Below are 284,363 nucleotides of genomic sequence, written 5' to 3'. Positions count from 1 at the left end.
TTGAGGAAATCCCATAGGACATCATTCACTTAGGCCTGAAACACAACTGGTGCGTTAAAAAGACCAAAAAGCAAAACAAGGTATTCAAAATGTCCCAGTGTCACTCATCCCCCTCTCGAATATATAGAGAGAGCAGTAGGTGATAGATGTTGTGTTGATCGAGCTTGGAAAAAACAGTGTGTCCCTGTAATGGCTCAAAAACAGAGTTAATCAAGGTCCTGCTTGGGATACTTGTTCTTCACAGTGATGTTGTTTAAGCCACGTCAGTCAAAACAAGAACATAGTGTCTTCTCTTTCTTACCCACAGAGAAGAAACCAGCACCAAGTGGGGAAGAGGAAGGGCGGATAATGCCAGCAGCCAAACTCCCATGAATGTGTCTCTCCATTGCCTCTCATTTGGGGTGAGATGAACTAATCTGCTAGAGGGTAAGGGTGCACCTGGAAGAGGGTCTATAGCACAGTCTCATAGCCAGTGCGGGGGTAGGGGGAGCGCTATGTCCTTGTGGAAAGCCTCTTGAAGCCCATAATATTCAGGAGCATGGAAGTGAGATTGACCAGTGGGAGAGCCGGTGGTTCGACTGCGCCCCCTTAGGCAATTGCAGACCACAGACAGGTAGTGTGAGAGCAGGGGCCACAGCTAGGTACTCTCTCAGCAGGCCAGTTAATGACGGGATTCTGCAATGTTAAAGGATAACTTTCGTTTTTTACAACCTGGACTTTATTTGTAGCATTAATTATGACCGTTTAGAAACCCAGACAACTTTGGTGGCATTTGGAGTCGTTTTGAAGAAATTTGCCCCAGAGGAGTGGCGCGCGTATATCCGTATAATGCGAGTTATCGGGGCATCCGTGCGTAGCCTCCATAAACACATAATCTGCGGCGAAACTCGTTCATATTCCAATATTTTGTTAAGATATGCTGGTGCTATTCCCCCCTGAGCCCGTGGTGGCATGTTATCAACATCCAGTGTCTCTAGACAACTACTTCTGACGTGGATGGCGTCATTTTTTAAACAAAGTCATCGTCCACCACCTCGGAGTCGGAAAAATATTCATCCATTTTGTGAAAAATAACAGTCGCAAACTACAGCTAAACTAGCCGTGTTGTGGCTGGCTGCTCGCAGTGCGCGGCGCTTGAAAATGACGTCATCCACGTCAGAAGTAGTTGTCTAGAGACACTGGATGTTGATAACATGCCACCACGGGCTCAGAGGGGAATAGCACCAGCATATCATAACAAAATATTGGAATATGAACGAGTTTTGCCGCAGATTATGCGTTTATAAAGGCTACGCACGGGTGCCCCAATTACTCGCATTATACGGATATACGCGCCGCTCCTCTGGGGCTAATTTCTTCAAAACGACTCCAAATGCCACCAAAGTTGTCGGGTTGTCTAAATGGTCGTAATTAATGCTACAAATAAAGTCCAGGTTGTAAAAAACGAAAGTTATCCTTTAACTCAGAGACCCAGAACAATGGGTGAGCTTGGGGAACTGATCACATTAAATGTTTAAAACAGTCAAAAGCAAAACACTCACAAAGTGATGACAACATATATAATTGACAATACATTCTTCATAATTACTCCAAGTTGTGAAAGTACTGTTGCATCATGGATATGTTGATGTGGACCAGTGTACTGATGAGGTGGTGAGAGATTACATCACCTATTAATAAATTAACAGTGCTGCCATGTGATGACAGAGCTCATGAACAATATGAGATGGTAGTCAAACCCTGCAGTCCACCTCTGCTCGTATCTCTCTGCCCTCTGTCCTGACAGAAAGGATGTGGAAGATTTGGGGTTTTGCATGTGAACTCAGTGACATGCTCTGCTCTAAGAATGAAATGTCTTCACTGTTGTAGGAATACAAACTGCACAAGATTTCTTTAGCTTTTGCTGTCTGATTACTTTTCAGAATATAATATTTTTGTTTTACAATCTGTGCTGCCAGAAGAGACGCTCAATTTCTGTCTCAGTTGTTCCAGCCAAGGCAAAAATCAAAAATCAAAAAACAATGGCCCCGGTTCATGGCCATCACCACCTTTTCTACTGTCTGTCTCCAACCACCATCATCTACTCCACTGAGCAAGAGCAAGTAGGCTGAGTACAGGCCTGTGGTGGGAGACTTGGTCGCATGGTGTGAGCAAAACCACCTGCAAGTCAACGTGGCTAAGACGAGGGAGCTGGTTGCAGACCTGAGGAGGGCCAAGGCACCGGTGACTCATGTTTAAATCCAGGGAGTCAGTGTGGAAATTGTAGAGGACTACAAGTACCTGAGAGTGTACACAGACAACAAACTCCACTGGGCTAAGAACGCTGAACCCCTCGACAAGAAGGGCCAGAGTTGTCTCTACTTCCTAAGAAGGCTGAGGTCCTTCATCACCTGGCGGACAAGGCTAAAGATGTTTTATGAGTCTGTGGTGGCCAGTGCTCTCCTCTTTACTGTTGTGTGCTGGGGCAGCAGGTTGAGCGTTGCAAATGCCAATAGACTCAACAAATTGATTTGCAAGACCAGTGACGTTGTAGGGGTGGAGCTGGACTCACCAGCTGACTGTGTCAGAGAGGACAATGGTGTCCAAGTTATGTATCATTCTGGACAGTGTTTCCCACCCACTCCATCACCTGCTGGACAAGCAAAGGAGTACATTCAGTGAGAGACACATCCCCCCGCCAAGATGCTCCTGTCAGGCCGATACTGGAATGAGGACTCAGATGCAGAGTTCAGCAGAATTCACAGATTTATTAAACAGTGTTCAGAGATCTATTCGTAGAGTGTAACCAAAAAGGCTATGAAATTACTCAAGGTAATTCTAACAAGGTCTATCATGAACAAAATAATGAAGTATGTCCGCTAGGAGGATAAAGAAGTAACACTATGAATGTATAAAGAGAAAAAAAACAGAAAACTCTGCCGAAGGAGGAACAAACAAAACGGCTATGAATAATCTAAAGACTAAACTAACGAAACCACAGAACAAAAGATCACTCCTAAAACACGGAGGCAAAAACACTACTATGAACTATAAATGAAACAAAAGAACAATCTAACAAAGGACTGAAAATCGGCTTAACTAGCGAGAAGAACAAACAAAACTAGACTATAGAAATTACAACGAAAAACACTCACGAAGAGGATCAAAAGACACATAGGCAATAACTCTGTGGCTGTGGACAAGGGAAGCACGGGTGAATCGACCAAGGGACAAAGACACACTGGCACAAGACAAGGAAGACACCGACAATTTAACACGTGAAGGGTAATCAGGAACAGGTGGAGACAACAGGTGATCAGGGCGGACGCACAGGTGACACATGAGGAAGGGCAAGTGCTGTGAAACGAGAGGAAAGTTAGACCTTCAAAATAAAACTGGAAATGACAAGACAACAAACCCAGGACGAGACAAACCTTACCACGGTGTGACAGCTCCACAGAAACGCCACAGGAAGAGATTCCTGCCTGACATTTTAACTCCCCCCTCAGCATGTCAGTGACTCTGAATAAGTAGATTGCCCGCTTGGACATACTGGATTTACTTCACTCATTTCACCCGTCAGTAGCTGCTTTCTACACTACCTTATAAATCTAATAATCTCATCAGCATGTGAAATAATTCAACTGGATTGTGCTATAACTCAATGTAGATTAGTTATTCCGATGGCCCCGGATCATCAGGATGTTGTCTGTGGAAGTCTTTAATGAGTTCAGGATCCATGATGTTGCTAGTCGGACCCCGGGATCTCTCCTCCGGGTCATAACCCTCCCAGTCAACCAAGTACTGGAATCCCGGGCCCTGACGACGTGCTGCCATGACTCTCTTTACTGTATATATTGGTCCTCCATCAACAATCCAGGGGGGAGGCGGGGGTCTGGAGGCTGGGACCAAAGAGCTCTCCTTTGCGGCTAACGCGGAAAGTTGGATGGACTCTCATGGACCTAAGAGTCTGCGTCTCACAGCCACAGGATTAATGACCTTGGATTTTGGGAATGGACCAGTAAATCTGGGAGCCAATTTATGCGACTCAACCTGGAGAGGTAGATCCTAGATGGGCAACCAAACTTTCTGGCCGCACTGTTCAGTCTCTCAGTCTGTCAAGACAAGCTGACTGTGGCCCCTGGAAGACTGCAGAAGGCCCTCTACAACTGGGCCACAAAGTGCGGCCCCTGGTCAGACAAAACATTTCTGGGAAACCCATGGATACGAAAAACATGACGAAATATCACTTCTGCCGTTTCTTGGCAGAGGGAGGCTTAAGTAAGGGAATTAAATTAGCAATTTTAGAGAATCTGTCAACAACAGAGAGGATCGTAGTGTTACCTTGAGTCTGGTGAAAATAGTCTCAACAAGGCATCGGGCTTAACATTTTTAGATCCAGGACGATATAACAAATTCCAAATTCAGGGCAAATTCCTCTGTGATTGCACTAGAAGATATTTTTCCTCTGTGATCGCACGATGTGTGTTCTAAAGAGCTTCTGTAACAGTAAATTTCTCCATTGTGAGATTAAAAAAGTCTTAAAGTTTAGATTTAAAAGGAGTAAAGAAAAGAGCCCACCTAGCCTGTCTGGGGTTCAGTCTTTTGGCAGTTTGAAGATATTCCAGATTCTTATGATCCGTTCTCCATTCCTTCAAGGCAACTTTCATGGCCAACAGTTCCCAATCACTGACACTGTAGTTTCTCTCTGCAGGAGATAATTTTTTGGAGAGAAAGGCACATGGGTAAATCAGTGTCTTGTCCTTCTTCCCCACAAAGAACCCAGCTACTGTCAGGGATAAAGAGAGAGAGTAGAAAAACAGTGGAGGTGGCAGTCCGGACCACAAGAGATGACCTCTCTAGTTGTCCAGTTCATGTGGGGACTGTGTTTGCAGAGCACCGAGGGGGTGCAAGGGGCCATGGTAAAGCTAATACTCTCGGAATGGGAGTCAGCAAAGGAAAGGGTGAGGGAAACAGTGCAGTGACTCACCCGGCCGACCATCCAGAGCACTAGCGTTGAGGGGCTGAGCAAGAGGTCGGGAGGACAGATTGAGTTGGGTTTGATGTGGAGGCTGCTGGGGGTAGGGAATCTGCAGGTGAACTCGCTGGTAGCGGAAAGGCCCTGTTGTTTCTGCATCTGGTCTACCAGGAAACTCATGTGTGAACCAAACGCAGACATCAGGCTCTCCTGACGGTCTGCCATTTCTCTCAACTACTGGCGGAGAACATTCAGCTGCTCCTCCTGATGATGGATCTTTTACCCCTGTGACTGGAGTGCGACACGGAGCGGAGCTGAATCAGCAGACTGCATTTTGTGGCCAGATAATACTGTCAAGGCTCACACAGGAAGTGGACTCACCAAGCAGTCTCGACACAAATGTGAAGCTCAGAGGGTTTACTGTCTCTTCAGACAACAACAGTACATCCAATAAACAAAGGTATCCACAGTCAAAGGCAGAGAGAATAGTCAAAATCCAAAAGGGGTCATACACAATCACGAGAAAACACTGGATAACAACTCACAGGATGAAACAGGAAGCGAATCAAAACATACAAAATTGACAGATCATGACAATTTATATATTGCATGATTCTACTACTCCTATTATTATTATTATTATTATTATTATTATTACTACTACTACTACTATAATTATTATATAAAACTAGTATAGTAGTCTGGTATTCTGTTAGTCTTATTATTTTTATTCTTCTTATTTGATGTAGAATGTTGATAACTGATATGTATTGTTGCATATTACTCAGTTTGCATAGTCACATTTACATATTTCATATTGATTACTATTTATGGTAGATTTATATTGCTGTATGCTGTACATAACAACATTGTGCATATTACTTACATTTTTTAACATTCTCCAAGATATTCTTGTTTCCTTTCCATTTTTATTACTGTTGGGAGCAACTGATCAGTTAAGTGTTCTGATTTTGATTCTAAACTCAGACATTGCGGTACATGAGACAAATAAAGCTTTAATAATTGTTAAAACATAAACATGTACTGCTGCATCATGGATATGGTGTAGTGGATCAGGGTATTGAAGGGGTGGTGGTGGAGAGATTACATCATGTCATGAATTATTTGTTAACAGTGGTGACATGTGATCTTATCATGTGAAGTAATGAGAGGACAGAACTCATGAACAATATATGAGGGCAGGAAAACCCTGCAGTCCACCTCTGCACACATAGAAACAAGCCAGGCCTCTACCTTGCTAGAAAGTATGCTGAGGATTTGGGGTTTTGCATGTGAACTCAGTGGCATCCCCTGCTTTAAAGATGAAATGTCTTCACTGTTGTAGGAATACAAACTGGACAATATTTCTTTAGCTGCTGCTGTGTGGTTATATCAAGAGTTGGATATTTTTATGTGTCTTCAAAGCTTCTTGAAAATGTCAAATGGATCTCAGTCGCAGATGAACATTGCTGTTGGTGTGGGGTTTCTGGAAAGAGTGATGCTTTGTACTGTGTTTACATCACCATGCTGCATGCTCGTCTTCATTAATGCGACCATGTTATTCACCTTGAGGAGTAAATCTGTGTTTCGTGAGACCTCCCGTTACATTCTTCTGTATAACCTCCTTTTTGCAGACACTGTACTGCTGGTACAGGGTCAGTTAATGTACATAATGGCTACTTGTAGAATAACAATGTCTTATCCTGTCTGTGGTGTTCTCACCATGCTCGCAAATCTCACAACTGTGATCTCCCCTCTCACACTGGTGGTGATGTGTCTGGAGAGATATGTGGCTGTGTGCTACCCACTGAGGCACGCTACCATCATCACAGTCAGAAACACAGGCCTGGCTATAACTGTGATTTGGACTGTCAGTTCATTAAGTATCCTCACTCGGGTACTGTTGCTGTTAAATTTTCCATTTGAAGACCTGCAGAGCCTGCAGATGAAACGCTTCTGTGGCAAAGAGAGCATGTTGATTGATCCAATGTCTGATCTTTATGACAGATCCTTCACTTCTTTGTTGTTTGCATCAGCTGGTGTGGCAGTCATTTGCTCTTATATTGGTGTGATGGTAGCAGCCAGGTCAGCCTCCACAGACAAAGCTTCAGCACATAAGGCTCGTAACACACTGTTGCTGCATCTGGCACAGCTGGGCCTCAGTCTGTCCTCAACTATATACAACCCAATACTTGTAGCTATCTTCAAGGTCCTAGACAGGATTATATTTGCACGTGTCCAGATTGTACTTTATTTGTTAATAATAATTTTTCCAAGATGTCTGAGTTGTCTTATCTATGGAATCAGAGACCAGACCATCAGACCCATCCTCATGTACAATCTGTGCTGCCAGAGGACACGCTCAATTTCTGTCTCAGTCATTCCAGCCAAGGCAAAAATCAGCACATGCATCACTTCATGGACAAATATTATTTTGAACAAAATGTGTTAATGTATTCAGAATTTAAACACAGAATGTGTGTTGTGGCTCTTTTAAAAGTAAACTGTGTTTGTCTACAAGCTCTTAATGCTCTACACTACAGTAATACTATACTACAACTGGCATAGTTGTGACCACAGGTGATTGAGTAAAGGTTTTATGGGGCTTTTTTGTTTTATTTTTCTCTTTTCTTTCTTGGGTCAACTGACTCTTGATCCAATGTTTGGACCATGAAGTGTTTTCAGTGACAAAGGGAATAGTCCATTGGATGGCTGATCTATTGTATAGCATTGCATTAGATTGTATAGGTGTAACTCATAAAGTGGACACTTCACAAAGAAAAGATAGTGACAACATTTGAATAGAATACCCAAATGAACTCTTACTCTAAATGTTAAATGCAGAGAATAATAATTTCCCAGTCTTGGGATCAATGAAGTAAATAAACTTAAACTTAAAACGTTTGTACCTTCTGGAAACTTGCAGTGTCACTGCTTGAATATGAGCAACACTGCAGACCCTAAGGTTAAAATGCAAAATGTGTGTGTTACATAAGTACTCTCTAAGACATGGTTGAAATGACATCATTTGAATGTTGTATTTTTAGATCTGGCTAATGCGTTTGGGTCAGGACCACATAGGCTTATTTGGAGTTCCTTTCACTACTTTAAAGTGCCGGAGATAGTTGTTAACTTGGTGAAAGCATATTTCCAAGACATCAGACTGTGTGCAAGTATCGAAGAGTTCACAACAGGCTGGCAAAGATTGGAGGTTGGTATTATGGCAGGATGTACAGTTTCCCCGCTAGCTTTCACAATGGCTATGGAGGTAATAATTAGGGCTTCCAACTGGTGCTTGCAGTTTGGCTTGTATCCTAGGTTAATGTGGCCAATGTCAGTATATGAAGTCCCATTATCTGTAGCAGAGAGAATGGAAAGGCTAGTTAGCTCTTATATTAGAAAATGGTTGGGTGCTCCCAGGTGCTTAAGCAATGTAGCTTCATATGGGAAAGGAATGCTTCAGCTGCCAGTATCCAGTCTAACAGAGGAGTTTAAATGCACTAAGGTTAGGACAGAACTTTTGTTATCTGGGAGTAAGGACATGTTAGTGAGCAATGTGGTTCCGAACCCTTCTGGGGGGAGGAAATGGAACCCAAGGGCAGCAGTGCAGAAGGCAGAGGCAGCTTTTAGGCATGCAGAAATAGTAGGAAATGTTCAATTTGGCCGGGGAGGCTTGGGGCTTGGCCCAGGCAAACCAGTGTGGAACAAAGCAGGTCTAAAGGAGAAAAGAAAGCTTGTAGTGGAACAGGTGCGTAGGCAGGAGGAGTTGTTAAGGGGGGCAAAAGCAGTTGGTCAGGCCAAACAGGGACAATGGTTGAATTGGGAAGGTGTTGAGAAGAGGAAACTTAGTTGGAAGGACCTGTGGAATATGGAGGACATGCATGCCTAATCCGGCAGGAGAAGAGGTTAAAGTCTGAACAAGACACCTCTCCTCTGCCCTGCTTTCCCCGCCCCATCTTCTCGCTCTCCCAATAGGAAGAGATCCAGGAAGAGGAAGTTTAGATAAGGAGGGGGTGTGGCCAGCTAGAGTCTCTCTTTGGACCCATGCGGACTGTTCAGGTGAGTTTGCATTGTAAGATACAGAGTTGGCTTGTTTTGTTCTTTTTTAGTTGTTTTCCTGTTTTGTTTGCTTCTTGAAGGAAATGTTAGAAGAGGCTGTTAATTCTAGTCTGTGGTTTAGGCCTCCACCTTCAGCACCCTCTAAACTTTCTACCCCCTACCCAAACAAGGGCTTGTATCCAATCCCTACTTTCATCTTTGACCCTACCTCTTTTCTTTCTACCCCCTACCCGAACCAGGGTTTGTATTCCCACCCCGCTTTTATTGGTGCAGTTGGTGAGAGGCAGGGGTAGATGATGGTAGTGTGGCAATTGGCAGTTACATGTGGCGTCTAGGCCTGTGCTAGCATTGTAGCAGCAAACAATAGCTAAAGTGGTGGTAGTCTGATAGTATCTTAGCAGTTAGTATTGGCATCTAGCAATTAACATTAACAGTATAGGTGAATCTAGCTTTATTGTCTTCTTCTGTTCCTCTTTGCAGGTAGCAGGTAGCATTTAGCATTAGCATTAGCTAAATGGTAGCATCAGAACTGTATTGTCTTCTTCTGTTCTTCTTAGCAGTTAGCAGTAGCAGTAGCTAAATGGTAGCATCGGTGCTGGCCACTACCTGGAGCATCTTCTGAACAGGCCTGGGTCAGTTGAACGTGGCAGTGCTGTTTGGATTGTGTAGGAGCAGTGTGAACTGGCACTAGGGGGGGTGACTCTGGGACGCCAGAGTTCACCGCCTTGCCTCCTGGAGGTGTAGTGGGACTAAGTAGGCGAAACACTGTTGAAGGGAGGTATCCACCTGATGTACCTGATGACCCCCAGAGACGTGTTAGGAATCACTGCTCTTTGGCATGTATAGAGGCAGATTAGGGCTCCAAGGTTCTTCACTGAGAATGAATCCTCTTTTTGAGCACAAGTATCTTGTGTTTAAATTAACTAAGTGCGAAAAACACCAGAAGATTAAGATGAAAAATGTGTGTGTGCTATATATTTAAAAATGTCCATATACAAACATGAATGTCTGCAATTACAAACTGTTGAAATCTCCTTTTAAGACACCATCTACTATTCATTTGCTGGAGACAAAGGAAGGAGCACAAGTTAAAGGACAATCTTATCTGACAGTTGTTATTACACTTTACCCACCAAAAACAAGCAATCAGACAACCGGATGGATTGTAAAGAAGACAACAGTTTATCAAGATTGTCTCAAAGACTTAGAGGCCTGCGCCTATACCCATATAACCAATGTGTCACAGTATATGCGCACACTTGTCGCAGAGAAAGTACTGTTTCTGATATTGATAATAAGGTGATTAAACTGGAAATCAACATAAAATCAACCACTGTAGGAACTGAAGACAATGATCATCCACTATAACTATCTAGCAGAGAGCAGAGTAGGAGAGAAAACAGCTCTCCATGCACCCAGAAGCATGAGGGAGAGTGCACAGTTAAAGCTTCCCAAATAACAATCATTCTGACAAAACACTTAATACAGAGTCTACTCTGTTGCCAGCTACATCTCTCTCAGGTCTGGGATATCCCGTCACTTCTCCAAATTTGACATGATTATGCTAAATAACTGTAAAGAAATATGTTCTCCGGCCTGCACACAGTGAGAGGCCGTTGCTATGCAACGTACATGTTTGTTTTCAATGCCCCTGCGTAGTGAGAGCAGTGGCAGAATGGAGTAGGCTAATTTTAAATCAACAAAATATGTTTTAATCACCAATTTGGTGTCACATTATTGAATACTTTAGTAGTAAGTCGTGTTCTACGCACAAAGCTTTGCGTCTGGCTTCTATGTCATCTGGTCGGGGTTTATTTCTCCACAGGAACCTGCTCACTGAACATAATCCCTCACATATACTGTACATAATTTTGCATATTACTTACATTTTTTTTACATTCTCGAAGACATTCTTATTTCCTTTCTATTTTTATTACTGTTGGGAGTAACTGATCAGTGAAGTATTCTGATTCTGATTCTAAACTCAGACATTGCAGTGCATAAGACAAATAAAGCTTGAATAAATGTAAACACGTAAACATGTGCTGCTGCATCATGGATATTGTGGAGTGGATCAGGGTATTGAAGGGATGGTGGTGGAAAGATTACATCAGTCATAAATTATTTGTCAACAGTGCTGACATGTGATCTTATCATGTGAAGTAATGAGAGGACAGAACTCATGAACAATATATGAGGGCAGGAAAACCCTGCAGTCCACCTCTGCACACATAGAAACAAGCCAGGCCTCTACCTTGCTAGAAAGTATGCTGAGGATTTGGGGTTCTGCATGTGAAAGCAGTGGCATCCCCTGCTTTAAAGATGAAATGTCTTCACTGTTGTAGGAATACAAACTGGACAATATTTCTTTAGCTGCTGCTGTGTGGTTATATCAAGAGTTGGATATTTTGATGTGTCTTCAAAGCTTCTCGAAAATGTCAAATGGATCTCAGTCACAGATGAACATGACTGTTGGTGTGGGGTTTCTGGAAAGAGTGATGCTTTGTACTGTGTTTACATTACCATGCTGTTTGTTCCTCTTCATTAATGCAACTATGTTATTTACCTTGAGGAGGAAAACTGTGTTTCGTGAGACCTCCCGTTACATTCTTCTGTATAACCTCCTTTTTGCAGACACTGTACTGCTGGTACAGGGTCAGTTAATGTACATAATGGCTGCTTGTAGAATAACAATGTCTTATCCTGTCTGTGGTGTTCTCACCATGCTCGCCAGTCTCACAACTGTGATCTCACCTCTCACACTGGTGGTGATGTGTGTGGAGAGATATGTGGCTGTGTGCTACCCACTGAGGCATGCTACCATCATCACGGTCAGAAACACAGGCCTGGCTATAACTGTGATTTGGACTGTCAGTTCACTAAGTATCCTCACTCCGGTATTGTTGCTGTTAAATTTTCCATTTGAAAACCTGCAGAGCCTGCAGATGAAACGCTTCTGTGGCAAAGAGAGCATGTTGATTGATCCAATGTCTGATCTTTATGACAAATCCTTCACTTCTTTGTTGTTTGCATCTGCTGGTGTGGCAGTCATTTGCTCTTACATTGGTGTGCTGGTAGCAGCCAGGTCAGCCTCCACAGACAAAGCTTCAGCACGTAAGGCTCGTAACACACTGCTGCTGCATCTGGCACAGCTGGGCCTCAGTCTCTCCTCAATGATATATAACCCAATACTTGTAGCTATCTTTAAGGTCCTAGACAGGATTATGTTTGTACGTGTCCAGATTGTACTTTATTTGTTAATTATCATTTTTCCAAGATGTCTGAGTTGTCTTATCTATGGAATCAGAGACCAGACCATCAGACCCATCCTCATATACAATCTGTGCTGCCAGAAAAGATGCTTGATTTCTGTCTCAGTCATTCCAGCCAAGGCAAAAATCAGTACATGCATCACTTCATAGACAAATATTATTTTTGACAAAATGTCTTCATTCATGACCTGTAGGTTCAACTGCACCAATTAAATTCTCTGAAAAGGCTGTAGAGATGATTGGAGGGAGTAGAGAAATCAAATAAAATAATGACACAGATTTCTTCATGGTCTTTTTGAAATTGTTCTTGCTTGATTTTACATACATATTAACTTTAACAGACTTGTCGTTTTGCATAGAATTATCTTCCTTACTTCTGTGTCATATGTTGAGCTAACCCCTTACACTTCTAGTCTTAGACTTCTAGTACAAACAGAAAATAAGTGTGTACAAAGGTACAGCAGGTAGAGGCTGAATCAAGAAGTCAGTCTTGAAACTTTGATGGATGTTTAGTTTGGCTAACAGGTTTAACAGTTTGGTTAAAATGTGACCAGTTCATCTTCATTTTCTCTTCCAGATATGCTTGTCTAATCTTTGGGTTTGTCTGAGCGTCTGACTGCTTATGTTTATTCCCCCCATCAACCTTCTTTTTAGTGATGCTGTCATGTTCCCAGATCTCAGCCATTAACTCGTTGAGTACAGTTTTATTATTGGATAGGTGTCCCTGTCACAAGTTATCATATGTGATTCTGACTGGTTGACAAATCTCAAGGGGAATTCTGTAATGTGAGCTGGTCAGAAAGCTGTTGAGGCCATGGTGGTCACTAAATGATAACACTCATGCCTGAAATATTTTGGTTTAGTTAGAGAACTAGACAAGACTGGTTTGAGTTGAGAGACATTGAATGTTGGATGCACTCTCATGGACTGGGTTAGTTTCATTTCCACTGCTGACGGGTTAATGACAGAGTTGATCTAAAACAGATCAAGATAACGTGGAGATTATTTTCTGGAGTTAGTTTTTTATGGAATATTTTTTGGAGCAAGCCAAACTCTCTGACCAGGATGGTATGCTGGAGCAGGGATCCGATGTTTGCTGGCATATATCTTGTTCTGATCTACAGAACGTAGTAGGGCTGTGCGAGTGTTTTTCCACACCAATGACAACAGCATAAGTGATGTTGTACTGTTGCGATGGCAATCTCCCCCTTCTGGCTGGGAAACAGTTGTGGTTGGTGTCCCAGTGATGCCCCAAACTGGGAGAGCCGGTCTCAGATCGAAGGACTGTCGCGAGTTGTGGAGACATACTGGCAAGAGAGAGCATCAGGCTTAATGCTGTGCGATCCAGGACCGTAGATAAGTGTAAAATTAAACCTACCAAAAAACAACGCCCACCGTGCCTGGTGAGACTGAATATAGGACAGAGTGTTGTGGTCCATTTCAGACCATAAATGGCAATTCAAAACCATCCAGCCAGTGATGCCACTCCTCCAATGCCAGTTTAACCACCAGCAGCTCCCTGTTCCCCACATCATAGTTGCTCACTGTGCAGGGCAGGTGGCAGGAGAAGAAGGCCCGAGAGTGGAGTTTCCCATGTGATTCAGCACACTGGGAAAGAACTGGACCCTGACAATGAACTGTCTGGCCAGTTCTGGCTGCTCCAATGCTGGGATTGATGAACCTAGTCTGGAGGTCATCGTGGGGCAGCCTCCGCCATGGCAGACCACCGAAAGGGTGATTTAGGAGGGGTGTGGCTACCTTGCTGTAGTCTCAGGTGAAGCAATGGTAGAAGTTGGCTGCTTCCTGGCCTGGTCTCTGGTCTTGGCCACTCTGCCATTGCCCTTATCTTGCCCATGTCCGCCCTCACCTGTGCCTGCTGAATGATATTACAAAGGAAAATGCGAGACTGCATTTTAAATTTACGCTTCTTTGCCTTGACAGACAGCTTGTTTTCTAGTAATCTCGGCAGCACTTGGTGGACAGGAGACACATGCTCAGAGTAAGAGAGTGAGAAAATAGGGACATCATCTAGAGCATTATGAGGAAATCCCATAAGACATCATTCACTTAGGCCTGAAACTGGTGCATTAAAAAGACCAAAAGGCTAAACAAGGTATTCAAAACGTCCCAGTGTCACTCATCCCCCTCTCGAATATATAGAGAGAGCAGTAGGTGATAGGTGTTGTGTTGATCGAGCTTGGAAAAAACAGTGTGCCCCTGTAATGGCTCAAAAGCAGAGTTAATCAAGGGCCTGCTTGGGATACTTGTTCTTCACAGTGATGTTATTTAAGCCACGTCAGTCAATACAAGGACGTTGTGTCTTCTCTTTCTTACCCACAGAGAAGAAACCAGCACCAAATAATGCCAACAGCCAAACTCTCATGAATGTATCTCATTGCTTCTCTTTTGGGGTGAGATGAACTGAACAGCTTGCTGGAGGGAAAAGGTGCACCTGGAAGAGGGTCTATAGCACAGTCTTACAGCCAGTGCGAGGGTAGGGGGAGTGCTATGTCCTTGTGGAAAGCCTCTTGAAGCTTATAATATTCAGGGGTATGGAAGTGAGATTGACCAGTGGGAGAGCCGGTGGTTCTACTGCGCCCCCTTAGGCAATTGCAGACTGCAGACAGGTAGTGTGAGAGCAGGGGCCACAGCTAGGTACTCTCTGCCGCCCAGTTAATGACGGGATTCTGCAATATTAACCCGGGTGACCCAGAACAATGGGTGAGCTTGGGGAACTGATCACATTAAACGTTTAAAACAGTCAAAAGCAAAACACTCACAAAGTGATGACAACAAATATAATTGACAGTACTTTCTTCAGAATTACTCCAAGTTGTGAAAGTACTGTTGCATCATGGATATACTGATGTGGACCAGTGTACTGATGAGGTGGTGATAGAGAGATTACGTCGCCCATGAATAAATAAAAGTGCTGCCATGTGATGACAGAGCTCATAAATAATATGAGATGGTAGTCAAACCCTGCAGGCCACCTCTGCTCTCACAGAAACAAGCCAGCCTCTGTCCTGACAGAAAGGATGTGGAAGATTTGGGGTTTTGCATGTGAACTCAGTGACATGCTCTGCTTTAAAGATGAAATGTCTTCACTGTTGTAATAGAAACTGATTGTTTCTTCAGCTTTAAGAATTAATTATTTTTTACCTCTTCAGGGCTTGTCTAAGATGTCTCAGATCAACATCACTGTTGGACTGGGGATAGTGGAAACAGTGATGTTTTGCACTATGTCCACATTACCATGCTGTGTGTTTCTCTTCATTAATGGGACCATGTTATTCACCTTGAGGAGTAAATCTGTGTTTTGTGAGACCTCCCGTTACATTCTTCTGTATAACCTCCTGTTTGCAGACACTGTACAGCTGGTACAGGGTCAGGTACTTTACATAATTGCTGCTTGTAGACTAAGGCTGACGTATCCTGTATGTGGTGTTCTCAACATGCTTTCTAGTCTCACAACTGTGATCTCCCCTCTCACACTGGTGGTGATGTCTCTGGAGAGATATGTGGCTGTGTGCTACCCACTGAGGCACGCTACAATCATCACCATCAGAAACACAGGCCTGGCTATCGTTGTGGTTTGGGCCTTCAGTTCACTAAATGTCCTCATTCGAGTTCTTTTACTGCTAGATTTCCCATTTGAGGACCTGCAGAGCCTGCAGATGAAAGAATTTTGCTCCCCAGAAAATATGCTGCTTGGTCCAATGTCTGGCACTTATAACAAAATCTTCACTTATTTTCTGTTCATATTAGCTTGTGTGGCAATCATTTCCTCATATATTGGTGTGATGGTAGCAGCCAGGTCAGCCTCCACAGACAAAGCTTCAGCCCGTAAGGCTCGTAACACACTGCTGCTGCATCTGGTGCAGCTGGGCCTCAGTCTGTCCTCAGCCATTTACAACCCACTGCTGGTAGTTATTTCAAAGGTCTTGCACAGGATAGTACTGGTGCGCATTCAGATTGTTGTGTATGTGTGTGTTGTCATCTTTCCCAGATGTCTTAGTGCTTTCATCTATGGTATCAGAGACCAGACCATTAGACCAATTTTCATATGCCATCTCTGCTGTCAGCTGAAACTGTCAGTTATTCCAGCCAAGGCTGTGGTCTCAGTCTAGATTCATGGAAGGCACTTTAAAAAATGTCAAGTCTGTCTTATACAATATGTACATGAAACTTGGCCATGTCCACCATCTTCCAATGTTAGAGATGGTGGACAAAACCTACAATTTTCATTTTGTACAAAAATACTTTTTTAAAGTTTAGCTGAAGCTGATACAAGGCTTCAGCAGTCAGTCACATCAAGTAGATATCTTAAGTCAGGGTCATGTTTGTATGCATTATTTGATACTGTCCCTCCACTGCGATTCTACAAGAAAACACTGAGTGAGAAAAAAAAAAAAAAACACCTGCTTAATTTGGTTAACTCAGACAGCTCATATTAGTGTTGGTTGAACTTTTTGCATTAGGAAGGAATTTCTTTAGTGGCAGTATGGAGAGAAGGTGTAATTACAGCAAAAACAACAACTGTTTTGTGTGCATGTAGGCATTTGAGCATTATCTTAAGACAGACATGACAATGTGAACTTATCCTTTCATTGAATAAGATAAGATGTGACCTTATTGATCCCACGCCGGTGGAATTAAGATGTTTTACACACACACACACACACACACACACACACACACACACACACACACACATCCTCTTCCCATTCTCTTGATCTCATCTGTAAAATGCAAGAATGCAGCTGTTATGACTTTTCACAGGAACATTTTTTGTTCCTGTGGGCAAACTCCACCCACACTGAGTGGACACTATGCAGGGGAGGGGAAAAACATGTAAAGATTCTCTGCAAGGGAGTTCTACCAACAAGACACTCTGCAGCTCCATATGATTTCCTCTCTGTCAGAGCTTTGCAAAATGAACAGTAAAAAGATGACAGACCTGGAGGCTCTGGAACTCATCTTTGATCACGACAGTGAAATAGCGAAGGATGTGTCTGAAGATGAAGACCATCTTGAGGTCAGTTCTGAGTCTGATGATTGTGATTATGAACCAAATTAGGAACTGTTATTCATATTCCTCCTCCTCATAACTCCATAAAGAGAAAAAAATTAAAAGTAAAATAAAAAAATTAGTGTCATGTAAAACTATTCTATTTTATATGTAGATCTCTCCAATGTACATTAAAAAAGTTTTAACATGCATTTTTTAATGAAAAATTAGCGATTTATCCTCATTCAACCATGATCTGTGAGAGGTAAAGAACAACATTGCTCTAAATATCGATTGAAATGGTTAGTAATGGAGTTAAAAATGAGATATAAACAATGTTTAGGGGGATTTTCATCACTGCTGTTCCTGAGAGACGAACATACAGGAGGGTTAATGTTGGAGTTAAACAGTCTGAAAGCTAATGGAATGAATGACCTCCGGGAGCGTTTCTTCTTACTCATTGGATGGAGCAGTCTGTGGCTGAAGGCACTGCTTAAGAATGTGATTAATTTAGAATGTGTGTTTTATGTTGATGCTTGCTATAAGAAGTTATTTGTCACAGTGCCTTCAGTCCATTCATCTGTTCAGCTGCTCAGCCAGCACGTCTCCACTCTCACTCCCCTTGCCAGACACGCCCACATTGCATTTGGGTCCTCGGCATGCTGCTTTGGTTTCCTGCCACTGGTCCTACACCATTGGCCTCCACTCAGACCTTACAAAAGGTTCCACGTTCACCGCCAGCCTCCAGGTCAACTCCAGAAGGGATTAACCTTTGATGCTAGGCCTCTGGAGGGGTTCCAGCTTCAAAGCCATCCTCAAGCCTGGCCTCCAGAGGTGCTCAGCCTTTGCTGGCCTCCTGTCCGTCTTCCGGAGACATTTTGCCTTTGCAGCCAGCCTTCAGCCAGGCCTCCAAAGGGGTTTCGCCTTCGCAGTCTACCACAAGAGGGTTTCCACCTTCATCGTCAGCCACTTGCCAGACCTCTAGCCTTCTGCCAGACATCCCAAGCCATTCCACCTTGACTGCTGACCTCTTGCCAGACCTCCTGTGCTGTTCTGCTAATCTGTCCAGCCCCCAGGTTATCCACCTGAGGTTTCCCACGCCATCCCTGTCCTGTCCTCAGACTGCTTGCCTGAGGTTTCCTGCTCCGCCTTTGTCCAGCCCCTTGGCCACTCCCCGAGATCATCTGCTCCCCCTAGGTCACCTGCCTGAGGTTCCCAGCTCTGCTCCTATCAGCCCTCTATTCTCTGTTTGTTTGTCTGTTTGTCCAGAAAGTATCTTTGCAATAAAGCTGTCTTGAATTATCACTGAATTGAGCCATGTCCTTTCTTTCTTCATTTTTTTTTTGCTTTAATTGTTTTTAGTTAAGAAAGTACATGTGCATCGGTTATCCACATTATTTTATTTTACTTAACAGAAGTACATACACAAGCAACTTACTCGAAGCTTTATCGTAACCTTAACCTGAACCTAACTGTGTCCTAACCTTAATCCAAGTCTTTACCATAATATAAGATAAGATGTGATAAGATAAGTAAAGACTTTATTGATCAATATTAAAATTAAACTTTTAAACCATTAAAATATAATGGCAAAAATTGGAAAGAATTTCACAGTTTTAGCAGAAATTACAGCCAGCTCTCCTGACCAGTTTGTTGAGTCTCTTTCTGTCCCTCTCAGAGCTTTCACACTGTGTAAAAGACTGCAGATGCAACCACAGAGTCATGAAAGGTTTTCAGCAGTGTCCTACATACCCCAAAGGGCCTCTGTCTTCTCAGCAGATGGAAACGACTTTGGCCCTTCCTGTACAGGGCATCTGTGTTGGTGGACCAGTCCAGTTTATTGTTGAGGTGGACACCCAGGTCTATCATCATCTCCTTTGACTTGCTGGTGTTGATGTGCAGGTGTTTTAGTCCACACCAGTCGACAATGCAAGTCATGACTTTCCTGTATTCCAAAATTTTTCCCTGTGATACACATCCAACAATGGCTGTATCATCCGAGAACTTCTGGAGGTGGCAGCTGTCTGTGTTTCGTCTGAATTCCTATGCGTATAGTGTGAAGAGACAGGGAAAGAGCACTGTACCCTGTGGAGCCCCGGTGCTGCAAACTACGACATCCAACACACAGTCGCAAAGTCTGACATATTGTGGTCTGTTGGTGAGGTAGTTGGTGGTCAATGCAGCCAGGGGGCAATCAACTTCAGCTCCTCCCAGCTTCCACCTCAGCTGTGATGGGTGGATTGTGTTAAAAAGCACTAAAGAAGTCAAAAAACATGACACCCTCATTGTGCTCACAGTGCTCTCCAGGTGGGAAAGAGAGCAATGGATCAGCCTGATCGATGGACTGGGGGTGGCTCCTGTTGAGTGAGGTGGGGGGTGGAGTCATAGGTCTGTGATGTGGATTGAAGGGGGGTGAAGTGGTGTGAGGACGGAGCTGCTGGTGTCAGGGATGCTCCAGGGTGAGGGAGGGGATGCAGAGAAGTAACACCGTCTGGTCTGGGCTCTGGTAGGAGGGGGAGGGAACGGGGTAGAATCAAGCCTATTAAAAAACAGGTTCACCTCATTTGCCCATTCCCAATCTCCAGATCCAGGGCCCCTGCCGCTGTCACTGCTGTGGCCTGAGATGGTTTTCAGGCCCCTCCAAACCTCTCTGGCCTTTTTCCCCTTCAGGCGCTCCTCCAGCCTCCACCTGTAGCTCTCCTTGCCTCTCCTAATCTCCTTCTTCAGCTCCCTCTACAGCAGTTTCAACTCAGATCTAAAAACCCTTTGTTCTCATTAAATAGGGTTTTCAGTTCAGGGGACACCCAGGGCTTGTTGTTTGGGAAACACTGAACCCTCCTGGTAGGCACAGTGTTGTCCACACAAAAATTAATGTAGTCCATGATGCAGGTAGCCAGACTGTCAATGTCATCTCTGTGAGGACTGCACAACGCTTTCAGTCAGTGGTGTTAAAGCAGTCCCCCAGTGCCATGCTGGACTCCTCTGACCATCTTCTCACATGCCTAATGGTTGGCAGTTGTTTATTCACCACGGGCATGTAGGCAGGGAGCAGGTGAACCAGGTTGTGATCAGATCGTCCAGTGGGGGGAAGGGTGAAGAGCTATAAGCATCCTTGGTGTTTACATACAGTAAGTCCAATGTTTTATTTTCTCTGGTGTCGAATTTGACATACTGGGTGAAGGTGGGGAGAGTTGAGGACAGGGAAGTATGATTGAATTTTCCAGAGGTAAGAAGGAGGATGTCTGCAGCTGTGAAGCTGCAGTGTGCAGAAGCTTGCATGCTGCTGTACCATCGCCATATGCTAGTGGCTAGCAGCTCTGTGTCTTTGGTGCAGCGCTGCTCCCTAACCCTGATGTGTCCTGGGCCACACCATCTGTAGCTCACAAACTTCACTATGCCTCCACCCTTCCTTTAAACTTGGCAGGTTTTCCAGCATCCTGGGCTGTCCTACCACCCTCAACACTCTCCTTCCATTGAGACAGTCTACACACAATGAATCCTAAAATCACCACGTCCCAACAACATTACAGCAAACTTTTTTTTTACAAAGATTAAAAATATGGAAGATTTGAGCAAAATATTTCAGGGAGGACAGGAGAGAGGGACAAAATATGGGATAATCCTGGGAAAAAAGGGAGGGTTGACAGGTCTGGTCTTCACTCTGAAATTTTACGTCCAGGGATCGTAACAATAACATTGGTTTTACGGCAGAAAAACTTGCCATTTAACATCTAGAGAATGCTGTGTAGGAATGTTCAATAAATGTTCCCACAACCCAAAATGCTCTCAATGTATTGAGAACCATATTTGTCTACCTGGGTTATCTCTGCTCTTAGCTCCACCCTCAACATTTAAATGTGGTCTCCGCATCACAACAAGAGCTCACCCACACTACAATAATCTATTGATACACATGTATGTGTAATTTTAATTTTAATTTTATTTATTTAGGACAGTGCACATTGATGAACATTGCTGTAAATGTGCCAGTTTGTAGCTGATTAGCTAATTTGCAACTGTAGTCCTTGGGCAGAATGTTAGTTGCCTAATAAAACAACATGGAAGTACACATTCAAAACATGGAAGTACACATTACATAAAAATACAATTACAAAACACACATTTCAAAATTACATTCACAAGCACGCAATTTAGTACAGTCCAACTTAACCAGATCCAGGGCATCCTTTAACCAGTCTTTAAGCTTTCCTTTAAAAGATGAATATGTAAGACCTTCCCTTACTGTGGAGGGAAGACTGTTCCAGATGCCATTTGGAAAACACTCTTAGAACATTGTGGGATGCTTACATAAAAGGCTAACCGAAGGGAACCTCAGGGGAACTTTGTTAAAATAATCCCCCAAAAAACGTTACTTCATCATGTGCAATACCAACTCATAAATTCTACAGTGAATAATACAGCGGCCTGATTTACCCGAGTCCAAAACACACATTCAAATTTCGTGGCACAGCGGCAAAGACAGCAGTCAAAAACCTGTTTGCCCTTCCGGGTCAAACCCTTTCTGTCGATGACAGGAAACGTCCCCTTAAATAGCCATAGCACCACCCCGTGGTCAAATAAACAATCTCACCATACCCCATTTGGCTCCTACACATATAGTTATGCGAGCATTTTAGGAGTGTCATCACAGTGAGTGTTTCCTTAAACATCATAACATTTTAATCGTCATTTTTGGCGATCAAATGTAAAGCACTCACAAAACGCTGAGAACAAATATAATTGAGAGTACATTCTTCACACTTACGCCAAGTTGTAAAGATACTGTTGCATCATGGATATGGTGGCATGCATTAGGGTATTGAAGAGGTGGTGACAGAGAGATTACATCACCCATGAGTAATTTGTTAAAAGTGCTGCTATGTGATGACAGAGTTCAGGAACAATATGTGAGGCTAGTCAAACCCTGCAGTCCACCTCTGCTCTCATAGAAACAATCCAGGCCTCTGTCCTGATAAAAGTATGTGGAAGATTTGAGTTTTTGCATGTGAACTCAGTGATGTGCTCTGCTCTAAGTATGAAATGTCTTCACTGTTGTAGGAGTACAAACTGCCCAAGATTTCATTTGGCGTTTGCTGTCTGATTACATCAAGAGTTTAATATTTTTATATCTCTTCAGTGCTTGTCTAAGATGTCTCAGATCAACATCACTTTTGGACTAGGGATATTGGAAACAGTGATGTTTTCCACTATGTCCACATTACCATGCTGTGTGTTTCTCTTCATTAATGGGACCATGTTATTCACCTTGAGGAGTAAATCTGTGTTTCGTGAGACCTCCCGTTACATTCTTCTGTATAACCTCCTGTTTGCAGACACTGTACAGCTGGTACAGGGTCAGTTACTGTACATAATTGCTGCTTGTAGACTAAGGCTGACGTATCATGTATGTGGCGTTCTCACTATGCTCACCAATGTTACATATGTTATCTCACCTCTCACACTGGTGGTGATGTGTCTGGAGAGATATGTGGCTGTGTGCTACCCACTGAGGCACGCTACCATCATCACCATCAGAAACACAGAGGTGGCTATCGTTGTGGTTTGGGCCTTCAGTTCACTAAATGTCCTCATTCGAGTTCTTTTACTGCTAGATTTCCCATTTGAGGACCTGCAGAGCCTGCAGATGAAAGAATTTTGCTCCAAAGAAAATATGCTGCTTGGCCCAATGTCTGACAATTATGACAAAGTCTTCACTTATTTTCTGTTCATATTAGCTTGTGTGGCAATCATTTCCTCATATATTGGTGTGGTGGTAGCAGCCAGGTCAGCCTCCACGGACAAAGCTTCAGCCCGTAAGGCTCGTCACACACTGCTGCTGCATCTGGTGCAGCTGGGCCTCAGTCTGTCCTCAGCTATTTACAACCCACTGCTGGTAGTTATTTCAAAGGTCTTGGACAGGATAGTACTGGTGCGCATTCAGATTGTTGTGTATGTGTGTGTTGTCATCTTTCCCAGATGTCTTAGTGCTTTCATCTATGGCATCAGAGACCAGACCATCAGACCCATCTTCACATGCCATCTCTGCTGTCAGCTGAAACTGTCAGTTATTGCAGCCAAGGCTGTGGTCTCAGTGTAGGATTTATGGAAGGCATCTTAAAAAATGTCAAGTCTGTCTTAAACCAATATGTACAATGAAACAGTTTTTGGTCATTGGAATTGTTTCTCCTGTCCATAGTGGCTGTGAAGATCTCCCTTCATAATGCTCTTCCAATGTTAGAGATGGTGGACAAAACCTACAATTTTCATTTTGTACAAAAATACTTTTTTAAAGTTTAGCTGAAGCTGATACAAGGCTTCAGCAGTGTGTTAGTCACATCAAGTAGATATCTTAAGTCAGGGTCATGTTTGTATACATTATTTGATACTGTCCCTCCACAGTGATTCTACAAGAAAACATTGAGTAAGAAAAAAATTAAAAATTTTGTACAGAACAAGTACTGTTATTTTTTTGCACTAGGAAGGAATTTCTTTAGTGACAGTATGGAGAGAAGGTGTAATTACAGTATAAAGAAAAACTGTTTTGTGGGCATATGAGTAATATGAGTATTATCTTAAGATAGAAATGAGAATATGAACTTATCCTTCAATTGAATAAGATAAGATAAGTTACGATAGGATAAGATAACTAATAAGATAACTTTATTGATCCCATGCTGGTGAAATTAAGATGTTACAGACAGCAATAATAGCAAGAATAAAATAAAAACAAATAACAAATAGACAATAGAAACGTATACAAAATAAAAATCAACTATGTGTGTGTGTCTGTGTGTGTGTGTGTGTGAATATTCTATATAAAAACAGGATACAAATAATATTGCCTTGTATATAATATTTTGAATTGCACATGGTAAGATAATACCATAATAATAATAATAATATTTATTTATATAGCACCTTACAACATCAGACAGATGATCAAAGCGCTTTACAGAGAAATTACAAAAGATACTAAGCAAAAACAGCAAAAAAAAAAACAAACAACACAGTAAAATGCATATTAAAGGGTAGAAGTTACACAATATTAAAAGCCAGTCTAAATAAATGAGTTTTAAGATGTGATTTAAAAAGTGCCAAACCATTAATGGAATGCAATTCAGGGGGTAGGGAGTTCCACAATTTCAGGGCCGCTATCGAGAAAGCACGATCCCCCTCCCACTGTTTAAAATTAGAAAAAGGAACCTCCAACAGGGGCTGTTCTGAGGACCGGAGGACTCTACAGTGTCGTCTAAGCAATCATAGCAAGAATAAAATAACAACAAATAAGAAATAGACAAGAAAAAAAAAGATACAAAATAAAAATCAACTATATGAAAATCAACTGTGTGTACATTCTATAAAAACAGGATACAAATAATATTGCCTTGACATTTTTGAATTGCACATGGTAAGATATGGATTAACAAATACAGTGTTTACCATTGCACAGTAGAAAATATGTAACACAGGAGAAAACGAGTATATAAGCACAGTAAAAAAAAATAACAAAAATATCACAGTAGTGCAGTAGGTTTGTGATATTCTGATGTGAGACAACATCAGCAGAGAGCTTTGTTAAATGATGTCGACAGTTAGATGTTAATGTTGGTCTGAAAGCTGCTGGAATGAATGACCTTCGGTAGCGTTCCTTCTTACTCACTGGAGGGCGCAGTCTGTGGCTGAAGGAACTGCTTAAGAATGTAATTAATTTAAAATGTGTGTTTTATGTTGATGCTTGGTACAAGAAGTTATTTGTCACAGTGCCTTCAGTCTCATAGCTAGCCAACACAGAGGCTAGAGCTGGCAGCAGGCTGGCGTCGCAGGTCTCCAGATTTCCAGCATAGCATTCAGGAATTCCTACCCAGGGATCGCCGACAGGAGTTGGACTGGTTGACTGTGGCTGACTGGAGGTGGCCCTGGAACCAGCCACTAAGTCTGGGCGACGGTTAGCTGTTGGATTTTGCAGCTGGTGCAGCACTGCTCCTTAACACTGATGTGTCCTGGGCTACACCATTTATTGTTCACAAACATTGGTATGCCTCCACCCTTCCTCTTACCGCACTCCGTGGCTCACCAGTCCATTCTTAGCACATGAAAACCCTTGAAAGTGACATGCATGAATTAGTTCAGCTAATGCTGAACCGTGAAGCACATGATTCTACGATCCCGGTACTCCCACTGCAGTCTTACGCCGTTAGTTCTTCCATCCTATTAGGGAAAGATCTTACGTTCCCCATTATAAGAGAAGGTATGGATGGTTTAATACGTCTTCGCTTGTCCTGACACTTGCTCCAGCTCTGCATCCCCTTCTCCATCTCCGTCTCTCTGTAGGGATCTCCGGTCTTTCCACTGGGAGTACGCGTGTGTTGCACAGCACCAACAGCTGTTTCAGAGTGTAAACAATGGAGCCGTGGCTGAATAGATTTCCCAATGTTAACATTGGGATTTGAAAATTGGGGAAGCTTTCCAGTGTTCTGGGCTGTCCTACCACCCTCACCACTGTCTTTACATTTAGACAGACTACACACAGGGAATCCTAAAATCACAACGTCCCAAAACCATTACAACAAACTCCTTTTCTAATATGGAAGATTTAGGGCAAAATATTTAAGGGAGGACAGGAGAGAAGGGTAAAATATGGGCGAATCCTGGGGAAAATGGGAGGGGTGACAGGTCTGGTTTTCACCCTGAAATTTTATGATTTCAGTAATGAGGACCTTTGTTTTGCGCCACAAGGAAGGCAAGTTTGCACAATATGACAGATTTCTGTTCCCACAACATGAACAAGACATGTCCACAAACACACACACACACAAGTTTGCACAGCCATGTTTGTTGGGATATTGTCAACAGCCTAACCATAACCAATTTATGCATAGCCCCAACCTCAATTCACATCTTAGCCTTAAACTTAACGAGCTAGGACCTCAGAAATGACGTTTTCCCTAATTAGGAACAGGCTTTGGTCCCCATGTGGACCCCTGATCCCTGTAAGGTTGGTGTTTGTACTGGAAAAGGTCCCAAAAAGCTAACAAGAAGCAACTACAGACAAAGGTTTACTCATTGATCAGATCTATTACAATACATTGGGTACTGAAATCCTCACATCGATTGTCAACACCCACTACTATGACCATAATCTCACAGCAGTGATGGTTCCTTTGGACACATGAAAAGTTTTCAGTTGTTGCTGGACATTCAATATTCATGTTCTTGCCAAACAATTTTGCGGCATTTGCCAGTATCCGTGGCAACTGCCACGCCATTTGCCGCTGTCTGTGGCAGCTGCCACGGACAGACACACACGCGCACGCACACACACACACTAACTTAAGCTGTTATTTTTATGCTTTAATCAGGCGTTTTTATCATGTTATCACGTTTTTTAGAGAGAGGGTGAGTTACTATATGTGGTGCTAAATAAAAAAAAACATCAATATGTCACTGGTTGCCAGATTTGTCTTTCTCTGTTACTTTTGACAATTGAATTTTTAGTTCTAATGGATCAGTTGATTGGTTATCTTTAAGATAATAAGCCTATATGACTATATGCTCTAGGTAGTTCTAAATACATTATGTGTGTGAAGTCAGACAATATGCCGAAATTTTGCGAACCTTGCATGTGTTTCGTCATTATTTAAGGAACAAAGTTTGCAAGTAAGGAGGATCAAAGGCAAGGTAAGTTCAGAAGTGATAATCTGTCAGAAATGCATCCTTTGAAAATTGGATTAATTTGTTTCAATGAAGTTTCCGGATACGGTTTTAATGACAAGGCCAGATTTATTGACACATCTGCCACAGACCTGCCAGGTGCCCTGGCATAAAGTTCTATATGTGTGTGTATATATATATATATAGTCACATTTAATAAAAAAATAAAAAATAATTGATTGCTTAATTAATGCTATTATATACACACTAATTCACTTTTTGGCACAATTAAACACACATAGGTGCGTGTGCGTGGCAGCATTACTCATTACTTAATCCCGCCGCCCAATCATATCACTAAATGTATTGGAGAAAAACACTCAGGACCAGCATTTGCTGTGGCTGCTGCCCCATTTGCCACAGCACGCCCGTGGAAGCTGCCAAAGACAGTGGCAAATGCCACGGCAGAACTATGCTGCCACAGGAAGTGCCACTGCTTGCTGCCACTGCCACAATTGGAGCTTGCTGTGTCTCAAAATCCAACTCCAAAAATTACAACAGCTTAATTAAGTCGAGGTAATAGACAAAACAGAAAGTCGTCCAGGCAATAATCGAAATTCAAATGCCAGGCAGAGATGAAACACAACAAAGCAACAACAGGAATAAAAGAGGCTGGATTGCCAGTCTGCAGGGAGAACAAAGACAGCCTGGCAGACAGGTGGTGGATAGCTCCAACTTTAAGTATTGAGAGGACTAATTGGATAATCAAGAACAGGCGATGATAAAACTGGCCAGAAACTGAACAATGACAGTAAGTAAAACAAACAGGGTTGCAAAAAGGAGAGTTACTACAAAATAAAACTGGAAATGCAGTTAACTAGAGTTCAGCATTTTCTCCTTTTCAATATTTATGCTGCAAGCTGTAGATTTGTGTTTACTCTACAGACATGATAGTGGTACTGACCTTGATCTATCGACTTTGTTAGAAAATACCTCTTCTGGCTATGATTGATGGTGAATAAACATTTACAACCATAACTGATACTGAATCAATATTGATAAATGAGCCTACATCTACATTTTAGCAACTTGTACACTTATAAAAAACACACTACTCACTAAACCGTGGATGGTTGGCAGATATTAGTATTAATTTTTTTTTTAATTACCTTTCCATATGTTTCAATATAAATAATAAAAAAACATGAAACTACATGTAACACATTTGAATAACAGGAAGACCAGCAGCAAAAAAGGCTACCAACAAGGAAGTTTACAAAAATTCCATCTAAATAACGTACTTGTGGTGTGGTTATTAAAACATTTTCTGAATGTTATGTTGAACAAAAATGCGTGGAAAACATTCTTAGAACATTGTGGGATGCTTTCATTAAAGGCTACCAGCAGGGAACCTCAGGGGAACTTTGTTAAAATTACCCCAAAAAGCGTTACTTCATTATGTGCAATACCAGCTCATAAACTTTACAAAAAACATTCTTCACTAGAAGATTCTTAGAACATTGTGGGAGAGTTACTTGGAAGGTTACCAGGAGGGAACTTCAGGGAAACGTTTCAAACTAAAATAAATGTTCTTCATGTAGTTATAAGAGCATTTTAGGAGTTAACATTCTTTATTAGAATGTTTTGGGAAAGTTATGTTTAATAAAAACACACGATTCTTAGAACATTGTGGGATGTTACAAACAAAAAAAAGTAACTTCATGTAGTTATGAGAGCATTTTAGGAGTGTCATCACAGTGAGTGCTTCCTTAAACATCATAACATTTTAAATGTCATGTTTAAAACAGTCAAACACTCACAAAATACTGAGAACAAATATAATTGAGAGTACATTCTTCACACTTACCCCAAGTTGGAAAGATACTGTTGCATCATGGATATGGTGACATGCATCAGGGTACTGAGAGGTGGTGATAGAGAGATTACATCACCAATGAGCTCATTAACAATATGTGAGGCTAGTCAAACCCTGCAGTCCACCTCTGCTCTCACAGAAACAAGCCAGGCCTCTGTCCTGATAACAGTATGTGGAAGATTTGAGTTTTTGCATGTGAACTCAGTGACGTGCTCTGCTCTAAAGTATGAAATGTCTTCACTGTTGTAGGAATGCAAACTGCCCAAGATTTCATTTGGCTTTTGCTGTCTGATTACATCAAGAGTTTAACATTTTTATATCTCTTCAGTGCTTGTCTAAGATGTCTCAGATCAACATCACTTTTGGACTGGGGATATTGGAAAGAGTGATGTTTTCCACTATGTCCACATTACCATGCTGTGTGTTTCTCTTCATTAATGGGACCATGTTATTCACCTTGAGGAGTAAATCTGTGTTTCGTGAGACCTCCCGTTATGTTCTTCTGTATAACCTCCTGTTTGCAGACACAGTACAGCTGGTACAGGGTCAGTTACTGTACATAATTGCTGCTTGTAGAGTAATGCTGACATATCCTGTATGTGGTGTTCTCACCATGCTTTCCAGTCTCACAACTGTGATCTCCCCTCTCACACTGGTGGTGATGTCTCTGGAGAGATATGTGGCTGTGTGCTACCCACTAAGACACGCTACCATCATCACCATCAGAAACACAGGCCTGGCTATCGCTGTGGTTTGGGCCTTCAGTTCACTAAATGTCCTCATTCGAGTTCTTTTACTGCTAGATTTTCCATATGAGGACCTGCAGAGCCTGCAGATGAAAGAATTTTGCTCCACAGAAAATATGCTGCTTGGCACAATGTCTCACAATTATGAGAAAGTCTTCACTTATTGTCTGTTCATATTGGCTTGTGTGGCAATCATTTCCTCATATATTGGTGTGATGGTAGCAGCCAGGTCAGCCTCCACAGACAAAGCTTCAGCCCGTAAGGCTCGTAACACACTGCTGCTGCATCTGGTGCAGCTGGGCCTCAGTCTGTCCTCAGCCATTTACAACCCACTGCTGGTAGTTATTTCAAAGGTATTGCACAGGATAGTACTGGTGCGCATTCAGATTGTTGTGTATACGTGTGTTGTCATCTTTCCCAGATGTCTTAGTGCTTTCATCTATGGTATCAGAGACCAGACCATCAGACCCATCTTCATATGCCATCTCTGCTGTCAGCTGAAACTGTCAGTTATTGCAGCCAAGGCTGTGGTCTCAGTGCAGGATTTATGGAAGGCATCTTAAAATATGTCAAGTCTGTCTTAAAACAATGTACATGAAACAGGTTTTGGTCACTAGAATTGTTTCTCCTGTCCATAGTGGCTGTGAAGATCTCCCTTCATAATGTTCTTCCAATGTTAGAGATGGTGGACAAAACCTACAGTTTTCATTTTATACAATAATACCTTTTAAAGTTTAGCTGAAGCTGATGTGAGGCTTCAGCAGTCTGTTAGTCACATCAAGTAGATATCTTAAGTTAGGATCATGTTTGTATACATTATTTGATACTGTCCCTCCACTGCGATTCTACAAGAAAAACCCACCTGCTTAATTTGGTTAACTCAGACAGACACATTAGTGTTGGTTGAACTTGAGAATTATTTTTTTTTACAGAACAAGTACTGTTAATTTTTTGCATTAGGAAGGAATTTCTTTCGTGGCAGTATGGAGAGAAGGTATAATTACAGCAAAAACAAGAACTGTTTTGTGTGCATGTGGGCATATGAGTAATGTATTATCTTAAGATAGAAATGAGAGAATGTAAACTTATCCTTTAATTGAATAAGATAAGAGAAGATGTAACTTTATTGATCCCATGCTGGTGAAATTAAGATGTTACAGACAGCAATAATAGCAAGAATAAAATAAAAACAAATAACAAATAGACAATAGAAACGTATACAAAATAAAAATCAACTATGTGTGTGTGTGTGTGTGTCTGTGTGTGTGTGTGTGAACATTCTATATAAAAACAGGATACAAATAATATTGCCTTGTATATAATATTTTGAATTGCACATGGTAAGATAATACCATAATAATAATAATAATATTTATTTATATAGCACCTTACAACATCAGACAGATGATCAAAGTGCTTTACAGAGAAATTACAAAAGATACAAAGCAAAAACAGCAAAAAAAAAAAAAAAAACACAGTAAAATGCATATTAAAGGGTAGAAGTTACACAATATTAAAAGCCAGTCTAAATAAATGAGTTTTAAGATGTGATTTAAAAAGTGCCAAACCATTAATGGAATGCAATTCAGGGGGTAGGGAGTTCCACAATTTCAGGGCCGCTATCGAGAAAGCACGATCCCCCTCCCACTGTTTAAAATTAGAAAAAGGAACCTCCAACAGGGGCTGTTCTGAGGACCGGAGGACTCTACAGTGTCGTCTAAGCTTTATACAATCAGACAGATACTCTGGAGCAATACCGTGGATAGCTTTAAAAACAAACATTATCAATTTAAAAATGATCCTAAATTTAACTGGGAGCCAATGTAGTGTGAGAAGAACGGGAGTTATGTGACTGTAACGGGGGGTGTTGGTTAGAAGGCATGCTGCAGCATTTTGTACCAATTGAAGGCGAGAGAGAGAAGATTGCTTGATGCCGAAGTACAAAGAATTACAGTTATCTAACCTAGAACTGATAAAAGCATGGATAGCCATTTCAAGATCGTTCCTGCTGAGGAAGGGCTTAACTTTAGTTAAAAGACGTAGTTGGAAGAAACTCAGCTTCACTACAGAGTCAATCTGCTGGTCAAAACGTAGTCCAGGGTCCAAAATAACTTCCTAAAAGGAAAGTTACTTCCAGCAGGTTTAAGAAGAGAGGCAAAAGAAGAATCACAGTTACTAATAGCATTTTCACATGCATCAGAGGTACCAAAGACAATACATTCCATTTTAGACTGGTTCAAGTGCAGAAAATTTTGAGCCAACCATCGGCTCCTTACTTATTGCCCTCTAGGCAATTGACGAGGGAATTCAGTGCAGCTGGAGCATTGGGGATAATCGGGAGGTAAACCTAAATGTCATCAGCATAACACTGAAAGTGAAGATTATGAGTGGAAATGATCTTTCCAAGAAGCAGTAGATAATGGGTAAAAAGAAGAGGGCCGAGAATGGAACCCTGAGGGACGCCACAAGAGAGGGGGGCACAAAAGGATGAGAGGTCTCCAATCGTAACAGAGAAAGACCTGTTTCTGAGGTATGACGAGAGCCATTCCAATACTGGACCCTGAATGCCCACATGGTTGGACAGACGGGAGATGAAAATGGAGTGATCAACTGTATCAAATGCTGCTGTAAGGTCTTATAGGACTAGTATCATGGGGTTTTTATTGTCAGCTGAAAGGAGGATATCGTTATGGATTTTAAGAAGAGCTCACTCAGTACTGTGGTGGGATCTAAAACCAGATTGAAATTTTTCGAAAATGGCATTGTCTTCCAGAAAAGATTGTAACTGAATAAAAACAACCTTCTCTAAGACCTTGGATGAAAAAGACAGGTGAGAAACAGGCCTAAAGTTAGATAAAACTGAGGGATCCAGGTGAGGTTTCTTAAGAAGTGGTCTGACCACGGCATGTTTAAAAACATCTGGGACGGTACCTGAGCTAAGGCACATATTGATAAAAACAAGAAGGTAAGGTCCGACAGTATGAAATACCTCTTTCAGCACCTTAGTGGGGACAATGTCTGAGGGACAGTTGGTAGCCTTTAGCTTTTGCACGATCTCAGAGAGGAGGGGGAGGGAAACAGGGTCAAAATGATTAAAAACAGCAGTCGGGTGCACAGAGGCAGAATTCAGCCCATTATCTGCGAGGCTGGTGTTAGCAGTAATTTTTTCCCGAACAGAATCAATTTTGCCTATGAAGAATTTTAAAAACTCTTCACATGTTGCTGTTGAAGCATCTGTGGGGCTACTAGTGGATGGATTAATGACAGAGTTTATGGTACTGAATAATACCGTTGGACGATTGCTGCTCGTAGAGATGAGTCTGGACAGATAGAGTGATTTTGTGATAGTTCTTTGATAAGCAGCTAACTTGTCCCCCCAGATACCCAACAAAATGGGAGATTTTTGTTTCTTCCATTTCCGTTCTGCCCGTCTGCAGTCTTGCCTAAGAGCACGGGTATGATCATTCTGCCACGGATCAGCCCTGGACTTTGAGGATATTATCCTTACAGGAGCTACAGAGTCGAGAATTAAAGTAGAGGTAGAGTGGAAGGAGGAGATGAAACCGTCAGGTGAGGCAGGATAAAACAGGTTGTCTAGGGTAGTGGGATCACTATTCTGAAATGCTGATGCAAAGTCATTAGCAGTGGAAGAGGTGATAATGCAGTGACGGCAAGGAGGTAAGAGGGGCTTAATTGCCAGGTTTAATTGGCACTATTAGGTCGAACAGTATGGGAAGATGATCGGAGAGGGGTGTGACACTGATTTCTTTGACTGACACCGAGAGAAAATAGGTAAATATTAAATCCAGTGTGTGACTGGCTTTGGTCCAGCTACCAATTGGGTGAGATCAAAAGAATCTAAAAGATTTCTGAAGTCATTACCCAATTGGTTGGCTGAGCAGCAGACATGTATATTAAAATCTCTGCAGATTAGAATCTTGTCAAATTTTGGTAAAAACTCTGCTAAAAACTCTAAAATGCTGGTTTCCCTTAGGAGGATGGTAGATAACAGCACACAGGATGGAACAATTTCTATCTAACACAAAGACCTGCAGCTCAAAACTACAGTAAGTATTTGTTGTGATTAATCTGCATTTGAATTCATCCTTGAACACAGAGGCTACACCACCACCTTGGCCTATGGCTTGTGGACAGCTGAAAAAAGAGCAGCTAGGAGGGAGGAGCTCAGAAAAGGCACTGACATCACCTGGCCTTTGCCAGGTTTCGGTTAACAGTAAAAAATCCAAAGTGTGAGCAGAAAAAAATGTTTTCAAAATAAAAGTCTTATTGTTAAGAGATCTGGCATTGATCAGTGCCATCTTAATAGTCGAGGGAGGAGGAAGGGAGCCAGAAGTCTCCTAAAATGTTCTAAGCCATGATTGAGTGTGGGAAGAGGGCCACTGTTGTAAACTGTTTTATCACAAGTTTTGGCTTTGGCACAATGGTTGGAGGAGGGAAGAGTGGCGTGGAATTGGAAGAGCCCTGCGAAGACCTGTGACCGCTGGGAAGAGGGGGATCTGGGTTGAGAGGGTGCAGGCAAAGGAGGGAAGTCTTTCTGACTAAGAATGTCATATCTATTATCAAGATGAAGACTAAAAGCGAGAAGAGGTGGGGGGGGTTCTTTCCTCCTTTCCCACTGACCAGGGTTAGGGTCCAGGGCTCCGTCCTGGAGCCCACAGCATTGCGAAGGCGAAACAGCAAGACAGCAGCCGGGGGCAGAGGGAGACTCTACCTGGCCAGGGCACACAGACCGTGCCCGCTGGTGGAGACGAGCTCAGGTAAGCCTCCGATTGCGGTGGCAGTACTCTCCAGAGTCACTAGCTGCAGGATTCGGTCAACTGGCTTCAGCTATCGGCCGAAATGTTCGTAGGAAGATTATCCACGAACTTGCGGAAGGAATTGTCCGTACAGTGGTGGTGGAAAGCCACCCAAATTCTGCTTAAAATAGAGCGATCCGCACATTTGATCATTGAAAACAGTAGCTCAGCTGAAAGAGACACTGCTTAAAATATGGGTCGAAGTCTTGAATCAAATTAAAAAGCCGTAGAAACAAGTAAAAAAGCGTTGTTTTCGAAGAGAAACAGTGCATATGAGCGAGCTTCTGCAGCTTCCGCATACATCATACGTCCGTATGACGTATGACGTATTTACTATTGCACAGTAGAAAATATGTAACACAGTGGTAAAAGAGTAAGCACAGTAAAAAAAAAAACAAAAAAAAAACAAAAATAACACAGGAGTGCAAACGGTTGGTTTGTGATGTTCTGATGTGAGACAACATCAGCAGAGAGCTTTACTAAATTATGTTAACAGATGTTAATGTTGGAGTTAAACAGTCTGAAAGCTGCTGGAATGAATGACCCTTAGTAGCTATCCTTCTTACTCACTGGATGAAGCAGTCTGTGGCTGAAGGAACTGCTTAAGAATGTGATTAATTTAGAATGTGTGCTTTTTACCACGCCTGGTCATCTGTTCCCCAATAAGCACATCAGTCTGCTGTCTCAGACTAAGTTTTGCCCTGCACTTCCTAGTTCCTTGTTTGCCTGTGATTGGTCGCTGACCAACAGGGAACTATGAACTATGAACCCACACATAAGGAGGCACCAAAGAGAGGACCGATTTATACACTTGGTATTATTGACAAAAAAAAAAAAAAAAAATTTGGGTAAGGGATCAAATCCCTAGCTAATTTGAAGGTTATGAAAGTATTCCAAAAAAGGTCCCCACACTTTTTGAAACTTTTCTATGGAGTTACAGATTGAGAAATGTATTTTTTCAAGGTTTAAGCAAGACATAACATCTCTCAGCCACTGAGCGTGTGTGGGCGAGGAGCATCCTTCCACCTCAGCAATATTGCATGTCTGGCCAAGAGAGAGGCAAAGGACAGCATTCGGCGTTTAGCTGGGGTCAGGCGCACATCAGTGTCATTTGCAGTTCCAAAAAAGCAATCAGAGGGTTGGGTTCCCAGTGCAAGCTGATAATTACAGATAAAGTTTGGAAGACTTCCCTCCAGTATTTCTCCAAGCTAGGACAACTCCAAAACATGTTAATGTGTGAAGCCTCCTCTCGCTTACTTTTGTCGCAACAGGGATCTACATCTGGGTAATAGCGAGACAATTTTGATTTGGATATATGTGTCCTGTGTACAACTTTGAATTGCAACAAGCAGTGTTGGGCACAAAGAGAAGTTGAGTTCACCAACTTAAAGATGGTGTCCCACATGTCCTCAGACAAGGTTAGATTCAGATCTTGCTCCCATGCAGTTTAATGGTGTTGAGTGGGGCCTGCCTTATGCCTAGCAGTTTTTTGTAGATAATGGAGATCAAACCCTTGGGTGATGGTTGTAAATTAAAGTGCATCAGCAACGTTCACATCAGGTGTCTGAGGGAGGTTTGGTATCCGACAACAGAGGAAGTGTCTTATTTGTAGATACCTATAAAAATGAGACTTTGGGAGACTAAACTCTCTAGCCAGTTCTTCAAACAATACAAAACCAGTATCCATGAAGAGGTCTCTGAAGCGCACAATACCCAGTCTCTGCCATTCCTGAAATGTTGGGTCCAGTAATGAGGGTTGGATTAGTTGGTTGGCAGAAATAGGACTTGAGAGGCAAAAATCAAGGAAGCCAAAGTGTCTCCAGAACTGAGCCCACACTCTCAACATGTGCCAGTGGATTGTCTATGAATTTATTTGGTGGGAGAGGGAGTGAAGATCTGAGAAGTGCTGGAATGGAAAAGATTTTAGCAGAGCCCAACTCCATTGCCACCCATGAAGGTCAGTCAGTTCTATTATGAAAATATGACCAAAAAGTAAGACAGCGGATATTGGCTACCCAATAGTAAAAACGAAAATTAGGAATCGCCATATCCCCCTCTCCTCTAGGATTCTGGAGATGGACCTTATTTAGCTGAGGGCGCTTGCCCTCCATATATAAGATGATATAACAGAATCTAATGTATCAAAGAATTATTTGGGGATTGATTGAAAGATGTAAAGAAATTTTGGGAGAGCATTCATTTCGATGGAATGAATTCGGCCAACCAAGGATTTAGAAAGGGGTGACCACTGTGTCAGGCACCGTTTTGTGTGATTTAGCAGAGTGGAAAAGTTTTCTTTGAAAAGGCATTTGTGCTTTTTCGTGACTGTAATACCAAGGTAAGTGAATTTGTTTTCCACAATCCTAAAAGGGAAATTGTAGTAGTCTGATGCCGGTGTCCCCTCACTGACAAGAAAAAGTTCTAATTTATTTAAATTTAATTTATATCTCGAGAACTGGCCAAAATTGTTCAGTAGAGACAACATGGTGGGCAGGGAGGCATCTGGACATGAGATAAAACTCAACAGGTCATCTGCATATAGGGCCAACTTGTGTTCCACTCCATTCCTCCATATGAGATATTCTTACAACTGCGGATTGCTGGCCAGGTTAAATAGTAGGGGGCTTAGACGACACCCTTGTCGGATTCCCAGATGGAGGTTAAAGGGTTGTGACAACTGGGAGTTTGTGAGGACCGAAGCAGTGGGGCTTAAGTATAATAATTTGATCCAGGTGATAAAATTTGGGCCGAAGCCAAATTTTTTTTAAGTTGCAAATAAATATGCCCACTCTATCCGGTCAAACGCTTTCTCCGCATCTAGAGAAAGGGCACATTCAGGGGCCACACCAGAGGGGAAATACAAAATATCAAAAAGCGGACGAATGTTAAAATAGGAGTGTCGATTTTTAACAAAGCCTGTTTGGTCTTCAGGTATAACAGATGGTAAGATGTTCTCCAATCTTCGGGCTAGAACTTTTGCCAAAATTTTAACATCAACATTTAATAACGAGATTGGCCTACATGAAGAGCACTCCGTCAGGTCCTTGTCTTTTTTCGCAATAAGAGTGATACATGCTTCATAAAATGGCAGCAGCTATCTCCTTTTTTGTTATGGGTTCGTCTAGTTTCATTTTACTGTCGGGGGAGAGCGTGGGAGTATTTAACTGGTTCAAAAAAGTGAGAATAGTAATTCCTGAATGTGTCATTAATCTTTACGTAATCTGAAATCACGTTACCACCCTCCATTTTAATATTCATAATAAGCCCCTTTGCTTTGAGTCCTCTCAGCTGGTTAGCTAATAATTTCCCTGATTTTTCACCATGAATGCCTGAATGCCAACTTCTCAAAAGTTGGCATTCAGTGGGATGGATTGAGGCCAAATCAAATTTGGGTTGAAGCTCCACTCGTGTTTTATATAAATCTGGGTTTTTAACTTGAGCATATTGTTTATCTATTTCCTTAATTTGGTTGGCTAATTCTAATCGTTCTTTGTGAGCCTTTTTTTTTTCATATTTACAGTGTAGGAAATAATTTGCCCCCTAAGGTACGCCTTAAGAGCATCCCAGACTACTAGACTAGGTGTATCTGGTGAAATATTTGTCTGGAAAAAAAAGGATATATGTCCTTCCATACATTTAACAAAGTCATTGTCTTACAGAAGACTTGAACTAAAGTGCCAGTGTTTTTTAACTTGAGGAAGGTCAGGTAGCGCGAGAGCTAGTACAACAGGAGCATGATCTGATATCACTTTGCCCTGATAAACACAGAAACGCACCGATGGTATCAGGTCATTGTCAATGAAAATGTAGTCAGTCCTAGTAAAGATATGGTGGACGTGCGAGAAAAAGGAGTACTCTCTCTTTTTTGGATGAAGGAAACGCCACACATCAGAGACGCCAAAATCAGATAGAAATGACTGAGTGAGTGAGGCAGACCTACTAAGTTTGAGTTGGAAGAGAAACGGTCCAGCACGGGATCTAACCAACACTTAAAATCCCCCCCAAGTATAAGTGAGTATGAGCTCAGATCTGAAAGAGAGGCAAAAAAGCACTCTAAAAAGCCCACATCATCTACATTTGGAGCATAAACATTGGCGAGCACCATCTTTGTATTATATAACTTCCGTGAGACAATGATAAAACGGCCGTTGTTATCTGATATAACATTGTGATGCACAAAAGGGATGTTTTGGTAAACAAGGATTGAAACCCCCTAGCTTTTGCTTGGAATGAGGAATGGAAGTGCTGCCCCAACCACCGTGACATCAGGCGAGCACTATCAGAACCAAAAATGTGTCAGACATTTGCACAAGATTCTTAGAACATTGTGGGAGAGTTACTTGAAAGGCTACCAGGAGGGAACTTCAGGGAAACATTACAAACAAAAATAATTGTTGCTTCATTTAGTTATGAGAGCATTTTAGGAGTGTCATCACAGCAGAGATGGCAAACGTACCCAGGTTCCTTACTTGAGTAGAAGTAAAATACCTATATAAAAAAACGAATTGCATAAAAGGAAAAAGTACTGGCTCTGAAATGTACTTTTATCCACGCAGGATAATTTATATGGAATCTACTTTAGCAATGTTATTGTTTGAACAAACAATACCTGCCTTGTATCCTAATGTACTTCACTATATAGTCCTTTAGGCATTTGTATTGTACACTTGAGGCTAACACATCACACTTTTGAACATTGAATTTTGGACCAGGATTAGCTTCTAGACTGGTGTCACAAATAATGCTCATAGGCCAAACTCTTAATAGCACATCAGGCAACAATTGTTTCTGACTGTACAAATGTTGTGTTATTGTGAGTGACTACAGATGAAAATAAATGAATAAGAAAGACAAATTTGTACACTGCATTCATTGAAGCTCAATGAAATACCCTTCCTAAGACACAATTCCTGTGCTCCTCTGAACAGTAACTCATTATGTTTACCTACACCACACATACTAGACCCCCTCTCCATCTCTCTACACTGCATCACTCCATCCCTCGAGTCTAATGTGAAGGCATGATAAACAAAACAAATCTAACAAAACCTTTTGAGTTTCATGAGAAGCAGATTTCTCAAGTTCTCAGAAAGTAGCTTAGCCCTCTTGGGTAAAGAAAAATAATCATTCCTGCTGTGCTGAAAAGCCCCTCACAGGCAGCTGGGGCAGGTAGTGGTGTGTTGAGCTTAAGAGACAGGTGGCACACAGATGGAAATGTTATCAGGATGTCGATGGTATCAGTTGGACTGGCCAGGTTGGACTCTTGGTGCTGCTTGGCCATTGGATCTTCATCATGCTTCCTTTTCTGAATAGCTAGCTTGGTGTACCTCTCCAGGTGTCTCTTGTGCTTTCTCTAGAGGGACAAATGTAGGAGAGCCATTATAAGTGATACAAATGTGAGTCAGGTTGGTATTGCCTTCAGCCTACAATGTTAGCCTTTTGTCATAACCAGGGGTGCACACAACAATTTTGATCTGGTTCTCAAGGAGCACCAGAGGTTGTTTCTTGTTGGAGCTCATTTTTTTTCCCTGTCTGAGTCATAGTTCAGATATTTTTTTCTGATTAAATTAGATTCTGTCAGGAATGGGGTTTTAAGGGAGCTAAGGCTGAACCCAAATGCAGACACCAGGGGGCACAGATACAAAACAAATTTATTCAACACAAAGAAAACCAAAACTCAGGGAATTATGAATAAACACACACTAGGGTAATATGGGTTTACATAGAGAACGAAGACAACACAGGGAAACACTGAATCAACACAAACGGAGCAGGGGTTAAGACTAAGACAACACAAGAAATTCACTTACATAAAACCTAGCATGACTATAGACAAAGACAAGACTAGACACTCGCTAACATAAAACATGGCATGACTACACTTGGAACACACAAAGATCATGGCATGACTGAGACAAAGACAACTCTAGAAACACACTTAGGCTGTGGCATGGGTAGAGACAAAAACAAGACCAGAACAAACTTACAGGGACTGTGGCTAGGCTAGGGAACAGAGAACACCGTGGATAAACACTCGACATGAAACAAGGCACAGACGACATTAAAAGACGATGGACAAACCCTTACTTGAAAGTGACCAGGGGCCTGTTGCACAAAAGTAGGATTTAGACATCCAGGATAAGTTATTGAGCCTGGCTCAACCAATCCAAAACAACAGACAAAACAACGCCAGGCCAGGATAAGTAGACACGGATTTAGCAAGCCAGGTGAAACCAATCCTGGATAAGTTGCAGCATGCAGCTCCTCAAATAGGGCCCGCAATCAATCACAGATTCACTGAATCACCATAGCAGCTCGTGCAGCTTACTTCTCTCCGTTGGAGCAGGATATAATTATGGACGCATATGAAGAAGTGAAAGACCAGAGTAAAAAAAAAGGAAACACCGCCACTGCCATAAAACAACGAAAGAAAGCGTGGCTTTGCAGATCGCCTGAATGCGTAAGTATTGCACAAAGACACACTCACTACTCCACTGAAACCATCACAATTACAATCCAAGTAGTTTATTGACCCATAAGAACCCGAAACCATTTCTGCTTTTAGGAAAATTATGGGGGACATAAAACAGACTAAATAGACCACATATGCACATTTCTGACATTTTTTTCAGAACACCACCCTCTACTGTCCAAGATCTCAAATGATGTGTCACATTGGGCGTCGAGAACTCGGATTATTTCATCCATCCATCCATTATCTATACACCGCGGAATCCTTCGCAGGGTCTCGGGGGGGCTGGAGCCTATCCCAGCCGTCTCTCGGGCGAAGGCAGGGGACACCCTGGGCAGGTCGGGATTATTTCATGTTTTAGGAAAATTTGGACGTGTGACACCTGTGTCACCGTGGGTTCTTATGGGTTAACATCCCCAAAAACGTAGTTTATTCTGATGATGAAACATCTGGAACTACCAGTGAAACTGACTGCAGATGTGAGTAAAATCATGTAAATGCAGCGCCGTATATGCTCCTCATGCTCCTCTGTTGTTTCATTCATTATGTGTGTGTGTCCTTTGTTCATTTTTTTATTTAATTTATTATTTTCAGATTAAACATGACTGGGCCCAAACGAACTTGGCAGCAAGTCAAAATAAAGTACAAGAACATCCTGCAGAACGGTAAGTGCCCTGACAAATATTATGCATGTACATACTCTGTACCCAGAGGGTGCCTGCTCACATATTGTCTGTACTTATAGCAATTTAAAAAAAAAAACCCACAAGCAAGGCACGGTTGGTGGGTCACCACTAGCTGACCTAACCCCTCAGGTGCCCATGAGGGAAATTTTGTAAACAGGAAATCCTTTAACAGCATTAATGTTCAGGTGAACATGACTTGATGACATTAATGAACACTGTACATTGCTTGTGATATGCATTGATTGGTTTAATAGTCTACATCTTATAATTTCAGATGGTCTGCAATGCTGACTACCTGATCAGCAAAGCCAGGCCACTTTGCCTGATGGCGCACGCTGCTGGGGGACAGAGGGTATGCCTGTGAGCCTTTTTGCCTCACATCTTAGCAGGCATATAACAATGCCCATGCCAGGACGAGGGCTCGGATCCAGATGACCTTTGGCCTCCTGAAGGCACGCTGCCAATGTCTGCACCATCTGAGGGTCAGTCCAGACAGAGCATGCGATATTACTGTGGCTTGTGCTGTCCTCCATAATGTGGCCTGTCTGAGGAAGGAGAGGGCCCCCAGAGTGCCCTCAGATGACGACAGTGGTCGGCTGATCAGAGACCAATATGTTTTAAATTATTTAAGTTAAAGTGCATTCTGTACATTTAAGTTGAATATGGCCTGCAATAGCAGATAGCTATTCATTTGGCCTATTGTGCTGTGTACTGTGTGTACAGGCCTAACATTTGTCCTGCATTTATTCCAGTGTGCAGACATGCAGGGTGTTTTATATACAGACCTTTGAGAATGTGTATTTATTCTTGTGATGAATAATATGCTTTGATTCTGTGCTTTCTATCTTGTAGAGCTCTGTGTGACTTCACTTTTGAAAGGAACTGATGGATTACTTGCTTTGATTTATCCTATTCAATAAAGAAACGTCATGCCATCATGTTACTGTATGATGTGTATTTTTGTATTGATTCCTTTTTTTCAAACATGCAATGAAAAAAACAAAGCAAACAGACAAAAAATTATTAATAATATATATAAAGAAGAAAAAAAGGTGTCACCCTCTTCAGTTTATGTTGATCTCAGATTACATGAGCGAAAGGGAGTAGAAGGAAGTGTAAATTTATTGAACCCTACCCCTTAAGTACTATTACATTTTTATCAAAAAACTCATGACTGAAACATCCTGATTCATCCTCAAATTATAAATGATCCATATATTTAGCAATTATCGATAAATAACGTGCACAGTATGCAGGCATTGACAGTTACATTATGTATAGAAAAAAGTGTTGTGATTCACAAAACACACCCAAATACCTATTAGTCTTTACTATATCACGCAAGAATCAATTCTTTATACCTTTTTTTAAACTGAATTATGTTAGATATTTGTTTTATCTCTACACACACTTTGTTCCATAGTTTTACTCCACAGATCGTAACACAAAAACTTTTCAATGTAGTGCGCACTTTAAGAATCTTAAAATTTAACTCAACCCTTAATTTCTTACATCCCTCTCTATCACAAAACCGTTTCTGAACATTACCTGGCAGTAAGTTATTCTTTGCTTTATACATTATTTGCATAGTATACATAGCATAGTATTTGCATATATATATATAACATATGATTGCAATTAATGATCACAAATGTTTAAATAATGACAGGAGGTCTCGTTGAATGTGATAAGAATGTGTAGTGGGAAGTGGAAAAAATATTTTTTTTCCATTTGTGGTAACTGCTGACTGAGATAAGGGATGAGATTAAATAGATCCTGGAACTTAGCCTGGTCACGAGCAGGCTCCACAGAATAAATCTCCATGGTAACTTCTGTCAAAACATATCCCACTTCCTCTTATCCCACTTTTGTGCAACCAGATCAAAGATAAGTTGATCCAGGATAACCAACATATCCTGGATTAATTCCTTATCCTAGTTTTGTGCAACAGGCCCCAGGACTTGAACAAAGACAGCACATGGAAAAACCCTTAATAAGGCAAAACGCAAGGGATCTTAGACAACAAGGTAACACAGACAACAACCTGACAAAGACTGGGGGGACACGGACTTATATGCACAAGGAGGGACCACTAATGACACACAGGTGAAAACGATCAGACAATCACAAGGGCAGGAAAACACAGGACGTAAAGCACACAAAGAAACATAACTTGAGCCTTCAAAATAAAACAGGATGTGACAAAAACCAGACAAAGACAAAACACAAGGGGAATCTTCAACAAAAACAGGCGTGTACAGGACGGATCATGACAGATTCAATACAAATTGGCAATTGAATAAAACCTACAGAGATTAAATGAAAAAGAAAAAAACACAAGTTTCACTATACTGCTCTTACTGCTGTTAACAGTACTGTTTACCTTTTTTGAATTTTAACAGTAGCACTACCTACCTAATATCATTTCCCCAGATAATGTTTGTATCCCGAAGAACAAGAACATGAATTCATGTTAATCTAGACACTCATAGCAATAATGTCTGCACTGTCAAATGTTAGGTACTTAAATGAGCACTAACACACTTGGATGTGGTGCTCCTTTCAATATTTTCAGCGCTCATGAGTACTGAGCACCAGCTTATGTGCAGCCCTGGTCATAACTTTACAACTGACTAGTAGAAAAAAAAGCGTGATTTTGGCCATTTCTGCTCAAACGCAAACCGACTGTGGCAGCTAACGTTAATGCTGGCCAGCTGTCAGCATAGTCTGATAACGGTAGCTAACCTAGCCTTCAGCTCGTGCAGGCGCTCATCGTTGTGTTAGTGCAAGCTAACTAGCTAACACATCTTGAACGCCAATACTTATTGGAATTTTGGTTTGCACAAGATGCAATGCATTTGCCAGGAGTTGTTTTTAGCACCAACAAACTAAAAAGTTCTTTCAAATAAGGCCACAGGTGCTGGTCGTCGACAGACTGCTCCTCACCACTGTCCATTTTGTGCAGCTGCTCTAACATTCGCTGTGTAACAGGTGTGGGCGGAGTGGCAGACCTGCGCTGACACGCGCACGCTTGCACGCGCACACACACACACACACACACTCAGACAGCCGTGTCTCCTAAAAAATACATAGGCTTAGGCTGTATATATAAAGTAACAAGACTTTTAAGGAAATGTAAGGAATTGAAAGTACCCATATTTATGTTGAAAATGTAACTGAGTAAAAGTAATAAGTTGGCAGAGAAATAAATACTTCTAAAAGTACAAAGTACGTGAAAAATCTACTTAAGTACAGTAACGGAGTATTTGTACTTCATTACTTGCCATCTCTGCATCACAGTGAGTGTTTCCTTAAACATCATAACATTTTAATTGTCATGTTTAAAACAGTCAAACGTAAAACACTCACAAAACGGTGAGAACAAATAGAACTGAGAGTACATTTTTCACACTTACCCCAAGTTGCAAAGATACTGTTGCATCATGGATATGGTGACATGCATTAGGGCATTGGAGAGGTGGTGATAGAGAGATTACATCACCCATGAGTAATTTGTTAACAGTGCTTTGATGACAGAGCTCATAAACAATATGAGATGGTAGTCAAACCCTGCAGTCCACCTCTGCTCTCACAGAAACAAGCCAGGACTCTGTCCTGATAACAGTATGTGGCAGATTTGAGGTTTTCCATGTGAACTCAGTGACGTGCTCTGCTCTGAGTATGAAATGTCTTCACTGTTGTAGGAATACAAACTGTCCAAGATTTCTTTAGCTTTTGCTGTCTGATTACATCAAGAGTTTTAAATTTTTATATCTCTTCAGTGCTTGTCTAAGATGTCTCAGTTCAACATCACTTTTGGACTGGGGATAGTGGAAACAGTGATGTTTTCCACTATGTCCACATTACCATGCTGTGTGTTTCTCTTCATTAATGGGACCATGTTATTCACCTTGAGGAGTAAGTCTGTGTTTCGTGAGACCTCCCGTTATGTTCTTCTGTATAACCTCCTGTTTGCAGACACTGTACTGCTGGTACAGGGTCAGTTACTGTACATAATTGCTGCTTGTAGAGTAATGCTGACATATCCTGTATGTGGTGTTCTCACCATGCTTTCCAGTCTCACAACTGTGATCTCTCCTCTCACACTGGTGGTGATGTCTCTGGAGAGATATGTGGCTGTGTGCTACCCACTAAGACACGCTACCATCATCACTATCAGAAACACAGGCCTGGCTATCGTTGTGGTTTGGGCCTTCAGTTCACTAAATGTCCTCATTCGAGTTCTTTTACTGCTAGATTTTCCATTTGAGGACCTGCAGAGCCTGCAGATGAAAGAGTTTTGCTCCACAGAAAATATGCTGCTTGGCACAATGTCTGACGATTATAACAAAGTCTTCACTTATTTTCTGTTCATATTGGCTTGTGTGGCAATCATTTCCTCATATATTGGTGTGGTGGTAGCAGCCAGGTCAGCCTCCACAGACAAAGCTTCGGTCCGTAAGGCTCGTAACACACTGCTGCTGCATCTGGTGCAGCTGGGCCTCAGTCTGTCCTCAGCTATTTACAACCCATTGCTGATAGTTATTTCAAAGGTCTTGCACAAGATAGTACTGGTGCGCATTCAGATTGTTGTGTATGTGTGTGTTGTCATCTTTCCCAGATGTCTTAGTGCTTTCATCTATGGTATCAGAGACCAGACCATCAGACCCATCTTCATATGCCATCTCTGCTGTCAGCTGAAACTGTCAGTTATTGCAGCCAAGGCTGTGGTCTCAGTGCAGGATTTATGGAAGGCATCTTAAAAAATGTCAAGTCTGTCTTAAAACAATAAAAGTCCATATGTACAATGAAACAGTTTTTGGTCATTGGAATTGTTTCTCCTGTCCATAGTGGCTCTGAAGATCTCCCTTCATAATGCTCTTCCAATGTTAAAGACAGTGGACAAAACCTACAGTTTTCATTTTGTACATGCAATGAAATGCCTTCTGCTTAATGCGGTTAACTCAGACAGCTCATATGAGTGTTGATTGAAGTTGAGAATTAATTTTTGTACAGAACAAGTACTGTTGTTATTGTATTTGGAGAGATATCCTACGTGGCAGTATTGATCGAAGATATAGTTACAGCAAAAACAAAAAATATTTTTTGTACATGTTGACATATTAGCATTGTTTTGAGACAGAAATAAACATGTAAAGTTATCCTTAAATTTGGAAAAATGATATGATTTCATTTTTATTAAAAAAAAACGCCTATCCAAGTCTTACCCAAGTAAAGTGATAGCTGGTCTTCAACCATTTGGAGGACATACATGGTTTTGGTCTCTTTTGAAAGGTAGCTCTCTCAACTTTCCGTGGCAGTCAGAATCACTGTCAGTGCTAGTGGCATTGCGAAATAGAAGTTTGAACACACTGAAGGAGAAGGTTTTTTTTTTTTTTTTTTTTACAAATGCTCACAGATGGCTATGTCTGGGATTTATTAGCTCGAAAACACAATGGACCGCAGTCTGAAGCCTTATCCTTGTCCAAATTCAATAAAAACTCTTAACAATACAACAGAAACTGACTATTTTCATGTTTTGTCTAATGGCATATCTAGCCATTCTCCAATTTAAATAAATAAATGAAATAAATAAATGTCCAATTTAAATAAATGTCTATATCAATAATTCACAAAATCAAAATTTTACATTGAGATAATTTACTTTATTTATTACTTCAAACCATGTGTAACATTCCTACTAGCACGGAAATCCTTCAGTGATTGAAGCTGTTATAAGCCACTGAAATGGCTTATTGTTCAGAATTTTATTCTCTATTCAAAGCATCAGTCATCTGTGAAATCAGTTGTGATCTTCGCAAGAAAGAAGAGAAGATATCGGGGCTTATATTTTCTTATGAACAACGACGTCAGAAATTGTTCCTGGCCTGTACAGATCAAGAAAGAGCAACAGCGGCATATTTACAAGTGGCATTGATATTAGGAAAAAAGAAAAAGCCGTTTACAGACTCAGTGACAGAAGCGTATGCTGGCATCCATCGAGGAGGTGGTAACAGATGAGAAAACATGAAAACGCGTGATTGATTCGATCAAGCAAATTCCAATATCTGACACGTCCAATATGAGGAGAGTCGAGTCTCTTGCATCAGACGTTTTGGAGACGCTGGACAAGCTGAGGAAGGCTGAGGTGATGTCTTTGGCCGTTGACAGATAACAGTGATGTTGCGCAGTTGTGCCTATGTGCGATTTTTTGATGGAGAATGTTTTCGCGAGGATCTGCATGGACTAATTCCCCTGGAGGGACAGACCACCGGTGAGATTTTATTCACCAAAATTGCTGCATTCTTTGAGGAGAACAACTCGAATTTAGCACGCATCAACAGGCTGGTGATGTCACCGAGGATGGCGAGGATGGCAGCCGTGGCTCCGCAGATGAGATTGTTACATTGCCTGATCCACCAAAGCCTCCTGTGTGCCAAACTCAGTGGTGAGTTAAAAGAGGCCATGGACTCTGCCATGACAATTATTAACTTGATCCATTGCACCTCCAGTTTACAGCACCACCTTTTCCGCGAGCTGTTAACTGACATGTCTGCTGAATACAAAGATTTGCTAATTCACAATAACTATAACTTTTATTTTATTCTGTTTGCACATTTCACTTCCATATTTTATTGTTTATTGTTTAGTATATTTTATTGCCTAAGTATATTTTCATTCTGTTATATTTTTAATTGCTTCACGAATATTTTTTTTATTGCATGTTGGTTTATTTTATTTTATTGTAGTTATCTTAATTTTATTCACTCTTTCTAGTCTTATCTTTCTTACCATCTAGCATGGGGGTTGCAATGAAAATTTCATTGACATGTGCAATGACAATAAAGACTCTTGAATCTTGAATCTTGAATTGAATCTATAACAATAACATTAGATGGCTTAGCAAAGGAAACGCATTGAAACGATTTTGTGAACTAAGAGAGGAGATTCTGGTGTTTCTCCGGTCTTCCAAACTGAAAAAAAACTGGCAAATTTCTGTCTCTGATGGGAAGTGATGAGTTTAATGCCATTGTTTGCTTTTTGAGTGACATTTTCCATCATTTGAACCAGATGATGTTGTCTGTCACTTAAACGAGTGCAATCTGAAGTGTCTGTGATATGGCTGACCTAGACTGATTCTTATGGGGTCTGATTTATGTTCAGACTGGACTAAAGTTATTACAGTAGTAGTCCATGTGTGGCTTTATGTGCATGTGTTGTACTGCATTTACAAAATAGAATATATTGACTCTTTCAGTATGTTGTTAAAATCTCTTTATTTGTTACCATGATTACTCATATTCTCTGGCCCCTTATTTTGCCTCAGATTAATGAACCGGCCCCAAGTCCAAATTAATTGAATAGCCCTGACCTACAGGGTTTAACAAAAGTACAGTAAAGCTGATGCAACAATAAAGCTTACATTAACACAATATCGTTAATCTGTCTCTGTCCGGACAAAAGCCTCTGACTTGATACACACTCAATGACAATAAAGACTCTTGAATCTTGAATCTTGAATGAATCTACAGTACATCCGAAACAAAAAGTTGGTTATGATCGTTCTTCTTGAGTACAAAGCACCCTAAAGTGATTTAGAATAAAGTAGTCTGCTGGTTTAATGGGAGACATGAATGAATACCTTGAACAACCATCTCCTTCAGTTTAGCATTCTCTTCTTTCAGGTCTTTGATCTCCCGCTTTAATTCAGCCACTGTATTTACTGGACTTGTATCTTCTGAAGAAGGCTGTGAACGACCATACATCTCAAGGAAATGTTCTGCAGGGTCTTTCACAGTGAGAGCCATTGGCTTCTGGGTGTGAAACAGAATAATTGGCAGAAAACAAAAGCAAAGACACAGTTGATGGTGGAGTTCAGCAGCTCAACTGTACAGATAACAGATTCAGTATCAAGAATCATTTCTTTAATAGCTAGCTATTAAAGGCTCTTATAGAGTAGTGCTAACCACAAAACACCTAAAAGTAAACTGATGTCACCTTGACTTGCAATGACTGAGTCAGAATCTGAGTATCAGTGTCAGTCGAGTCATTTTTTCGGGGGGACTGATACCCTCTTGGTCAGCGCTGCAGGTTCATCTTCCTTCAGTAGTGAGTTAAGTTTATGGGTTGCCTAAAACAAGTGGCTAAAGAACAAAGGAAGAAGACAAACAAATAGATACTCAAACAGCTACTTTACCTCTGATTGGCTGATACTGATATTTTATTTTAATCGTAACCATCATCTCTGTAATGGCCAGAACAACCTTTAGCGAAACTTCGAGAGCTCCGTCAAACATTTTTCGACAAACAGCTATGCCGAAAAGGAAACTCCATGTACCTGACACAACAGAAAGAGACTGGTTGAGAAGAAGCGTTCCACCACATACTTTAACAAGATGGGAAAAAAAAGGTATGCGCCTGTGGAGGAGGGGCGTGGTTTAGACTGAGCTGCAGGAGGGAGGGAGGTGGGGGAATGGCTCAGGGAGTCAGTGCCAGAGCTTGTCAGGTGTTTTCACTCTTCTGATTACCTTTTCTCTCTCGCTCTTAAGCAGTAGCGTGCTGGGCCTGTGAGGTGAGACTCTGATGGAAAAGAGCTGCACATGGCAGCAAGACAATGAAAACTCTCCAGACCAGCCAAGCCACGAGCTGGAGAAGATTTTGAGTTTTGTTTTTGCTGACTGAGAAATAAAAAGCTTGGAAATCACCGTGAAAGTTGAGTGTTATCTGTGTCTAGAGACCTGCGGTGGCACAAACGTGTCACACTGGCGCCCAACGTGGGGCTAGACACAGATCAGGAAGATGACCGAAATGCAGCCCATCCAGCCAGTGGCCGCCCTGGCGCAGATGTTGGGGGAGCTGGCAGCAATGCACCAGGAGCAGACGGCCGTAAACAGGCAGCAGCTAGAGGCCCTCCATGCCCAAGCAGAGAGGCAGACCAAAGTGTTGGAAAAACTGCTGGCTCAGTCCAGCCCAACACCAGCTCCTTCTGTGCCCCTCCCCCTCACCAGCATCTCCCTCCACAAGATGGACCCTGAAGATGATCCCCAGACATTTCTGGAGATGTTTGAGGCGACAGCAGAGGCGTGCAGCTGGCCGGCAGCAGAGTGGGCTGTGCGACTGCTCCCTCTGCTAACAGGAGAAGCCCAGACGGCAGCACTCAGCCTGCCGGCCTCTACTAGGGGAAGTTTCCCGGATGTGCGGAGGGCTATCCTGGATAGGATGGGCCATTCCCCTGAGGACCACCGCCGCAGGTTCCGCAACCTCAAGCTGGGGCCAGCTGACCGCCCCTTTGTATATGCCCAGCAATTAAAGGACGCAGCATCCCGGTGGCTGCAGCCAGGGGATTCCTCGGGGGAGACACGCATGGTGGAGCAGGTCGTGATGGAACAGTTTGTGGAGGGGCTCCCGGCCAGGACATCCAAGTGGGTTAAATGTCACCGCCCCAAGAACCTCGAAGCAGCCATCATACTTGCTGAGGATCATCTGGCTGTCCATCCAGGGGTCCTGGTGACTGAGGAACGGACCCTGGCACCCACCCGCCCGACCCCGGCCCCCCGCAAAAAGCCCCCATCTCACCATGCACCTTCTCTTTCCGCTCACCACATTAACACACCCTCTGCTTCTGCTCCCCAGGTCCCAGCCGCTACAGGTGCTGTCTCCCACCCTCGGGGGGCCGCTCAAACGTCAGGGCAGGAGTGTTGGAGGTGTGGGCAACGCGGGCACTTCCGCAATGAGTGTCCACTCATGGAGGTTGGTCAGGTGATCCGGGTCGCCGGCTCTCCAACGCCCTCCCCCGGTCCAGGAGGGACATACAGCATTCCGGTAAGGATCAGGGGGGGTGTACACCAGGCATTGGTGGATTCAGGCTGTCAGCAGTCAATAATCCATCAGAACCTGGTTCGTCCCGGGGCTTTGGTAGAGGCATCCTGGGTGGATATTAGGTGTGTGCACGGCGATGTTCACAGGTACCCTATTGTGCCAGTGCAAATTAAACACAGGGGCAAAATGTGTACTGTTAAGGCCGCGGCCAGTTCCCGCCTTGCTCACCCCATGATTCTGGGGACTGATTGGCCGGGTTTTCATAAGCTAGTAGGGGTGCACTCACGACAGGATAGGGCATGTCATATGTGTGCGGTGCTCAGTGGTGACGCGAGGCTGGCCGACACTGCTGGAGGGGAGGGGGAATCGGTGAGGCCTCCCACTGAGGCCCCACGGGCTCCCGAGTTACACTCCATGGAAGACTTTCCACTGGAACAGTCTCGTGATGACACTCTGCGCTCTGCCTTCGACCAAGTGATAAGGATTGATGGTCACATGGTGCGCCCTGACGCAGCACAAGCGTATCCACATTTTTCATTGATTAGGGATAGGTTGTACAGAGTAAGTCGTGACACTCAGACAGGTGAGGTTAACTCCCAGTTGTTGGTGCCAAAAAGCCATCGGGAAACAGTTTTTCAGGCGGCGCATTACAATCCGATGGCTGGCCACATGGGGTATGACAAAACACTTAACCGGATAATAACACGTTTCTATTGGCCGGGCATTTGGGGTGACGTACGTCGTTGGTGTGCCTCTTGCCCTGAATGCCAGTTGGTTAACCATCCGGCCATCCCTAAGGCACCTTTGTGCCCGTTGCCATTAATTGAGGTCCCATTTGAACGGGTTGGCATGGACCTCATTGGGCCTTTTTCTCGGAGTGTACGGGGATATCGCTTTGTGCTAGTCCTGATGGACTATGCAACACGATATCCCGAAGCAGTGCCATTGCGCACCATCTCTGCAAAGAGGGTGGCGCAGGCACTGTTTCAGGTCATCTCCCGAGTTGGAATCCCGAAAGAGATCATAACTGACCAGGGCACATCATTTATGTCACGAACATTGCAGGAACTGTACAGATTACTAGGCATCAAGTCTATTCGGACGAGTGTGTACCACCCCCAAACCGATGGACTTGTCGAACGTCTGAATAAAACTCTTAAGTCCATGATCCGTAAGTTCATTCACAATGATAGTCGTAATTGGGATAAATGGCTTGACCCTCTGTTGTTTGCAGTGCGGGAGGTGCCCCAGGCCTCCACGGGATTTTCCCCCTTTGAGCTACTGTTTGGCAGAAAACCTCGCGGGGTCTTGGACCTGGTTAAGGAAAACTGGGAGGAAGGTCCAAGCCCCAGCAAAAGTGAAGTTCAGTACGTCCTAGACCTGAGAGCAAAACTCCATACACTCGGTCAGTTATCACGAGAGAATTTGCTAAAGGCCCAGGAGCGTCAACAGCGCCTGTACAACAGAGGGGCCAAGCTGAGACAATTTTCACCGGGAGATAAAGTGCTTGTATTACTCCCTTCTTCCAGCTCAAAGTTACTCGCAAAGTGGCAAGGGCCGTTTGTGGTCACACGGCGAATTGGGGATGTTGACTATGAGGTGGTGCGTTCTGATAGGGGAGGGGCAACACAGATTTACCACCTCAACCTCCTTAAAGCATGGAGAGAGGCGGAGTCCGTCGCCCTGGTGACGACGGTACAAAAGAGAGATGAGTTGGGGCCTGAGGTTCCAAATTCAGCCGATCCAGCCTCGCTCCCTTGTGATGACCACCTCTTGTCATCCCAGAGAGCAGACATTGCCTTATTGCAACAGCAGTTTGCTGATGTGTTCTCCCCCCTACCGGGACGCACAAGGCTCATAGAGCACCATATTGAGACCCGCCCTGGTGTGACGGTGCGTTCACGTCCTTACCGGGTACCTGAACACAAAAGAAAAGTTGTTCAGCGGGAATTACAGGCTATGTTGGAGATGGGAGTAATAGAAGAGTCCAACAGCGCCTGGTGTAGTCCCATTGTTCTCGTTATCAAGAAGGATGGGACAGTAAGGTTCTGTGTGGACTATCGCAAGGTAAACGAAGTGTCACGGTTTGATGCCTACCCAATGCCCCGGGTCGACGAACTCCTGGACCGACTGGGCACTGCTCGCTTTTTCACAACACTGGATTTGACTAAGGGCTACTGGCAGATTCCCTTGTCTTTAGAGTCCAGAGAGAAAACGGCCTTCTCCACTCCGTATGGGTTGTACCAATTCGTCACGCTTCCATTCGGGCTGTTCGGTGCCCCAGCCACATTCCAGCGCCTCATGGACCGGGTGCTGCGCCCACATGCTGCATATGCTGCTGCTTACTTGGATGATGTTATCATCTGTAGTGACAGCTGGGCAGAGCATGTGCGGCAGGTGGCCGCTGTGCTCGAGTCACTGAGGCAGGCGGGGCTCACTGCCAACCCAAGGAAGTGTGTGGTTGGACGGAGGGAGGTGCGGTATCTGGGGCACCTCTTGGGCGGCGGGCAGGTGCGTCCACAGGTAGATAAGACAGCAGCAATTGCAGCCTGCCCAAGGCCCAAGTCCAAAAAAGAGGTGAGGCAGTTCTTGGGGCTGGCAGGCTACTACCGGCGGTTCATTCCTGGCTTTGCGGGCCTGGCCAGCCCCCTGACTGACCTGACCCGAAAGGGTGCCTCAGATCCAGTCCAGTGGACGGAGCAGTGCCAAGTGGCGTTTGAGCAAGTAAAACGGGCCCTCTGTAGAGAGCCGCTTCTCTACACACCTAACTTTTCTCTCCCTTTCATCCTGCAGACCGATGCTTCGGACAGGGGTGTGGGGACGGTGCTGTCCCAGCAGGTGCGTGGGATCGACCGCCCAGTCCTTTACATCAGCCGAAAACTCTCTGAGAGGGAGTCACGATATAGTACTGTGGAGAAGGAGTGCCTGGCTATCCGGTGGGCGGTCGGTGCACTTCGTTACTACCTGCTGGGACGCGCCTTCACCCTCTGTTCGGACCATGCTCCGCTCCAGTGGCTCCACCGCATGAAAGACACCAACGCCCGGATCACGCGGTGGTATCTGGCTTTACAGCCTTTTAAGTTCGAAGTGGTCCATAGGCCGGGGATGCAGATGGCGGTGGCTGACTTCCTCTCTCGCCCGCGAGGGGAGGGGGGGGGAGTAGGCTCGGCCGGTTGGCTCTCCGGCCTCAGTCAGGCGGTGGGGATATGTGGAGGAGGGGCGTGGTTTAGACTGAGCTGCAGGAGGGAGGGAGGTGGGGGAATGGCTCAGGGAGTCAGTGCCAGAGCTTGTCAGGTGTTTTCACTCTTCTGATTACCTTTTCTCTCTCGCTCTTAAGCAGTAGCGTGCTGGGCCTGTGAGGTGAGACTCTGATGGAAAAGAGCTGCACATGGCAGCAAGACAATGAAAACTCTCCAGACCAGCCAAGCCACGAGCTGGAGAAGATTTTGAGTTTTGTTTTTGTTGACTGAGAAATAAAAAGCTTGGAAATCACCGTGAAAGTTGAGTGTTATCTGTGTCTAGAGACCTGCGGTGGCACAAACGTGTCACAGCGCCCTATGTGTCCTCATACAGTTTCTAAGTAACGTTTACGTTACAGTACTGAAGTAACGAGTAACTGTCTATTGTTTCATTCATATGAATGAAATGTGAGCTGACATGTTCACCTAGACTTCATAAAATGTCTGGTGCATAAATGTGTGATATTTAAAAGCTTAACCTATTTGTTTATTAACGCTGATAATAGTGATGGTAGCAAATTTAATTTACAAGGCAGTGGAAGAGGGGAAAAAAGCCTACAGTTTTTAACTTATACATATACATACAACTTATTATACATATATACAAGAAGTTCAAATACAACCAGTCAACAATAAAAGAAAGGAAAAAAATGCATTGTAATACTTTTCCATGGGGATGTGTGGAATCTGTCTCTAAGGAGTTGTTGATTTATATAGTTTTAAGGAAATTAATGAAGATGGTAGCCAGAGAGAACCGCAGAGAGTAGAGCCTCTCAAACTGGCACAGGTGAGGCAAAACTACAGTATTTACATACGAGGTTAAGTAATTCTTTTAAACATTACATTCAGTTGACAGTGGACCAACTGTGACAAAATACACACATTAATTTCTGCAGTTTATTGGAGTGTACACTTTCTATCAATCCTCTTTGTTGTTTCTCGTGCTGTGGCTTTTTCTATGCCAACCAATTTAATAGTGCTTCTTTTTCAATCGTTTTAGGACAATGTCCCTCAAGAAGCACAGGATGTCCATTCTCATGGACTAACCGACGGGCAAAGCATCATCTCGATTCTCTCCTTTGCTTTGAAACACAACACTACAGGAGTATTGATTCAAGACCTGCTGAAACTGCTTCAGTTACATTCTGCTGGGACTAGTGCAGTTACAACAAGCAAGCATTTTTTGGAGAATCCACTAGCTGGTATTGCAGATCAGTTTGAACGGCATCATTACTGCAGAGTTTGTTGGTTCTTAACAATCTCAAGAAGAAACACCTAAATGCTTGTCATGTTCCTCATCCACAACAGTAAAGGCCAGTTTACAGGAAGGACATTTCTTTATAACTATTCCATTAAAGGATCAGCTGAAAGATATTCTTGAGAACCAGGGTATGCATGATGTCTGTTGTCCTGCTGATGACATTCATAGACATGTCATGAAGGACATATGTGATGGCACTGATGTTGTTGTGTTAATGAGATACCACCTGAGAGTAGAGATAAACACATACTTTTATGTGCCTTGTGGTTTGGATCCAAAAAGCCAGACATGTCCTGCTTCTTTAAACCATTTGTTGAAGAGTGTTCCAGTCTTTCTAAAGCTAGTTTTGAGTGGCAGTTATCAGTCATTGGGACACGTTAAAGTGCACACATTGTGCTGTGTGTGTGATGCAGTAGCAAGGCCATTACTTCAGAATTTTAAGCAGTTTAATGGTGAATATGGCTGTGGAGTCTGCCTTCACCCTGGGATGCAAACAAGGAAAGGACAAGGAAGCACTGGGGTTTACACATGTCCAGATGAAAAGCCAAGTGACAGAAATCACCACAGTAGAAATTGGACAAATTGCTGAAAGAGAAGGGAAGACTATATTGGGCATAAAGGGCCCATCTGCTCTTGTAAATTTACCAATGTTTGATGTCAACGAGGGGATGGTCCCTGACTACATGCACTGTGTGTTGCTTCTTGTGTCCTGCTGAACTCGGCAGAGTTATTGTTTGGAGGCTGAAAGGAGTTAGCTAAAGGGTTTAACAGGTGAGTGTTTATCTGATCCTTGTGTGGCAGTGTGGAGAGCGTGCGCCCTCCCCCACCCGTTTCTTGGAGTGCACCTGTGTGCGCACCTGGCTCTCACGCTGATTGCGGGGCAGGACCGAGGGGATTTAAACCCAGGTCTGAAGTGGCTCAGATCCTCTTTTGCCTCTCCTGTGCGTGGATCCTTGCTGCTTTTTCGTGGGAGTTGTGCCTGTGGCGGCGTTTGGTGTGTCCAGCTGCGTTGGATTTACTCCGCGTAAATAGCACTCCGCTCTCCGTGGGTGAGTTTTGTTTTGCTTTTACGCACCATCCTTGCGATTACTTGGCACTTAACGCCACTTTGTTTTAGTGCACTGGTGGCGTGTGTGGACACCTGGTCAGCTGTAGCAAATTACAGCTGCGGTTGGGAACCTCGCGCTGCTCTGTGGGTGAGTGTGTACGCGTTGCCTCCTTTCATGGTTTTGTGCGGCGCGTATTTGGCACTTATGTATGCGCTCCCTTCTTACAGTGTCTCCGCTGTGCGTAAAGGCCGCCGTTTGCGTGGTCTTGTGGCATTTGATGTTCGGGTAAGTGGCATGTCTCTCTCTTTGACCCATTGGGCTGTACCCAGCCAGTCTAATGCTCTCTCTTCTTTGTGTAGTGTGGTGGTTTCTTGTGCGTGGTAACACACACGTTTATTCGGAGGCTGACAGTACGCCTCCGTGGGGGTCTGGAGACCGGTGCTTCTGCTGCTTGCAGGGTTAAACTGCATCTCCTGAAAGCGCCGGCTACGGCTGGCACAACTCCTCCCACCTCCGCTGTTCTGGATTGCGGTGTTCTGGATTGCGGTGTTCTGGATTGCACTGGCAAGTGTGGGGTTGGTCCATTCTGGATGTCCCTCCTCCCAGTTCAGTCGTGGGTTCCGGATTTCTGGTAAAACTGTTTCTCTTTATTTGACTGGTACTGCACAAAAAGAACTTTAGGTCCCTTGGTGTTAGAAGCAGTCAGGATTGATGTACATATTGTAAATTTTAACTGTAAATAACTGGTGGTTTGTTAGCGTGAATTTTGTGTTTATATTCTTTGCATGTTGTGTGTATTTTCGGTTTGAGATTTTTTTGTTGTTGTTGTTGTTTGCATCATTTATCATATTCATGTTATATTGGTCATTTATTGAAGCCTAATTTTAAAAGAATTGTATTAAATAAAATCTGTATTTTAATGTTTAAAAGTACTGTCTCTGCCCCGTACTTGAAGGTGGTAAACGAACCTGTGTCTGCCTTGTGCAGTGTCCTAGGCCTACCCTAGGTGGCGTTGTCGACAACAGTAATACAAATTCTCCTGCCGTCCCCTCGTTCATGCCACACTTGGTTACCCTTTGTTCTTGTTTTATACTTGCATTCATTGGGGGAGGTACATACTGGGTAGCAGTTGTTAGCTGACCAAGTGACTGAATGGTGGCTTGCACTTCTACTGCGTTGTCTCTCGGTTCAGCGGGCCATCGTGGCCTGTCAGGAGCTTCTGAAAGGAGTAACTCACATTGTTGAGCCACGTATTAACTGGTGCGCTGTGCTGCATCGAGAGGCTCAGCTTCCGAAAGGGGCCCTGTGGATCTCTCCCCGCTCTGGTTCTCTACTTCTTCGTAGGCAGCGGCTTCTGCTTCTGCTGCTGCCACCTCCCTTTGACATTTTAGCATGTGGAGGCTAGCATCTAAATCCGCTTTTTGTTTCATCAAGTTAGCCTCTTTTTCAGCAAAAGCTAGTTGAGCTTTGGCCGCTTGTGCCCTAGCATAGGCCTTTGTAGCTGAAGACCCTGTAGATGAAATGTGGGAACGCCTGCTGGTAGCTCTGGACCTAGTCTCGAGTGATGGTGACGGTGACTGCTTGTCCGACAGTTGGTCTGTGGCATCTGGCTGCTCCACATCCATGTCTGGTCTTTGCTCTACGTCTGCATCATTTTGCAGCTCAGTCTTTTAAATATTTTTTTCATGTGTGCTTAATGTTGTTCTGCGTTGCTTGAACCCGCTGAGAAGACATCTACTTGCTTGGACATTGTTTTACTCGTCTTTTTACTGTGCTGTCCTCACAACACGTGCCTCTGTATGCTGCTAGACAGCCAGCGAACCAAACAAGAAAACCAGCGAACCAAACAAGAAAACAAAGAAAAACTTTCTTTTCTTGCTTTATGGAGCTCTTGCAACATGTTTGAATGTGGTAACTGCAACATACAAAAACTGCAATTACAATACTACAATACTAAAGTGCATGGGACACGAGCAGTTAGCTAATACACATATAACTGATAGTACAAACATTATTGAACAAATTATTATTGAACAAACGTCTTTTCAGAAACACTGTGACCTCTATAAGTGCTTTGTACACATATGAAACTCACAAAGACGAAAGTTTCCCAAGGTCCAAAACGTTTTAGAACAAAAATACAGTGTGACATGAGTTGTTCAAACTTCATTTCTGCTGTCTGACTAGCTTGTTTTCACTGAAAGGAAAAACACACAGCTTGTCTATAGCAGGAGGAGCACTCACTCTGCTGTGACCAAAATGATCTTTTAGGGAGAAGATGTCTAACTTCATAACTTTTAACCTTAACTTTTAACCATATTTATCATGCATTTTTAACTTATTTATTTCCATCTATGAACTTATTTAAAACCTTTTTTACTAACTTATTATTCTTATTAAAATACTGATGTCTTTGACCCAAAGACATGACAATATAAGTTTCACATTGTACAAATTTACAAAGAATCTTATATCTGATTTGACTGTCACATACATTACTTACAAGTTCCAGATAAAACAGATACAAACTGAATAAAATGTATCTATCTTTTCCTTATGGGTATATTTTTATGGCTATTTTCCACAGTTACTGCGGCAATGCATATATATATATATATATATGTGTGCGTGCGTGCTTGTGTGTAAATAAATATATATATTTGTTTCTTTTATATATTCAGCTTGTATAATATGTACATATATAGCAACTTTTATTTTGCTTTTTGTTTTTTTGAATTTCTCGATCTCTTTTGATATTGTTTCTTTCCAACTGCTATTACAAGCTGCTGTAAGACCCAAATTTCCCCAGTTAATCGCTTTTTTAAATCCATAAATGTGACTGCAAAAAGTAATACTATTATTGGTTTGTTTGTTTTTGTTGAAATCTGACAAATTGAACTCTCTCTGGTCATAATGGTCATAATGTGACCACCCTGCTTCTCTAATGTCACCACTCTCTCTTGTCCTACTCCTCATTCTGTGAATTTAGAGTTTAATTCAACCAAACCAGAATTAGTGATGATTGTTGGAACAGTGAAAAGTGGAATCAAGATGGTATTGGAGATTTTTTGTTTGTTTTTATGTCATGTTTGAAATAAGTATGTTTTATGATGATAAAATGGCCCCTGCTGTGAATGGAGTCTGGTGTCAAACAGATCGTACTCTTTAACAGAGGTATCTCTGAAGGGACCTTTTGCATAATGTTGTCAGATACTTAGAATAGAATATCACGTGAAGTGGGTGTGAGGATTGAGTTCATTAAAGGCCTGTGAGGACCATGAAATCCTGCAGACCAGTTCTGCTGTCATGGAATCAAACACAGCATCTAGCCTGCGAACTGCTGGTACAGGGAAAGTGTATGTGGATCATTTTCTGTTTTGCATCTGAACTTTATGGACATCTGTGCAAAGACAATGTGGTTTTCCTATTCCAAGAGTGTGCTAATCAAGATTATTTGTGCTTCTCTGTTATAATTTGGTTGATTGCAGTTTGCTACATACCTGGATAAAACCCTTCAGATGTGCCAGCTTGATTTCAAGGGGGTCGCAAAAATGCCTCTTTAATAATGTCAAATGCAACTTCATTTCAGACAAACATCACTGATGGACTGCAGTACCGGGGGATGGTGGAAATTTTATTGTTTTCTGCTCCAATTATATTATCATGTTGTGTGTTTCTCTTCATTAATGCCACCATGTTTATCACCTTGAGGAGTAAACTGGTGTTTCGTGAGACATCCCGCTACGTTCTTCTGTATAACCTCCTTTTTGCAGACACTGTACAGATGGCACTGAGTCAGGTACTGTACATAGTATGTGCTTGTAGAGTAATGCTGACATATCCTGTTTGTGGCGTTCTCACCATGCTCGCCAGTCTCACAACTGTGATCTCACCTCTCACACTGGTGGTGATGTGTCTGGAGAGATATGTGGCTGTGTGCTACCCACTGAGGCACACTACCATCATCACCATCAGAAACACAGAGGTGGCCATTGTTGTGGTTTGGGGCTTCAGTTCACTAACTGTCCTCATTCGAGTTCTTTTGCTGTTAGATTTTCCATTTGAGGACCTGCAGAGCCTGCAGATGAAAGAGTTTTGCTCCACAGAAAATATGCTGCTTGGCACAATGTCTGATCTGTACGACCAAGTCTTCACTTGTTTCCTGTTTGCATCAGCTGGTGTGGCAATCACTTACACATATATTGGTGTGCTGGTAGCAGCCAGGTCAGCCTCCATAGACAAAGCTTCAGCACGTAAGGCTCGTCACACACTGCTGCTGCATCTGGCACAGCTGGGCCTCAGTCTGTCCTCAACTATATACAATCCTCTGGTTATTGCTATCACAAAAATCGTTGACAAAATCACAATCTTTCGCATCCAGACTATTCTTTATGTGGGTGTAATCCTTCTTCCCAGATGTCTGAGCACTCTCATCTATGGCATCAGAGACCAGACCATCAGACCCATCCTCATATGTCATTTATGCTGTCAATATAAACTGTCGATTGTCTCAGTCACTAAGGTCTCAGTCTAGGCTGCACTGAATCATTTAATCATTTCTGTCATTTCAGAGATGGATATCGATTTGAAGCAAAGCTCAGTTTCTAGAGATTTTAAATATAGAATATGAATTAAAGCATCTAGTTTTATAAAACCTTAAGCTTTTCTGGATACACTTGATGATAGTAGTGATGTAAATCAAAAATGTGTCTAATTATGACAATATATTAGATAAATGTGCTGTGGTCTAGCAAGAGAACCTTGTACTCTTTCTCAACTATTTATTATTCATTCATTTATTTTTCATTGTTTTCGGTTGTCATATACAAAAAGGGTTTTTAATCAAAGTAAACATTTTAATGTAGTTACACACTTAACTTCACTACAAGAATTTATCTTGATTTCTTTCATCTTATCCATCAGCCTGTTAGGATGTACAATGACTGACTCATTCTGTCCTGAATTGTTGTAGCCAAGGCAGCATGTTTAGACTTTTTGAATAGATAATGACTTGAAAATTGTTAATGTGTACATGTTTGACCAGAAAATTGATAAAACCTTGTGACAAAAGAAAATGTAAGGTAGAAATGCCAACTCTGCTGAAGCACTCTCACACATGGTGTGCCTGTTCGGGGCTTATGTTGTCCCCTCCTCTTTTACATTTCTCTCAGAGACAGAAAGGACAAACACATTCCCGTGACACGAAGAACACTCTGACATGCATTAATAGTTTTCTACGTTTCACAAGCACTCTTAGCTTTTCTAGTCTAAAAAATAAACAAAATAACAACACCTGTTTTCCTTATCAAACAGAAAAATACAACGGTTCACATTCGGAATTCAAGTTTCTTTCTTTTAATCATCTTTTCTTTTCTTTCCAGTGTGATAACAATCCCCAATTCTGGTTTGGTTCTCCACCTTAGATGTGAAAATATTCAACTCTAGACATGTTTTTTTCATGACGGTGATGACCATCCTGGTCAGAGTCACTGTCAATCACCTCTGTACCATTTTCCATGTATCATACTGGCCTCTTTCAGTCTCTGAGGCTGTGTTTAGTCCCGGTCTGGCTGTGTTCACTGAGAGACTGCACAGCCCACTTCCGTTGCCTGCGGTGTAAACACCAACAATCTCCCAGTGTACCGAGCCCTCAGGTGGGGCAGACTCCAGCTGATATGGCCACCAGCTGCACAGCTAACTGGGCTAGCTAGTTAACGGCAGCTAGCAGCTACACCCAAAGATAGTTACAGTGAAAAGCATCATTTAACAGTTGCTCTGGTGATATGCTACCCCCGATTACCATTAGATTATATACTTTGAAACTTTAAATCTGTTGAAATCTGACATATTGAACTCTGTCTGGTCATAATGTCCGGTGAAAATAAATCCAAAGTTAGATGGAAAACAATCATGTGCTGTTTCCCACCCTGCTTCTCTGATGTCAGCACTCTCTCTTGTTCCACTCCTCATTCTGTGAATAAGAAGCTTAATTAAAACCAAACCGGAATTAGTGATGACTGTTGGAACAGTGAAAAGACGAATCAAGATGGTTTTGATGAGGTTTTTGCTTGTTTGTTTGTTTTGTTTGAATGAAGTGAGTTTTATGATGATAAAATGTCCTTTGCTGTGAAATGAGTCTGGTGTCAAAACAGATCGTACTCTTTAACAGAGGTATCTCTGCAGGGACCTTTTGCATAATGTTGTCAGATACTTATATCACGTGAAGTGGGTGTGAGGATTGAGTTCTTAAAAGGCCTGTGATGACCATGAAATCCTGCAGACCAGTTCTGCTGACATGGAATCAAACACAGCATCTAACCTGCAAACTGCTGGTACAGGGAAAGTGTATGTGGATCATTTTCTGTTTTGCATCTGAATTTTATGGACATCTGCAAAGACAGTGAAGTTTTCCTATTCTACGAGTGTGCTAATCAAGATTATTTGTGTTTCTCTTATAATTTGGTTGATGATTGCAGTTTGCTACATACCTGGATGAAAGCCTTCAGATGTACCAGCTTGATTTTGAAGGGGGTCACATAAATGCCTCTTTAATAATGTCAAATCCAACTTCATTTCAGACAAACATCACTGATGGACTGCAGCACCGGGGGATGGTGGAAATTTTATTGTCTTCTGCCCCAATTATATTACCATGCTGTGTGTTTCTCTTCATTAATGCCACCATGTTTATCACCTTGAGGAGTAAACTGGTGTTTCGTGAGACCTCCCGTTACGTTCTTCTGTATAACCTCCTTTTTGCAGACACTGTACAGATGGCACTGAGTCAGGTACTGTACATAGTATGTGCTTGTAGAATAATGCTGACATATCCTGTTTGTGGCGTTCTCACCATGCTCGCCAATCTCACAACTGTGATCTCACCTCTCACACTGGTGGTGATGTGTCTGGAGAGATATGTGGCTGTGTGCTACCCACTGAGGCACACTACCATCATCACCATCAGAAACACAGAGGTGGCAATTGTTGTGGTTTGGGCCTTCAGTTCACTAAATGTCCTCATTCGAGTTCTTTTGCTGTTAGATTTTCCATTTGAGGACCTGCAGAGCCTGCAGATGAAAGAGTTTTGCTCCACAGAAAATATGATGTTTGGCAAAATGTCTGATCTGTACGACCAAGTCTTCACTTGTTTCCTGTTTGCATCAGCTGGTGTGGCAATCACTTCCTCATATATTGGTGTATTTGTAGCAGCCAGGTCAGCCTCCACAGACACAGCTTCAGCACGTAAGGCTCGTCACACACTGCTGCTGCATCTGGCACAGCTGGGCCTCAGTCTGTCCTCAACTATATACCTTCCTCTCGTTGTCGCTGTCACAAAAATTGTTGACAAAATAACAATTTTGCGCATCCAGACGATTCTTTATGTGGGTGTAATCCTTCTTCCCAGATGTCTGAGCACTCTCATCTATGGCATCAGAGACCAGACCATCAGACCCATCCTCATATGTCATCTATGCTGTCGATATAAACTGTCGATTGTCTCAGTCACTAAGGTCTCAGTCTAGGCTGCACTGAATCATTTAATCATTTCTGTCATTTCAGAGATGGATATCGATTTGAAGCAAAGCTCAGTTTCTAGAGATTTTAAATATAGAATATGAATTAAAGCATCTAGTTTTATAAAACCTTAAGCTTTTCTGGATACACTTGATGATAGTAATGACCTAGATAAAAAATGTCTCTATTAATTATTACAGTATAGTAAATAAATGTGGTGTGGTCTAGCAAGAGTACCTTATATTCTTTCTCAACTATTTATTCTTCATTCATTTATTTTTCATTGTTTTCATATGTAATATACAAAAGGACTTTTAATCTATGGATACATTTTAATGTTTTTAAACACTTAACTTCACAAAAAAGAATTTGTGTTGATTTCTTCTTTTTTTCAGCTTACATAAGGTAATTTCATATTATCCATCAGCCTATTAGGATGTACTATGATAGACTCATTCTGTCCTTAATTGTTGTAGCTTAGACAATGTGTTTAGACTCTTCGAAATGGCAATGGCTTGAAAACTGTTCATGTGTACATGTTTGACCAAAAAATTGATAAAAGCTTGTGATAAAAGAAAATCTAACGTTGAAATGTCAACTCTGCTGAAACACTCTCACACATGTTGTGCCTGTTCAGGGCTTGTGTTGTCCCCTCCTCTTTTACATTTCTCTCAGAGACAGAAAGGACAAACACATTCCTGTGACACAAAGAACACTTTGACATGCGTTAATATTATTTCACTCACTGACTTGCTGTGCGCATAGGTGTGCCTACACACATATATATGTTTATATATGACATTTAAACCTGGGTAGAACTGACTGTCTCACTGTTTATTTCTAAAAAGGGTTTGGTGTCTGTCAGTAACTGAGGAGGCCGAGCTATTTAACATGGACACATCAGATATGTAATAAATTCATGAGTAAAGAAATAGTAGCCTATTAAAAGAAAATAACTGGGACAATATAGATTAAGCGTGAAGCAAGAGCATACTGGAAATTGGAGCAAGGCAAATGATTGATGATTTGGCAACTGAAAGTGAAAACATACATGAGAAAGCAGATGAACTGAGGGTCGGGATTATCCTTCAGAGTGGACTTTAAAGCATTAATGTGTCATGATGTGAAACTTGATGCTGCTGTATATAAAATGTAGATAATAAAATAAAAAATAAATTTAATGTAAATTCAATTAGGTTTGTCACATGTGGTTTGCTTCCTCTTGCCAGTAAGTAGGGCTATCACTAGGACTCATAGTCCATCAATGACCATATCAAGTTTGAGGCTGTTGTTTCCACTTCCTGTTTGGTTTGTGTTATATGTCTGCCATGGTGACCCCATTCAACACATCAACAGATGATGCTGTATGTCAAGTGTTGATCACAAAATGTGTAAGATAAGATAAGATAGACAAGATAAAAAGTTTAATTTTTCCCAGCCGGGGAAATTTGGGCATTAATAGCAGTGGGAAGAAAAACAGCAACAGAGATAGAGCAATAAAAAAAAAACGAAATACAAAATTAAAAAGTAGACTATATGTATGTACATATTATACAAGCAAGAAGAAATTATTGAAAAGAAAAAAGTAGAAAAAAATATAGAAAAAATATGTATTGCCCCAATAACTGTGGGAAAAAAAACAATGGATGCTGCCTTTGGATTAAAAATAATAATAAATAGTGTTACTACTATTGCACAGAGGAATAAAATATACAAAAACAGTAAACAATATGTAATATTGCACAAAATGTAAGGATATGACCATGTTTTGGGATCCATCCATCCATTATCTATACACCGCTGAATCCTTTGCAGGGTCACGGGGGGGCTGGAGCCTATCCCAGCCGTCTCTCGGGCGAAGGCAGGGGACACCCTGGGCAGGTCGCCAGCCTACCACAGGGCTACACATATAGACAACCAAGCAATGAATCAGCATGTTTTTGGACTGTGGGAGGAAGCCGGAGAACCCGGTGAAAACCCACGCTGCACAGGGAGAACATGCAAACTGCACAGGGAGAATATACAAACTGGTGAACCAGGGATCTTCTAGCTGTGAGGCAACGCTGCTAACCACATGTGTTGGGATAATGATGAGACCAGATTATTTGGCAAACAACATCAACACAATCTCAGTTAAGTGGTGCTGGAGTTGAATAATCTGACACCTGATGGAATGAAGGACCTACGGTAGTGTTCCTTCTTACACACTGGATGCAGCAGTCTGTTACTAAAGGAGCTGCTAAGGGGGTGAGGGGTTGTCCATGATTGATGTCAGCTTGGCTAACATCCTCCTCCCACCTACATCCTCAGTGGTGTCCAGAGCTCAGTCCAGGACAGAGCCAGCTCTCCTGAGCAGTTTTTTGAGTCTCTTTCTGTCCCTCTCAGAGCTTCCACAGCCCCAGCAGACCACTGCATAAAAGACTGCAGATGCAACCACAGAGTCATAAAAAGTACTCAGTGGTGTCCTGCATACTCCAAAGGACCTCAGTCTTCTCAAAAGATGGAGACGACTTTGGCCCTCCCTATACAGGCCATCAGTGTTCATGGACCAGTCAAGTTTATTGTTGAGGTTCACCCCAGGTATTTGTACACCCACGATCTCAATGTCAAAACCCTGGATGCACACCAGTGAAGTCTGTGGTGCTTTTCTGCGGAAATCTATCACCATCTCCTCGGTCTTGCCGGCATTGATGTGCAGGTGGTTTAGTCCACACCAGTCGACAAAGTTAGCAATAACTGCAACCAGGTGGCAGTCTACTCCGGCTCCTTCCAGCTTCCCCCTCAGCACTGGAGAAGAAAAAAAACATGATCCCCACTGTGTTACCAGTGCACTCCAGGTGGGAAAGAGAACGATGGAGCAGGTAGATGATAGTGTCTTCCACACCAATGCCTGGTCGGTATGCAAACTGTAGGGGGTCCAGCTCACTGCTCACCAGGTGACGCAGATGGTAAAGTATAATCCTCTCCAGTGTCTTCATCAGGTGGGAAGTTAATGCTACAGGCCTGAAGTGGTTGGGCTCCCTGGGATGCACAGTCTTTGGCACTGGAACCACACAGGAAGTTTTCTACAGGGCAGGAACTCTCTTCAGGCTGAGGCTCATATTGAAGATGTGCTGAAAAACTCCACAGAGCTGATCTGCACAATCCCTGAGCAGACTGAAGCTGATTCCATCAGGGCCAGTAGCCTTCCTCCTTTTCGTCCTCCTGAGCTCCTTCCTCACCTGACCTGCAGTTATGTAGAGGCCGGGTGGGGGACAGGGGGGTGGCTCCTGTTGGGTGAGGAGGGGGGCTGGGTCCGAAGTCTGTGATGTCGATTGGAGGGAGATGAAGTGGTGTGAGGATGGAGTTGCTGGTGTCAGGGCTGCACTGGGGGAAAGGGAGGGGATGCTGAGAGGCATCCCTGGTCTGGGCTCTGGTGGATGGGGGAGGGAACGGAGGTCGAATCAAACCTGTTAAAAAACAGGTTCAGCTCAATTGCCCATTCCTGGTCTCCAGATTCTGGGCCCTTCCTTTGTTGCTGCTAGGGCCTGAGACGGTTTTCAGGTCCCTCCAAACCTCTCTGGCATTGTTCACCAGCTGCGCTCCTCCAGCTTCCTCCTGTAGCTCTCCTTGCCTTTCCTGATCTCTCTTTTCAGCTCCCTCTGCACCCTCTTCAACTCAGTTCTGTCCCCAGACTTAAAAACCCTTTTCTTCTCATTCAGTAGGGTTTTCAGCTCAGGGGACACCCAGGGTTTGTTATTTGGGAAACACCGTACCATTCTGGTTGGCACAGTGTTGTCCACACAAAAGTTAATGTAGTTGGATGCATGTTGTCAAACTGTCAATGTCCTCCTCGTGAGGACTGCACAACACTTCCCAGTCGGTGGTGTCAGAACAGTCCCTCAGTGCCATACTGGACTCATCTGACCATGTCTTCACATACCTAATGGTTGGCTGTTGTTTACTCACCAAAGGTATGTAAGTAGGTTGCAGATTAACCAGGTTGTAATCAGATCTGCCCAGTGGGAGAAGGGGTGAAGAGCTGTAACCATCCTTGGTGTTTGCATACAGTAAATCCAGTGTTTTATTGTCTCTGGTGTGACATTTGACATACTGGGTGAAGGTGGGGAGAGTTGAGGACAGGGAAGCATGATTGAAATCTTCAGAGATGAGGAGGAAGGCCTGGGGGTGCAATGTCTGCAGCTGTGAGACCACAGTGTGTAAGAGCTTGCATGCGGCTGCCACGTCCGCCGAGTGGGGGGTGTACACAGTTTTCGTCATGACATGCGAGAACTCCTTCGGCAGGTAATGCTGCCGGATGCTAACAGCTAACAGCTCAATGTCTCTTGTGCAGTGCTGCTCCTTTACACTTATATGTGCTGGATTTCACCATCTCTTGTTCACAAACATCGCTGTGCCTCCACTCTTCCTCTTACCGCATTCCGTCGCTCGCCTGTCCGCTCTCAGCAGATGGAAATAATCCAAAGTGACATGCGTGTCCGGCGTGAGTTCGTTCAGCCACGTCCCCGTGAATCACATGACGCTACACTCCCGATACCCCTGCTGCGGTCTAGTTAGCGCTGTTAGGTCTTCCATTTTATAGCCCTTTGTGTTTTCCTCCTCTGGGAGCGTCTTTTGTTTCTTAATTTCATAGCCTTTGCGAGTTAGTGTTTGTCCTCACTGTTGAGCGTTTTCTGTTTCTTTGTTATATTCATTCTGTGTATTAATATATATTGTGATTGCATTTTGCCCGAGAGTAATTTCATAGACTGTTTGTTTAACACTCAGCGAAGTGGTTCTTGGGTTACGCAATAAAGTTCTGTGTGAGTAAATCTCTGCATCTGAGTCCTGATCTGAGTCCCGGCCTGACATGAGAGATCTTACATTCCCCATAATAAGAGACGGTATGGATGGTTTATACCATCATCACTTGTCCCGGCACTTAACTCCAGCCCTGCATACCCTTCTCCATCTCTGTATCTCTGCGGGGATCTCCGGCCTTTCCGCTGGGAGTATGCCAGTGTTGTACAGCGCTAACAGCTGATCCTGAGTGTAAACAATAGAGCTGGGGCTGAACGGGTCACCCAATGTCGTTTTTAAAAGTCCACAAAAGAGTAAAAAGCAAATCACTAGTCTTACCAGTTGTACATCTGTAAGAATCGTCCAAGACTAGTGACGGAAAAAAGACGAGAAATACACAAGAAAACACTTAAACAGAGAAGAACGGTCGAACGGTGTGGAAGCAGGCCGCCACTCTAACCAAGTCTAGTATATATGTCAAGTTTGCATACTGGACAATGCACAGTTAAGCTCCAACTACTTCCTGTTTCATGTCAAAAATGCCAATTGTCTACCCCTGTATATCTCTCATGTAGAGTCCCTCAAGGCTTGGTCCTTGGTCCCCTCCTATTTGCCTATATGCTATCCTATATGCTTCAGCTAGGCCGTGGAGCAAATGCAAACACAGAGATGTCAAATAGGTGGTTATGCCTCCCATCAATGTCAACATTTTTTTCCTGTCTTCTTCTCTTAAGAAAGGTTGCAAATAGCAGAGATTTATGGGAAAATATTGAAAGGGGAGGATAGTGGGAGAGAAGGGTTGAATATGGATGAATCCCGGGAAAATGGGAGGTCAGGTCTGCATCCAACCCAAAGACCAGATTTGACCTCCTACCCGTGCTAAATGTCTGCAGGATATTAAAGAAGAGCTGGCTAAATGTTTTCCTGTCCTGTATGCAAACATGGAGTTTGCTACGTTTCAAAAGTACCCTTAGTTTTTCTAGTCTAAAATAATTATATATGTTTTCCTTATCAAACAGAAAAATACACCTGTTCGCATTCAAGTTTTTTACTCTACCGAGTAGTAGTAGTAGTAGTAGTTCACTGAGAGACTGCACAGACCACTTCCGTTCCAACAATCTCCCAGTGTACAGTGTAGTGATGATTGATGGAACAGTGAAAAGATGAATCAAGATGGTTTTGATGAGGTTTTTTGCTTGTTTGTTTGTTTTGTTTGAATGAGGTGAGTTTTATGATGATAAAATGTCCTTTGCTGTGAAATGAGTCTGGTGTCAAAACAGATCTTACTCTTTAACAGAGGTATCTCTGCAGGGACCTTTTGCATAATGTTGTAAGATACTTAGAATAGAATATCACGTGAAGTGGGTGTGAGGATTGAGTTCTTAAACGGCCTGTGATGACCATGAAATCCTGCAGACCAGTTCTGCTGTCATGGAATCAAACACAGCATCTAACCTGCAAACTGCTGGTACAGGGAAAGTGTATGTGGATCATTTTCTGTTTTGCATCTGAATTTTATGGACATATGTGCAAAGACAATGGAGTTTTCCTATTCTACGAGTGTGCTAATCAAGAGTATTTGTGCTTCTCTGTTATAATTTGGTTGAGAATTGCAGTTTGCTACATACCTGGATGAAAGCCTTCAGATGTGCCAGCTTGATTTCAAGGGGGTCGCATAAATGCCTCTTTAATAATGTCAAATGCAACTTCATTTCAGACAAACATCACTGATGGACTGCAGCACCGGGGGATGGTGGAAATTTTATTGTTTTCTGCTCCAATTATATTATCATGCTGTGTGTTCCTCCTCATTAATGCCACCATGTTGATCACCTTGAGGAGTAAACTGGTGTTTCGTGAAACCTCCCGCTACGTTCTTCTGTATAACCTCCTTTTTGCAGACACTGTACAGATGGCACTGAGTCAGGTACTGTACATAGTATGTGCTTGTAGAATAATGCTGACATATCCTGTTTGTGGCGTTCTCACCATGCTCGCCAATCTCACAACTGTGATCTCACCTCTCACACTGGTGGTGATGTGTCTGGAGAGATATGTGGCTGTGTGCTACCCACTGAGGCACACTACCATCATCACCATCAGAAACACAGAGGTGGCTATTGTTGTGGTTTGGGGCTTCAGTTCACTAAATGTCCTCATTCAAGTTCTTTTGCTGTTAGATTTTCCATTTGAGGACCTGCAGAGCCTGCAGATGAAAGAGTTTTGCTCCACAGAAAATATGCTGCTTGGCACAATGTCTGATCTGTACGACCAAGTCTTCACTTGTTTCCTGTTTGCATCAGCTTGTGTGGCAATCACGTCGTCATATATTGGTGTGATGGTAGCAGCCAGGTCAGCCTCCACAGACACAGCTTCAGCACGTAAGGCTCGTCACACACTGCTGCTGCATCTGGCACAGCTGGGCCTCAGTCTGTCCTCAACTATATACAATCCTCTGGTTATTGCTATCACAAAAATCGTTGACAAAATCACAATCTTTCGCATCCAGACTATTCTTTATGTGGGTGTAATCCTTCTTCCCAGATGTCTGAGCACTCTCATCTATGGCATCAGAGACCAGACCATCAGACCCATCCTCATATGTCATCTATGCTGTCAATATAAACTGTCGATTGTTCAGTCACTAAGGTCTCAGTCTAGGCTACACTGAATCATTCAAGCATTTCTGTCCTTTCAGAGATGGATATCGATTTGAAGCAAAGCTCAGTTTCTAGAGATTTTAAATATAGAATATGAATTAAAGCATTTAGTTTTATAAAACCTTAAGCTTTTCTGGATACACTTGATGATAGTAGTGATGTAAATCAAAAATGTCTCCCTTAATTATGACAATATAGTAAATAAATGTGGTGTGGTCTGGCAAGAGTACCTTTCCTCTTTCTCAACTATTTATTATTCATTCATTTATTTTTCATTGTTTTCGGTTGTCATATCCAAAAAGGGCTTTTAATCAAAGTAAACGTTTAAATGTTTTTAAACACTTAACTTCACTTCAAGATTTATGTTGATTTCTTCTTTTTCTTCAGGTAAATAAGGTTATTTCATATTATCCATCAGCCTGTTAGGATGTACAATGATTGACTCATTCTGTCCTGAATTGTTGTAGCCAAGGCAGCATGTTTAGACTTTTTGAATAGATAATGACTTGAAAATTGTTAATGTGTGCATGTTTGACCAGAAAATTGATAAAAGCTTGTGACAAAAGAAAATTTAAGGTAGAAATGCCAACTCTGCTGAAGCACTCTCACACATGGTGTGCCTGTTCAGGGCTTATGTTGTCCCCTCCTCTTTTACATTTCTCTCAGAGACAGAAAGGACAAACACATTCCCGTGACACAAAAAACACTCTGACATGCATTCATAGTTTTCTACGTTTCACAAGCACTCTTAGCTTTTCTAGTCTAAAAAATAAACAAAATAACTACACCTGTTTTCCTTATCAAACAGAAAAATACAACTGTTCACATTCGGAATTCAAGTTTCTCTCTTTTAGTGGCCTTTTTATGAGCTTAACTGCCTTGTTAAGCCATCGTAAAGCACTTCATTCAAATTCAATAATGCCTTAGCAAAACTGTTCTTTCTTTCAGTGTTACAACAATCACCAATTCTGGTTTGGTTCTCCAAGATAGATGTGAAAATATTCAACTCTAGACATGGTTTTTTCATGACGGTGATGACCATCCTGGTCAGAGTCACTGTCAATCACCTCTGTACCATTTTCCATGTATCATACTGGCCTCTTTCAGTCTCTGAAGCTGTGTTTAGTCCCGGTCTGGCTGTGTTCACTGAGAGACTGCACAGCCCACTTCTGTTGCCTGCGGTGTAAACACCAACAATCTCCCAGTGTACAGAGCCCTCGGTTGGGGCAGACTCCAGCTAATACGGCCACCAGCTGCACAGCTAACTGGGCTAGCTAGTTAACGGCAGCTAGCAGCTACACCCAAAGATAGTTACAGTGAAAAGCATCATTTAACAGTTGCTCTGGTGATATGCTACCCCCGATTACTATTAGATTATATACTTTGAAACTTTAAATCTGTTGAAATCTGACAAATTGAACTCTGTCTGGTCATAATGTCCGGTGAAAATAATTCCAAAGTTAGATGTGAAAATATTGCGGCTCCATGTGCTGTTTCCCACCCTGCTTCTCTGATGTCACCACTCTCTCTTGTTCCACTCCTCATTCTGTGAATGAAGAGTTTAATTCAACCAAACCGGAATTAGTGATGATTGTTGGAGTAGTGAAAAGATTAGCCAAGATGGTTTTGATGAGGTTTTTGCTTGATTGTTTGTTTTGTTTGAATGAAGTGAGTTTTATGATGATAAAATGTCCTTTGCTGTGAAATGAGTCTGGTGTCAAAACAGATCGTACTCTTTAACAGAGGTATCTCTGCAGGGACCTTTTGCATAATGTTGTCAGATACCTAGAATAGAATATCACGTGAAGTGGGTGTGAGGATTGAGTTCTTAAAAGGCCTGTGAGGACCATGAAATCCTGCAGACCAGTTCTGCTGTCATGGAATCAAACACAGCATCTAACCTGCAAACTGCTGGTACAGGGAAAGTGTATGTGGATCATTTTCTGTTTTGCATCTGAACTTTATGGACATCTGCAAAGACAGTGGAGTTTTCCTATTCTACGAGTGTGCTAATCAAGATTATTTGTGTTTCTCTGTTATAATTTGGTTGATGATTGCAGTTTGCTACATACCTGGATGAAAGCCTTCAGATGTACCAGCTTGATTTCAAGGGGGTCGCAAAAATGCCTCTTTAATAATGTCAAATGCAACTTTATTTCAGACAAACATCACTGATGGACTGCAGCACCGGGGGATGGTGGAAATTTTATTGTTTTCTGCTCCAATTATATTATCATGTTGTGTGTTTCTCTTCATTAATGCCACCATGTTTATCACCTTGAGGAGTAAACTGGTGTTTCGTGAGACCTCCCGCTACGTTCTTCTGTATAACCTCCTTTTTGCAGACACTGTACAGATGGCACTGAGTCAGGTACTGTACATAGTATGTGCTTGTAGAATAATGCTGACATATCCTGTTTGTGGCGTTCTCACCATGCTCGCCAATCTCACAACTGTGATCTCCCCTCTCACACTGGTGGTGATGTGTCTGGAGAGATATGTGGCTGTGTGCTACCCACTGAGGCACACTGCCATCATCACCATCAGAAACACAGAGGTGGCTATTGTTGTGGTTTGGGGCTTCAGTTCACTAAATGTCCTCATTCAAGTTCTTTTGCTGTTAGATTTTCCATTTGAGGACCTGCAGAGCCTGCAGATGAAAGAGTTTTGCTCCACAGAAAATATGCTGCTTGGCACAATGTCTGATCTGTACGACCAAGTCTTCACTTGTTTCCTGTTTGCATCAGCTGGTGTGGCAATCACTTACACATATATTGGTGTGTTTGTAGCAGCCAGGTCAGCCTCCACAGACAAAGCTTCAGCACGTAAGGCTCGTCACACACTGCTGCTGCATCTGGCACAGCTGGGCCTCAGTCTGTCCTCAACTATATACCTTCCTCTCGTTGTCGCTATCACAAAAAACGTTGACAAAATAATAATTTTGCGCATCCAGACGATTCTTTATGTGGGTGTAATCCTTCTTCCCAGATGTCTGAGCACTCTCATCTATGGCATCAGAGACCAGACCATCAGACCCATCCTCATATGTCATCTATGCTGTCGATATAAACTGTCGATTGTCCCAGTCACTAAGGTCTCAGTCTAGGCTACATTGAATCATTCAAGCATTTTATAAAACCTTAAGCTTTTCTGGATAGACTTGATGATAGTAGTGATGTATATCAAAAATGTCTCTATTAATTATTACAGTATAGTAAATAAATGTGGTGTGGTCTAGCGAGAGTATATTCTGTCTTAACGATTTATTCTTCATTTATTTGTTTTTCATTGTTTTCAGTTGTCATATACAAAAGGACTTTTAATCTATGGATGCATTTTAATGTTTTTAAACACATAACTTCACTTCAAGAATTTATGTTGATTTCTTCTTTTTCTTCAGGTTACGTAAGGTAATTTCATATTATGCATCAGCCTGTTAGGATGTACAATGATTGATTCATTCTGTCTTTAGTTGTTGTAGCTTAGACAATGTGTTTAGACTCTTCGAATAGACAATGACTTGAAAACTGTTCATGTGTACACGTTTGACCAGAAAATTGATAAAAGCTTGTGACAAAAGAAAATGTAAGTTTGAAATGCCAACTCTGCTGAAGCACTCTCACAGAGGGTGTATATATGTATGTATATACATACACACACACATATATATATGACATTTAAACCTGGGTAGGACTGACTGTCTCACTGTTTATTTCTAAAAAGGGTTTGGTGTCTGTCAGTAACTGAGGAGGCCGAGCTGTTTAACATGGACATCAGACATGTAATAAATTCATTAGTAAAGAAATAGTAGTAGAATAAAAGAAAATAATTGGGACAAGATCGATTCAGAGTGGAGCAAGAGCAGACTGGAAATTAGGCAAATGAATGATGGTTTGGCTACTGAAAGTGAAAACATACACGAGAAAGCAGATGAACTGAGGGTCGGGATTGTCCTTCAGAGTGGACTTCAAAGCGTTAATGTGTAATGATGTTTAAGGTATCGACAAAGTCAGAGACTGTGTTTGGTGGGGTGATGGGGGCAGCTGGACTTGGGGTGGGTGCCACGAAAATAAAACTTAACAAAATCAAAAAGCGGTCTTGAGCATGTCCTCGCATCCATGTGGGCTCGGGGGGAGCGACAGTTGGCTGACTCAGCTTTGAATCTTCGCAGCTGTCGGACACTGCACGAAGGGGTTAAATATCACTTCCTGTGTCTTCTTTGTGGCACAAAACTTGATGCTGCTGTATATAAAATGCAGATAATAAAATAAAAAATACATTTAATGTCAATTATGTTTGTCCCTCCTGTCGATTTTATATGCTTTGCCTGAGTTGCTGTTTTATTCTAAATGCATGTTTTTAATTGTTTATATTTCTGGATTTATTTGAGTTTTAGCTATGTTTATATTTTTATCAATTCCTATTGCATGGTTTTGTGGTTTTACTTTTGTTTTGCATGCATACAGAAAATGTTGATGGCCATGCTGTGTGGACTGAGGAGGAAAATAACTTATTAACTGACCACATCCCCCAAGACTCACGATTGGCCAGTACAGGTCAGTGCGTTCTTTTGAAGGTGCTCGGACACGGGTATCGGGGAGCAGAAGAGGGAAGCAAGGCGGCACATGCAAACACGGGCAGGACAAGAGGAGGACAACGCACACACACATGCGGCTCCGAGGCGAAACGCAGAGCAGAGGCCACCGGACAGAGGACCTGCATCCCATAAAACAGGAGCTGAGCAGACACATAAGGCGAAACGAACAAATGACCTTCGAGGCCATGTGCAAAGAAGCTCAGGCCCTTGAACAGGAGCTGCAAGATGGGGAAGAGGCCATCTTTGTCTCAGAGGGTCACTGCGGCAGCGCCACGCCACCCAACTACCACCACACTGGGAGAGTTAAAAGATCAGATACAGGCTGAACTGCAATAGGGGTTGATGGGAGAAATGAAAAAGGAGCTCCTGGAGCAGATGAGGGCCCTTTCAGCTAACCTGATGGAGGAGGTGAGGTCACAACTGTCCACCAGCGAAGCATGGCCAACCCCTGAAACCCTGTCTCGGCATTACCACATACCTGCCATGCAAGCCCCTCAGGTGAGATGGCGGCCAACAGGCACAACAGCAACTGCCTACCAATCGGATGCACAGGGCAGACCTATCTGTCAAAGTTGTGGTGCAGCTGGGCGAGGTTGAAACAAGCCCCAAGATGGCTGCGCACACGACCTAGCATTGTTTACTCTCTGACTTAGTGTCTTTTGACGGTGTTTCAATGAACTTTTACTAACTTTCTCCGAGCATAATATTTCTTATTCTTATTTTAATGAGTTCTAACTGGACTCATCTCCATGTGAACACTAATCCGAGCTCATCTTTGAGGAAACTAATCATCATCAAAGTACTGCCTGCCTACCGGCTTCTTACCTTCTTGGTCCACCTGTGAAGCCTGCTGAGTTTATGCTGCTGCCTTGGAAATCCCTACCAGCACGTCTGCCTGGTTGACGAAGTGTCTGCTCAGGCTGCTGCATCTCAGTCTCCCACGTGAATGTGTCGCGGCTGTGGTGCGGTGCTGTTGCCGGTGCTTCTGACATTGACGTGGTACTGGAGCAGATACCGGCTCCAGGGTGTCCATCTGTTGCTGCTCGCACCTGTCTTCCTCTTGGATCCTTCAACTGTGTGTCCACTCTCCACTGGATACTGAAGCTAAAGCCGTTGATTGGCCTGTTAGCTGCCGAGTCCTGTAGCTACACCGGGATCCGTCTTCCAACACTCCGAATTGCTGGCGGTTAGCTGGTGAGTTAGCCGCTGGCAGTTGCCCGGAGAGTTGGCATCTGGTGGCTGGCTGGTAAGCTAGCTGCTCCTGTCAGCCGCTGTTAGCCTGCGTCGTGGGAGAGCACAGCGGACCTGCTGCAGGCGACTCTACTCAGCGCACCCAGGCAGGTGATTCCTCAGGTGGCCCTGCATCTCACCTCTCTGCCTTTCACTCCTAACACTATTAGTGTCTTTAACTGCATGACTATCTCGTCTAGAGACATTAACAATGAAATTATTACTTACACTGTCCCTATTTCTTGCTCTCTGGTCACATGGAACTGTAATCCATCGTAATGCATCCGCTAAGGGGCTCCGCCTACCTCTACACCTTCCCAAGGCAATTACTATCACCTGGTCCTCTGCTCCTGCTGAGCTGACTGAATATTTGCCAGTGTTCTCATGTGGGCCAATATTAAATTATCTTAAATTGCTTCGTTTAATGTGTAATCTTGTCTTGAAAAAATATTTTTTTCTCACAGAAGCATCATTTATTGACCTTACCATGTCACATAAGGGTGACTCCGCATCATTTTGTGATCTTAAGAGAAAATGTTTCATTCTGCTTTTGTTACTTCTGTCTGGCAATGTTCAGCCTAACCCAGGCCCCACTCTGAATTGTATTGCTACCCCTGATGACTTCAGTGCCAGATGTGGCCTTGGCATTTTCCATCTAAACATACGAAGTTTGCTCCCAAAATTAGACTTTGTAAAAATTTGGATTCAGTCAACTGACACTGACATTCTTGTCCTGTCTGAAACCTGGCTGACAAAATCTACTTCATACAATGACATTTTAATGAAAGGCTATCGTGTCTTCCACTGTGATCGTCCCAGGAAAGGTGGGGGTATAGCCATCTATGTTAAAAGTAGGTACCATGTGTCTGTCCTATCCTCTGTTTCCTTGAGCAAGCAATTTGAGCTTCTTGCCCTAAAACTAGATTTTGCACAGGATCAGTCTATACCAGTTATGGGTATAATAGACCACCCTCAGCATGTAATGAAGCCCTCTCGTCACTGTCAGATATAATTTCCAGGTTTAACAAGAGTGAACTTGTCTTGGTTGGAGATCTAAATCTTGACTTGCTGACATCCGCATCAGACTTGTGTTTCAACTTCCATCTCTGTCAGCTTGTCCCTGAGGAGCAGTGGCTGGATGGTGTTAAGGGCACTTCTTGGACTTCTCCAGTGCCTTTAACACCACCCAGCCACTGCTCCTCAGGGACAAGCTGACAGAGATGGGAGTTGAAACACACCTGGTGGCATGGATTACAGACTACCTGACTGGCAGACCTCAGTATGTGAAGCTGGGGGACTGCAGGTCCAACACTGTGGCCAGCAGCACAGGAGCACCGCAGGGAACTGTGCTCTCTCCGGTCCTGTTCACGTCCGACTTTCAATACAACTCGGAGCTCTGTCATGTACAGAAGTTCACAGATGACACAGCCATAGTGGGCTGTATCAGGAGTGGACAAGAGGATGAGTACAGGAAACTGATCCAGGACTTCATCACATGGTGTGACTCCAACCACCTGCTCCTCAGCACCACCAAGACCAGGGAGATGGTGGTGGACTTTAGGAGACCCAGGCCGTGTCCAGAACCGGTCATCATCAAAGGGGACTGCGTGGAGGTGGTTCACACCCACAAATACCTGGAAGTGCAGCTGGATGAGAAACTGGATTGGACTGCCAACATTGATGCTCTGTGCAGGAAAGGACAGAGCCGCCTGTACCTCCTCAGAAGGCTGGCGTCTTTTAACATCTGCAAAAAGCTGCTGCAGATTTTCTACCAGTCTGTGGTAGCGAGTGCCCTCCTGTGCTGGGGAAGCAGCTTGAAGAAGAAGGACGCAGCACGCCTGGCCAAACTAGTAAGGAAGGCAGGCTCCGTCGTTGACACAGAGCTGGACAATCTGACATCTGTGGCAGAGCGACCGTCACTGAACAGGCTCCTGTCCATAATAGACAATCCTGATCACCCACTGCACAGCACCATCTCCAGGCAGAGGAGCAGCTTCAGTGACAGACTGCTATCATTGTCCTGCTCTACTGACAGACTGAAAAGATCGTTCCTCCTCCACGCTGTACGGCTCTTCAACACCTCTCGGGGAGGGCGACAAAAACAATAACCAACACAACAACTCCGAACTCACTACACACCTACACCATGCATGGACACACGCACTTTATCTCACACACATCCATATGCTGGACTCCATTACACACACATCCATATGCTGGACTCAAACCGACTATTGCACACTGTTACTTTGCACAACTGCACTACTGCACACATATTTAGCTGCTCGAATGTTTAGTTCAGATGTTTATCCTGTGGTTCAGATGTTTATCCTGTGTAGCTTAGTTCTTTATTTTTATTTCACTATTTTTACTAATATTGTTATTTTGTATTTTGTATTGTATTTTTGCCTCTTACTTGAAAGTTGCGCATTACTTGAAAGTAGTTCTTATTTTGCATGCCCTTGTGTGTCCACCTTTTTGAGCTGCTGAAACTGCAAATTTCTCTTTGGAGATGAATAAAGTATCTATCTATCTATCTATCTATCTATCTATCTGTTTGTGACTCATTTAATCTTGCCCAGCCCACCAGATCATCATTAATTGACTTAATCTTAACTAATGTTCCCCATAAGTACACTGGAGTAGATATTTTTGCGAATGATTTAAGTGACCACTGTGCTATTGCTACTGTGAGAAATGCCAAGCTCCCAACAACTAAGCCACAGCTTCTGCTGAAAAGGGATTTTAAACACTTTAATGAGCAAGCTTTCTACCATGATTTGTCAGTTTTTGATTGGAGCAGAGTTTCACTCTTTGATGACGTTGAACTTAGTTGGAAATACTTCTATGACGAATTTCTGAGATTAATTGACAAACATGCACCCACACGCAAATTTCGTGTTAAGGGAAGAAATAACCCCTGGTTCTGTCCAGAAACTGGTCACCTGCTTAAGACGAGAGACGCTGCCTGGGCAAAGGCAAGAAAAACTAAAAATGAGGCCGATTGGCTCTCCTTCAGGCAGCTTCGCAATAAATGTACAACCTTTATTAAGAAGGCCAAGTTAGAGTTTTACCTCTCTGAAACAACCAAAAACGACCAAAACGACCCTAAGAAATTTTGGAAAGGTGTGAAGAGTTTTGGTCTGGGATCAACAACTGAACTCACAGTTTTTTTGATGAAAGGTTCATTTACTCTAACTGAAAAATCTGACATGTTGAACTGGAACACTTTATTTCTGCTGGTAACTTATTTGACACTGTAACCCTGAATGCGTCAAGCCTGTTTGAATTATAGATGCTCAGGTTGCAACTCGTGATGCAAATTGTTTTTATTTTACGCCTGTGTCTGCCTCTGATGTGCAGAAAGTTTTGTCCAAACTGGACGCCAAAAAAGCAGCGGGTCCTTAAAAACTGGACGCGTTCTTTCTCAAATTGTCTGCAGATTTCATTGCTGAGCCTCTTTCGCACATTTTTAATTTGGTCTGTGTTCATTTAATCTGGTTTGACGATCCCCTATGTTGGCTATGCTTTGGTCGACTGTATAGTAGGAAGCGTTCATGTTCCTGAAAAAGGGGTAATAATTGTCAATGACGAGTGCCTGGGTCCAGATAAAGGTATCCTTGACATGAACATTATTAAACCTGTTTGGTCTGCTCTAACTCAAGGAAACCACCCAGGATTGTCGGCTTTCAAAACTACCATGCCTCCTACAGAAGGACAGATGTGGGCCCAAGCTTTTACAGAGTGCCAGCGGATCGCCAACCGAGGTCCCCTTCCTCCTTACCAAGGTGTGGCAAAGTTACCACGACAGCAAGTAGTCATCATCCCACCCCAGTCTGAGATGGTTGTGTGGACTCAGGTTACTGAAGGTGCTTCTAACCCATCTAGTACTGTCATAGTAGAGCCACTCCCTGACAGCGACACAGAGTGGCGTGTGGGTCGGACCCTGGAGGACGGGTGCCTTGTAGGATCTGCAACCCCAACCCTTACCCAGTAGAGGTCCCCCAACGCCAGCCATTGGCCCAAGTGACAGAGGTTTCCACAGCAGACATACAAGGGGAGCAAGAGCTGGTTCTCAACAGTGTGGCCCCGACGTGGTGGACGTTGCAGTGAGGTGAGTAGGTGTTACAAACGGAGGCGAAGAACTCGAGTCACATCCTGTGATGTCCTTAATGGGAGAAGGGCTGACCCCTGACCAACAGCGGGAGATGACGGGCCTGCTGCAAAGGTCGACAAAGGTGTTTTCTCGCCATGATGAGGACTTCGGCCGTACTGGCATTGTGAAGCACCAGATACCGACTGGTACAGCACCCCCAAGTCCACCCTGTATGCTGAATTACGAACCTTGCTTCAGAACATGCTGGACAGTGGGGTTGTTAGGGAAAGTGCAAGTCCTTGGGCAGCCCCTATTGTGCTTGTCAGGAAGAGGGATGGAAGCTGGAGGTTCTGTGTCGACTACAGGAAATTAAATGCACTCACACATAAGGATGCCTACCCTCTACCTCGCATCAGGGAGTCACTGACCGGTCTCAAAGCTGCCAAATGGTACTCCACGCTGGATTTGGCGAGTGACTATTGGCAAGTGGAAATGGACCCTGTTGATAGAGAGAAGACAGCCTTTACAACACCCTTCGGCCTCTATGAGTTTGAGCGAATGCCATTTGGCCTGTGCAATGCCCCGGCGACGTTTCAGAGGCTGATGCAACGCTGCTTGGGCAACATGGTAAATGACTCATTGCTGATTTATCTGGATGATGTAGTTGTGTTCTCCCCAGATTTCAGCAGCCATATGCGCCACCTGGAAGAGGTGTTCCAGCGGCTCCACCAGCATGGACTGAAACTACAGCCCAAAAAGTGCCACCTTTTCCAGTGAGCAGTGACCTACCTGGGGCATGTCATCAGTGAGGAAGGGGTAGCCACTGATCCAGCTAAAACAGCAGCGGCCAGTACCCGAGACAGTGAAGCAGGTGAAATCTTTTCTTGGCTTTGCGGGCTATTATCGCCGATTTATACCTGGCTTCTCCAAGATTGTAATATCATTGAATGCCCTAACACACGGCACAAACACACATGGTAAAAAGTCAGCCCCAGTTAGCTGGTCCCCAGAGTGCCAACAAGATTTTGACCTCTTGAAAGAAGCCCTGTTGAATGCACCTATCCTTGCCTATGCTGACTTCTCTCTTCCTTTTAGGCTGTATACAGACGCCAGTTTTGAGGGCCTGGGGGCAGTGCTGACTCAGATACAAGGGACCAAAGAACGGGTAATTACCTATGCCAGCCGTAGCCTCCACCCAGCCGAATGCAATGACCAGAACTATAGCTCCTTCAAGCTAGAACAGCTCTGAAATGGGCAGTCACAGATAAATTCAAAGACTATCTCTATGGTGCAAAATTCACTGTGTTCACAGATAACCACCCACTGGTGCACCTCGACACAGCTCGGCTTGGGGCAGTGGAACAACGATGGGTGGCTCAACTGGCTAACTTCAGGTATACCATCAAATACCGCCCAGGTACGCAAAATAAAAATACTGATGCTTTGTCCAGGTTGCCTGAACAAAAGGAGATGGCTCCAGTGCATACTGACCAGTTCATGGCTGAAGAAGATGGAACGTGGGTGGAACGCCAGTCCAAGGACCCGGACCTTGCCCAGAACGACAACGGAAAGAGCTGAAATTGTCTCGGCCGGAGGTATGTAAGTCCTCATTCCCCTACATGAAGCAACTAATTAGAGACTGGGACAGAATCGTGCTACGAAATGGGGTGCTGGGAAGATGGTGCCCAGAGACTGAGTCTGAGCTTGAGATATTCCAGGTGGTTGTCCCAAAGCAGGAAGCAAATGGCGTGTGGAGGGCATACCATGAAAGAATGGGTCACCCAAGCAGCGAGAGGACCTTGGCAGCTCTGCGACAGCGCTGTTATTGGCCCAGAATGACCCAGGATGTGAAGGAGTGGACTGAGACCTGCTTGCTGTGTGTGTGTGCTAAAGCAGGACCTGAGGTGAGAGCCCCTCTAGTACCTATCATTACCTCCTACCTATTTGAAGTTGTTGGGGTTGATTACCTCTCCTTGGGACGTCCAGAGGACCCCTATATCCTGGTGATGACTGACCTGTTCTCCAAGTATGCTCTTGCAGTACCTACCAGGGACCAGTCTGCTAACACTACAGCCCGAGCCTTGTACAACAGCCTTATCCAGATGTTTGGCTGCCCAGAACGTATCCTGACAGACCAGGGGGCTGCTTTCGAATCATCATCAATAAAGGAGTTGTGCCAGCTCTATGGATGCCAAAAGAGCCACACCACGTCATACCACCCCCAAGGCAATGGAGCCTGCGAAAGATTCAACCTAACGTTGCTGAGATTGCTAAGCAACCTGACCGAGACAGACCAGACACAGTGGCCCAACCAGCTGCCAACCCTCATCCAAGCATATAACAACAACACTCACAGCACAACCGGGATGACCCGGTACTATGTGGTGTTTGGAAGGTACGCCAGGCTACCTGTGGACTGGGCAACCAGCCTGAATCCTGCAGTAGAGCCTCACACTCTACAAGGCTGGGTAAAACAGCACCAAAAAGCCCTGAGTCATGCATACCAAGCAGCAAAGAGACAGTCACAGCACCAACAAGAATGAGACCAAGCCCGCTACAACCAGCGAACAAAGCTGGCACCTTTACTCCCAGGTCAGCGGGTGCTGATTGGGAATTTCTGCAGGAGGGCCAGAGGGAAGTTGACCTTGAGATGGTCACCGGAACCATTTGTGGTGGTGAAGCAGCTGCGGGAAGGCCACCCAGTTTATGTCCTTCGGCCAGAGGGTAAGGAAGCACCAACACACACTGTGCATCGCAATAATCTCCGGCCATGCCCTGTAAATATGTTACAGGACAACACGGAACCAGTGGTGAAGTCTGAACCTCCAGTAGCAGACCAACCAAACCAGATGCCCCCGCCCACTTGGTGGCTTCCTGGCCTAATTATGAGCTCCACCTCGCAGCCAGGGGCCCATGTAAGAGACCCAGCTCCGGTTGTACCACCTGACCCTCCTGAAGAACCAGCAGCCTCCAGTGAACAGCCTGACCAGTCTTATGTATGTCGCTCTCAGCGACCTAATTTTGGGTTGCCTCCGGCCAGGTATCGTGATGAGTAATTGGTCGGGACGACTATTGTTAAAGAGGGGGGGAAATGTCAGAGTGAGACCTCCTGTCAATTTTATATGCTTTGCCTGAGTTGCTGTTTTATTCTAAATGCATGTTTTTAATTTTTTATATTTCTGGATTTATTTGAGTTTTAGCTATGTTTATATTTTTATCAATTCCTATTGCATGGTTTTGTGGTTTTACTTTTGTTTTGCATGCATACAGAAAATGTTGATGGCCATGCTGTGTGGACTGAGGAGGAAAATAACTTATTAACTGACCACAACCCCCAAGATTCACGATTGCCCAGTACAGGTCAGTGCGTTCTTTTGAAGGTGCTCGGACATGGGTATCGGGGAGCGGAAGAGGGAAGCAAGGCGGCACATGCAAACACGGGCAGGACGAGAAGAGGACAACGCACACACACACGCGGCTCCGAGGCGGAATGCAGAGCAGGAAAGCTGCCGAGACGAGGCAGCGGCCAGTGCGTGTACGCGGAGCGACAGAGACTTGATCAACGCCTTCACAGAGATAAGTAAAGGAAAGACGACCAAGCAAAGCGTGTTGCAGTTGTGTGTGTGTGCGCCTATGGTATCCCCTGTTTGGTGACCACGTGACTGAGAACACGCTCTTCTTCCCCACAGCAGCGCCGCAGTCAGAGGGAGGAGGAGCAGCGGAAGCACGAGGAGAAGAGACGCCAGGGGACCGCGAGGAACTGGGAGTACTTCGAGGCCTATCCCTTACTACCATCCCCTCTAAACGAATAGGTAGAAGCTTCCCCTTCCTGAACCGACTTTAACTGTCAACATACCAACATAGATTGGTTGAGAACTGTTTTTAAGGACTCTATTGGGCAAACTGGTTGAACTGAAGGTTTTATTTGAACATTGGTATCTCTGTCAGCCATTTTAAAAAGCCCATTTTAACTGTTGCATTTTAACAGTGTTACCTTCATTGTTTATATCCCTGCATTTGTAAATGTTGTGATTTTATTGGTTTTAAATAAATTTTTTTAAAGCCACGAAGCGAGTCATTTTTTTTAACAGTGGAAATATCAAGTGCTGGTATAAATAAGAACCCTCACACCCTTGTGTGACACAAGCACTCTTAGCTTTTCTAGTATAAAAGATGAACAAAATAATTACACCTGTTTTCCTTATCAAACAGAAAAATACAACTGTACACATTACGAATTCAACTTTCTCTCTTTTACTGACCTTTTTTGAGCTTAACTGCCTTGTTAAGCCATTGTAAAACACTTTATTTAAATTCAACAATGCCTTAGCAAAACTGTCCTTTCTTAGATGTTAGATGTGAAAATATTCAACTCTAGACGTGCTTTTTCATGATGGTGATGACCGTCCTGGTCAGAGCCACTGTAAATCAACTCCATTTTCCATGTATCATACTGGCCTCTTTCAGTCTCTGAAGCTGTGTTTAGTCCCAGTCTGGCTGTGTTCACTGAGAGACTGCACAGCCCACTTCCGTTGCCTGCGGTGTAAACACCAACAATCTCCCAGTGTACAGAGCTCTTGGTTGGGGCAGACTCCAGCTAATACAGCCACCAGCTGCACAGCTAACTGGGCTAGCTAGTTAACGGCAGCTAGCAGCCACACCCAAAGATAGTTACAGTGAAAAGCATCATTTAACAGTTGCTCTGGTGATATGCTACCCCCGATTACGATTAGATTATATACTTTGAAACTTAAAATCTGTTGAAATCTGACAAATTGAACTCTGTCTGGTCATAATGTCCGGTGAAAATAATTCCAAAGTTAGATGTGAAAATATTGCGGCTCCATGTGCTGTTTCCCACCCTGCTTCTCTGATGTCAGCACTCTCTCTTGTTCCACTCCTCATTCTGTGAATGAAGAGTTTAATTCAACCAAACTGGAATTAGTGATAATTGTTGGAGCAGTGAAAAGTTGGCTCAAGATGGTTTTGATGAGGTTTTTTGCTTGTTTGTTTGTTTTGTTTGAATGAAGTGAGTTTTATGATGATAAAATGTCCTTTGCTGTGAAATGAGTCTGGTGTCAAAACAGATCGTACTCTTTAACAGAGGTATCTCTGCAGGGACCTTTTGCATAATGTTGTCAGATACCTAGAATAGAATATCACGTGAAGTGGGTGTGAGGATTGAGTTCTTAAACGGCCTGTGAGGACCATGAAATCCTGCAGACCAGTTCTGCTGTCATGGAATCAAACACAGCATCTAGCCTGCGAACTGCTGGTACAGGGAAAGTGTATGTGGATCATTTTCTGTTTTGCATCTGAATTTTATGGACATCTGCAAAGACAGTGGAGTTTTCCTATTCTACGAGTGTGCTAATCAAGATTATTTGTGTTTCTCTGTTATAATTTGGTTGATGATTGCAGTTTGCTACATACCTGGATAAAAGCCTTCAGATGTACCAGCTTGATTTCAAGGGGGTTGCATAAATGCCTCTTTAATAATGTCAAATGCAACTTCATTTCAGACAAACATCACTGATGGACTGCAGCACCGGGGGATGGTGGAAATTTTATTGTTTTCTGCTCCAATTATATTATCATGTTGTGTGTTTCTCTTCATTAATGCCACCATGTTTATCACCTTGAGGAGTAAACTGGTGTTTCGTGAGACCTCCCGCTACGTTCTTCTGTATAACCTCCTTTTTGCAGACACTGTACAGATGGCACTGAGTCAGGTACTGTACATAGTATGTGCTTGTAGAGTAATGCTGACATATCCTGTTTGTGGTGTTCTCACCATGCTCGCCAGTCTCACAACTGTGATCTCCCCTCTCACACTGTTGGTGATGTGTCTGGAGAGATATGTGGCTGTGTGCTACCCACTGAGGCACGCTACCATCATCACCATCAGAAACACAGAGGTGGCAATTGTTGTGGTTTGGGCCTTCAGTTCACTAAATGTCCTCATTCAAGTTCTTTTGCTCTTAGATTTTCCATTTGAGGACCTGCAGAGCCTGCAGATGAAAGAATTTTGCTTTGCAGAAAATATGCTGCTTGGCACAATGTCTGATCTGTACGACCAAGTCTTCACTTGTTTCCTGTTCGTATCAGCTGGTGTGGCAAGCACTTCCTCATATATTGGTGTGTTTGTAGCAGCCAGGTCAGCCTCCACAGACACAGCTTCAGCACGTAAGGCTCGTCACACACTGCTGCTGCATCTGGCACAGCTGGGCCTCAGTCTGTCCTCAACTATATACAGTCCTCTTGTTATCGCTATCACAAAAATTGTTGACAAAATCACAATGATTCGCATCCAGACGATTCTTTATGTGGGTGTAATCCTTCTTCCCAGATGTCTGAGCACTCTCATCTATGGCATCAGAGACCAGACCATCAGACCCATCCTCATATGTCATCTATGCTGTCGATATAAACTGTCGATCGTCTCAGTCACTAAGGTCTCAGTCTAGGCTGCGCTGAATCATTCAAGCATTTCTGTCATTTCAGTGATGTATATCGATTTGAAGCAAAGCTCAGTTTCTAGAGATTTTAAATATAGAATATGAATTAAAGCATTTAGTTTTATAAAACCCTAAGGTTTTCTGGATACACTTCATGACAGTGATGATCTAAATCAAAAATGTCTATATTAATTCTTAAAATATAGTAGATAAATGTGCTGTGGTCTAGCAAGAGTACCTTATACTCTTTCTCAACTATTTATTATTCATTCATTGATTTTTCATTGTTTTCGGTTGTCATATACAAAAAGGGTTTTTAAGCAATGTAAACATTTTAATGTAGTTAAACACTTAACTTCACTACAAGAATTTATGTTGATTTCTTCTTTTTCTTCAGGTAAATAAGGTTATTTCATATTATCCATCAGCCTATTAGGATGTACAATTATTGACTCATTCTGTCCCTAATTGTTGTAGCCAAGGCAGCATGTTTAGACTCTGAATAGATAATGACTTGAAAATTGTTAATGTGTACATGTTTGACCAGAAAATTGATAAAAGCTTGTGACAAAAGGAAATGTAAGGTTGAAATGTCAACTCTGCTGAAGCACTCTCACACATGGTGTGCCTGTTCGGGGCTCATGTTGTCCCCATCTCTTTTACATTTCTCTGACTGTCTCACTGTTTATTTCTAAAAAGGGTTTGGTGTCTGTCAGTAACTGAGGAGGCCGAGCTGTAGATTATGATAGATTAAGCGTGGAGCAAGAGCATACTGGAAATTAGGCAAATGATTGATGATTTGGCAACTGAAAGTGAAAACATTCATAAGAGAGCAGATGAACTGAGGGTCGGGATTGTCCTTCAGAGTGGACTTTAAAGCATTAATGTGTAATGATGTGAAACTTGATGCTGTTGCATATAAAATGTAGATAATAAAATAAAAAATAAATTTAATGTAAATTAAATTATGTTTGTCACATGTGGTTTGCTTCCTGTTGCCAGTAGGTAGTGCTGTCACAATGACTCATAGTCCATCAATGACCATATCAAGTTTGAGGCTGTTGTTTCCACTTCCTGTTTGGTTTGCGTCATGGTCTGCCATGGTGACCCCATTCAACACATCAACAGATGATGCTGTATGTCAAGAGTTGATCACAAAATGTGTGAGATAAGATAAGAAAAGATAGACAAGATAAAAACTTTAATTTTTCCCAGCCGGGGAAATTTGGGCATTAATAGCAGGGGGAAGAAAAACAGCAACAGAGATAGAGAAATTAAAAAAAAGAAATACAAAATAAAAAAGTAGACTATATATATGTACATATTATACAAGCAAGACGAAATTATTGAAAAGAAAAAAATATGAGAAAAAAATATAGAAAAAATATGTATTGCCCCAATAGCTGTGGAAAAAAAACAATGGATGCTGCCTTCGGATTAAAAATAACAATTAATAGTGTTACTACTATTGCACAGAGGAAATAAACATACAAAAGCAGTAAACAATATGTAATATTGCACAAAATGTAAGGATATGAGCGTGTGTTGGGATAATGATGAGAAAACAACAGATTATTTGGCAAACAACATCAACACAATCTCATGTTAAGTGGTGCTGGAATTGAATAATCTGACACCTGATGGAATGAAGGACCTGCGGTAGTGTTCCATCTTACACACTGGATGCAGCAGTCTGTTACTAAAGGAGCTGCTAAGGGGGTGAGAGGGGTTGTCCATGATTGATGTCAGCTTGGCTAACATCCTCCTCCCACCTACATCCTCAGTGGTGTCCAGAGCGCAGTCCGGGACAGAGCCAGCTCTCCTGAGCAGTTTTTTGAGTCTCTTTCTGTCCCTCTCAGAGCTTCCACAGCCCCAGCAGACTACTGCGTAAAAGACTGCAGATGCAACCACAGAGTCATAAAAAGTACTCAGTGGTGTCCTGCATACTCCAAAGGACCTCAGTCTTCTCAAAGGATGGAGACGACTTTGGCCGTTCCTATACAGGCCATCGGTGTTCATGGACCAGTCAAGTTTATTGTTGAGGTTCAAACCCAGGTATTTGTACTCCTCCACGATCTCAATGTCAAAACCCTGGGTGCACACCGCTGTAGTCTGTGGTGCTTTCCTGTGGAAGTCAATCACCATCTCCTTGGTCTTGCCGGCATTGATGTGCAAGTGGTTTAGTCCACACCAGTCGACAAAGTTAGCAATAACTTCCCTGTATTCCAAATAGTTCCCCTGCGATACACATCCAACGATGGCTGTATCATCAGAGAACTTCTGGAGGTGGCAGCTGGTTGTGTTGTGTCTGAAGTCTGATGTGTAGAGGGTGAAGTGGAAAGGAGGGGGCACTGCACCCTGCGGAGCCCCAGTGCTGCAAACTGCCACATCCGACACACAGTCGCGAAGCCTCACAAACTGCGGCCTGTTGGTGAGGTAGTCGATGGTCCATGCAGCCAGGTTACAGTCTACTCCGGCTCCTTCCAGCTTCCCCCTCAGCAGTGATGGCTGGATCATGTTGAAAGCACTGGAGAAGTCACGATCCCCACTGTGTTACCAGTGCTCTCCAGATGGGAAAGAGAATGATGGAGCAGGTAGATGATAGCGTCTCCAACAGCAATGCCTGGTCAGTATGCAAACTGTAGGGGGTCCAGCTCGCTGCTCACCAAGTATAATCCTCTCCAGTGTCTTCATCAGGTGGGAAGTTAAGGCTACTGGCCTGAAGTGGTTGGGCTCCCTAGGATGCACAGTCTTTGGCACTGGAACCACACAGGAAGTTTTCCACAGGGCAGGAACTCTCTCCAGGCTGAGGCTCAAGTTGAAGATGTGCTGAAAAACTCCACAGAGCTGATCTGCACAATCCCTGAGCAGACTGAAGCTGATTTCATCAGGGCCAGTAGCCATCCTCCTCTTCGTCCTCCTGAGCTCCTTCCTCACCTGATCTGCTGTTATGCAGAGACGGAGTGGGGGACAGGGGGGTGGCTGGGTCAGAAGTCTGTGATGTAGATTGGAGGGGGGTGAAGTGGTGTGAGGACAGGCTGCTGGTGTCAGGACTACACTGGGGGAAAGGGTGGGGATGCTGAGAGGCAACACCGTCTGGTCTGGGCTCTGGTGGATGGGGGAGGGAACGGGCGTAGAATCAAACCTGTTAAAAAAAACAGGTTATTTTTGCCGGCCGACAAGTTTTTATTTCCTTTGCAAAGAAAAGGTCAATCAACATGTGAGCGGTCAGGATGAAGAAAGCAGCATGGGGAAAACTGGACATTTTATACTTGTGGAGAAACCCACCCCTGGGGTTTCTCCACAAGTAAAGGATTTGAGTGTTGATGAAGAGACAGAAGGGAAGTTGTGTGTCTCATGTAGTTGAGATGCAAGGGACCATAAAAGGGTTTAACATCTTGGTGAGACGGTGGGAGGTTGTGTGTCTCACAAAGAAATTGAAATTGCCTTTACAGTCCACAAAACACATGTGGACTGGTTGGGCAAACTCCCACGAACCCTCAAGCACCCTGTGGAGGGTGTAGAGCTGGTCCAGTGTTCCATGACCAGGACGAAAACCGCATTGTTCCTCCTGAACCCGAAGTTCAACTATCAGACAAATTCTCCTCTCCAGTACCCTGGAATAGACTTTACCAGGGAGGCTGAGAAGTGTGATCCCCCTGTAGTTGGAGCACACCCTCCGGTCCCCCTTTTTGAATAGAGGGACCACCACCCCGGTCTGCCAGTCCAGGGGCACTGTCCCCAACAACCACGTGATGTTGCAGAGACATGTCAACCAAGACAGCCCGACAACATCCAGAGACTTGAGGTACTCAGGGCGGATCTCATCCACCCCCTGTGCCTTGCCACCGAGGAGCTTCTGAACTACCTCGGTGACCTCAGCCTGAATGATTGATGAGCCAACCCCTGGGATCCCCAGCCCCTGCTTCCTCTACGGAAGACGTGGCAATGGGATTGAGGAGATCCTCAAAGTACTCTTTCCACCACTCGACAATATCCCCAGTCGAAGTCAACAGCTCCCCACCTCCACTGTAAACAGTGTTGGCAGGGTACTGCTTCCCCCTTCTGAGACGGTTTGCCAGAATATCCTTGTGGCCGACCGATAATCCTCCTCCATGGCCTCCTCGAACTTTTCCCATACCCGAGTTTTTGCTTCCACAACTGCCCCTGCCGCAGCACGCTTGGCCTGCCGGTACCCGTCAGCTGCCTCAGGAGTCCCACGAACCAACCACGCTCGATAGGACTCCTTCTTCAGCTTGACGGCATCCCTTACTTCTGGTGTCCACCACCGGGTTTCGGGATTGACAGGCACCAGAGACCTTACGGCCGCAGCTCCGAACAGCTGCATCAACAATGGAGGTGGAGAACATGGTCCATTCGGACTCAATGTCTCCAACCTCCCTCGGGATTTGGTCAAAGCTCTCCCGGAGGTGCGAGTTGAAAAGCCCTCTGACAGAGGGTTCCGCCAGACGTTCCCAACAGACCTTCACTACCCGTTTGGGCCTGCCAAGTCTGTCCAGCTTTCTCCTCCGCCAGCGGATCTAACTCACCACCAGGTGGTGATCAGTTGACAGCTCAGCCCCTCTCTTCACCCGAGTGTCCAAGACATACGGCCGAAGGTCAGATGACACAACCAAACTGTGACTAGCACAGAAGTCCAATAACAGAACACCGCTCGGGTTCAGACCGGGGAGGCCGTTCCTCCCAATCACGCCTCTCCAGGTTACACTGTCGCTGCCCACGTGAGCGTTGAAGTCCCCCAGGAGAACGACAGAGTCCCCAGTCGGAACACTTTCTAGCACCCTTCCCACAGACTCCAAGAAGGGTGGGCACTCTACACTGTTGTTCGGCCCGTAGGCCGACCTGTTTGGCTTCGGCCTGTAGGGCGAAACAACAGTAAGGCACCTGTCCCCAACCCGAAGTCGTAGGGCAGCAACCCTCTCATTCGCCGGGGAAAACTCCAACACATGGCGGCTAAGGCGGGGAGCTATAAGCAAGCCCACACCGGCCCGTCGCCTCTCACCGCGGGCAACTCCAGAGTAGAAGAGAGTCCAGCCTCTCTCAAGGAGTTGGGTTCCAGAACCCAGCCTGTGCATGGAGGTGAGCCTGACTATCTCTAGCCCCGGTAACGTCAATCCCGGCGACGTAATGGTCCTTGTTCTCTTTTCTTTCTTCAGGGCTGTGGAACCAGTCTTAGTCTGACCCATCACCTAGGACCTGTTTGCCTTGGGAGACCCTACCAAGGGCAATAAGCCCCAGACAACATAGCTCCTAGGATCATTTCAGTACTCAAACCCCTCCACCACAATAAGGTGGCGGTTCAAGGACGGGTGCATCTAACCCAATGACTGACCTTTACGGCAAGGCTAGGAGGCTCAAATCTGTCAAATCAGATTTGAGCCTAGGATTTGAGCTCCTAGCCTTGCTAAATGTCTGCAGGATATTAAAGGATAGAAGGCTAAATGTTGTCCTGTCCTGTATGCAAACAGGGCGTTTGCTACGTTTCACAAGCACTCTTTCCTTATCAAACAGAAAAATACAACTGTTCACATTCAAGTTTTTTACTCTTTTACTGACCTTTTTATGAGCTTGACTGCTTTGTTCAGCCATCGCAAAGCACTTCATTCAAACTCGACAATGTCAAAATAAAACTTAGCAAAACTGTCCTTTCTGTCCAGTGTCACAACAATCACCAATTCTGGTCTCTTTCAGTCTCTGAGGCTGTGTTTAGCCTCAGTCTGGCTGTGTTCACTGAGAGACTGCACAGCCCACTTCCGTTGCCTGCGGTGTAAACACCAACAATCTCCCAGTGTACCGAGCCCTTGGTTGGGGCAGACTCCAGCTAATACGGCCACCAGCTGCACAGCTAACTGGGCTAGCTAGTTAACAGCAGCTAGAAGCAACACCCAAAGATAGTTACAGTGAATAGAGTCATTTAACAGTTATAAATGATAAAGTGATAAGACACCCAAAGATAGTTACAGTGAATAGAGTCATTTAACAGTTATAAATGATAAAGTGATAAGATGCCCCATATTCATACTAGATTATATACTTTTCAACTTTAAATCTGTTGAAATCGTACATATTTAACTCTGTCTGGTAATAATGTCTGGTAAAAATAATTCCAAAGTTAGATGTGAAAATGTTATGGCTCCATAAGCTGTTTCCCACCCTGCTTCTCTGATGTCAGCACTTTCTTGTCCCACTCCTCATTCTGTGAATGAAGAGTTTAATTAAAACCAAACCGGAAGTAGTGATGATTGTTGGAGTAGTGAAAAGATTGGCCAAGATGGTTTTGATGAGGTTTTTGCTTGATTGTTTGTTTTGTTTGAATGAAGTGAGTTTAATGATGATAAAATGACCTTTGCTGTGAAATGAGTCTGGTGTCAAAACAGATCGTACTCTTTAACAGAGGTATCTCTGCAGGGACCTTTTGCATAATGTTGTCAGATACTTAGAATAGAATATCACGTGAAGTGGGTGTGAGGATTGAGTTCTTAAAAGGCCTGTGATGACCATGAAATCCTGCAGACCAGTTCTGCTGACATGGAATCAAACACAGCATCTAACCTGCGAACTGCTGGTACAGGGAAAGTGTATGTGGATCATTTTCTGTTTTGCATCTGAACTTTATGGACATCTGCAAAGACAGTGGAGTTTTCCTATTCTACGAGTGTGCTAATCAAGATTATTTGTGTTTCTCTGTTATAATTTGGTTGATGATTGCAGTTTGCTACATACCTGGATGAAAGCCTTCAGATGTGCCAGCTTGATTTCAAGGGGGTCGCATAAATGCCTCTTTAATAATGTCAAATGCAACTTCATTTCAGACAAACATCACTGATGGACTGCAGCACCGGGGGATGGTGGAAATTTTATTGTTTTCTGCTCCAATTATATTATTATGTTGTGTGTTTCTCTTCATTAATGCCACCATGTTTATCACCTTGAGGAGTAAACTGGTGTTTCGTGAGACCTCCCGCTACGTTCTTCTGTATAACCTCCTTTTTGCAGACACTGTACACATGGCACTGAGTCAGGTACTGTACATAGTATGTGCTTGTAGAGTAATGCTGACATATCCTGTTTGTGGCGTTCTCACCATGCTCACCAATCTCACAACTGTGATCTCACCTCTCACACTGTTGGTGATGTGTCTGGAGAGATATGTGGCTGTGTGCTACCCACTGAGGCACACTACCATCATCACCATCAGAAACACAGAGGTGGCCATTGTTGTGGTTTGGGCCTTCAGTTCACTAAATGTCCTCATTCGAGTTCTTTTGCTGTTAGATTTTCCATTTGAGGACCTGCAGAGCCTGCAGATGAAAGAGTTTTGCTCCGCAGAAAATATGCTGCTTGGCACAATGTCTGATCTGTACGACCAAGTCTTCACTTGTTTCCTGTTTGCATCAGCTTGTGTGGCAATCACTTCCTCATATATTGGTGTGATGGTAGCAGCCAGGTCAGCCTCCACAGACACAGCTTCAGCACGTAAGGCTCGTCACACACTGCTGCTGCATCTGGCACAGCTGGGCCTCAGTCTGTCCTCGACTATATACAATCCTCTGGTTATTGCTATCACAATAATCGTTGACAAAATAACAATCTTTCGCATCCAGACTATTCTTTATGTGGGTGTAATCCTTCTTCCCAGATGTCTGAGCCCTCTTATCTATGGCATCAGAGACCAGACCATCAGACCCATCCTCATATGTCATCTATGCTGTCGATATAAACTGTAAATTGCTCAGTCACAAAGGTCTCAGTCTAGGCTGCACTGAATCATTCAAGCATTTCTGTCATTTCAGAGATGAAATCTCAACTATTTATTCTTCATTCTTCATTGTAGTGCACAAAAACTACTTTTATATTTAATTCTTCTTTTTCTTCAGGTCAATAAGGTTATTTCATATTATGCATCAGCCTGTTAGGATGTACTTTGATAGACTCATTCTGTCCTGCAGCATGTTTAGACTCTTCAAAAAGATCATGGCTGGAAAATTGTCTATGTGTACATGTTTGACCAGAAAATTGATTAAAGCTTGTGACAAAAGAAAATGTAAGGTTGAAATGCCAATTCTGCTGAGGCACTCTCACACATGTTGTGCCTGTTCAGGGCTTAAGTTGTCCCCTCCTCTTTTACATTTCTCTCAGAGACAGAAAGGACAAACACATTCCCGTGACACAAAGAACACTCTGACATGCATTAATATTATTTCACTCACTGACTTCACTTTTGTTTTGCTACATCCCAATCATTTAAATTCTTTTGTTCACACTATTGTACACTCAGTACGCAATAATGACTAAGTGAATACTGAATTTATTGAAATTTTTGCAAATTCATCAAAAAAGATATATATAAACAGTATATCGATAGATCAATAGATAGATAGATAGATAGATAGATAGATAGATAGATGTGTATATACATATATATGTGAAACAAGGTTGTGTTTGTTTTCATTTTCAGCTCAAATGAAAAGCAATTAAACAGTATTTTTGTGTATGCAGAACCTTTTTTGTGTATTCTTATCTTCCCCAGATATCTGCTGTCAACTATAGTCTCACACACTACTTACTGACTGCCTACCCCTGTAATGATTTGCATTTCACAATGAAGTGCATGATTGTGTGTATGTGTATGTGTACACTGTATTATGCTTATATTTTAAGTACTCATGTTTTGTAATAATATTTCTGTTGTAATAATCATTGTGCTCAATTATGTTTCTTGTAAAGCACTGTGGCACAAACCTGGTTTGTTTTTAAAGCACCCTCGAAATAAATTTGATCTTGACCTCACAGACCCATCCTTAAGTACTGTTTATCATGATTCTCACCGAAATGAAAAAAAACAGAAAATAAGATAAGATACACTTTATTAATCCCCAGCTGGGGAAAATCGGGTGTTACAAGCAGCAGGTGATGGCAGTTGGAAAATAAATAGCAAAAGAAATAGAGAAATACAAAATACAAAATAAAAGCGGACTATATATATGTACAATTATACAAAGGGCTTATGTAAAAAATATCCCGTATATATACAAAATATATATTGCGGCAAAGAACTGTAATTGCCATAAAAATATACTGCCAAGAATTCTGTAGAATTTCACAGACTATATACAGATTGCACATGGAATGCATAAAGTGACTACAGCATTAATGCTATTGCACAGAAATAAATATGAATGTCACAGTAAAATGCTATTATGTATTGATACGTACAGTACTCAATGAGAGTAAAAAAGAGCAGTAGATGCTAGATGTATGATAGATCAAACATCACTGTAAATAACAGTCTGAGTATGGAAAACAGTGCTAAGAGAACACTCTAACAGCTGTTGGTGGAAAGGACCTGCGGTAGCGTTCCTTCTTACAGGGTGGATGCAGCAGTCTGTTACTGTAGGAGCTGCTGAGGGCCCCCACTGTGTCATTCAGAGGGTGGGAGGGGTTGTCAATGATGGATGTCAGCTTGGCTAACATCCTCCTTTCACCTACAACCTCAGTGGTGTCCAGAGGGCAGTCCAGGACAGAGCCAGCTCTCCTGACAAGTTTATCGAGTCTCTTTCTGTCCCTCTCAGAGTTTCCGCAGCCCCAGCAGACGACTGCGTAAAAGACTGCAGATGCAACCACAGAGTTATAGAAAGTCCTCAGTAATGTCCTACATACTCCAAAGGACCTCAGTCTTCACAGCACATGGAGACGACTTTGGCCCTTCCTATACAGGGCGTCAGTGTTTGTGGACCAGTCCAGTTTATTGTTTAGGTGTACACTCAGGTATTTGTACTCCACCACAATCTCAATGTCAAAACCCTGGATGCACACCGCTGTCGTCTGTGAGGCTTTTCTGCGGAAGTCAATCACCATCTCCTTGGTCTTGCTGGTGTTTATGTGCAGGTGGCTTAGTCCACACCAGTTGACAAAGTTAACGATAACTTCCCTGTAATACACATCCAATGATGGCTGTATCATCGGAGAACTTCTGGAGGTGGCAGCTGGTTCAGTTGTGTCTGAAATCTGATGTGTAGAGGGTGAAGCTGTGTAGAGGAAAAGAGAGAGCATAGTACCCTGCGGAGCCCCGGTGCTGCAAACTGCCACGTCCGACACACAGTTGCGAAGCCTCACATACTGTGGTCTCTTGGTGAGGTGGTCAATGGTCCATGCAGCCAGGTGACAGTCTGTTCCGGCACTTTCCAGCTTCCCCCTCAGCAGTGATGGCTGGATAGTGTTGAAAGCACTGGAGAAGTCAAAAAACAAGACCATCACTGTGCTCCCAGTGCTCTCCGGGTGGGAAAGAGAGCAATGGAGCAGGTAGATGATGGCATCCACCACACCAATGCCTGGACATTATGCGAACTGTAGGGATCCAGCTCGCTGCTGACCTGGTGACGGAGGTGATTCAGTATAATCCTCTCCAGAGTCTTCATCCCCTGGGAAGTTAAGGCTACAGGCCTGAAGTGGTTGGGCTCCCTGGGATGCACAGTCTTTGGCACCGGAACCACGTAGGAAGTTTTCCACTGGGCAGGAACTCTCTTCAGACTGAGGCTCATATTGAAGATGTGTTGAACAACTCCACAGAGCTGATCTGCACAATCCCTGATCAGTCTGGAGCTGATGCCATTAGGATCAGTAGCCTTCCTCGCCTTCATCCTCCCGAGCTCCTTCCTCACCTGATCTGCTGTTATGTAGAGGCCGGGTGGGGGACAGGGGGGTGTTGGGTGAGGAGGGGAGCTGGGTCCATAGTCTGTAGTGATGTGGATTGGAGGGGGGTGAAGTGGTGTGAGTGCGGAGCTGCAGGTGTCAGGGATTCACTGGGGGGGGGCGCTCCTCCAGCTTCCTCCTGTAGATCTCCTTGCCTTTCCTGATCTCTCTTTTCAGCTCCCTCTGCACTCTCTCCAACTCACCTCTATCCCCAGACTTAAAAACCCTTTTCTTTTCATTCAGTGGGGTTTTCAGCTCAGGGGACACCCAGGTTTGTTATTTGGAAAACACTGTACCATTCTGGTTGGCATAGTGTTGTCCACGCAAAAGTTAATGTAGTCCGAACATGCATGTTGTCAAACTGTCAATGTCCTCCTCGTGAGGACTGCACAACACTTCCCAGTCAGTGGTGTCAAAACAGTCCCTCAGTGCCATACTGGACTCATCTGACCATGTCTTCACATACCTGATGGATGGCTGTTGTTTACTCACCAAAGGTAGGTTGCAGATTAACCAGGTTGTAATCAGATCTGCCCAGTGGGGGAAGGGGTGAAGAGCTGTAAGTGTCCTTTGTGTTTGCATGCAGTGTTTTATTGTCTCTGGTGTGGCATTTCACATACTGGGTGAAGGTGGGGACAGTTGAAGACAGGGAAGCATGATTGAAATCTCCAGAGAGGTCTGGGGGTGGTGACAGTATGGATGGTTTATACCGTCTTCTCTTGTCCTGGCACTTCGCTCCAGCTCTGCATCCCCTTCTTCGTCTCCGTCACACAAAAGAAAACACTAAAACAAAGGATAGCAGTGCCATAACAAGCTGCCACGCGTGTGGCGCCATCTTGTAGTTATATAATTGAAATTCAATTATGTAATCCATGAAAGACAGAAAGATATGATCAACAGTTCTAATTGATTATTTTTAAAGTCATTTTCAAGCAAAATTGCCAAAAACTCTTAATTGTGAACTGGTTTCTTTCATCTCCTATCATAACGACTTGATTGAGTTTTAGACTGCTGGTCAGACAAAACATCATTTGAATCTGTCAGCTTGGGCTCTGAGAAATTGTGATGAGCATTTTCTGACGTTATTTAGACAGAATGTCGGTTGTATGTTGGTGTAGTAGGTGGTATAGAAACTCTGAGGGGACAGTACTTTAATTTCTTATTTTACTGTAGCATACTACACAATTATCAGTGCATTTACTGCAGCAGATGAACTTTTTGAATTGCTTTTGGCCTAGTCTTGAAGGGCTGCAATATGTTTTGCAAACCACCAGATGTCACTGTACTTGCTGAATTTAAAGTCATGAAGCTGCAAATGTTTTTTGGCGACTGCAGGAAAACCCCATGAGGCTTCATCCACTCATACTTGCAGTGGTGGATGAAGGAAACACCACACTTAAAATGTAAGGTTACCAGAAAATGACTTTGGTACATATTTCAGTCATCCATTAGAGTATAACTTCAGTAAAAGTTTTAAGTTTTTCAGTATCGGATATATACTGTACCTAGGTATCAAATGTAATTTTCTGAAAGTAAAAGTACAAGTAAATGGTGTTAAAAAAAAATCAAGCGGATAGAATTTTCAGAAACGTTTTAAGACTAGCTTTGTAGTGAGTCCATGTGCAAAAAAGTCCAAAGTAAGTTGGAATTAATTATTGTCTTATTGTCATATTGAAGTAGTAACAAAGCAAATTGCGCAAAGAGTCCAATAATTCATGAAATGATACAGCAATTAATTTACAGATTTACACTACACACAAAACAACACATGAGCATACAGTACACACTGCAGCAATAATAATAATAATCATAATCATTATTTGTATTATGGATTTATCAACTAACGTTTCTTTAATCAGTTAAGTGTAGATAGGAAAAAATGAGGCCACAGTCCAAGTTCCAAAGATTAAAATTTTTTGTCATAGAAAACACATAAAGGCTGGAATCCATTTGAGAAACTGAAAACAGAGAATGTTTTTCTGAATGAATAAAAATTATCATAATAGCTGCTCATCAATTAAAGAATCCAAATAATTCTAATTAAATTGTGACACTATATAGCCTAGTACACAACAATGAAACAAAGAAAGTAAAAAGCATAAATATGACACGAGATATAATTTAAAAATGTATTACAATAGTAACAATGAGAATCATATTAGATTAAATAGTGGAAGAGAGGAGAGAGTTCAGTGTACTGGTTCTGCTGTTTTTTTCCTTAGGCTGTGTTTCCATTGATTTGAGGTGTCTGTAACCCTTCTGCAGAAATGGAGCACCATTCTTACATAATACATTTGATCTTCTCCTGATTTTGGAACATTTTGTGGATCCTAAAAAGCACTAATCACTTTCATTACCTGTACAATGTTAACAGCTATGCCTAATAAAACAAATAATATTAAAAAAAGCCTATGATCAATCCAAACAGCTCAAACTGTTTTATTATTTCATTGTTTATGCAGTGCTTTATTTGTATATATTGTACGTAGCCTAGCAGTGTTTTCAAAATTATTTTGTTTCCCCTAACTTTTAAGCTGTGATGCATGTTTTAAAAGATGGGAAAATATCTCCACACTACAGTAATATGGCCACTACGGGGCGCAATAGTCTAACTTTTCCACATTTGCGTAAACCAGACAATGACCGTGCTTTTATTTTGAAAGTGAGAACAGGAAGTGTGTGTTTTATTGTTCTTGTCTCTGTGCGTTGACTCTGGTCCTGCTCCTGCTCGCTCAGCCTCCTCCGGTTGTCGCCATGGTGCAGATGATGGAGTCGCAGTGCGAGTATTTCATGTATTTTCCGGCCGTGCCCATCACGGATCTGTCGGACCCGGCCCGCTACCGCACTCTGCCCCGCCGCAGTCACCTCTACCTGGGCGAGACCGTCCGCTTCCTTCTGGTGCTGCGCTGCAGGGACGGCGGGGCGACGCCAACCGAGCACGGCCCCGGTAAGGAGGGGGAGAGCCAGGAGAATACGATCCTGACCGGCTTCTGTATATGCTAGTGTTTAATAATCCTTATAGCATTTAATATTCATGCAGGGACCCATCCCTTTAAACCAGTGTTGTTATTATGTTTTTTCTAAACACGCAGGTGAATTCAAGGCAAGACAGCGATGTTTAACACGGAGAGTAATTCACAGTAGCATCAAAATCAGTGCAGAATTTGTTTTTACTTGCGTACCTGACTTCATCTTTTTATTTACCAAACTCTGCTGAGGATTCATATAGATTTGTTGAACCAGAGTACTAGAAAATATGAAACCCAACAGGCTTCCTTGATATTATAGATATAATTCTACTAGGCTACGCTATGTGACCTGCAATACTGATTTGTATTTATTTTTAAAATCGACCTTATCCATAAAATACAAAACCAGAAATGAACACCAAATGATTAATATAAAGTTGTCAATAAGAATTAGATAAAATGTCACGCACTGAATGGCAGTTCAAACACTTTAAACATTAAATTTGTACAAAAATTTAAAAAGGTAAGTGTTAAAAAGGTGTCACCAGCAAAGATTTAGCAGCCAGATAGGACTGATCGGTCATGGGAGCCGGTGACAGAACAGCTGTTTTATTCCAGTATGGTTTCATGGTAATAAATGTCATGTTTTCAATCTGATATGTTTCCAAACAGGCACTCTCACTGTGAAATGATGGTCAAGTTTTAAAATTGCTGATCTCACTGAGAAACAACAGTCAGGGTCAAACCGCCATATTCTGCTGGACCAAACTAAAGTTGAACCCCAGACAATACTGGACCAAACCATCAGGGGTCAATGATTATTGAATGAATGTAGCCAGTGAAGATTCTCATAAGCATAAATGTATCTGTGTGTGTGCGCCATCATTGTCAAGCAGGGGCCAGTGATGGCACCGCAGCTGGCTTCGGGACGGAGTCGGCCAGTGGCCGGGCCTGGAGGGAGCTGGCCGGCTCTCTGTGCGCCGTGGCCAGTGTGAGTCCAGGTGAGAGTAGCCGCCACAGAGGCAACCACCACCAGCATCACCACGACTACAGTGGGGACGAGGCCAACGAGGACGGCGAGGAGGATTACATTGCTGCAGCGGAGGCAGCCATTGCAGCGCTTGGCAGCAGGGTGGACTCCCGGTGTCGAAGCTTCAGGGACTGCAAGCCGCTGCTCATACACAACTCATCTGGGACGGCGGCGAGGGAGTTCCGCAGGGCGCCGGTTCAGGTAGGGCTTCAGACTTCCATTGAGAAATGTTGAGGGAGCGTGGCTTGACAGCAGTGTCAGTCGATTGGTCCAGACTGAAGTATCTCAACTGTTGGAGTGATTGTTATGGAATTTAACACATACATTCATGGTTCCCGGACGATGAATCCTACTTACTTTGGTGTCCTCCTGACTTATCCTGTCGTGCCACCAGCAGGTCAAAGGTTCAACACATCCTGTGACCTTGCCATGCCTTAGTGCTGCGGCTGCATGAAAGCCCGGCTGCTGCTCAGTGAGAGTTATTGGTTCGTGATGATTTCTCATCCACGTGTCTGTTTCTACATGTCAGTCTCCTCTGGACGAGCCGGTGGTTTTGACGGATGAAGTGATCTTCCCCCTCACCGTCTCTCTGGACAAACTCCCCGTCAGCACCCTAAAAGTCAAGGTCAGGAGGAACATCTGTCTGTCTGTCTGGTTTTGGATGGGTGGTTTTAGGGCTTTTTCACACTTGGGACAATTGAAGAGGTTTTTCTTGTTTGTTTGGTGCATTATGTCAAGTCTAAAAGCTGTTTGCAAACTCACAACGATGGGTTATGGGTTTTGCTTCTAGCAAACTTCATGCTGATATATGATTTTCCAGAGTTCCAACAATGTTCTGGTTGATGATTTAATTGTTTGTGTGTGTTCAGGTGATGGTCACAGTGTGGAAAAGAGAGGCAGAGAAAGCGGAGGTGCAGGAACTCGGCTACCTGAGCGTCCTGCAGCACCGAGAACCAACACACACCTTCAGGCATGACCTGAACACCTTCAAGGCTCAGGGTATGACACAAATACACACACACACGTTTGTGCTTGTATACTTGTGAGCACCCTCATAACATAATCCATTTCCCAGCCCCTCATCCTTACCTTCACCAGGAAACCAAGAGCCTCAGATATCCCTCTAAAGGAGTTTTTGAATAGTTTCCTCACTCTTAAAGTCTAAAACCCATATCAGGGCAAGTTAGAGGTACTAGTACACACACAAAAGTTACTAAAAATATATCATGTTATTTTGTGGGTATTCAGCAAATGGGCAGATGACTAAAGATGTCATGGTGGTACTTGTAGTACCAGTTGTGGACACAGGGGGGCAGTGTACCCCCTTCATGAAGGCCTGGTTTGTTTGTCATTCAGTCATTCAAATCAAAAGACATCACATGAAACTGCTTTATTTCAAAACAAGGAAGTGTATCACTGAAAATGTATAAACACAGAAAAAGGGAGATAGAAAAAGTAGGATTAAAAAAATTAATGTAAAAAATTAAAACAATTGATCACTAATGAGTAGATGAATGGATTATGAAAATAATCATTAGTTTCAGTCCTAGAATATGGGACAAACTCTGTAAGTGTATTTTAACAAACCTTCAGTTGCTCCCATCCACAGTGAGCACCACTCTGACTGTCCTGCCGCCTCCCACCGTCCGCTGTAAGCAGATGACCGTCTCTGGGAGGCACCTCGCCGTCCTCAAAGGTAGGGGATCATCACTTGTTATGCTCTTATTCTGAGGCTCAGACCAGCATGTTTATGATGTGATGAACAGAGGAGGACAGAAGCAAACAATGAATTCATATGCAGTTGATCAGTAATTATACTTCCCTCTTATGCCGCCGAATCATTGCTTTCCTAACTCTGCAAAATAGAATGTAAAACACAACATAATCATGCACCAGAAGCTTGATAAAAACTTCAACTCACATTAATTACAATTTAAGTTTAAGCCATTTAAATGCAACAAACCTAGCAGGAATTAAAATTACAGTATGAAACAATACAACTGAATCAAAAGAGAACAAAAGGTAAGCGTTCAGAGAGCCTCGGAGTTGTGTAATGGCGTCCTTTGACCATTGTGAGGCGTTGTAGGATTGTTGCTTATGATGTTAACCATCATGTTTGAATATCACTGTGATGTCAATAAAGTTTAAGCGGCAGGTATGAATGGGCATGAAATGCTTCAATTATGTTACTGTAACACAAATCCAAAATTTCCTTCTGGTGGAAATGTCAACATACTGTTGAAATGATGGCAGAACTTTGCTCAAGGACTTTTTCTACCTCACAAATTGAAATTATGAAATTGGAAAATGTATTTTGCTCCAGAGGTTTGAACACATTTAAACACAAACCAGAATCTAAATACTGAGGGAATTCAACCAAATACAAATCTTCTTTGTCCTCCTGTTAGTGTTGAACGAGTCCTCTCAGGAGGAGGTGAGTATTCGGGATGTCCGGATTTTACCAAACCTCAATGCCTCCTACCTTCCCGTGATGCCAGACGGCTCCGTGCTGCTGGTGGACAATGTGTGGTACGTACCGAAACGTGTGTGCTCGTGTGAAGCTGAGGTCTGTCACGTTGCACTTGTCATGTTGTATCGTGTAATATTTGATGCATCACATTCACTTTGTTACACTGGACACAGTTCACTACATCAGGTCATCACTATGTTAGGTTGGTGTTTTGTTTTCATGCAATGACATGATGTACTTTATGTAGTAAAGTCATCTGACATGATGTCACGATAGCAGGATATCATGTTGCTGATTAATGATTATGATTATATTATGATCAAGTCTTGTGTTATGTTTAGCTACACAGTGAATCTGTCATGTTGTTATGGAGCATAACATGTTATCATAATATTATCATCAATGATGATACTTCAGGTTATGCTGCATTACTCTATGTATGTTATGTAACACTACATTCTGTTATGATATCTTCTGATATCTTCTATTTTGTTGCATTGTTACATTGTGTTATGTTCTTTTTCTGTAACAGAACATAAGATAACGCAATAAAATGTTCTATTACTTTCTGTTATGTTACATTTTATCACGTAACGTTTTGTTGCGTTGTGTTACCGTCCGCATCACCTTCTGTTGCGTTACATGTTATTAAATTATGTTGCGACGTTATGTTATGTTCTGTTTCTGTAAAAGAATGTAATGTAACAGTAAAATGCTCTCCATTTTATTATGCTGTGTTACATTATATTTTATGCTCCGTTACATTAGGTTGTTACTCTCTGTTACATTAAGTTCTGTTACACTGCGTTTTATTACGTCACATTTTGTTGCCCTCTGTTCGTTTCATCCTATTGTGTCAAATTATGTTGTGTTAAGTGTTAAGTATATTCTGTTACGTTAAGTGCACATTAGATGATTTTACATTCTGTTAATTTACATCCTGTTATATGACCTTAAATTACGTTCTGTTATGCTACATTCTCTTATATTACACAATTTTCTGTTACTGCTGTTAAATTCTGTTATGTTAATTAGTTTGAGTGTTTGAACTGACGGTGCTCGAACTGCTTCCTCTCCTGCCCTGCAGCCATCAGTCGGGTGAGGTTGGCATGGCATCTTTCTGCAGAGTGGACAGTCTGGCCGGCCACCTTCCCAGCATGCTCAGCGCTTTGGAGGAACACGACTTCCTTTTCCAGCTGCACCTCAACGACATGCCACAAGATGACTCCAACGAGGTTCGGACATGTTTGTGTGGTTGTCTTAAAGGTGCTTTAGGTAGTTACTAGAATGTGATCTTTTATTCTCATCAGTGATTTTCTGTGTGATTTTTCATTTGCATTTTGTTTAATTCTGACGTAATGACAGATTCTGTGTTTTATGTTGTTATTGGTAACTCATTGTTGGGTCTATCTTAGTCAGGACACTCTTGAAACAGAACCATCGACCTTGAGACAAACTTAAACCCAGAAGCTGTTCTTCTTTGTCCATGATCTTTGAGTCAGGTTCTGCACGTTGAGGATTCAAGTATGTAATGTTTGTAGACTGTTTTTGAGTTTACAGGGAGCACTAAAGCAACACTGACACTGAAACTTTGGTGGATATTTGGCTCCAGGTTCAAGTTTCATGACTCGACTGCAGAGCTTCAGGCTATTCTGTATTTCACCAGTATAGGCTCCCTCCAGTGGTCAAAATGTTTCATTACAGTATGCCAGTTTTCAGTATGTGTGTTTGTTTACTTTCAGGGACTGGAGGTTCCCCTGGTTGCTGTGCTGCAGTGGTCAACTCCCAAGATGCCTTTCACCAACTGTATCTACACACACTACAGGCAAGGACCAGACACATGGATAACCTGAGTAGTTCAACTTCATGCAAACATCATATCTTTAATTTGATCAAAACCACGAGAAGACTCATAACTGAAATGCTGTGCATGTAACCTGAGTCACGTAGGAGCTACTATTCTATATATTTTATTTAATCAATTAATCTAAAGATATAGTAATAATAAAAGTTCGAATGATCTGCTGTATAAAAATTATGCGAAACTGTCTTGAGCTGAGATCTATATAATATATAGCCTGATGTTTGGTCGCAGAATGAAAGAGGGAAGTAAATCTTATCTTACCACTTATACAACAAAAGTAGTATGCATTTGGGGTTTTTCTTCCCCTGAAAATGGGAAAAGCATGTCCACCCAGGTGTCATGTTTCCATCACAAACCTCAGAGGCTATAAAATGCCATGTGGAAGTGCCAAAAACTGCAGTTCCTCGAATTGTCACTTGAGGCTGGCTTCTAAAGCAAGTAAATCCCCATTGACCTCCATATTAAAATGCCCAGCTTTACAGTAGAAATAACCATGTTTACAACCCACAAACGGCCAGAGCGATTATATTGCAGCTTGTTTTGCGGCTGCCAGCTGCAGCTCTGTCATTCACTACTGGATCAATCTCAAAAATTGTTGCCTAAGTTAATTTAAGTTACCTTAAATTGTTGGCCACAGTGGGCACTAAAATATCCAGGAATTGCCCAGACTGAAATCTGACACTGCCAGACAGTAACACTTTGTCCTCTGATGAACAGTTTGGACATTTCCTTGATATTGCAGGGGTGTCCTGACTTGTCGAATCGACACTATTTCTGCTCCCCCTCACAGGTTGCCCAGCATCCGTCTGGACCGGCCGCGGTTTGTCATGACGGCCAGCTGTCCGAGCACTGTCAGGGTGAAGGAACACTTCAAGGTCAAATATGTCCTGCTCAACAACCTGCAGGACTTCCTGGCTGTTCGACTCGTCTGGACTCCAGAGGGTCAGTGTTTGTGTGTGTGTGTGTGTGTGTGTGTGTGTGTGTGTGTGTGTGTGTGTGTGTGTGTGTGTTTAGTGAGGACCAGTCAGTTTTAGACCTTGATTTTGTCCGGTTTGAACTTCTTCAAACAGCCGTTTGAGAATTAAAGTTAAAGCTGATGTTGAGGGAGGTTCATACAGATATCATTAATTGGTTCCTCAGACAAATATATATATATATATATGTGTGTGTGTGTGTGTGTGTGTTCAGGTCGTGGACAGGGCGAGGACACGGCGCTGGCTGCTGTGGTCTGTCACACTCCTCTCAGTAACCTCGGTCACTGTCGGAAAGGAAGCACTCTGTCCTTCAGCGTGGCCTTTCAGATCCTCAAACCAGGACTGTACGAGGTACAGGTCGACTCTGAAGCACAAACCGTCACTTTTTTTATGCTCTTCGGATTATACCACAAAGGCACATATAAACTGCGTAATCATTGTAATAAGATTGGAAGCCTGACCTGTCCAAGTCCTCTATAATAAACAGCTGTAACAGAAGACAATAAAGCTCAGTAACAACAGATACTACATAAGCAAATAAGGATCAATGAAGTATATAAAATACAGGTACAGAAAACTGAGCATGTAATATAAATAACAGAACTTAACAGAAAAAGAGTGTTGAGGTGTACCTTTATGAAAGTCAAGACACTTAAAAAATTCACATTTAACGAGACGTAAGGTGTAATGTGTATGATCCAACTTTCCAGTATTTTCAAAACATTGTGCTGTTAGAATAAGTTATTCTGTCCATCCTAAAGATATCATAAAGGGTGTCAATCAGTCTCCAGCAGTAGCTATTCCTGATTTTAAACAGTTTCTGGTAACAGAACAGGTATCATGTCCTGACGGCATGGTGCTTGAATACAGTTTAAAGGAGAATCCAGCTGCACTACTTTTTGTAAATCTTTATGAATCTTGTGCCAGAAAGTACTTGATAATGGGCCAGAGCAGAATATATGATAATGATTTCCCTCAGAGGACCCACACCATCTCCAGCAGCTGGAGCCGAACATGAAGTCCACTGCACTGCAGCTCTCTTGAATTCTCCCATTCGTTCAAAATTCAGGTTCTTTTCAGTTTCCTGCTTTGATTAACTCTCTCTCTCTGCAGCTGAGTCAGCATATGAAGTTGAAGCTGCAGTTCACAGCGTCGGTGTCCAACCCTCCGCCCGATGCTCGGCCGCTGTCACGTAAGAACAAAACGCCACTTTGCTTATGATTCCGTCTTTCCATTTTAAATGTGAAAGTAGGCAATAGAGTAGAAAGATAAACGGACGCGGCTGATGTTATCAGCTGCATGCACAAGATACCATTCATGATGCCTTCAGGATGAATCGTTGAATTCACTTTTCATCAAGCGCCACATTCGGGTCAACATTTTACTGTGTTCAGTAGTTTATGATCAATTACCTGCAAAACTAATGACATTCCCATCAGCCTCAGTTGTTTAATTAGCAAATGTTAGCATGCTAACACAGTAAAATCAGAATGTGAACATGGTAAACATTCTACCTGCTGAACATCAGCATGTTGGTGTTGTCATCATGAGCGTGTTAGCATGATAGTTTTCTTGTGCTGACCGTGTCGTGTTCTCCCGTCACCACTCAGGTAAAAACAGCCCGTCCAGCCCGGCGGTTCGAGACCTGCTGGACCGGCACCAGGCCAGTCTGGGTCGATCTCAGTCCTTCTCCCACCAGCAGCCGTCTCGATCCCACATCATGAGGTACCACACAGACAATCATTGACTTTAATCCGAGTTAAATTAAACACAGTTTATTTACTGTTTAATCCTAGTAGTTTTACTTTTGAAGTCATTTTGATGACATTCGTTTTTGTTGGTGAAGCATATGTTTTTTTGTTTGATATTACAGACAGAGGGGTCACTGAAGTCAGAAATGTTTATACTTTTAAGGTGGTTTTTGACCTGTAGGGAGCAAAAGAAGGTTTGATTTCAGGGATGAAGTTCAAAAACTATGCAACAAACTATGATAAAATTGGTTATTGTGCTTTCAATAATGGTGTCACGGTTCAGAGTGCTCAGGCTCAGGCGCAGATGAAGGACACAGTACAAGTTCACACCAGAATTTATTTACAATAAAGTGTATTTACAAAACCCATGAGTGCTATATGATATATACAGTGAAGTAAAACCAACTAACCAAGTTACGCTTAGCAAAATGTTTACTCAAAAATCCAAATTCAAGGCTCAATAGTGATGTTACTGGACAGGAGGTATAACTGTAGAACAGGAAACAAGACTAGCGAACAAATACTAAACACTGACGAGGATGCCAGAAGGTTAGGAGGACTAATAGCAGACAAGACTGATAAACTACGGAGCCAGAACTCAGTAACAAATTGAGCTGGGAACGAACTAAGACTAACAGGACCAACGAGAGATAGGGCTTTACTGATAAAGGCCGAGGGGGAAAGGCTTGGACGGTGCGGCTGGAGGCGAGGCAGATGGCAGCGAACATGATACAAATGAGGGTAGTTTACGATCCAGCGTCGCGTCATGGTCTGAAGCCGGTATTTATGGCAGGAGAACAATGGAGGAGAGGTAGACTACGCCCTGCCGCAGGTGAGCTGAGCTGGTAATCAGCAGATTCAGTGCACCTGTCCGCACCTCACACACCAGCCTGCACAAGCCCACCTGAGGAAAGCGCGTGAGCAATAGGAGGGGTAAGGGAAGAGGGATTGCCACTAGGAGAGGGCAGTGGTGGAGGGCTTGACAAATGGCAGTAGAACAAAAACTAGAAATGCTATAAAAACCTCTGATGTAAAGGTCATTTTTAGTCTCTGATACTTTCTAATGTTGTTTTGCATCTTTACTACAACAACAACTCATTTCAAAGTTGGGACAGGAGCGGAGCAAAGTGGTGAACCTTGCTCCATCCGCACTTGTGAGCGACTGAGCCTTTCCAGGAAGCCCCTTTCATACCCATTCATGATACTATCACCTGTTACCAATCAACCTGTTTACCTGTGGAATGTTCCAAAAGGTGTTTTTGGAACGTTCCACAACTTTCCCAGTCTTTTGTTGCTCCTGTTCACAACTTGTTTGAATCGTGTTGCTGCATCAAAATTCAGAATAAACATGTATTTACAAAAATCAGTGAAGTTGATGAGGTAAAGCTTTAAATTATTGTCTTTGTGCTGTTTTCAATAGAGTAAGATAAGATAAAACTTTATTCATGACAGGAAGAATAAAAAGGAGACGTAGAAAAACAACAAATAGACAATAAAAAGGGTACAAAATAAAAACTATATATTTATGTACATTATATACAAAAAGTATATTAAAATAATATTGCCTGAAGAAGGATGGCTCAGTTCCACAACTAAAAATTTTGAATTGCACATGAGTAAGATAAGGATAAAAACAATGAGTACATTTTCACATTCTGTTTTATTTACGTTTTACACAGCGTCCTGACTTGGGGTTGTAGTTTTAACAATATTGAGGTTTGGACTGTTGGTTGGACAAAACAAACACTGAGAATCTTTCACTTTGGGCTCTGGGTTATTCTGACAGCATTTCACACAATTTTTAGGATATTTATTACATACGTATGAACAGATATATGTGTGTGTGTGTGTGTGTGTGTCAGGACGGGCAGTGCCATGGAGCGGCGTGCCATCACTCCTCCTGTTGGCTCTCCGGTCGGTCGGCCGCTTTACCTGCCGCCGCAGGACAAAACGCTGCTGTCGCTGGACAAGATCGCCAAGAGGGAGTGTAAAGTCCTGGTGGTGGATCCTGTCAGCTAGGGAACAAGGAGGCAAGGAGGGAAGGAAGAAACATTGTGTTTTTTTTTATTTTTTGGGGGGGGAAATGAATGGGTGGAACAAAAACTGGAAAGTAAGAAGCCAAGAGCTGGGGATGCGTAACTGAGCTGTTTTAACACAGTGTGAACTCACACAAAGAGATAAAGCTGAAACACTGGAGAGAATCTGCTCAGTGGATAAAGGAAACTGCCATCTGGTAAAAAAAAGAGACTGTGATGAACACGCACTGTACAGAGTGTACAGTCCGCGCTTTAAATGAAATATTAATGTGATGTATTATGTAAAGAGATGCTCGAGGTGTTAGAGGAAGAACGTCGGTTTTCAAGTGAGGAACGAAATAATCAGGGGAAGAAGAAGTTGCTGAATTCACCTTTTATTTCAGTGTTATCATCAGTCTGTTCACAATCAGTATCGACAGGTTCCGTCGACATGTCTGATGTCATGTAATGTCAAATAACACCTGATCACAGCTTTCTGTTGCCTTCATTTCACAATCTCATGTGTTTACATCGAATGTGCTTTCTGAATACTTCAGAAAACCAACTTTAGTATTTTTAGTCATATTAACAGTGCAGCCGTCTGTTCACCACTCTGCTCAAGACTGAAATATCTCAACAGCTATCGGACAGATTGTGATGAAATGTGGTTCAGACATTCACATCAAAGCTATCATGACTTTTGAAAGTGGCATCATATTTATTGATAATAGTTCTCCACTTTGAGTAATAATTGTGTAAAGTAAAAGTGTAATGATGTTTGGCCTGATGAACCATACTGCAGCAACTAGCTTGTAGCTGCTTGAGCTAACAGAGGCTAGTCCGTTAGCGTCACAGATGAGGACGGATGAGTCTGGATTCAGAAGCCTAATTGGAATTCATGGTAATTAATTTACCATTTTTGTCATTTCACTGTAGTTTTCAGTACCGCTGCTGTATTATTAGTGTTTTCATTTCGACAGGCGTGCCTTCAGAATAAAAAAAAACACACGATGAAGAAATATACTGCATGTAGGAAATAAACGTATTTAAATCAGTAATAATATATGTAATGCAGTTTGAAGTCCTGCTCTGTACGTTTGATATTCTGCAGCTGTTGACCGTTTCACAAATGATTAATCCTCACCAACTGCAGATAAATGTGTGATTACTGCAGCGCTCAAATGTTGCTTATGTGTTTATTTTCATCAGTAAAACACGAATGATGGGAAATTATCTCATGAAAGTCACAGTTTTCCTGTCGGAAAATTTGTTTGTGCATATAAAGCTTTTTAACTACAAATCATTTTATTTCCAAAAAACGAGCTGCAGGGTTTCACACTTTGTGTTTTCCTTCTCATGTTTCAGTTTATTTCCATTATAATCAATTTACAGACACCTGAAACTCAAAATCTGCAGTTATTTCTTTTTATGTTAGCTTGAGTAAGAGCCCGTAACAATACAGCAGACGTGACTCATGGAACTCAGCCCTCTACAAGCTGATTTTTGTAGAAATAACCAATCAGATGAGATTGTCTCAGAGGTTTTATATCAGTAATCTACTTGGCAAATAAGTAAAATGAATTAATTTTTGCAAAAGTTAAAAACTGGCCAGAACGTTTAAGGTTTAAACAACAAAATGATGCAGATTCATCAGGTATATGTTAAAATCACTGATAGTTACACAGTTTAATTTTTTTTTTCAATAACCACTGCTGTTGGATAATGTTTAAGACGTGATTTAAATGGCCACACTGTTCTCGATGCCTCCTGGACAGAGGTAAGGATACGGCAGCTCCAATTGGCTGTTGCGCTCCATGATATAATCAGAAATGGCCTTGAGTTCAGCCTGCACCTCCTCCACCAGCCTGCGGTGGGTGCTATCTCTGAAGACGGCCTCCTTGTACTGACACAGAGGAACCTGCAGGGGAGACACGCTGAGGTTTACTTGCAAATAAAATCGATTTATATTTGCAGCTCAGAAATAACTGAATATATATAAGACTGAAGCAAATCAGTATCCATCAGTGTCATTAGTGTGATTAGTAATCAAATAACTTTTCCGATTTGTTTTAAAAAAAACAATTGACCAGTGTCGTACATGATAAATAATATGATCATGTATAACATGTATAAAGTTTAGCATGCTAGCATGCTATGTAAGCATTGTCATGTTTCCATATTTGCTGATACCTGTGCATTTTAGTGAAAACATACTTAAAATTATATAAACATTTTTAAATGATTAGAATAAAAGTGATACAGGTTGTCTAATTTGTTCAGACATGAGAACTGTTAATGATATTTAATCACAATATGTAAAAAATAAGGCAAACTGTCATGTTTAGTCATGATAAATGTTGTGTGTATCAGTTAATGAGTGTAAATGTACGAAGAAAGATTTGAACTGCGGATGCTACACAGTACATTTTGCATGTTTGGAATTATGAATCCCATGAAAAGGACAAACATCAAATGTGAAATGTTTCATGAGGCCTGTTGTCATCGTAATGTCATCAGGTGTGTTTGATGTTTCTGTCTCCAGCTGAGGTGTGGGTGGGTGGTGCCTCACAAAGTTGGCGGTGGGCTGCGACAGCAGAGACAGCACCATGAGGACGCGGCAGGTGGAGTTCACATCCGGCAGGAAGGATATGATGTCGTCCTCCGTCACTGCACCTTTGACCTGCGGAGGAGGACGCAACATGGAGGCTGGACAGTTTGGCATCCAGAGGCTGAAATCCAACTGGAGGACACAACGAGGGACAAATGAGACTCAAACTGGCATTGGTGATGCATATGAAAAGCTAAGCTAACTGTAGCATTGGGCTAGGCTAAATTTGTAAACTATATGCCAATTCACAAACCTGGTGGCCCCATCTGACTGCTGACATCTCGCCACGTATTACTTTTGCTGGTGATGTTTTTAATGTTGCGTGAGAGAACATGAGTTTTTCTCCCATCACCCTCTGTGCACATAACCAAGGTGCATTGTGGGTTTTGACAAGAAAGAAGGCGTGGAAGAAAAAAGTTGATATCTCTGCTGCATCGATTTTGACCCTTTTCTTTAAACTGTCCGACATAAGTCTGATGAATCACTGGAGATCTCAAATATCAGAAAAATATGGCTCTTTTGAAAATCAAAAGGGTTCACAGCTTTATTAGACAGATTATCCTGAGTACATTACTGCAAAGTCTTTATATTTAGGTCAACATATCTTGGATAAGTTGAAACGAAAAGTGTCCAGTCAAAGTAGAAAAGAGCCATTTGAGATTGTCTGACTGTTTTAAATATGAAATGATGCCGTTTGCAAAATGCAGAAAGACTGAATCACAGAATTTGATGATAAAAACAGAATTAACTGTGAAGTGCAGAATGACGTGAAGCATTACAAGCATCACAGCACCTAATGCCATCAGGACAAAATCAAGATGGGGGTCACGACGTCATGTAGGTCACCCACCTGGGAGAAATTCACAGCTGCGTGTAGAGCTGAACAGGAGAAGATGATCATGGTGACAAACTTGGACACTTCTGCTTTAGTCTGGAAAGACTGAGGGAAACCTGAAGGACAGGAGGGGGCACACGCTCAAACAGGTACAGCAATGACAACGACACCATGAGGGGTGAGACTACAGACCGACCTCGTCTGTATCTCTAACAAACACACACACACACACACACACACACACCTGAGTCGTGTGTGAATCCGTGTGTGTTGATGTCGGTGATCCAGTGTTGAAGCTCAGAGTCCTGCTGCACATCATGGTCGCCACTGTAATACACATCCACCCAGCTGACCACAAACCTGCCACACACACACCCACACACATGCACCCACGCACACACACACACACAGTTTATCTCTCACATAGTGTCACATTTCAGCAGCCAAATCCAAGAAGAATGGAGTCTGTTTCATTCTTCCTGAGAAACGGCGCCATTAGGTTGACCAGGAAGAGAAACATTTCACTTTGATATTACAGCTGTTTATGTTTTCTGCTTTCAGTGGCTCCCATCCTTTTCTCCTTGTGCTAAAACTGACCCTGTTAGGAAGCTTTAATCCAGTCTGTTTGTGGAGCTCCCCAAGTATGAATCACATGAGTATTTGAATGGAGTTTCTAGCATGAAAAATGTGCGCTTTAGTCTGAGCCTTCCCCAAAACCATACATGTGATCGCTGCCATGGCGATTAAGCTGCTGGGAAAAAATAAACAACTCAAAATAAGATCAGAAATTCTTTCTTATGTCATAAAAGCTAACAAATAACAACAATAATAATTAATAATGACAAAATGTGTTCATTTCAGATGTAGAAGCACAGTATTTCTGTGTCTCTCATCTGGTCTGATCACCTGGTTGAGGTGTGTTTGTTTACCTGTGCAGTACATCCCAGAGTCTCAGTGCATCCTGGGCGTAGTAGCTTTGTGGCAGTTTGTCCACACCACGGTCCATCAGGTCATCAGGCACACACAGGGATCGATAATTAATCCTCTCAGACGCCCGGGAGACAAGAATAGGTATGGTCTGGAGACCAGAGCCGGTCGCCTGGAGGGACGAGCCCAACAAAAGAACAGATATCTGCACTGTACCAGTTTCCACATCTCCCTCTTTAATACTTCAAGGTGGTGATGTACCTTATCAAAGACGCCGTCAGCAGCCAGCAGCGAAGCTCTGGCCTGCAAATTGATCTGTAGTGAAGACCGGACGTGTGGCATCAGCAGCTGTGAAAAAAACAACCAATCAAGGAAGAGAAGAACACCAGCATGCTGCAGGTGAGAGTAATGTTAATGTGGGAACATTTGGATACTTAACAACAGCTGAGAAACTTTGGGCGGTGACTTGTTGGCAAACATCTGATTACTTCCACATCCAGCAGTTACAGAGCAACATGATCATTCATTTGGATTCATCTGATGAATAAGTTCAATATTCATTCTCTATTAGCTCTGTTTGTGATCTCTAACAACTCCTGAGGCAAATATCTGGCTCTTTTGCTGCTAAATGCTCCACTATGTTCATCAGCTCGTTTCTAACTGTGTCAGTCTGCTGTTTACTGCTGAGCAGTTAGTGTTCAGTGGGTTTTCACGGCTTTTTCTCTGAAAATAGAGTGGTGAGAGTGAACCGGGACAGTAAACTTACTATAAAGCTATAAACCACTGAGTGCCTGAGTGGTTTACGTGTCAACAGACTAACAGCGAGAAGCAGTTTATCGCAGTCGATGATTGGACGTTGGCTGTCAGCTAGTAGTGAATGAACCAGATACAGTGAAAGCTGATACAAGTGCGACTCCAGTGATCAGCCTGAACTGAACTTGGTGTATAGTTTTGTTTGTGTGTCAGTTAAACTGAAATAAAGCTGTTTTGAACAGTCTGATTTTCAGCATTACAAAGTAAAGGTGATGGGAGTTTGTGTACCTGGTGCAGCGGGTGCAGCTCTGGGAGCTGTCGCAGCGTGGCCACGCAGCACAGCTCCCCCAGCATGTGAGTCCTCAGGTAGTGGGAGGCCAACTGGTGACACTGGAAGTCTGCGTTGTGAACCCAAATCTTTGCCAGCAGCCAATCACAGCTGTCGTCAGAGGGCAGGAAGACCGGGTTCTGAGGACCGGGTGTCTGCTGCAACTAAAGAAGGAGAAAATCACTGACGGATGGACTGATTGATTGACAGTGGTGGGAAACTTTACACTTCTACTCCACTACATTTCAGAAGGAGATGCTGTACTATGTGTGATGATATCATGTTTTATATGTTTTATACATAAAATATATTAAATTACCCAACAGTGAGTATTTTAGTGAGTATTTTTAAAGTGGTACTGCTACCTTTACTTAAGAAGAAGGCATAAATACTTCTGAATCGCCTGTTTCCAAACATCTGGAGCTCACCTGGATGGCGATGGGGAGCAGCTGTCCCTGCTGGTTCAGGTGAAGGAGGCACAGCGGAGCAGACAGGTACGTCTGCTTCCCATTGATCACATTGGCTGGGACGCCTTCCAAAACCTCATAGTCCAACAGGTAAACGGTCCCTTTCTGTCACACATGGAACATCAAGACAGAGCAGCTGTATTAAAGTGCTCAGCTGGCACCCAAAAACAGCTGGAAGTCAGAGCAAGGCATGCTCACCTCTAGCTCCCGCTCAAGGGAGGAGCCTTCAGGCAGGAAGGGGCGGAGCATGTCACAGGTGACAGACAGATTTGGAGGGAGGAGGCGGGTCCGACGTAGCAGCAGAGGGTTGCAGCCATTCAGACACTGGTAGCCAAAATACCAGTCCTCCTTCCAGTGAGCCTTAACAAACCCTGGGAAAGATGACACATTATACTGTGAGTGCTATCCACGTTTCATTGGATACAACCTGAGTCTCAACAGGTTTTTGTTGTTCAGCGTCAGCCTTGATACTGTAAAAAGTTTTGTTTGAATGTATGTTGTTTTTTGTCTTACTGGCAATATTGTTCTTGTGTCCACTGTGGGCAAAAACAGTCTCCAGCTCTGCGAAACTCCTCCAGGCCTCCACTCGGGTGGCAAAGCCTTTCAGGTAGTGCAGGTTAGGGGCTGGACTGAGGAGAAACAAACACAGCACAGGTTCATCTCCTCAGCTCTCCTTCAGGAGTCTGTCCTGAGTCTCTCTGCCTCTGTCCCACCCTGACCTGACTCGAATCAGAATATTACATTAAGTGTGTGAGTTCACCTCTTGTTTGTGTAGCTGAGGTTTGGCCCGAGTTCAGAGAGACTGTTCAGGTCAACGCACTGTGGAGCGCCATCGATGAACTTACGCCATCTGCAACGACGACATAATAAGACTAAGGACATTCATTGATTCATTTCTTCAGATCCCCATTCGCTAATAACAAGGTGCAGCTATCACAAACCCTAACCCAACTCAACACTAATGCAAAAGTAAAACTAAATTTGTAGTCATGTCTTGTTTAAAATGTTTTGTTACAGACGTGGCAAAGTAATTGTGTTTTCCAACAACATTTTTGTGGTGAACCTCGCGCCATCCTCGCTTGTGAACGACTGAGCCTTTCCAGGAAGCCCCTTTCATACCCAATCATGATACTATCACCGGTTACCAATTAACCTGTTTACCTGTGGAATATGTTTTTGGATCATTCCACAACTTTCCCAGTCTTTTGTTGCTCCTGTCCCAACTTGTTTGAAACGTGTTGTTGCTTCCAAGCAGATATTTACAAAAAACAATGAAGCTGATGAGATGAAACATTACGTACATTGTCTTTGTGCTGTTTTCAGTTGAGTAGTTATCACATTTTGTTTTTTGTATTTAACACAGCATACTAACTGTTTTGCATACCAATTTTTTTCGAAAGAATAACAGCCTTGTTCTGGTGAGCATATGCATCTCTCTGCTGTTTTACCTGATGAGCTTCTGTTGATGCTGCAGCTGTCTGAGTCGCTGCTGCCTCCGTTTCTCTTCTGTCTCGTCCTTCAGCAAACACACTGGGGAGGAATAATGGAAATAATTAGAGGTAATGATCCTAAAAATAATTTCTCCTCCCCAGTCACTGAGTCTATAAAATGTTTAGAACACTGCAAAAAGCAAAATCTCCGGCAAATGAAATATCTCAAATCAAGGAAATATGCTTGGTTTTTGTCTGACAGGACCAGACAGCTTTTATGTTAGAGAATTATACTTGTTTCAAGCTTTTTCATCCTTCTTTATCTTATTAAGATATTATAACTTCTTACTGGGATTGTATTTCTGGTTCTAAGAAGCTTAATGCTTGATTAGAATTTCCAGCATTACAAGCTGCTGACTGGTACAAAGCTGAATTACTGAAGTCAGAATTTCTTTGTATCCAGACAAATGTACTTGTTTTTAGTCTGGTTGCACTACTTTTAAGATAACTCCAGGGTTTTTAGGTTAAATATTTTTTAATCTTTTAGAAAAATCTTGGTTTGTGAAGATTTCCTGTTCTGCTGACAGATAATTTTCCTTATTTGAAGTAAAATTTACCTGATTTTATTGCTTTTGTTTGTGTTTTTGAGAGCTGAGTTTTTGCAGGCATCGGGAGGTCTGTGTTTTCATTTAAAGAAATTTAAGAACGCTCCTCAGCAGGATCGTGCACCTTCTTGAACTTACAAACTTTTCTTACACTTTCCACTCCAGAGCTCTACGTTTCCGTCTGCTGTTCGCAGCCACCTGTCACACAGGAACACCTGGACTGCTGCATCCTCAGGTCCAGTCCCACCTCGCCCTCCCTCCACAGCCTGTCTGTCTGCCAGCCTGCGGACCTCCACATGGCTGCAGTGCCAGTCCAGATTGGGAAATCCAGTCCGAGCCTCCAGATGAAGCCGAATCAGAACCAGACAACCCAGAGGCCCATTGGCCCGGACCAGAACTGGACATATCTGTTAGAACAGAGAAATGGGTCATCAAAGACTGTTTGTAAACACACTGCAACACACACTGACTGAGTTATGGTGCAGCAAGGTGGGCTACCTGCATTCCTAGTATCATCCTGTAACATATAAGGTGCTGCTACTCTCATCTCCCACACAGATGTCACTATATACTATACAATAAATCTCACTATAAAGTCAGTTTATTAGCAGTTTTGGAGATTGCGAAGATGTCACATGATCTTCCTCAGCAGACGGACTTGATTGGTGTTCACGTATCCATTTTCTTCATCACTTTAAGGACTTCTTGTCCATGTTGGCTTATAAATCGAGACTTAAATTTCAATCTCGCAGTAGTTCAAAAAAATTTCATGACTCATCATCAACTTAGACTCAGACTGCCCACCTCAGCTTGTAATGCTGTTTGCACTGGAAACAATGAAGGTGACAGCAGCAAGAACGTGTGACCCGCTCACATCAAGGTAGTTTGGATCGATGGCAAAATGTGATCCTAAATTGAATTCATCTGAATGGAGAGAATGTCACAGAAATAGACCTAGAAATTAAGATGACAACATGGTCAAACTCACTGATCCAGGCAGCAGATGATGGTCACCTTCGTTCACGCTGATGGGCAGAGTCTCCCCTTGTGAGCCAATCAGATTGAGCCAAAGGCGATTGAAGGTTCCACAGGTGGGGCCAGGTGAGGTGTGGACTATCACCTCATACTCCTGAGAGGAAGCTGTCATGTCGGACAGGATGGTGACACAGCTGGTGAGGACAGGGAGAGGGTTCATGTACAGGGCCGGTCAGCCACAAGACATGTAGCTATTCTCACTGATACTGGACACAAGGGGTGAACGCAGTTTGACTTTTCATTCAACATCAAGTCAAGGTCAGATTTCACCTGTGCAACACGGGAGATCGGACCGTCTACTTAGTTAATCATATTCCCTCCAGTAATTGTTTCACTACAACTTGCTTTGTAGATGGTGTTCAGTACATCCACAAACAAATATTTAATGCTTTACGCTGATCTGACTATGCTGTCAATGAATGAATCAGTAGCTTTTAGCAGTGGAGCTCCTGACTAGTGACTGTTGCCAGCTCAGACATGATTGATTCCTCTTTAAAAGCGTATTAAGAGACCACAGAGCCGCAGAAACAATCACTATGTGAAAACTCTGCTGCAAAAAACAACGGATTAAACCACCTTCCCGCCTGCAGCAGGAGCAGAAATTGTCCTGGCAATCAATGGGGTCACATGTCATTGTATAAATATTGCATTATTGTTATTACTATTTATAATTAACATCATTTTTACTTTGAACTCAGTTTTAACTGCCAAGCTTTGGCCTTGTAATATGTACTACCTGCTCCCCTTTAGGTACATTACAGAATTTAATACAATTTAACATTTCTGCCATAAATTCTACATTTAGATTATAGGCTACTGTTTGTCAGAGGTGTTAATAAAACTCCTGTATGTTTATTGTTGAGGTTTTGATTAGTGGTGTTGTTGTACCAGACTGCATCATATTAGAGGAGATTGCACAAGCGGTTGCATATGTAGGTGCGGTTAAAGTTCGCTTTTTGTCAAAGCTGGACTTAGACAAACAATTTCCATGTCAGTGGTTCTGTTCCTCGTTCTAGCTGATTTTCTATCAAAACCAAATTTTGTGGTATCGCCCACCTGTAGTGATGGGAAAACACACTGCTGCCAGAAAACACATTTTGTTTTGTGCTGTAAAGCTGAATGTGTATTTTAATGTTTGGTAAATCTCCTTCTGCAGGACTGATAAGAGCTCATTTGTTTATCTCACTGATATTTGACTTGGAAATGAGCAACAGCGACCATCAGCCTGGGTGTCGTGTCATGTGACACGCCTGTACACCTGCAGTAAACACTTACAGAGAAACACTCTGAAAAACATTGCACTCTTTCATCTTAAAGGTCACTTCCTTCTTTCACTGAACGCTTCCTGTTCTTAGTTTAACTTGAACAGACAGACAGTAAATAATCTATTAAAATATAACGAGAAGCTTTTTGTTTGTTTGAGTCATGATGGTAAAAATCAACTTAACAGCACACAGTAAGTTAACGTCTCCAGGCTGTTTTGGGGGATTTTGAACTTCTAAGAGATCCTGGGTTTTTTGTAAGCAGATGCTGAGGTCACACTTTATCATTTTGTACGGAGAATTGGAAGAAAACAGGAATTTCTTTGAGAGATTAGCTCACTTTTAATCAAATTAATATTCAGTCATTATTTATTTATTATTTAAAACTTTATTTCGCATATTTGTTGAGTTGTTTGTTTGCCTGTAGACACATTTCATCATCAAATTGCTTGATCGGCTCACCTGCTGTGCCCTGACTAAACAACACTCCAGGCTGAAAACTGTCACTATTTTCTGTGTAATTAAAATTCTTCCTAGGAAATTTTTTGTCTATTACAGACCCATAAAATAAAGCTTTGCTAAAGCGCATCTACCTTCAGTCTTGCACAAATTGTTTTTTTTCACATCAAATTTGCAATGAGTTCATAAATAAAATGCAAACAGCGTAATGATCTGAACAACACATCTTCATACATGACAAAAAAACTTGTTTTCCCCAACTGTGAATCAGAATTAACCTTTTTGAAAACAGTGCAAAAGTCTGTTTTTAACAGGTTTTTGTTCAGGAGCTGACAGGACCTTTGCTCTTCTCACTGATCGATGGAGGACTTTTTAAGGGTTCTGATCACTGATAAAATAAGAAATAAACGCATTTATTTAACTTCTCCAGGACTGCTTTATCTGAATTGTTTTAAAGACTTTGAAAAAATAAAACATATAGATTTAACTGTATATGTGACAATTTAAGACCTCAAATTCAGGTACAATCATTTGGGTGAATTTTAAGATGAAGTGATGCTTGTTCATCTGCCAGGTCACGCGGCTGTGACCTTTTATCATTCATTGTAATGTTTGTGTTAGTTGTCATCCAGACTTGGATGAAAATTAAATGAATCTGGAGCAGCTATCACTGTGGAAAATGCAGACATTTTCTCTCTGTGCTGTCTTTGGGATTTGGGTGGTTTCAATGTGCAAAGCAGGAGTTTGCATTAAACAATCAAACCTAAAAAACTCAAAATGAGTTTGTAAAGGCCCATTCTACTACTGCCTTCGTCAATATTCTCGCACAGAACTGTTTTTAGGTCATGAAATAAATGAATAAAGGGATTTCTCCAACAAAATTATTATATTGTGGCATCAGATGAAGATAAGACCAACTGACTCAAAACATAAAGTTAAATAATTTGAATGTAATTTTATTTTATTTTCTTACTTAATTTTATTATTTGATTACATTTATAAATGATACAGATGGAAATGTTTTTAAAAATTTGGGGTGATATGAAATATTTCTACAACTGATGTAAGTAAATGGTGAAAGTAATATAAAGGCAGGTAAGAAGATAAATGAAAGTATAAATTGTGCCAGATAGAGGGTGGCTTACACAGGTTATAGCTCAGGATCAGGATTATGTAGATCAATAAACAAAACAGACAACAGTGACAAATAGACAGACAGTCAGACAGACAGGTAAGCGTACCTGCAGAGCGACACCTCCTCTCTGGGCTGTTGATGTGTTGAATGACAGCTGCAGATACACTACACATCTCTGTTTTTCATGGCCCCACCCACTGCAACACCTCCACTTCCTGTTGGTTGAACCTAAACATCTGACCCTGCTTCTATTTCCAGCCAGTGATACTCTTCCTGCAATACAATGCATTTCAAAGTAAAATATTATGTAAATTACTACTATTAGTACTATTATCTTGCATTTTACATTTAAAACATGATGAGTTCATATTATGTATAAAACAAAGGGAACAATGATGGCTGGAATGCTACTGTACAAGGAAAGCTAACATAATGAGGCAAACAGAGAGCAGCTAGGAGTATAAGTACCAGGAGGACTGATTGGATAATAGAGAACAGGTGATGAGCAAAACTGGCGGGAAACTGAACAATGGCAGGAAGTAAATCGAAGTGGAATGCATGAAGGTAAGTACTTACAAAATAAAACAGGAAAAGGAGTTAACTAGTGTGCATGATGGTTGCCACAGCTTCAGCATCACTTTTAGAATCCCTGATGACATTCTTCAACAATCTCTGTTTTTGACCTCTTTTACCTGTGTAAGTACATTTTACAGCTTTTACTGCATTTTAGTTCGTGCAGTCTTCATTTAGTGCGACAAATTTTACGCCACCACATTAAAGTGCATGTACGACATAACAAATATATCATATATCATAATCATATATGAGAGACTATTATATATTTGCATTTCTGTCAAAAGTGGCGGCAGGTTCCATAGTGTAGCGGTTATCACGTCTGCTTTACACGCAGAAGGTCCTGGGTTCGAGCCCCAGTGGAACCAAAGCTTTTTGTCGCAGTCTGGTAGTGTCTTCTTTTCATTCACAGAAAAAGGAGAAACTATCATGCACCCTCGGAGGAATAAGGTTTAGGTACCGAGTCTACGCCGTGAGGGCAGCGCCGATGAAAAAGCTTTTTCATTCTTTTTCTTGTGTTGTGTGGTGAGAAATATGGAAATATCACTCGAAACAAGCATTTAAGATCATCTATGAAAATTGGAGATGCCGGGGATTGAACCCGGGGCCTCATACATGCGAAGCATGCGCTCTACCACTGAGCTACATCCCCACACAGTGCAACGTGACGCCCAGGAATCCAGATTTATACGGGATTATCGTGACATGACATTAAATAGGGTTACGGGGTTTATGATTTTTACTCTTGAAAAAATGCAATCAGTTCCTAAAGAATCCAAGAGAATCAAACCCTAACAACAGGTGACTTGTTAGGACTTGTTACGATTTGATTAGTAATTGTTACGACTTGTTTGACAGTCTGTTCGATGGAGAGCGCATCCACCTGTACCTGCATTGATGTGAAATTTGACAAAGAGTGAAAACTCCTATATGTGTGGTTACCATGTTAATACTATTTTTTTTAAATTGAAAGAAAAGACCAGTGAGCTCTGAGGTCATCCACTCAGTTGTAGAAAGGTTCATTCAATCATTTTATGTAAGTTGTCCTTAATACAACTCTAACAACAAAGTACAAAAATTGACATGCTGTTGGAAACCCTGTATATTGCTTGATTTTACATTGTCATTGATATACTTTAATTTCATTGGTATGTATGTGCCTGTTCTCACTGATCATTCCATGATGATTCAGTAAACAACAGCCAACACACTACACTGCCAGACAACCAACAGACATGCCATTTATTTCACTCTTACATAAATTAACGAAAAATGCTGCCATCCTCCAGGTGATGACATTAATGAGTATGGTTGTGCAATGAGTTTAATTCTTGACGGACTTACATTGAATCTCACACTGCTCCATGATTTCTCTTAAGGACCAGAAGACCATCAAGAGGAACATTTCTTTACAGTGAGATGGAGAAAGGGGCGGAGCATGGGGGTGTTCTGTCATCGTGCCAGGCAAAGTAGTTATCATCAGCGTCCAGGACTTATCATTGCCTCCAAGCCGGCAGTCCACACCCTATCCTCTCCTTTTGATTCCTCTGTACATCATTCCTATATAAACCCCTCCCTTCTTCTCCACCTCCCAGTAACAGCAACCAGTCAGAAAATTTTTACACAGCAGCTGAAACCAGCAGTCATATCTTGACTTGCACACTTACGCTCCCTGGCAACAACAGTCCATTTAATGGGGTCTTTGGATAGTTCAAGCTTTCTATCAAATCACAAGCATCTAAAAAGGACAAAACAATCAAATTTATTTTGAATATTTAAAAAAATCAAACCTTTGTACTATGGGTATGCAATTTCCAAATAATTCAAGAGGTTTGCTGGAAAAGAACTATGTAATTTGATACAAATTTTAAGTAAATTAGAGACGATGTTCAATTGGTAAACTGACAGTTAATTCATTCCAGCTAACTGTCAGCAAAACCTAAAATACACAGCAGGGCAGATGAACATGCAAAAAGCTAAAAGTGTGTCTGCACACAAGCACTGAAATTAACATATATAAAAACACAGTATCCAATAATAACTTGAAACTTCATAAGGAAATTACAATAGATTAGATTAGATTAGATAGACTTTATTCATCTCACACTGGAGAAATGCACTTTTACAGAAGCTCTTCAGAACACACAAGGGGGGGGGGGGGTAAAAACAGCAAATGGAGGTGCAAAGAAGGACAATATATGACAACAGTGCAAACAACAAAAACAATTTACCTTTTTTTATTTAAAAAATTAGGTATTCTATGTACAGTAAGTTTAAGGAAAAGAAAGTGTAATTTTGGTGGATCTGGAGTAGCAGTGCATTAGGATGTTTGTAGTGTCTCAGTCGGCCACTGAAAGACCTCTACAGTCCGGTGAAGTGGGTGAGAACTGTTGTCCATGATGGCTGTGAGCTTGGCCAAGAGCCTCTTCTCACCCACATCCAGCCCAGTGGGCAGCCCAGGACAGAAGCCTGTAAGCGTTACTTAAAAACAATCTGTACAAATTAGACAATGTTGTTAAGATAACAACCATTATACCATTATAATATTCTGTACTTTCACTGTTCTTTCACTGTACTTTTTTAGGAGAAAAAAAATAAATCTACTTAAACTGAAGTTATGTTTTTTTTAAATCATTATGTACTGTACTGAAAAAGTCACATACACATAAAAATCTCTTACAATTAAAATTCTATGAAAATAAAGTAATATTTTGATATATAAAGCCACCCGCCTGCATGTACAGAAATGGCAATTTCATACATAATCATTTTATATACCAAATCACCATGGCAACAATGGTCCTGGATCAACATAAACTAATTATCCAGGGTAAACATGGCAGCATTAGCATTGCAATCTTGCAAAAATGTGCTATTAATGGGGGAGACAACAATGCTGGTTAATCAATTATGCTGACGGAGGCAAATTTAGGGCTCTAATAACATCTTTACCCTTTAATGTAGTGGACAAGAACTTACTGTCAAGCTTACTTGTTAGCATAGCATACCAAGCTCACAAAGTAACGCGCTAACCTTGTAGTAGCTAATATAGCTACAGCCCTTTGTAGGTTCTCAATATGCAGTTAAGGACTTTGTTCAATTTTACTGAGGATTTTGTTCAAATGTATTAACTTCAATTTGGAATACGTAGTTTTCAGGGGGCTCTGATTGGTCGATTGCATGTTGGTCCAAAAATGTAATGTGGGATGTTGATCCAGGAACATGTCCTAAGTGGTTAAATCACATTGTTCGCTGTCCACAATAAATAGGCGTTAAGCTCTTCCCAAAAAGATCATGCATGACCTAATCTCACCGTAGAGTTTCCAGCCTACAGTGTGGATTCTCCAGTCCAGCAGACAACATCTTCACTCCTGAATCCTGTAAGTTGTTGTTACCCGGGTCCAGCTCTTTCAGACCAGATGACTTGGAGCTGAGAACTGAGGCCAGAGCTTCACAGTTTTTCTCTGATGACTTACAGACACTCAACCTAGGAAAACAAAAATGAGCAAACAATAACATACACCTGTATGCATTCAAAATATATTGAATCAGTCTAACTACCTGTGCACCTACAGAGCTTTGCTGGAGGCTTTGATCACTGACAGCAGCCTCAGGAGAGCCTCCTCTGAAGCAGAGTATTTCTTCAGGTCAAACACGTCCAGATCTTTTTCGGATGACAGCAAGACGAAGATCAGAGCTGACCACTGAGCAGGAGACAGATTATCTGCAGAGAGACCACCTGAACTCAAGCACATTTGGATCTCCTCCACAAGAGAATGGTCCTTCAGCTCATTCAGACAGTGGAACAGATTGATGCCTCTCTCTGGACATGGATTCTCCCTGATTTTATTCTTGATGTATTGGACTGTTTCCTGATCGGTGGATAAGCAACTTCCTGTCTGAGTGAGCAGGCCTCGCAGGAGAGCTTGATTGGCCTGCAAGGAAAGACCGACGAAAAAGCGGAGGAACAAGTCCAAGTGTCCATTAGGACTCTGTAAGGCTTTGTCCACAGCACTGTGGTAGAAGCATTTTACTGCAGATTTGTCTGATGTTGGTGTAGAGCCATGATAGGTTGATTGATCCTCTGTTAGGAGATCAACCCCGGAGTTGATGAATGTCAGATGGACATGGAGAGCTGCCAGAAACTCTTGAACACTCAGATGGATGAAGCAAAACACCTTGTCCCGGTACAATCCTCTCTCCTCTTTAAAGATCTGTGTGAACACTCCTGAGTACACTGAGGCTGCTCTGACATCGATGCCACACTCTGTCAGGTCTGATTCATAGAAGATCAGGTTGCCTTTCTGCAGCTGCTCAAAAGCCAGTTTTCCCAGAGACATAATCATCTTCCTGCTCTCTGGATTCCAGTGTGGATCCATCTCAGCTCCTCCATCATACTTCATATTCTTCAGTTTGGACTGAACCACCAGGAAGTGAATGTACATCTCAGTCAGGGTTTTGGGCAGCTGTCCTCCATGTCTGGTTTTTAACACATCCTCCAAGACTGTGGCAGTGATCCAGCAGAAAACTGGGATGTGGCACATGATGTGGAGGCTGCGTGATGTCTTGATGTGGGAGATTATTCTGCTGGCCAGCTCCTCATCTCTGAATCTCTTCCTGAAGTACTCCTCCTTCTGTGGGTCAGTGAACCCTGTGACCTCTGTCACCATGTCAACACACTCAGGAGGGATCTGACTGGCTGCTGCAGGTCGTGTGGTTATCCAGATGCGAGCAGAGGGAAGCAGTTTCCCGCTGATGAGGTTTGTCAGCAGCACATCCACTGAGGTGGAAACTGTAATATCAGTCAGGATCTCATTGTTGTGGAAGTCGAGAGGAAGTCGACACTCATCCAGACCATCAAAGATGAAAGCAACCTGGAACTCTTCAAACCTGCAGATTCCTGCTTCTTTGGTTTCAGTAAAGAAGTGATGAACAAGTTCCACCAAGCTGTACTTCTTCTCCTTTAGCACATTCAGCTCTCTGAAAGACAATGGAAAAGTGAACTGTATGTCCTGGTTGGCTCTGCCTTCAGCCCAGTCCAGTGTGAACTTCTGTGTTAAGACTGTTTTCCCAATGCCAGCAACTCCCTTTGTCATCACCGTTCTGATTGGTTCAGATCTTCCAAGTGAGGGTTTAAAGATGTCTTCACATCTGATCATTACTTCGGACCTCAGTGGTTTCCTGGATGTTGTTTTAATCTGTCTGACCTCATGTTCATTATTGACTTCTCCAGTCTCTCCCTCTGTGATGTAGAGCTCTGTGTAGATCTGATTCAGATGGGCTGGGTTTCCTGCTTTAGCAATCCCCTCAAATAAATACTTGAATTTCTCCTGTAGATGAGACTTGAGTTTGCACTTGCAAAAGGCAGGAGTTTCTGAAAGAACATTAAACAAAGAACACCACCAAGTGGAAATTATAGTATGTCACATGCCAATTACTTTATGGTATGCCACTGTTGTGTCATCAAAACTGTACTTTTCTGGTAAATAGCAGCTACACATTAACCTTGCGAGGCTGCAAGAAAAGAGAAAAGCCTGCTGGGTGAAATTTGACCACTAATGCAAGTTCTATGTCCGCGAACATTTAACTTTTGTTGTTTGAAGTATATGTTAGTAGAACAGCAGTGATCTGGTACACTGTCACCATAGCAGAAGCTTATCATTTAGGTCATTCAGCTTGTAATGTGACATAAATGTTCTTAGTTATAACTGTTTGAACATGTAAATGTCTCCCACTTTCCATCCACTTAAAGCTGTTAAAATCTACTCACTGCTCTGCAGCCAGTCAGCCAGCTCCTCCTGCTTCATCCACCTCAGGAAGTGCTGGGTGATCTTCAGAAACGCCTCTCTGCTGCTCCTCCTCTGCTCGTCACCATCCAGCACCTCCTCATCCTCTCCCAGCCTGCCTAAGCATTCTGGGTAATCTGGTCTGAGGACCCTCTGTAACTTCTTCAGCTCATTCTTCACAAAACTGACAATGTTCTCCTCAAGTAGCTGCAACAGAAGACAACAATACTCGATCATCATCAGTACTGCAATTCTGAAATATACTCACAAATCCTTACATGGACTGACACCAAGTCTGGCCTTCACTGGCCTAAAATGGCCATCATAGAGACTCATGGATTTTTATTACACTTGTTTTCCAGGTAAACTCTGTTATACATTCACACACCATAAATATGGAGTCCAGGTCTGTTTGATGCTGAGCAGATTGACTGATGGCAACATCTGATGTCTCCAGATCAGCTCTGTTGAGAAGACATGGCATGGTCACCAAAAAGTGACACAACAGAGTGGAAAATTATCTTCACAACTCAGGGAAATGTCACACCACTAAAATCACTAAATTCACAATTCAGGACATAATAAACACACAGCATGTTGAGTCTATAAGGGGCACTAAAAGGAGGTTCCAGGCATCAGTTGTCATCACTTCATTTACCATCACTGACAGGCATAGACTTGTATAACTGTATAACTTCCTACCTTCTACCAATAGAGTGGTGTCCATCTTTGAAAGCAAGAGGCTGACCCATCGACCGGTCACTTTTCATGGACACACAGCCGGGAACAGATGAGTCTGGTCTCTCCTGGTGGATCCTGATAGAAATACAGGATAATTGTGCTTTAAATCTAGAAGCTTTTGTGCGAAGATAAGAAAATATAGATGTGTGTCCAGTTTGTCATATTAGCAAAACCATAACATGAATTAAGTCGGTTTTATATTGAAAAATGTACCTACGGCACACCTGTTTGGCACAGTTCGACAAATCATAACAAATAGTCTCACCTGCAGCCCACACCAACACAGACCCTTGTTTTGTTTTATGCAGTGCAGTTTACAGTCTTAACACCTGGAAATTTACACATCTACCTAGGTGAGGTGGAATCTTTTCGGAAAGAAGTGAAAATGCTTTGGATGAAACACTTTCAGCTCCAGTGTGGGATTTTTTGAAAACAGTTTAACTTCAATAATAAAGACTCTGAAAAGTAAATATAGCACAGTAGCTACTGGAGCAAGTAGAGAAGGACACAACCTGCACAAAAAACAGGACCAAATCATCCTCATTACATTGTCGTCATCATCATCATCATCATCATCATTATTATCCCATTTTAAATCCTTACCTTCTACCAATAGAGTGGTGTCCATCTTTGAAAGCAAGAGGCTGACCCATCGACCGGCAACTCTTCATGGACACACAGCCGGGAACAGGTGAATCTGGTCTCTCCTGGTGGATCCTGATAGAAAAAAAAGACACATTAGACACGCATAAGAGAGTATTTGTAGCAGTAGTGAAAGACGCATTCTGATTATTTACTTCAGAAAAAGTATTCAAAAGAAGAATTCAAAAAATCTGGCAACAAACAATGCATGTGACATATGAAAAGTAAAAGTACTCATTATACACAGGGGTGCCTGTCAGGGTTTCACTTTCATTATTGTTCATTCATTCATTATCATTATTCATATTCTTACAATCTGTGTGTAAAATCTGAATCTGAAAAGTATTCTTTCCCTCTGAAATGCGATGGGCCAGAAGTATAAAATCATAAAAGACAGAAATTCTAAAGTATAGTACCTAAAGTACTTAAAATTTTCTTCAGTAGCAAGAAGAGACAGAATCAATTTCTGGATGGATGGATGGATGGATGGAAATAATGTTTGTTAATGTTTTGATTATATCATGATAGCCTTTTTAAAAGGAAAAGAGCTTCCCATTTCTATAATATTTATCATTAAAACATTTGCTAGTGAAAGCTCACTCACATATCTTGCTTTCCATCCTTGGGCTCAGCGGCTTCTTCTGTTGGACAGTTTGCCTTCATGGACACCCGGCAGGGTTCAGGTTCAGGAGAGTCTGTTCTCTCCTGCTGTAACCTATTAGACAGAGAAGAAGAATAATAATTTTACTTTAAAAAAGTTTAATTATCAGGAATCATTTATTGTCATCACACAAGTTTCCAAGTGCAACGAAATTCTGTTCAGTTACACCGTCCCAGAGGACACAATGGCACAAAAGACAGTACAAATAATTGACATGGGAAGACAGGGACAGGAGAACCACGATGCAACCAGCAGGGCGGCGCCTCGCTTACTAGATGAAAAACAAATGAAAACAGGAGGGGAGGGAGAGGAGAGAGAAAAAAAAAGACTAATCTCAGACTGCGCCCATTGGGGGGGGCACAGTGTGGGCTTGGTAAAAAAAAAAAAAACACCTCAGCACAAGTAACATTTAAGACATCATAACAAGACTGTAACACCTGCACATGTGGGTGGGGGAAGGAAGTTCGGGGGGGGGGGGTCACAGCACAGTCGCCCGGGGGAGGGCTGCAGCTCCTACAGGGCGCCGTCCTCAACCCTTGGCCTACTATGCCGCACGGGGGAAGGAGGGGGGTGAGGAGCCAAAGAAGGCGTTGAATTGAGGGTAAGGGTGAATGTCCCAGAACGAGGTGGGGTCGGAGCATCTTGTCTGCAGAAACATCCAGGAGAGTGGAGAGATAAGCGTCCTTGAGAAGGCCGCTTATGTCTGGGAGCCAATGGAGATAACAATTGTTTTGGGACGGGCCGACCTGGAATTTTTCTGTCTGCCCTTGAGTCTCTCTGGTCTCACGGTGGCTTGCTCCAAAATGTCCGAATTAGTGACCAATTCAGCCGAGCCGAGCCGACAGCTTCTCCAAGTTGTTATCCGACCGGCGAAGGAGCTCAGGAATTGCATCCAGTTTGCGATTGAGCTCACAAATCGCTTGAGTCTGAGTGCTGGCAGCCCTGCACATTCCCTCGATCAAGGCAAGCAGCTTGCCAATTTCCGCCAGCATCTTCCTTATTATGCAGTAGATCAGGTATCCGCCAAAGCCAAACAGCAGAAAGCCTAAGATCATAAATCCAATTGTGTATGCATCTTCAACATCCTCAACGGAAAGAACCGACAGACACACGATCCTCCCCTTCTCCCAGGAGTCCAACGTGTAGCCGGCTGCGAACGTTCCGTCAGGGCAGGCGGGTTCTCCTTTACCCAACTTCATTGTGGAGAAAATATGGTCAATTGCATTGAGAGACCAGCTGACCAGATCCATCATTTTTGGATTTGGAGGAGAATGCAGAGAGAGGCTCCGAGATAGTTAGACAGAGACAGCACAGGACAAAGAGCAGTAGCAGGGTAGATAAGGGCAGGGAGGGAGCGAAAGAAAAAGCGTCCGCCTTCTTCGAGAGCCAGAAGTAAGATGGCTTAATGTAGAAATTTAAGTATTTTTATTATTGCAACTTTCACTTAAAGGATCTGAATGCTTTTTTCACCGCTGCTGATGTATAACCTCTCATCAAGTATTTTTATTACAGATCTATATTTCAGCACATGCTAATTCTATGATTAAGCTGTGTCCTACATTGTGTCAACGTGATCAGGACAAACATCTGTCGCAGTCACTCACTATTAAACTATTCCTGTGAACATCACACCTGTTTAGTTCTGCTTTAGTTCAATCCCCATCATTAATGTATCATAGAAGAATAAATTGTGAGTATTTAGTTGACCTACCTCTACTGCTGCTGCTGCTGCTGCTGTTGCTGTTGATCACAGCGGAGAGTGAAACTTGACGCGAAGGGTAGTCTGCATGCCAGCAGATAAGAGACAGACTGGTCCAGTTACTGTATCTCCCCGCCTTTCCTGGCAAACACTCACTCTGCGCAGGGACAGCCAGACATTTTCCAGCAGTATATTTAAGTAATGCTTATTAATAAAATAGGCTATGTGAGTTTTGATAAATATGAATCCGAAAGGAAACTACAAGGACAAGATCCACAGTCCACTCTTCTGCACGTCTGGAAATATTTACAAAACTAGGATTATATCATAATATACATGTACCCAGCTGAAGCCTCAGTTTGGATATAGATATTTACAAAAAGCAATGAACAATGAGGTAAAAATATTCAGAAAAACTTGATCCCCGCAGGTGTACTAGGCGCGCCTGGCCTGCAGCAGTCTCATATCTGGCTGGATGCACATCCGATACTTCGCTGTGCACGGTGCCTAAGTATTTATTGCTCGTTAAATTATTATACTGCAGAGAAGAGAACTGGATAAAGAGAAACAACAATCAAGCAGAGGTCTAGTTTCTAAGGTCGCGGAATTCTTTCTGTGTAGACATCATTAGCTTTTTGGATGTCAGATGGTGCCGCACGAGTGGCAGCTAGTTACAGCAGCTCCGACCGCGTTCCTTTAAATACACTAGTCTGACCGGTGTTGTGTCCTCAGAGAAAACACAGTGTTTTTCAACACACTACTTCAGATGAGACTTACTAGAGTATTTTTGTAATACAACTCCCGGCCACAAATGGCAGCACTGAGCTACAAAACAGCAGCGCAGAACGGACGGTTGATGACACGTTCACCTCACTGGGGAAGCTATCCAGGCCGGTCCTGTATCACGGATCCTACATACGAAAGGCAACCCCGAAGAATGAACGAGGGTATGGGCAAGTAGAACGACTAATAGTATGGTGACGTGGGCTGCGATGGCCGAGTGGTTAAGGCGTTGGACTTGAAATCCAATGGGGTCTCCCCGCGCAGGTTCGAACCCTGCTCGCAGCGAAACAATAATTTTCTGTTATTTAATTATAATAATTTATTTAATTAAAATAAAACACATTACAATTAGCGGAAATAATCTGATCCATATGCTCCAACTACTGTCAACAGGAGTTGTCTTTAAACTGCATTAACTGGTATTTGACACATTGACGTAGTGCAACAGTCATATTGACATTAGTTGCCTCCCTATTTACTATTAATGGCTGATTAAAATTGTAGGCTGGGTGTGAACTTTTTTCAGCGCTGAAGGGGGCATGCCAGAAAAAGTTTGAAAACCACTCCCTCAAGAAGTCGATATGAATTACTCGATTAATAACTTCACTGAAATAGTATGCAAAAATTAAAATTAATTAATCATTTCAGTCATTTTCAAGCAAAAATGACAAAGATTCCCTGTACTGTATACTAATACTGTATATTAATTTTGGGATTTGGTCAGAACAAGCAATCTGAAGACTCCACCTTGAGCTTTAGAAAATTGCATATGTTTGTGTGTGTGTGTGTGTGTGTGTGTGTGTGTCTGTGTCTGTGTCTGTATGTGCAGTCATGCAGTGTAGTGAGTGGTTTAATGTTCCACTTTCCTCTCAGCTGCAGCTAATGATTATTTTCACTGCTGATTAATCTGTTGATTATGTACTTCTTTCTTTGATTGACTAATTGTTTGTCCTGTAAAGTGTTGGACTAAGGTGAAAAACGGCTCTAGCCATTCACCATAAACCAACATGACGTAGTCAAATGTATTGTCACACACAACTAATGGTCAGAAACCTAAAAATAGTCACATTATATGTGAAATCACAGCTAGCAGAGGATGGTTTCGATCCATCGACCTCTGGGTTATGGGCCCAGCACGCTTCCGCTGCGCCACTCTGCTATAAGACCCTTCCTGGATTCTGTAACACTTTTGACTCTGGCTTTTGTGTATATATGCCAGGTATTATACCTGTAAAATATCAGCATGTTAGCATTTTAACCTCAAAATATAGCCTCACAGTGCTGCAAGTAATCGTTGCTCTCTGCCTTTAACCTCACAGGGTGTGTTTGTGTTATGGCCGCCTGCTCTGTCTGGCCTTTACCATTAGAACAAAATGTCCCTGTTCTTCAACAACATGAGGTGTCTCTTTCTGTCTGACTCTCTCTCTCTGTCGCTCTGTCTGTTTTCCTGTCTGTCTTTCTTTTCTCTGTCTGTCTGTCTTTCTCTCTGCCTGCCAGTCTGTCTCTCTCTGTCTCTCTCTCTCTGTCTGTCAGCATGTCTGTCTCTCTGTCTCTCTCCTGGCAGAGGTGAGGTATCACACAGTTCGACACATATGGTCTGTGTACAATCATGTTGCCGTTGCTCTGTGTTGTTCTTGTGGTTCGGTGAGTGTCGTCAGTAAATATTACCTGTCTGCAACACGTCTGTTCATGTTGAGTTTCATAACAAACATTTGTTAGAACGGGGGCTCTCTACTGATTATTTATACTATCATGGTACATCCTTCTCAGCCTGTGAGAATGTGCAATATGTCTACAAATGTCTATCACACAGTCAGTGCTACAAACTGGAGGTGTGAAGTTTGAAAGATGTGGCTGGTTATCAGTGATTGTGCCTCTAATGCTGTGTTACTCATTGCGCGGCACACATGGCAGCAAATACTTATAGAACAATGCAGCCAATACACGTCTGTCTTAAAATACTCAAAACAGCTTCAGTACTTATACACAAGATGGCAGCATAGGCTTCAAACAGGGGAACAATCATGACTCACTGCTGTGTTGTTCTGGTCCCCTGTGCCACAATGGTGAAAGTGCTGTTGGATGGGTAAATCCTAAAACTACTGGCCTGCTGTAGGATAATCCGGGCTGATTAAAATAAATGACATATATACAGTTCATTCACTATAAACATGCAACCTGTTCGTCTATATTTGGGCCACTTAATACTGCAAATTTCTCCTTGTTCTGCAAATTTCTCCTTGGAGATAAATAAAGTATCTATCTATCCATCTATCTAAAGGAGAAGAAACTGTCACCAATGGGTGAACACAGCTCAGTCTCATCCTAGCTAACATGGCTAACATGTAGCATAGGAAGATGAGTGGAGGCAATGAAAAAATTATATTATGCAGCCAAACCTGCTCCAGTTTCAAGTGAAACAACCTGGGGCATCATTCACCTGTTGACTGAGTCGTGTCAGTGGGGCTCCACAGAGAAGATAGTGAAGACCACTGCTTAATGCAGATTGATTTTTAAAAGTATGGACAGCAAAAGAAATCACATGAAATGAGATTTTTGCAAATCAGATCCAAGCACCATTTGGTGGTGGTTTGACATGCGATACCTGTCGACTTGACAGCGCGAGCGTTTGGAGGACGAAATGATGGATCACTATTTCTCGTGCTTCCCAGCATTCACAGTTACTGACGCCTACGTCATTACCACAGCCACCCATGCAGATAGGTTGGTACTGTTTGGATGTGATCACTGTTAAGCAACAGTGCAGACAGTCTGTCTTAAACATTTGATTTGAGAAACAAATCTGATTTTCCTGCAGTCTGAACGAAGCGCAAGAACAGAGAAGTAGTATGTTGTTCATTTGTATCTGTAATGAATACTGCTGCATGTAGGGGGCGCTAACTGATACTAACTGTTCGTTTTTTAATTGGAGGAAGGTGAACTACATCAGCCTCAGATCTGTGTGCGTGTTTGTTTGTGTGTGTGTGTGTATAATGATTGCAGCTTACACTTTATTCTCTGTATATCCTGTTTTCTATTATCCCTTCATTGGTAATTAGATGTAAATGTATTCAGCTGCTGGAAGATTTTCACAGAGAATTAAACCTGAGAACTCCCAAATTAGAGGAAGAAATTAAGATAGCTGCACTGCTTTGTTTTTTCCACAGTCTCTCTCTCTCTCTCTCTCTCACACACACACACACACACACACACACACACACACACATACTTTTAAACACAGCTGTTTGCTGTGTTCAGCTTAATATATCAACCTACAACATTACATTTTACCGGGGTCGCAGCTGTGATTTTAGATATATATGAGTCCAAATTCACCCATGCAGCACAATAAGTCCCCTTTTTCATTCATTGTCTTTATTTTTTCCTAAAAAGAGTCAAATCTAAAAGTATTCACTCAAATATTGACTCAAGGCAATGTAATTCTTATACTAAATACTTATACTTTTGGATATAATGTACATATATATTGTTTGACTTGATATCCTTTTTTATTCTCTGTTTTTGTTTCTTTTTCAACATCACCTTTCTATTCTTGCTGTCTGTAACAATTGTGTGGCATCAAAAGTTTACCTTATCTTATCTTATCTTATCTTATCATATCAGTGCAATTTTTGTGTAAATGTAAATTAAAAACTGCATCTGAGGTCAATAAAATCTCCAAATTCTCACAAACACTGATGGCATGAGCGTGGTGCGTTGTACTGTAAAATAGGAAATGACTTTTAAATAAATCAAACTTTATATAAGTGAGGTGCTTTTAAAGATTTGTGTCTTGAGTAGGAACCAATGGGCTTGGAGCTGAGAGCCACAGACAATAGTGAAAGACGGACTAACACGTTCTTGGTTTGGATCCAAACATGAGATTTGTTGACTAGAGTTTACTTTAAGGATTTGGCTTTGTGCTGCACCAAACAGTGATTCAGTTGTTTCAGCAAATGAGCAAAACTGTCATCTGGTGCTTCACTCAGATCTGATGTGACGAGTGACGTTTAATTCATGTTTCATGCTCGCCATCATTTATTCACTAAGTCTGTTCCTCTTTTTGTCCACACAACAACTTTTACACCTCAGAAAACAGGAACAGGAAACACTTTTTTGCGACATTTCACTTTTTTTCCCAACATTTCCACACAGGTGTTTTTATGTGCAGATTGAAAATAGGATGATGGAAACATGCTCAATGATATAAAACAGATCAAATACTCGCACTGGAGAAGCTGGAACAACAAGATCTGATGTTTTGCATGAAAAATTACTTTAATGATGATCAAGTTTCTGTCAACTGACTAACTGTTTCAGCTTTAGGTTGGTTATAGTTCATTTCCTTTCTAATTTCACACTCTTGTCTCCTTTTTGAACACATGAAAACAAAAAAATAAAGTATTTTAGCGTTACACAAGTAAACACAAATCGTACATTTTGAGTGAGTTGAGGCTGCAGTTTCAAACTGTGCCAAGCCCCCTTTACATAACATAAAATAAATAGAAAACTGATGCGTGTATTCGTCCATTTACCTCCATTTATTATGTATGATAAGTTTTCAGTCTGGCAGCGTCTCTGCTGGCTTTTCTGCTTTGTCAGGGTGGATAGAGAGAGAGAGAGAGAGTGAGAGTACACCACATATACCTCCATTTCTGTTCTCTCTTTATGTCTCTCGCTCTCTTTCTCTCCTGGCTGTGTGTGCAGTGAATTGAAGTGGGAAAGAGAGAGAAACATTAACGGCAGGAGGAGGGAGGACCAAGCGAGAGCGAGCTGGAGAGAGGGAGGCGGTGAGAGCGTGAAAAGGAGGGCGTCTGACAGAGATGAGAGTATTTATAGGTGGAGAGATGAGGAGATAGAACGACAGCAGAGAGAGAGAGAGAGGGAGGAGAGAGACGAGAGAGGGAGGTAGAGATACAGAGAGAGAGAGAGAGGGTGGAAAACCCAGACACAATAAGAAGAAAAGGAAGACAAAGAGGAGGAGAGGGCGAGCGGGAGACCATGCTGAGGAGGAAGAGGAGCGTGTCGTTTGGAGGCTTTGGATGGTAAGAGTGTGTGTGTGTGTTTGTGTGTGTGTGTGAGTGTGTTTCATCCTTTCATAAACGGCTGAATGATCTCATCACTTCTCTTACTCACACTTTCAGGGTCTTTGAGTTCATTTCCAGTCTGAGCTGCACCAAAGTGACATCACGGTGACATCATAGCTCTCAAAAAAATATTAAAATGACTCTTTTTTTGTTGTCTGGCCTGCTGTGGTCCAAGATGAAAAGAAATTTGAAAATTAAGTCAAAATTGGACCTTTTTTGAATGGGGTTTGGTTGAAAAGTTTTTTTGCTCCATTGGAAATGGCCTGTACTGTTCTAACAGAACAGAAAGCAGCCCAGTTCATTCTTTGTCAATAGAGAGACTCTTTTCCCTGTTGTCTGTTTCCAGTCAACTGATGGTGAACAGAAAATGTTTTTTGACCTGCTGTGATTCAAGCTGAGAGGAAACTGAAAATTAATATTGTTGAAGTTGAAATTGAGTTGTAGTGTTCACGCAACAAAAAGTCAGTTTACCATAGCCAAGCTGGTAAAGAAATTGTGAATTAATTTCATCATCTACTGTGAATTTCAGTTCTTTTTTAGTTTGAACTGCACTGAGGTGACACCACAATGATGTCAAAACAAAAAATATTGGAGTCACTCGTGTTTTTGTCTTACCAGCTGTGGTTCAACAGTAGAAGAAATGTGAAAACTTCACATTTTGTGAATGGAGTTTGGTTGAAAACCTTTCTTGCTCTTGATGCAGTTGATCTGTGTTCACAGAACAGAAAGAAGTTCAGTCAGAGTTAATTCTAACATTTTCTTTCCGTTGTCTGTGTCTCAGTTTCCAGCTGACTGACGGTAAAAAAAAAACACAAACATTTTGTTGGTGCAGTTAATAAATAACTTTTTTATTCCAAAGAATTCAATGTTCTGTCAGACTTTTATAACACAAAAGGTCCTGCTGTCTAAATGTCTGCAGGCGTCTGTTTCGAAAATTTACATGAAAATGATTTTATTTTTGTAATAGGTTAAAGGGTAAATTATATATATATTCAATCAGCTGATTGTGGTTCCATACTACAATGTCCAATACGACAAGAAAGTAAAACCTGACATCCGGTTCACTCTGATCTGAGCCATTTTGTACATGTGAAGTGGGCGTATTCACGCTAAAACTGGGTGTTAAGTTGCTGTTTAACCACTGGTCCAAAACAAGGTATATTAAACTACAGGTAACCATAGCAACAGCACTACCCAATAAATGATACAATAGTATGTTTAAACTACATATATATATATATACACACACACACATACACACACACACACACAAACAGGTATTGCAATGACACAGTGGTGTGACTTCCTCAATTTCAGGTCAGAGGTCCATTCTTCTTGATCATTCATGAGATGCTCACCTTATTTTATTCATATTCAGTTTGTTCAGGCACAAAAAAATACCCTTAGCTAAACATGGATCGTATCCTTTTCTTACAAAGCTCTGTCTGGCTCAGTTGTTTTCCAAGTGTTAGTGAACACAACACCAGAGCAAACATTCTGTTCATTTGTATGAAACTCAAATTGTTCTTTAAATGCACTTCATGAATGTTAAACTACTTCTACTACCACACGTTTTCCCAAAAATATAAATAGTAATTCCTCTGTGTGTGTGTGTGTGTGTGTGTGTGTGTGTGTGTGTGTGTGTGTGTGTGTGTACGTTAAAATGGCAGCTCTTGAAAGACGCTTCCTGCGGGACTGATACCTTAAACGTGACATTTACCGCTGATGTTTTAGATCTTTGAAATATTTTGTGATATCAGGCTCATGGATGGAGGATATGTTGATGGGATGTCGACAGAACATCCCGATACAGAGAGGAATGTAAAGTAGCTGCTCTCTCTGTTCTCGCTTCAGTAAATCTCAGTCTGCAGTCGGCCTGTCAAACTCCCCGTGACCAGAGTACACACCAGTGTGTGTGTGTGTGGGGGGGGGGCTCTTACACAAGCCTTCTTTTCAATCATTCACTCTCTTCACTCCCTCTGTTTTCTTTTTCTAAACTGCTTCTCTTTTCTTCACCACTTCTTCCATACCTCCTTCTCTCTGTCTGTGCATCCTTGTTTCCTTTCATAACTCCTTCTCTCCTTCTATGCATCCTTATTTGCTTCCATATCTCCTTCTTTCCTTCTATACATTCTTGGTTACTTCCATACCTCCTCATCTCATCATCCATATTTGTTTCCATACCTCCTTCTATTAATCCTTACCTCTTTCTTTCTTTCTATGCAGCCTTATTTCCTTCAATACATCCTTCTTTCATTCTGTACGTCCTTATTTCCTTCCAAAACTCCTTCTTCCCTTCTGTGGGTCCTTATTTCCATCACACCTCCTTCTTTTCTTCTATAAATCCTTATTTCCTTCTGCCTCCTTTTGTTATTGTGCACTTCCTTATTTCCTTCTATACCTTCCTCCCTCCTCCTGTAAATCCTCTATTTCCTTCCACATCTCCTTCTTCCCTTCTACATATCCTTATGTCCTTCTATACCCCCTTCATTCCATTTAAACATCCTTGTTTCCTTCCATTCATACTTCTCTCCTCTTGTACAGCCTTATTTCCTTCTATACCACCTTCATTCCTTTTAAACATCTTGATTTCCTTCTTTCCTTCTATACAATTTCTTTCCTCCCATTACTTCTGTGTTTCCTATATTCATTTCTGTCCTAAGCAGTTTCTCTCCTTGTAAACTTCTATCGATCTGTACCTCCTTCTCTCCCTCAGTTCTTCCTCCATATTCACTCTCTTGTTTTCTCCTCCTTAATAAGAATAAAACAGATGGTATACCGTCACAGTTTACCACGTCACCCCTCCGTCCTCACAGTGTTTACACCAAGTCGACTAATAGAGTTGTTGTATAATGCAGGAGCAGTTTCAGGGTAGCTGCAGGAACAGTTTATATTAAATCCTCCACCCCTCCTCTCACCTCCACTGTTCTTTGCCTTCTACAGTCTGCACTCCTGAAATTAATCTCTAAAATTCTGCTGATATTGCTCTAAATGTTAATGTGCAAATTACATATATTCACATGGATGTTTAAAATGGGACCTTCACAGATGAAGTTCTCCTTAAAATCTTTCAGTTTAAGATGCAGCGGGTGGATTTCTCTGCATTAACCACATTAGCACCATCACGAGACTGTGGGATGCAAAATTAAGATTGAACTTCCGTATTATATACTGGAGTTAAAAATGTAAAGCTTGTCCTGACAGAGGATGCTTAAATCAAAAGGTTCATCCTCTGTACGGTGGCCTTTTGAGGACATCTCAGACTCAGCTTTTCAGGCTCAGCAAGACATAAATCCAAATGTATGCATGTGAAAATGGTAACATCGCTACATGAAACATCTTTCAAGTTAGCCTATTAGCATGATAACATCTCGCTCTTAGCATCTAGCAGTGATGTTGACTTAACTGCTATCTTACCATTAGGTTTGTGAGTCTTCAGCAGATGTAGGCCTGAGCGAGATCAGCACAGGTCATATGAGTGGTAGTGAAGTTGTGAAGTATTGATATTAATATAGTAACTAGTAATAGTAATAATAACATCTAGTTCATGGTGAAGTTAGCGCACAGATTTTTTGGGTGGATTTTTTCACCATCGGCTGCTCGGCAACCAGCTGAGTAGTTATGTCTAATCATATTCATGCAGCTGTGCAGCGCAGCTACACAGACACTTGTTACTCTGCTGATCCGCTCATGCTAACACTGTTAGCTCCCCCCACCTCCCCACCCCAATCTCCATATATGTTAAATGCTGTTCAGTGTTGTTGATTCAACTCAGATAAATTTGCTGTAAAATCCACTTCCTCGCAGCATCTCTGACCGATGTTGGTCAGCAGTGGGAATCTCTCACTGTAGTGCCGCACCAAAAATAGTGGAGTGAGACTGAGTCAGCTCTGTCCTGAACAGCCAGCAGTGATGGGCCAATCACCCCAGAATCCAGCCCAAAGAGGGACGGTTTACTGAGGAAGTGTGTGAATCACGTACCTTCAACACTGGGGTATGAAAATAAGGGCAATTTACCAGCACCCCGCCACCCTTACCACTGTCCACATACCCTTTACATTTAGACACCTGGGTAAAGGGGAAACAGAGACCTCGGAGGGCAGGAACAAGGTATCATGGTTTCACTCAGCTGTCGGCCATCTTTGTGTAACCATGAGAGCTCTACAGTCTCTTCCAGTCAACACACCCATAAGACTTGTGTGTGTGTGTGTGTGTTTGTGTGTGTGTGTGTGTGTGTGAGAGACAGAGCGAGAGAGCAGATTTAGCAGCATAAATGTGTTATTTATGACCTGAGGGAGTTGAGTTTTCACATAGTCATCATACAGGCTTTTAACATTAAGGTCGATCTCTCCCTCTCTCACTTTCCATTTCTGCATTTCTCCTCTTCCTCCTCCTCCTCCTCCTCTCCTTCCTTCCCCTCTCTCCTCGTCCTCCTCCTCTCCTCTCTACACCTCCCCTCCTCTCCTGTCTCCTCCTGACCTCTTGCCCTCTCTCCTTTCTTCTCCTCCTCTCTCTCCCCTTCCTCCTCTCATCTTCTCTCCTTCTGTCCTTCTCTGTCTACTCTCTGTCCTCCTCTCCTCTCCTCTTTGCTCCATCTCTGCTTCTCTGTCTCCTGTACTTCCTCTCTCCTCTCCCCCCTTCCTCCTCTCATCCTCTCTCCTCCTCTTCCCTCTCTTCCTCTCCTGTCGTCCTCCCTCCTCCTCTCCTCACTCCTCCACTCTCTCTCTCCTCACTTCTCTCCCTCTCCCTCCTCCCCCTCCGCCTTTATACTTCCATATGAACTCTAAAGTCAGACTGGAGTGTTAATGGTTACAGTCCAGTTAACCATCCAACCTCACAGTTCAGTTTGTTCTCTGAAGGTTTAAGTTCCATTAACAATGCAGAGTTCAGCAGACCTGAGATCAGTGGTTTTAAAAGTGAGAAGTGAAGTGATCCACTGAGGCAGCTCATGCAGGAGTCCATTATAAATAAAAGTGGTGGAGTGAAGTTCATTTCTTGTTGTTTCATATAGTTCACAGTGATGAGGACGATATTTATCTCCTGTAATGAAACATGATGATAAACTGCATCAAGGTGTTTAAGGTGGAGCAGCATGAGAGTAAAGGAAATCTGCATAGTCAACAACAGACATGCTGCTCCTGTCATTTTCCTTAAGCTCCTAATACGAGAAATCAGTTTTTATCTTAAGTTTCTGGCCAGTTGCTCCACATGTCGTTTAAAAGTTAGACTGCTGTCGTGTCCAACTCACAGATATTTATAGATTGGACAGTTTTAATTTCAGCATCATGAAGTGTGTGGTCAGCAGGGAGATCTTGTCAGCATTCAGGACTGAAAAATACTGTTCCTCCAGACACAAAAACACGTTCAGATGTAAGAATCACATTTTTTATAGATTAAACAATTAGTTGATTAATGGATTATTTGTTAAATGAGGCCAGTTTGTTGATTTAAGATTTATTTTGTATATTTTTTATGAATTATTCTGTCATGTTTTATAGCTGTTTTTACCTGTCAGTCCAGCAATACTGTGTGTGTGTGTGTGCGTTTATGTCTCTCTCTCTCTCTCTGTGTGTGTGTGTGTGTGTGTGTGTGTGTGTGTGTGTCTAATGGAAATGTGTGATTTACTGCCACAGCACTTTAATAAATAGGGTTTTTATTACTGTGAACCTCTGAGATCACACCTCCCTATGTTGCACACACACCCACACACACACACACACACACACACACACACACACACACACACGGTCACTAAGGTTAATAGAGTATTCAGATGTAAAGCTCTTCCTCCTCGCCTCAGTAATGTCTTAATGTTCCTCCTGTTATCAGAGTGTGTTGAGTGTGCGGCACCACATGTTAACAGCATCTCTCTCTCTCTCTCTCTCTCTGCAGGATTGATAAGTCCACAGTCAATGCTCTGAGAGCTCGGTGAGTAATAAAACTGACATAATGTGCCACCAAACCTTGAATCATAGTTTGAGTCACGTTTTTGGTTGCAAGAAACATCATATGAGCTCCTACATGTGTTTCATTTTAAAGTCTTAGTCTGATTCTCTATTTTTCTTATTGTCAACAAATCTCAAACCAACAACATGTGTGTTCATTTCTCAGTACTCTCTGGCTTTACTGTGACTCTTAGTTCCAAGACAAAGAGAAAAAATATACAACGACAAACCAAAACATTAGAAATTTCTTTTTTTCTAATTTTGGATGTGCTTTTTTAGAATCACAAATAAGAAGCCTTACATTTACAGCCCTATTTAGTTGATTATCAATTAATTCTTTAAGGAGTTTTTAGGTAAAAATGACATAAATCATTGTAGTTTCTCCAATGATATCATTTGTTGTTTTTCTGTCCTCTATATCATTGAAAGCTAAATCTCAGAAGAAAAATATAGATTATCATCAGACATTGTGAGTTGATGCATATTTGCTCACAATCTGTGAAAACATTTAATATAATTCAATTATAATTTATCTTATTCTAATCACAGTCAACTGAATCTCTCTGGTTTATGTTGGTCAGACAAAACACTTGAAGATGTCAACAAGGACTCTAACAAAATGTGATTTTTCACAGTTTTTGTTGCATTTTATAACCCAAATGAGAAATCTATTCATTGAGAAAATGATCAGTTTAATACTGAAAGTAAGCTCTGGTTGCAGCCTTACTGACACTGCATCATTACACGGATATTTATCACAAAAGAAAATGAAAACCCATCAGAAGGTCATCATCTCTTCATTCAAACACTGACTGTTTCATTAGACAGATGCTCACTGATGATGGTTTTTATATCGGTTTACATGAAACTGGTCTGAAGTGGAACAGACAGCAAACAGCAGCTGCTTTTGTTCAGATGCCTGATGGGATTCGGCCTTGACAAAGACTGTCCTCTTGGTTTCACTGAGGAGATGAATACACACCTCAGGGCTGTTTTCATGGCAGATAGAGGGTTTTCTTTTTTTAATTTTGTCTGCACACACAAGTTTGTTCTGCTGATGCTGGTTGGACAAGTGTGTGTTCGTGTTTTTGAGAGATCTTATTATGACGGGTGCAGCATAAAATCAGATCACAGTTGCTCACAGAATGATGTAAATAAAGCAATTATTGCCTGACTTCTCTATCGATACTACAATAGTTTTCAGAATTATGTGGCCTGTAGTACTAAACCACATTTGCTGTTACCGCCTGGAATTGCAGCTGTTGCCAAATCAACCAGGGCTGAATTCTTTGAGAGTTAATTTCTGCCACCACGTATAAAAGCTGTAAACTTCATTTAATCTGTTGAAAGACCTCTTCCTCAGCTGAAGACCCCGAACTGGCATGCCGGGTTCCTGAGTGATGAAAGGGCTAGTTATTGTGCAGCGGTTATTTTTTTTTATTTATTTATTTTATTTTATTCACTTTATTGATCCCAAACTGGGAAATTATTCTCTGCATTTCACCCATCACTATAAACACACATGTTAGGATCTTCTTTCTTTCATGTTGAGTGTTTACTTCCTCTCTCCTTAACTACCCCCACACACACACACACGCAGTTACATGCCTTTATACGCACCCACACACACCTTAAATGCAGAGATTGTCAAAAACGCGAAAATTGTCTCTCATTTCTCTGTTTCATGGTTCCACCCGCCATCTTGAATTCTCGTGTGATAAGCCACCCACATGTTCACGCCTTCTAACCTTCTCTCTCTCACACACACACACACACACACACACACACATTCACCAGTGCCACACTTCGGTTCACTGCCTTTATGCTTGTTGTTATCGTTGTTTGTGCTTTCTGGACAGGGGATGTTTATTGATTGAAGTATTATTGATTGTTGATGCTGGCGCTGCAAAAGTTACATAAACTCCATTGTCCTTTTACGGAGCAGTAGTCTGTGATTACTTCTGCAAGTGTTGCTGGTTGTGACGGTCAGTGCTCAGATTTACCGCTTCACTGTCTACATTATAGAGGTAAAACACAAATATTGACATTTGAAGTGAACACCCCTTTGTGAGACTGCATCCACAGTTTGGTTATTAGTCCTTGATCACAGATGTGCCATGTGATTATTAATTCCGTTGAATGCATTTGTTGATTTCAGTAACGAGCAACAATATTTAATTATAGCAAACCTGCTCCTACCAGTTCCCAGCACAGGCCACTGACTTAAACTTCTACAGAAACTTCAGAACTTGTCAGAAATGCTTCAATTAAAGGAGTCCCCCTGTTACACTCTGAATCTGATCAAAAGGTAGGTTCATACCTTGCTGACAGGGATGAAAAGCCTGGTCTGAGTTACTGAATGGCTTATGAGACTGTTAATGAAAAGGTTTTTGAAAGGAAAGACACCAAACAGAAACCCTGAGAGGCAGGCAGCAGCAGAGCGGAGTTCAAAAGTTTAACTTCAAGTTTGTGTGTGATTTTCCTTCATTATGCAGCCACCCCTCAAGGAGGCACATGGAGACAGTTACACAAAATAAAAACAACCAAAGAAACAAAATAAAGTAAGCAGACAGCAGCTTACTGTACTCACAGTGCCACAGATAATATTGATAATAAACAAATTTGTAAATGAGCAAACAACTGCACTCAACCGCCAATGGAAGTTTAGCCAGATTGCTTCACCCTTTTCTGTATTGTGTTGCTTGCACTGATCTGGTAGTGCAGTTTAAGGATTATATTTCTCTTATCGTCAAAACCAGGACACACTAATATATAATGATGTTAATCACCTTGATCTCTAGTCAAACATGAAGTATTTCACAGCTGAAACAGAGTGGCCAAAAATCCCCCAAACAAGAAATGAAAGACAAGCTGGGATACTTAAGTGCTGACCATGCATCCAAAGTTTTGCTACAGTCCCTTTTCCATAAAACTGTAAAACAGGGAAATAAAATAGTTATAATGAATTCTAAATGAAATCAGTATCTTTAACTTTATGCTGTTTAGGAATCAGGTCATCTTTTACTTCCATTAGCTATTCACAGATGACAGGAATTGTGTACCAGGGGTACACAAACTTTTTACATGTTCACACACACGGACACACACATACACACACATATAGATACATATACATATACATATACATGACGTGTGTGTGTGCGTGTGTGTGTGTGTATGTGTGTGTGTGTGTGTGTGTGTGTGCATACGCCTGAAGGAAGGTGACCCGTCTATCTGTCAGAATATTCTGCTCTTTTTCCCTCCAGCAGTTTTTCTTCTGATTCTCACTTTTATCTGACCATCAAATCTCTCCTGCTGTACATCCCCTCTCTCTCTCTCTCTCTCTCTCTCTCTCTCTCTCTCTCTCTCTCTCTCTGTCTCTCTCTACTCCTTCTTCGTCTCAGCTGTATGATGACATCAGTCACACCGTATCACTGCGTGCATTTACTCCTCAAACCCCGGTCTGACATTGCTAGCTTGTGATTAGTTTATAGCTAACCGATACTGCTAACTAACGTTGCAGAGGAGGGAGGACGAACATCAAGGTCGATGGTCAATGACTTTGAATCCTAATGTGATGAGTTCTAACTCCAATTTCATGTTTCGAAATCTAAAGCCATGATAATCCGCTTTAGAAAGAGTTCTAGTCCTGTACTAACCACCATCAAAGGCGGTGGCATTGATCTTTTTTCTTGAGGAAAATGTGTTCTTTAATGTCTCATCTGAGATGAAATAGGCTCATCAGTAACAAGCACGTGTTTAGAAACGTGACTTCCAACCTGTCACGATCATGCCCAGACTAAAGCTAGCCCAAATTCGAGACGATTTTGTCGTGGTTGAGGATTTACCAGCATTGTGGCCAATCGTTAAAGACAATCAGATACCTGTGTAGCTTGACATGCTAAACAACCTGTTGTGCTGCATCTGGAACACCCCACAACACCCCAATGAAAAGTCTAGCATGACAGAATTGTTTTGTCTTGACATGTCTAATGTGACATCTTGTGTTCCTTAGCGTTGACCAATCAGGCGCCCTCTCCATATGTTTGCTGACCATTTGTTTTTCCTCCATGACATTTTTCAGCATACAGCGGCAACATCGTGTGTTGGAAAATATGTAGCTTGCAAAGCATTTATACCTGTGTAATGTTCAAACATTTGTTCTGTTTGAAGTATTGACAGCCCGTGCTGTCGCCTCCGTTCCACCCACAAGCGCATCCACAGCAGTTTTTTCTGTTTTTTCTTTCTTTTTTTTTTTGCCACACTAGACTTCACCCGCTCCCCCGATGACCTCAGCGCAGTATTGTGAAGTCAGACACGCCGTGATTGGTTGGGGCCATATGTGTAGTCTTGCCAGTCACCTGACCAAGACACAGCAAGAGTTCATGACACTGCAATTGTTAGATTTGACATGGCGACCATCATCAAAGACAGAAATACTGTGTAGTCTGATCCTGGCATTACCTTCAGGGCGTTGGTTGAGGGTGCCTGTTGAGAGGATCAAGAAACATAAGGTTGCCTTGGTCCCTGCTGCTATTTACATGTTAAACTCTATAATTTTACTGTTGTCTGTAGCACAGATGTTTTTTTTTTTCACTGAAGGAACTCCTGTTGAGCACTCTGTCCACTACATCTGGTGATCTATTGTTATCCACCAGTGTTGTGTTTTGTGTGGTTTTGCAAACCAGTTTCCCTGTAAGCGACAATAAAGATACTCTGAACTTTGAACTTTGAGAATATCACCAGTTTAACATGACAATTTTGGTTAAAGTGAGCTGTTTCTTTAGATTAGGGGACCTTTGTCTTCTTGGTTGAAATAAAAACGATTTGGTTGAGGTTAGAAAACGGCAGCGGTTAAAAGAAACCTGTGTTGAATTGTTGTATTGTAAACAGGAAGTGAACAGCAGGTGGACTCATCCATCCACCCTGACCTGTCATGACAGAATATACTGTAAGACAGACTTTGTGTCTCTGTAAGAGCATCACTTCCTTTACTCCTGATGGACAAGAGTCACGTTTACTACGGCTGCTGGAGGATACGTTTCTTTCATTCTGTCTACATTCCTTCACAGTGTAGAAATAAAATCCTACCAGTTGGCAGTAGCAGCACTGTTCTCTCTGCTCTGGTTTCCCTGTTTTTCTTTCTCTTTTTTCAACTCCCTTTCCTTTCCACTCTCAGTATTCCTGTTTTCTTCCATCTGTCTCTCTCTCTCTCTCTCTGTCTCTCTCTCTCTCTCTCTCTCTCTGCCTCTCTCTTTCTCTCTCTCTCTCTCTCTGCCTCTCTCTCTCACTCTAAGCAACTAAGGCGCTATAATCCCGATGGTCCCTGGCATTATGAGAGAGAGGGAGAGAGAGTGGGGGAGAGATAGAGGGAGAGAGAGGGGAGAGAGAGAGAGAGAAAGAGAGGGAGAGAGGAGTGCTGGTGTATTCAGTTTGAGCGAGATGCTCAGTAACCGACGGCAACGCAACAATGCCGCACGACCACTGGTGAGTCTGGCATTTCTCTCATCCTCCATCTGTGTGTGTGTGTGTGTGTGTGTGTGTGTGTGTGTGTGTGTGTGCGTACGTGCGTGCATGCGTGTGTGTGTGTGTGTGTGTGTGTGTGTTGTTTCTTAAATTTAACTGAAATTATTTTTGGTGCATTTATGTGACATCATAAACAAACAATGATGCCTTCAGGTGTTAATTCAAATATTTTAACAGTGATGGAAGGATGGAAAAAATTAAATCACATTTCATTCAAAGTTTGAGTTAAAAAAAACATTCACGCTTATTTGAACTGTCCTTAAAGATAGATAGATAGATAGATAGATAGATAGATAGATAGATAGATAGATAGATAGATAGAAACTCCCATTAAAATCCTTAAAAAAAATGTAAAAAATTCTACGTAAAATCCCCAACATAAATAATTGTTTTGGTTCTGCAGCTCTACATATTGCCAGATCACATTTCCCCAAACCGCATTAAGCCTGGTGTTTGTGTATGTGCATGTGTGTGTGTGTGTGTGTGTGTGTGTGTGCAGCTAAAGGGCAGACGGTCCGTCTGTCGAGAAACAGAAGCCAGCAGCGTCTCCTCTCTCCCTGCTGCTGCTGCTGCTGCTGTTGTTGCTGTTTATGATGTTGTTGTCGCCACTTTGTCTTTTTTACGCCGTTGTTGACAGCAGTGGCTCATTTGCCACCTGGCGAATATAATTAGCCTCCCAACAAAAAAAAAATGGTGGGCTGCAGAGGACGTCCCTGCAGGTGGATGAAAAACACTGATTTCTGAAACGTCCCCATACAGATTTATTCATTTCCATCTAGAGCTGCCTAAGCCTGGAGCTGTGAGTGTGTGATGATAAAATAGTAGCATGTCCTGAAAGTTACAACACCAACAGTCTCATCAGAGTCCCCAGGATGCTGCACTGTTCATTAAAGCCACAATATGAAGGTGGTGGACAGGGCTGAGTTTCACCAGCAGTGGAGCTAAAATGCTAATGTTTTCTTGAGGTTGGTGCAACATCAAAAGGTCATGGGGTCATTCAGATGTAGCTGGTTCGTCCTCTGGAGTTCAGCAAACTTCATGATAGTCGAGTCCTTTTTCAACACAGTTCAGAAAGTTTGGACTTGCGTCCTCAAGTCCAAACTCACGAGAATAGGAGGACAAAGTAATATGATGTAATATCACAGCCCTGTTTATAGAACGGCTGACTGAGATAAGGTTTCCCAGAATGACGATGGGTGCTGATGGCCGTATTTCTGGAGGTGGCCCTCCATCTCTGAGAACTTATCAAATATTTGAAAACTAAATGCTTCCTTTCTGTCTGAAAAAAATATCTAAAGCTATATTTACTTAAACGAGAACATTTTTAATGCGCTGGTTTAAAGTCGCCACCATCGCTGCTGGTTGATGCATTCTAGTATACAGTCCACAAGCATCAGTTCCCAAAGTATCCTGGATAAAACAGGCAGAAGAGGAACACTTCTGGTCATTTGAACTATACTTGCCACAAGAACATGAGACCAGACAAGAATGTAGACTGAGACAGACTTTAAGTCTTTCTCTATCGGCTTTGTTTTTGTGCTCTCTCGTCCATTTTACCAACAATTCTTTTGGAGCTGACTTGTTTGAATTTCGGTAGTATCCTGTAACTCGGTAGCCATCAGCAGATCAACATTTTTTATTTGTCCAATATGGTTTGAGACTAAACACCCCCCATCAGTGTCAGCTGTATTTTTGTTTAGTGGTATTTAGTTTTTCACACGTGAACAAGCTAAACCAAGATGATAAACATCGTAAACATTATACCTGCTAAACATTAGCATATTAGCTTTATCACTGTGACCATGTTAGCATGCTTGTGTTAGCCTACAGCTAAGTAGATTATCACAGAGCAGTTAGCATGGCTGTAGACTCATGGTCTGGTTATTTGGGTGTTCACCTTGACCTTGGCAACAGCAGTTGACAAAACTACCTCTGCTCAAGGGTCGCTTACTTTCCCGTTCCAGAGTCTTTGACTCTTTGACTGGCGGGTTGAGATTGCTTCATCAACTGCCATTTAAAGAACGAACTGTCAAACACAATGAGAATTCGGCTTAAGCTTTTTTTAATTGCTCTGACATATTTGTTTAGTTGTTTCAGTGGAATATGGCGCCACTGCAGGTCTACCAGAGGCATTTATCACTTCGGATATGTGGTAGCTCAGCTGGCAGCGTTTGTTATAGAAGAACACAGTCCCTCGGCCTGCCCAGCTTTAAAATCCTCAGGATTGAATGTATGCCAATGATGTGGTTCCGGTAGCTTCATCAGACCATGAATGACTGTCCCCCGACAGACTCCTGCACCCTGGGGCAGTTGAATGTAAAACATTGGGGATGAGTGTCAGGGCCTTGGGGATTATCTAACAGTGTGTGAAACCCCTTCCTCTCACACCTCTCTCATGTTGAAACTGGGGTAGCCATGTCTGACAATTTTGTAACTTTCTGAAACCAGCAATCCGACAATCACACAAACTTTGTGCAGTGATTGACCAGACGTGTGAGGGTGTCAACATAGGCACGATTTGAACTTTTTCCGATGGCAAATTGGGATTGCCGGTTGTTTGGGAATGTTATGGTCATTGGTTGAATGGCAAAATGGGGTTGGGGGGGGGCAGAAGTGGTCATCAGTGCATTAGGTAAGAGTTGTTAAAGGGATAAGGGTAAAGGGTTGTTTGTGGTTCATTAGGGAAGTTATGTTGGATTTTTGTTGAACAGGGGAAGGTAAGCTCAGGTTTTAGTCATTAGAGGATGTCACTACTGTTGGTCATTTGGAGAAGTTGTGGACTTCTCCAAATGACCAACAGTAGTGACGTGAAAAAAGTATGTATAATATAATATAATAAAAAATGGGGCCAGTCCTGGTTGCACAGCTGGAACGCAACATCACCTGCTGGTATATAACTTAATATGTGAATTAAGGTTTTCTTCTTCTACTGGAACTGGAGTTGTTCAGTCTTGTGTCTTAGAATTAGAAACTGCTGGACTTCCTGGATTGTACCTGAAGCTGATCGTACCAATGCAGGTAACCAACAATTAAAAACTGGTTATGTGCTTCAAACAAAGGCCACGTCATATCTGCAAACAGCTTCTCCACCCTCGCCTTCCCAACATTGGAATTGAAGGAGTTGCAGCTGACAATTTCTGTAACTTCCTTTAACTGATAATCCTTCATTCATGCCCATTTCACACAGTGATTGGCCAGATGTGTGGAGACACAACTACTTCTATCACTTTTCATGTATGCAACCAAGTGCAACACCATGAATGTCTTCTAGGAGACATTTCGCTCTCTTGCCTTCCCCATTTGCGCAATTCATCACATAAAGGCACAGAGATGTTGAAGAGAGATTGGTGGGGCATTGGGATGCAGTCAGGAGGTTATGACAGCAGGTTCTTCATGCCGCCTTCCAGTGTGGCTGTTCAGAACAACTAGAGACACTTTGACTTTAGACTTGGTCAAGCAACACTTTTTACAAACTAGTGTTCCTCAAGCACACTGAGGCCTTCAAGACCTTCAAGTATCTCAGGGTCTTGTAATGGCTGATTGAAAGACTAACGGGTGCTGCTGACGCTGTAAAGAGGACTGTCATGGTGAAGCATGAACTCTTGATTCAATGGTCCATGTACTTTCTACGCTGGGTAATGACCCAAAGAATGAGCTCACAGATGCAAGCAGTCAAAATTTGTTTAGTGACGTGAAGTCAGCTTTTTTTCGTATTGCAACAAATTATCACTCAACTTATAAACAATCATTGCAATCATAAATTTTAGGTTAAACAGAGGGAAAATGATGAAATTGGCTTTACATGCTGGCCCTAATAGCTACGTGCACACAGAAATCATTTATCTTGTCAGCAAATTTCTATCCTATTAAAGAAGCAATAAAAACCTCAAGCAGAATGAAAACAAATCAGAAATTGTTCTTTTTGGTCCTCCGAAGTCTATCACAGTTTCCCAAAAACATCTTGGCTCCCTGTCTACAAAACAAACTAAAAACTGATGGATAAATTGTGAAATGATGATGAAGGGGCAAAACATGAAACACCAGCGGTGTGCTCAGTAAAAAGTGATTTCTGCTGTTACAGCGTTTGAGGTAGGCTGGCTGAAGTTTTGGTGCTGGTGTCGTGTTGCCACTTCATGGTGAAGGAACTTGAGGGTTAAATTTACATTTTAATGAATAGCTTTGATGTTCCCTCAGAGCCCAGCAGGCCTCCTGGTTGGGGGAAAAAAATCACAAATACATTTTTCATGACTTTACTTGCTGGAAAATTACCTGCAACTGCTCCAGCTGAGTGTAGATGAAACTGAAAAGACTACCTACTGTATCTATTTTTTAATTTATAAGCAGTAAATGCTTTGTGACATACTACGATGCAGCTGCAAGGACACGCGTGTTTACATAAACAGGTCTGACTCCTCCTATCAAGCTTCCTTATCTGCCATATGAACAGCTGAGGAATAAGTCATATGAAGGAACCACATGTGTTAAAACAATACAAAACCTCAGGTTCTACTTAAGAACACAAGAGATCCACTGATAGTTCTGGTATTTAGAATGTGGAAATGAACAGAAGCATATTTATGGTTTCAAGCCGTTTTACTTTAAAACCACTGCCGAACACTTAACTCTTACAAACATTTTAGCCACGTTAATGCAACTGAAAAATCGTCTGGCAGACCTGGTGCTGATCGACTGAATCTACCAAATGTTGATCTACAGCAGAGAAGGATTCATGTTCATTAAAGGGGTCAGACAACTATGGAACTAGTGGAATTAAACTATGACCTAAAAGTTCCTGTTTGCATTTCCTTCACATCAGAAAGAACCGTGTAGAACAGGCAAATTAGACCCATGATGGAAAATGACATGACAGTCGTGTCTGAAATGTAGTTTTCATGTGAGGAAACAGAGTAATTCTGTCCTTCTTTTAACATTAATTAATAATAATAAAGATCCGACAGTCATCCTAACATCATTTCTAGACTGTTTCTTTGTTATGTGAATGAAGCGATACACAAGTTGAAGCAGCCGTGTGTTTGACCAATCAGTAGTGGTCAGGCCTAAAAGCTCCGCCCCTAAAGTTCCTAAACCTTTGGAGGCTGGAGTACCCCCCAGCAGCACTGTTGGGCTGTTTCTATACCTGGGAGTAATCTACAGGAACTGGATTTAGTCCGTTATCGTACCAGTCGAAAGTCGGGTTTACTTCCAGGTTCGTTCTCCTGGGAAAGTTGGAAACGGCCAATTATGTTTCTGTCCCTGGATTCAGACTGAAAGTGTCATGAACTTGTCGTTTGCGACAGGCTCCGCAGGAATGTTGCATTGTGGGAAAGGCCCAGAGGAGTATTTGACATCAGTTTATCATGTATCATGTTGTCATGTGTGTGTGTTTGTTAGAGATGATGTGATTGGCTGTGACACGCAGCTGTCAGCGGAGATAACGAACCAGCTGAGTCTGGTTAAAAGTGAAACTGGTTTTATTTTAAACTGAAGCTCAGGAGGTTCATATCACACACACACACACACACACACACACACACACACTTGTATTAATATGTTTGTGTAGCAAGAACAAGCACACACACACACACTCATTATGATTATATTGATTTTTATTCTATATATTTAAACTCAAAACATAAAGTTTAAAAGCTACAAATTCTAAAAGTAACCAAATTCTTATTGAAATTAAGTATAGTCACATTACACCACTATGTTTGTCTAATAACACACACACACACGCACACACACACACACAGAGCCCTCACAGAGTGACCTTTTCTCTCGCAGCAGGTTTCGTGTTTCCTTCCTCTCTGTTCTTGTCTGCTTGTTGTGTCTCAGTGACCTTTGTGTTCGTTCCTGGAGCTCTAAACGCTCCCTTGGGTTTCAAAATCAAGTCAGTGTTTCTGGTAGATTTGTAGTTATGAATAAAACAAAAATAACTTCGGGACAGAAAGCTGTTGTCCTCAGGATGATACAACATTTCCTTAAAAAAAAAATCTGTTCAGACGGTTTTCAAAAAATTATGTTGAGAAAATAACTGAAGTGTAGACCGAACTACACATGAATAAATAAAGAAATACATATGATGTAGATATACAAACAAACAAATTACTCCCTGTCAAAAGTTTCCTTTTCTCAGTATAAATAAAGACTAATTAATTAATCATCTTGCCTGGTTAAAAACATTTAAATATACAAGTTAAGCTTTTACTTTAATGAAACTATGTATAAAGTGCGTACATCATTCTTTATTCTTCATTTGTAGTGCTATGAACTTCACCACAATGTCCACTTCCTGGAGTCCACACAAAACAACAATAAAAATAAACAGCAACATAAATTCACACAGTGTCAATAAAATTATAAAAATATGAAAATATGTGAAATGATCTAGAACATGACAATAAAAGGGTTTTATTGAATAAAGCATAAGAGTAGCAAAAAAGAACACAAAAAATAATCAAGACCCAAGCAGTAATCCATCATTTGTCTGGTGCACCGGACTCTTATACAATAAAACAGTAAGAAGTCGATTTGACTGATTTTTGTGTCAGCACAGTATGAAAAATCACTGACAGTCAAGCTAACCGGTGTTTGATACTGTCAAAACAAAGCTGACTGTCTGTCCACTTGTTTTCAAGTAGTGAACTCAACATTAAACATATCGCCACCTTTCAAGTTGAGATGCTGAAAAACAAAGAACTGAAGCTCACTATAAAACTCAGTCCAGCCGTTATTCCACATCTCTGAAATAACCACAGACAGCTGACTCAACATGGACTCGCCTCTTCTGTTGAGCCATAACGTTTAAATTGCAAAGGTCTGGGGGCTTCTGGGAAATGTGGTTCATTAACGGATCATGAGGAAGATGGTGAGTTATTATAATACGCACAATCTAATATTGTATTACGTCTTGTTTTTCTATTCCAAGCACTTGAATATAAAGAAATCCTAAATTTACACCCGAAGTGTCGCTGCTTTTAAGCTCCACTCTTTCTCTTTTTTCGTTGTCTTTAACAGGTTTTTATGCAACATCTAGCACTTTGTGTCCCTCTCATCTGCCCTCAAACACACAATTACACACACACACAGACACACACACACATACAGTTACTCAAGGTCATCCACCTCCCTGCATGGCCGCCAGCCCTCTGGCGGTTCCAGTTTTATCTCTTTCCAGTGGAAATGTCAGTTTGGTTAAATTAATTTGGATTCATAAAGGATACACAGGAGGAAGGGTGAGGATGAGGAGCAAGAAAGTGATTTAGAGGGATGACCTCTAAATCACTAAATACAGCCCATATTTACATTTATTGTAAGGCAGTAGCCACTAGTGGCCATAGTACTTATGACAGGAGCAAAGGAGGAAGTCAAGCGACGTAGTGGGAAGAACGAGAAAGTTCACATATGGCAGAGGATGAGGTGGATGAATGGGTCAAATAAACAGGACTTTCACCTGGGAGGCTGCTGTCTGTGTCCAGTGTAAACTGAAATAAGTCACTGTTGACTTATTTTAACGTACGGAATATACATACTGTAACTTATGTAGTCACGTATGTAGTCTATGATCTGCTTGAAAGCGGAGGGTGAGGCAGGTATTTAGTTTGTTGCAATCTGCAACCTCACCACTAGATGCCACTAAATCCAACACAGTGGACTTTTAAGATATTAGAGATGTCCCAAGCTGAGCATCAGTAAGCATCAGTACTGGGTCTAATTAGCTCTGCTGTCCTTAATGGCAGTTGGCTCTGGAGTGCAGTATTTCCCTACAGAGGAGAGTCAAAATTTTTGTTTGTGAATGCGAATGTGTCTGTGTGTGCAGGTGAGTTCAGAGACAGACTTGGCAAAATACGCACTTTCATTCTAACTCTCATTTTCTCATTATCAAAACATTCGTTACATTACATTAGTTGCCACAGGCCGTCAGTGTCACCGGTCAAAGCGACAAACATTGCTGGCGGCAGCTGATATCAGCTGACAGTTAGGTTAATGTTAATTCTGTGAGTAACTTGATGGAAGAACAACAGTGAATTGTCAGAAGCTCCACGCTGTAACACCACTTTACAATTCAATGCAGTTTAACTATCATCCATATGATATCAATAATCAAAGATATTCAACTTTATAGTTTAAAATCAGAATCTCCAGCATTTGGATCAAGTGGCTCATGAAAAATAAGGGGAACCACGTTTAGTAGCTACAGTTGTGTCAGAGAGATATTTGTACAACATTTAAGTAAATTAAGCATTGAATCGGAATCCGCAGAGTTATTATTAAAGAAACAGGCCCAAAAAAATTTAATTAATAATGAATGTTTAGATATTATTCTGTATTTAAATGTGCTGCCCAAACCTGCGAAATAGTTTTTGCCAGTGTTTACTGCAGCTCTGTGATGTCCCGACACCTCAGGAGGAGGTCTGACACCTCTGATTACAACCACAGCAGCTCTGATAACGAAACTTTCAGAGGGTGAATGTCGCTCAGCTCAGCAGGAAATGAACATCGACTCAGTTAATTCAGAAAACATCCAGCAGTGTCCTCCCAAAATGTCTTCCCGGCTCACTGTTGATGTTTCCTTCAGGCTGGTCAAGTCACCAAAGATCCCTCTAATGTGTGTCAATGTCATAGAGTTCTGAGTGATGAAGATCATGGGCAAGTCTCTAAAGATCATCTACGAGTCATTCATGTCAACTCATCACTATAATATAAACTCAAGTCTGTCTCAGTCTTTGTATTATAGATCTGAGTCATCAACATTCAAGTCTAAGTAACTGATATTCCAGTACAAGTCAGAAGTGTCAACAAAATTCAAAGTCATCATACAAGTCATCAGTTTTCAAGTCCAAGTGTGAAATCTCAAATCATTAATATTTGAGTCTAAATCAAAATATGACTCATCACTATAGAAGCATGAGTCATCAATTTGCAGGTCCATGTCAACCTGCAAATTGTGAGAGTTATCAACATTCAAGTCACTGATATTCCAGGACAAGTCAACGGTTTCCAAGTTGTGTTCAATTCAATCTGAGTCATCGTACCAGTCATCAGTCATCAAGTCCAAAGCATGAAATTTTTGTCTAAATTGAAGTATGACTCATCAATAGTAAAGCATGAGTCAGGTGTTCTGGACTATGTGAAATCATGATTCATCAATATTTATTTCCAAGTTTGATGTCAAAACTGACAAACGGACCTGATTGGCTGCTTAGTGCTCCTCCAAAAGTTTAATCAAAGTCAACATCTTCTTTTTCGACACCTGGCGAAACCATGGCAACAATGGTGAGTAGCACTAAGACGGCTTGCCTGAGGGCGAAGGAAATGAATGGTCTTCTGGCTGGTTGGCTCAGTTGATTACACTGTGCGTGCGTGTGTGTGCGTGCATGTGTGTGCATGTGTGTGTGTGTGTGTGTGTGTGTGTGTGTGTGTGTGGAACATGAAGTCATCTACAGCTGAATTGTGTGGAGGCTCCTGACAGATTGGAGCTCTATCTTTAGAGACAGACTCATCACTCCTCTGTGACAAATATAACGATGATGTGTGGCGCTCAGATAAATCAGGACACACACACACACATACACACAGGACAGGAGGCTCATTTTGTTATATTTTGTGATCATGGAGGGACAGCAGCAGTTCAAAGTTTTAGAGACAGTTTTTTTTAGCTCCTATTTATTCAATTCAAATTGTCTGTTGGCACTACTAAGGGCTTGTAAGTACTTGTATCTTCTCTGCATGTTATACGAGTGAAAACATCAATATCAATATCAATCAAATATTCAAATTTACAGTTGATATAAAAGGTCCAATTTGTAGGATTTAGAGCATCTATTGGCAGGCATGGAATATAACATTCATAAGTATGTTTCCATGAATGTGTATAATCACCTGAAAATAAGAACAGTGCATCTGTTACCTTAAAAATCAAACATGGGCTTTAGCTATCGCCTTTCATGTTTTTAGCATCCACGGTAGCTTCTAAAAATACGATTGAAAAGGGAGGGGTGAGGTGACGTGTATATGCAAATACAACATGTCAAAACATTATTAGGTCTCTATCAGGGAAAAGGTTTAGTGAATTAACAAAGCAGAGTTTGACAGTGCACAGTATGTCTGTGTAAAATGCATATATAGTGTTGCTATACTTCTATAGTATGTTGTAATTTCATCAGGTTTTCTTCTTCTGAAACTAAATCCACACCCCTGCCCACAGCAAATTGTAGCTATTATTATTATTTTTGTTATTGTTAGTAGTAGTAGTAGTATTGTCAGGTTCAATTCGATTCAAGTTTATCAGATTTCTCTAATATTTGTCTTGTGTCTCTGTCAGGCCGGGAACTCAGAAGAGGACTCAGACGCAGAGATCAGTGCGCACAGAAGTTTTATTGAACACTCTGGTATCAGTTCGCGAAGTGTTAAATAAAATAGCTATAAAATTATCTAGGCAGAAAGCTATGTTAAATAATTATCTATAATAAGGAAAATAACAAAGAACAAAAAACACTCATAAGGAGGAATAACTAATGAACTCTAAGACTATGAAAACTAGAAACAAAAAACGCTCCCGAAGGAGGAAACTCAAAACGCTAGGGCTAAACCAGACTAGGCAGGGAAAACAAAGAACTCAAAATCTACTCCGAAAACAATGGAGGAACAGGAAACAAATATACAAAACTATCACAACAGAAATCACTCTACAAAGGAGGTAAACAATTCGGCTAACTAGAATCTTACAAAAATAAATCAAAACCTAAGTTATCAAAACTACAACACAAAACACTCACGAAGAGGAACGAGAGAATCAACAAGAACTGTGGCTGTGGTAGGGCAGGGAAGATGACAGGCTCGGGTGACTGGCTCGACGAACAAAGACACACTGGCACAAGACAAGGGAGACGCAGACTATTTAACACGTGGAGGGTAATCAGGAACAGGTGGAGACAATAGGTAATCAGGGCGGACACACGGGACACATGAGGAAGGGCAAGTGCTCTGAAACGAGAGGAGAGTTAGGCCTTCAAAATAAAACAGGAAATAACAAGACAAAACCCATGACAAGACAAACCTCACCGCGGTGTGACATTACCCCCCCCTCTAGGACCGGCTACCAGACGGTCCTGGCTGCTCAGGATGGTCCCGATTAAAGTCTCTGATGAGGGACTTGTCGATGATAAAACGTGAGGGAATCCACTGCCTCTCTTCTGGGCCGTAACCCACCCAGTCCACCAAATACTGCTTGCCCCTGCCTCTGTTGCGCACGGCCAATAAGCGCTTGACTTTATAGACCGGACCCCCGTCTACCATCTCCGGAGGAGGAGGGGGTGGGGGGGCAGGGACCATGGCGCTTTCCTTGACAGGTTTGACTTGGCTCACGTGGAAGGTGGGGTGGACCCGAAGAGAGCGGGGAAGACGGAGACGGACCGCAGCCGGACCAACGGTTTTAGTGACTGGAAACGGTCCCACAAATCTCGGTGCCAATTTCTGGGAAGGCACCCGAAGTCGAAGATTCTTGGCCGAGAGCCAGACCTTCTGGCCCGGTTGGTATGCTGGTGCCGGTCGACGCTTGCGGTCAGCAGCTACTTTGACCCGGTCCCCTTGGCGGATGAGGACCTGCCGGGCAGCAGCCCAGATGCGTCGGCACCTGCGGATCACGGCGTGGGCGGAGGGAACTGAGACCTCTGGCTCCTGATCTGGAAAGACTGGAGGGTCATAGCCATAAACACACTTGAAAGGTGAAAAACCGGTGGCTGAAGTGGGTAATGAGTTGTGAGCATACTCGACCCAGACCAGGTGTTTGCTCCATGTAGAGGGATTCTGGGACACCAGGCACCGGAGTCCGGTTTCCAGCTGCTGGTTGAGACGCTCAGTCTGGCCATTTGCCTCTGGATGATAGCCTGAAGTCAGGCTAGCTTTGGCCCCAATGAGACGGCAAAATTCCCCCCAGAATCGTGACACAAATTGGGGCCCCCGGTCTGAGACTATATCTTTGGGAAATCCATGGATTTTAAATACATGATCAATCATGATTTCTGCAGTTTCTTTAGCAGAAGGTAACTTTGGTAAGGCAATAAATCGAGTCATTTTAGAAAATCTGTCTACCACTGTGAGGACTGTGGTGTTACCTTGAGAGACCGGGAGCCCCGTGACGAAGTCCATAGATATGTCGGACCACGGTCTGGAGGGAATGGGCAGAGGTTGTAACAACCCCATGCGTGACCCAGAGAACGGCTTGTTTCGGGCGCAGACTGAGCAAGCCTCTACGTACTCCCGGACCTCCGGCTCCATGGATGGCCACCAGAACCTCCGGGCGATGGCGAACATAGTTCGTTTCACCCCCGGATGACACGATAGCAGCGATGAGTGAGCCCAGTGGATCACCTGTGGGCGCAGATTAACCGGGACAAATAAACGATTTTCAGGGCACCCACTAGGTGGCAGGGTTACTCCATTAGCTCGCTTAACCTCATTTTCTATATGCCAAGTTACCGCTCCGACCACACAGGTTCGTGGAAGGATGGGTTCTGGTTCCTTGGCCACAGGCTCGGGGTCGTAGAGTCGGGACAAGGCGTCTGGCTTTCCGTTCTTGGACCCCGGCCTGTAAGAGAGGGAGAATGAAAATCGGTTAAAAAATAGCGCCCACCTGGCCTGGCGTGAGTTTAATCTTTTAGCGTGACGGATGTATTCTAGATTCTTGTGATCAGTCCAAACCAGGAATGGGTGCTCAGCCCCCTCCAACCAATGCCTCCACTCCTCCAGAGCCACCTTGACTGCCAAAAGTTCTCTGTTACCCACGTCATAGTTTCGTTCCGCCTTAGACAGCCGTCGTGACAGAAAGGCGCACAGATGCAGTTTGCCATCCCGTTCAGCGTACTGGGAGAGGATGGCACCGATACCTTCATTGGAAGCGTCTACTTCCACCACAAATTGTCGCTGTGGATCGGGCAGGATGAGAATGGGTGCTGTGGTGAAGCTGGCCTTGAGTTTCTGAAACGCCTTCTCAGCTTCGGGTGGCCAGGAGAAGTGGACCTTAGAGGAGGTAAGAGCATGCAAAGGAGAAGCTATTGCGCTGAAGCCTCTGATGAACCGTCTGTAAAAGTTAGCAAAACCTAGGAATTGCTGAACCTTGCGGCGGTTATCGGGAGTGGGCCATTCGGCCACAGCGCTAACTTTAGCCGGGTCCATTTGCACTCTTCCAGGGGCTACGATGAAGCCCAGGAAGGAGATGGTTTCGGCATGGAACTCACTTTTTTCTGCTTTGACGTACAGTCTATTATCCAATAGTCGCTTAAGCACTGCCGTTACGTGTCTCTGGTGTGTCTCAAGGTCGTGAGAGTAGATCAGTATGTCATCCAAGTAGACGTACACAAATTGATCTATGAATTCTCTCAGTACGTCATTAATCATGGCTTGGAACACCGCGGGTGCGTTAGTGAGTCCGAATGGCATGACTAAGTATTCGTAATGTCCACTGGGGGTGTTAAACCCTGTCTTCCACTCATCCCCTTCCCTAATTCTAACCAGATGGTAGGCGTTTCTGAGGTCGAGTTTAGTGAAGATTCGCGCCTGCTGGAGCTGGTCAAATACTGACGACATGAGGGGAAGGGGATAGCGGTTCTTAACAGTTATTGCGTTAAGTGGACTATAGTCAATGCATGGGCGAAGCGACCCGTCTTTCTTACCCACGAAGAAGAACCCTGCTCCGGCCGGAGAGGAGGAGGGGCGTATCAGCCCGGCTTTGAGAGAGGTTTGGATGTAATCCGTCATAGCCTTCCTCTCCGGTCCCGAAACCGAATAAAGCCGGCCCTTGGGAATGGTGGAGCCCGGGAGCAGGTCTATAGCACAGTCGTAGGGTCTGTGAGGAGGTAGAGACAAGGCTTTGTCTTTGCTAAAAACCTCCTTGAGATGGTGGTAGCAAGCTGGCACGGAGTTCAGGTTGGTCTCGGTGTCTGCGGTGACATTAAGAGAGACATGGTTAATCGTGGACACAATCTCAGCTTGATTCTGATGGGACTTACAGTGTTTAGTGCATTCTCCCCCCCATCCCATAATAGTTCCAGATTTCCAGTTTATGAGAGGGTTGTTTTCCCGCAGCCAGGGATAACCCAGGATCAAAGTCTGTGAGGGAGAGTGAAACAGGAAAAAGTTCATTATTTCCTTATGACCCTGAACATAGGTTTCCAGGGGCTCAGTGGTATGAGTAATGACGAACAGCTCCTTACCGTCCAAAGCGCGAGCTTGCACTGGGGTCGTCAGAGGCTCAGTCTTGAGTCCCAACTTAGCTGCTAAATCCCATGTCATGAGACTTTCGTCTGCCCCTGAGTCTATGAGTGCATTCAGGTGTGAGATGCTAGTGTTGTGTTTTACCTGAATCGGCGTGACGATTCGCGGTATAGCAACCGCCAGGGGGGTAGAACTCACCGGCTTGGTTTTCCTTTTGACTGGACATGAGGCAATGAGGTGGCCCATCTCACCGCAGTAGAAGCACCGTCCCTCGATTAGTCTGCGTCGACGCTCCTCAGGTGTTAACCGAGTACGACCCAGTTGCATGGGTTCGGATCTTCCCTCGGCTCCCGAGTGCTGAGACGAGTCTGGAGACGGATGACGGGCTTCCAGCCGTGTGGGATTAAGCGCACGAGAACCCCTTTCTTCCAGTGTCCGGCTGCCTCGGTGTTGCTTGAGTTCGTGGATTCTGTTTTCGGTCCGGATAGCCAGAGCTATCAGCGAGTCGAGGTCCGTGGGGAGGTCCAAGGGAACCAGCATCTCCTGGATGGAGGTGGAGAGCCCCTTCAGGAACACATCGTACAGGGCTGTGGAGTTCCACCCACTCTCCGCCGCCAGAGTGCGGAAGTGGATGGCGTAGTCGCTGACCGAGCTGTAGCCTTGTTTGAGGCCGCTTAGCTCTCGAGCCTTCTCCCGGTTGGTTGTCACCGGATCAAAAGTCCGTGTTAAAGCCTCCTTAAAGTCTTTAAGGGAGGAGCAGCATGGTGATTCTCGATCCCACTCTGCGGTAGCCCAAGCCCTCGCTCGCCCGGTCAGGTGGGAGATCATGAACGCGATCTTAGATCGTTCTGTGGGAAATGCATAGGGAGAGTGTTCGAAATGAATAGAACAATCTATCATAAATGCCTTACACTGACCCGGTTCTCCGGAATAGCGTTCCGGTGGGGCGAGCTTGGGTCCAACTCCGGTGCCGGAGAAACTCGGAACCGGTGTCGGAGAGGGCTGTGGTGCTGCCATGGTTCTGGTAGGTTGACGAAAGTGATCAATCAGATCCTGGACTTGAGACGACAAGTGACCTAACTGTGACGCCATGGCTGCCTGGAACTCTTCCTGACGGGAAAGGCGAGATTCCTGGGCATGAACTGCGGCGGTGAGCTGGCTGGTCTCTGCTGAGTCCATGCTGGCCAGTGTGTACTGTCAGGCCGGGAACTCAGAAGAGGACTCAGACGCAGAGATCAGTGCGCACAGAAGTTTTATTGAACACTCTGGTATCAGTTCGCGAAGTGTTAAATAAAATAGCTATAAAATTATCTAGGCAGAAAGCTATGTTAAATAATTATCTATAATAAGGAAAATAACAAAGAACAAAAAACACTCATAAGGAGGAATAACTAATGAACTCTAAGACTATGAAAACTAGAAACAAAAAACGCTCCCGAAGGAGGAAACTCAAAACGCTAGGGCTAAACCAGACTAGGCAGGGAAAACAAAGAACTCAAAATCTACTCCGAAAACAATGGAGGAACAGGAAACAAATATACAAAACTATCACAACAGAAATCACTCTACAAAGGAGGTAAACAATTCGGCTAACTAGAATCTTACAAAAATAAATCAAAACCTAAGTTATCAAAACTACAACACAAAACACTCACGAAGAGGAACGAGAGAATCAACAAGAACTGTGGCTGTGGTAGGGCAGGGAAGATGACAGGCTCGGGTGACTGGCTCGACGAACAAAGACACACTGGCACAAGACAAGGGAGACGCAGACTATTTAACACGTGGAGGGTAATCAGGAACAGGTGGAGACAATAGGTAATCAGGGCGGACACACGGGACACATGAGGAAGGGCAAGTGCTCTGAAACGAGAGGAGAGTTAGGCCTTCAAAATAAAACAGGAAATAACAAGACAAAACCCATGACAAGACAAACCTCACCGCGGTGTGACAGTCTCAAAGCAAGCTGTGATTCACAAACGTGAAAATTCATCCAAACAACTCAGTATTGCAAACAGCTGCTGAGAATTCAATTTCTTCCCTCGCTTTTGCATTCAGTGTCTGACATAAACATGTACAGGTGTGAGAGCAAACTCATCTCACAACATCCTGACCATGAATTTATGTTATGAGCGCTAAACCAAGTTTATTGAAAAGCTGCACCGCTGCTGATGATGTGTAAACTCTGACAAAAAAGCCTCAATAAAACTGGATGGTGTCGTACACCCAGAGTGTCCTGTGGCCATTTGTGGTACCTGAGCGCACCTGTGACGCACGCACAGTTAATTTATGGCTTGTAGGTTATGCAACCATTGCCATTGTTCCTACTGTTGGGAGGATTGTATGAATAGTTTGTTGCACATGTTGCTCATGTGGCAGTGAGTCAACATCGAGCTAAGCGGAACAGGCAATATCATGGATGTAGTCGCTAGGTTGTAATTAGTGTAGCATAAACCAATGTAGGAAAATTAACACAAAGTTTGTGTTTTGAATAATTTACATCGCCCCTGTGAGTGGATCCACTACAAATCTGACGGATTATATAGAACAATATATGATTATTTGCGACTGACATTGTTGTTTGTTTTTTATTTTCAGCAAACAGGAGCTCCTGACCACCTCCAATGTTTCCGTCGCAGACTACCCCCCCTCTCCCCCCCGCACCGCACCCCCCACCATGAAGGTAACACACACACACACACAAAAGAATACAAAAACTTTCACCACTAAAAACATCCAGCATTAACACACATCCTGTCTGTCTCCAGTCAGCTCATTTCTTTGACATGATGGACAAGATGGAGGTAAGAATTTAATCGGTTTTTTTTTCTACCAAATAAAAAAAAAGTTTCTCCTCCTCTGACAAAACATTCTGTAGTTTATTTTAACTCTGCCCCACAAACTCACTAGAGCACCAAATGTGGATTAATCCACCACTGAAAATAGTCCCCAGCAAATGCACTGTTTCCTCCTGTTTGAGTCATGTTTGAAACTATATATTTATGAGTTGATTTTAAAGATGTATGTCCTCAGTAGAAACCAATGGTCTTAGAGCTGAGAGCCACAGATAATCTTAATACTGTCCTCTCTTCCTGACACTGATGCAGCAGGTGCCAGAAGCTGCTGAGATGAAGACAATTCCTCAGAGACAGAAGGCATGTCTGTCCATCTGTCTGTCCTCATATTCATCCACTCCCAATGCCTATTGCTTCATTTCATTCATTTGTTCATACTCAGACCAAAGCAGATCTAGTGTCTTTGTGCTTGTGCTGAAGATATTTCAGATTTGACAACCTCGAAATAGGATGAATGATGCTGTGACAGAATTCATCTTGCACATTAAGAAATATTATGTCATGTTTTATACGTCCCTGTGAGAGAAGACCGTGCTGGACAGCTGGTCCATCTCTGCTCATATTGAATGAAACCGAATCGATAATGACAAGTCCTTCCATTATCTGCCTCCTCTCTGGGGTCGTCTACATGTCCCTCTCCTCGGCTACATCCTGGGTGATCCTGATGACATGTATAATCTCTCCAGTGTTCTGGGTCGACCCTGGAAAAACCTCCAAAAGAAGGCACCCAGGAGGATCCTGATCAGATGTTGAGCCACCTCAGCTGGCTTCTGTATCTGTGATTTCATTCTTTCACCACCCAAAGCCCGTGAACATAGATTCACTGGTAAATCCTAATCACAACTGTCCGGTCCATCTTCATTACTGCAGTCTACCCGTCAAAATCAGAGTCCATTTTATCATCACTTGTCAACAAGACCTAGAGATACTTGAACTCTTCCACTTCGCATAGCTCTCACTCCCAACCAGAAGAAGCACTCTTTTCGGGCAGAGAACCATAATCTCAGACTTGACTCATCTTGGGTTCAGCTGCAAACTGGGGGCTGGAGGTGACTGCCTGAAGAAGCCAACATAATCACATCATCTGCAAAGAAAAGCAATTCTGAGGTCCTCTTCCTGACTGTGCTTTAAGATCCTGTCCATAGTTCCTTTTTTGTACTTTCTGTTCAAAATAGACTAAAGTCATGCTGCCTTTCTCACTTTTTGTCAACATTGCTGACCATCTCGTTTGAGTAAACTTTACTGGAATTGCCAATGGAAAAAAAAACTGACCTGGGGTTCCCTGTTTACGTTCATTGTGAAGAGTCTCCGTCACCTGAGAGCCCCTTTACCTTTGGAGACCCCACCAGGGGCTGTTCCCCTCAGACAACACTGCTTGCAGGGTAAAACCACAAGGAGGTGGTGATTCTCAGTGGGGTGGACTGGAAATCACAGTTTATATAGGATACAAACAGATGCATGTAGTGTCTGATATTCAACACAATCAGTTTCCTTTGGGGGACAAATAACTGACTGATGACTGTGTCAGTCAAACAAAAACTCTTATAGCATCTGTACCATCTGTCATGTTCAACATCATCACTCACGCAGTTTATTCACCTGTATGTGTGTGCATGTACCTGATGGCAGTGTGTGTTTGCATGTGTGTTTTGTCATGTGTGTAACGACTCTGTCTCCCTCTTTCAGGATGACTACATTCCTTATCCGAGGATCGAGGAGGTGACATCACATCTCTTTCTTCTAAACACAGACCTCATTAACATCATAATGCTAGTTCACACCCTCCCATTACAATGCATGTTGTGTAATAGCTCTGGTGTGTGTGCGTGTTGCAGGTGTTGGAGAGGGGGGGGCCTTACCCTCAGGTAATCCTACCCGAGTTCGGGGGATACTGGATCGAGGATCCTGAGGCACCTCCTCCCACCACCCTGGAGATTAAGGGGGAGGAGGAGGAGGAGGAGGTGGAGAAAGGAGGCTTGGGAGGAAGAGAGGAGGAAGACAGACCTCCAGGGGATTATGGGTATCAGCTGGAGGAGATCAGCGAGGCTGCACGGGCGTACAGGAAGTACTTCTTGGGCAGGGTGAGGTTTGGGGGGTTTGACTGATTACTGTCTACTCCATTAACCTGCAGTTATGTTAGTGTTACCATTCAGTATTCAAGTCTTGAACACTGTAAAAATACTCAGTTTTAAGTAAAAATCCTGCACTGAAAAAGCTTCCTAGGTAAAAGAATGTATTTATGATCAGGAAAAATTATTGAAATAATTCAAAGGAAAAGCAGCAGATCTTCACATCTGTGAACCATGAAATGTTTTTAGATGAAAAATTACTTTTTTAATTGATGTTTCAGGTGTACTTGTATAAACTGCTGGGCAGTTTAATTAATAACAAAACATCATATATATAAACTCTTCATACTCAAAGTAACTTGTCGCTAAAGCAGTGAAGTGTTTCAGTAAATAAACATTCCATCACGTCAAGTAACAATTGAGCATCTCTCTCTCTCTCTATCTCTACCCTCTCTCTCTCGCTCAGGAGCATTTAAACTTCTCTTGCTCGGCCAGCAGTCTGGGAAACCTGCTGCTGTCTGTGAGGCATGAAGAGGAGAAGGAGCAGGAGTCTCTCCATGTCATCATCAGGTATACACACACAGATACAAACACACACATTACACATTACATATTGCACATGGGGCAAGGCATCATTAAATTAGGTATTGCTTAGTTCATCATATCATGATGAGAAAAGATGATTGTGTTTATACCTGTTTTAGCCAGATCACTGCCACAGGCACACACTTAAACCATGTTCAAGGTATTCCAGAAAAACAGCAAATTGGATATAATAGTGCTCACCATATAACCACAACCCCCCAACCCCACCCCTGCGATGATGAAAGACTGCAACATATGGCCTTTCTGTGTTTATTTCTTTATAATCTGTGACCGTAGTTAATTCTGTTTGACCTGCTTCAAGCACTTCTGCCAGATTGCCAGTCGGGTTCTGGACCAGGTTCAGGACTCCGAGGTGTCTCTGAGGTGTGTCTCTTCTGTCCCTTCAGGTCTCGGTTGAAAAGCGTCTACCACAGATTGTCGCTGACAGAGCTGCCTGAAATCCCCAGTGTACCAGAGTTAGCCAAGGTACACACACAGTCGAAGAATAAAGCAGTTCTGAAAAATCACAACTCAAATGAATAAATCACATCTGAATATGAGATAAAATCACATAAAAAACTGAATTATTTACAGCTTGCTGAGTCTGTTGCCTCCAGTTCTGTAGTTCAGAACAGTCCTTTAATGTTGAGAGACTTTAACCTCAACTTTAATTTGATTAAATCTAACCTGTAAGTCCAGCTCCTAGTGATCACTTTGTGAGGATCAGATGGAGGTGAATCCCCTCGATGTCACTGTGTGAACAAGTGTTTTGTGGCGTTGGACCTTTTATATTTGTGGGGAACTTCAAACAGCCCTTTAAAGAAGTGAGGACCACATTTTTAGCCATTGAATTCAGTGTCATGTTAATGTTAATAAAAAGAAGGACTGTCTCATTGCTGCAGCCGTTCTACACTGAGTCTATCGAAGTTTGTCTTTGTTATTTGTTTCTTTATGATTTTGTGTGTTTATTGAGAGTGTGTTGTCCTTCCTGAAGCTGCTGTGTGATGAAGCAGCAGGACTGCGTTTCAGTCCTGTCCTCTACCCAAAGGTGAGCTCAGACAATACAAACAACAACACCTCCGATTGTTCCTACTGACAGAAGAGATCATGTTGGACTGACTCTATCAAACCTGTCTGTCTGTCTGTCATCAGGCATCTCAGCTGATAGTGAACTACGACGAGCACGAGGTCAACAACACCTTCAAGTTTGGAGTCGTTTACCAGAGATTTGGGCAGGTACCAACTGACTGTCTGACCTTTCACACCTTTTTGTCAATGTGAGACTTTGTGTTGACAGATTTCTCAAGGCGGACACATTGACTGTTCACCTCAAACAGGTGTGACTTATGACTACTCTGTCCCAGAGGTTGTCATACTGAGGCATGACCCAGAGAGAAATGTGAGACAACAACACTGTGTGAGGTGAAAGGAGCAAGACAACAGGAAGTTAGTTATTGTAGTTTAGCTGCTGATTTGACCACCAACCAACACTGTCAGCAGCTGGAGCTCAGCAGCTGACTGTGTTCAGCTCAGGCAGCTGATTAAGTCACCTGAAATAGAAACAGAAATAGAAAAAAAATATTTTCATACCCTGAGCATCACTGCCTGAAACTTCAGGGGCCACCAAATGATCAGAAATTTGCTGACTAGTACCTCAAGCTGGGTTTACTTGTTGTGGGTCACTGCATCATCTGCTGCATCAGGGTGTAACTTGTAAAGAAGTGCTAGCTAAAAATAGCATGCGAGCTGCGCAGGTTACATTCACATTAAAAGCAAGAAGTGAGACTTATTGATCGTTTGGTTGGTTCACTTCAAACCAACAGAACGATCTGTCACCAGAACTGAAACAACTTTCTACAATTCTTTTCATGCAGTGGAGAAAACCTTTAAAGAAATTGCAAAAAGGGATGAAAAAAATAGATTTTATGTAGACGTTAAACTGATTGTGGAGCATAAATCTGTTGACTCAGACCATGAAATAATGCAGACGTTCATGGGTGATGTGCATGCCTCAGACTCAGTGTGGATTAATACATTTGATAAAATGGAAGCCTGTCTGTTACATGAGATACACTTCAGCATGTAAACCCCTGGGATTTCATAACAAGTTAGACTGCACATTGCAAAGGCAGGAAAGCCTATGCCCTTGTATAAACATGCACTTACACATTCATGAGCTGAGGTTAAAGATAGTGTATAGTGAAGATAGTCACAGTAACGTGCTGCTTAAAGCTCTGAAATGGACCAGAGCATCATTAATGTCATTAATTAAACCTGTGCTGTGATAAGTCAAAATGTCTCATGTGCAGAAGGCCTCTCATACACAAAATGCACTAAAGAGTTTAATTTGATCATTATTAGATTTGTACTCTTGCTAGAATTAGTCCAAATTATTCCAAAGTACTTCATGTTCCAAGACTATTTTTCATCATGTGGATATGTTGTGGCTGTATGTCATGAGTCTGACTGGGTTGTCACCTGTCCATCAGGTGTCTGAGGAGGAGCTGTTCAGGAACAACGAGGAGACGCCGGCCTTCACGGAGTTCCTGCAGCTGCTGGGAGACACAGTGGAGCTGCAGGACTTCAAGGGGTGAGAAATATGAGGATATCATTATCTCTGATGTCCATACAGAACAAAAGGCCATAAATCTACTTATAAATCATAGAAAAATGTTTTCATCTGTATCAAAGTAATCAAGTGCAAACAGGAACCACTAATAAAAAGCTAGCTTTTAATGGAACCAATTCACCAAATGTGAACAAGTATAGGTTAAAATTGATCATATTAGTGCCCAAATGGGCCTAAATGTTGGTGTTAGCACATCAGTTCAGAGAAACAGTAATAACAGTCACAATGACCCACATAGACTGGGAAGACACACATAGACACCCCACATCCCCTGGAGAAATACATCTAATATCAATTTTACTTCAGAGTTTTTGAAATATACAGTAACAAATCATCTGCATATAGACAGACTTTGTGTTCATTGTCTGCCCTGTATGATGTTGATATTTTGAAGCATTTCAGTCATCCATCAGTACAAATACACTACGATTTTAAACAGCATATCCAATAAATTGAAACACATATCACAAGACAGTGGTTCAAGACCTCCAGTTTCATTATGATACATTAAAGCCTCAGAGCACAAGCAATAACTGTTTTCCTTCTGTAGACTTCTGACATGGAGTTGTTTGTCCGGCTGAAAACTTTTGGAAAAGTAACCGAAAGATACTTCATCCTACCTGTTGTTGAAAGGAAGATAATTAAATAACTCTCTATCAATGTGAGAACTCTTCGGCTATTATACTATACTATATATAGTATATATATAGTATACAGTATATATTTCCTCCTGTGTGTGTCAGTCATTATTTACTGTCTGATTAGCAACTTGACTTTCCAACTCGACAACAACTTGACATTTCAGCCAAGCTCTATAAACAGATATCTGCGTATGCATATAGATATATTTTTAAAAAGCTAATAAAAAGCTAAATCGTCATACCACAATAGCCTAATGGCTTCTGAGATTGTATTTTGGCCAATGTGTTCTGCCTCTTGTGTGCTCTACACGGACTGTTTACCTGCATGCAGCCAAAGCCTGCTTGGTCAATACTGATTGGTTAGTACACAAATACCTTCCTACTAATACTCAGACAAACAGAAACTAGAAGCTTCTGATGCCAAAATCGTCTCTCTTGCCTACAGAGTCTGCATTCATATGAAGATATATGTAAATCAGAAATGTAGCTAACTTTCACTTACCCATTATACTTATAAATAATTGCAGAAAGTATCCAGACAGAGTTTGATTTCTTAGCTGCAGTAGTCACGGTTTGGGCTTTTGGGGAACATAACCTGATCAACAGTAGGATTTTTGCAAAAGTGTGAAAAGTGTGAAGTTAGACTACCAAATTGATGTGAGGTGACTATTTTCTATGTTATGAAATTTAACATTGTTGACACGAAATTGGGTTTGAAAGGACGGAAGTCCTCAAAAGTTCACAGCTGACTGAAATAAAAAAGTACATGTCTCGCCTCTGTGCAGGTTTCGGGGGGGTCTTGATGTGTCCCACGGTCAGACGGGTTCGCAGTCCATCTACACAGTTCACAGACAGCAGGAGATCATGTTCCACGTCTCCACCAAACTGCCCTTCACTGAGGGAGACACACAGCAGGTAGACAGAACAAAACATCATTAAAAACAGCATGACAGAGCAATGAATGTGACTCAGCATGGAAGACAGCATGACACTGCATGATGCAGCAGAACACAAGACACAGAAGGACATGAAATGATTCAGCATGACTCAACAAAACACAGTGTGAAAAACAGCATGAATAATAGGGCCCGACATGACATTAATGTGGCATGGCAGAACATGTTATGATTATAGCATTACTCTAACACGTAGCATAGCATGAGAGGACATTAACTGGACATGACATGACTCCACATGTTAATATCATATTATAACATGTGATAGCGTGACCGGACAAGAAGCAAGAAGACAAGATGTGATACATGTAATTTACATGTAACGTGTGATACAATGATAGCATGACAACAGTGTTCTCCTTCAGCTCCAGAGGAAACGTCACATAGGAAATGACATCGTGGCTGTGGTGTTCCAGGAAGAGGCCACGCCTTTTGTTCCTGACATGATCGCCTCCAACTTCCTTCACGCCTTCATCCTGGTGCAGGTGGAGGAGCCCTGCTCAGACAACACCTCCTACAAGGTATAGCTGACAACTGACATGATTCACTTACCATTTTACATGTTTTTTAACTTTCAGCATGTTAGAAAATGTTTAATATATTTACTATTATCTTTGATTCGTGTTTTGTATAATAATAAAGTAATGATATATTAATGTTCTGACATGAAAACTGCCTCGACAACCCTTTTCCTTTAAAACGTGGGTTGTATTTCAGAACCAGCAGCTCCTCCCACTTCAAAACTCCGTAGTGCGTCACAAACTGTTTACTTTAGTGCTAATGTACCGCTAAAATATTGAGTGATGTTGTGTTTCTGCCTGTAGTTTGTCAGTAACAGTGGAAACTGTTGTAATTGACAGGTATCCATCACAGCACGAGAAGATGTACCTCTATTTGGACCGCCCCTCCCAAATCCAGCCATTTTTAGGAAGGTGAGACAAAGTGGAGATTTGACCCAGTCTGTAGAGTATAATGCAAAACATATCAGTCATGAAATAGTTCTAAGTGTTCTGAGTATATGATGTCTTTTGTGTGTTCAGGGTCCAGAGTTTAGAGAGTTTCTTCTCACTAAACTAATTAATGCAGAGCTGGCCTGCTACAAGAGTGACCGCTTCGCCCGCCTGGAGGTAAAAACTCCTTAAAACACTCAGACTGTCTGTTTGTGAGGTTTCCAGGGGTCCTAATGACAACCATGTTGAATAATAATAGTAGTTTTTTCAATTGTAGTCTGGACAAAGTGGTAAACAAATGTTGACATATATAATAAACTTAATAATGCTGTACATTCTGCAGTGAAAACTGCTTTAAAGAAACCCCATGTTAAATTAAAAAAATAAATACATATTGATCCTTGATGAAAGAGCAGATCACAGATTATCATTTAAAGATACAGGTTGCAAAATCGTTTCACCTTAATCTGAAAAAAGTATTAATTTAACAACATTTTAAAGTAGAAATTAAAGATTCTCTTTCTTAATGAATGTAAAGAAAAATTGTAAAAGACCATTGATGAAAGGAATATTCTGATCTTTTACTTGAATAAAGGAAGTAACATCATAGTGTAGAATATTAATATCGAAATATACTTTAAGTCCCAAAAGTAAAAGTGCTGATTATGTAGAATGTCCCATTACTGAATAATATCTATATTTATGAATATTACTGGATTATAATTGTTGATGCGTTCCTCACTTTAATGTTGCAGCTGGTAAATGGGGAGTACAGCTTTTGAGTAAATGTATTTAGTTGTGGTGTTCCACAGGGATCGATGTTAGGTACAACTACTGTTTTCTGCTCCTGGATCACATTATTCACATGCATGACACTGACGATGACACCTTTGTGTGTGTGTGTGTGTGTGTGTGTGTGTGTGTGTGTGTGTGTGTGTGTGTGTTGCGTCCGTGTAGGAGCGTACCCGCGCCGCCCTGCTGGACAGCCTCCATGATGAGCTGCAAAGACGCTCCCAGAGCATGCTGGGATTGACATCAGGTCTGGAGGAGGAGGGCCGAGCTGAGAATGGACACGCCCATGGAGGTCTGCTGGAGTCCATCAAGGTGTGTGTGTGTGTTTGTGTGTGTTTCATTTTTAAACTTTTTACATCCTCATTTTTTCTTCCTTCCCTGAGATCTCTTCCTTTCGTCTTTGTATTTTGGTGTAAAATACATATAGAGAACTGTCCAAACAGTTCTCCAATAACTCCATTAGTAACTGTAATGTGATTACTGAAAATTGTAATCCCTGACAGTACTTGTTTCTGAAATTGTAATGAGTAAAGTAATCACTCTCACTAGCAATATGTTAGTGCCCAACACTGTTTGTAACACTCTCTCTTTCTCTGTCAGAGGGCGATGCGAGGGCGGAGTGTCTCCATGGAGACCATGTCACGGGGCGGGGCTGGTCTGCCCACCAGTCTGAGTGGGGGAGGTCTGGCCCACATCAGTGTTGAGGTGAGCAGAGGTCAAAGGTCACTGGGAAGGACTGGTTTTATTTATGTAATGTTTCCTTTTCATTGATTACTTCTACTCAAAGCTCTTCATAACCTTGTTGCTTTGTTCTGACAGTTTGAAAAAAATAAAGTTGATCACAGCCCTGTTTGCTATCGTCTGTTAACAGCGTCTGTGTGTTTCATATATAGTGTAACGTCAAATCTCCTGTGAAGCGGCGTTCAGGACTTTTTCCTCGCCTGCTGAGCATCGACAGCCAAACAGAGAGACACAACCAGAGAAGGTAGCTTTTTCAAGTTTCAGATGCTGCAGCTAAAGCCACAGTGTCTCGTTTTGACATCTCTGTTTCTACACCTGTCCAATAAACAACACACTGCATGTAAATCAGACAGACTTGGAGGAGTTGGAAGGTGGATTTTTTTTCCTCTTTCGATGGAGCTAGGCTAACAGTTTCCCCCTGCTACCAGTCTTTGTGCTAAGCTAGCTTTCACTACATACATCTTTAACACTTTATTCTTTATCAGTCTCCTTAGTGAGCAGAGGAGCTTCGACAGCTGCCACCCGACACTGGAGGTGAGGTCAGAGCTGCCGTCCAATCCCAGCTCTCCAGAGGCGGGACAGCGGGACAGGTGTGTGTGTGTGTGTGTGTAACTGGGACTTTTTTTCCTTCATTCTTTTTTCTCTCTCAGCAGCTCCATCAAAATCACCTTTTATGACAGATTTAAAGGTTTCCTGTTGAGTTTTTTAGCTGGCCGGTAGCAGCGCTATGGAGCCATGTTGTCACGACTGGCTCCATGTATTGTTTACTCTTGTCCGCACACATATACACAGTCCTGCCAATGTTTCACTGATCTGCAGGTGGGTGTAAGACTGTCAAGCACAAAAACAAAATTGTTAAAGAGGGAAGCATGTGTAAATATGAATGTGTTCATCAAAGGTCTAAATAAAACAGACAACAGAGTAAACACAAATGCAGAAAATGTAGGAGGTATGAGAAAATCAGAAACATCAAAGCAAGAAAGTGACAAAACAAAAACTACACACATCCAGACACAATTCAGGATCGTGTCAGCTGATAACAACCAGTGAGATGCTTTGTTTGTGATCTGCAGGATTCACATGAAGAAGGAGAGCAGCAAGATTTCCAGATCGACATCCAGCACCTGCAGCTTCAGCATCCCTGCTGACGACACACAGCTGGTGAGCAGGACAGACCACAAACTGCAACAGAGGTCATCTTCCAGCACACAGAACACCTTTTAGTCCAGCTTGTAATATTAATAATCTGTCCTCCCTCTCTGTCTGTCTTTAGCTCGCCCAGGCTGTGACGGTAGAAGGTCAAAGTTCAAGTCCGCTGATCGTCTGTCGCAGCCCCACAGGTTCAGTTAAAAAGATGATATGTTTAGATTAAAGAAATTTGATTCAGAATTGCATTTCTGTAGGAACATGTGATGTTCTGTGCAAAGCAACGGTTCAGGAAAACATCAAATAATGACTAAAAGTCACAGGTGTCAGGTGTCACAGTCCAGACACAGGACATTGTCCATCCATCCATTATCTATACACCGCTGAATCCTTTGCAGGGTCACGGGGGGGCTGGAGCCTATCCCAGCTGCACAGGACATTGTTTCAGTCATTAAATAAAAGACTCAAGTACTGTACTTCATTACAAATTTGAGGTACTTGTACTTGAATATTTTCTTTTCATGCTACTTTCTACTTCTCCTCCACTACATCTGTTTGTATTTCAGTAATTTTTTACTTCACTGCACTACAACCTGTGCAGGTTTCACACTCTACAGTCAAAGCTGTTCTACCTGTACTCAGCATGTGTTTCTGTGTTTAGTTGATGTTTGTTGCCTCCTGTTGTCCCTGTCAGAATAAGCAGGTTGTTTTGTTCCTCTTTCAGAGATGAAGAATAAAAACTCTCCCAGATCCAACCTCAAGTTTCGTTTTGACAAGCTGAGTCACTCTGCTGCAGTAAGTCTCTGTTTATATGTGTTGTTAAAGTGAGACTATTGATGGCAAGAGCCAATCAGCAGGCTGGATTTCGCCTCCTCTGTTTATCTGCATGAAGTATTGCACATGCTTTAAAGGGAGTTCGGAACGACAGGACATAACATGTAATGTTAATTGTGACTGTGAAGCAGCATGTTCTGTCTGAGTGGGCATTGCGTATCTACTTGCAACACATAACACACATCGATGCAGGCTGAGTCAGAGAGAGAGAATTTTCTTAAGTTAATTTGGAAATAGTGCAATCAGACCCTGAAGCTTTATGCAACTAAGTGTGCCTGTCAGACAGCTGACCGCCACCGGACTCTAACCCTTGTAATTTGTATTCTGTCCTTGTGAAAATGCTGAAGTGTTGATGTTTCTGTGCAGTTCAGATTCTTGTTAATCTACAGGAACATGTTTCAGCTTCTCAGACAGATGAACAGCTCTGATGTTTCCTGACTCTCACACTTCTCTCTGTCTGCAGCAGGGCCACTAAACTGCGAGGACAGCAGTGGGAGGTGTGTGTGGTATCATGTTTGTGTTGTATGTGATATTGAAAAATATGCTGAAATGGTGCAAGAAAATACTGCTGCAGTTTGTTTTGGGCGAGAACGTCACCAAAAAGGTGTAATTTACACAACAGATTCTCAAAAGCTTACTTCTGTCCCCCCATTTTAATTGTTTCAGATTGATTTATTCACTCTCTGAATATTGCAGTTTTTCTGTCTAGCTGCCAAAAGCCAGATGAGAGCAGATCTGAGCCGGCTAGCTCAGCTAAATGCATGCTGCCTTATCTTATTGGTGAAGGTTGTCGTGGTTGTATGCAGCCTGAAAGGAATACCTGCAGACACTATTTAGGGCTGGAAAGGGCACTGATCACTTGGTAATAATTGTATTTACAGTTGATATTCTCCTAAAAAGATGGCAGTTTTGAACATTAGGCAAAAAGCAAAGCACAGAGCTCTTTGTATTAAATATGCAAAGTTTTTAAGTAGAATTTGCTCATTAACAATATAGAGATTATTGTTTCTTCATTTTATTGCCATTATGGAAAGCAATTTTAACCTATGAATAAATAAATACATTTGTTTTTCCTTCACCCCACACTTCTGAAATCAAACACAGACATCCCAGCAAGTGCTGAGCAGACGTCTATGAAACCTGCTGTCAAGAATGTGCACAAGGCCGGGCTAAAGTTGTCCGAGATACAGTCTTGTTACCGTCATCATTGTCACTGTGAGGGCTTTGGGTGAGCCTTAAGAAGCTGGGGAAATTATTAAGAGCAGATATTATAACCAGTGGATAAAAGTCTCCATTATATGCTTCTTTACTTTACATTTTTAGCTTCACTGGTGATGTGAATTGACCCTCAGACGGCTTCCTCGGCTGGTTCAGACATTTATATGACAAATTACTGGTAGAAAACTGAGCACTGAAGTTGTTTGTTGTATTTAGATTTAGTTTTTAATCTTTTTATTTTTCTCCTCTCTCACTTTTCTTTTTCTAGAATACCAACAAGGAGGTTAAGATCAACATCAGCTTCCACACACCCAGAGGAGGAGGATGAAGAGTACATTATTGTGAAGCCACTGATGAAGATAAAAAGGGAAAAACACTTTAACAATAGTCCTTCACTGCTGCAGAATCCTCAGAGGGAATCAGACCTGCAGGACTGTGTGCATGTCAACACACACACGCATGCACGCACACACACACACGCGCACACACACACACACACACACACACACACGCGCACACACACACTGAGGCTGAAGCTTTTACATAAAGGCAGATTGATTCAAGTCATTTAAAGGGTCACTCCATCAGCTTTACATGTGAAGTGTTAGTTTGCTGGTCGTGTCACAGCCTCAGCCTGTGGAAACATAACTCTGGTGAAGAGGCTGCACTTCGGTGTTGGTGCAGAACGCAGAGGCGAAAACTGGTGTCTTCCTGTGGAGCATAGAGGTCATTTCCTCAACTGCACCGGTATCTTTGTGACTCACTGTGGACCACAGTGGGAGGAGAGGTGTGTGAGAGGTGTGTGTGGTAGGGGGTCTGTAGAGAGTGTGGTAGTGATCTGGTGGAAGGCATGGTAGAGGGTGTAGAAAGGGATGTAATTGAGGCTGTAGCAGAAGGTATGGTAGGGTGTGGTGGAGGTATAGTTGGGGGTGTGGTGGAGGTGTGGTTGAAGTGTGGTTGAGGGTGTGGTGGAGGTATGGTTGGGGGTGTGGTGGAGGTGCGGTGGAGGTGTGGTTGAGGTGTGGTTGGGGGTGTGGTGGAGGTGCGGTGGAGGTGTGGTTGAGGTGTGGTTGAGGGTGTGGTGGAGGTGTGGTGGAGGTGTGGTTGAGGTGTGGTTGAGGGTGTGGTGGAGGTGTGTTTGAGGGTGTCGTGGAGGTGTGGTAGATGGTGTTACATGCAGAGGTGTGGTAATGATCTGGTGGAAGGCATGGAAGAGGGTGTGGAAAGGGATGTAATTGAGGCTGTAGCAGAGGGTATGGTAGGGTGTGGTAGAGGGTGTGGTGGAGGTGTGATTGAGGGTGTGGCGGAGGTGTGGTAGATGGTGTTACATGCAGAGGTGTGGTAGCAGGTATGGTGGTGTCGTAGAGGGGGTAACATCAGGGGTGGTAGGGTGTGGTGGAGGTGTGTCAGAGGGTGTAGCAATAGGTGCAGACTGTGGTCATGGTGTCATGAATAAGTGCGTCTCAGGTCGACAGCTCAGCTCACTCGTGTTCCGTGATGTTTTGGTCCTTGATGTTTTGGTGATACAACTGCCTCGTGCTGCACTTTCACACACTTCGGTTTCATCCAAAACTAAATTACAGGTGTGAAACTTTCCTCGGACCACCGTCCGGACCAAACCGCAGAGCGGTCTGACAAAAAGAGGCGGTCTCGATCCGGATCAAACTGATCCGTGGTTCAGCTCTTTGGATTGTTCTGATTTTTTGACTGATTACAGGCAGTTCTGGCAGGCTTTCATCTGAACCATAGGAAGGAAGGAGCACCTGGGGGAGCAGTCAGCTGGAAAAAACTCACAAACATTTCACACCTTTCAGTTATTTTCTGAAAAGATGAGAGGGAGATGTCTACAAACCATCACTCATTGTGTTTGCGGTGAAAATTCTCCTTCATGTTGCTCCAGATCTGACAGACAGCTGAATATTACACATTCATTATCAGAACCCTCTTGTGTTTGTGCTAGTTTATTATAATTATTATTTGTCTGCCACAGTGGCTCAAATTGCTGTGACCTGGTATTGGCTGGGAACATGAAACTCGCACAATAACTGGAAATATGGAATATGGAAATAATATGGAAAGAAATATGAGCCCAGTTGGCCAGATGGTGGCAGTGTAATTAAGTCCCCAAAATTAAATTTTGAAAAGGCTATGCCCCTCACACTGTAACCCCTAAACTGAACTGCTGCCTAACATCCACAACGCGTCCAACGGAGCTAATCGCTGCCATTCTAGTCAATACATTCAATTCCATTGTTCCGCCTCCGCTTCAGAAACCACTCTCCGCTCTGCTGAGAATACGTGACGAGTCAATTTTTGATGGAGGACGTGTCAGTCTGCACAAAACAGATCGAGCCAGACAGGAAGTCACACACAGGAAGAGTAGAGAATCCAGTACATTTTCAAAATAAAACATCCCGTGCAGACTCCTGTACATCAACAATAAATGCAATCAAAGCAGACAGAAAATAAACTTTAATAAATAAACTAAAATGTAACTATGAAGCCTACTTATGGTAGAAGCAAAGGAAGGAAAAATGACCAAATCAGCAAAATCTGAGCAAGTCAACACATCAGGCAGGCAAAGTGCTCTGCTTCTGAAATGCGCCATCAGCACCAAAAGGGGTAAATCTAAATCATCACAACTGGGACTTGTTCAATCAACAGTTTGTCGGTTTCATGGCAGCCGTGTGTCAAACCCACCACAAGTTTTACAGAGGAGATCAATTTGCATGTGCATTTACATGGACATCAAATGTATTATTATTATTATGAACAGGTTGGACCGAGAGCTGTGTTGAAAGTGGCCGACTGCAACCCTGTGAAAAGAAGAAGCTTCACTGCCGTTTGATGCAAAAACCAACAGAAAACTGTCCAAAACATCTTTTAATTTTGCACTAAAATGACACAAATCTCTGTGGATGTTAACTAACATGAATATCAAATATATCCAGTCTGAAGCGGAACGCTGACTGAATACTAACTGTCTTGATTGCACTGAAAGCACAAAATCTGTTCCTTCTCTCCTGTCTCGGATGTCAGGTGTGAATCTCTTTCTGTGTGAAGATTTTTGCAAAATAAGAGTATATAATTTATTTTGGAGGGGGCTGATGAGAAGGAGGAAGTAGCATAAAGATGTCACTGTGTGTCTGTTTTTAATGTTCTGCGTTATGATGGAAAACTGAGATTGATGTGAGTCTGACATGAAAATCTGATGTTATAAAGTTTCTGCGGGATGAGACTTTTGTTCTTTGTGTGTGTGTGTGTGTATGCTAGCTGTGATTGTTTCCTATTCCTGATCCAATTATTTCTCTCTAAATTCAAAATACGAGTAAAATGAAATGAAAAACTCAAAATTTCAAGGCAACAAACTTCAATAAAATATTGAACAAGACGATCGAATGTAATTTCTTAATTTGTATATTTGAGTTTCGCCAACTTAGACTTTTTGTTTTGTTTGTAATTGAATTCAAGTTTATTTTGTCATTAGAAAAACAGTGTTCGCAGTCACAATGTCTGAAAACTACAGAATATTTTTTGAATAGTCTGCCAGGGCATGGGATCACACTCCACAGGTCTCATCAGCAGCTGGGAGAAACTGGACAGATTGTCCTCACTGATCTGCTCCTCCAGTCTGATCAGAGTCGAGCTGTTGTCCTCATCACTGCAGACGCAGATCTGACCCAGCTGTCCTGACAGTCTGAACTACAGACCTCTGCTCATCCTGGGTCTCCTCACACTCTGTTGTCTTGTCTCTCACGTTGGACAGAAGTGTAGATACAGTCCTCCTCACATGTTCAGTTTCACCCGTCTTTACCTCCTCCACCGCCTCTTTGTGGCAGGTGAGGAACTCTCGCAGTTTCTCCTGCAGTGCGACTTTCATCTCAGTGTGGGGTGTCTACTCGCTTCATTTTGATCTGTTTGTGTCTTTTTGATTTATTTTTCTCACATATTCCCTTCACAGCGTTGACTACGATGTCTAATATATCTGAGGAAACAGACTCAAAAGTGGGCAGGGATGATCTGTGTGCGTCTGAAGCTCAGAAGAGGACACAAGTAATGGGCAAGTTTTCACATGAATATCAGGCCTAAAGACGTGCTGCCCGCTCATGCTGATCATCCACCTCTGTCACGTCCAAACACGACAGCCTGCAGCCTCTGAGCATCACTCGGCGTTGAGGTCTCACTAGATTCTCTGTTTTCAAGAAGGTGTCTACATCCTGAGCTGCTGCCTCATCAGTTAGCCAGAGCCCACAAACCTGTCATGGCAGCAGATGTGACCTCTGACCCTTTGGAAGACCCTGTCGTTGTCTTCTTGGCTATTCCCATAACACTCTTCAGCTTCACAATCTTCATCTCCAGTCAGCATTCAACGTGGCCAATACTAGCAGACATGAAAGAACAATTACAAATCGCCCTGACAAATTCCTGCAGACCTCTCTCCATTTTTCTCCCAGGAGGCTAAGCTGGCTGTTTCCGGTTTTCGCCATTCTTCTTCTTCTTCTACTCTGTCTATTATAGTCATGTGTACCGTAGCTTATACTGCCAGCTTCTGATTAAATTGCATTTTGCATAGCCTATTAGCCAGTTTATGGAATTCACATTTTCTGTTTTTTCTTTTGCGCTTGACAATAGATGCAAACACGACTAATCCTCCAATATGTACTGTAACATATCACCGTGGAAAGTAGTTAAGTACCCAACTACTGTACGCCTTCTTATGTACAATTTTAAGAAGGCTACTTGTACTTTACCTGAATGTTTCCTTTTCCAGTATTTCCCTGTAATGTACTTAGTCACATTCCACCGCTGCCCAGGCTGAATGTTTTCAAGGAAAGAGTTTAATCAGACTAAATATAAATTATTCTTTCTCCAACTTTCTAACTTAGACGTCACGTATCGGCCCGATACTTATTGTGCACCCGTAAATAAACCTTTAAATTTCTACTCTATAACAGAATGCAGCACACTGATACATTTCTAGATAGAAGGGCTGCAAAATATTATCAAAAATTATTGCATTTATTTTGACAGATTGGCATTTAGATATGATTTTAAAAAAATTAAAAACAAAATTACTTGTGCAGCCCTATAGGAGAAGTGTGCTGTGTTGTGGTGGCAATGTTTTACACTCACTGTTTTGGGCCCAGGCAGCAACCAGTCTTCTGGCTTGAATGGGCTTTAATACTGGCAGCAAGTCTCCCTCTGTGATGTGTTGTAAATCACCTGTTGTTACAGCACCAAGTGTCTTCTTGTATTTCTTTCAGTGGAGCCAAAATGGAGGATTGTGCCTTTTAACTTGCTAACTGTAAAGTTCTGAGTAAAATGGTGAGGCATCTCTTATTTGCAAGGGTGGAGGACTCACCGACCCAGAGGAAAGAAAGGCCTGATACATCTGATGCCTCTCTGAAAGAGTCGAACACAGATTTTTGAAATTCTTCAGATGCCTTGTACATCTTTTGAAGTAACTATGTTTGCTCTCAAAACGCAGAGTCCATACTTTGATTAGTCGGCCAAATTTGAGGATCACTCCTGGATAATGCCGCAAATAATGGTGTTTAGGTCTCAAGTTGAGAGACTTTCAGCTCCTAAAGGCCGATACCAAAAACCGATAACACACACATATACCTAAGATCATGACATCAATACTATAAACAAAACCGAAAACTGTTTTGACTCTTTAAATGAAGAGATATTAATTTTTTCCATTGAAAAACTATTGGCAAGCCTCTCAAACACTTTCTTAAAGCTATCAAACAAACCTATTTGATATCTCACATCAATTTAAATAAGGTGCATTACTTACTGATATAAAAAATAAAGGCCCCTTGAAATAATGCAAATACATGCATCAGGATTACAAACTGAAAAACTGCATTCCAGAAGTTTACAAAAAATAAACTCCATCGTTGGTTATGTTTCAGGTGGGTGATCAGGTTTGAAGTATTAAAGCTTGTGCTATATCTCCCTCCTCGTGGAACTCGCTTGGAACATTTGTCACGAATAACCAGCGAACTGTATGCTGCATTCAAGGTGTAACGTAAATTCCATATGTTCCCTCATTTGCTTGTTGTTCTTTCGGCCTTTTAAATTCATATTCCTATTTGTTACGTGTAACATGTGGAAAAATACTGCAAATATCAGTTCAGTTCAGCAGCTACCAAAATTATGATGGAGTTAACGAGTGTTTTCTGGCATGAAGGGGTATTCTTGATTTTTCCCGGTGAGATTGAGTTTTTCAGATTATGCCGACGTCACTTGAACGCAGCATTCACTGCAGGCCATTCGGGTCTCAGTGGGAGCGAGGCACTGCCGTGCTGACAAAAATATACAGTATGATTTACTATCACATCTATAAAATATCATTAAACTGTCAAATAAAAGAGTAAATAAGAAAAATGTTGAAAATAATTAGAATATCAGACTTTTAGTGGTGACTGGTCATGTTCCTGCTCCTCAGAGGATGAACCCTTTAGACTTTAATGACCACATGATGTTTCCTGTAGCACCACCATCAGGACCGAAGAACTGCTAAACCATCATGGTGTTTCAGTCAAATTCTCTTTCATTGCGGGGAAACTAAGTTTGTTTTTGTTTTTCTGAAAATATATATTCATAACACTTGTGAAATATATGAATCATAAGAATAAAACTTCAGACTGGATACAAAAACAGAAGAATCTTTATTTTCTGGAGACGTTTCCATCGAGTCAGACTGATCTGATCCATCAGGACAAATACTGCAGACGTGACATTTTAATTCAGTTTAAGTGCTGCTGTTTGATATGTGACACCAGGATCAGGGCTTCCACACCAGGATGTGATCTGGAATAACAAAAAACCAGAGCTTCAAAAATCCACCACAGTCCCCGTTGGTGCAGTCAGTCACTTTTATTCCTGCATGTGTTCACTGCCTGACTGATACTAGTCTATTTACGAGGACCATAGTGATATTTTAAAAACTATACATAAGCTGAAATGTGTTTTTAACAAGTGTTTTTGATAAAGATCCTGGAAATCAATTAAGTGTGACCCAGACATGTAGTGTTTGCGACGGCTTACAGTCCAAAAATGAACTTGTCTCTTGTTGAAAAACTGTAACGGAGGCTCTGTTTCTAAATGATAATTTCTGAATGGAGGAATTTTCATTTCTCTGCTGACATTTACTGTGTCTGATCCTCAGATACACACCTGCACATCGGTTCATGCATGAGAGGTCAGAATCGTCTGCTGATGTGTCGGTGGGCTCTAGTTCATTGCTGTATAGCTGCAACTAAAGATTACTGATTAATCTGCTGAATATTTTCTTGATTCATTAAAAAAAGATTTATCTGAAATTCTCAGAGGCCCCAGAAATGATTCCAATTGGTTTGTTTTAGTCAAATTAAAAGTCAAAAACCTTAAGATGTTCAATCATCTGCTTTCTGCTGCTTTGAGACAACAAAGACGAAATTTTGTGAGGTGGAAAAAAAAAACATCTGGATTTGTTTCTTCTAAAATGTCTGTAAGAAATGAGTGTCTGATGACTGAAAAACTTCTCATGACATTCCAAAGGCGAGTTTGTTCCTGTCAGAATCCATGACAAACATTTAGTTTCACTGTAAATAAACACAAACGTCTAATATTGCTTCAAACACACGCCCTGTTCCTCTTGTTGTTGTGTTAGATTCACCCAAACCCTCTTTTCCTTCTTTTAAATGCCCTGAAAACGTGTTTTATCAATCATCTTCTGGTTATTTCACACCAGAGATTTCAGTATTTGTGTGTTGTTGTTTTTTATATGCTTTCCATTGACTTTGTGTGAATTTGCATCTCCTGATAATTGCGCACGCACATTGTTCTGCATGTTTTTAAGGGCAGACCTGGTTTGATCCTTGGTTTAATGCAAAAATGCTGATTAAATTAAGTTAAACTTGCGGTTCCTCCAGACGACACTGAACTTGTTTTACTTCCGACATGTTTCAGTGTCAGAGCTGGCAACAGCAGCAGCACGTCATCTCACAGGTCCGTCATTTTCCAATCGTTTCTTTCAAGTCTCCTAAACAGAACTCTGTAATTTGGTACTAATAACTGGGAATTTACTAGTCTGATCCTGGTGGTGAGTTGTTGGTGGCACAGCTGCTGATGCAAATTTGCTGATTTTGACCAAAAAACTAAAATATATAACAGACTGAAAAAAGCAGTAAATGCTCAAATCTCAGAGGCTGCAGCCACTAAATGGTTTGTTTTTCTTTACTTGAAAAATGCCTTTCAGAAAATAATCAGCAGATTAATTAATCATGAACGTAGCAGTCGCAGCACAGATTTAACTCAAGTAGTTATTTACTCATTATTGGCAACTACATTCGTTATATTTGTTGCTTGTGGACAAATGTCTGTATTTCATGTGTTCAGCTAACCTGCTTTGAATTCATTTGATTCATTGAAGAGTATCAATTAAAAGGCTTCTCCAGTTGTTTTACATTTCCCACCAAATGACGTAATTCTTTCTGGTAAAACTCAGGGGTAATTATTGTGAAATTGGAGACATGTAAAATCAAGCGTCAGCCAACATTTTAATAATTATCTAAATTTATGACCAGCAGTGATGTCACCTGACTTGTGTTTCCTCCAACAAGTTTGATTAAAGAAAAATGAAAAAAACACAAGACAACAAAAATCCTGTGAGCACACTCGTACAGAGAAACTGTTGGAAGTAAAATACAGCGTTTGTGTCCACACAGACAGGCAACAGTCTGAAGGAACTGGGATGTTGCTCAATAACAGACGTACACAGAAGGTGATTAAAAGATGCACGACAAAGTTCCACATTTAGGACGTTTACCATCAGAAAATAAACACTCTGTCTCTTTTTGTAAGAGTGTTTCATCAACAGTTCTTTCAGCTTTTAGAGGAACAACATGAAGAGAAACAATGAGAAGTCTGGAGCAAAGAGGTGGAGTATAGGTGGAGTCAGACTGGCTGATCTCATTTCATTCTCATCACTCTTACAGTGAATCTTTTATTGATCCCCAAGTCTTCTCTTTCTCCGGCTTCTCCTCGCTGTCCATAGAGAAGACTGAGCATCGCAGCTCTGCTCAGACTGAACGGGAGCGAAACAACGTAAAGACACACGTTTTGTAAATTAAGTTTTGCACTGGATTTGACTTGAGTTGCAACCGGACAATGAAAAGCTCAAAGCGTTGGTCCCGAGCAAGGCATCGATACGACCCCCAGGGTTCAGGGTTCAATTCTCAGGGGACACCTGAGGCCTTGTCACGTCACACAGTTTGTGAAGTTATGAGATGAAGAGGCCAGCAGTGTCCAACACCTCCACAGTAACGCGGGAATGATTTATTGATGATGTACAGAGCAGCTTTTTGAAAACTTGGCCAAGTGAGAGGAAGAGGATCTGATTGAGTTTGAGGGGAGAGTTTCCCATGATGCTCTGTTACGTCCTGACAAGAACACAACTGAGAAATTATGCACGTTTGATACGTTTTTTTGGCGATTGGTTGTCAGCACAGATATTTAATACTCATCGACAGAAGCCTGGATGGATCATGAGCTTATTCTGGGCCCTTGGATACAGATATGCAAAAATGTAGCTGCTCCCCAACAACCGTTTATGGGATTTTAACTAAATGTACAAGCTTTACACTGTATTTTGGGATTTGGGGTATTCTTGGCTGGATTGTGTGAGTCACACTGTGGTTATTCTGAGTCTCTCATCATTAAGCTCTCAGACATTGGTTCAAATACTGTAGCGAAATTCAGTATTTAGACACATGAAAAGAGGCCTTATGAGAAACTCATACTGCTACACCAAATTTAGGCATTTTAAAGGTACATTACTGAGTTTGAGTGTGGATTTGATTGCAGATTCTCAATATTAAGAGACTCCGATCTGAACATCTCTACTTTAACTGACAACAAGAAATATTAAGTCACTTCAAACAGGGGCCCCTTGACCCTTTGGGCCCCTGAGCCTGTGCTTGGTGGGCCCCTTCAGTAACCCATCCATGGACCGCAGGTATATAATGAGAAATGATCAAAGATAACCCATCACACTGGCCTCAGATCTGTAGTCTGGTCTGACAGCTTCATGTCTGTATGTTATTGTACTTGGAAAAAAAGAGCGATTTGAAGTTTCCTTCCTCCACCGCTGGTTCAGCTTCAGGCGTCCGAGTCGTCACTGCTGTCGCGGCTGATCTCGATCTGCAGGGACGGCAGGTTGTCCAGGCGACTCTTCTTCATCTTGTGGGTCAGGCGCTCCTGTTTCTGTTTGATCATGGCGCCCCACATCTTCTGGAGTGTTGAGTCATCTTCTTCCTCCACCTCCTCTTCCTCTTCTCCGTTGCCTCTTCTCCTCCTGCCTTCGCCGGCGTCGTCGTCATTCCGGCCCGAGGAGGAGGAGGAGAAGAGGCCCGACGACCGGCTGCTTGATCTGCGCTTGTGACGTCCGCCGCCGCTGTCGTCCTCGTCGCCACCGGAGCCGAGTCTGCTCCACAGGCCGCCTGCTGACAGGAGGTGGTGACGGGGTTAAAAACAAACTAACAAACAGTTCCTTTGTTGACGTCGGGACAGTTTCTCCTGTAAACCCACAAATAATCAAACAGCCTGAGACATGAAGCAGAGCTGACCTGAAGCAGTGGCCACAGTGGGACAGACACCGAAAATATCAGATGCTTCAGTCTTAGTTATAAGGCCCACAAAAGCAAACCAGAAGAGAGGAGAGGAGAAGTGAGGAAGAAAAGGAAAACAGAGAGAAGGCTGGTGGCGTTGGACGCAGGTACGCTTTAAAAATGCATTTCCTCCATACCTGTCTTTCTGTCTTTGGAGGAATTGGAGAAGACACCTCTGTTGTCTTGGCTAGCCACGCCCAGTCTGCGATGGACGTCTCGGATTGGTTCTCTAGCTGGAGGCGTGTCTCTGGGGGAGACAGGGGAGGGGGAGCGCCGTCTGTCTGGAGAGTAACGTCTTTTCCCCAACCGCTGCCGTACATCTACAAACAGAGTCAGTTCAGAGTCTGGATATTCTCACAGCAGCACGTAAAATAATAAGAACTGTTGGATTTAACAGCAGACCTGTCTTTCCACTGGCGGCCACTGGGGGGGGCTGTCTGTGCTGAGAGAGTCCCTGTCTTTTCTCCTCCAGCAGCTGCCGGACATCCGTCACCTTGGCAGGCGATGTGGATTTGGGCCTACTCTGTGATCCTGAACCACCTATCCTGTTCCTGCTCACAAACAACAAACAAAGTTTAAAAACTAGATAAAACATGTTGATACCATCTCAGAGTTTCTAACATTTCTCTGCAGGCTCACCAAGTTAAATCAGGACTTTAAGACTTTTAAGACCTTAGAGTTATTGTAATTAGTTTCACGATCACGCTAAACACTAGCTAAAAACCAGGAGGGACAATATGGACTAGAATTTTTTTATCAAGACTGCATCACATCAAGAATGAAACACTAACCGGATGCTCTTCAGGTGAGTATCCAGCTCATCAGCATACATCGTCATCTTCTTGCTCTTCTTCGGTGACGGTGTTGAGATCATCTTCAGCTCCAGGTCGTAGTCCATCTCGTCCGACTCTGACCAGGGAGACGGAGAGCGCTCTGCCCGACTGCGAAGCCCCGCCCCCAGTGAACGAGAAACACCGCCCCTTTCGCCTCTCTCTCGATCACCTCGCTCTTTGTACTCCACCACCCTGTCGTCTGAGTCCATGTCCTCGTCGCCATCCTCATCCTCCTCCTCCTCCTCCTCCTCCTCTTCCTCCTTAATGGGCTCCTCCGGGAGGTTGACCAGGTCAGCTGAGGGGAGGGAAGAAAAGGAGTCAGAGTGAAAGCTGTTGGTTGGATGAACGTCAGACTGTGAAATGGTTCGAGTTCTTAACCAACTATGAACGTTTTGTACAAAACTTCTTTTTCCATTCATCAAAACAACCAAATTCCTTTAAGTCAACAGCTGAATAAGGAAAGCGCCAAAAACTGTCAGGAAAAATCCAGAATTTGAACTGAAATCTCATCACGTGTTTAGCAGAAGTCTTAAGTTACATCGACTTTCACTGAAATCTGTAAACACGTTTATGAGAAATCCAGCAAACTGACACACATACAGAAGTGATAGAGTGCTGGTTAACAGCTAACAGCATCTCTGTCGGCGGTGAACCTGTGAAATAATAAACGTTTGTCCTTCCAAAGTTTCCATAGTTTTTTCAGTTTAATCCAGAAATCAGGAACATGAAAGACTGCCAACTGACACTTAACTTTACGTCCACAGCACTTCATATTGTTGCTAAAAGTGGCGCCTGCGTTTTTTCCATGTCTCAACTGTTGTGTTGCAGCTTTTTTGACTCTCAGTGGACTGTAATGAATTTTTTTTTTTCCATAAATCATCATAAACCTTTACTGACAAAGACTGAGGCTGTAACGGTACACAACATTCACAGTTTGATATTTACGTTGGTTTTAGGGCCACAGTTCGGTAGGTTTAGTGTCTGAAGGACTTTATGAACTGAAGGTTTGTTTTTACCGGAATGTCGGTGTGTGTATGGGGGTGTGTGTCCCATGCTGTCTCCAATCAGAGGCTTCTTGCTCTTGATGACATCTCGCTGGATCCGCCGGTTGTGATACCTCCTCTTCCTGAAGAGAGAGATAACAAACAGATGATTTTTTTTTTTTTGAGATCGTCTACAGAGCAAGAACTGAGAAAACATCAGAAAACCAGCGGACTTCTCCTGACAATCTGGTGACATGAGGAGATGATCATGTGACACACTGAGTTAAAAGTCTATCAAACCGTTTACGATTAAGACCTGGACACACCAGGATTTAAAACGTATTTTATTTTTATATATTATGACTAAACTATGTTAACTTCAAGTCTGTTAGTTTGGAGAGTTTTATTTTCCCTCTTAATAACTTGTAATTGAACAACTCCTTACAGGGAAGAAAAACAGACAATAGAGAGAAAAGACTCTCCAGGAGTGATTGTGGCTGCCTAGCGCATGTCCAGCCAGGGCAGCTAGCAAGTTAGCTCACTAGCTACAGTTCACCAACTTGCCCTGCCAGGAGTCACAAAGTCATCATGGTCTAACACCTAATTCACACGGATGAGAGAATGTCACTCTGTGGTGTGATAATATAGTTCTAAACAGCAGCTCCTACAAAGAGGAGAATCAACTTTTCATCATCAAATTTCTAAGGACTGAATGATACCAGGAGGAGTTTCTAGTATTCAGACCTGTCTTGTGATTAAATGTGTTGAAACCCATCTGATTGCATGGTTGATGGTTAATCTCTCTTTTTCACTCTGCGTTCATCCAGTAAAATCAAAGATGATCAAATATTACCGCTGGTTTTCAGAGTTTATCCCTGGATGGCATCGATTTAAAATACAAATTAAACAAACTAATCAGTGAACAGTTGGAGTCTCACCAGGAGTTGCTGAGGATTCCCTTCATCCCTCCGTAGTTTGGGTTTCCGTACTTCATGTAGTATCTGCTGCGACGAGCGGCGCCCAACTCCTTCTTATCGTCTAAATAAGAAAACACAAAATCAGAAAAACTCTTCATGCTTTTAATCAAACCTTTATTACTTTGTCTCGTCTTCACAGGGGGTGTTACTTGGCTATTCAGTTGGTTGCAATCTGCAACCTCACTACTAGATGCCACTAAATCCTACACACTTTAAAACAGTGTTAATAAAACCTGCTGGAAGGGGGGTTGGGTGGGTGGCAGGTAAGGGGTATTTAAAAGAAAGGTGTATATGTGTGTGTCTGTGTGCACCACCTTGTGTGGCAAACCGCAGGAAGAGTTTGTTTCCTTTGAAGGGTTTGATGGCCGGTCGCAGGTCGTTTCTCAATAGAGACTCTCTTTCCGCTCTGGACAGGTCCTCCATCTGAGAAACACCAATCACAGATTAGTTGTTGGAACTTATCATTAATGATCAGTTCGTGTTTGAGATATCTGAGTAAACTCCACCTGACCACCCGCCACTTTTCTTTTCTGCTCCGCCTCTCCATCGCTGTCTTTCACCTCAATCTCCTCGCTGCTCTTCTTTGCTGTCTCATCCTCATCCACCTCGCCCTCTTCCTCTTCATCATCCTCGTCATCTGAACCGTGACCCCGACGACCTGCGAGGTGCAAAACAAACTTCCACTTTCCACAAATTCTGTTTTTTTTCTCCTGTACGAATTATATATGTATTTTTGGGCACAGATTGACCTTTTCTCTGTTGGTCAGACTGGTCGGTGCACTCCGTCTCTGTGGTAGCAGCATCCGGGTCAGGCATCCGGCTGCTGTTGATGAGGGCTCGGACGGATGTGTTGTCATCGAGCCAAACCACATTACCTAGGAAACAAATAGGCCATGTTCAGACACACAGGAGCTGTGATTTACCTGGTCCTGAGATTAAACTTCATACATGAACTCCTATAAGTCTGATATTCACGCACGACACCAGTCCTGATCATGAGGTTCAGTAAAAGGGCTGATCTCGGCACATTTTAATGGATCAGTATTGGCTAAAATAACCCTAACCCTAAATACATACAGTGATACATATGAACGAGCGCAGGTGTACTTGTTATACTCACAGGATGTGTCATCAATCCACTCGATGTGTGCTGGAGGATATTCCTTAAAATATCCAAAGACATCCTGTGTGCTCATGTCGTCCACGCCAGTCACGTGGATCGCCTCCAGGCGTAGTCTGGGGATAGCTGAGCACCACAGAAGAAAAAAGACAACAGGTTGAACAAATACACAGTCAATACAAACAGTCCTGTGAGCACCTGTAAACAATCTGTGAATTTATTGACTCTGTGGTCGTGTGCAGGTCGGGTGGTTGTTAGATCTCTTACCTTTCTTCATGATGTCTTTATCCAGAAAAACAGTCATCTGACCGACACTCTCCTCCCCACAGAAATGGAAACGTCTTGCTCGCTTCTCTTTCCTCTCGATTGCCTCCTGATAAAAACACACACGCACACTTTAAAGACATCACTTCCTGTATGTTCACCACCTTAATAGAAGGTGCAAGAAACTGAAGAACAGGTTTACAATAACTTTTGTTTTGTAAATGGTGTGGGAGGACTCAAGGACTCTACATGCAACCATCTCTCCTTTCATCTCGCCACTCTGTTGTCACAGAAACACTTTCTCTGGCCCAAGTCTTTCTCCTCAACATATGACCTGGAGGATCCACATCACACTTAAGTGTAAGTGTAAGTTACATACTGGACCATGATTGGTTTCAAACTAGTTGTGATGTCTTAAATCAGGCATGTCCAAACTATTCCATAAAGGGCCGTGTGGCTGCAGGTTTTCGTTCCAACCAAGGAGGAGCACACCAGGCCAACCAATCAACATCAAGGGATCCCTTAGTTATCAGCTGAAAAGGAAGATCAGCTGATTAAATGAGTCCAGCCTGGTGCGCTCCTCCTTGGTTGGAACAAAAACCTGCAGCCACACAGCCCTTTATGGAATAGTTTGGACATGGCTGTCTTAAATCCTACTGGTGTTCAACTGAGATTTAAGGTGAGCTCAGATAAACTTTTTTTTCCCTTAGAAATGGTGAAGACAAATACAGGTTTTTGACTGAGGACATATTTTGCTCATTTTCAGTTTCATACTTAATACTTTTGCTGCAGCGCCTACATTCACCCTGACTGAAACACTCAAAGCCCAATCTGTTCTGAGTGGTCAGCTCTCACAGGCCTGAGCAGACATCCAGGCTCAGGGTTCTGCCAGTGTATTTGCATCCAGGGAATCACTATAACTCCGTCTAGCTGTGCTTCTACCTTGAAATCACCACATTAATAATCCCTTCTGAAGACCTCAACACTGCACATGTTTTAGCAGGAATCTGATCCATATTAGTCTCAGCCTCACCAACCAATGGGACACTTGCGTTACAGCTTTGTAATGCTTTGTAATTGTCTGAGCAAGCTAGCTGCTGGGTGCAGTTTTCCATTTCTTTTTCACTTGTAGCTATATCATTACCTTAAGAGCATGTATTTCAAGCGCATTTACATAGGAGCAAGATACACAAGGATCCCGGAATGAAACTTCCAAATAACAACAAAGCTAATGCTAGCCGAGCTAGCACTGCAGTATAAAGTTCCACCAAAAACAACATGAAAAAACAGTTACCAACATCCAACCTACTACTGTGGTTATCTAGTTGGCTTAAAATGAGGCTTAAAATTCACACAGCTTCTCTAGACTGTCCCTCAGTATTACTTTATTAGTCCAATGGTCTGTGGGAGTAATAAACGCTAGCCACATTAGCCATGCTAACAGCAGACTGACCTATAAAACAAACAGTAACACAGCACAAAACATGGTAAAACTTAACAGGTTTCGAGTTTGAAGTCAGGGCATGTTCCCCGCCCTCACTGACAAATCAGTCTGCAGTAAAATGTACATGGATTTTCCAGTTTTTCAGTCATTGTCAGGACATTTCCATTACAGTTAAGTTAATCCACTGGGTCTTGACATCTACTAATACAGTAGATGAAAACTTGTGTTTTTCTAGCAGCCAACAACAGAGAAATTGGCATGCTTTGCACATACTTTCCACATCTTTGTGTTACCAGAGTCAGCATTATACTCCTTCTAGCCTCTACTGAGCTTTGTTTGAGGGCATGTCAAACTAGCCACTAGGTGGTCATTATGCAGTTGCGTTAAATAGTGATGCAGATGAGTAATAGAAGAAAAGGCTGGACTACAAACAACGTTTTTCACACAGTTCAGGAGCAGTGTTTTCTGTAGGAGAGAGTAACTCCCTTTCGTGAGACGTTTTCCATGCACAAAAAAGCTATTGAACACAATAAAGGAAAAGGAAAAACCTAAAAAGCATAATATGGCCTATATATATAATTTAGGTTTCAATTGGCCTCGAAAGTGTTTTCCTTTCTTACTGGACTTTTTTGTCATTAATCGTCTCCAAGAGTAAAAACTTGTGATTAGTAGTTTTTCAACCAATTGTAGTTTTTTACCCAATTGTTGGTGTTTCCGCTGTTTTGTGTACAAAAGTAAAATATCCATCAGAACATCTGGATGAACATGCTACTGAAGTGATGTAACGTTAGCCATGTTCAATCCCTGCACCGCTGTAATGGAGGGAGTAAAAGAATGGGTGAAGAACGTGTTTGTCAGTGTTGGTGTGTTACCTTTGAGTTGACATCAATGCCAGTGATGAACGCTCCAGCCTTGTTCTCATATCGTCGGCTCGTATCCTGCAAAACAAATCCCAACAGCACAAACACTTAGTTTCCAGCCTCATTTAACAGCCTGTCTGCTTCTGACTTTGGAGGGGCAAATGTCACTGCAGACAGATTTGTAAGATGGATGAATGCCAAAATGAAAGCATTTGGTAAACAAACACTTCTAAGACCTCTGCAATGTGTTCAACAAGCGGGCTTGAGACGTTTAAGACCTTGAGTTTCACATAATAACTCCATAGGATCGGCATTTTAATTGTCATGTCACAAAGTAAAATCTTGATTACAGCCACTTGTCAAACAAAAGGAAAGCCAACTAACGGACAACGAAAATCCTCCATAAAGCTTTAGCTCTACAGCTGATATTACAGCGTTCTGTATAATGTCGGTTCACTATTATCAGACGAATATTTTTAACAACAAAGGAACTAAATTACCTCTAAATTTTAAAAATATACGCGGAGTCGGTGATTAGGAATAAACCGATATGATCATTGACTGTGCACGTATCAGATTCGCCAAACATATTCAATCATTTGCAACCACCTGCATTCTTTTCCCCGTAAAAAATAACTTCCAGTTTACTTAAGGGAATTTGTATGGAGTGATCGTATCACTCCATACAAACACGGTACGCGAAGAAACTACCAGCAACAAGTGACTGAAATAAACAAGCAAACCACAACTGCTAAACAAATAATAACACTACATATAGACTAGACTTTGTTAAAATCAGCTAACTGATGTTTTAATCCTTAGTCCATAACGGCCACGCTAACAACTAGTTCTCGAAGAGAGAGCCGGGAGTCGAAGTTACCACACGCCGACACTTCCCGCGGTTCCGCCGGCCGCAAGAGACGCCAGTCCACGGTCTGACAAGGCCTTGCCCCGACACTTACCGGCAGCAACTCCTTCAGGGAACGGTTGACGGATATGTCCTCTGCCTCCAGCTCTCCCTCTTCCACCTCCATCGGCTCGGCTTCGCGGGTATCTCTGTCCGACTCGGAGTCAGATTCTGATTCCGAGCGGTCTGAGCCGCTGTCTGATTTCACCGACACCCGTAAGCTACGCACTGCCGCCATGGCGTTAGCTGCGAACAACGGCTGCTATTGCGGTTGTTGTTGTAACCCGGCAATAGTTCCCTGTCCTCCTTCTTCTTCTTCTTCGTCTATGTTGTGAAGGTTACATTACTCCGGAATATTAGCGCCACCTGGGGAATATTGTTATGTTTTTATCGTGTCAGTCTTCAAAGCTATGCTTTTTTTATTCTTGAGTGTAATTTCAATTAATTGATAGATATAGATAGAATCGATATATTTTATATTGTGTTGCATAAATACATATCCATTAATCAGATTAATCTCCCAATTATTTGGACGATTAATTCAATCAGAAAATGCAGAGAAATAAAATAAAATATATATATAAATAATAAATAAAATAAAAAAATGTCCATCATAGTTTAAAGCCAGATGTAATGTCTTCAAATGTCTTGTTAAGTTGGAAATACGTTTTTTGACCTTAACAGTTTATCTCTTGGATTTTTAAAATAAAAATCCATGCATGTTAGTTTATTTTATTCTATTATCTTTATTTTATTTTATTACCTTTCTTATTATCTTTGTTTCTAATATGGGGGTTGCAATGCAAATGTCGTTGAAATGTCCATGCTCAATGACAATAAAGGCAATCTTGAATCTTGAATCAAGCAATCAAGCAATCAATCAATAGCAGCACTGTCAGGCTCTAGTTACGTACAGCAGTATTTTGAGCCAAATGCTAACATCAGCATGCTAATATGCTCACAGTCACAGTGCTTACACGGTGATGTTTAACAGGTATAATGTTTATCATGTTCACCATTTTAGTTTAGCATGTTAGCCTGCTAACATTAGCCACTTAGCAGTAAACACAATGTACAGCTGAGGTTGACTGGACCTTCATTTGCTTTGCAGATATTTGGTGATAAATCAAAGCCCTGGACAAATCGAAATGTTGACCTGATGATTGCGCTGGATGAAAAGTGTACCAAAGCTGTTTATCCTGAGGGTAACATGAATGTATGAACCACATTATTAACAATCCATCCAATAGTTGTCGAGATTTTTCCACTAAAATTTACAATTGTCAAGTGGTGCAATTGTTATGGTACTGTATAACTGGATTGTCGTTATTGATGCATTAATTTGTTCATCACTGTGATCTTACAGCTATTAAATGTGGAGATCATTTTCATGACTTAATACACTGTGAATTTCCCCCCTTACCGCATTTTACCTTTAATAATACACTGGTTTATTTGTCGATATATTTTGCTTTACTGATCTGAATCTGTAACTCATGTTCGATAATTGTAGTGGAGTAAGAATTTCAACATTTGCCATTAAATTGAAATGTAAAGTTGCAGAAAATGTAAATACTCAAGTAAAGTACAAATAGGCCTACCTCAAAATTGTACTTAGTCCAAGTACAGTAGTTGAGAAAATGTACTTTGATACCTTCCACCACTGGATAAATGATTTTGAGTCAGAACTGTGGTGAATTATGACCTGAAGATTTGGTCTCACCTCTGTGCATTGTGTAACCATATAGAGATATGAGACAACATTACACTACAGATTAATACAAACAACATTGTGATGATAATGTGAAATACTCTCATGTATGAACACATGTTATAAGATGATATAATATATAATAGCATAACAGTCTCAGAGGACATTTTTTCCCCTCTTGAATCTTGAACAGTCTCAGAGGACATTTTTTCTGCATGGAGAACTTTTACTTCAAATACTTTAAGTACAATTTTCTTATTATACTTGCATTCTTTTACTGAAGTAGCAGTTTTAAATCACGAAATTTTCTTGTAATAGAGTATTTTCACAATGTGTTATTGGTATTTTTACTTCAATTAAAAATCTGAGTACTTCCTCCATCACTGCATGTCAGATTGGCTGACAGTGATGCAACATTTCTCGTCCCAGTCTGGTGTTTGATTACTGTGTCTAATAATATCCAAGCAGTTACTCTGGACCCTTACATGGCAGCTGTGACACTGACAGGGCTATCTCTGAATAAGGGACGATTCAACCTTTATGAGTGATTCATTGCTGACAAAATAAATGCCACATATACAAATTCATTCAGAGTTGTTCGGATGGAAAATACCTCTCTGTTTCTTTGTCAAAATCACAGTGTAAAAGAACTTTACACTTTACAGCACTTTACATTTCAAATATATTTTGAGTCTGACAAAAAAAAAGAACCATATTGCCCGACACGCAAAGTGCAGTCCATTAATCAGGCATGTCTGTTTTCATCATGTTTACTGCTTGTTGCCGTAAACACGATGAATTAGGTGGCAGACAAATGTCAGAATGAAAATGCATAAACATGCATGCAGTATATCTGTCCCGTTCTCTAAAAAGTACTCACAGCTTTATTATTGGCTACTTTTAAATGTTTTTTGTTAAGAAACCTATGATAGTTCAAATCCAAACTTAAGTAATAAAGAGGGAATATTTAATGAGAGCAGTTGAAGGTCCTTTCGGAAAAAGAAAATAAATGCAGTCACTAGTAGACAAACATCCCTTGAAAAAGCTTCAAAATACATCTATCATCCTGTCACTCACACACACAACCCTTAATAGAAATTCTGATTTCCTGAATTCTATGAATTAAATTCTTCAATATTATGTACAATTTGGAGCTTAGCTTGATGTTTTTAAACTCTTCATTGTAAATGTCTGGGCAGAGGCAACATGTTCAGAATGAAATTACGCAAAACTCTGTCTTCTACATTACTTACAAATATGCTTATGAGTTCTTATGGCACTGGTGGTCTTTAGGTTTTGCTTATTTGTATCCATGTAAGCCCCAAAAGTCATGTTTCTCTCACCTGAATTACTGTGCTTTGTGAAAATCCTCTCCAGGTTGGTATTGAGATTTTACTATGGACATAGTTTTAAAGTAACTGATTCCATGACCATTTAATCAGAATATAAAAAATTAAAAGACAATGCCATGGCAAAATTTAGTAATCTTATTACTTTAGTTCATATTGTCCTTTTCAAGACACTGGAGGCCATAGGTATTGCATATTTGCATACACATATGTTCATGTTGATGCACACTGGTCATATGTAGGCCTAGTGTTGGAATATTGAAACTAATTGAAACTGAATCTTGAAAACCTACAATTAAACTCCAAAGCTAATGTTTGGAGTGAGACGCCATGCTATGGCCTCGTGTTGTTGTGTTCGCGAACATGTTTTGGCCATGTCTTTCGTTATGTAATAATAAGATCACATTTACCCAATCTGATTGGCTAATTTGTGTGGCTGTTATTTCATCGAACCAATGAAAATCAAAAAGTTGGCACACACGACCTAAAACAAGCCAATGGAACTTCACTAACGTCACGTCCGATATTACATTTTTCGTGTGACGTAGCAGGTCTTCAGTTACAGTCGCCATCTTCTTGTCGTTGAAGTCGGACGGAGAAAGAAGATAGGCGGTGGCTGAATTATATCACAAACCCGGCGTTATTTTTTACTTAACCAGGGCCGAACAGTTAGTTACATGAGTACATGGACTGCCTGCTAATCAATGGTTATGGTATTGATAAGGCTGATGTAGGTTTCACCCGGTCGCTTAGCTCAAAGATGGACGACAAAGCGGCAAGGGAAGATGCCTGCCGAGAGTATCAGTCCTCGCTGGAAGACCTGACATACAACAGCAAGCCACACATCAACATGCTGACCATTCTGGCCGAGGAAAACCTCAACTTCGCCAAGGATATCGTCGCAATTATTGAAGCGCAAATAACTAAGGTTTTTATAAATATAGAATACTTTCAATTTCAGATGTTTTATGTCGATGTATGTAGTAGGCCCAGTCGACGACGTGCCGTTGGCTATGTTAGCTACTAGCTAAACATGGCGGATAGGGTTGTGTTACACGACATGTCACTTAGCTACGTTACATTCCGTTGTTGTTCTGGTTAGCAACACTGTCGAGTAGCACTGCACTCTTATCACTCAGTTTTTGTGCATTAAACTGAAACCTCGTTTATCCTTTAATATACTCAGTTTGTTACGAAAGAATAAATGCTCTTTGAACAGTTACTATGTCGAAACTCGTTGTCGAAATTAGCTCTAAGTTGGTGTGCACTCGGGCCCAACGGAAGTGAAAATCCACCGTAAAATAGTTAATGGTTAAGTGACGATTGTACTATGTTGGATATTACCGTGAAGCGAATGTTAACCATTACCGAGAGGTTAATATCCACTGACCTGATTTATTGAAAAGTGTTGTTAAATACATTGGTTTTAAACTTTTGAGACTGAACTTAGATCGTTGGCAAGGGCACAGTGGTGCCCGCTATTGTTTTATGTCGACTTCCATTCATAATAGTAATTCTAAAAAACAATAACATGATAATAAATTTGAATCCATAGCGTAATAAGTAACTCAAGACGCACAATGATAAAAACGGACAGATAGTGTACTTACGATTTCAGCAATATTGAAGTACTTAAAAGAAGACCCCGGTTCAATAAAGAGAGAAAATGATACCTAAAATCTTGCATGATTAAACCGCGAATAGCTATTATTTATGTACCAATTTGTCTGAGACTCCAATCAGTCGAATCAGCTCAAATATGTGTTTCTGAAGTACAATGCAGCCTTTCAGAACAAGAGATGCAATATAGAAGCAAATCTAACACCACAGAGGTTCAAGATGGGTTTATCACAACGAACAGTCGCACAGAAGAGCTTTACAATAACTAGTGGACTCTAATTGATTTTAAATAGACAGTTGACCTATGGACTTGAATGTGTTAATAGTGCTGGTGATCTACTGCACTATGTAGTAACATATACATTGAGCTCAGGAATTTGGTAGAATTAGCTGCTTCAGTTACGGTGGATTTTGACTCGACATGTTCAGCCCTGGCTATTCTGACCATTTGTCACTATAGTCCTGCAGTCATATTTTTTGATTAAGGTCAGACCACATCAATGTTTTTAAGTGGTTTTCAGTCCGATCTCTTGTAAATAAATATAGCCGTCTAGCTGTTAAACACAGGAGACATGGCCTCTTTAAAGTCCCCTCCACTTCCTATAGAAATGCATTTCAGTCAGCAGATTGCCTCAGTTACCTCTGTGGTCAGTGTTTACACTTCGACGCCTATCGAAACAAAGCTTTGGTCACTTGAAGCCCAGTCAGATCGGAAAATACGTTTTTCTGCATTAATTCACTAGTGAATTTTGAATTACTGAATTGTCATTGAATGGTTAAAATGTTATAATAAAAAATGTGAAATGTGCTTTTTGTCATTTTTTATTTCCCAGTGTAATTTATTGGTATGACTCTGGTTTACATTTACACAGTTGAGTGTGACTCCGCTTGTTTGGACTGGTTGTACAAACAGTATTTGCTCAACTGAGGTTGCACAATTCAGTAACTCTGCTTAAGTGTGCAGAGTTTTTAAATGCAGTTTACAGGTTCTTTAACTAAATGCCCACAGATCACTTGGTTTATTTTCTAATGGGTTATTTATGTTTTTAACAACTGAAGGAAGAAAAACATTTTGAGGGGTGAAACTTTGAAAGGGTGTGAGTAAATAAAACTTGTTGAGTGTGGAGCTAAAAAGTAAAACTTGATGTTTCATCTGGGTAAAGTACAAAGAGTGGTTTAAAGAAAAAAAACCCTCTTTGGAGGTAAAAAGGTTCCAGAGGACTGGACTCCGCTTTTTTTGTTTTTAAACCCTTCATGGATATGTTTTTATTTTTTTTCTCCTGGGGGAAGGCTCCTTATCTTCCTGAGATTTACCTCTGCAGACACTGAACCAACTGGCTGAAGATTTTTCGACATAGTTTCTTGTTTTTGGACCGATCACAGTTGGCGTCAAAACTTGAGTGTGATTGCGAAGGAGTTTATTGGAGTATTTTTTTTCTGCATTTTCATTTTGATTCCGGACTGAAGAAAAATCTGGACTGCCTTTTCTCCCTTTTCATTCAGTGACGTTGAGTCTTTTTGTTTTTTCCTCACTTGGCACAGACTGTTTTTTGGCCTTTAAAAATTTCACACAGCGGGTGGCAAGGGGTGGGCAGTCAGCCCTGTTAATCTTGTCAAATTGTAATTTGAGCATTTGTTCTGAAATGTTGCTTTTAACCCCTGTTGTTTTCTAAACTTGTTGAGTTCTCTATTGCTCCAGGCCCCATCTGCCGAGAAGCTTCCAGTTTTGTACTTAGTGGATTCCATAGTGAAGAATGTTGGAGGAGAATACCTTGCAGTGTTTGCTAAAAACCTAATCACTTCATTTATATGTGTCTTTGAAAAGGTACAGTTCTCTTTGCTGCTGTTTAGCATTGTTAAAAATTTAAAGCACTTAAAATCTTTAGCGGCCCACTTCACTTCCCTCCTGTTTGTTGTGTTGCTTGCTTTATATGTGTGATCTCCTGCACTCTGCTCCTGTATATTTAACGCCATTACATAGCACTGCTAATAAAAGTTTACTATAAAATATTTAGTTTGATTTACCTGTCCAGAAAGTGTTAAAACAATTTTGAAATATGTTTTCACCCTAGTTGTACTTGACCTAGTGCTAACACTTGAAAAAGTGCTGAGTTAGCCTTTGCTGTGATGCTGTTTTAAGTGTGTTATAGTTTTTTTTGTTGGTAGCTGTGGACCAAGTCATGTCCTCTGTTTGTAGGTGGATGAAAACACTAGAAAGAGTCTGTTCAAGTTACGATCAACGTGGGACGATGTGTTTCCTCTGAAGAAACTGTATGCGCTGGACGTCCGGGTCAACTCTGTGGACCCGGCCTGGCCCATCAAGCCGCTGCCACCCACCGTCAATGCCAGCATTCATGTCAACCCCAAGTTTTTAAAACAGGTGTGTATGTGCTGCAAACACTACATCAGACTGGGTCTGCACTTTTGCTTTCTTGTCCTACCTGTAGGTCTTCATAGTCTTGTTATTTACATTGAGAGTGTTCAAGCAGCTTTTGCTGTATTTTTTTTCATCTTCGATATAATTCATTCTGGACTGCACTGTGAAATTTTGTTAAGATGAAAACAAAAATCTGCCACTGCAATGAGATTGGCTCTTTGAATAATTTTGAGGAAAATGCTGAAATATGTGCAACAAAATGTCAATGTTACTAAGAAGGTACACACTGCTTTGGCCCTCCAGACTTGGACTTTATTGTACCAGTGAGAAACTCTTTTTCAAAGCATTGTGCATCAGGGAAAGTCAACATTACACATAATACACATCACACAACAATGACCGACTGAAGTACAACAAACCACCACAGAACAACAGGCAAACCCATATGAAAACAAGGGATCCATTAGCAAGTCACCTTGTTAGGGTCACTGTGGTTGTGGCGGGTACCAGGTTTTAACCAAAGTGAGCCCTTCTGCACCTCAGAGGGCAGTGTAATGAAGTGGTGACTGAGTGGTGTCAAGTTCTGTGCTATTTATTTGCAGTCTGTGTGATGGCCTTAAAATTGACCTCAGAGAGGTTTGTTGTGGCAGCTATTTTGATCATCATTTACTTGTTTGAGACCCATGTTTTGGGCCATCTCCAGTAGTTTGGTCTGCACCAGGGTTTAATTGACAGTTTCACACCAACCCAAAGGAACCGGGCAAATGCACCACAGTCTGTTTTGACTTTATTTGGTCTGTTAGTCTATTTGGACTCCCTTCCGTCTCTCGTGAGTTTGTAGGAACAAAAAGACTATTGATTAAATTCTAAAAGATTCTAAAGATTATTACAGCTGTATTTTTTTCCAGTTGAATCGTAATTTACCAGTAACCAATAACTCCAGCCATTAAATGAATGTAGAATGTAAAATGTGCAGTATGTTCCTGAAATATACTCTGAGTAGAGAGTCTGTAAAAGCAAAACTTTCTCTGAAGGTCTCTTTGTTTTGTTCTGACTTAAAAACTTTTGTCCTCTGAAACTCTACAACCTTGTCGGCTCTCCAGTCTGAGGAGGCATCCTCTCCGCAGCCTGTCCCTGCCCCCACGCCACCCCCGCCGCCACCACCACCAGCAGCAGCAGCAGCCGCAGCAGCGCCCGCTCCCACTCCCTCTCCCTCTCCCACTCCCACTCCCCAGCCGGCCCCTGCTGTCAGCCAGTACAGCCTGACTCAGGAGCAGCTGATTCGGCAACAGCTGCTGGCCAAACAGAAACAGCTTCTGGAGCTTCAGCAGAAGAAGATCGAGCTGGAACTGGAGCAGACTAAAGCTCAGCTGGTAGGTCAAAATAGGGTTGGGTGTAGTTAAGATGTAGGTAATCTGATTGTACATCTGCTTTTTGATTCTTGTCGTTGTCCATTTATGTCAATTCTAGCATGCTGAAAACAAAGAGCATGTGTTTGCCAGTTTTTAAATGATTTTCAGCATAAGCTGATTCTGGGACATTATACCTGTGAGCATAATCATCATATTGTTGTATCTACCACATCCTGGAGTCATGACATTTTAGTGCAGCAATCACACTTTCCTGTATCACCACTAGTACAAAGCTTAGCCATTATTTGGTACTCACTTACGTCTACCACATTGTAAATACTGAGTTGTACTGAACTAGTTCTCAGAGGAAACCTTGAGTTCTCTGAGTTAAATGGGTAACTCCCAACTGCTGAAACCTCATCGATGTTTGCTGAGGTTTGAAATGCAGTTTGTTCAGAACAAAGACAGGATTTTGTGCTCTTGTCACTTGCATTTAAATTGCTTCAAGATGGAATGATGCAGCCAATTTGGAGGGGAGGAACAGAAAATCAGTGTACATATGAGAGTACATGTTTTGTTTTCAGACAGACTAGAAAAACATGTGAACCTGTCCTTTAGTATTTCATAAGTATCTATAACTTCTTGTGGCATCAGTGGCAGTGCTTTGCATTTAGGGGGGTGGGGCACCTCTTCCAGAATATGCTGTGGTTGACCCCTGTGGTTTGCTGTGTCACTATTTTTGCGAAGTGTAAATGTAGATGGAGGCTTGAAAAGTTGTTTTCAGGAATCAACAATGAGTTAACTTAAGCATCAAGACAAACCTGCAAGTAAATCGATAGTGACAAACAGGGACCATCTATTTTTCTTGTTGAATTCTTAATTTACCAGCCTCCTAACTGCATTGTCTGTAGGCATTTTTGTTCATCCACATGATTTAGATGTGAAATTCTTTCCCATCACAGAAACAGAACTACTAACGATTGTTAAATGTGTCTACAGGCTGGTGCATTTGTGTTACCAACATCGACTCCGGTCTCGACTTCAGCATCACCAAGCACGGTGCCAAAGCCCGTCAGCCAAACTGCTCCTGTTGTCCGACCCTGGATCCCTCCCCAGACTCAGACAGACACCAAGCCATCCACCAGAGACCCCCGTCTGAACCGCACTGGCCCCCCAGCTGCCTCCCAGTCCAAAGAGCAGGCTGCTGGGAAGAAGGCAGACACAACCACAACAGGAAGTCCTGCTGTGACACCTGAGAAACCCACCCGTCCAGACAAGGCCAGGAGCCTGAAGAAAGAAGTAACAGAGGAAAAGCCCAAGTCCAAGTCTCCATCTCCAATGGCCAGAAGTGTTCAGAGTAAAAAACAGGTGGAGTCTGAAATTCAGAAGTCAGCCGACGGAACCAAGAAAGATCCTAGGTTGAGGAAACGCACACAGGACAAGACCGGAGAGGCCAAAGACGATGAGCTGAAGGAGAAGAAAAGATGCACAGACAAGAAGGAGAGGGAGGAGGCTGCACGAAGCGAGCCTCAGCGGTTCACCAAAGGGAAGCTGGTAAATGGCTCAGTGACCAAACATGATCACGTGGAGTCCACAGAAAAGGTTGAGTTCAAGACTGGAGGCAACGCTCGAACACATGCCAGGAAACGCACGCGATCGCGGTCCAGGTCGCGTTCCCCCGCTGCCTCGCCAAAGAGGAAGGACAGGCGGTCGCCCAAGACAAGAGCTAGGAGCAGCTCCTTGTCTCCATCACCCTCTCACAAACTGGGCAAACCCAGAAGGATTCGCGGAGACGAACCAGAACACAGCAAGCCCAGCCGAGAGGACCGGCTTGCGCCCAAAAAGAACCAGTCAGAGAGCAGGCGGTCTAAGAGACCACAGGAAGACCGGCACTCTGAATCCAGAGACTCTCATTCCCCACGAAGCCACGATGGAGGTGGCAAGGAGACCAAGGATGCTACTCACCGCTGGAGGAGTGGCTGGGAGGAGAACAAACAGTGAGTCCATCATGTCAACTGACATTTATCTGTCTATGTGGAACTCCACTGATCATAGAATATTTCACCCCGTCTTCCTGTTGTGTTCAAAAACATTAGTAATGTTGACCCCCTTTAACTAGCGCTTGGTGTCAAACCTCAAATTGGTACATGTTGAAATGTGTCTCAAAAGACTGAAATCTGCCCAAATGTCCAGTCAGTTGCAAATGAACCTAGTCAAATTTTCCTAATTTAAGAAGTATTCCAAAATGCAACAGAAATGCAGGCAGAGGGCAGGGTCTCTGCAAGTACAGACTCCATCACACACTTCAAGTGGGTCATAACTGATGATAAAGTAGGATTATGTGTCTATACATTGTTTTTTAGGACAACCCTGTATAGTATACCTTTTAAGGATATCAGTGTTTCTTGATGAAGCAGTTCAAGTAAAAACAGAATTTGTGTTTCTTCTTCAGTCTGAAGCTACAGGAGGACTCTCATGTGAAGACTGGACCTCCGAGACACAAACAGTACAGCACCCCGACTCGCCCCACCACCCCCCGAACCCCAAAACATCGCCTCAGTGTGGATGCCAACCTGCAGATACCTGAAGTCCTCAACTCTGCCTCCAAGAAGGACCTGCTCAGGAGGGTATGTCACAAACTCGGTTCACACAGAATAAGAAGCTCAAGAAATGTAGAAAGATAGTGAAAAAAAATGTTATTTGAAATGTATTGAATCTATGCATATGCAAACATTTTTCATTTCACACTGCAGTTCTTCCTACTTCACTGAAAAGTCCATTCGTAGTGTTTGTGTCTTCAGGGTTTTAAGTTTCATATTCGCCCATACCAATAGTAAAGATGATCACAAATCCTGCTCATACCTAAATGTATTAAACAGAGATTTAAGTTGAGTTCAGAGAAACAGTTTGGCTCATGGCTCCGAAAAAGTTGTTATTGTAAAACTTTTTTCCTCTTAATATTTGTCTAAAAGTCGTTGCCTTGCCGTCTCTCTCTGCAGGCCAGTAAACGTCTTGAGAGTGGGGAGATTTCCCAGGAGGACTTCCTGAACATGGCCCACCAGATAAAACATTTCTTCCAGTATCAGGAGGAGAAACAGCAGCACTCTGAGAGCTGGGACGAGTCCGGCAAATTTTCCAAGAAACAGCCGCTGCTCACCACACCCCCCTCCACCCAGCCCCGCCCTCGTGATGGCATGGATGCAGCGGAGCTGTCCTACTACGAGCACAAATCCAAGCTAAGGAAGACTCAGGTCACCCATCGAGCCACCGGAGAGGAGTGGGAGGGTGAGGATAGTCCAGAAGAGTGCGACGGAGCCGTACCGGGTGAGAAGACTGGCAATAGCCGGAGCATTGGTCACCCGCCTTCTCATAAATACAGCCGGGCGCCACGGGACAGGCAAGGTGAGCCGAGGGGGTCTGGGAAGAGAGCAACAAGTATCATTTAGAGCTGCAATGATTTATCAGTCAGTAAGTTGAGTGACAGAAGAAATCATTGTCAGCTATTTGCTGATTCCAGCCACTGAAATGGGAGGTTCATGCCATAAGTGATAAACTAAATACTTTGAGTTGAGGAATGCTGGGTGAATGAAACAAGCTAACTGAATAAATCATCTCTGCAATGTAATGAAATTCAAATGGACTTTTTCACAATTTTCTGGCATTCTATAGGCAAATTGGTGAAATGATAGAAAAAAATAACCGGCAGGTTAATTGATGTTCAAAATAGTCATTAATTGCAGCCCTTGTGTCAACTAAACAAAAATACTTTTTTGATTAGGAGTGGGCATCTTTGGGAATCTCTGGATTTGATTCAGAATTGATTCTCAGTTTGTGTTGGTTGGCTGGCTTGAGTATATATAAATTAGTTGGCATACTACGTACTCACAATATACTTCATCGTTGTGTTCAAAACTAATCAGTAACTTTTTAAATCCAACATTCACTGAAGCTAAACTTTTGAAGATTATATTCTCTGTTGTGTTGCTGTCAGTTTGCTGCACTGACTGCCATGACTTGTCAAAGAGCCCACTGTGTTAATTTTTGTGGCGTGTTAATGATGTCATGTGGTTAATGATTTTTACAGGTGAAAGGCGGCGTAAAGAGCGTGAGGAGCCCCGGCCTCCACTTGGCCCCATGATTGAGGAGTATAACCACGGCAAAGAGTTCCCCACTCTGAAATCTCTACCAGGCCTTCGGTTTAGGAGGAGAGCTGACCCCGGAGAGTCGAGTAAGTCTGCAGCCCTCTTCGTATCTATGATGATGTGTTTATCTCTTTAAGCTGATCTGTGAAGCCAAATATTATCTGTTATCTGTCATCTTTATCCACAGAGAGGTCAGAGGTCAGGTTCTGGAGCTGCGGGGTGTCAGGGTCTCGATCAGTGATACTTCAGCAGGGTTAGAGAATCTTCTAAAGAGATCACAGTTTACACATTTAATTAGAGGTTAAGCTCACATGCTCATCCTGAATTATTCATTAAACAGTAGAGTCAGATCCAGTTCCATCACAGTAGATCTCAGGAGATCATGGGCGTTGTAGTGGTAATTAGTTAGAGAGAAGAGTTTAGGAAGGTGAAATCCTGTTTGGTCCTGATTTAAGTTTCCTCTCTGTAGTTTATATCTTACGTAACCTTAAGTGACATGAAGTTCACACTGTTATTTTTAGTCAAACACCTAAAATGAGTGACAGGATGTTACAGGTATATTGACAGTAACAGTCGCAGGATGTCTGAAAATGTCTTCATGAGTTTCTATCTGTTGTTTCCAGGTGAAAGAGAGTGGAATTCTCCACTGACAGAGCGTCAACGTTACGATGAGCGTGAGGAGCAGAAGAGTGGCTACGATGCTCCACGGAGGTATGGCCCACCTGCCGACTCCAGACACCCCGATCCGCGAAGGCCAGAGGGACCCCCACCAACTGGCACCGTAGTTCACAGGAACTGTCCGAGCCCAGCTGGTCTGGACCCACTGGCCCCCAGGTTCGAGCGTGAGCGCCTCTCGCCTCTACACCAGAAAGAGTCAGCAGAGGTGAGCCCAATCCCGCGCTTCGAGAGCCCCAACAGTGAGCACTCTGACGACGGGCCTCTCAATCTGGATGCCCCTCCTCCTCACCCTCATCCTCCCCCTCCCCCCAAATCCATCCTTAAGGCACCAGCACGCGGTGGACCACTGTCCTCTGTCCGACAGCACAGCAACTCCCCTGGACACACGCCACCTCATGAGGGAGGACACCACACCTCCCGGTATGACGGGCCCGGACACATGGGCCCCTCCAGACCACACCCTCCAGGGTGGTATGAAGGTGGTGGCTCTGGACGCTACGATGACTCTGCCCAGTTTGACGGACCTCACCACCAGGGTCCTGGCAGGTTTGACGGCGGTGGGCCACCTCATCACAACATGCCAGAGAGGTTTGATGTACCTGGGCGATGTGATGGCCGCCACATGTCTCATGGTCCAATGAGAGGTGGTGATGGCATTGGGCAGTTTGATGGTCCACCTCACCCTCAGGGCCCTGGGAGGTTTGATGGTCCTGTCAGTCAGCAACCTCCAGTGAGGTTTGAGGTACAAGGGCCCGGACCGGGCCACTTTGAAGGGCCTATGCAGCGCTTTAATAACATGGCTCCTGGTCCTAGATCTGGACCAATGGGCTTCCAGCAGCAGCGGCCCATGCGCTTCGAAGGGCCTCCAAACCAGATGGGTGGAATGAGGTTTGAGGGTCCTGGTCCAATGCGCTTCGATGGGCCCATCCAGCCAGGACCCAGGTTTGACATACCCAATGTGCCCCATCAGGGAGTACCCCCGCTCTATGAGTCCGCCCCTGGACAGCAGGGCCCCTTGAGATTTGCTCCGCAACACAACCTGCAGCCCCCCATGAGGCCAATGGCCCCACCCATCTACGAAAATCCCATCGCCCCCCAGCAGAACTTCAACATGGCCCCTCAGCGTTTCCCAGAGCCCATTAACCCTCAGTTCCCTGCAGGGCCGATGGCGTTCTCAACACAGCCAAACATGCAGCAGGCAGGAAACTTCAACATGCCCTTCAACCAACCAACCCCTGCCCCCTTCTACAACTCTGCTGCCCCTGCTGTTGGCTTGCAGCAGCCGGTGAGTGACCTACCTGCCAATCAAGCAGATTTTAACCAAATATACCGCAAATCTGAAAAAGTAAATGCAAAACATATTTGTTTCAGTCCACCACTGCTATGTAAAAGTTAATCACCTTGATAAACAGCTCAACATGAACACACCTGTCAATCACTGACATTTTTACACTATTTAATCATCTGTATAAATCAGCCCAAACAGAATTTTTGAGGGGAATACAAGTTTCAATATTTGTGTCACAAAAGTCGTTAAAAAGGTCTTTTACTGGTGACAGACTGAAGTATGATAATGAAAAATAAGCATAAAAGATTTTTAATTCTATACATTGTGTATGAACCTGTTTTAAATGGTTTCTTGTTTTTAGGTAAACATGATGGTCAACCAGCCCTTCCTGCCTCAGAATCCAGTGCCTTTCAGACAGCAGAGTAAGATTTCTATTGATTCATTTATGGATGTTTAGACTTGATGGAGAATTATGTAAATTTTAACACTACTGCAATCACAATGCAACGTAACTGATTCTGAAAGTAAAATGTCCATTACAATTGCACATGAGTGCACCCTTTGGCAGACTTTTGAACTGAAAACAGTGAATAGATTAAACACACAAACACAAAAATTGATCTCAATTGCAGCAAATCCTATTTATCTGTCTACTGTATAGATTTTGCCCCTTTACTGAAACGTAGATGCTATCGGTAACATCTAGCTCTGTTTGCCCTCGTTTTTTTTGACGTGTCAAGCTCAAAAATTAAGTTAAATCACTGGTTTTTGACTGGTTGTTTTTGTGTTCCTGCAGCTCCGCAAGTTGTTCCTGCTGAAAACCACTTTGGTCAGGTTGATGTCAACGACCTGCTTTCCAAACTGATCACGACTGGCATCATCAAACCCTCACAGCCCGACACCTCTGTGACCACCGGGACTGGTCAGTCAACCATCTGAATATTTCTGTTGAATCTCTCACAGCTTGTTGTCTTGTGCTGAAATGTGCTGCTGCTTTCTTGATTAGGACCTTTGATCTAATAACCAGGTTTGATAAAACTGCTGTCATTATATTTATTTTGTTTGGTTATCTTTATTTTTCCAGACACCTCTACCATGGCTCCAGCAGCTCCACCTGTGGAGGAGGAAGAAGAGGAGGAGCAGGAGCCAGAGGTGGAGGAGGAAGATGATATCCCAGATCTCACCAGCTTCAATATTGAAGACATGAAACAGTGAGTTCAGGACACACAGCCTCAGAGAGGACAGACTTTAACCTGTGTTGATTTTAGTACTGAAATATTGTAGTTAAACGGTATCTGCTGTTTGATTGGTCATTCTGTCCCCTGTGTTATTTCCCCCCCCCAAGGCGTTATGAGAGTGTGGTGACCAAGTTGTACTCAGGGAACCAGTGCTGTCTGTGCAGCATGAGGTTCACCACCGCTCAGACCGACATGTACGCTGACCACCTGGATTGGCACTTCAGACAGAACCACGCCGGGAAGGTCGCCAGCAAGAAGGTCACACACCGCCGTTGGTACTACAGCCTCAGGGTGAGAACACACTAACACACACACTTCCTGCTGAACTGACTTTAAAACAACTGAAGGTTTCACAGGGGATCTGCAGGTATTCAAAAGTCTTTCAAGGCATTGAAATTACTTTTCCGTTAATGAACAAAAATGTTAAATCTCTTGGTTGCTGTAGGCTGTTTTGCTCTAACATGTTGTGTGTATGACTGCAGGCTGTCACAAGTTCAATACCTTTGTTGTGTCAGTTGATGTGTATGCACAGGAGGAATTTTAGTCAGAACCATCAGACTGGCATAATTTCACAATGGACAAAATTTTTGCAAAAACTCATCAAAGTTCATCCATCCATTTTCTGCTGCTTCTGCGAAGACCAGGCCATATTAGTTAAACAAATTATGTCTCTATATGTTGTTGCTATTTACTGCTATAGAGTTCTATAATAATAAATAATTCCAGGCCACAAGTGTTGAATGTAGATTAAATGGTTCCTGACAATACATACAGACTTCTCAAAAGTACTGAGGTTTGACACCAGCCCAAACTAGATGCTTGCTTATTTAAGGATCCCAAACAGCTGAGCAGAAGGCAAATAGCTTTATTTGCAAGTTCATATTGCACCTTTCAAGAGCAGAACATCACAAAAGATATCAGGCAGCCGACATAAATACAGACTTAGGAAGAATTACACTCCATAAAACAGGCAAACAAACCCTGATCTCAGACCTCAGGGACCTGCTGGTCATTTAGAGCTGCAGTAGATCTGTAATGCAGGCAACTGTCTGACCCTGCAGAGCTCAATAAATGATGGCAGGAACAGCTAATGGTCCTGCAGTCCAGTCCAGGGTGGATTTTGAACTCTGGTGTGCTCTTAGAGAAGCCCAATGGGATATTTAAACTCACCCATATATATAATTATATATGTATGTTTGTGTGTGTCAGGACTGGATAGAGTTTGAGGAGATTGCAGATCTGGAGGAGCGAGCAAAGAGTCAGTTCTTTGAAAAGGAGAATGAGGAAGAGGTTCAGAAGAACCAGGCAGCAGCGAAGGAGAAAGAGTTCCAGAGTGTGAAGGCCACCAAGGACCAAGTGGGAGAGGTGAGACTCATAAAGTGACTGTCTCGCATCAGGGCTGCATTCATCAGCCAGTCAGGCAACCCTATTGATATGTATGACAAGTAAAACATCTCTGATGTTTTTTGTTTTTCTTTTTTGATCTGTTTTGTATTTCACTCAGTCCACATTTCATCCTTTCACAGTTTCCTTTGAGTTATTGAAGTTGATATGAGGATTTCCAGTAATAATCCTATCCCAGAAACATGCAGTGGGAGAGATGACAAATAAATTAACTATAATGGCATCGTGTGTTGTTTTTTCCTCCTGCAGTCGTGTGAAATCTGTCAGGAGCCATTTGAGACGTACTGGGTGGAGGAAGAGGAGGACTGGTTCCTGAAGAACGCCATCAGGGTCGACGACAAGGTACAAAAAAACACCACCAGACTCTGTTTAAAAAAAAGTCTGAAAATACCTCAGAGCCACTGATAAGAGTTCCTTCCAGCTGACACTGAACAGCTCACTTCTTCCTTCTTAATCTGCATTTAGAGCATTTGTCTGTTTCGCATCGAATTTAGAGCTGAAGCATTTAGTTGATTAAACTTTACTCACTGGGATGTTCTTACATTAGAAATTGGCAATAGGGTTCTAAACTCAGTTTGATGTCTGTCAGCACACACAGAACGTGAGCAGGGTGACTTCAGACTGAAATAATTAGTTTCAAGTAGTTATTCTAATTAAATGTGGTTCAAACGTTCATGTTCCACTCAGGATGAATTGTAATAACTTTGAAGGTCCTCTGACTTTTCATCATCGCCATAAGTCCACATTTTAATTTGTCCAAATACCTGCCAAACTACCAACATTCCCCTCAACCTCAGCTGTACTTTGTGTGCTAATTAGTTCATGTTAGCATGCTAACATGCTAAACTAAGATGTTGTCACAGTCTGTAGGCGCCTTTAAATCTAAAATATTGATGAGTCTATTTTTTACTGATTTTAAAATTATAATTATTTTAAAAAATCATTTGATTGTTTTGTGATGCTTCATTCTACCAAGATAATTATCATTATGAATAAATGTCTTTATGGTGTTAACTGATCTGTGTTTGTTTTTCTGTCCACAGAACTTCCATCCCTCCTGCTTTGAAGATTATAAAAATGTAAGGAGCTGAAGAATAAATTGTATAAATGTTAATAATTAACCATTCAACTTTCAAACAATTGACCTGCTGCTGTCTCCTCAGACATCGTCGTACATCGACGTCACGCCATCGCCAAACAAGGTGCTCACCGATCATCCGCTGAGCGCCTTCATAAAGAAAGAAGAGGAGGAAGAGGAGGAGAACACTTCCTGTGCTGTTGCAGTCAAACAGGAAGTAGAGTCTGAGGCTGTTGAGGTTCCTGATGTGAAAAAAGAGGAGGAGGAAGAGGAGAAGAAGGAGGTTTTAACAGACGAAGTGCAATCAGATCAAAGTAAACTGTAATGCTGCTGCTGCCTCAACATAACTTTTTCTTTGTTTTTTGGAAGAAAAGGTGTTTTTAGTGTGCGGAGGCCGAGTCCTCGGCTACATAAACTTCAATACATTTTTGTATTTGGATTCTGAGTGACCATTTCAGGTCTTCTGTTTCTCTGTGAATCAAAACTGAACTGAAATTGTTTATTTAAAAAAGAAAATGTTTTGTTTCCTTTTGGGTAAAAGATGTAAATAATTTAATTTATAAATTAAAGTATTTTTTGGTATCTCTGGTGTAACAGTGATTGAATCTAACAGCTGCCGTTTGCTGCTTGTTACAGTCTGTAAATAATTGAATTAATTGGTTTATGAATGATGGGTAGTTGCAGGTGTTGACTTGTTTCTGGCTGCATTAAAGGTAAGCATCATCTGATTGGACGACTGAGGACTCCACCTGCTCTTCAGGAAGTGTTTCTGCGGAGGATCAAAGTCGTCTTTTCCTTTTTTTTTTTCTTTTTTCTTTGGTCTCGAGTTAATCTTCAATAAAAGAGTATGAAACTTGTTTTGTGTGAATAGTGATTGATCTTTGACTCTGCTCTCAGCTTTATTGTCATTTAGGTTTCAAAAGTAAAAATAAAGGTTAAGTGGACTTAAAGTTTTTGTCGTGCTGTTTTTATTTCATGTGCACGAGTGATTTCTTTTACCTTAAAAGACTGGAGAACTTAGGGCTGTTCAAACCTCTTACAACTTCTGGTTCTCTTCATGGTTGTTATTTTTCTGCTGGTTTGCATCATCAGTGGCAGGGTCCGCCTTTCTCGCACAAGAGATTCAAAGGAAGCTAACATGTGCTGGGTTAACGTCTGAAGACAAGCTGCAGGTTATTCGTGCTCATGTTCTTTGGCCTGGCCTTGGTCTTCATTATAACGATACAACAATCCTAATTTATGATATAACTAGATATGCAAGTAGCTGTGTGTTTCTGTCAAAGCCAGTTTCCTGCCCGGTGGCTCGTAAGTGTGTAATTTTAAACAGAATCCCACCGACTACCAGATGTCGCAAAATCAAACAGAGCCTCAATATTTTACGAACATCAGGCCTCATCAACCCTTAAGCCATCTTATATTTGATGTGTTTAATATTTAATGTTTTATACCTTTTCTTTTATCACTCTCCCTTTTTTTTCCTTCACGTTTCGTACCATCACAGCAGTGATTCCAAAGTTCTTCATGTTTGGTTACATTTTCAGTAATTTGTTCTACATAAAAACACACCTGCAGTTTTATTCCTCTGAATTAAAATCTTTATTTGTGTTTTCTTTGACCTCTACAGTTAATGTCTGTCGTCCATCAGTGAAGACATCCAGCTCTTATTACATATGATGTTTTCTGGGTCAGTGAGCTCCAAATGTTCCTTCATTCAGGTGAAAAATCTCATCAAACACATTTCAAACAAGCACCCTACAATGAAATTATCAGATTTAGATTAATCAAGTAAACAGGTTCATCACAACTAAAAATGTTGGTCTGACTGTAAAACATGTTTCCAAGGCAACACAAGTTACATAAAAACATCAATTCTGAAAGTGTTTGTTCTTTAAAAAGGTCAGTTCATCAAAATCAAAGACAAAATATTTTCACTAGTGGTGTCTCTTCATGCAGATACTTTTTTAACTAAGTACATTTTCGAGGTACTTGTACATTACTGGAGTATTTCCATTTTATACTCCTATATATTTCAACTCTATTACATACTTTACTAGAAGAAATAGTCCGATTCTTTCCTTAAGTAAAACTAGAAATAGTCAATTTAAAAGTACAGAAGTATTCGCAGCTGATACTTTAACTACATGAAGCTGAGAATACTTGTGTACGCGACTGCACTGAAGTAGGATTTTGAATGCAGAACGTTCAAATGTAATGGAGTCTTTTTTGTTCTAGTACTGTTACTCAAGGAAATGATCCAAGTATTTCTTCCCCCACTGAATATTTCCCTCGGAAATGTAGTGATGTAGAATACAAAGCAGTATTAAATGGAAACACTCAGGTAAAGTATAAATGTCCTAACACTGTACTTACTATACAGCACTTGAGTAAATGTGCTTCGGTAGTTTACACGAGTGTTCGCCCTCCAGTATTTACAACTTTTTGAATAACGATTTACATTTTGCTGATATCACTTATGTACTTCTACTTAAGCAAAAATTTAAATGTGGGACTTTTACTTGTGAGTAGTTTTACAGTGTTATACTGGTACGTATACTGAAGTAAAACACAGTGAAGATAAACTGAACTTTGTTTATGTTCCTTTAAACATTAAAGGTCCAGTGTGTAGGATTTAATAGCATCTAGTGGTGAGGCTGCAGATTACAACCAACTGAAACCCCTCTCCTCACCCCCCTCTACAGTGGCTGTGAAATGTTCTTTCTGGAGCCAGTGTTTGGTTTGTCCTTATTTTCAGGTGATTATACACGACTAAAAACACACTTATGAGTACTATATTGCATTTCTGCCAATAGATCACCCTAAATCCGACACACTGGACCATTAAATTGTGACATTTTGTTGCAGCAACACATTTTGAAATGGCATCCTAGTCGTTCATCCGCAGATCTCAAAGAGTTTTCTTCTACTTTGTGTCCTGGATGAAGCCGCGTTAATCCCATCAGTTTGTGGTTGGATGTGGATCCTTCACCTCCACAGCCGGTAGACTCCCAGAGCGATGGCCAGGCAGGAGAACACCGTCGCTGGGGAGGAGCACAGGCGAAAAAGCCTTCAACTAAAATCCAGAGAATCACACTGAAACCCCACGTCCAGCCCTCTGAAGACGCTCCAACGTGTTTACCTGCGAGGTAGCGGATCGTCTCCAGTTTTAAAGACTCCAGGACCGTTTTGAGCGAGGCCACCTGGAGGTCCATCTTCTTGTTGATCTCCATGTTGTCGTGTTCGAGGTCGGCTTTCTGGTGATGTCATCGACCAACCCCATCAAAAACAACCAGACAGTTAACCGAATGGTGAAACTAACCTTGCACAGTCTGCCTTTGTTCCTCCAGTCAGTAAACAGAATGGACTCACAGGCGCAGTTTTATAAAGTACTACTGTAGTATCATAGAAGTATTATACAGTCAGTTTACCTTATGATGAAACTCTGTACTGGCCTCCATCAGCTTCTTCTCCTGTTCAGTAAACTGACAGAAAAACACAAAATGAGCTCTAACATCCTTTTGCCTCGCTGGCCGACATTCCCGTTCACTCCAAGACACGAGATAAAACCAAGCTATGAAACAGCTGCAGACAAAAGTCTCATTGATCACTTCTATTCATTCAAGACTAATCATGTTTGATGTTGTACATTCCTAGTATATATTACATTTCAGTACTAACATAGGTTAAAGCTGACCATGTGAAAAAACCCACATCTGTCAAGTCATAAGCTCCATTGTACCACACACACTGGTTCGGCTTTGCGGCCAGTGTGATCCCACCACAAAATGACCTCTACTTTATCCTATTAATCAAACTGTCTCAGTCAAAATATGCCGAGTTAAGTATTAGCAGTTTCTGTTTGCAGTGCACACATGGATGTACATGGATACAGAAGAAAACTTGAAAACATGATGTTTCTCAGGCAAGTTCTGCAGATGTAAGTGTCCTTTTTCCTACAGTGGATTTATGGATGTTTGCTCTGGACGGACATTGGAGATGATGATATCCTCAGGATGTTTAGTCACAGTGACTGTTATCAATATGTGTTCCAAGTCTGTGTGTTCAGAGTTGTGACTCAGAGAAGGAGCGCAGATATTTATGTGAATTTCAGCATTCAGGTTTTTGAGTTTTTTTAAAGTACCTTGATATTTTTCATGAGCTGGGTGTCACTGTTATTTCTGCAGCTCTAAGCGCTGACTAGAGGCCAGGTCAATCAAGGTCAAACTACTAGAGGTGTTCAGTACACGAATAAACAAATGTTTAAACTGGTCTGACTATACTGAATCAGGTCATGTCATGAACAAATCAGTAGATTTTAGCAGCTAAGTGGAGTACAGCAGGTTACTTCCTCATGAAAAGCCCATTAAAAGACAGCAAAAGCCACAGAAACAATTATCATCTGATAGGTCAGTCGTACAGATTGGTTTTGTACTGAGCTGAAAGTAACAACTAGCTGAATGTGACATCTGCACTGAACGTCACAGCTGTGTGAACGGTGATGCTGTTTCTACACTGGTGACATAATCACATGTGTTTTCTGCCTGCAAATGCAACCTAAAGCGTGTTGGTTCTGATCGCTGCTAAAATGCAGGTGGCCTACGCTCAATACTGGTCATGAATGCACCATGAGGAGACGAAAGGCCTCTGCTAATGTGCTGCTTTCACTACGGTATGATGCGTTCACTTACTTGCTAAGCGCGTTTGAAAATCTCTGACGTAACTGAAACCTAACACACACACACACACACACACACACACACACACACACACACCATGTCAGAGATCCTGCTGCTCTCCAGGTTGATGTCCAGTTTGGTTTCTGCTCGTACTTTCTGACACTCCTCCTGAACAAAAACACCCGCAAACACATCAGGAAACACAAAAGGTTTAACTTCATTTTAATAATAAATTACTGTTTCTATAAAAACTACATATGCTTGTTATGCGTATTCCAACCATTTACTGGGCTACAAACTAACCAACAGCTGCAAGTCTTATGAACTGAACCAACAGTAGTCATGACACACTGTCTCACCTTCAGTCTGTTTTGTAGCTGCTCCAGCTCTCGCTTCATTTTCTGTAGGAATTATAAGAATAAATAGAGAGGGAAACAAAACCTGATGGTAGCAAATCTGATGTCCTGGGTGATATGTACGTTGATGTTTTCCAGTGTCAAGTTTTCATTTGATCATGTGACAAAAGGATATCTGCGTGCTTCATAACTAGCAATTAGTGCCACTCGTACCGTGTTTTCAGATCGAAGGTTGGCGAACTCGCTCTTCTCCAGGATCACCATGTCCTTCCTGATGGCGTCCAGGTGAGCCACGATCTGCAGCACTGCGATTTCCTGACAGAGGAACAGCAGACACCATCATTGGCTGACAGAGAGTACACCATGTAACAGTACATTTACTTAGTACAAATGTGGACTTGCTCCCCTTCTTAACTACTGGCAATGATTTATTCAGCTCTACTTATTCGTCACCCAAAGTTAATGAATCTGATACGCTCATATTCAGTCAAAATAAAGAGACGCTGTGGCTTTTAGAAATGTTCAGTGTTTCACCAGACATTGATTGTTGCTCTTCAAAATGTCACACAGACTCACTATTTTTGTTTTTTTTTGTATACTTATATACTATGTTGTATAAAGTTGAACAAAAAATGCAAAAAAAGGAGCCTACCTGGTGGGCTTTGGTCACCATGTCTTTATAAACGATGTCCATGTTTGCTGTCGTCAGAGTAACCAGAGCTGAAACTATCAGCTCCGCCTGACGCTTCTCAAAACCTGCACAAAAGAAAAACAACATTTGGGTAAAAAACACGTGTTGATGTCAGAGAGTCTCATATCAGTTCACCTTCAATCTGGATTTCAGTAGTGAAATCAAAATTTTAACACAGTGTCTAGACAAAAATGATCTGTTAACTTGATTATTTATTATCAATATATGAGTCAAATAAAATGTTTTCCTGTTCCCTAAATGACTTAAAGTCAAATGGTGGTACTCTGGGTTGAATGCTGTTTTCTCACCGCTGCTCTCCAGCTCCGTCACCATTACGTGGGAGTCGAAAGGGAGCTTTCGCTGCTCCAGAGGCGTTAATTCAACTTTCCGGAGGTCAAAGGTCTGCACAGGCGCTGTCACATGCAAGCCTATCACACACACACACACACACACACACACAGAGTTTGTTGGGGTCTATTTAAAAAATGTGATTATTTGCTGAGAGTCAGATGTTCAGACTGATCAGTCTGTAACTATGAAACTGTGCCAGCTGCTGGTGAGCTTAGGTTAGCATAAAGACTGGAAACAGGGGGAAACAGCTAGCCTGGCTCTGTCCAGATGGAACAGCACCTCTAAAGCTTGGTGGTTAACAAGTTATATCTTGTTTGTTTCATCTGTACAAACATTAAAGTGAAACAACAACAATCAACCTTTTTACAGGGGTTCTTATGCGTCGGACTGTTTACTATTTGGGAGTCAGTTAATTCCTGTAGTCTCAACTGGTTGCCTGGCAACTGGTCCTCTATTTCTGAGGGAATTATTGTACTTTTTACTCCACTATATTTATTTAACAGCTTGACAGATATAGATTCTATATACAAAATCTAACGACTAATAAATTATGATGCATTATCATACAATAAACCACCCAGCAGTGTATAAAATCATTAAAATTAGCACCACTTTTCCAGCATCAACGTGATGAACACGTGAACGTGCCACATAACTACAATCCAGGGATGCATATTTTTCTGAAATTAGTCATTCTGCTCAATGGGTACTTTACCCTTTAAGACTTTAAGTATATTTTGATGCTAATACCTTTGTTCTTTGACTTACGTCACTTAATTTTCAAAGCAGAACTTTCCCTTGTAACAGAGCTTCTACACAGTAGAACTACCACTGGATCCAGCATGCATTGCGGTTAGTGAGATACTTCAGAGGACGTTGAATGAGATCTTGTACTCGCTCACCTTTCCATGTTAGCACCCGTCGTACCCTCCATCGGCGTAGCAGCGCGTTCATCCCGGAAGCTACAGCGTTGATGAGATTCAGGGAAGTTTACTGGAACACTAAAACTAATGAGACAAACTCCAGACGGTCCCAACACACTGTTTACACCGTTAGATCACAGCACTCGTACATACACACAGCTGACAGACCGGAAACAGTCCGACAGCACCAGAAGGTCTGACGAAAAGTTGGGAGTTCAGTCAGTCCTGATGCTGCATTCAGGGACCATGGGGATTCTTGACGTCCCTATGGTTGGCGTGTTACAACAGAAATAATGGGTGAACTCAACAACAAATTATGAGACGGAAAATGGGTAACATTTTGACCACCGAAGTCAGCTACAACATTAAAATGTAGCATACAGGTGAATGCATCAGTAAAATATTTCAACAACATACTATATAATAATGCAACAAAGAGGGCATTTTTCTAATTGATCCATTCTGTATATTTTTGATGATATTGTTTACCCATTTTCACTTCAGTAGGGTTTTCAATGCAGGACTTCCTTGCAATGGAGTACTTTATACTTTTCTGAATTTGGAAATCTGAAATCAGATCAGATCCGGTCAAGAGGCCCTCCGTTCTACAGTACCGACAAACTATAAAGAAAACTATAAAGCAATTACGAAGCCGCTGGTACGCTTTATCCGAGGATTTCGTTTTAGACACAAGTACAATTTAAACAGTGTCTGCCACGGAGCAGTCAATAAAGTTTTGTTTACAAAATCAATACCGTCACTGTCATGGCGGCGCCCGTGGTGGATAGTTGGAGCTGGTTTCCAGCGTTAGCACTGGGAGTTTCTTTGTTGAAATGTCTGTTTATCAACGCCTAGTAAGTGGGAATACTTTTAATGGACTCGTCACACTTAGTGGTGCAGCCTTAAAAGAATAGTTGTATCTGTTAAATGGCAGTTGAAATGCTGCCGCGCCTGTTAGCATCGGGATAACACACTGAGTATCTAACGTTAGCTACAAGCCAGAAAATATGACTTTAAACTGAATAGTACCGTTGAGGAAATTGTTAATCCATTTGTTTTAGGGGACCTGGTAGAGAGCAAAATTTGTGCAGCCGTTTGTTACATTAGATTTCATGTGAAATGACGAGGTATTGTTGATGTAACATTAACTTGACGTGTTATTAATTTCCTGGTTTATGTAGCCAAACAGCCTCAAGATGGCGCCGTTTTTCACTACATGTTCGTTTTGAAGTTAAGTTGATAAATTACATACGGGCTATTATTTATACGAAACAACCACTCTCATCAATAATCCCCAGGGAACAATAAGTAAATTTGGCAGTTATTTCATCAAAGCAAGTTAGCAAAATTGCAGCCTGTGGGAATTGTGTCGGGTTCCCTTCATCTGTAGCACATGAATATATTTCTATCATATAAAGTCATGTTTACCACCAAAGATCTTTTCGAATGGTGTGCAGGTCTTTGTCACATTAAACCAGACTTGTACATTTGCAATAACTGAGTCTAGATGAAGCTACCAGTTTTCTGTATGGGGTTTGGTGTGTCTTTGCCTCCAGAGTGAAGTGCTGTTAATATGCTAGTGTGTCTGTCTCTCAGCCATTCCACAGACTTCGAGGTGCACAGGAACTGGTTGGCCATCACACACAGTCTACCGGTGTCCAGGTGGTACCATGAGGTCAGTATGATGGACAATTCCCTCTGCTGCTGTTATTTCAGGCAGGAAGTATCCTGTAGGCAGCATGTTTATTCCTGAATCTTGCTAACTATCACAAGACGCTGCCCACCTTGCTTGAAATGAAGACCACCTCCACTTACCCCAAAAAACATTTCTTACTGTTGTGTCAGAGTGATTCATGTAGTTTAGATTCTGTCTGCATGTCTAATAATTCAGCACATTGTCATCTTATTTAGTTCATATGTCTATTGGCATTCATTGTTTGACTCGTTACTGAAATAGTTGTTAATTTGCATTGTCCCTGCTCAATAAACCAGCAAATAATAACATAATGAAAACATTTTCTTCCCCTGTAGAACACGTCGGAGTGGACTCTGGACTATCCTCCGCTGTTCGCCTGGTTTGAGTTTGGTCTGTCCCATGTGGCTCAGCACTTTGACAGAAACATGCTGGTAGTGGAGAATCTGAACTACGCCAGCCCATCTACTGTACTCTTCCAGCGGCTGTCGGTCATCTTCACTGACATGGTTTTTATCTATGCTGTCAGAGAGTGAGTCCAGAATCTGATCACAGCCTTCAACCTTCATTATCTCATATTAAATCAGTGATTCCACAGATAACAGGTGTTACAACACAAAGGTGATTCACAGGAGTTTACATGAAACATCATTTAAAGACAGCTAGAAGCTCAGTAAATAAATTGTATTATTGGTGGCCGCTTTGTGCTTCCTGTGTAAACATTCAGCACCAAAGTGAATCTGAAAAAGTAAAAATGTCCGCCAATTAGTGGCAGCAGAAACACATTTGCAGCTTGTCTCAAATGTTGTTTTCAAATCAAAGATGTTCCTCATATTCTGTATGTGGACCTGAATCTATTTCAGACATTCAGACTTTTATCTTCTATCTATCTCTCACTCCCGTTTTGTCACCAGTTTTGTGTTAGTTTTCCTGTATTGAAGCAACAGTGAGAAAAGAGACAGCAAACTGTTCTTTTAAGTCATGTTGAAAGACAATAACAGGTTGAATTCATCCTGTGATTTATAAACATGGCTTTAGATTCCCCACAGTTTCTTTTAGAAAGGTAAGAAATGAGTGAATGACTAAAAGAACATCAAAACAAAGTGGCCCACATGTAGTATGTAATGCTGCAGCAGGTGTTTCCTGTAGATTGATTGGCTCTGTCCTCCTCCAGGTGCTGCAGATGTGTTCAGGAACAGAAAGGTTCTCGGGACGTTTTGAACCGCCCGTCCTTCACCCTGGCTGTTCTGCTGCTCTGGAACTTCGGTCTCCTCATCGTGGACCGTATCCTTCAGCTGTGAGAATGTTAAACATGTAACAGCTCGTCATCAGAAAACAATCGCGTTTCAGTGACGTCAGTATTTGTGTTTGGAATCGTTTTGGATCAGGAGGCAGATAAACCAAAAGAAGAAGACAGCTATCAAGTAAACATGGAAGTTAACAATTTTCAGATTTAAAATAGGCAAATTGATTTGCACTGCAGCTTTCAACATAGAGGCAACTCAGATGAATCCTGAAAACTTCAGAAAAGAAGCAGGAATGTGCCTTTCTGAAGCCTTTCTGAAAATACATCGAAACTTGGTTTAGTAAAAGTATAATTTAAGAGCTCAAAGATTCATAAAAGTTTTGCTGAGAAACTGAATATAAACAGAACCTTTGTTTATAAGAAAACTCTACAGACAGAATCTTAAGTCTGTATGTGTTGTGCATCTTGCCAGGTCCAGACTTGTCAATCAGCCCACTGCAGCGAGTTCAGTTGACGGAAACCGAGTGCAACCATTTGACGATTCTGTAGCATATAAGGCCGTTGTTCATCTTCAGTATAGCTCAAAGGCAACAGTCTTTCAGATGTCGTTTGGTGAAATTATTATAAATCTATGTCAGTTATTATTTTTTTTTATGTTACTCAATGTTCGTTTCCAAAAAGTCAGTTGAGATCCTTCAGCTAACCTGATTGTGAACTTGAGTTGAGTTACTTGTTTTATGGCTCCAGAATGTTTTTTATGGATCACTTAACACCCCATGAGTGTCAATCATGTGTATGCTGACACAAATAATTTCTATGTTTTGACTCTTATATAGAAAAAGGGGGATGGTACAAAGACAATTTCAGTAAAGAGTTTTATGTGTAAGGTGTCAAGATGTCCAATATCCAGTAAAATCAGAACAGCTTCATTCTTTCATCGTTGTCTGGTATTAATGACCTGCAATCATCACGATGAGCAGGGTAAAACTTCCTTCACATTTTCCCCCAGATATTCATTTCCAGTATAACGGATTCCTGTTTGGTTTCCTGCTGCTGTCATTAGCAAAGCACCTGCAGGTACAATACTGAGATGGCCACACTGTTAATAATTTCATGTCATGTTGCACCATGGCAGCTGTATAAATAAAGCTTCCTGGTTATTTAAAAAAGGATGATTTCATTTCAACTAGCGGTTTTTGTTTTGTCGTTTGTGTTGAACAGTCTCGACACCTGCAGGGGGCGCTGCTGTTTGCCATCCTGCTCAACCTGAAGCACATCTATCTGTACGTGGCTCCGGCCTATGGCATCTACCTGCTGAGGAGTTACTGCTTCACTCAGGACAACAAAGGTACCACACACAGCTGTTCACCTGAGGCAGCTCAAGTTAATAAAACTAGGTGATACTTTAGTCAATTAAAGGTATAAAATTAATTATTAATCTTATGATAGATAGATAGATAGATACTTTATTAATCTCCAAATAGAAATTTACAAAAATATGAGTCATGAAGAGTAGTTCAGCATGAATAACCATGAGCTGCTGTGTCTGTTGTTCAAGTTCGACCCTCATTTCCTGTCATCTGTCTATAAAAAAATACTCCTCTTAAAAATTGAAAAATAAAAAAAGTTTGCAGCCAATAACCAAAAGGCCGTAGTAACCAGCTAGCATCATCATACCAACCAACCAAAACACCAAGAAAATTTCTAGCAACTTCCCAGCAGCAATGTAGCGACCTCTCGGCCAATCAGCAACTAGGCAACATCCAAACAGAGAAAAGTTCTTTTTCTATGGAGCACACATGAACTTACCTGACTGGTAGTTTTGTGTGTTTTGTTTTTGTGCAGACGGTTCTGTCAGCTGGACGAGTTTCAGTCCGCTCCGCCTCCTGGCTCTGGGCAGCATTGTGGCCTCCGTCTGCGCTCTGTCCTTCGGCCCCTTCATCGCCATGGTGAGTCTCCTCTCTGTCAACTTTCACTCACTCACAGACCAACCAACACAGAGAGTTACTGCATCGCTGAAGTTTGAGTGAATGTTTTTTAGTTTGTTTCCCGTCACTTTGTTACTGAGTCCTGATGAACAAGTGTTTATTTCAGGGTCAGCTCCCTCAGGTCCTGTCTCGTCTCTTCCCCTTTAAGCGGGGCCTCTGTCATGCCTATTGGGCCCCCAACATCTGGGCCCTCTACAACATACTGGACAAAAGCCTGGCGATGCTTGGTGAGGCTCCACCTCCTCATGACCTTTTTTTTTAGCAGTTTACAGTATTTTTTACAAATGTATTTCTCTGTTCGCTGATATATATTTCAAGCATCAGAAGCTGAGGACCAAATATGAAAATCCTCATACTGGATTTAGTAAAAGCTCAGTGATATAAATGTTTTTCATGAAAACACCTATCAGTGTAAAGCAGTACAATCGACATCTCTCTAAGATCCATTTACCTGTTCAGGTGTTCGTCTGAAGCTGCTGGAGGAGGCGGAGCTTCCTCGCGCCTCCATGACAGGCGGGTTGGTTCAGGAGTTTCAGCACTCGGTCCTGCCCTCTGTCTCTCCCTCCATCACACTCGTCTGCACTCTGCTCTCCATCCTGGTGAGTCAAGCCAAACTGACACTGAGCTGGGATTAGTGTTTCTTTCCTTATTTAATTTTGTTTATTTAGGGATGTTTTGATAAAGTTTCGTCAGACGCACAGGTTTCATTGTAACCTGTCAAGTTACTGACAGAGTTAACTTGAACAAAAGGCAGCAGTACAGTAAACGGACGCAGTAGATTGCAGTAAAGGAACACAGTAATGCAGTTCTTGTTATATCTGAAAACTTTCACTTCAGCGAGAAATATTTTAGTTGCCTCACCAAACAAAGTCCAGAGTTTAGAAGTTTTTCTTTTTTGTGTTTGCAGGAAGTCGTCCAGATGAATTGTTTAATGTATTTTTAATGAAGCGTATAAGTTCAGTTCAAAAGTTTCACCGTATTCTGTTTCTCCTCCTGTCTAACTGTCTTTTCTGTCCTCGCACTCTGCGTCTCTGAAGCCGGCTGTGGCGTCCATCTGGCGGCGTCCTCGTGGCGCCCGGGGTTTCCTGCGCTGCCTGCTGCTCTGCGCTCTGGGCTCTTTTATGTTCGGCTGGCACGTCCATGAGAAGGCTATCCTCATTGCCATCCTGCCTCTCAGGTCAGTACCACATTCCTTCATACAATATTTTTCAGTATTGTTCCAGAACAAGGTCAGGTGTAAAGACATTTTACATTATTCCTTTCCCCGCCTGCAAAGTACAGGCGCTAAAACCTTCCCAATTAAGTAATTCCTAAGCAGTGTGTTATGACCCCAACAGAAAACTAGATAAAATGAATATGAGGAGTGAAAAAACTTCTGTTAATTTTTTCCCTCTTTATTGCCAGATATAGAATCTTAAATTAAACATCTTAACAAGTCAACCAGCCCTGAGTAGAAATAAAGCCACAATATTAAATAACAAAAGATGCAGCTCTTCCCTGTGGAGGTAAAGGTGGGGTTAAGATACCAAAGAAACAGATATTCTGACAGGAGGTAAACTTGGACTAAAACTGTTGCAACATTTGAAGTGATTTTCAAAGTTTTTGGTCTGTTTTCCTTCCTGTAGTATCTTGGCGGTTGAGAGCAGAGAGGATGCTGGGATCTTCCTGGTTCTGACCACCACAGGCCATTACTCCCTGTTCCCACTGATCTTCACACCTGCAGGTAAACACCAGACAGACAGACAGACAGACAGACAGAATGGAGCTTTGATCTGAGGGAACAAAGATAAGGACAGAAATATGTCTGTCAGATATCAGGGTGTTTTTCTATTTTAAGGATTTTTCTTATGAAATGTAAATTAATTATTCAGATTCAGGGAATCTACAGACCCTTAAAAATGTTGCAAACATTTTGAGAAGTTGTCTTTGTTTTATTTTTTGAGTGTCATCACTTTCTTTGCCTGTTTTGAGTCACATGTTGGTTTTTTAGTTTCTCCATTCAGGTTTTTAAAGGGCTTAGATTCAGTTACAGAACACATTTAAAAACCTCCTCTAATTCTCTTACTTTTGAAATGACACAACAGGTGCTGTGACCTCTGACCCTTGTAATTCTCACAGCTGATTTAATCATCAGTACATATGAACCTGAACGTAATGAAATGACTCAGTTTGTTAAATGCGTTTTGCAGAGCTGCCCATCAAAGTGCTTCTGATGCTCATGTTTGTGATCTACTCTTTCACTGCTTTGAGGAAACTTCACAGGTGAGGAAACACGTTTTATTGTCTTAATATTAAACCTAAAAGATGTTTTTCATGCAAAGTAGCACATTACATTAATCATGAAAGCAATAAATCCATCTGTCAGAAATCTGTAAAATACTTTTTCTGACCAACATAAATTTGTAGCACTGGTGCAATTCTATATTATATATGTTTCTATTATTTATTCTTTATTGTAGTCAACAAATCTGATGTTCAGACTCAAACCAACAACATGTTAGTCCATCTCTCAGTACTGTCTGACTTCCTATCTGTAACTCTCAGCTCCAAGGCCATTGGTTCCCACTGAAGATGCAAATCTTTAAAAAAGTCCTTACAAATATATTGTTTCATTTGAAAAAAATGTTCAGTAATTTCCTAAAACAGTTGCTCAGTGTAGTTTTATACATTTTTGTTTTAATCAGATTGTGTTTATATCACAAAACACTAATATCTCATGACATTTAGATTGAAAAGCCATCAGAACTTGTGCTGTCTTGTGGCAATAAGACTCCAATACCCAGAATGCTTTGCAGAGTATCAGAACACAGTTTGTTTCTGGATCACTGTCGGAATCTGCTGGAGTTCTCTACTCCTTTTGTAATCAGATTACTGATTCTCTCCTCTCAGTGGTCAAGGGTCCCTGCTCCATCCTCTGGAGTCTATCTACCTGCTGGGACTGGTTGCTTTAGCGATAGCCTGTGAGATCATCTTCCCCCTGTCGCCATGGCAACAGAAGCTGCCCTTCCTCCCCCTGCTGGTGACCTCGGTATACTGCTCTGTGGGCGTCTGTTACTCCTTTCTGCGTCTGTACATCAGCCTGCTGAGGCAGGAGGTGAAGCCCAAACAGCTGTGAGACGGCGCCCTGTACCTGAGAGGTCACAGGTGAGATCGCCAAACACACACCTACATCCCTTCTGCATACGTGCCCCTGAGGAGGACACTCAGAGTCTGACTGCTCACTGTGCAGATCAACAGGAGAAAATTACTGTCACCTCTCCAAAACCTCTGTTGTTGTTCTGTGTGTTTCCAGCGCCATTTTAGTTTTTTTAGCATATTTTTCTTCTTCTTTGGAATATTGACCGAACACAGTCCACATGACATCACATCCTGATATTTCCAGCAGCTGCTGTGAAATTTTGGAGCAGAAAATGTATCAGCATCAACAGTAAATACCAGTTTTTGATATCAGAATTGGACTCTGTTGCTTCATTAGTCACCTGGTCGCTCTTTAGGCTCATAAACGCTCTTTGGTTCTGTTTGTGTTGGTCTGTACCAAACCCTCCTGACCTGCTGTGTGATCAATGCAAGACAAAAACAACTGAAGTTTAGTAGTAGTTTAGTCTTTTTTCGTCAAGTTTGTCGTCACTGTTTGCACTGCTCAGCCTGTGAAAGCAGTGCATTCTTAAATAAGCCCTGATGACATCACAGTGATGTCATTGGGGGTATCTAAGATTAGCTTTGCAGACAGCAAATCTTTAAAAAAAGTCTGAAATACAGAGTACAACTTAAAGCCACCATTACTGCCACAGTGATGAAGGTTTTCAGACTGCCTTGATTGTTGTAATGTTGGATTCAACTGTAGTTAATGTTCTATCAAGATATTCAGTTCTGTTGTTTTGAAGCGTTCTTAAAATTACCTTTTCTTGTAAGAGGTCTGGCTTGGCTGTAAATATAACATTACACTATGTTATATTTCTGTGAACTTGACAACAACATGAATAACATCAGATTTTATACATTTGAGGCCCAAGTGTCTCAGGTTGACAATAAGTGATCACTGTGTACCTTTACAATCCCTCACCATTAGGCTCAGATACATATTTAATCAACATTTAACTAAATATACTTTAAGTATCAGATCGGACTCAGTATCAGCAGATCAGGGCCCAAAACACATGATCAGGAAATCCCCTATCGTCGAGCCTTTATTGCTCTCATCAGCACTGTGACCCGGGTACACCTCTGAACCAGTGCATGCTGGGATAGACTCCAGCCGCCTACAACCCTTTATGGATAGAAACACTACTGGAATGATGTGACTCTGAGCGTCTAATCAGCTGAAATATTTTATTAATTATCTGAAGTTATTTCAACATCTGAGGCGACGCAGACTGGACACCAACCTGTGTTCCTGCTCTCTTCATCACGGTTGGTGGCAACAAAATTTCTACGATTGATCACAGACTCTGGATACAGAATTGTAGTAACCGAGGTGGTATCAACTACGAGAGATTATACTGATAAAACTGGCTGTGATTTCACCCGAAACCAGCAGGTGGATGAAGCAAACTGTCCAGCAGTGAAGAACTACGCCCCACATGGACCAAAACTGAACTGAAAGACGAACGATGATGTTTGATTTTCTACACATTCAAATAAAAGAAAGATTATTTTTTCGTATTTGTGTATGTGATGATGTCTACTGTAACTGACTTTTGTATTTAAACAAACAGAAAAGTGATTTTATTTCCCACAACAGGTGAATAAAAGCCTCAGTAATAATCATCTTTCATTCGTGTTTATGTCAGAGTTTAAATAAAAGACACAAAATTTGTTCAAAAACTTTATTGATAAGGCAACACAAAACATGATTGGTTAAAACAAACTTAGTGTTTTACAGGACACATTTTCACTGTAAAATCTCTATTGCACTATAAGAATTGTTAGCACTGATGCTAACCTGCAGATCAGATCTGACTGAACATCTATCAGTTAGCGGCTTTAAGGACAAAACGGCCTCTTTTCCTCAACTCTAACCATCAAGTCTGAGTTCACAATCAGTTTTTACTGTCCAAACATTCTCCTCCATCGTCTTGATCTTGTCTCTCGCATATACTCACTCATATAAAAGTAAAAAGGTTTACAACACTCACATCATTCAGTAGACTCCTTTGAACTTCAAGATGAGAGACCAGTCTCACAAAACGGACTTAACAACTATCGCTGTACAGTAACAATGTCTACATGTTGTTGTGCATTCAAACATCGCTGCTGCTGGTGTATATCAAAAGATATGAAAACACATCGCAGCAGTTTAAAAGTTTCACTCAAAGGAAATCTGCAATACTTCAAAATAAAACCAAGTAAATGACAGTTTGAAGGTTGTACATGCAAGAAAAACTCTGCAGTTAGAGATGAATCACTCCTTGACTGCCCTGGTTTGGCCTGGTTTGGCCTGAATTGGCCTGGGTGAATTTGTGGACTGGTCTGGTGCCAGAGGAGCCGACAGATCAGTTTGTCAAGGATTATTTTGTCCTTGGATACACTGCTCAGCTCTGTGGTGGAAGGTGGTTTCAGTAGGTGTTTATGAAATGAAAGCTACTCTTTGAGTCTGGTTTTGTGTTTTAAAGGAAGCTTTTGGAGCCTGCAGTTAATATTTTCCTCCTCCAGCCTGCAGGCAGCTGGTCCTTCAGAAAAGAAACCTCTGTGGTGGTGAAGCTGTCTGTAAATCTGTAAATTATGGCTCAGGCCGCTGAACCCTTTACAGCATTAAGAGGATCAGCAGCTTCAGAGCAAAGACCAGCTCACTGCAGGACACACTCCCAAGCAGGCTGTGCTCACAGAGACGGGGCTGACCTCTAACTGTGGCCACCATCAGTGTTAATAAAGATATCTCAGACATCCATGCGTTCAGCAATACAGCTAATATCAGCTAAATAACATGTAAAATGCATAAAATGACGTTTGAAACAAAGAACCGTGTTCAGCTGTTCTGCCTGAACAAACCAAACTCTTCATACAATCTCTTGCTTTTTGTTTTCTGTGATTGTGAACTGAGTCTCTTTGGTTTTGGGACAGTTGGTCAAGCAAAACAAGACATTTGATGGACATTTTTCTCTCTTTTTTGACATTTTATAGAGTAAATGGTTGAGAATGGATTAATTTAAAAGCAATCGGCAGATGAATCGATGATGAAAATAATTGTTAGTTGCATCCTTAATGTAAAAACAAAACCATTAACTAATTTTGTTCATTTTTTTTGCTCAGTCATTCAACAATCATGTAAGATGAGGTCATCGCAATGTGACTAATTAATATGACAATAATATTTTTATCTCCCAGTCACACCTCCAACCAAATACTGGAATGTGTGCAATGAAACAAGTTGATCAGCACCATCTTCAGTATTTAACAACTGTCCTTTATGCCAGCATGGTTCTTGAATTTCATCGACCCAGTTTCTTCATCCCTTCTTCCACTTCCCCAGGTCTTTCTCTCTCTGGTGTCAATGAATTTGAAAGATTAAAAACCTTTTGGAATATAGACTGAACCTCATGAGCCTTGAATTTTAAGCAAAGTAAAGCAAAGAATAACATTTTGGAGAGAAATATTCAAACCCGAGGCTCTGTGGTTTTCATGGTCTACATGTTTTGTGCTTCATGTTAGACACATTCCCTCAAATCTGCCTGAAGTTTCAGGGCGCTGTATTTTAGAAGGTTTTCCGTACTCGTGCGCTGGAAAACAGAATCATCGAAATCTTCAGCTTTGTTTTCAAAAATGAGTTCCCTGTTCAACCTGATAAGTGGAGACGTCCATCGCAAAGCTCTACATTTTCAGCGTCCGTGGTTTCCCGCTGCCTTGCTCTGACCACAGAACATTAGGTGTGTTCAGGAAGATTGTCAGGAGGTGGAGCCAGTCTTTTCTCTTTGTCGGAAGGGGAGTCAAAGTTGATCATTGTTATAATTTAATAATATGATAGCATATAAATTAGTCTTTATCGTCCTGTTCCGCCTCCGGCTCTTCGCTCTCATCCCGTCCGGCCCTCCACGATGATGACTAACACCGGCGTCAGGTCCATCATTTTCTTCAACATGTCCATGATGTCTTCGTGGTCTTTAGCTCCCTCGATGAACTCCTCCAGGGTCATCTCACCTGAGGGGGCAAAAGACAGTTGAAGGATTTTAACAGAGAATGGAAACTGAATTGGGGCAACATTTATTCGTTATAGTACTTCACCAGGATAATCCGCTCAGTACCAAAACTGATTTTCAGGAAGACATGGGTACATACATTAACCCAAACAATAAAACAAGACCGCTAAAAACATTAGAATCACAACACTGCTGATTTGTGTTCTGATTTAGTTTGTTGCCTTGTTAGACCTTCCAGCTGAATCCAGATGGAGGCTCCACAATCGTGCTTGAACTTGAAATCATCACATTCTGTTTTTTTATGTTTTAAACAGCAGCCCGTCTTTTTTGGAACTGCTGTTGTAAACTATACTCAAACTTTGAGAAAGGCCAGTGCTGAGTTAATGTTAGCATGCCTCATGAGGCTGTAATGTTCATTACAAACGGTTGGTTTAATTAAAAAAAATTTCTACTCTTAGATGCTTATGTTATTAATATGCTAAGAAGCTAGCAAACCCCACATGTATGACTTTAACATGTTGTCTTGTGAGCAGGTAACAAATCGTAAAAATCGATTTGAGAATAGTTTGTGGTTTGAGTTTTGGTGCTAGGTTGGCCTATAGTCGTACTAATATCTACACTGCTGGTAATCATAGTAGCAGAGCCATTAGCATCATTGTTATTTGTAATATCATCTTGTTCTTTACCTTCTCCCTTCACATCGATCCTCTCAAATATAAGCGACACGATTTCCTCGGGGTCGATGTCTCTGTTTCGAGTGATGTCCTGGATGGCCTGCAGGGGGAGAAACACGCAGTCTGTGTCTGATAGAAGCCACAAAAACAGGAGAACAAAACGAGGCCAGCGTTTCTGCTCGATGTAAAGATTTTAAAAAAACCTTTGAAAGATCAGAATCTGCACTTTTTTTCTGCAAGTTTCTTCACGTATGTCTGAATGAAGGAGATGAAAATTTGATGAGTCAGAGATTATGAGAATAATCTGATTGAATGATGGATATGAAGCATCATTTTCCACAGAATAAAAATTAAATGAGAAAATCGTAAATGAAGTATTATTTGATCTTTCCATTTTCCTTTATCCTTTAGTACAATTTCAATTTCAGCTTTTGCATTTAATCTTTTCAGTTTTCTATTTTAAGATCTTAGATCTCAATTTTCAAATTACCATTTCGTAATATCTGTTTTTCATTTAAATACACAGTTTGCTTTTTCACTTTCCTCTTTTTTTGTAGCACTTAATTATGGCCTGATGTAATTTATTTTATGTGATTAATTCTGGTTCCTTCATTTGGAGCCACAGAGGATTTAACGTTCCACAGCAGACTGGACTGTCTGGTCGCACTGGTCTGAGGTCCACATTAACTGGGTTGGGGTCATTCGACCCACTTCCATCAGCTTCCTGTCGGCTGATAGATTGAGCTCATTCAGCAGATTAACACTCACGGTCTAATTTCAGAGCTAATCCCGCCCGGTTTTCTGATGGTGTGAGCAGAGCAGCAGCTTCAACACTGCTGATTCACTCAGAGCAGCAGTTTCTGTTGGTCATTGTACTGAAAGAGTTTCAGAGCTTCTGTTCTTCATGATAAGCTTCTATTTGCACCCTTAAATTCATTTAAAGTTATAAAATACATTTTACCCCTCTCTGTAATCTCAACTAAAGATCTCTGTCTTCCTTATAAACAAGCTGTAGCATCTGATACAGCTCCAGACTTTAGTTTGATGCAAACATTTGTCCCTCAGTGTGACTGTGACAACATATTTCAAACCGTATTTCTTTAAACTTCAATAGAGATCTGTGATGTACGCCACATGAACATCTGGAATGCATGTTAACACCAACACAGATCCAAAAATGCCAACCAAATTAGTTGTTGTAATACTGGTAAATCCTGCTATTCTATTACCAGACCTTTTTTAACCAACATTTGTTAACATTTAATCAAACTGGCGCCATTAAAAGTATGCTGAATCAGCTAATTGTAGTTCCTGTTTGCAGCGGTTTGGTTCTGGACAAAACGTAAAAACATGATGATTCTCTAGCAAGTTCTGAAGTGTGTGTTTTTCTGTGACTTCTGTGTGGATTTATGGACTTTTATTCTGGATGGAAGTCAAAGATAAGATAAGAGATCCTCAGGAAGCATAAGTCACGCTGTCAGAGTTTCATGTCTGTGTCTTCTCACGTGGCTGAGTTATGACTCTGAGAGGGAGTGAGAGTTTTCATTCACTTCACACAATATCTCTGCCTCCCCTCCCCCTCCCCTCGTTGGTGTCTTTCTTCTTGTCCTGCTGAGTGTCCACGTCTAATACAGACCAGATCCTGTAGTGTCACGAGGATTAAAATGACATCCTGAGCGATGAGTTAAGTTACCGAGGAGCGCAGTGAATATTTCATTCGTTGTTTGTTCGATTGTTACCGAGAAGATGGTCTCCAGTTCTTCCCTGTCGATCTTTCCGTTGCCGTCCTGGTCGAACAGTTTGAAGTACCACTTCAGTTTCTGGTTGATTTCTCCTTTCAGCATCAGACTGATGGCTGCGATGTACTCAACAAAGTCGATATAACCGTCCTGCAGGCAGAAAGAAGGGAGATCAAACCATCATGAGGCTGTTGGGATCAGTTTCTCACAAGATGTGTTTGTTTCTTTTTTAAGGTCAGGCCTTTTTTATCTGGAAGCTTCATCAGCTCTCCAGAACTAAAGCTTGATATTAAACCTGTGGAGAGAAACTGTCAATGCATCAAATGTCAGATTCGTAGTATTTATCCTGATTTATGGTTAAAATCAAAATTCTCCAGTTTTTTAATTTGTTCTTGTACGGCTTGTGTTCAGACAACAACATTTGAGAAGTTGCTTCAGTCCAATGACTTTATTTCTCATAATAAGATATAAAAAAAGCATTCTTTATGATTAATTGGTTGCAGGCATTAGGTATGAACAAAGCCACGCATCGTTTAAACTGTAATTACGAGCAGCTGAGTGGAAAAACATGTTCACGTCAGCTTTCCACTTGTATTTCTGTGTGGGAGATAAATTGCATCTCTCAGACATATCAGCAAACTGTTGTTTGCACCACTGCAGGAAGTTGCATCAAAATGAAATCCATTATTGATACCAAAACAATGGATTCAGCTCATTTTAGAGGAGCTATACACTGTTTTTATATGTAATATGTAACACAACAAAATAAAGTAATGTAAGATGATTATCTGGTGTGTCTGCACGGTGAGTGCTAAGGTTAACCATCTTGGGTTACAGCATGAACACAGATCGGAACTAGAAATTATTAATAATAACAGGTGTAATGTCTGGATTCGTCATTTACAGCCTGCAGGAGCTTTTTCATTGGTCAACTTCATGGTGGATTAACCAGGGACACCTCAAAACACACACAAAACTCGGAACTAACACCTGCTCACCTCGGACAAAAGAAAGCTTCATTTCTCTGCTTGAAACAGGACATGTCAACCTGCTGCCATGTATTTAGTCTAGAAATGTGTCCTTTGAAGGAGGCAGAGCTGCCATACTTGAACATTCACAACACACACACACACACACACACAAAACACACTTTCACCTATGCACAAATGTCTAGACTTCTCCCATTTAAATACACAAATATACAGGCACAAAACCTCTGCTCTGCCTCTGCTTTGATCTGTCATGTTGTATTACAGGATGTAACAGTTTGTACGTTTCTTGCACATAAAGTCTGCTGATTATTTGTCTGATATATCATTTAATCATTTTGTCTCTAAAAAACAGAAACTATTAAAAAAAAAGAGAAGAAGATACCCATCACAGTTTCCCAGAGTTCAGGTGTCATCTTCAAATGATTCAGTTCACGGTGATAGAAAAACAGCAAAATATTCAGATCTGTCTATTTATCACAAATAAAATTACCAGAATGATTTTCATAAAATGATGAACAGGATATGATAAAATCACTAAACACAATATTGAATTATCTCCCAGTCCTACTCATATGCATTTACTTGGGAATTATTGTTAATTTATTATATGCACTTTTCATGTAAGCACAGAAATCTTTGAGATTGTCTTGAGATGAAGAGATTGTTTGGTCATGAAAATGTGTGAAAAATCAGGGTAAAGTCATCTAAAAATCATGGAAACCCACAAAACCACACGCTCCAGTGTGTGCGAACCATGAATCAAACTAAACAAGCCGAGTTTTCTAGGAACGAACCCCACTGGAAAAACCCAACGTGAACTGCCTTGGACACCTGGTGTCCCTGAGCTCTCAGGATATTCTCACTGAACTTCAGCGCCACACACCCTGAATCCACTTAGTTGGACATCAACACACACCGCAGGGATAATAGCTCTGCATGCTAACACAAAGCCAATTAGACACAGAGCCTGTGAAAGTTCTGCTTCAGGCATCTTTCTTCTGATTCAGGGACTGAAGCTGATTTTAACAGTTTAATCTCAGAAACATTTAGTTTTGTGGCCAGAAAACATCTTAAAATGTCATTTTTTCAGTTTTAACTATAACTAAAATAACATGACTTCTGGTTAACCTTCAAAATAAAAGCACAGCATTTTAGTATGAAAATGTAGTCCTGGCTTCCTGAAATAGTTTGACCCAAGTAAAGGTAACTCAAGGTCTACTTACTAGCTTTTACTGAAGCTTTCAATCACATCTTCATCAGTTAATGGAGTTGTCACATGACTGAAATGTCATGCTTAGGTCACACGATGACAACTGAGCAAATTTCATCCACAGATGAAAACCATGACATGCAGTTTAAAGCTCAATTAAAAAGATAGTGGACCTTGAGTTAAGATTAGCAGATTAGCACAAAAAAGTTTAAAAGTTACTCATGTTTGTCTCTGATTTCTTTGTATTTGATTGTCACATGTAGACCTGCAACAGATTATTATTTTTATTGACTCATCTGCATATAACTTACTGTTTTGTCTGTAATATCAGAAAAACAACTCTTAAAATGTCCAGGACCCCGGAAGAAGCATATTCATGTTTGCTGTGCAAAAACCAAAGAAAAACCAGATAATCAAGACATTAGTCGACAATTTACGCCAAACTGTTTCTAATAAGAATTCATGTGCAGCTGTTCTGCGATGGTTCACAAGGAAAACTAGATGCCACATGGATTAGATCAACCAAATATTGCCGCTAAGTTTAAATATTTAAAATGTCACGACATCAGTGAGATTAGCCTCGGCTTCTGTGTCCATACTTTTCACCTCGCTGTGAACATCACACTATGCTGTATTAGGACTGAAATAACTGATGCATTTGAGTCACATGTGAACGAGCGTTTCGTTCCTAGAAGTGAAAGCAGCACTCAGAAATGCAGAAGCAGCTTCTTAAACTGAAAGTCAGACTAGAAATGTGCAGCTGGATCCTGAAGTCTCAGTTTGACTGAATGAAACAATCAAGTTCACTAACTTACTGTTTATTCAGTGGCAGATCTGCAGTTAGTAGCAGTTGTACAGCAACAGGATACTACACTGTCCTCAGAGCTTGTCCTCTCTCCCATCACTTTATTATTTTACATGTTTCGCTAACACTGCCTAAATATTACATGATATAAACATTTAAGTTACTTTCAAAAAACAAGTGGCCAAATCAGATTTCAGGTCAGTTTTATTTGACAGACTTATTCACTAGATTATTTTTAAGACACTTGATTCACCATAGAAAAATATAAATAAACTGCATTTATTTTTACTCTGCCTCTCTCCTGTTAGATGAGATAGAGCTGCAGAGATGGAAATATTATAGCATTCTTTTATTAAATATTGCATTAAATTTCTTAGATTTACTTAGATATGTATTTATTTGTTTATGTATTTTCACACCAGTCAGCACCACTTTAAATGTGCTAGTGTTAGTCAGAAAAATAATTTCCTACTGTTGTCCCTCGGCCAATAAAACAACAATCAAACAAACCCCATGTTTAATTAGAAACAGCAGAAATCAGAACATGAAGCAGCTGAACAGCTTCTTGATTCACAGCTGCAGCTTGATGCAGAAACAGGATCTGGATCTGGTTTTCTTTTCACCTTCTGTCAATCAGGGCTGACCACCAACAGAACTAAGACCATCAACTTTATTGTCCCGTTCATAACGACAGAAGGAGAGGGTCCTCTTCCATGGACTCCGCCATGTTGCACTGCCATATTTCTACAGTCGTTAGCAGCCACCGTGGGGGAGGGTGAGGCGAGTTCACTGGGTTGCAATCTACAGCCTCACTGCTAAATGCCACTACATCCTACATTAAATAATTTAATTGAAACCTTTGTTTTGAACCCCCCTGCTGTATAAGTGTGTGTGTGAGTGTATGAAACACACCCCGTCCATGTCGAAGGTGAAGAAGACCTGGTCCACATAGCTGTTGGCGTTCTCCGTCATGCCCTTCAGGCCCAGGATGGCCTTCAGCTCGAACAGTGTGATGAGGCCCGATGGAGACTCACGCATGAACTTGTTGTACCAGTGGTGCATGTCCTCCGCCAGAATGTCGTCCAGGTTCGAGCCGTGGTTCCCCATTGGTGCGGTCCTACAGGTGCACCGAGGCAGAAAAAGGAGATGGAGGGATTCTCCTCACCCTGAAGGAGAGGGTGAAGACCAGAGCAGAGGGTTTTACAAAAAGAGACCAAACCAGCAAATGGCCTCAGACAAGAACTGCAGGTTTTGATCCTCAGCGTTTGAATGTTTGATGGAATCAGCGACAATAAGAGAAGACAGAGAAGACAAAAAAATGACAAAAAGAGTTACAGAGGTTAGAAATCCCAGGCGTCTGCAGAAAAGCCAGCAGGCTTCAGCAGCAGGAGCCGCCCGACATCCAGGCTGCAGTCACTCTGCAGCCAGAGAGCAAACCTCAGGACTCTCTAACCCTCTTAGGTCTTGGACAAACCAAGGAAGCACCTAAAATAACTCCCTAATGAGCTCAGGCCGTCCTGCTGCAGGGTTCTGCTGCCAGAGGCCGAGCCAAGAAGCTTTACCCTGCCGAGTTCAGGTGACGGAGTGGGCCTGGCCCTGGAAGCAGGATGGTTATATAACAGACTCACCTGGGTGTCCTGGTTCAGACGAGAGGTTCCCCGCTGTGACGCCATCACAGGACGTGTCCACCTGAGGAGGCGACTGACTGACTTTAAAATAACGGGAAAACCTTCAACCCCAACCTTCATCTCCTGTCCACTGAGCAAAAGTTAGCTTAAAATCCTGTGAGCTCCACGCTGAAGAAATCTTCAAATTAACTCATTTCATTCGGCAAAAGAAAACAAAAGTTTAGAGTTCGGTGAGATCCTGGATGGAGGACCGGATCTGAAGACTTCGGATTGGACTTATTCTGTTTTATTTCTGTCTTTTCTTCTGTGCTGACATTCAAGCACTTCGTCTCAGTTTCTGTGCAGCCGCTCTCATTGTCAGTAATTGTAATAGGCTCAGAGCTGCTGGTATTGATCCAGTTAAACCATTTAAACCCATATTGACAACACCAGGTGAATGCTAGGATTCTGATGACTACAAAGGTCATCACGATCACTGAACATTAGAAAAAGTTGAGACAATACAGAAACATTACTGGATATTTTTGACACCAAGAAACCTTAATGACTAAACTCATCATGTCCCAAAAATATTCAGATGTCTCAATAGCCCAGCATTTGGAGGACAGTCTAAAACTACACAGGTTACACAGAAACAAAATCAGCCATGAAAGAAGCATATAGTTACGGGCCCAAGCTATGGAAAAATAAGATATAATACAAACAACATTAAAACATCAAAAGTGCAGAAAGACAAATCTATAAATCTGTTTGAATATTTACAAAACTGGTGAGTTTATCTATGTTGTCCAAAAGAACGTAATATTGCGAAAATTGAGGCCATCAGGTTTTAAACTGGTAGATCGAGTGTCGTGTCAGATTATCTAAATTACGTTCATAACACCTAAAATCAGAGCAGGATCTGAGCATCAACAGCTTTACTGAGAAACCATGAGTGTCAGCAGCTCGTCCTGCCAGAAGGTTAAATCAGAGCTGAGCTTTAATTAGACAGTGGAAAAGTCATGTTAGTGATTCAGAAAGTGATGGAAGCTTCCATTAACATGCTGAAGGACTACAAACTAAATTTAGCATATAGCCTGGAGCTGCTGGCATGACTGGAGACTCAGTCTGATTATTTTATTTATTAAATAACCACGATGAAATACAGAGCAAATAGAGTTAAAATTCAACATTCTTACAGCACTGCCATCTGGGACTTGTAGTTGACTTCTCAGCTGATTGTGGAATCAGTGGCATCTTTTAAAACACTCTTCAAATAAGCTTTTTATTAATGGCAGCACTTTCCAAACTGTCTTATCTGTTATATTATTATAGTTGCTTTTTATCTCATGATATCTTTGGCATTTTATTCTGTTTTATTAATGTGATTATTTTAAGTATCTGATTTATTTTACAGTCCTGAAATGTTTCAACCCTCTCTCGACCATGTGAAGCACTTTGTAACTTTGTTTTGAAATATGCTGCACAAATAAAACTTCTTCTTTTTTCTTCTACATCTTGTTAATTTTACTTAACTTCTTATTATCTTCTTCTAATATTGTTATTTTTGTTCTGCTTCTTCTTATTATTATGATATGCTTTCTTCTTTAGATATATTTTTAAATTATTATATTATTATTCTTTTTCTTCTTCATGTACGCTTTTGTTCGTCTTCCTATTCTTCTCCCTTTTCGTCATCTTTTTCTTCTTATTATTTGTTTCCTCTCTCGTCTGTGACGCTTAATCGTTTATGAATGAGTGAATGTTTTCTGCTCGGTGTGTCAGTGTTTGAACTGGTGGTCTCCATAGAAACTGTCTGTGACAGTCATGTCACAGCAGGAGCCCTCAACACCCTTCATAACCCCGTACGCACCCAGCATGCCTCTGGGCTCCGGGTTTGCAGTTTTTGGCAGTGAATCTTCAGTTTCCACACTTCTCTCGTTGATCTGTTTTATTTCAGGCAGCAGTGAGACTGAATGTGAGTGTATCAGAGGATCAAACTGATTATCCAGAATAAGATTTAAATACAGCAAGCAGCCAGGTTTCCTCCTCTCACCGCATCTCCTTCCAGGTCCTTCTTTTCCAGGTAAAAACCCTCAGTAGATTAAGAGCTACTGAATCGTGTGGAGATGTGCCAGCTGTGGAAATCCTCTTGTTATCGCTGAGCTGTAATTCACCTTTTCAAAGGCTGTGACATCAGTTGTTTTTAAATGAAGGTGTCTCGTATCTTATGTAGAGTTAACATCACAGGGCTGACCCAGAGCAAAAAGTAAACCCCCCACCAAAAAGAGAAATATTATAACCTATGAATAAACATGTTAAATGAACCTTGTTTTTAGCCATAAAAGCTTCCCCTGTTCTTTATGAAGAAATCTGTATGAACAAATAAACCAAAGCAGCTGATTGGCACCTGTACCCTGGATTCAAGTTCATGACTTCAGCCCCCACATTTGTAAAATTAGTCAACATGTTTTACATCTCTTTGAGGTCCTTTGTGTCTGTAGTTATTTGTTGGGAGAGTTTAAATTTCTTTACTCAGGTGCTGTACCTAAGTACAAATTTAAGGTACTTGAGTATTTTCATTTTATGATGCTTAATACATCTTCAAATTTCAGAAGGAAACTGCATATATCTGACACCTGACACACTTTATATATGTTTATATAAAGATATATATCTATATGTGTGTGTGTGTATAGCTACACATGTAAATATACATACATATATACAGATATGTGTGTTTGTGTGTGTATATATATTCCCATATATATATTTACTTTATAAATATACTATATTTATATATATATTTACTTTTGATACTTTAAGTACTTAAACCTGAGAATACATTTGTGGTTTAGTAAAATTTTGAACGCAGGTCTTTGCCTTATAACTAAGTATTTTTGTACTGTAGTACTCATTTGAATACTTCTTCCACCACTGCCAATCCTGAATATGAAACAAGCTAAATTCTCAGAAGATACACAGGACATTAAAGAGCAGATGAACATGAATTTAGCCAAAATATGTATTTTAATTCCAGTTTCAGACTTAAAGGCACAATGTCACATACCCCGTTTTAAAACTTTGCTTTACGATAAAATTTACAGTTTCTTTACCTTCTGAGTCTTTGCACAGTTTAAAACAATAAAAAGTTCAGAGGCTGGTTTTGTGACAAAGTATTTGTTTATGAGTCTTTGGAATAAGGCACCAGGTGACCCTCTGAACACTGTGACTGAGCCAACACAGAGACAAAATTACATGAAGACAGGCGTGTTTGTTGACGCTTTGCATACTGTTGCACAGAAAGCTTCGGTGCTTTAAATAAATGTACAGACAGCAAATATCACACATCGCCATCGTCATCATTATCAGTCACAGCTCTGAGGGCACCGGACAGCAAGAAAACATGAGCATGAAAACGATAAAAACACATTATATTCTTAAAAAAACAAACAAATCCAGCGCTGCAGTGTAAAAAGGCTTTGAATAGAGGATTAGTTAAAAACGAATTCCCATCAGTCGCTTTCAGGAGTTTTCTTGTCAAGCTGCACTCATCGTGAGACAGGAGAGAGAGAGTTTCAGTCGGCTTCCTCGCTTCATCAGAGTTTCGTAAACGTTCATCTGCACAGAGTCCAGACTCTCAGACAGGCCTTTTCCTCCAGGCCGCGCTGCAGCAGGGTCTCCCTCCCAGCACCCCAGGGGCTCAACATGGCTGCAGTGCTCCATCTGTGACTTGGCCATACATCTGGTCGCTCACCGGACTGAACACTGACTTGCCTCCTGTGAGAAAGAAAACGCAGCACTCACACCTGCAATAGTTGATTTTCTGTCCACTTGTTTTTAGCAGAAACAAGCAGTGGACACAACATTGACATATCATCACTTTTTACGCTCATATCTTGAACTTGTTAGCAAACAGTTGCTTATTTCCACATCTAGCAATTATGGAGCAACATGATCATTCATTTGGACTTATGTTTGTATCACCTGATGAATGGAAGTCCAGTGTTCCCTCTCTTTTAGCTCTGGTTTTGGTCTCTAGCCACTGCTGAAGGAACTATCTGGCTCTTTAGCTGCTAAATGCTGCACTATGTTCACCAGCCAGCCTGTTTGCTGCTGAGCAGGCAGTGCACAGTGGCAGTATGGAAAGCTGGAATCACCTGGGTCTTTTCTTCTTCTTTGCAGTCTGTGTTTGTCGCTCCTTCAGTCAAATCTTCTTCCTTTTTTTCTTCAGAGTTTTTCTCCTCCTCCTCCTCCTTTCTTCCTGATGAAGATCCTTCTCCCTCCTCTCCTCCCTTGGATCCTTCCTCTGCCTCCTCCTTCTTCTCGTCTTCCTCTCCGGGCTCGGCGCTGATCTCTGAGCGATCTTCTTCGTGGGACTCGTTTTTCTCAGGACACGTTGAAGCGTCTGTTTTATCCTCCTTCACCTCGTCTGTTTGACCTTCCTGTTTGAAAAGCTCTCCTGCCTCCTCCTTCTCGCCTCCTCCTGGCGTTTTGACTTCTGGTTCACTTGGCGAGCTCAGAGACACATCTCCTTCACTGTCGGCGACGCCAACCTCGTCTCCACTGCTGGACTTCCTGTGGCGGCGGGATGGCGGGCGTCGTCGGATGGAGTGGCGAGCTCTGCCCTGGAGAAGGACCAATGGGAGTAGACACAGACAGGTGAGGTCATTGTATTCAGATGCTTCTCCTGAACTCATAAAGCTGGAAAGTGATATGTTACCACCAGGGGCAGGTTCACAGACTTTTGAATGAGGTTCAGACTGGGTTTTTGAAGACGGGGAACATTTCTAAAATATGTTAAGACTCGTTTAAATCCCTGTTTTTTGAGTCTCTACTGTAATAAATTAATGCCAATGCCATCCTTGGCCACCCCTCGCGACCCTGTTACCAGGGCTGGCGTACAACGCAACAGCGATGACCCACAAAACCCTCCCTGAGTCACTGAGTCAGTCGGTAGTGGGTGGACCTCCAAAGGTGGCATGTCAAAACTGCATCAGTTATTACAGCTTCACCCTATCAGGATTAAAAGCATATTTCAACATCTTTTCTGTATTGCTGGGAGTTAGATGTTAGCTTAGCATGAGATGTGTTTAATGTGAACATTAGGAAGAATGTGAGCATTTGACGACGTTCATGCCGAATCCATCATGTCCTGAATTGGATGATTTCATCTTTCTCATGTTGCTTGAGCTTTGGGATGGGATTTATACTGTTTTTTTTTTGTGTGTTTGTTTGTTTTTTTTATCATCTTGTCCGAATATTAGAACAATTTCCAAAATGTCTAGTGTTTTTTGGATCTCCAAACTGAACCTCTGGATCTCTTTGAGATGATTTTGGAATTAATCTTAATTTTAGAAATTTATCTGACCTAAGACCAGGCTTTTACTCTGGGAGGCTTTTAACATACTGGCTCAGTCCATCATGGGTCACTGAATACATCACATAAAGTGGACCAATAAAAATGCTGGATTTGACACAATGAGGAGAATGGTGGAATCATCCTTTAACTCACTGACTCACCTTGATGTTGGCGTTTGACAGGATGGACCCCTCCTCCACAGTGGGAGGGGCTTCAAAGGAGGCGGGGCCTTCCTCTTCTGTTACAGGGCTGGTGGGGGTTGCTGCAGAAGAACTGATTACCGGGGTAGCTGGGCTGGAGCCGGGGGAGGAGGGGGGGAAGGTGTGAGGCAGCAGTCTGAAGCCAGGGCTCTTTGGAGAGAGCAGCGGGGCCGCGGAGGGGAGAACGAGGCTGGCCTGCACACAGAGAGTGATGTCAGTGTGATGTCAGAGTGCAGCTCTCCGTCCACACCAGCAGAGAGCAGCAGAGTCCAACAGAAACCACCTGGACTCACCTGGAGCTTCTCGATCAGAGCAGAGTTCCTTTTAGCAGCAGGTACAGGAGAGGTGACGCCTGGTGACTGCTGAGACACACACAGACACACACACACACTTTAAAATCAGAGATAGGAGGAAACAAGCACACCTGCTTGCTGTCGTCAGGTGTTAGTAATATAGCTTAATTGAAGGTTCATTTTATAGATTAACTGTATGTATTGTATATTTAAAATGTACTCACTTGTGTGTTTAGGTGGGAACTACATATTACTGCACACATTACCTGTAGTGCTAATAACTGTTCAGTACAGTAAAGGCTGCTAGTTCTGTTTTGTCAACTTTTGTAGTGAACTTAAGGTTAAATTGATTTTGATTTAATTATAATTCTGGTTGTTGGTGAGGTCAAAGGTTCCATGCAAACACAACCTGATGTTTCCATAGGTCTCTCTTTCTGTCTCTCTCACTCACCTCCTGGTTGTCTCCATGTGTTTTGGGGAGCTGTAAGGAGCGAGGAGGGCGGCGTCTGACCGGCTTCTCCTGGTAAACAAACCATTATAATTTAGTATTAATCCGCTACTAATGTGTGCACCTGTACTTGGTGTTAATTACTGTAATTAGTGTAGTTAGTCTTAGCTTTAGTCACAGAAAACCGTCATCAAATGATTAGTTGACAAAAATGTTGGAATCATTTTAGTTTAGTTTTAGTCAAGAGAGAAACATGCCGTCTTCACTTAGAGACTATTTTTCCAGAGGGCTGATAGAGAGCTTCATCACATGGTGCAACAGCAATCACCTGAAGCTCAATATCAGCAAAACCAATGAGCCTGTGGTGGATTAAAATGTTTCTGCAAAGAAGCTACAAATTGTACAACACGTCTTCAACCCGGCAGCAGAGAAGATCTACACAATCAGCACAGTTTCCCAAGATTAACGTCACCAATTCAGTTCACATGTGAAATATGGTCACAATCTGCCCTCCTGTTCTATGAGACTTTTTTATATAAAAAAAAAAGCATATTAACTCTCGACCCTGTGACCAGCAAATTCAATCCAGGTCAGCCTCAAGTCCAAGTGAACGTTTATCGCATGTATCACATTCATGAGAATGAGACTGACGGACAACCTGAAAACATGTAATACCCCCAGCCACAGCTGTCCCCCTCCATAGGGACACCGAACGACCACACAGACATAATACGCCCACAAAGAGACGCTTTCATGATTTCACACGTTATCCAAGATAAAAGCCACAAATGTATTTCTACTTAAGCACTGCTGTAACACACCGTCAAGCTGTTCTTTGTGATTATGTTTCTTCATGTTTTGTCTTAAAAATGTCATAAAAGGGCCTTAAAGTTATCGTCACAAAGTGATGATTGTAGTTTTAGTCCGTCAAAAAAAGTTTAGGGCTCCCAGCTGTGTAAACCAGATCAGATAAAACCAGTCAGTGAAACCTTGTTCCTGTTTCAGAAACATGCATCACGTGTTTGAGCCGCAGGGAATCATAGAGCATTAGGAAACAGTGTCATGAACAGTTAAAACACACACACACACAAAGTGCTCATTTCCTGTTTCTCTTTTTCACATGCTGCTGTTGAAACGCTGCAGCTCACTGACACATGACTGAGACATCTCATCACAATATTACGGTGGTTTTCAAACATTTTGCATCCAGAGCACATTAGCAGGCAAGCCATAATCTCAAGGCACACCTGTATTCACAGCCTGTGTTATCCACTGTAAACGTTTATCTTAATTTACTAATGCCAAATTAAGTGTGACAAAACTGTATTGCTCATTCAATATGTATGAACACAATAATTCAAGAATTCATTTGAAACATTGTAAAAAGCGCACTGAAGCAGCAACACACCCATTTAAACCACACACGTCAGAGTAAAGACCAAATAAACAATTAGAATATTCTGATATGAAATAACTTCAATAAACAGCTGCTATTTGTAACTCCAAATGTCCTACAGCCACAGATTATGAAACAACAGGTCCCTGGACACAGACATGTAAAAGACGCCCCTCTCCTCGTACAAAGAACTAAATCCCCCAGACTGGGAGAGACACAAGACAACACCAAACAGCGCACCTCTTTTTGCTGCTGTTTTGCATGCGTTTGTGGTCGTCGTTTTTAGTCTCTTTCTGGTCTCTTTAGTGTTGTTGTAGTCATTTTAACCCTTATTGTAGTTGTTATGTATCTCTTTGCAATTTTGAGTCACTGGTAACACTCACTTCATGTGGAGGTTTTGGCACAGAGGTCTACCCCAGTAGGACATGTGTGTATTCTGGTGTGTGTATGTAATTGCTGACATGCAAGCATAAGGCACTGAACTCACCGTTTCAGGTCCAGCAGCATCGTGTGGAGGAGCCGAGCCTTTGAATCTTCCCGCAAGCTCAGCCACAGAGCGCCGGGATGGAGCCTCCTCCTGAGGGAAGGAAAGACGGAAGGAAAAAGGATACAAGGTAAATATCTGAAATCAGTGAGGTGTCTGAAGATTGAACATCAGAGAAGACCAGTGCAGCTGTTCAGTCCCTCCACAGGTAGATTTGACAAACTAAAATATCCTGCTAGCCAGAGTTTTTCCTCCTTGAATAAAGGTTTAAAAATGATAAAAAGATAAAAACAAGCATGTACTAGTACTACTCCTACTGCTGCTGCTATTAATGTCCTAGCACCTTTACTACTACTGCATCTACTACTATTGCTGCCATTGTTAGTGCTCGTCCCACCCTGTGCCACAGGTTGCTTTCTGTCTGTGGTGGCTTGTCGGCGGCATTGTGACCATGTTAGGAAGGAAAAGGCAGCAGGTCATTACAGACTCAGCTCCGGTGCAACATGAAAACCTGCCACACGTTTCCGACCTGTTAAATCTAACAACACGTGGAGGAATAAAAGTGGGCTTGTTTTTTTCTCTCTGAACCGGAACTCTTTGTGCTAAGCTAGGCCAAACCTGCCCTAGTACAAGGATGCTAACATGGAGGGGGTGGGGTTTATAACCTATACTGCAGCAAGCCACCAGGGGGCGATCGAGATGTTGATTTTGAGGAGCTATCATGTCGTCCATCTTTATATACAGTCAGTGGTTACTAGTTACCATAGTGGTAGTTTGTACCTTGCAAACACAAGGACGTGTTTAGCCTAGCTTAGCACACAGGCTGGAAGCAGCGGGAGATGGCTGAAGTAGCTCGACTAAAACATACAGCTGTCTGACATTTCTTATTTCCGTCTACTACTGCTGCTCCTCCTCCTGCCATCGCTGAACTGCTGCTTCAGTATTCACCATCTGTCTTTATGGTTGGATTTTGCCCAATAGAGGCAACAACAGCGTTACGATCCCTCACTGGCTTCCCACCGACAAACTGTAACATGTGAATCAGACAGACTGAAAACAAAAATATCAGCAACTTCAATCCAAAACTTTTTTATCAGTGCAAACACATGAGGACGGCACAAGTCTATTAAAGGATCAGACAACTATACACACACACACACACACACACACAGCTGTTGACGTGAGCTTGATCCACGTCCATTTCAGCTGAAGGTCTCACATTGCTGACATTCAACAGATAATGAAATCACATCGCCTGGAGGACACACACACACACACCACATACCACACACACACAGTCTTGCTCATTCTTTCCGCAGTGTGTACTCGACCTACAAACTGAAGGCAGAAAGTGATGAAAAACAACCGTTAAACCACTTCCGCTTTCTCAGTGTGTGTGCGTTCACCCCCCGAAGTTTTTCAAGCTAAGAATAGCTACTATTCATACTGTTTGATACAAAACATACTTCATATTTACTGTCATATTTAAGACACAGTTTCCGTAGCTGTGGGGTATTCAGATTGATTATTATCAACCACCATTATGTTTGTTTCAACAACCACAGCTCCCATGAGGTTTAGTGCAGACTAAAACCAAGATTAAAATTTGTATAACTAAATAATGCAACCTCAAAAGTCAGCTTGCTCGCCTCTGCGTAGTTGAATGTCGACAGCATAAAATTGGTCACCTACGTTTAAAACTTTGGAAAGATTCGAACAGGCAGAGAGTCACCCTCGGTGGTGTTAGCTGAGGCCAAGATCCTTCGAGTTGAAAATGGCACGATTAAACTGAAAAATAAATTTTTATCCTTAATTATTTTGTCTCCGCTTTATGAATTGATGCTTTGTTTAATATCAGAGTATAATAACAAGTGCTCGAGTTGGAAGAATGATCACTGTATTTCTGATCATTGTAATTCTAAATCAGAGATATTCTGACTTCTACGATACTTTCCACTTTCCTTAAGGCCCCTCCACACTGCTCTTGTTTTAAATAAATGCAGCAGAAATCCACACATGTATTTTAAAGTATTTTCAATGTATATCAAAATTGCATTTACAAACTGATATTCAAACTGACTTGATTCAAAACTGCACTTTTTTCAACAGGGAATCATCTGTAGCCAGTCAGATGGCTCTGTCAATTGCAGCCAATCAATAAGCGTTGAGAATATGATAGATCCAAGACGAAGGGCAGGGCCGAGAGAAAAAGGCGCAATTACAACTCTGCAGCTTCAGCGCCACAGATAGCGTCATGAATTTGTCAACACACAGCACAGTTATGCTACGGGTATTTCAGAGCCGTGGTCGGGGCCACAAATTAACTTACGCAAACCTCAGTCAGATAAAGAATCAGTGAGTCAGGCAGACTCATAACTAAACAACAGGCCTTAATATAATCCATTTATTTGTTAAATGCAAACGGAGACACAAAAAACTGTTGTTTCTTTTTTGATGGAGCTCGGCTAACAGTTGCCGCTGCCTCCAGTCTTCATGCTAAGCTAGGCTAAACGCATCCTCGATGTATCTCTGTATTGAACACACACAGATGAAGCTGATATCGCTCGCAGAAAACATGAGCATATATCTAAATGTTACAGTGTTCCTGAAGAAAAACCCTGGCATATATCTCAGTAATGTAAAGTAAACCAGAGTAAACGTCTGTGTTTCTGTAATAATTACCAACACGATAACGTTTCATAATTATAAAACTATGTTGATTTGTCATTGTAGACTTCAATGAATGTGCTGTAAGTGACCGGCAGTAACCTCCGGGTCAGTGAACGCTCTCACTCTCTCTCACACACACACATGCAGTATGTTGCTCTGCAGGCTATTTCATTGTAATAAACTTCAGATAAATAACATGGACCCCACACAACGAAGATAAATTTTGCAGATGTGTTTTCTTTCTTAAAAATCTGGAAAATGCTCAATAAACAAGTTTTTATATTTTACAGATTAAAAAAGTTATTTTACTTGTTGTATCTTACAAAACTGATATGTTTTTGCTATTATGCAACATGTTTCATGTGTTGTATAATTTACATTTTATCTGTGGACGTTGTCGCAGTGAGAAATGTCCTCTGATCCACAAACACGTGGTGCATTTAAGTGCTGTTGCAAAGCCCCGATATCCGGCTTTCGTGGGCATACACGTTTGTGCACTATTGAGTGAAAAAACTTTTGCCAACCAGATATTTAAATTGCTAAACAGCGAAAACATTTCTGAAACGTTTTACACAATAAAATGCAGAAATGTTTTCACACTGCCGAAAATACACATGTCGCTATTCATTAACTGCAAAACATGCAAGATTAATGCATAAATACAACTGTAATAAAAGGACTAAATGACCTGACGACACCACACGGACCATGTTGATGAGATCGGATTCAAAGTTTGATTTTATCTGTGCAATCGCTCAGCACACTCTGCCAAAGCTAACCTGAACCTGAACCTGAACCAAATGAATAAATAAAAATTTAAATTCAGAAATGAACATAAATGATTTTGGAAGCTGACTTGAGTGAGAGTGATGAACCGTCTACAGCAGCCTCATTAAACTGTTTACTCCTCTGTGTTTGGCTTTTCTCCAAACTGCAACAAAACAAAGACAACAACCAAACACACACACACACACACACACACACTGAGCAGTTAAAAGTTAGAAGAGTTTTACCTCCATCCTGCTCGTCGTCTGTTAGCGGCCTCGATTATGTCGAGTATGTGTGAGTGAGAGTCCTCCTGCAGGTTAAATATAGACCGAGAGTCACTACAGACACATAGTGAGAGAGAGAGAGCAGCTCATGTTCTGCCTCCTGTTGATCATCTCTCTCTCTCTTTCTCTCTCTCTCTGCAGCTTGTTCTGCAGCCTCATGTTGATTCATCAAATGTGATTTTAGAACGTCCACAACACCACACAAAGCGGTCAGAATAACGTGAAAACAAACGCCAATGACAGGAAATACCAAGTGCTACTACAGCTGCAAACAGTAATATAATCCAGTCAATACCAACACTAAAGAGTCGACAGCTATGCTAGTAGCTCTGTTACGCTGTACTTAAACACAGTGATGCTTTGAGCTAAATGCTAACATCAGAATGCTAACATGCAGATCTTTAGCTGCTATAACGTTTACCATGTTCATGATCTTATTTTAGCATGTTAGCATGCTAGCATTTGCTAATTTTTACTAAACACAAAATATAGCTGAGGCTGATGGGAATGTCATTATTTTTGCTGGTATTTGGTCAAAATCCAAAACACTGGACGCATTAAAAGGGCAACCTGGTGATGGCGCTAGATGAAAAGTCCGAGGATCACCAAAGTTAATACAATTCATCCTGTGGGGAGCATGAATGTCTGTACAAGTGTCAAGATACTTCACTAAAAATTTTGACCAGCTGGGGGTGCTAAATTAATAGTTAAAAAGATTCATCCTCTGGTGACCATGAATATCCAAACCAAATTTCACGGCAATCAATAGTAGTTACTGAGATCTTTGAGTCTGGACCAAAGTGATACACAGGCCAACGTTGCCGTCCTGAGAACCAGATCCTGGAAGCCAGTGCAGTGAGACCAGGATGTGAGTGAAGAGTGGAGTTTTGATACTTCTGTTGGGTCAGATTTTCATTCTGTTTTTACATACTGTACATGCACTATAGACCAGAACGCAATGCAACAGTTTTGACAGAGTATTTGCTCAACAGCACAACAAGTGTCTCAGAGTTTGACGACAGCGTTCCAGTTATAAAAATAGCACAGCTCAGGTGTTTCTGTTATTTCGTCTACCTGCTGTGTATTTTTCTGATGTTGTGATACTTAGGGTGAAGAGGAACCTGCAGCCTGTTCTGCAGGATGCCTCCTGCGTTCTAACGGGAAGTTGAGTCACTGGAGAAGAGAAAATTTCTTCTTTCATTTCTCCTTTTGTGTTTCTTCACTTCTGAGTTTTCACCAACTTAACACTGGTTGCATAAGGAGAGAATGTGACACCGACAATTCTGGTGAATTTAGGGGAGGACAGAGGAACAGACTGCCACCAAAGTGACTGATTTTTAAATGGGGTTTTGAACGGAGGATGTTCGTTACCTCTTGCAGGCAGCATTCTGGGATGTGAAACAGCTTTTAAAGATCCTTACAGATAAACAGACAAACATACAACACGTAAGGTCTCTGTTAATATCAAAATGTAAAAGTGTACAATCCTCATCTCATTTCAGGTGTATCTCATCTTATCTTCTGTGCAATCAGTGACCAGGACGTGGTTGAAGGGGAGGAGTGAAGCTGACAGGAAGAAACGCTGTGTAATCGAGGAGGAAACCATATAAGGTTAAATTAATGCCACCAGAAAGTCGTTACACAACGTCGGAGCTTCTGTCAATAAGAACTCTTAAAAATGCAAACCTGCCTGTTTCTGCGTGAACAAGAAACTTTTCACATGACTGCAGGAATCTAAAGATTTGAGTCATTTGGCCAAAAATTAGTTTTTAACTGAGGGGTGGGCTCAGACTTGGGTCCTGGTCTTGATTTTGGACTTGTTTTTACTTGGAATTAGACTAGGGATTTGTTGGTCTTGACTCAAGGCGTTTTGGTATCAACTGGTCTTAATTTGGGACTTGATTTGGAACTTGTTGGTCTTGACTTGGGACCTCAAAACCAAGACTTGAGACTTGCAAAACAATCTGTTTTGGTTGATTTTAAACTGCATGTTGCTCCTCATCAGTCTGCTGTTGTTTGGCTCTGTGCTGCCACCTGGTGGTTAAACATCTGCCTCTTTCAGGCAGATTTCCTGAGCAGCTGACAGGTCAGTGAATGCACCGCCTGCTGTCAATATTGTTTTAGTCAACTGTGGCTGAAGTGAAGGGTTAATGATGTTTGCCAGTATTGCTTCGACTGAGTTGACACTGACCATGTCCACAGAGATAGAATAACATAGAGGATGGCATTTTTTAGCACTATGAGTTGTTCCCTTTAGTGTCATTTATCTGCAGCTGTTTAATTAAAAGAATAAAAGATCAAAGAATATATTCAGGCAGTAAAGATGAATGTTTTACACAGAAACAGATCTGGGACAGTTCAAAGAGCCTCAGAACCAAAAATCAACAGCTTTTTGTGTCCTCATGTGTTCTCTTTCTGATATGTGTGAAGTAGACAATGTTTAGTTTATCGGCATCATGTGACAGGATTTCTGGGTAATGAAATCTGACAGCTGCGTTCTTTAAGTAAACACATAGTGACATTCATCTTTGTTCAGAGTAAATAAAGTGAACTTAAAAGTTCACATCCCCCTGAACATCCTGCCTCAGACAGTACACACACATCATCTGATTCACACAGTGTGTGTGTGTGCACATCTATTTATTTCTACATCTGCACATAACATCTGACATTTCCTCTGCAGGTGAGCATCAAACAGTGAGATTAAGTTAAACAAAGGGACCTCCGGCTCTGCTCAGCTGATGGTGGACAGCACAGTTATTGTTTCGCATCTTGGTGAGTTGTTGTGAACATTACGTTTAATTATATTATTATTATCGTTCAGTATCATTTGATATCTTTCCACACTGATTCTAATATAATACAGAGTTTTACTTTTCACACCACAGTTACTTTTTTGAGAAATAAAAGCAAACAAGAGACAAACAGATGTTGTCTACACACAAGCAGTCATCTAAAACTTTCTAGATTCACTTTGTTGTTTTGTCTATCAAATGTCAGAAAAAAATAGTGACAAATACCTGTTTTAGCCAAAAGTTCCCTCTTTTGTTCAACCAAGCCAAAGATTTTTAGTTTGCAACTATATAAAATATTGTTTTTGCTTGAAACTACCTGATAAAAATCCAAATTTACATTAAAAGTGAAAAAAAGGTACCATCCAACAGCTCATGTGAAATAAAAACCAACCCACCAGGTGTCAGCCAGGCTGCTGTGGAGCTGCAGGTGTCCTGTCTTCATGCTCCATCATAAAAGCAGAGCCCTTCAACAGCTCAGATAATAAAAGCATAAACTCCACTCTGATATATACATGAGAGCCATTTACAAAAGAATATAGAATATAAGAACATGTTCCCATCATGCATCTGACACATGTACTAACAGACAAACTGGAGCCTGATTCATCCTCAGAGTCTGTTTTTTCAACTGTTTCAAAGACCTGCATCCTGATTCTGTCCAAAACTGCGACTGCTTTGTGATTTGGTCCTCAATATCCCACAATCCACTGCACACCGCCCACTTCTTCAACAGTTTGTCCAGATGATTCTCATCAACTGATTAATTTGCTGACATGTGAACTGCACATCTTTACACATTTTCCCACACTCAACAGTTAGTTGTAGCAGCCTGAGCATGTTGTCAGATCATCATCTGTTCAGCTGATCCCAGTTCATTACTGGCTGTTTCAGGGAAGCTTCCCAGTGCTAAACTTGGAAACTGTTGACTTTACGAGCGTCTAATTTTGGAGCACTTGTTCCACGTTCACGTCATCAGACAACTCAGGACTGTGTTGTCGGCTGCGTGTCAAATAAAAATCCTCCCTTTAAATCAGCTTTGAATGACTTTGGCTGACGTGAAGCATTCATGTTAATGTTAACATGAAAATTTTTTATTTAAGTCAAAAACATCTGAGCTTTCAGAAAAGTCTGAGTTTTTCCCGTCAGAACTGCCACTTGGACGGAACGCAGCATTTACCTTCAGGGCCTTCGAAATTTACCCGCTGGTAAGGCCGAGAGCAGAGGGGGTCAGGAAATAGTGTGGGTGGGGTTGTAAACACAAACAGGAGCTAGCATGCTAACAACAGCAGTGCACAAAGTTGTCGATTATACAGTGTTTTATTTAACATCTCTGTCCTCTCACACACGCATTTCACTTGCAGTTATAAAGCAAGAATAAAAACAAACAGTATTTCCTGATTGAGAGGCCAGTCCCACCCCCTCGTTCTGATTGGCTGGACACTCGAAAGATTCAGTTTCACCTCTTAAAGGTGAATCAAACTGAAGTGAATTTTGGCATCTAGCTGCTGTTTTTTGGTCTGAGCCATTTGTGTATTTTGTTTGTCACGTGACTCATCAGTAGCTTAATTATTGAACAAACGTTTTGTGACGCGTCATCGTACCAGACTGGAGGCGGGTTGGTTCGCTAACATGCACCGTCCAATAGGAGTAGCTTCCCCTCTGCAACAGATTGTGCTGCTGTAGGAATCAAACCTGCAGCTTCTACAAACCCCATTTATTTCATTGAACATGAATGATTTGAACTACATGCTCAGTGGTCAAAGACAAAGAGAACTCCATGATAATCTTAAATCTGGTCTTTGGAGAATGTTCAAAGTTGACACAAAGGACACTGTGACTTTTTGGCATGAACATGGTCAAATTTAAAGCTGCTGAATTCAACAGGTGCTTTGATAGATTTTGATGTTGATGTTCCTTCTCTAAATCTACTTCCAGTTAGAAGAGCATCTCCAGACCTTGTTTGTCTCAGAAACATCTGTCAAAGTTTAAAAAGCCAACAAGGGAAAAAACGCCCCTCAGTCCAATTTTCTACTTTCTACAGTCCTCCTTTTGTTCTTCTTTGTGGGTTTGTGTCGAGGAAGGTTCATCACCATGTCTCCTGGGCGCTCTGAGGTATCGCATATGTTGTACTTTTTGCTTCTGCGAGTCTAAATCTGATCTCTTCTCATCTTAACGGAAACATAATATCAGATAATGGCAAGGTGGAAAATGAAAATTTGATTGAGTGAAGCGGTAAAGACTGATGTTGGTGATTCGTTCATTGTGATGAAGATCTCATCATCATGAGTCTCTAGCAGATAAAAGCAGGTTTGTAAGTTTTCAGATCAGAAGCAGAGACATTCCTCTGGTTCAGTGACGTCCCTGCTTCTTCTTAAAGATCTTATTAAAAGCGTTTCTCCTCCGGCTGCTGGACGGCTCGCTCTCCTCACCTCCGTCCTCCTCCACAGGGCTCCTCCTGGCCGGGACGCTTGTCCCCCGACCATTGCCGGATGAGCTGGACGAGGCGGAGGATGAGAAGGCGAGCGGGCTGTCAGCAGCATCGGAGGTGATGCAGAGGGAACGGGTGGAGCAGGAGGAGGCAAGGCCGGCGGCAGCGCTGCCCCTCAGCTCCCCCAGGCTGGAGCTCTTCTCCAGGCTTCCACCAACCCCAGAGCCCTGAGCCTGCAGGGGGTGGAGCCTGGATGAAAGAAGGAAGGGCTTAGAGCCATACAGGCTTCGTGATTCGCCTTGAGAGAGAGGGAGGGCGGAGTCAGAGTCTGAGCGGTTCATGATGTCCCTGAGAGAGAGAGAGAGAGAGAGAGATTAGCTGAAGCTGTTGCTAACATGCAAGAGAGAAACCGTTAATGACGTATAATAAACACATAACTGTGCTGCAGACACTAATATTTTACACTAAAGTAAGTAAAGTGTTAGTTGCAGTACCGCAGTTGTCCACTTAGACAAACTGGCAGCAAAGCTCGCTCACCACATTATATCAAGGGCAATTAATACATCCTTTGGAAAAAATTAATGAAAGTGTTACTTAAACCCTGAATCCAAAAAAGTTGAGACGCTGTGCAGAATGTGATTATTATTTCTGAAACATATTTAATTGAAAGACAATATATTCAATGTGTGACCTCATCAGCTTCATTGATTTTTGTAATTATCTGCTTATCCTGAATTTGATGCACCAACACGTTTCAAACAAGTTAGGACAGGAGCAACAAAAGACTGGGAAAGTTGTGGAACGCTCCAAAAACACCTGTAAACAGGTTGATTGGTAACAGGTGATAATGTCATGATTGGGTATGAAAGGGGCAACTTTGAAAGGCTCTATCGTTCACAAGCGAGGATGAAGCGAGGTTCAACACTTTGTGAACACATGATTGTATAAAGGATATACAACTTCCAGCTTTATGGAATCAGGGTTGTATAACAAGAAAACAAATTACAGCAGAGTTAGGAGGGAAACAGGGAGTAGGGGGAAACGAAATGTAGAGATAAATCTGTGATGTGGCGTACACTGGATTTCATCCACAAATGTTTGATGATTTATGAATTCATGAAACGGGCCCGGACTGCTAATTTGTTTCATTGTACTGTATAAGATGGTGAATCAGGGTTGATCTTGAGTTGTAGAAGTGTTCAGTACAATCAGTCATTGGTCAAATCGTCCTGTAAACCCATAAATCTGATCACTCATAAATATTTTAGAAATAAAAAACAATGCTGAGTTCTTAATATGTTCTTATGCACAAGTTTAGATCAAATCTGTGGATATGAACGTTTTAGTAATGACATCTACTGATTCAGTGTTTTCTCTCTTATTAGTTCATCAGGATCTTTGGGAAACAGCTGTGCGGAGGAAGATACCCGAAGCTGCCAGAGCGACAGCGCTGCCTCCGGCTCGTCACAGCGCCTCCTGCAGGCGGGAGGCCGGACGCTGCCTCCACAGAATGGAAGTAAGAAGAACGGAAGAGCAGAGCAGAGAAATGAGTCGTGTTTTCAGAGTAGGAAAAAGAAGAGGGGGAGGAGTTGGTGGGGGGAGGAGGGGGAGGACAGAATGAAAGGGTAGGGGGTTGAAGAGGAGTGGTGGGGCCGATGGAGGGGTGAGACAGGGAGGAGGAGAGAGAGGGGGAAGGTACGGGGAGGAACTCCAGCTGGCCAATGGAGCGACTGCGATTCTGCCGGCCGCTGGGAGGGCGGGACGATGTGATCGGACCACGCCCTTCCGGTTGAGGTAAGCCCCGCCCTTCAACCAACCTCTGAGAGCTGAACGTCAGAGCAGGGTCTCCTATCCTCTGTCGCAGGGGCATCAGACTCTGAGCTGCAGGAGAGGGAGAAGCAGGAGCAGTTAGACCGTTTTATTTTGAAAACCAGAAGCAAGGAAGCTCAGACTCACAAACAGCAGCAAAAACTTGAAGGGTTACAAGTGCAAAAAACAACAGATTCATAAAGCAGCACGTCTTCAATCTAAAAAGAGCAAAATGTGGGTGATAATGTGATTAAGTGCATATTTTAGCTGCAACATTTGTAGAGCAAAATGGAGGTTTGTAGATCAGCATCAGACAGAGACTTTTCAGTTATTTCAGTTTTGTAAAGTGGTGTTTTTTTCAGATCTGGGATCTGATTTTGGAGTGTCAATTCAGTCAAAGAGATTCTGACTGCAAATGAAGGTGATTCCAAAATTAGACGACTGTGACCAATACTGCTGAATATTGTGAAAGAAAAACTGGTTTGCAATACAATTTTCCAATCAATTATCTTTGCAGTTATTAACTTTTTGCCTTTCGAAATGGATCTGTCGTGTTTTGGAATCAGAACACTCAGTTGTGTGAATTGACATGTACCAGGAGCCAAAGCTGAAATTCTGAAAGTAAAAAACATTTACTTCGTGCTTTAAACTGCTGCAGACCTGTAAGTGGATGTTAGTGAAGAGAGGAGGGGAAAACAATGCTGTTAAAATAGAGTTGAGTTTTCCAGGTGATCAGAGTGAAAAGGTGAGGAGGAGCAGAAGAGGAGACTCCATAGAGTTTGTCTCATCGGACCAGGTGGAGGAAGAGGAGGGTGAAGCTGCACAGGTGAGGAGGCGTTCACATGGACACCTGCTTCCCGTCATGTTCACACACACACGTGAAGCACTTTGGCAGTTTGATGAAGTTACGGCACATGTTGAAACTATTTCTTGTTGAACAACAGTCGGTGATGTTAGCGCGTGCAACTTCCTCAAGTCTTGTCATTGCAGTGAGGTTGCCAGGTTTGGTACTGTGGTGCTTTCCCAGAGCAGTAGTGGAATGTAGCTGAGTACATTTACTCAAGTACATATTTGAGTATTTCGATTTTATGCAACTTTATAGCTTAAACTAGCCGACAGTATGTAAAGTAGTTAAATGACGTAAACCTGAAACATCTACGGCAGTAAAATGCAACATACACATAATGTAGCAGCGGTATTGATCCAAAACCAAAACCTGTGCTCACTGATCATATCTTGCAACCTGCAATGTAGCCGGAGACACTGGGTAGATGGGTCCACTATTGTTTGTCACAAAATAGTTGTGAGCTGCTTTCAAGAAATGGAATGTTTTATGACTCTGTGTGAATTCATTCCACCAAAACATTCAACCTTGGCTTTCAAGTAAGTGTGCATTAGTTAAATGCAAACGTAATGTCAGATGACCTGCCTAACAGCCAGCATCTGCATGTATTGCTAACAAGATAACATTAAAGCACCCTATTCTGATGTGCTGTCACTTAGCAAATTTGTTAATTTTACTACAAAATACAGATTTTGACCTCAAATTTTCAGTCTCTGCTCCAGAGATATATTAATTATGATATGTTCACAGAGACTCAACACACGGATGTTTTCTGCACTTTGACTTGTCACATATGTTCATGTGAACGCCGCCTTCTGGTTTAGTCATACCTCTGTTTTAAAGTCTAAAGCTCTTTTCATTTGTTTTATTTTTCTGAAACTCAGAAAGTTGCCGGGAACCATAATAAGAGTCTGCAGGTGCTCATCAATTGAAGGTTACATGATCTGATTGATCAGTTATCTCAGCTGATCGTACAGAGGTATGAACCAATCAAAGAGGGGGAGGCTGAAGGAGGGAGGGGCCAACCAGAGTGTTTCCATGGTGACTGGGTGTCTGCGATGCCACTCAGGGGCCAGAGGTCGCTCACTCGTCGGTCCATCTGCCATGCAGCATCTGGAGGGAGCCAATCAAGAGAGAGATGCCAAGAAAAGAGGACCAATCAGAGGAGGGGATGGAGACAGTGAGCGGACCACAGGTGAGCTGAGAGGAGATGAGGTTAGGTAAATGTGTTTCATTACTTTTTCTGACAGGAACGTTGACGGGGTATGACATACATTACTTGCTCAGCGTCAGATGAATCCACATGTGGTGCTCTAGTGAGTAATTGTGGTAGCAGGACATTGTTTGTGGGATTGAGTCAAAAATAAACAACGGTGAGTCACCCAGTGAAACAGTGAGGCTCACTGATGTTTTTTTTTTTTTAGTTTTCAAACAAGAGGAGGAGGAGCTCTACAGCACAGAGAAAGATATATCAGGCTTTGATACACACATCAACACATTGTTTGTTTGAGTCTGCAGATGTTTTAAAGAAGAAAAATCTAAAATATCAGCAGGCTAATACTTTAAAGGTGTAATGTGTAATGTCCACCTGTTGAAAGTTGGGGGCAAATAGGGGGCAGCTGAGTAATTGCTAACTTCTGCCCACTATACTCTTTGCTGTAGCGATCTTTGGCTGTAGCTACAAGCAGCCGTTAGCTAGTTATCTCAGTTAGCCATGCAGCAAGTAGCCCTGTTAGCTAAACTATTTTTGTTGTTGAGTCTGAATGAAGTGTGTCTTACGATGAGTTAACAAAGCAATTAAGCTTATCTTAGCACAGTAAAAGAGAAAATGGAATTCAAATTTGTACAGCTGTATTTTTCTGTTTGATAAGAAAAACAAGTGTAAGAATATTTCCCTTCTTGACATTGTGTGACATTATTTTATTATCAGACTAAAAAAAACTAGGGTGGGGCTCGCTAGTTAGCATGCTAACTTCTGTAGATACCTCTGCAACACAATACTTATGTCTTTGACATAATGTCAAAACTGTTCTTCACATTCTTATTCTGTGACAAAAAAATAATAATTTCAATTCATTTTTGAAGGTTTTAAAATAAATTCTTACACATTACACCTTTAAGATTAGTGGTGTGCTCAAAGATCTAACTATCTATCTAACTCAGACTTACACTGCAGCGTCCCAGGAGACAGGATGTCTTCATCCATGTCGTCGAGGTCATCAGAGAGGAGGAGGTGCTGAGGGGTCGGAGGTCGCAGGCCGAGGAAGGATGGGTCCAGGTTGAGGGATGCAGCCAGGGCTCCCAGGCCCGGGTTGTTGACCACACAGAAGCCAGTCAGAGACTCGATCTGCTGCCAGCGGTGGAGCTTCTCCCGAAGGGCCGCCGTCACCTCGGCCAGAGCCTGTCTGGGGGGAGTGGGGCAGTGGGTGGGGGTTGTTAACAGTAGAAACAGCTCCAGCAAATGTTACTCGAGATAGTTATGTTGTCATCTTAAGAGCCTTTTCCTATAACAATATAACACTTATACTGACAGCCTTAGCCTCAGTCTGTTAGCATGATATCATGATCTGGGAACTGTTAGCTTGAGCCTCTGTCTGTTAGCATGATGTCAAATCTATGATCCGGTTAGCTTTAGCCTCAGTTTGTTAGCATGATATCATGATCTGGGAACTGTTAGCTTTAGCCTCAGTCTGTTAGCATGCTATCGTAATCTGGGACCAGGTAACTTTACCCTCAGTCTCTTAGCATGATATCGTGATCTGGGATCTGTTAGCTTTAGTCTTAGTCTGTTAGCATGGTATTGTGAGCTGGGACCAGTTAGCTTTAGCCTCAGTCTGTTAGCATGATATCGTGATCTATGATCCGGTTAGCTTGAGCCTCAGTCTGTTAGCATGGTATCATGATCTGGGACAAGGTAGCTTTACCCTCAGTCTGTTAGCATGATATCACGTATGTGGCCATTAAATACATATGTGAGACCCTTTTATAGTTTTTCTTGTTTAAAAGAAAATCTACTGGAGACATTAGAATATCTGTTAAGTACAGAGTTTTCAACCCAAGTTGGAGCTAATGTTTGCTTAATTAGGTAGCTACAGCTGATAAAAGCTGCCAGTGATAGTTGGCATTTCAGTTGACAATATTGCCAATCACCTGTTAGAAACGAGAAGCTGATTTTGTAAACTTCTGTCGGAAATTATGGACCAATTGACCCAAAGCTAACATCGTCACTGTAAGCTCTATATGTGCCATTGAAGAATGGAAAGATTGTTTGAAGGTGTGGCAGCAGAAAGGAGGGCACAGCTCAGCCAACAGTCAACTGAATATTTGTGGGTTTGAAGAAGTAAAGGCCCCTCAGGTCAAAGGTCACTCACTTGGCAGAGAGGATCTTGTGGTCAACATCGTCCAGCGAGGAGCTGTGAGCCACGTGAAACGTCCCGAACAGAGAGCTCCTCTTCTTCTTGATCTTCTCCGCCTGAAACGCCACCACCGACATCATCATTATAATCGCCACCATCATTGTGCATGTTTCAGTGTTACCAGCATGTGTTGCTGTCCTCACCCCCTCTCTGGCCTGCAGCAGCTGCCTCTCTGCACTCTGTTTTTTGATGTTGTAGTACTGAACTTCGATCTCGTGCGTCAGCTGCAGCCACTTCTGCAGAGCCTCCGGTGGAGCCCAGTGAGCCCGCGACTCCAGCTCCCTCTCTGCCTTCTTCAACGCCATACGTACCTACAGTATGTGAAAAAAGTAACTAGTAACTAAAGCTGTCAGCCAAATAAAGTGGAGTAAAAAGTACAGAATTTACCTCTGAGATGTGGTAGAGTAGAAGTGTAAAGTTGTATAAAATGGAAACACAAGTAAATGATACGAGTACAATCCAATCAGCTCTTCTTGTGAAATGTTTCAAGTTTTAGAAATTTCTAGATCAGCTGTGTCCGTTTCGATTACCTGTTCCAGCTCCTCCTCGGCGTATTTCTGCCGGCTCCTCTCGTTCTCAGTTCCCTCCCGAAGCTCTCGTAGCCGACAAGCCTCCTGCTTGGCCGAGTCGATCTCGCTCCTCAGCGCCTCCTCCACCTTCACCTTCTCCACCTGAACGCAGCGCTGCTCCTCCTGAGCCTTCTGCAGCCTGACAGGAACAACAACACAGATGCATCGGGTCATTTTATCTGTTGCCTGTAGTCATGCCCTGCAAGCATTTCATGGAGCCCTGGGTTGACAGCAGGTCTATGAAAAAGCCTCTTGCCTGAAATGGGTTGAAATGATGTGCAGGTTGCACCTAAACCACAGAATAACTAGACTTACAAAAGACTGAAATGCTATGGAGTATAAATAAATACCCTGGAGTACTTTTATATGCAACCTGAAAATTATGTTTCCATAATAAGTGATATAAAGTAACATAGAATTACTAAAGGATTATAGAAAGCTGCTGAAACACTGTTTTTTATTGCTGTCAGTAGTACTACAACTAATGTTACAACTACTACAACTTATGTTATTACTACAACTCTTACCACTTCTACTGTGCTACTGGTACTTCAAGTACTGTACTGCTCCTGCCATGAGTGTTATTAATACCACTGTTGTATTACTACCACTCTGTTACTATAACAATAAAAACTGTACTGCTGTTATTTGTATCAAACTGTTGTTTCCGAAGTCAGACTCGGTGTTTGTAATGAATAATGGTGCCAGCAGGGGGCGCTGCACCTCAGTGTGAGGAGGGGGGTGGGGGGGCATGAAGGAATGTGTGTCTGTGTGTGTTTTACTCTGTGTGTGTGTGTATAGTGTGTGTAACAGTATATATGTGACCTGTCCTCAGTGCATCACCACCTGTTTGAATCTAATCTACTGACACTATATCCAGGCCAGCTGCTGACACACTGAAAATACAGCAGCAGTACTCACAGTACAGCTCTATTGTAGTACTACAGGTACTATTTCTGTTGAAAACTACCTATAGAATAAGTGGGACTTACGTGACTAATTTAAGACACAGTAGTGGCAAATATTTCAGTACTGGTAGTAGTAACAGTGGCAGTATAGTATCGCTGTCACAATAGCCGAAGCATTTTACAGTATTTTGTTATAGCAGTAGTAACAATAATGGTAATGATAGTAGTTGTGGGAGTAACATAGTAGTAGCACTAGTAAAAGCAGTAGTATTAATCGTGGTAGTACAGCTGTAGTAGCAGTAGTAGTATCCCTTTAACATAAACCACTTAATATCAACTGACACAGCAAAGCACCTCAAGATGAGTATATGACATTATTTCTACCACCAACATGAGCCCTCAGCCTGCTACATCACTAGTATAGTTACAATTGCATCAGATCTTCAGGCCACATTACTAGAGGAAACAATTATGATAGTAGTAGTGGCAATCATACAATAGTAGCTGTAAGGGGAGTAACAGCTGTGGTAGTATTACAGTAGTAATAGATGTCTTAACAGCAGTGGTAGTAAAAGTAAGATAAGAGTAGTATGCATAAATAGCAGTGGTAATACAAGAAGAAGTAACAGCAGTAAAGGCAACAGTAGTAATAGAAGTTATAGCGATGGTAACAGTGTATGTGTAGTAGTAACCATAGTAACAGTGCTATCAGTACAATCAGATGTAGTTGTTGTGGTTGGAGTAAACAGGAATGAGCGGAAGAAAAAAAAACAGCAGAAGAGCTGTGAGGTGAACCAGCATGTTACAACATGACACACACACACACACACACACACATTACTGTGTGTTTCTGTGCCAACTGTTTGAATGTGTGATGTCTTTGTGTGTGTGTGTGTGTGTGAGAGAGAGAGAGAGAGAGTGAGCATGCAGACTGAGCTGCTGGCTATTCTTTGACCATATAAGGACTTCAGACAGAAAGCTTCTGCAGACTGTCGACACACACACACACACACACACACACAGCAGATGAGTTATTTCCTCCTGGTGGCTGCAGGTCCGTCACAGCCTGAAGGTTAATTACATGTAATTTTAAAATATACAAAATGAGTAATGAGGAGTTGGTTGAAGCAGCTGTTCTGCAGTTCAAAATTAGCTTTGTGCTAACGTCAGTGTTTACCAAGTTTTATCCTTAAAAGAGGTTGCACCTCGCTAACTAGTTCTTTCATGGAGATTAGTTGTTATTTACACCCCCTAACTGCTATTTCACAAATAAAACACAGCACACCTCAAATTACAAAATGTTGTGCTAACTGACATAATGTCAGTTAGCTTAGCCAATCAGATATTTCCCTCTCATGATAAACTGTACAGATAAGAGCAGGCATATATCACTTTCCATGCCCCCTATAGGATGAAAACAAGCACTGTAAAAGTGCTGGGGTCACAAAAAAAAACCCTGTTTACGATTTTCTTAACTTCCCCAAAGTGTGAGGGACAGCAATAGAAGAAATCTGTGGCATCAGGCCATCCGCAGAGAGAATGAAAATGGTAAACTACATCTATGTAATCAATATCTGGGGCAAACACTTCACCACAGGTAAGTTAATGATGTCACTGAGTAAATGATGAGCTGGTTGTTCCTGTGGATCGAAGCAAATCATAAAAGAGTCTGAAGTTTTGACTGTGAAAAAATATGGCCTTACCATAAAACACCTGCTATTAGAATGGAGAATGGAAAAGTCTGTTGACTTGAAAAAGAGCGTATTTTAATCATTCACATGAATTGAGCTGACCTACCGTCTAATAATAAACATTGTAAATGGCACAAAGTAACGTAAGAAGTGGGGCTAAAACTGATCTGTGTTGTACTTCTCTCAGCTCATGGTAAAAGGTCATGCAATAAACACAAAAGGCTGTCAAAACAGAGACAGAAATGAGAAAATAATGTTTCTTAACAAGAGAAAATGTGGCAGATGTTGAGAATACATTATATGGAGATTCAGTAAGTTGGTTCTATATGTGAAGTTCGTCCACAAGCCAAGCTGAAAGGACACTAATCAACCCATTTCTTTATTTTTTTTCTACACAACGCAGATCGTTGATCATTGATTGCAGTGTGGTTAGGAAGTAAGTAAGTACAGTAAGACATAACTGTGTTTGTGACGACATGTGTTGCACTCATCTAGACAGCTGATCTGCTGTTAACAAGGCACATAAATGATCTAGTCACAGAATAGCCGCCATGCTGGTACAGCAACACACTGGGACAAACTGACACAATATTTAACTTGATAATTTAATGTATTACACTTGCCGAATTTACAAGAGGGGACAAATAATTAAGATTTTAACGCAGACAGCGTTTCACAAAGTTTATAAAATTTCCCCTCACTCAACAACTCACAAATTTCGGTGATTTTTTTAAGGGAGTCTGGGGCAGATTTGCGACCACCCTTACGAGCAAATCTTTCTCTGGAGGACAGAAATCCAGTCTCAATGAGGACAACAAAAACACATCAGGTGTAAACACAAAGGCAAGATCAGACTGCCTATTATCCGGATGATGTGTCTGGATTCAGATCATTTTAATACCAGGTGTAAATGGGATCAATGTATCAGTATGAGCTAGAGTCAGTGCAGAGCTGCTGTAGCTGTGACGGACTCACTTCTCTTGCAGGTCCATCAGGCTCTGCTCGGCCCTCTGCAGACCTTCTAGGTCCTTCACCAGCTTCCCCAGGTCGTCTCTGGACTTCCTGGTCTGGACGTAGGCAAACCAGCAGCCACCCAGCGCCATCAGGATGGACACAGCCAGAACCAGATCCTTCCACCGGCTCTGTCGGCCTGCTGACACACACGCAGTATATGTAAATATAAATACATACACAAATATGCAACACATGCATACATATATTCATACAAAAAGATATAATGTATGTATAGAGAGACATATATATGTAAATGTATGTGTCTGTGTGTGTTTGTATATACATTTTCATACAACCAACAGTTCGGGGTAACAACCAGGCCATCTGTTACACACATACACAGACATACCTGGTGGCGGTCCAAACAGCACAATGTCCAGGGCTTTGAGCTGCAGTTTCTGAGAGTGACTTCTGTCTAAAATCTTCAACACCGACACAGTCAGGGTGGTGTTTTTCACTGCCAGCCTGCTCAGAAACAGAGATCATCCTCAATGAATTTTAGAAAAACAAAAGTTTCAGTCTGGCTGTAGATTCTAACCTCCGCAGGAAGTGGCTACACAGAAACCAACATTGTCATGGTTGTGTGCTTTTGCAGCCAGAGCTCGGAGACTGTTCTAAAAAATTGGTGCATTCAAGGACACTCCGACATCTGACATCGGAGTGTTGGGGCAAACTGGAAATTGTTGTAGGAACATCAAGATTTCAACAATATTGGAAAACATCGTTTAAATGTTTAAATGCATGTTTAAATACATGTGTTAGGTCAATGAGTGTCCTCACAAGTAGAGTATAAAACAAAAATGTGTGTGTGTTACCTGGGTAAGGCTTTTCCATCCAGCTGGTGTTTCCTGAAGGTTCCTGTGTACTGAGGAAGCTCCACACTGATGAGCAGCCACTCCTCCACCTGCTGTACTGTCCAGTTATAGACTGAGCACACAGACACACGGGGGGAACAGCACTGATTTAGTAAAATCACTTCATGCAGTTCAGAAGGTCAGAGTTCACTGTCAAATGAACTTTAGTCTCCGTATGATTAAATAAATCTGTCAGCTCCAGTTTGTTCCTCTCATGTGTTAACATCATTTTTGAGTCACAGAGCTAAACATCCAGTTTTCATGTCTCAAGATATCCTCTCTGCTGCAACATAAAAAAAGATTTTTAACATGTTTCCCTCCTGACGACGTCATTTAATAAGTTAATAGCAGCTGCGAGTCTGCTGTATATCTTTGTCTCTCTCTGTTATTACAGCTCATGCAGTTTTTTCTAAAAATAAACATGTTCTTCTTCATGTGTCTTTTCTTACGTCATCGCAGAGACAAATTGAGCTGGAAAATAATGTGGATCCATAAATAGGATTTTATTTTTACACCCAACACCATTCTCCTGTTCGATCACTCTTCCTCCTTTCTTCTTTTCTTTGTTTCTTTCTCTCCATTCCCCTGTTTTCTGCTTACTTACTTTTTTCCATAAACTTTCAAAGCGCATAAATCAACATGACCCTTAAATTCGTGGTCTCTAAAAGGAAGTCTGGTTCTCTGAGCTGAGGTGAAGGTGTGAACATGTTGGTTTATTGACCGAGTAAATAAAAAGTAAATGATGCGTCACTGTGTGTTTACTATGAGCAAACCTCAGATTGTAATCCACTAGTCATTTACTGAAGAGTTTTCAGTTGATGTTTGTGTGCTTTAGTTTTTGTTAAACTACTTTTCCTCAAGCTGCTGAGATTGTTTCTTTAATGTTTTAAAGTACTTTTTTTCCCAGAGTGACTTTTATACAAACACCAGCAGCCTGTTGCAGCAGCTGAGCATAAATTTGATCCTGAGCTCCAGTCAGGCTGAATTTCTTTTTGTAGGAGAGGTGAGCTGCGTCTAACATCACATGCTGTGGTCAGTGACTTTAATCCTGTCCGGCGCTTGTATTTATGGGTAATTTTTCACATCAGTAGTAATTACAGCCACAATGACCTCCTGTTCGTGAACTGGCTCATCTATTTCAGGGTGGATCTCTGAGTTTTTTCCTTCTGCTACATTTTATCAGCTCAGAGTGAAATCAGATTTCACTCAGGACTATTTCAGTCAAGGAATATTTATTAACACTTCATGAATTTCATTTGGTGGCATGGCTCTGTCCTGGGACCTTCCTGCCCTTCCACATGCTTACATGGCTAGAGCATAGGGAACAGAGGTGAGTGGGCATCAGTGACAACAGTAATTACATTGATGAAGTCAGACATAGCATAAAAGGTGGAGGTGGGTTTTAAATGGCTTGCAGAGGAAGCAGTGAGGGTAAGCATGTCTTTTTGAGATATACCAATGGAGTGCAAAGCAGAGAATCAGCTGAGCTGTCAGCTGATGTGGGCTGGTTTGAGATCAGCTGAGCCATCAGCCGGTGAAGCTAGAAAGCAAACTGAGCTTGACCTCCGTGGCCTGCTTATGCTTGTTCTATGTTTCATTTCAGTCAGGACCAATTTAGCCAAAGAATATGTATTAATACTGCATAAATAACATTTGGCAGTATGGCTCTACTCTGGGACCTCCCTGCCCTTCCACATGCTAATATGATGCTAACATGCTAACAACATACAGGCCTATTTGGGAACAGATATCCCAAGAGAAACAATTAAAGCCATCACTGTCAACTGTCCTCATTAATAGTATGCTGAATTATCTATTAGCAGTTCCTGTTTGCAGTATAGTCATGGGTGAACAGAAAACTGTCACTGGATTACTTAAAACTTTAAGAGCCCCTGTAATGAAAATCAAGTTTTTAACCTTGTTAACGTGTCCTTATGGTGTTGTTTATATGCTATAAGATATATCATGAGTGAAATAAGTAGCCATGCCTGAGCATTTCCACCTTGGAAGTGCAGTGGAGCAATGACAGTTTCACAAACATGGATTCAGACAGTCAGGAATTCATACATAACAAGCCTTAGGAACTAATCCCATCAATTTGGAGGGTGGGGCTATGGTGAAATGAGGGGTATCGGAGGAGAGGACATGTGTAGCTCCTTATCGGTTTCACTATTGAAAAGATGGCAGAGATGTGTACTGCTTTTGGTTGCAAAATTGCAAAAAGAGAAATTGTGAACCTTCATGTCTTACAAGGGATCTGAAAATCCATGAGCCAAACTGTCGCCTGCAGTAGTCTTTTTTTCAGAGCAAAGGTTTGCTACCAAACCTTTATTGAGGCCAAAAGGCTGTTCCATCCATTTCTCCAGGGGACACAGCAAGAATGAGCCAACATGTTGGTCAACCGGTAAGTTTATTTTTCTTCTGTTTTATCGTTTGATTATGTCCAACAAATCTGCAGTGTGCTAGATAATCTTGACCACCATTAGCTTGCAAAGTTACATTATGATTCATGTCTAATGCTGACAGGACATTTTATATGACTTCAGGGTGTTGACGAATAAAGTGACAGTGAACTTGCTCAGTCAGATAGCAAAGCTGCTACTGAGGTCTGTGTGTTTAATGTGCAGAGTCGATCAGACTACTGAGATCCAGGAATACTACCTGAAGGCAATAGCATGGAGTTACATCTAAGCCAATGGCATGAAGGGATTTCTTTATGAAAAAGAAAAAAAAAAACTTATATATGCTATTTTGAAGAACAGAGATGGGTTTTAAGGGGTTAATCAATGCTTGGAGAGAAAAGCGAAAAAGAAGCTGTTTTTCCTGTAATTTTCATGTGGATTTATGGACGTTTACTCTGGATGGACATCAGAAATAATGAAATTCTCAGGAAGAGAAAGTCACACTGAATGTTGTCAATATGTGCTTCATGTCAGTGTGTTTACATCTCACTGGGTTATGACTCACCCCATTAACTCTCCGGCGCCCCCCTGAGGGGGCTTTTGTCTGTCTCTACGACGGAGGCGTCAAGTACAAAGTTAACGCAGTCCATAGAGCCAAAATAGTCACATTTACGGGAAATAAACCAGGCTGAAATAAACTAAAACTTAATTTTCCATTAAGCAGGTTGTGAGATGTTGCTCCCTCCTCCTCACCTTCAGAGCTCTTCCAGGCGGTCCACATGTCCTCCACGCTGATGTGCAGGTCGGCTCGGTGGAAGCTACTGTGCTTGGCTTTGGGGTCGTGATACTTGAGATCCTCTCTGAGAAACTGGTGGAGGAGGGGGGGCATTATTAACACAAGCCAGTGTGAGCTCCACAGCTATGCCTCATATAACAGAGAATGTTATTGGGAGTGACAAGGACAAACACTGACAAAAACTAAAAACTGTGAGTTTTGTCTCACCCCGTCCGTCTCGGACGTGTCCACCGTCCCATCTGCATCGTCGTCCATCAGTTTGTGGATGCTGCAGATCGCCTCGAAACTCAGCAGGGAGTTCTCATCCTGACAGAGCTGCTGGTCTATCACACACAGATCTGCAACACAGGAATATATCAGGAACAAAACAATTATTATCGTCATAGTTACCATTACTATTACTATTATTATCAATACAATGCACAAAAGGGAAGGATATGAAATTATATTTATGTGTCAATTCTGAGTCTGCAAGAGGACTTCTAAAAGTATTATTTCATAGAGTTTATTATTGCATGTGCAGGCAAAGAGTGAGAGAGGTTCATTATTGTGCACTAATTATAACTATACTGTAACTTATGTGCGTGCAAATGAATTTTTTTCGGTGCTTTAAATGTCCCACTGCATGCTCAATATTTAGATCCGATAATAACTCCATAAACAATACAAAGGAGTTTTCAACAAGCACGTAAGTTACATTCAACAATGAATCCAACCAGCAGGTACAAACTCTTAGTCTGAGCTTCTGTGTCAGTATGAAAAACGTTGACTACGCTCCTCAAGCCAAAAACAGCAACAGGACGGGTAAATTTACATCCATCTTTTCTTGCTGCCATCTTTGTTTGGGTCAAAGAACGGAGACGCATCACAGTTCTGTTTCACAAGTCCAAAGGACAGCAGCAGAGTATGAGAGTGGAGGAAGTAATGCTGACATCTTTTACTCAAGTAGATGTCGCAATGTTGCATCAAAAAGTACTCTAAACTCACAATTTTACATAAGTAGAAGTACAAATGTCTACGCAGCAAAAATCCACTGTCAGTGTTAGATTGTCTTCAAAGTAACCTGAACCTAAAGCTGTCAGATAAAAGTAGTCTAGAAGTTTAAAGTAACATAAAACGGAGAAACAAGTACTTCAGAATTCTATTTGAGTGCAGTGTCTGAATAAATGTGTTTGGTTTTAACGACACTGAGGTCCCAGATGGTTCAGATGGTATTCAGCAACGTCAACATCTCTTATTTATTTAGCTTAACAAGGGGGATGCTTGCTACTTAGCTGGCTAGCTAGCAAGACTGGCTTGTGAGTTTATTAGGCTACTCAGCATCAAAGTGAAGGCGCGTGTTAGCTGCAGTTGCTAACGTTAGCTTTTGATTCAGATTTGAGTCAACTGAACTTGAATCTAAAGATGTTGCTCAGGGGAATTTTTTCCTGTGAGCTAGCTAGCAGCGCTACCTATGGCTCTTCACTTTGATGCTGAGTAACAATAATGCTAGCTTAAGCAGGCTAAACAGATAGCATGTGCCGCCTGGTTCAGATAAGGCTTAAATGCTAAAGAGGATCCTCTGTGCACTGTGTTTATATAGATCAACTGATTAGTTTATTCAGAATAAGGGCATAGTTGTTGCTGTAGCCAGCAGGAGTGAACTGGCTAAATCTGGTAGCATTTCTTTAGCTTGCAGCGGCGAGGACGCTAGTACTGTCACTCAAAGTGACATTACAAAATAAAACTTAAAACAAATCCAGTTATTATTAAAAATAAGAATGACTAGATAACATTTCAAAATCAGTTTCTAAGTTTAATTTAGTGATAGATTTATTTCATGCCTTTATTTATTATGTTTTTAATATTTTTCCATAAAAAACAGCAGACACTAAATTGCTCAGTTTGAATAAAAAGTTTTATCCCTCTCTTTTCACGCCAAGCCAATGTTTCCTTCCACCGCACACGCTGACGCTTCATCATATTTCTTCACAAAGCAGCAACAGTGTCAGTTCCTGTCAGCCTCAGTGAGCAGCTCGCATCCGTGATCATCCATCAAATCACTTATCTGCTGCTGTCATCGTCATGACAACAGAGCAAATTTAAAGGTTCAAGGAGTCAGAACTTTATTCATGCCTACATTTGGTCATTTCAGCCTCCATAACGTATGAGTCTCTGCATGATCACTCAGCTGTGTGTGTGTGTGTGTGTGTGTGTGTGTGTGTGTTTCCTTTCCAGCACTGGTGTAAGAAGTATTCAGATCCTCTACTTCAGTGCTAATACCACACTGTAAAAATACTCCATACAAGCCCTGCATTGAAAAGTTCATGTAAAAGCAGGATTTCACTGTTGCAGTTGGTTGAGGTGGAGCTCATTTTAAAACTAGTTTGCACTGGACTGCATCTAATGATTATTTTCAATATGGATTAATCTGCTGATTATGTTCTCCATTAATGGCTTGATCACAATTAGGAAGAACCCAAAGGGACACCTTCACAATGATTGTTTTGTCCAACCAACAGTCCAAACCTCAGAATTATTATAAATACACTAAAATTATTCAAATAATTTAAAGGCGACGCAGCACATCTTCACACCTCTGAACCATGTAATGTATTTACATGAAAAACTGAATATACAGTTTGTCTGTCCACAATGAAAGTGCAACCACAGCTAACACCTGGTGAGGAGTGAGCAGACAGCTGGCTAATAAAATCAACATTAATCCTGGTTAATGACAACAGCTGTGTCGTATCATCTATGTTATTTCAATATTAATTAGGGACAGTTAATATGACCGCCGCCAACATTTTAACTGGTGGAAGTGACGTCAAACAAGCAAAGTCGCTATGTGACTGCTTTCTTTACTGTTTGACAATGAGAAAGACAGGTAGCATTGTAGCTTAGCGACCATGTATTTTACCAACCTGGTAAACAGAACTGAACGTCAGTCCTAAGGCTGCATCCAAATAATATTTCACATCCTCAGACTTTAATTTTCCCTCCCATATGCAGTGAAATGCTGCAGCGTAGAGTTGCAACACCAGCAGGCTGAACTGACGACACACACTCAAGTTCAGTTAAGATACACCGTGAACTGAGCAAAGGAATGATCGGCTTAATTTCGACTGATAAGAATCCATTACGGATGGCCTCCGATACTGATCGCTAGGAACAGCTTGGGTGTCTCTACTAATCAACTTTTTTCTATCAGGGTGACGTTCTTCTGAAGCAGTGATGAATTATTCTGTCTTCATTAACAGTTCAATTCACACTTATTTCTAAAACACTCTTGAAACAAGACAAGCAAGACCAACAATTTTCACATATGTTAAGAAAAAAAAACTTGGTCCAACTCGGTCTGATCAGTTAAATCAGTCGGCACACTAAAGGTTCACTGTGGACTTTCAAGGCCTTGATCCAAACCAGACAGCAGTTCTGTACAAACTACACTGTATGTTTGCATGCCTGTACGTGTTCTGCACATGTGCAGATGGCGTACTCGTAGGCTTACAGCCCAAAATGTCTGATCAGCAGACTCTGGTAAGCATAACAAAATTATTATTTTCATCTCATAGGTTTATAATGCAGTGTTTTATCAGTTCTTTATCTTAAGTCAACAATTACAGTCTTTGTTCTACCTCTGGTGACCTTTGACCTCCTTATGTTTAGTTTCTTAGCACTGATGGAGCTGCAGCTGATCCAGATGTCAGATAATTCAGACTAAAGTATAAATTTCAGCTGTTCACACTGAAGATAACAGTGACATGACAGTAAAACATGCAGCAGTCAGTGTGTGTGTGTGTGTGTGTGTGTGTGTGTGTGTGTGTGTGTGTGTGTGTGTGTGTGTTTGTGTGTGTGTGTGTGTGCACTACCTCTCTCAGCCCACTGGGTAAATATTAGGACAGATTAGAGATCGAATGGAGCAGGTTTTCATGCTGCAGCTCTGATTGCACTCACAACTGTAGTTAAAAAAGAGCTAGCTGGTCACTTTGGTTTAAAACAAAGTTGTTTTTTTTAAACTGGGAGAGCTGAGTGGTGATACAAGAGACAAAGAGGGTGAGAGGGACAGGTGTGTGCAGGTGTTCAGGAAGTCACCAACACAGTCAGCAGGTGGAGCTGCAGCAGTCACACACAGCTCGTGGAGCTGATTAAGATACTTTAAAACACTTAGAGACAGATTGCTGTAATAAGCATCAGAAATGTCACTCCTTCAGAGCCACAACTCAGTCAAATCTGAACAAACAGACATGAAACATATTGTTTAGATTCAGAGTGACTTTAAATTGCTGATGATATCTTTATTATCTCTGAAGCCCATCACAAATAACCATCAATAAGCTGCACCTTATAACTGCAGAATTTCCCTCAGATTCATCATGTTTTTTTAGTTTTCTTCAGCATCAAAGTAATCCAGTGATAGCTGTCTGAAGATCCAAGGGTGCACTGCAAACAGGAACTGCTAATAGCTAATTCAGCATACCTTTAATGGAGACAATTTGACTGAATGTAAACAAATATAGGCTAAGACAGGGCTCAACTTCTAGCTCGCAGCCTAACTCACTGTTTCTGTGGTAACATTATAGAGTTTGTTAGAAAACCCTGTGGACATAAAGATGAGAAAGTCAAACTACTCTAAATTGTGGTGGGGCCGGGGGCTCTGCTGTGTCAAGTTTGTCTGAGGTTCAAAACGCAACCACAGTGAGGCTGCGTTCACACAAACAAAACCACGTACAGTTGCAGGGGGTGAAATCTGACGCTGAGCAGGTTTAAACCTGTAACAAAGGTATCGCCAGGAGGACTGCTGTGAACCCCTTGATCCCAGTTTAAATCCAGTTTAAGTTTCTCCTCATCGACTGTGACAGCCACAGGACCGCAGAAGAAGACAGAGAGGTAAAGACTGTGACAGGTGAGGACGCAACTTCAGTTAAAGGGCTGAGTTTAGTCCGAGGATTAAGATCAGCAGCTGTGAGGATAAAAATACATACATAATAGAATTAAACAGGAGGAAGGTCGAGTCAAAGTCACACGCTGAACATCAGTCTGAACACGCTCCAACACAGCAGGAAAACTTCACTTCCCATCATGCACCTTTTAAAGTTTCCTCTTTGAACGTAGTAACTTCGTTAGATAAAAGTGCCAGTGTGAAACCAGAACTTCCAAAATATGTTCCGGAAGAAAGAAAAGCCTCAAACTGTTGTCTGTGGTGACAGAAATACGTAAAAATCAGCCAACAACAGAACGTTACTCAACTGTAGTTGTGTGGTTCACCCCATCTATTCAGATCAGGATGGTACACGTAGTAAACATGGTGTATTATTACTGCAGAGCAGAGCATTGTGGGCAAAAGACTCTGACCGAGAAGGGTAAAGCAGTGAGCTGTGAAAATGAGCAACTGAATGGTGAAGATGTTTTTTAGACAGATTACAGATGACAGGTGTCTGTCATCAGAAAACCTCAAAAACCAGAGCAGAGAGCATCGGAGCAAGAAACCAAAATGCTAACGTCAAAATGCTAATGTCCGAATGTCAAAGTTAAAACACTTATGTTTAAAAAGATGCTAAAATGGTTATCTAAATCCTATGGTTAACACTTTCATGTTGAGATGCGAACATTAAAATGCTAATGCTAAAATGATCATGTTGAAAGGTTTATGTTAAAAAGCTACAGATAAAGCTTTAGATATAGTCTTTATTTAGACTGAGGATAAAGTTTTATTTGCTCAGTAGCACCTGAACTTTACACCTGTGTTTTTCTAAGATTTTTATACGCATATAGCAGATTTTTTTTAAACTGAAGATCTTAGTAGGTGGTCTCATTCTGAGACTACAGGGCTTAAATGAACTGCAGTTTATGCTTTTGCTTTAGAAAAGGAAGTGATGCAACTCACATATGCAGACTCTACTCTCTGGCTCTTATTTGGCTCTCACATGAAGGTGGGACCCTATTGTCTTCTCTAACGAAGCAGAGATGAGTCTATTTCTGTCACCACGCTTCCCGTGACATCATGATCATGTCAATTCCAGGAAGCTGTGGTGAGCTGCTAACGGCTAGCTCCCACGCTATCTCTGCTACCACACACGGGCACACACGGGCACACACACACAGTTTGTGGATAAATGAGTTTTAACAGAACACTTTTAAAAGTCCAAGCATCAGGACCATTTTTCAGCTGACGAGAGCTGACAGCAAGGACAGGACATGTTTGTACCGTGACAGGATGATCTCTGTCTCTCTCAGGATGATTTGTTTACTATGTAAAAACCACAAACACACTGACCATAAACAGAAAAACAACCCTCGTCCTTTCTCGAGAACAAGGTCTGCATTTATCAAACGGCTTAAAGCAAAATGCTAAATCGAGCTGAATTCTCCATCAGCTGTAGGCTACATCAAAATGGCGATCTAAATCGCTCGTTTCTCCACCTTTAAAGACGCCTGTTGCTGGTAACATTAATTTCATGAGGTGGCCAAACTGCAAAATGAAACTCTCGACATGAACAAATGTTGCTGACAGATGGAAACATGCTAACACCAATATACAGAACTATTTGGGGACCAATGTGACGACAGAAACAACTAAACCTACCATGAGAGCAAAACCCTGTCAGAGCTCATCAAATGTGCTGTTGTAATGTCAGGTACAGTCTACATTCTGGCAAATTGTCTCAGTTGAAAGTATGCTGAATTAGCTACTAGCAGTGCGTCTCTGCAGTGTACCCATGGATGTACAGACAACAACATGACGATTCAGAAGCAGTTTCCACCCTCAAGCATAAACATTGCATGCAGTATTTCACATTTCTTTATTCAGCCCCATTGAACAATGCTAACCCCAATGCTAACATGCTGATGTTTAGCAGGTATAATGTTTAGCATGTTCTTCATCTTCATTTAGCACATTAGCATGCTGATGGGAATGTCATTACTTTTGCAGGTTTTGATCTCAAACCAAAGTACTGGACATGTTAAAACTTTGACCTTTGACTTTTGATGATGGCGCTAGACAAGGAGACAGATGATCATTTTTATTGGGATTCATCCTCTGGGGACCATGGACACACACACACACACACATACACACACACAGGCAGTGTGTTTCCTACCTGAGGCTGCGTCGTCGTTGGAAACCAGATGATAGTGTTGGTGGTCCAGGTGGGTGTGGTCACTTCTGTCCAATGAGCTGTGAGCCTCAGCACGCACACTAAGCATGCACACACACACCAGCCACACATGCACACCCTCCATGTCTAAGGAGAGAGAGGGGGAAAGATTTTACACATTTGTTCAAACTGAATTTCTTAAAACATTTCGAAATAAAAGCAGTTTGTTCACATCACTTTAAACATCAGATTAATTAATAATTAGAATTGTGTTTTGAGCCTAATTGCTATATATTGCTGTATAGTTTCGCTTTTATTCTCTTCTTATTAAACACATCATTTATTCATTTTATTTAGGTTTCTCTATGTTCCTTTCCCCACTCGACTATGGCGATCTGTAGTCCATGCATGCCTCTGCCCACAGTGCTCTGACGTCTGTCACAGGCTGTTAATTCATCATTGCATCCTATATGCCAAAGTTCAGTGTTTATTTCAGTATTTATTTATAAATCCATCCTTAGACTGCTCCCCCTTATCTTTGTGGGTATATCTCAATTAAAAATAGTGTTTGTTAGCGCTCAAATGATTCCCTCCTACTGTTTGTCTACCAAGTTCGCACTGAAATGGGCAAACAGGCCTTTATGTTCTCTGCCCCTGCAGGCTGGAGCCATTTGCAGACAGATCTGCAGATAGATAAGCTGATCCCACTTTAGCAATTTAAAAATGTTCAAGTGGGACTTGTAATTGCTTCCTTAGCTAGATCCTCTTTCTTCTGTCTGCTTTCTTAAGTATGTGAGTCTGTGAGTTGATGTGTGTTTTGTTTTTGTGGTTTTAATGTTTGCATGTCTGTTGCTTGAAAAAGTGTAATGCTGCTATCCTGGCCAGCATTTCCTTGAAAAAGAGGTTTGGGATCTCATGTGGGCTCATCTGGTTAAATAAAGGTTTAATAATAATAATGACAATGTCGAGATGCAAAATTCCCATCTGAACCACCAGGATAAGCAATGGGGCCTCAGGTACTTGAGTCGATGTACTTTACTTTGTGAGACTGCTCACCAAGAAAAAATATCTTGATGTAATGTGTTGACAGTTTAAAGAGGACTACGGTTTCTCTCTGATAATATTTGCACACACAAAGCAAAGTTTGATTAAGATGATGATGTTAAATGTTGACTTGAGGAACAAACGTGAAGGCGTTCACTGCCTGCTGTTCATCTCCCTGAGCCTGAACCAGAAAATCAACGTAGAATTTTTTTTTTTAATGTAAACGGACATTAATTAAATAAATAAAACTAAATTAACGTCACCTGCACCAGCATGTGACCCAAATCATAATAATACCAATAGTAAAGTGATTTATCTCCATCCCGGGTCCAGTGGTTTATTGATCTGCTTCTAAGAAAGTATCTGAAAAGTTCTTCGTCTTCCATTAATGCACATTATTTATCTTTTAAATAAAGTTTGCTTGTCCTTCAGCCTGACTGGAGGTCAGAGGTCAGACAGCTGTTGAGTTTCACACTAACATCCCTGCAGCGAAAACGAACTCCACGCCTGAAAGCGGCGGAAAAACGCGCTTCAGCCGCAGCTGGTGCTCTGGATCACACACCAACGGTTTTAACCGTGAAGCCATCACTCACCTCTACAGCAGCTGCTCCTCTAATCCATCGATCTGATCTGATCGGGTCTGATCGATCCGACACAAAGTGTTCGCAACAAGTCTGAGCGTGCTGGTAAAACTGTCTGTTCTTCAGTTCTCCGCCCCGCGACTCAAACTCAACAAACTGGTGCTGAGAAAAAAACACATGAAGAGATCCGCCTGCGCCGCGTTCACTTACCCGTGAAAAGCTCCGAATTTACAGATGTATATGTAAAAAAAAAAGTCTTCATATAATAGTTATATTATGGAGCAGCAACAATTAGTTGATTAATCGATCATATTAAGATTAATCTGCACACCACTGAATAATTGATGAATAATTTTAGTCATTTTCAAGCAAAACTACAAAACATTTGCTGCTTTTCTGTCATGTCAAAGTCAAAAAGTCAAAGTCAAAGTCAGCTTTATTGTCAATTCTGTCTGATCCTTTTTAGCTTGTCTGAAGAACTTTGTTCAAATTATCATCTTTTCCCATTGTATAGTTTTTTTCTAATATTTCATGTCATATTTAACCCTCTTAAAAGGAGTGATGACACAGACAAAAAATAAATCAATAAAATAAAGCATGTGAATGGTGACTGCTATCACCTGCATTTTACATTAGTTTTTATGATAAATATTTTATGTGCATCTTCACTTGAAAGAGCACCGCTCCTTTCCTGCAATATTTCACATTCGTTAGACCTATTGTTCAAGTATGCATATTTTGAAGAGAATAGTTAGTGTTAAAAATATAGAAGTTTTATTTCCTGAAAAAATGTGACGAGGAAATTACAATATTTATTTTTGGATGAATTGACTTCTATCTATCTATCTATCTATCTCTCTATCTATCTATCTATCTATCTGTGTCTGTGTGTGTGCCTCTGTTTG

At 42.0% G+C, this 284,363-nt stretch overlaps 22 protein-coding genes, 1 long non-coding RNA gene, 4 other non-coding genes and 1 pseudogene across 42 annotated transcripts; 19 read left to right on the top strand and 9 right to left on the bottom strand.

Annotated features, from left to right (window-relative positions):
• The first annotated feature begins 6,392 nt into the window (after nt 1-6,392).
• LOC121617623 (odorant receptor 131-2-like) lies at nt 6,393-9,514 on the top strand. Its single transcript, XM_041952823.1, has 2 exons — nt 6,393-7,349; nt 9,497-9,514. Exons 1-2 carry the CDS (start codon nt 6,393-6,395, stop codon nt 9,512-9,514), a joined length of 975 nt encoding a protein of 324 aa, XP_041808757.1.
• Nucleotides 9,515-11,451: 1,937 nt separating this feature from the next.
• On the top strand, nt 11,452-12,301 carry LOC121617621 (annotated as a pseudogene).
• A 3,169-nt stretch (nt 12,302-15,470) lies between these two features.
• LOC121617620 (odorant receptor 131-2-like) lies at nt 15,471-16,418 on the top strand. The gene has a single exon (XM_041952821.1). The coding sequence runs from the start codon at nt 15,471-15,473 to the stop codon at nt 16,416-16,418; it is 948 nt and encodes a 315-aa protein (XP_041808755.1).
• Nucleotides 16,419-22,448: 6,030 nt separating this feature from the next.
• LOC121617619 (odorant receptor 131-2-like) lies at nt 22,449-23,396 on the top strand. The gene has a single exon (XM_041952819.1). It carries the CDS (start codon nt 22,449-22,451, stop codon nt 23,394-23,396), a length of 948 nt encoding a protein of 315 aa, XP_041808753.1.
• Nucleotides 23,397-29,166: 5,770 nt separating this feature from the next.
• LOC121617618 (odorant receptor 131-2-like) lies at nt 29,167-30,135 on the top strand. Its single transcript, XM_041952818.1, has one exon. It carries the CDS (start codon nt 29,167-29,169, stop codon nt 30,133-30,135), a length of 969 nt encoding a protein of 322 aa, XP_041808752.1.
• Nucleotides 30,136-45,341: 15,206 nt separating this feature from the next.
• On the top strand, nt 45,342-46,310 carry LOC121617616 (odorant receptor 131-2-like). Its single transcript, XM_041952816.1, has one exon. It carries the CDS (start codon nt 45,342-45,344, stop codon nt 46,308-46,310), a length of 969 nt encoding a protein of 322 aa, XP_041808750.1.
• A 10,382-nt stretch (nt 46,311-56,692) lies between these two features.
• LOC121617769 lies at nt 56,693-57,317 on the top strand. The gene is made up of 3 exons (XR_006007409.1): nt 56,693-56,915; nt 56,984-57,062; nt 57,143-57,317. It is a non-coding gene; the product is annotated as an uncharacterized LOC121617769 (long non-coding RNA).
• A 3,163-nt stretch (nt 57,318-60,480) lies between these two features.
• On the top strand, nt 60,481-61,449 carry LOC121617615 (odorant receptor 131-2-like). Its single transcript, XM_041952815.1, has one exon. It carries the CDS (start codon nt 60,481-60,483, stop codon nt 61,447-61,449), a length of 969 nt encoding a protein of 322 aa, XP_041808749.1.
• A 2,020-nt stretch (nt 61,450-63,469) lies between these two features.
• On the top strand, nt 63,470-64,438 carry LOC121617614 (odorant receptor 131-2-like). Its single transcript, XM_041952814.1, has one exon. The coding sequence runs from the start codon at nt 63,470-63,472 to the stop codon at nt 64,436-64,438; it is 969 nt and encodes a 322-aa protein (XP_041808748.1).
• A 6,464-nt stretch (nt 64,439-70,902) lies between these two features.
• LOC121617613 (odorant receptor 131-2-like) lies at nt 70,903-71,880 on the top strand. The gene has a single exon (XM_041952811.1). It carries the CDS (start codon nt 70,903-70,905, stop codon nt 71,878-71,880), a length of 978 nt encoding a protein of 325 aa, XP_041808745.1.
• Nucleotides 71,881-74,006: 2,126 nt separating this feature from the next.
• Nucleotides 74,007-74,975, top strand: LOC121617612 (odorant receptor 131-2-like). Its single transcript, XM_041952810.1, has one exon. It carries the CDS (start codon nt 74,007-74,009, stop codon nt 74,973-74,975), a length of 969 nt encoding a protein of 322 aa, XP_041808744.1.
• A 12,315-nt stretch (nt 74,976-87,290) lies between these two features.
• Nucleotides 87,291-88,259, top strand: LOC121617610 (odorant receptor 131-2-like). Its single transcript, XM_041952805.1, has one exon. It carries the CDS (start codon nt 87,291-87,293, stop codon nt 88,257-88,259), a length of 969 nt encoding a protein of 322 aa, XP_041808739.1.
• A 6,800-nt stretch (nt 88,260-95,059) lies between these two features.
• On the top strand, nt 95,060-95,998 carry LOC121617608 (odorant receptor 131-2-like). The gene has a single exon (XM_041952802.1). The coding sequence runs from the start codon at nt 95,060-95,062 to the stop codon at nt 95,996-95,998; it is 939 nt and encodes a 312-aa protein (XP_041808736.1).
• Nucleotides 95,999-101,717: 5,719 nt separating this feature from the next.
• trappc14 (trafficking protein particle complex subunit 14) lies at nt 101,718-112,040 on the top strand. The gene is made up of 13 exons (XM_041952229.1): nt 101,718-101,910; nt 102,826-103,163; nt 103,492-103,587; nt 103,832-103,961; nt 104,572-104,658; nt 105,371-105,491; nt 106,520-106,667; nt 107,175-107,257; nt 108,087-108,238; nt 108,485-108,621; nt 109,384-109,462; nt 109,881-109,995; nt 111,884-112,040. Exons 1-13 carry the CDS (start codon nt 101,718-101,720, stop codon nt 112,038-112,040), a joined length of 1,836 nt encoding a protein of 611 aa, XP_041808163.1.
• Nucleotides 111,644-124,072, bottom strand: zgc:152891 (uncharacterized protein LOC767741 homolog). 6 transcript variants are annotated; one of them, XR_006007388.1, is made up of 18 exons: nt 123,987-124,072; nt 120,978-121,158; nt 120,141-120,396; nt 119,403-119,484; nt 118,715-118,804; nt 118,468-118,583; nt 118,153-118,325; nt 117,916-118,059; nt 117,448-117,651; nt 116,668-116,754; nt 116,409-116,578; nt 115,724-115,839; nt 115,495-115,595; nt 114,606-114,776; nt 113,824-113,954; nt 112,429-112,491; nt 112,191-112,251; nt 111,644-112,036 (listed from the first exon to the last, which is right to left on the bottom strand). XR_006007388.1 is itself a non-coding variant. In XM_041952226.1 (15 exons), exons 2-15 carry the CDS (start codon nt 121,134-121,136, stop codon nt 113,775-113,777), a joined length of 2,049 nt encoding a protein of 682 aa, XP_041808160.1. In that variant the 5' UTR covers nt 121,137-121,158; nt 123,987-124,072; the 3' UTR covers nt 112,379-113,774. The 6 variants fall into 6 exon arrangements, 1 of the variants encoding a protein (XP_041808160.1); XR_006007386.1 differs by having other exon boundaries at nt 112,429-113,954; XR_006007389.1 differs by having other exon boundaries at nt 112,429-113,954; nt 114,606-114,716.
• Nucleotides 124,073-124,748: 676 nt separating this feature from the next.
• Nucleotides 124,749-124,821, top strand: trnav-uac. Its single transcript has one exon. It is a non-coding gene; the product is annotated as a tRNA-Val (tRNA).
• Nucleotides 124,822-125,033: 212 nt separating this feature from the next.
• On the bottom strand, nt 125,034-125,105 carry trnaa-cgc. The gene has a single exon. It is a non-coding gene; the product is annotated as a tRNA-Ala (tRNA).
• A 1,419-nt stretch (nt 125,106-126,524) lies between these two features.
• Nucleotides 126,525-134,458, bottom strand: LOC121617380 (NLR family CARD domain-containing protein 3-like). 2 transcript variants are annotated; one of them, XM_041952547.1, is made up of 9 exons: nt 133,995-134,453; nt 132,227-132,337; nt 131,584-131,697; nt 130,942-131,055; nt 130,628-130,703; nt 130,224-130,446; nt 128,027-129,827; nt 127,767-127,940; nt 126,525-126,946 (listed from the first exon to the last, which is right to left on the bottom strand). In XM_041952547.1, exons 2-9 carry the CDS (start codon nt 132,283-132,285, stop codon nt 126,883-126,885), a joined length of 2,625 nt encoding a protein of 874 aa, XP_041808481.1. In that variant the 5' UTR covers nt 132,286-132,337; nt 133,995-134,453; the 3' UTR covers nt 126,525-126,882. The 2 variants fall into 2 exon arrangements, with proteins under 2 accessions (XP_041808481.1, XP_041808482.1); XM_041952548.1 differs by lacking the exon at nt 130,942-131,055 and having other exon boundaries at nt 133,995-134,458.
• A 510-nt stretch (nt 134,459-134,968) lies between these two features.
• Nucleotides 134,969-135,050, top strand: trnas-uga. Its single transcript has one exon. It is a non-coding gene; the product is annotated as a tRNA-Ser (tRNA).
• Nucleotides 135,051-135,852: 802 nt separating this feature from the next.
• On the bottom strand, nt 135,853-135,924 carry trnam-cau. Its single transcript has one exon. It is a non-coding gene; the product is annotated as a tRNA-Met (tRNA).
• A 3,768-nt stretch (nt 135,925-139,692) lies between these two features.
• Nucleotides 139,693-181,745, top strand: LOC121616905 (rap1 GTPase-activating protein 2-like). The gene is made up of 25 exons (XM_041951773.1): nt 139,693-139,810; nt 145,745-145,780; nt 168,136-168,220; nt 168,306-168,341; nt 168,645-168,692; nt 170,079-170,111; nt 170,228-170,473; nt 170,928-171,031; nt 171,454-171,532; nt 172,041-172,094; nt 172,199-172,282; nt 173,536-173,636; nt 175,102-175,231; nt 175,638-175,793; nt 176,133-176,204; nt 176,313-176,399; nt 177,180-177,326; nt 177,615-177,719; nt 177,908-177,999; nt 178,241-178,345; nt 178,829-178,916; nt 179,029-179,095; nt 179,626-179,696; nt 180,202-180,232; nt 181,222-181,745. Exons 1-24 carry the CDS (start codon nt 139,767-139,769, stop codon nt 180,208-180,210), a joined length of 2,079 nt encoding a protein of 692 aa, XP_041807707.1. The 5' UTR covers nt 139,693-139,766; the 3' UTR covers nt 180,211-180,232; nt 181,222-181,745.
• A 5,869-nt stretch (nt 181,746-187,614) lies between these two features.
• ncbp3 (nuclear cap binding subunit 3) lies at nt 187,615-199,270 on the bottom strand. Of its 2 annotated transcripts, none has more exons than XM_041953061.1 (13): nt 199,058-199,270; nt 198,108-198,173; nt 195,795-195,900; nt 195,528-195,653; nt 195,157-195,282; nt 194,914-195,065; nt 194,722-194,830; nt 194,369-194,468; nt 193,464-193,573; nt 192,406-192,742; nt 192,017-192,165; nt 191,752-191,934; nt 187,615-191,449 (listed from the first exon to the last, which is right to left on the bottom strand). In XM_041953061.1, the coding sequence occupies exons 1-13, from the start codon at nt 199,238-199,240 to the stop codon at nt 191,106-191,108; spliced, it is 2,091 nt and encodes a 696-aa protein (XP_041808995.1). In that variant the 5' UTR covers nt 199,241-199,270; the 3' UTR covers nt 187,615-191,105. The 2 variants fall into 2 exon arrangements, with proteins under 2 accessions (XP_041808995.1, XP_041808996.1); XM_041953062.1 differs by having other exon boundaries at nt 187,615-191,446.
• A 3,369-nt stretch (nt 199,271-202,639) lies between these two features.
• Nucleotides 202,640-218,096, top strand: pcf11 (PCF11 cleavage and polyadenylation factor subunit). Of its 2 annotated transcripts, XM_041952154.1 has the most exons (18): nt 202,640-202,990; nt 205,382-205,507; nt 205,880-206,062; nt 207,163-207,432; nt 208,411-209,408; nt 209,864-210,038; nt 210,411-210,813; nt 211,496-211,639; nt 211,741-211,806; nt 212,177-213,516; nt 213,881-213,941; nt 214,316-214,441; nt 214,604-214,730; nt 214,865-215,048; nt 215,967-216,122; nt 216,411-216,503; nt 217,205-217,240; nt 217,325-218,096. In XM_041952154.1, the coding sequence occupies exons 1-18, from the start codon at nt 202,748-202,750 to the stop codon at nt 217,562-217,564; spliced, it is 4,971 nt and encodes a 1,656-aa protein (XP_041808088.1). In that variant the 5' UTR covers nt 202,640-202,747; the 3' UTR covers nt 217,565-218,096. The 2 variants fall into 2 exon arrangements, with proteins under 2 accessions (XP_041808088.1, XP_041808089.1); XM_041952155.1 differs by lacking the exon at nt 211,741-211,806.
• Nucleotides 218,097-218,820: 724 nt separating this feature from the next.
• ccdc90b (coiled-coil domain containing 90B) lies at nt 218,821-224,445 on the bottom strand. Its single transcript, XM_041952480.1, has 9 exons — nt 224,213-224,445; nt 223,268-223,387; nt 222,921-223,024; nt 222,482-222,583; nt 222,272-222,313; nt 222,009-222,080; nt 220,665-220,718; nt 220,376-220,490; nt 218,821-220,277 (listed from the first exon to the last, which is right to left on the bottom strand). The coding sequence occupies exons 1-9, from the start codon at nt 224,262-224,264 to the stop codon at nt 220,222-220,224; spliced, it is 717 nt and encodes a 238-aa protein (XP_041808414.1). The 5' UTR covers nt 224,265-224,445; the 3' UTR covers nt 218,821-220,221.
• A 553-nt stretch (nt 224,446-224,998) lies between these two features.
• On the top strand, nt 224,999-233,927 carry alg8 (ALG8 alpha-1,3-glucosyltransferase). The gene is made up of 13 exons (XM_041952798.1): nt 224,999-225,087; nt 225,830-225,908; nt 226,265-226,458; nt 227,101-227,210; nt 228,182-228,249; nt 228,394-228,520; nt 229,018-229,121; nt 229,267-229,387; nt 229,620-229,759; nt 230,198-230,337; nt 230,786-230,883; nt 231,350-231,422; nt 232,050-233,927. The coding sequence occupies exons 1-13, from the start codon at nt 224,999-225,001 to the stop codon at nt 232,273-232,275; spliced, it is 1,569 nt and encodes a 522-aa protein (XP_041808732.1). The 3' UTR covers nt 232,276-233,927.
• Nucleotides 233,928-234,076: 149 nt separating this feature from the next.
• Nucleotides 234,077-243,068, bottom strand: guca1d (guanylate cyclase activator 1d). Its single transcript, XM_041952799.1, has 4 exons — nt 242,626-243,068; nt 238,707-238,856; nt 236,980-237,067; nt 234,077-236,294 (listed from the first exon to the last, which is right to left on the bottom strand). Exons 1-4 carry the CDS (start codon nt 242,818-242,820, stop codon nt 236,170-236,172), a joined length of 558 nt encoding a protein of 185 aa, XP_041808733.1. The 5' UTR covers nt 242,821-243,068; the 3' UTR covers nt 234,077-236,169.
• Nucleotides 243,069-246,331: 3,263 nt separating this feature from the next.
• Nucleotides 246,332-255,322, bottom strand: dub (duboraya). Of its 3 annotated transcripts, none has more exons than XR_006007402.1 (7): nt 255,187-255,322; nt 251,507-251,596; nt 249,627-249,695; nt 249,176-249,244; nt 248,844-249,077; nt 247,308-247,948; nt 246,332-247,100 (listed from the first exon to the last, which is right to left on the bottom strand). XR_006007402.1 is itself a non-coding variant. In XM_041952588.1 (7 exons), exons 1-7 carry the CDS (start codon nt 255,190-255,192, stop codon nt 247,074-247,076), a joined length of 963 nt encoding a protein of 320 aa, XP_041808522.1. In that variant the 5' UTR covers nt 255,193-255,322; the 3' UTR covers nt 246,332-247,073. The 3 variants fall into 3 exon arrangements, 1 of the variants encoding a protein (XP_041808522.1); XR_006007403.1 differs by having other exon boundaries at nt 249,176-249,241; XM_041952588.1 differs by having other exon boundaries at nt 247,481-247,948.
• Nucleotides 255,323-258,529: 3,207 nt separating this feature from the next.
• Nucleotides 258,530-283,606, bottom strand: LOC121616897 (stromal interaction molecule 1-like). Of its 6 annotated transcripts, none has more exons than XM_041951759.1 (14): nt 283,471-283,606; nt 281,837-281,980; nt 274,959-275,089; nt 274,709-274,823; nt 271,515-271,626; nt 271,049-271,164; nt 270,661-270,838; nt 267,048-267,225; nt 266,661-266,828; nt 266,473-266,573; nt 265,271-265,506; nt 264,128-264,214; nt 262,266-262,329; nt 258,530-260,796 (listed from the first exon to the last, which is right to left on the bottom strand). In XM_041951759.1, exons 2-14 carry the CDS (start codon nt 281,976-281,978, stop codon nt 260,370-260,372), a joined length of 2,055 nt encoding a protein of 684 aa, XP_041807693.1. In that variant the 5' UTR covers nt 281,979-281,980; nt 283,471-283,606; the 3' UTR covers nt 258,530-260,369. The 6 variants fall into 6 exon arrangements, with proteins under 6 accessions (XP_041807693.1, XP_041807695.1, XP_041807691.1 ...); XM_041951761.1 differs by having other exon boundaries at nt 270,661-270,835; XM_041951757.1 differs by having other exon boundaries at nt 266,473-266,828.
• Nucleotides 283,607-284,363: the final 757 nt, after the last annotated feature.

Source organism: Chelmon rostratus, chromosome 14 (genome assembly GCF_017976325.1).
Source record: "Chelmon rostratus isolate fCheRos1 chromosome 14, fCheRos1.pri, whole genome shotgun sequence".
Classification (NCBI taxonomy): domain Eukaryota; kingdom Metazoa; phylum Chordata; class Actinopteri; order Chaetodontiformes; family Chaetodontidae; genus Chelmon; species Chelmon rostratus.
This window is presented reverse-complemented; position numbering and strand designations above follow the sequence as displayed.

What these genes read in the sequence shown, in the direction of transcription:
- LOC121617623 (XM_041952823.1), top strand. Translation starts at nt 6,393, where the DNA reads ATGTCAAATGGATCTCAGTCGCAGATGAACATTGCTGTTGGTGTGGGG.
- LOC121617620 (XM_041952821.1), top strand. Translation starts at nt 15,471, where the DNA reads ATGTCTCAGATCAACATCACTGTTGGACTGGGGATAGTGGAAACAGTG.
- LOC121617619 (XM_041952819.1), top strand. Translation starts at nt 22,449, where the DNA reads ATGTCTCAGATCAACATCACTTTTGGACTAGGGATATTGGAAACAGTG.
- LOC121617618 (XM_041952818.1), top strand. Translation starts at nt 29,167, where the DNA reads ATGTCTCAGATCAACATCACTTTTGGACTGGGGATATTGGAAAGAGTG.
- LOC121617616 (XM_041952816.1), top strand. Translation starts at nt 45,342, where the DNA reads ATGTCTCAGTTCAACATCACTTTTGGACTGGGGATAGTGGAAACAGTG.
- LOC121617615 (XM_041952815.1), top strand. Translation starts at nt 60,481, where the DNA reads ATGTCAAATGCAACTTCATTTCAGACAAACATCACTGATGGACTGCAG.
- LOC121617614 (XM_041952814.1), top strand. Translation starts at nt 63,470, where the DNA reads ATGTCAAATCCAACTTCATTTCAGACAAACATCACTGATGGACTGCAG.
- LOC121617613 (XM_041952811.1), top strand. Translation starts at nt 70,903, where the DNA reads ATGTCAAATGCAACTTCATTTCAGACAAACATCACTGATGGACTGCAG.
- LOC121617612 (XM_041952810.1), top strand. Translation starts at nt 74,007, where the DNA reads ATGTCAAATGCAACTTTATTTCAGACAAACATCACTGATGGACTGCAG.
- LOC121617610 (XM_041952805.1), top strand. Translation starts at nt 87,291, where the DNA reads ATGTCAAATGCAACTTCATTTCAGACAAACATCACTGATGGACTGCAG.
- LOC121617608 (XM_041952802.1), top strand. Translation starts at nt 95,060, where the DNA reads ATGTCAAATGCAACTTCATTTCAGACAAACATCACTGATGGACTGCAG.
- trappc14 (XM_041952229.1), top strand. Translation starts at nt 101,718, where the DNA reads ATGGTGCAGATGATGGAGTCGCAGTGCGAGTATTTCATGTATTTTCCG. An exon ending in GCCAACCGAGCACGGCCCCG is followed by an intron (nt 101,911 to 102,825) that starts GTAAGGAGGGGG and finishes ATCATTGTCAAG; the next exon opens with CAGGGGCCAGTGATGGCACC. An exon ending in GAACACCTTCAAGGCTCAGG is followed by an intron (nt 103,962 to 104,571) that starts GTATGACACAAA and finishes TCCCATCCACAG; the next exon opens with TGAGCACCACTCTGACTGTC.
- zgc:152891 (XM_041952226.1), bottom strand. Translation starts at nt 121,136, where the DNA reads ATGACAGCTTCCTCTCAGGAGTATGAGGTGATAGTCCACACCTCACCT. An exon ending in CTCAGCTACACAAACAAGAG is followed by an intron (nt 118,584 to 118,714) that starts GTGAACTCACAC and finishes GTTTCTCCTCAG; the next exon opens with TCCAGCCCCTAACCTGCACT. An exon ending in CTCTGGGATGTACTGCACAG is followed by an intron (nt 115,840 to 116,408) that starts GTAAACAAACAC and finishes TGTGTGTGGCAG; the next exon opens with GTTTGTGGTCAGCTGGGTGG.
- LOC121617380 (XM_041952547.1), bottom strand. Translation starts at nt 132,285, where the DNA reads ATGAAGGCAAACTGTCCAACAGAAGAAGCCGCTGAGCCCAAGGATGGA. An exon ending in CACCACTCTATTGGTAGAAG is followed by an intron (nt 131,056 to 131,583) that starts GTAAGGATTTAA and finishes TATTTCTATCAG; the next exon opens with GATCCACCAGGAGAGACCAG. An exon ending in CACCACTCTATTGGTAGAAG is followed by an intron (nt 130,704 to 130,941) that starts GTAGGAAGTTAT and finishes TCTTCTCAACAG; the next exon opens with AGCTGATCTGGAGACATCAG.
- LOC121616905 (XM_041951773.1), top strand. Translation starts at nt 139,767, where the DNA reads ATGCTGAGGAGGAAGAGGAGCGTGTCGTTTGGAGGCTTTGGATG. An exon ending in GGAAGTACTTCTTGGGCAGG is followed by an intron (nt 170,474 to 170,927) that starts GTGAGGTTTGGG and finishes TCTCTCGCTCAG; the next exon opens with GAGCATTTAAACTTCTCTTG. An exon ending in GTCTGCTGGAGTCCATCAAG is followed by an intron (nt 177,327 to 177,614) that starts GTGTGTGTGTGT and finishes TTTCTCTGTCAG; the next exon opens with AGGGCGATGCGAGGGCGGAG.
- ncbp3 (XM_041953061.1), bottom strand. Translation starts at nt 199,240, where the DNA reads ATGGCGGCAGTGCGTAGCTTACGGGTGTCGGTGAAATCAGACAGCGGC. An exon ending in GTGGATTGATGACACATCCT is followed by an intron (nt 195,283 to 195,527) that starts GTGAGTATAACA and finishes TTTGTTTCCTAG; the next exon opens with GTAATGTGGTTTGGCTCGAT. An exon ending in ACTCACCTGAAGAGCATCCG is followed by an intron (nt 192,166 to 192,405) that starts GTTAGTGTTTCA and finishes GTTTGTGAGCAG; the next exon opens with GAACAGGATAGGTGGTTCAG.
- pcf11 (XM_041952154.1), top strand. Translation starts at nt 202,748, where the DNA reads ATGGACTGCCTGCTAATCAATGGTTATGGTATTGATAAGGCTGATGTA. An exon ending in AGCAGACTAAAGCTCAGCTG is followed by an intron (nt 207,433 to 208,410) that starts GTAGGTCAAAAT and finishes ATGTGTCTACAG; the next exon opens with GCTGGTGCATTTGTGTTACC. An exon ending in GTTGGTACTACAGCCTCAGG is followed by an intron (nt 215,049 to 215,966) that starts GTGAGAACACAC and finishes TGTGTGTGTCAG; the next exon opens with GACTGGATAGAGTTTGAGGA.
- ccdc90b (XM_041952480.1), bottom strand. Translation starts at nt 224,264, where the DNA reads ATGAACGCGCTGCTACGCCGATGGAGGGTACGACGGGTGCTAACATGG. An exon ending in TGGTGACCAAAGCCCACCAG is followed by an intron (nt 222,584 to 222,920) that starts GTAGGCTCCTTT and finishes TTCCTCTGTCAG; the next exon opens with GAAATCGCAGTGCTGCAGAT. An exon ending in GTACAGAGTTTCATCATAAG is followed by an intron (nt 220,491 to 220,664) that starts GTAAACTGACTG and finishes TGACATCACCAG; the next exon opens with AAAGCCGACCTCGAACACGA.
- alg8 (XM_041952798.1), top strand. Translation starts at nt 224,999, where the DNA reads ATGGCGGCGCCCGTGGTGGATAGTTGGAGCTGGTTTCCAGCGTTAGCA. An exon ending in TGTCTGTTTATCAACGCCTA is followed by an intron (nt 225,088 to 225,829) that starts GTAAGTGGGAAT and finishes TCTGTCTCTCAG; the next exon opens with CCATTCCACAGACTTCGAGG. An exon ending in TGTCCAGGTGGTACCATGAG is followed by an intron (nt 225,909 to 226,264) that starts GTCAGTATGATG and finishes CTTCCCCTGTAG; the next exon opens with AACACGTCGGAGTGGACTCT.
- guca1d (XM_041952799.1), bottom strand. Translation starts at nt 242,820, where the DNA reads ATGGGGAACCACGGCTCGAACCTGGACGACATTCTGGCGGAGGACATG. An exon ending in TCACCTTCGACATGGACGGG is followed by an intron (nt 238,857 to 242,625) that starts GTGTGTTTCATA and finishes TTCTGCCTGCAG; the next exon opens with GACGGTTATATCGACTTTGT. An exon ending in GATCGATGTGAAGGGAGAAG is followed by an intron (nt 236,295 to 236,979) that starts GTAAAGAACAAG and finishes TTGCCCCCTCAG; the next exon opens with GTGAGATGACCCTGGAGGAG.
- dub (XM_041952588.1), bottom strand. An exon ending in ATGCTGCTGGACCTGAAACG is followed by an intron (nt 249,696 to 251,506) that starts GTGAGTTCAGTG and finishes TTTGTTTACCAG; the next exon opens with GAGAAGCCGGTCAGACGCCG. An exon ending in TGTCAAACGCCAACATCAAG is followed by an intron (nt 247,949 to 248,843) that starts GTGAGTCAGTGA and finishes GTCCTTCTCCAG; the next exon opens with GGCAGAGCTCGCCACTCCAT.
- LOC121616897 (XM_041951757.1), bottom strand. Translation starts at nt 281,978, where the DNA reads ATGGAGGGTGTGCATGTGTGGCTGGTGTGTGTGTGCATGCTTAGTGTG. An exon ending in GATGGAAAAGCCTTACCCAG is followed by an intron (nt 271,165 to 271,514) that starts GTAACACACACA and finishes GTTTCTGAGCAG; the next exon opens with GCTGGCAGTGAAAAACACCA. An exon ending in GTCTCCTGGGACGCTGCAGT is followed by an intron (nt 264,215 to 265,270) that starts GTAAGTCTGAGT and finishes GGCTCCCTCCAG; the next exon opens with ATGCTGCATGGCAGATGGAC.